Source organism: Fringilla coelebs, assembly GCF_963513975.1.
Source record: "Fringilla coelebs genome assembly, chromosome: 5".
NCBI lineage: Eukaryota > Metazoa > Chordata > Aves > Passeriformes > Fringillidae > Fringilla > Fringilla coelebs.
Window position 1 is genome coordinate 33,133,085 of NC_140033.1, and position 288,358 is coordinate 33,421,442.

Below are 288,358 nucleotides of genomic sequence, written 5' to 3' on the forward strand. Positions count from 1 at the left end.
TCTATAATAACCTGCATGGCAACCAGCACCCAAAGACCCAGGTGAAGTTTGGGGCACGTGGCCCTCATGGTGTAAGTTGTACAAAATGCACCAGTGGCGTCCCCCACACTCCGGTGATAACATCTGGACAGACCTGGTGGCACCGACTGCAGACAAACTGGCCAGACAGCTCTGAGAGTATGAAGCTTATCTCGCTTCCCACGTGGGTCTCAGGTGTCTCAGGCGTGGACAGACTGACCAAAAAAAGTCTGAGCAAGCTGAGGAACATGGCTCATCCTCTCACACTTCTACCAAGGCCTCAGCGATGAAGAGTCAGCCTTGGTCTGCTCACGGGAAAGGGTGCCAGTGTTGCCATACACCAAGTATGATCCTGTGCTTCTTCCTGTGTGACCATGGGGAAGTGGGATGGTAAACCTACCTGGAGACTGGGAGCTTACATACAGGAATGAAGGGATAATAACAATCCAAAAGCATCCATCCAGGAAAATTACTGCTCCAGTGTCTGCTGAGTGGAGAAAAGAGCTGATTGTACCTTTGATCCCAACAAAGAGGCTTCTTTGTCTGTTTTGGAGTTACAAATATTGAGTAATGAAGACTTCAGGCAGGAATAGACAGGCCCTGCCTTTGGCCAGGTGGAGGAAAGGTGGGTTTACTGGACTGTGGGGTTCCCATGCCTGCCTCATCAGCCCCACAGGGGTACAAAGCTCTAGCAGGCATCTGCACACTGTGTACCCCAGTGCCATCAGACTGTAAAGGGGCTGAACCCATCTGCAGCTCTTGAGTGACAAGAAGACCCCAAAAACTGCCTGGCTTGTAGGCTGAGGTAAGTTTAACTGGGAATGAGTGGTAAAAGGATCCTACTCTGACTGGTCTGGAGTCTGTGCATCATTGGCACAGACTGCTTCAGGGGAGAGTACTTCAAAGACCCAGAGGGTACCAGTGGGTGACAGTATGATGCCTTGAGAACAGAGAAGATTCAACAGCTGTCCAGCTGTCTGAACACCTTGCCTGGTCTAGCAGATATCTGTCTGTGGTTAGGTCGCTGTGTTTAAAGAAGAGCAGATTCCTATTGCTGCCATGACAGTGCATGGGGAGCCATCCTGCCCCAGTTGGGACTCCCTGCTTTCCATCCACACGTTGATCTGGTGGCTGGACAGCCCAGGAGGGATCAGCAGGACCTGCTCACCCCTTGGCCTTCTCACCACACAGCCAGTGCAGAAGTCCAAGAGAGTGGAGACTAGAAGTGGACAATGGTGGCCTGAATGAAGTCACACTGTGGTGAGTGCTGCTGAACCAGACAAGCTGGAAATCTGAAATGAGCTGGAGCCAAAAGCTGCCAAACGACACACAACCATTTCTATTGCCAGTGAGCTCTTCTTATCCCTCTGCAGCAGAGTGCAGTTTGCTTTCAGCTGTGGGGGCATGGAGCACACCTGGAATCGACAGCCCCAGGGTAGAAACACAGCCCAACCATTTGTAACTGGGTCTGTTCCAGGGTAAAGCAGCCACAAACAATTTGCATCAAGCTGCAGGAGCTCCTTTGGCTGGTTATTAGCTGTGCATTAGCCACAGCTGGGCCAGGTGGCCCTTGGCAAGGCAATGGTCAGGAAACAGCTGGCAGGGCCCATATTGAGTCAGGGACAATCAAGTAAAAGTTTTAATATTTTCTGGGGCTGATTAATTTGTATAGATTGGAAGGGGCAGGGGAGATATGGAATAAAAACACCATGTATAATGCAAAGCTTTCTTCTTCGCAGAGACAATGTTTTCACACAGTTTTTTAACAAAGCTGCATTTTGCATGACGTTCTACTGGATTTGAGTTTAAAAAGGGGAGATAAAAATATTTTACTTTATGTTCTGTGACAAGATCACTGAAAAAGTGGTTTAAGAGGGTATGATATACATATGTTTATCATATGTGCTTATGAGCAGAGGCGACTTCTCACCCTAGAGGAAGAACTAAATTACAGGAGAAATTCCCAGGGACTTGGAGGAAATTTGGAGCTCCAGCTCTTTTTTAAGCATTATTCTCAGGAGTCTCCAGACAGACAAAAAAAGGGGTGGTAAAAGATGAATTATGTGCTGGAAAAATAGCTGGGTTTTAAAAGGAGTTTATGTGTGGCTCAGCAGGACTTTGGGTTAGATCATTCCCTGAGAACCTGCTGGGTGTTGCAGTCTGGCACCAAGCAGTTCTGGTGTATGACTGCATCCATGAACAAAGCTGAGCTTTGATCTAAACATCTAAGATGTCCAACACTCTCAGAAGAAGAGCTGCAGTAGTTAGCATGCTGGCTAGCAAACAGCAGACTCCTCACTACTTAGGGTTTGGAGATGTCATTTCTTTCTTATAGGGTAAAAAGCCATTTCTTTCAGATGAGATGCCAGATCTGCTTAACCCTGTGGTTTCCAAATAAATGCTTGCTGCTGTCTTTCCTCATTATTATAGAATGTGATGGTTAGAGATCTGCAAAGAGAGGTAATTTCTGTAATACCAGTAATTTCATGAAACAATGCTATAGCAAAAATGTGTGTGGGCTTCACTGGGAGGAGACAGTCCCGGGGCTTGCTTACCTTTCCTAATCCAAGTTCTGTACTTTATGTGAAACATTCATTGGATAGGAGTCCTCAGAAAAGACACAGGAAAAATCATTCACAGGTGTCTGTGCTCAACACTGAGCTGGAGATGGGCTGCCCCACAGAAAGCACGAACACCCAGTGCTGCCTGCTGAACTCTGCAGCTGGGGTGGCTGCAAGCCTCAGAGCTCACTGCATGCAGGCAAAGTCCATTAAAACAATCCAATAATTTACCTGGGGTTCAGTAAAGCATCTCCCTTCATCTTTCTGATGTCCTGAGGTAATCAGTTTTAGGCTCAGGAGGGAATACATAAGTTTCATGGATCCCCTGAGTTAGGAATAGGTCAAGCACCTTGTCATTCTTGAGTGCCAAGCATCGTATTCACCTCACAGATGATGTTATAATTCTGTGATTCACTTAACTTTTAGTGCCAAATTTAGGTGCTTGGTGAACTCCCTCCTAAGCAGCTGAAATGGAGAGTCTAGTTCCATAATCTCTGGTCCCAGGAGTGTTTGTGTGGCCCTGAGCAGCCACCAGCACCTGCTCTGTGTGCTGCAGCACCCCTGCACTGCCTGGGCACCCACCACCCTCCTCTGCCCCTGCTGGACTTTCTGTGCTTGGGCTGGACCTGACTGCTCTGTGCAGCTGCAGCTGATGACAAGAGCCTGACTGCTTTGCCAGGGCTGATGAGAGGGAATCTGAATGCTCCAGGAGGCTCACAGGCATAGGAATGAAGGGGCACACCAACCTGAGGCTGACAATGACTGTGTTTGTGCAGTCACTTGAAAAGCCTACCCAAATAATTTGAGAGCTAAAAATGAATGTTTCTGAGCACTTTCATAGCCACAGAACAATTTTAGCATCTGGTTGATTGCATATTTTGCAGAAACATTTGCTTTTGGCTCAGGGAAATGGAACCACAGAATGCAGGGCTCATTATTGACATTACAGTCCCGCTGTCTGGGGTGCCTTATTTCAGGAGAGGGATGCTTCTCAAAACAGTTTTCAGTCAAACCCTGACCTTCCAGCTACCTAGTGTCTCCATGACAGTCTGCACACAGGATGTCACAGTCTTTGAAGATTTGCTCTTTCAGGAACTGAAAGGACAAATCTAAATAAATAAATAGTTACATTTTACAGATGGAGATTTATTTATTTCCTTGCCCAAGCTCACTATCACAGTTTTCATGACAGCAGAAAGCTCAACCCAATGCTCTTCAGTTCAGTGCCATGATCACAGACATCCTGTTCTTATAAAAATTTCAGTGTGTGGCAAAGTCAACATGCTTATGATAATATTACTTTATTTTTCTCTGATGGTCTCAGTTTAGTGCATTATTATGGTGAATATTCCCTTATTTCAGGGAAAATTTAGGCTTAAAATCTATGCTGCTTGTTTTTAGCAAGGTGTTTTAGAACAGCAAGGGAAGGGGAGGGAATTTAAGTTACATATGTTAAACCCATCTGGCAAAGTTTGATATACCCACCTTCTGTCTGTGAAGGATACCTTAAAACCTGTTACTAAAAGCACAAACTGTGCTTATAAGGTGTCCTATAAGATTATTGCTTAAAGGTAGAAATTTCTTTGATCTTGGAAATTCTACATAAGTTTATGTCAGAACACTTTGACTTCAGGAATTCTGTCAATAATATATTCCTATTATTTCCTGTTTGTTATTTGGGTTTGTTTGTGGGGTGATTTTTTCACCAGTTATAAGAACAGGATGTTCTGAATGAGGACTGAAATAGCTACAAATCTTCCTTACTCCTCCAAAGCACTCAAAGGAGACAGATTATTGTGTAGTCAGACCTGCTCTGTGAGCTTGACTTGGCTGATTTAACTTGAAAACAATAATGCACACAAACAAGAATCTGAGCTCCTTCCCTTAGGGTTTCCTGCCCTGGTCTCTTGCTTGAAGAGACAATTCACATTTTTCATCTCTCTTAAAACAAATTAGACCCACATGCCAGCATGACTTAATGATTATATATTATAAATATTATATATAATTATCATGGATATTTATGCAAGTTTTCAATAGGTAGGCTTGGGATGAGTCATCAGAAGGATTTTATGCTTCTGTGAAGTTTTGTCCTCCCTCCTGCTTAAAAAAATAATTTAGTTGCTACTGAAATGGTTTCTGCTCAGCTTGAATTTAATCAAGATTTTTATGTTATCTGCAATTTTTTCTTACTGCAAATGAGAATTTTAGGTGCCTTTTAATTAGTGCTTGACTAACTTAACTATTTGCATGGGTTAAAGCTGCATTTTGTTTGAAAGTTGCAGACTTTATGTGTCTAGATGTGGATGTTAAGTCATAGAATGAGATTTGAATTAAAAGAGAGAGTAAGTTAGAGCTTAATAGGAAGGTGCTGCTGCTGCAGCACTCTCCATGCTAAGACAAAAATAATTTATCTACCTACTTTGTTCACTTCAGTCTTTCTGACATAATTGCTGTTTATTTTGCTGGTTTCGTTTGCTTGTTTTTCTCTTTTTAAGAAGCAAGACAACTTTTTCATCTTCTAAATTCAGTTCTGGTGTCTCTCCAAATGAGAAAACTTTTTAAAAGGCTTAAAGGCTTCAGATCACTTTGCTTTTTTTTTTTTTTTTTTAATTAAATATCAATTCTTGTAATCCAGCTCAGCTCTGTTTTGATATATCAACCAAAGTTCTGGGATTACTTACTTTCCTCACTGACAATAAAAAGGAACTTTTTGTTTTGGTTTGGGATTCCCTTGTAACTTTGTAGTGTGTAGAAAAGCTTGTCTCTGGTTTTGTGCAGTGAAGAAGTTCCTTTGGTATTTTTTTACCTTTAACAGACTTTATCTGCTACATGCTTGTTAATCACATGTGTATGTCTGTCTTGCTCTCTAGTGTTGTCACAGGGTACTGCTACATTACTGACCTGCATTTCCCTTTTTCTCAGAGTCTTTTTTCAGTCAGGTTTTCATGGCAGAGCTTACACACAAAGCATCTAGGACTGGGTGCCTCGTGGTGAGCACTTTCCCTCCTAGCTGTGCTGAGGAGAGCTCTGCTTTGAATCCATGCCTGTAGCCATTTATTATGAGAAATGAAGGTTGCAGGTGCTTGATTGCAGCACAAGAAGCCTGAACTAACTCCTTCCAAAGGCTGAAAGCATGGGGTCCAGCTCCTGCCCTACTGAACTAGTCTGTGGCAAGTTTTCAAGAGAGCTATCTTTGGTTAGTCCTTGTATTTTATTTTTTTTTTACTCATCTACCCTGCTTTCTTTCTCAATTTCCTTCATTTTCTCCCATCCGTTTTTTACTTTTCCATGCCTGCTTTCTGTATCCTCATATTCCTTTAACCTCTCTTATTTTCTCCTTTTCCTTTGTCCCATTCAGTTATGTTCTCTCTCCTCTGTCTCATTCTTTCCTTCCTTGCTCCTTGCCACTCCCCCATATTATTCTGGTTTTCATACCCCCACACCTACTCCCTTCAGCCTGCTCTGCTGCCAGAGTTGGCAGCTGATCTCTGTCAGGCAGCCCAGCCAAAATTGAAGTTAAGATGGATTTTTTTGGTTGTGGGTTTTTTGTTTGTTTGTTTGTTTTTAATTTTTTCTTTTAAACCAGCTGGACTAGTAATAATTGCAGCTTGTCACACACTCTCAGTGGGAAATGTTTTGTGAGCAAATCTCGGTCAATCATAATCTGGCACTGTAATAAGGACCTTTTCTAGTCTAGGGGCACTAAATAAATTGGCCTTACATCTTTGCTTTCAAGCTGTATGTGAGCTGTGTTTTGTAATTGCATTTACATGCCAGAGGGATTGCGTAGGGGCGCTACTCAGATCAAAGTTTCATTCATCTGGGCTTGGTGTATTAGCTGCAATTAGTAATGTAATTTTAGGAGACAATGCCACATTTGTGGGATGAACTGAAACTACAGCAGCACTTCAGCAAAATAAAAGCAATGTTGATGCAGTCTGTTTCTCTACCAGTAGCAGAGACTAATTGCAGTGGGAGGTATTTATATTACACACACAAAATCCCCTGACATATTTCCAAACTAGCATGAAATACTAACTGAAACTTAGGTACTTCAGGGCTGTGCCTCTCACCAGATGGGAAGGAAGCACTGCAAGGAGAGGACAATTGCTTTGTGTGTTACGTGGGGGCACAAGAGATAAGGGGCCACGAGTCAGAGAGAGAGGCAGGAGGGTTTGGGTTGTATTTCAGGTTCCTGTCTGTTTTCTCATTAATTAGTTGCTGCTTTTCCCCTTCCAAGGACAATCCTGCTTGGACATTGTGTTTGATTCTTAGGAGAAAAAAAAAAAAAAACAACAACAAAACAGCAACCTTTCATTTCACCTACTCTTTTAAAAAAATTAAAAGTTATGCATTTTGGTAGGCAATTGTTTTGGCTCTACTCTGTTATCTTGGTCTTGTCTCTATCCACTGTAATTCTTTCCTGCTCTCACCCTGTGTACAGCAGGGAAGATGGTAACAGACCCTGAGGAAACTACAGATCCGATGGTTACAGCCTTTGCAAAGTATGGCTGAGGGTGAGGAAGGTCATTAATGAGGTTGCTAAAGGTGGGATTACGAGTGCTACACAATGTGGCAATTGCAGTCAAGTTGTGCCTTAAACTTGCAATACTCTTTATCAATGCAAAGGTATCCAGTAAAACTTGTCTTTTGGATAGGCACACTCAAGGGCCTACATTGTTTCAAATTCCAGACACCCTCATACTCTGCTATGGAAAAAAGCATTTTGGGCTGAGCACTGCAGGTTATACTCGTTCATCCCAAGAATTGAGCTCAAGTGAGATTTGTCTTTAAAAAACCAAAACAGATCCAAGGGAATTGTTCTTCCTGGACTTGTCTGACACAGATGGTTTTTTCAGTTGTCCCAAACTCATCTCCATGTGATATGTGGAACTAGCACATGGACATTAGATACCTATCTGTGGTCTTATTACAGATCCCAGACATATCTATCTGTATGTGGCCTTCAGTGAGGGCCATTACAGAATTATAATGCAGGCTGGGAGTCACCTCAGATTACCTGGTCCAAACCCCTGCTCAGAGCAGGACCAGCTGGGAATTGCATCAGGCTACAGATGTTGTGCCTGGGCAAGTGTGAACACCTGCAAGGATCAACACTCCATATCCTCCTTCAGCGTTTGATAGTGTCACCGACATGTTTTATGAAAACTCCTTTCCTTAGGATTTTTTCTCCTGAGAAGCTGAGAGGCCTCAGGAACAAAATGTAAACAGTGATTGTTTGCTGCTGTGGAATGCAACAGGTGGATCTGGGATTGCTCTCATGTGGTTGTTTCTAATTAATGGCCAATCACAGTCCAGCTGTCCAGACTGTTTCGGTCAGTCTGAACCTTTGTTATCATTCTTTTTCTATTCTTAGCCAGCCTTCTGATGAAATCCTTCCTTCTATTCTTTTAGTATAGTTTTTAATATAATATACATCATAAAATAATAAATCAAGCCTTCTGAAACATAGAGTCAACTTTCTCGTTCTCTTCCCTCATCCTGGGACCCCTGAGATCACAGTCACAATACAGTGCTCCACCACACCCATGATAAATCCCTTTTTCCTCTTCTTACAGTATTGGAATATCTCTTGTTGTGGTTTGTGTCTGCTGCTTCTTTTGGTATTGCTGTGCACCTGGTGGAAGAGTATGGCCTCTTCTTCTCCATACCTTCCATTTAGGTGCACCCATTGTAATGGTAGCAAAGAAGGACAAATAAAAGCAAGTAAGGAAAGGAAAAATCTGGGTGTTACTCAAACCTGGTAATAGGACACACTGCTAAAGAAGGGACAGTACCAAGGACTGTGGAAAGCCCTACAGAGGGCCTCAGATCACAGAGGGATGGCTCCTCTCCTTCTAAAAGTCCAGCATGAGAAGGCAATGGAAATGCCCAGTTTAAAGGCATATAACTGGGGTTAGATAGGGAGAGGGAAGGGAAATCTTCACTGCAAACTACTTCTTAGAATGGGTGGATTGGGTTAGTGCAAATATAAATAATGCATGTGGACTGGACTTCTGTTCACTTTTGAATGCACTAAACATAATGTAAAAGGGAAAATATATTGAACTGGTGTTCTTCCCTGCATCTGGAATAAAATATGGAAAGAAGAAGGGGAACTAAGGAAAATGATTGTTATCAAAAATCAGGTTCCCTGAGCAGAAAAATTTAGAATTTGTTATCTTTTCTACACAGAGGCATTACTCTCACAGTGTTAATCACAGTACTGTTTTAATCTACTAGTGTTTTGGGATTTATATTTCTAGTTACAGGTTTTTAATTCAGAAATCTGACACTTTACTTTTAAAAAATGTCTCTCATGATTGTCAATTACTACTCAATTATGAACCTTTTCCTTCTGTGAAGGTCCATTGGTGGTAGAAGCATTTATGTAAGCCAGGCAATTTGGAGCTAGCTCAGGGTCTGCAGTAAAATGCTTGGCCAAATGGTGTTGATTTGTAAATGGAATCTTCCTTTTTTTTTTTTTTTAATATATTTTTAAATGGGTAGATCACAATGGTGGCTGAGAAATCTTTGTGGTTCCCTTTTCTCCCATCAGCAGCACTCATATCCAGGCTGAATAAATCCTTTAATGGCATTCTTTGCTCGGGGTTGTTTGATGTGGTTCCAACGGCTTCAAACACAGGAGGCATCCAAACTGCTGGAAGTTGAAAAGGCTGAAACTCCACCATTGTGGGAGTCCAGAGTGGCAGTGGGGCAGCTTGGCAGTGCCTTGTAGTACCAAAGATGCACACACACAGAGTTCTTCTGCTCTCCTTCTCTCCAACACTCTTGGAGCGCCTTTCCTCAGGGTGGAGGCTGCTGGAGAGGCCAGCAGGGTGGTGGCAGGGTGCAGTGAGCCCCGGGGGCTCAGTGGCACAGGCTGCCTGCTGGCTGGGGGGCAGCTGCTGGCAGGAATGGCAGTGACACACAGTGTGCCCTGGCTGTGCTGAGATGAATGGCAGTGACACACAGTGTGCCCTGGCTGTGCTGAGATGAATGGCAGCGACACACAGTGTGCCCTGGCTGTGCTGAGATGAATGGCAGTGACACAGTGTGTGCCCTGGCTGTGCTGAGATGAATGTCAGTGACACACAGTGTGCCCTGGCTGTGCTGAGATGAATGTCAGTGACACACAGTGTGCCCTGGCTGTGCTGAGATGAATGGCAGCGACACACAGTGTGCCCTGGCTGTGCTGAGATGAATGTCAGTGACACACAGTGTGCCCTGGCTGTGCTGAGATGAATGTCAGTGACACACAGTGTGCCCTGGCTGTGCTGAGATGAATGGCAGTGACACACAGCATGCCCTGGCTGTGCTGAGAGGAGTGTTTCTGCAGCGCTGCCGTCCCTGCTCGCTGCACTGCACTAATGAGCCCACGTGCCAGAAGGTGGAGGTGGAGAAGGAGAAGGGGACAGCCAAGACTCAGGGAGCAGGGTCACATTGTCACTGTTGTGTCCACGAGACTCTTTCCTCAAGTGGTGTCTGGGGGAGGTATGTCTTCTGTGGGTTTTGTTGTTGGGAGTCGGTTCCCAATGTTGCTAAGCCCAGTGGTTTGGTAGCCTGCTGGCTGTGAATGGGCTCTGCCTGCTCAGAAGCTGCAGCCAAGGAATGGATGGACGACTGGAGCGGGAAAGGCTGGGGGAAAGGCAGCCTGGTGATCATGAGCACCTTTCCTGGAGAGAAAGCGATGCCTCTGCGTAGCACAGGTCATTTGTGAGTGCAGCATCTCCCCCAGCAGCAGGAGGTCCTGGGAGTGCAGCTTGAGGGCAAACAGATGGCTGCATGCTCCAGCCTCAACCCATCACCTTTTTCCAAGACCTAGGCTGGCTGCAGCGCACCGATATTCCCTCAAACCAAGGCTTTCTCTCTGATGACTGTACAAATGAAAAAGTTCATTTTAACAACACAATTCCCAAGTAAGAAACCTCAAATAATTAGAGGAAATCACCCCAGGGGTATACAATATCTGGTTAAAGACCTTGCTGAAAACTGAACAGATTATGCTCGTTACATGCGGTTAAACTGGGCCACTAATATTAAGACTGTTCAAAACACAAAATAAATTTTCTTCCATCAGAGCTTGTGGTTCAGTGTTCACACATTCTAGGCTCCAGTTAAATGATTTACTGTACTGCTTAATGCCTTTCAGCTGTCACTTGCACAAAACGATGCCTTGAATGATCTGCCAGCAAATAAAGGCAACACTTGTCCAAGGTGGACTTGGGCCAGGACAACAAGACCCAATGAGCCAAGATAGACAGGAGCAATCACATTTGCCCCTGTGACCCACACTGGGTACTCAGAAAAGTGGAGGCATCACAGCTGAGACTGTATCTGTGAAAACACGTCATTTGAACGCGCTGAGACATTCATTCTGCTGTTGGGCTTTTGTGAGTGGTTGCCTTCATGAAGGTTTTTATCACAAGCACACTGTAGTTCTGTGCCCTCATGAGCTCTTCTCTGTTCCTGTTCTTTAAATGGTGTGAATTTTTGAAGTGTTTCTCAAAACTCCTTCCCAATAGCTTTTTTAATTTCTAATTCTCATATAGCAACAGGCTGAAGAGAAACAGTTGACACGGGACAGTGAAAAATACACTTCAGGAGCAAGGAAGGAGATAAAAAAGCCACTAGTCTTCCCTAATTATACATTTTAGGGTTTGACATGGCCTTGAGTTCCTTGCCTTGTCCTTGACAAGCTGAAGTCATGGCATATGACCAAACATCAGTGTATGAACAGCACCTTGCTGTGCCTTCAGCTATTACTCAGCTTCCTCCACCTCTGGAGTGAAACTGTAGATGCACTCAGAAATTAAATACCTGCATAACGATCTGCCTTCAGCTCTGGGGCTATTCACCACTTTATATGTTGAAGACCAGACCAAGCTGTTAGACCAAATCTAAGGTGATCACAGTGTGGAAGGAACCAAAACCTTCTCTCGTGATTTCTACAGGAAGACTGCAACTTATTTTTTAGCTACTAATGTATCTCTTAGAAGGTCCAGCTTTTAAGACCAGATGATGAAGAATCGGCTGCAGGCCCAGGTAAAACCTAACACTTACTTAATCCACTGTTAATAACAGTGGTGTGCCCTGCTTCCAGTCTAAGCATTCCCTAGATCGATTTTTTTCTGGCCCAGGAGGCATTTTTATGAAAGGAAGTTGGTTTTGCAAGTAGCTGAAATGGCAGGGATACCTTTTCAAGATCTCATCCAGAGAGCTGGTCAAGCTCACTTATTCAGCAGAAAACTGCTTGTTTTTTCTACTGAGGATAGTGTATGGGATGAAGAAAAAACCTCTCTTCCAGCAGCAGGGAGTGTTTTGGGCAGCCCAACCACTCCTCCTGAAACACGTTTTAAGTTCCTCACTGTGTCACACACTATTCTATGATTCTGAACAGCTCTTGCAACTTTCTTCTGAATTCTCATTAATTTTCTGTGATCTCTTGAAATATGGATACTGCAGAAGCAGTATGAAGCAGACTGTTTTTTCCTTGGAACTAGCCCTACACACCTTTAATAAAAAGACCTTTAATTTTCTTACAGAAAATGACATCAGCATCTCTTCCTCTCCTGCCCTTTCCTGTGAGCTATGATTCAGTACTGCTTGAAGAGAGCCACTGTCAGATTCTGATTATTGCTCCCCTCTGTACTTTGATGGGTAACTCAGCTGGGAGAGCTCTGCTAAACTGGGAAAAGCAGGCAGGATCAAACTGCTTGAGATGGCTCTGAGTCTGGGACAGTCTCCAGGGCTTGGCTAACACCACTGGCCCAGAAAGAACATCCTGAAAGTCAAATAAACCTCCACACATTCAGCAGAAGTTACTTCTGGGCTCCAAACACATCCTGTGAAAGAGCCAAGCTATGCTAGTGCTATGTGGCTGTGTTTCCAGATCCAAAGCAGTGGGGCAGCAACTTCATAGCTGCAATATCATTTGTCTCTAGTACCCTCACAGGTATGAAACAGCAGTGTTGTATCCCTGGCTGTTTATAAGATGAGGAAACCTGAGTGGAGTGTTACACAACAGATAGAAATGTGACAGTAATAATGAACCTACAATTACTGTTAATTGCTTGCCAGGTTTTGAAAAGAGTGTCCCCCTACACCCCTGCCAGTTTCAAAGGGACATTCACTGTCTTTTTTGAGACCTTAATTGTTGTGATGGGTATGACAGAAAAAGCATAGCTCCCAGTTAGCCACTTTTTCCATGTAATTATTCCCTCTCTATTTTCTGGAATGCAGAAGGGAACACATATAAAAGGAATGTGTTTTACTAGGAGAGGAAGCAGAGTTAGAAAGAAACACAGGATTCTGCATTCCTCTTTTGATCAAGATGTGTTCTACAGATCTTTTATTTTATCTTAAACTCTTCCAGAACAACCTTTGGTATGGACAGTGGAGGTTTGCAGCACACTCAGAGCTGTTGCATGATGATATGTTTAATAATAAACTTAAAAAATGGACAGGAACTTAAACACCTAAAAAACCTCATGGCACTTTTTTGGGTTCTTTCTGCACTTGACAGCTCACTTTTTTTTACCTAAGTGTTCATGTCACTCGTCTGCTTCAGAGAAGACTGCTGTGTCTCAAGCAGAATAGACTCATCCAAGTGACCAAAACTTATTTCAGTCAAACACTAACCACCAAGCTATTTTCTTATTGTCCTCTAAAAACCCAAGGAAATATCACATCCAAGTCATTCTGCTGGCCTCATTGTTGCTGCTCTTCTTCCTTGTGGATGGTACACAAGGTGTTCAAAAACATTGTAGTACTATCATCCTTCCAGGGACAAGTGGAGAGTTAAATGTGGTGTTACTGCAATATCAAATTGTTCCTCTAAAAAGACCAGAAGAGGTGTATCCTAAACAAATGAAATTTCAGATACTTGGGGTCTATTTAATTATTTGTTTGCTCATTTGTTTATTTGATGATGTATCATCATCATTTGTTTACTTGATGTTAGCGTGTTTTAAGACAAACCAAAAAAGGAAGCATAGTAGAGAGGGAAAACTGAAATAAAATATTTGATTAAAGGCTGGGAAAGTTGGGGTTACTCAGCTGGGAGAAGACTCCAAGAAGACCTTATTGCAGCCTTTCCATATATAATGGGGGCTTATAAGAAAGACAGAAATACTTTTTAACGAGTCCTGTAGCAACTGGGGAAATGCTTGTTAAATTAAAGAGGGTAGGTTTAGAGTGCACATGAGGAAGAAATTCTTGACTGTGTGGGTGGTGAGACACTGGAACGGGCTGCCCAGAGAAGTTGTAGATGTCCCATCCCTGCAAGTGCTCCAGGTCAGGTTGGATGGGGCTCTGAACAACCTGGTCTAGTGGAAGGGAGGAGTTGGAACTAGGTGACATTTAAGGTCCTTTCCCACCCAAACCACTCTGTGGTTCTACATTGCTAAATCATATATTGTAAAGATGTTCAGGAAAAACTACCAAAACCCTCAGTGATCCCTCTTTCAGCTCCCTGGTGGCAACAGAGATGCACCTCCAGGGGGCCACTATCCACACTTCACCTGCTGTCCTTTTTCAAACACCAGCTAGAGGGGTCCTCTGGTGTTGGGGGAGGTCCTACTCTCACTGATCACAAGGAATAGAAACTCCAAACTCACTTCCCCCTAGAAATCCCTTCCATCTCGTTTTTAAGTGGATTGCTGTAAGTTGTGACATGTAAACCACTAGTTAGACCCCCTCAGCTGTCAAACTAGGTTAATATTTCAGCTGCATTTTCAAATACAGTTGGTTCCTCCTAGGAATAAGCCTTGGAGGCAGAACTATCACTGCTGAGTCAGTCTTACAAGGGATAAATACAGTGAAGGAGTACAGTCAATTCCTTTATTGTTGCTGTAGCTGTAAAAGGGGAGAAATCTTTATGCCTTTACAGAAAAAGAGTGGTTTTAAAAGCACTGAGTGGATTGTGCTGAACATTCACTTAACTTTTTTAACAGTGACACCATCTGGGAGATGTGTACATTTGGCAGTCACTCCAGATAGACCAAGGGAGAGGTGATACCCACAGTGGCCACTGAAGGGTGGAATTGTGCATGCTGAGAACAACCATGACTTTAATTAAATGCTCAGACTTTCAGCTGGATTACCCTAATTTAAAGAAAGCCAGAGACCTGCACACAAGCAGCTCCCATAGCAGCCAAATTTGTCCAACAAAGTCTGGCAATTTGCAGTAGGAGGACTGGGGAAAATTCCAGCCCAGGGTCATGGCAGGCTCCATTTGGGCAAGGCTCCTGCAAGCTAGAGATGATGGATAGCACAGAAGCATGATGCACAAGGTATAAACACTGTGGGCCATCCTTTCCAAACACTGCCTGCTGGAGAATTTGGGGAATCCCACTGGTCCTTGCCCTGAGTGAGGCTCACTAGGATGTCTAGGCAGGAAGGATGCAGTACAAGTGCAGCACGCTGATCAGGAGATATATATGTATGTATAATTAAGGGTTGTAAAGTCAAACACTCAGAGCAGCCAGAGCCTGTTAGCTCTGTAAACCCTGTGCAGTGCCCCAGTGCCAGCTCCTCAGCTGTAAAATCCCCCAAGCATATGCCAGGAAACAAAGTGTTTGAAAGTACTTGTGGGGATGTCCCTCATAAGCGTCTGAACTACTTTTGAGCTGTGGTTTGGCCAGACAGGGTATGTGTGTTAAATCTTCTGAAAAAATTTGTATTTCCATGGAAAGATTTCTGCAATGAGGCTGCTCTGATGGGCTGTGTGGAAAGGGATTAAAATGCAATCTCTGTAACTAATATGGATAATAGAATATGATGTTCTAAGAAAATATATAGAGAGAGTGGGGCTTTTTTTAACTTAAAATTGTGAGGGTTCATTTAAATTGAACTTCCTAAAGCCACAAAGATAAGAAATACATCTTCTCAGATCTGCATGCATGCCTTTTCCAAACCTTGCTGCCCTCCTAACCCATTTGTTCTGTGCTCAGTTCAGCTTTGCACTGTTGCTGGGTGTGGGTGAGCTTGCATGGCTGGACCAGGAGTGTGCAGCCAGCCCTGCTCCAGCAGCAGCTGGGTGCTGGGAGCCACTGAGGGACTGACTGCTCTGTGGCTCAGCAGCCACCCTGCCAGAGAGGAGCAAGAAAAAATAGACAGCAACTGGGACACATTTCACTTGAGACTCTTTTTAACTCCTTGCTTTTCTGTTTAAAGCATTACGTGAGCAAATCTTGCTGGCACATTTTAGAGCTGGAGGGGCTGTCACTGGGTTAGTTGGGGTTTTAGGGTTTGGCTATGCCCTGGCTAATCGTAGCACCTCATCACCTCACTGAACACAAAGTCATATTCACACTGCAGGATTTGTGGGATTTAGTGGGATTTAATCCCTGTAATGGATGAGAGCACTTTTGACTGATGCAGTTCCTCTAGGCTGGTGCTGAAATGACTGCAAGGCCTGGAGCTGCCATGAAGCCATGCCTCTGAGTGATGCCTCAACCCCCACTCACACGTTCCCCCTGCCCCAGAGCCATGCTGTGGGCTGTGCAGGCACCGGGGGGATCCGGACACAACTCCAGGCTCTTTCAGCCAGCTCCCTCTCTGCTGCTGCCAGATCTCCTGCCAGCATCTGCAAGTAGGAATTTTTTCTGCAGTAGGCAATCCCGGTAGAACAGGTGATGTAGAGGAGTGAGAGGAAAGGAAAGGTAACAAATCTGTCCAGCAGAAACAAAGCTGACATTTTTGAATCAATACCAGAAAGTCTGGCCAATGCTTTAAGTCTGGCTTTTGGAGTTTGAATCTTACAGGCGGTGAGTCATCTGGAACAATTCTGAAATTTTTTTCTGTATAACCTTTTTCCCCTAATATTCCTTGAAATGCAGCTGAAGCTGAAGAAGAACAGCTGGAGCATTCAGCCCCACCACATGGAGAAAGTGTGCTGGTCCCAGCAGGGAGTGCTGCCTCCCGGCCAGAAAGCCCCAGTGAGCAGCACGCGGTGTGTGCAGTGGTGCTGAGCCCTGCTGCTCCCTGGTACCTCTGCTCTGCAGGTGGCACCAACACAGGCTGCCAGGTCCAGCACAGCATGAACAAAAATGGCCACAATTCTCTCCAGCTGCCCAACAGTCAGGTGAAGAGGCACAGATAGAGATAGGTTTGAAATCCAGCAGCACAGACAGAGCCAACCTGAAACTCAAATTTCAAAAAAAACCCCAAAACCAACCCAGCCCCCCAAAGCATGTGCATCAGTTCAGTAAAGGCAGCAGTACAAAAAAGGCAGTTTGCCCTCAGGATGTCTGCTTCTGCTCTCTTTGTGTGCCTTGTGCATTTGTGCTTTGAAATGTTGTGCACACCTGGACATTGCAGGATGCCAGTATTAGACACCCAAATTAGCAAGTACCATTAGAAGCCCTTTGTAAAGCTATCATTGTGTCAGTTGCTCAAATTGAGATTTCTTTGGTAGAGTTATAGTGATTTTAACATTTGATGTTGTTTTATTCATTTTCATCACCTTACAGCTGCTGCTCACAAGTGCAGTGTTTGGCATCTTGCTCTGGCTGACTACAAACATTCCAAATGTCATTGAAAAGGCAGTTTCTGTCTCACCTATTGTAGTGGATCGGTATTTTGATTTTATTTTTTTTCTATTTTTAAATAATTTTCATCTCTGGCACATCTTTTCTTCCTCATATGTATGTCCTGTCCAGTGACAGAATGTGAAAAATTCTGTAGTTTATTTTCAAATGGCAAAATTGCTTCCAACTTCCACCTGGAATTTTTCTGGAAAATTCACGTCTTCTTTTAACATTATCAGTTATCGTAGACCTTTAACTTAAAATTCTGACATCAAGGACTGTCTCTTACACAGGAAACTTTGCACTCAGACTGCAAAGCCGTGGAGATTTTGTGTAGACAATTGATGTTATTCAAGAAACAGAGATGTGGTACAGTGTGCACTTTGAGGACTATTTTTTTCTTTTGTAACCTTTCTGATGATGTTCTTCTCGTGATTAATGATATTTCCAAAAATCAGTGGTGAAACTCTGAAAACAAAACAGCAGCATAGGTGTCTTTAGGGCAAGGAGCAAAAAATTTACTCTGTACAAAAGAATACACTTGCTGTTTTTAAGGAATCACTTTCTAAGAAATTGACAGGAGCAGAAAAAGTTCAGCCAAAATATCTGAGGAATTTTAAGTAAGAATTTTCTGTGCTTTTTACTGCATTGTGTGATAAACCACCTAATCTTTGCTACAGAAAGAACAAAAAGCATGCAAATGTGGCATTCACGTTTGTACACAGCTCCCGAGGCATCCCTGGACATACAGAGCAGCTACACATTTAATCTCAACCTAATATTAATCTCCTCCTTCCAACACTTTAAAGAAAAATATCAAAAAATGTTTCCTTCATCAACAGCTCCCCCCAGGTTTTCATCACCAAAGTGTTTTCTCCTCTTCCTCAGGCTGCCCCTTTTCCATTTTTTAAAATCTGAATAGGGTGCTTTTGGGACAGCGCTGACTGTGGGCAGAGGCTGAGCTCCTTTCCTGCCTTGGGACAGCACTGACTGGGGGCAGAGGCTGAGCACCTTTCCTGCCCACATCTCCTCTTTCTGCCTTGGTGGAGGGAAAAGCCCAGCTCTAATGCTTTCAACTTTATGTTATTTATTTTTTTATTTTTGCTCCCAAATAATAAGATTGCCAGAAATACACTACGGCGAGGGCCAGTAATAATTCATTGGCTATCTACTGTTCTTCAGTGCAGACAGAAACCACGTTTCCTGCTCCCAGGCCACGTCAAATTACAACTCTCATAGCCCTTGACTGTTGCAAGAAGCAGCACCCAAGCCTTCTACAGAGTGATCACAACACAACACGGGACCATCACCCTTGAGCAGGGAACGTGGCCAGGGCTGGACTATCACCTGCTGGGGCAGAAGCTGTCAGAGGAATATTCTGAGCACCTGAGGTGCCACAAACTGGGCACACCAACACGGCTGGCTGGCAGTGCTGGCGGAAAGGAGGACGTGGTACAAGGAGGACAAGTACAGGGAGTGAAACATTGCAGCCTTCCATGTTCTCCCCAAGGCACAAGAAGCCATTCTTCTGAAATATTTTGAAGAGCTGTGGGGCTAAAAGCAGACAGAGAGAGACCAACCCCACAGTGCCACTGTTTTATGAGGGTGCCTTAGAAAAGCCATGGTGCCAACCCAGCACCGATGAGACCGCAGGAGGCCACACAGAGCAGTACTCAAAAAACTAAAGCAGCGTCTTTATTTTATACATAACAATCAGTATAAAAAGTTTATTACATAAGAGCTGTTCTGTTTACAATATATTATATTGCTTCAAGCTGATGCAGAAACTTCATACATTATAGCTCTACTTTGTTTACAATATATTACGTCAGTTAAATGGTACCACTGCAGTTTCTTTTTAATACACAAAACTGTAAAGCCAAAAATAACATTGAATTGAGTTATTCAGTTTTTAAATTAGGCAACTTATTTATTTATGTATTTGTTTTTCTTAGGGAAAAGTCTAAATACACAATTTGTAAAGATTTGCAAAATGCACCTTTCTTTTGTCTTAGACAAATTGCATCATTGAAATAATTCAGGGTTAGCATCTACAGAGTTTTGTGCTTGAATATTGTTACCTAATTTTTGGATAATATTTGCTATATAACCAAAAAAGGGGAAGTTTAGCTGTAACTGAAGTGTAGTACAAAACACCATCCAAAGCACTGAGAGAAGAAGCCTATAGAATCATGCTACAGAAGTATTTATAAAACTTAAAAGGAGTAGTAAGTGTCAGCTCAGTGGTTTATAATGAAGCTAATAAAATTCCAGCCGGCAATCTTAACTGTAATGAACAGCATTGTAACATTCAATCCATGAGAGGTTAATGAAGGCTGTGAACTTTGTGTAACACGAACCATTTCAGATGTTGGAGCTCACCAGATGTAATTGGATTCGGGTGGGACATGCTTCTCCTCGGCCCTTTTTGGCGAAGGCGTGTGCTGCCTGTGCTTGCTGCCTGCTGGCCTCAGGGCGCTCAGACCGCTGGCTCCGTACCCTGGAAAATTATCCAGTTCAAGAAAAAAGCATCCACAGAAGTGGGCTCACAATCCACAGCTAATATTTCAAATGGAAACTGTCTAACCCATTTGAACAAAGGATTTTTATTTGCCTTACAAAAGTGCTCACGCGTCCGTTACCCCTCAGGACGAACGCAGTCCTGCCGGACAGACGGATGCTTGGCCTGGCCAGGGAGCCCAGGGACCTCAGCACAGCCAGGCTGTCACTCAGCCTGGGGCTCACATCTGTAACCCCCACACCAGGTGGGTTACACTCATGATGATCTGCCAGCTCTAGAATGGGGCGTAAGCAACCTCCTGGGGAGAATCTGCACAGCTACCTGAGCTGGGCTTTGGTTTACGGCTGAATGCAAAGAAAAAGAACACCAGTGACCATAAACACCTGGGGGGGAGGGAAGCCATCTGAAACAGGCTTGCTAGAGCTGCTTTGTTGTGGGAAATGAAAGTGAACAATAAAAATGGAATCCAAAGTATTATGTTGTAATTGTTTATAGGTTCATTTACTCATCTCATTACTTAAAGCTCATGGAAATGACTTGGAAAAACTGAGTTCTCGGTTCAATTTTTTAACCATATATTTTTTAAGAAAACAGCTTTACCAAAGAGCCATTCATTTGATGGAATATGAAGCAAGTCTCTCAAGTTAACTAGAAATCTCCTCTCAAGACCCAGTGATGTTTGGTTTCAGTTGAAAAGAGGGAACTGCAGTGCATGCACATTAATGGGGGTGGATTTTGCCCAAATGTCCATTTCACAGTTTCTTGCTAAATACAAAGAGAGTTTTGCAGTACTAAACGCAGCAGGACTGTACCCAAACTCCAAATAATGGAGGATGCAAAAACTTGGAGTTTACAATCATGTGAGACTATTGACTTCTTATCACAAGGCTGGCGTGAGCTTTTTTTTGTTGTACAGGTAATTACTTCTTTGGTGATGGTCACCTAAAGTAGGTATTTGATTTCATTTGCTATCTGAGTCCTTTATAGGAAGAATATGACAGGAAGAAAAAGTTCATACCAAACTTAAGAACTGTACTTTGTAGTGGTTCATTTCCTTATATCTTTTTTCTAACCATAACTTATGTTAAGGGTATTTCTCCTTCAGCGAGTAGCATGAATACTTAAATCTGCTAGGTAACAACAGAAAAGAGGACTCCCAATTTTCACAGCAAACCTAATTTTCACAGCAAAATCCATTTTAGTTGGATAATACTCAGTTTTAATGAAAATACTGTATTTATTCTAATACATTTTGATGTGACAAAAATCATATGCATCAACAGGTTTTAATAAAAGTGAGCATTCAGTTGATGCTGCAACGTAAGGTTCACATTCCTTGTGGCTGATTGGTTTTGTAGCTGCAAAATTTTTCTACTTTTTTATTATTGACATATAGAACGCACACAACATGTGAATTGGTAGCCAACAGTGATACACATTAGTATCTTTTGAGAGTATATAAACACATACTGAAGATCTGCTGTTACAGTATTGTTGCACATGAAACATAAAATTAAATCTGAAGTTCTTACTGGATATATCCTATTGTATTTAAAGTAATTATACAGTACCATTTTAAGCCCAGTGAAATGATCAGTTGCTACAATAGATGGTAAATGGACCAAAAAGGAAAAAAGACATTTATTTCAAGAACTTTGTTTTGGGGCAATATATTTTGTATGCAGAACGTGGATGGGAAGAGGAAAATTAAAATGTGAAGTTGCTCAGAACAGATCTTGCATAATTCTTCAAGTTTTCCCCAAAATTTCTAAAGGACATTACATTTTTTCTAAGTTTCAATCAGTTTTAAAACCTGACAGAGTTTTATTTTTAAAAATACCTACCCAGCATTTCAAAGCTAGCTGACATTACTGAGGAGTATTGAAAGAATTGGATCCCTTCCATACTATGGTTGGGAGACAGGCAAGGCCCTCCCCTGATTGATACCAGATTCTGGAATTTCTAATACAAACATGGTCATGATAAAACACTTTCAAATTATTATGAATTGTTTTTAAGTAGGTAAAATTATGGAGAATTGAAAGCCTTTGTTTTATTGCTTGGATTAAAGATTAGAGAAAAAGGAGTGTGGTACCATTAATGATGCTGGAAAGGCTCTTGAGGCAGTCATTTCTGTAAAGCACTGGGCGTGTAACACCTCAGATACGACTCTCAGGGTTTGTTTCTCACTTACTTTTATTGCAGTGTCTCCCGTGCCAGCCTTCTTTGCACTGGCATTTGTTGGGCTCCACACAGGTGCCGTACAGGCCACAGCTGGGTTCACAGACAGCTGTAAAAAGTGAACACATACACCTGGTCTCTTAACATTTCATCCAGAGACAGTCACACATCTGCTCTCCCTGATGTTTGGCATGATGAGCCGTCCTGGCACAGGCTGTGGCTCTCAAAGTAAATCTATGCCTTTGCAGCCTGAGCGCAGTCAGAGCCCTGAAACAGTCCACACCCATCTCTTTACCTGCAAGGTCTGGCTCAGCCCCTGGCAAGAGAATCAGGTTGTACAGCAGAGCTGAGCATCCATCAGAACCAGCCAGAGAAGGAGAGTAGTCCCCAGCACCCCACTCACAAGTGTCCTCATTGTATTTTAACATGGCAAAGCATTGACATTTTATTAAGCATTTCTCTAGTACTAAACTGCTACTGCTGAGCTGACACACTGCTGGTTTATAGAACTCAAGAGTACAGAAGAGACTGTGAGGACACTTCTGTAAAATAAAAGTTTCTGGTTTCATCATTTCCTTAAGTCTGGTGTATGATGTGTGTCCAGAAAGTAAAATAACTTGAATCCCTTTGACAACAAACAATTAGCAGTGATGCTATGTGAAAAAGGTCCTGCACAGGGAGCTCAATGTTCCCCCAAGGACTGATGGAGCGGCTTTGGTACTCACGCTTTGAGCACAGGTCTCCCTGGTAGCCTTTGGAGCACTTGCATTTATTCTTACCGGTACATTTGCCTCCGTTTCGACAGGGTTGATGGCATTTACCTAGAGATTGAAAATGTAGAAACAATGATCTTAGTCCCCTGTGCCTACTGGAGACAGGTGTTGGACAAGCTGGCCTTGGAACTGAAAAACTCATCAGGTGTTAGTGTGCACTATGGATCCATCAGGAAAGACTCTGCTGCAAGTCTGTGCTTCCAACTTATAGGTGTTCTTGCCTTTTGACAATATGACAATAATTTGGCATGGCCAAAGCCTGTGTGACCTTGCAGCTTTTGCCCAGGTTTGTGCCACTCTGCCTCTGCATCCCCCTCATGACTGGTCAGTGCTGACTCCTGCTCTCCTCACCCTTTACAGGGAGGGCAGCCCTGCCCAGACCATGTGCTTCCAAAGAGCAGGATCCAAACCTGAGGGGCCCTGGCAGAAAAAAATCTAGTGCCATCTGAGAGCAGTAATAAACTCAGGAAATGACAGGTATGGCTGCTACTTGCAGACAGTGAATAGATTGGCTGGGCCCTTCAGCTCGTAGCACAGGCTGGGAACACCATGGTGCTGTGAATGGTGCAGTGAGGACTGTTCCACATGGCAGCTCAGAAACCGAGGGCACATTAAAAACACACGCCCTTCTTTCCTGTTTGCAAAGAGCAGAGCAACTTTGCTAACAGTAATCGCAACTGGCAGACATTTTTCCAGGCTCTTGGTCTGGAAATGACTTTCCTTCACAAGCAGCCTTTGCCAAAGGCATAGGCTGGGTCAGGTGTTGTTGTAGGAAGTCTTGTTTGGCCCTGGGACTGAGGAGGCCCCCCTGGCGCAGAACCACGCTCAGTTTCTGTCTTTCATGCTGGGCTTGACACACCAGGGGCCTTCCTCAAATTTAACGTCCAATGTCCCACCATCAGACTGCCTATACCTCGTTAGAATTTGTCTGCATTTCTCAACTAATTAAATCTTCACTCCTCTCTAGGAAGGGAAGCACAGTGCCCATGCACTCAGTCACTCCCAGGCGGAGGGATGCTCACTGTCACTTCCTGGGCACTCTTGAGCCACCAGGAGCTGCAGCCTCACTTTCCTGCCACCTTGGTGCCCATATATACCAGTGCAGCTTTTCTCATTGGGGTCCAAAACCATTTTTTATCTTTTCTAATGCAATTAGATTTCCTAGATTCTTCAGAAAGGAGAAAACAAAGGCACCCTTCCTAGATTTAACACTAATATTTTCCTGTATCTGTGAGCAAATAAAAACTGGACTCTGGGGCAGCAAACTGATTCCTTTCCTTTTCTTTTCCCCTTCCCTTTTTCCCTCTTGCTTTCCCTTTCACTTTCTTTTTATTTTTTAAAGAAATGTATTAACTGAGACCTGCACATCATAATTTAAGCATCAACACTAGCTTGCTGTGCTGAAAACCTCATTTCATGATCACAGATGGTCCTCTTGGGAGTTCAACATCACACACAGCACCTGCTTAGCCCTCAACCCCTGCAGACCTTTGTGATATACAGGAATATTGTCAATATAAAGGAAACACTCACTCCTATTCTACATAATTATTTTAATAACCCTGAAAGAAGTTTCATAGGCAGCTGATGGAACACACTGTGCTGAGGAGAGTTTCTGTAAAAGCACAATTCCTCTGCAGGAGCCTTTGGGGAGGGAAATTTTAGGCATTCTAATTTACAAACATTTGCATCCCAAGTAATTAACAATTGGGAAGAGCAATGCTAAAGAAATCAATGAACTTTCCTAGTTCTTTAAGTAAATCTGAAGGATATGGGTCAAGAGACATGACACCAACTTCCATCAAGTTACAACAGGCAAGCATTTGGCTCAGCACAGCTCAATTAACTTTGGACTAAGATATTGTCACAGAATGTGGGAAAGAGTAATAACTCTCTCTGTTATTGACTAAGAAATGGAAAAAGCAACAAAACAGCTGGTGACAAGTAGGAGAGGAATCCAAAGCAAAATAAAACTCTGGATTCAAAGTGAAACACTAATTAGAAAAAAACCTGGAAGACTTTGAATGCTCGTTAGTTTTGTAGTTCAGTACACTTCCCAGGAGTCTTACAGAGGGATTCAATTATTACACAAGCACTGAAAACCTATACCCAATTCTAAAAAAAACCCAACCAAACAAAATCTTGCCATTTTCAGAAGATGGCTTTCTGCCTGTTGAAAGGTTTTTCTCCCTCATTATTTTAAGAATCCCATGATTGAATGTAGCTGGCCCTGGATCTAAGAAAATGGACTGAGTTGTGTTTCTGCTCTGGTGTTCCTAAGCCATGTCTAGATTTCTTGCAATCTTCCACTGCTGTGCTGGGGCAGTGCCCAGGGGTGATGACAGCTGTCAATCACAGTCTGACAATTGCAGTCTTGGCTTCACAAGAGCCAGAGTATGTGAACAGCTTTCCTTGCGCTCATTGACATTGTCCCAGTTTAGGTCTCAGCATATCACAATCTGAATTTGTTCTTTTTTCTTTTGTACAGAAGCTAGTTTACTGTATTTTAATTAATTTAATTTGAGTTTCACAGGTCAGCCTTTTCAGGAAGTCAAAACAGTTGCACTTATCCCAAGCAGCAGACAAATATGAGCTTGAGCTCCTCAGACAGATCAATTAAATGGACTGCCCTTAATTATACATGCTGCAATAAGAGTTCTAAGAATTCTCCTCAAAAAAACCGCCACCAAACATAAAACACATGCTTCTCTCTGAATCAAACTTTAATTTTCATCTGAGAAATGTCAACAATGTTGACTTTTTGGGGACTGGAGAAAGAAATGGGGCTCTGCCAAATAGTCAAATTTAAACTTGACGTAAGCAAAGGTAAATCCACTGAAAACCCATGCTGTTCTTGTGGTATATGATCTGAATTTATATCAATGGGCAATCTTTATTTACTTAAAAACAAAAAGGCGTTGCTGCTTCTTTTTCCCTGAATTTTTAATGCTGTAAAAAGGAGTTGCAAAATGCCTTGTAATGCACAGAGACATGGTGAAACACTTACATACACCTATTGTTAATCTACACATAAAGACTGAGCAAAATGTAAGTCTTGCTGTGTCTGTGTACATTCTTTGCATAGTAATTCACTTGCTGTTGTATATTGGCTGATAGCTAGTTAAGTGTTTATTTCCATGTGTTTTCAAAGTGATAAAAATTTCCTAATTGTGAGGAGGGCTTGTTTCTACCGATGTATATTAAAAAAATCAGCATTTACATATCCTAGGCGAAATACTGCTCTCCATGCTCCTGTGAAGGTGCTGGGGAATATTGGTGGGATTATTTACAGCAGGGAAAGCTTTCCTGCACAGTGCCCTGTTAGAAGTTGTAAGTCCAGGAAGAATGAGGTCTGGCTGTACATCCCCAAGTTACCTTGTGAATGTAACTTTACATGCTACATGAAAGCCCTCAGTTCTTACAGTTCAGTTCTCCTGTTGCCCCAAATCTTTTCATTCCCAAATTACAGTAGCCCTTGCAGAGGTGACAGCTCAAACTTAATCTGCTGTGCCCATGTGTGATTTGCCACAATGTTTGGAAATGCACCCCACAGGCTTGGCATGGCAGCACATCTGTCTGCCACAGGGCATTGCTTGCATACTTATGGCTGGAGGATTATTACCAAGCCTGGTTACTAGTGAAAACAGAACAGGGCAGGGGGTGAGATGGTCCAGCAATGAATCAAACTTCAGAGCAGGAAACTCATTTGGAGGCATGTGGCATCTGACTCTGAGGGTCCCAAACTGCTGTGTGAGACCCTTGCTCTGCGCCAGCAGAGGCAGCTCATGTTACCATTCAGGCACTGACAGTAGAAGAAGCTGTAAATGAAAGCAAGCACACAGAGATGCTACTCACTAATTTCACATTGGTCTCCCTCGTAGCCTGAAGGACAAATGCATTTTCCCAGATAGAAACACGTCCCTCCATTGAAACAGGTTGTTGTGCAGTTTGCTGAAACAAATAAAAGAGGAATGATCTAAGGCATTAATATGAACCAGAACCAATTTGGACTTAATATTCTCTGCTGTTCATCATAAATAAACATTGAGTAGGTTGTAAAAGCAGAATTAACCTCTTTTCATCTGGTTTACAAAGACTGAAATGCAGTTATTCCTACATAATGCTTTACACGGGCACACACACAAAGCAATATAGAATGAGAGAAGTGAACAATACAGCAGTGAGCTCTCTGAGGACAGACTGTGCTACATCTTTATCAACCCTCACACATGAAGCTCACTGAAGGATTAAGGCACTATTGCTGTTGAAACTGCCAGTGTCTGATGAAAGGAGCACAGCCTAGGACTGGAAGCTACTTCTACTTCAGGACACTTCACTACAGCTCTTAGGTAATATTTTGACTGAAAAGAAACCTCTGTGAGTTTTTCTGTGTGGTGACATAGATGCAAATGCTTCGACTTTCAGCTGCCAAATAACTTACATTGTGTTAGATGTGACTTTTCACCAAACAGCTGGGATTCACATTAATCCTTCAAGACATCAGGAGCATTTAATTAAAGTGCACATTTGAAGCATTTTCTAAATGTGGTGAAAGTCTGTTCAAAGACTAGACAGAAGACATGAGGGCATTGACACTTACAGTTTGTGTAAAGTAATAGGAAGGTTCCCACTATTTTGCTGAAAAGGCCTCTAGGACCTTTTGCATTCAGTCTTTACTTCATATAGACCTGCAATGACAAATGGAGCTCGACATTCTGCCATGAGCAGCTCAGTTACATTTCTGCAGGAAATTACTTGGTTCTTTCTACATGGTAGCTTAGACTGTTCCCAATTACTCTTCTGAACAACTGGTTCAGTTTTTACCCTTCATGAGTCCCAATGCAGCAACAAAAAAAATGAATAGCTTGCATATTTTTTCATGTGTCCTGATGCGGCACATTAATGTACCAAATAATTAGTAAAATTAATTTTACTACAGGAAACTAGAGCTCAAATAGGGGCGGTTTTTTTTCGTAATTTTTTTTCTCACCCCAGAAATAGAAGCGATTTTTGTGGTTTACATCCACAGTTTTCAGTGGATCAACTGAAGTGATTATCCCAACACCCCTTCACAGAGCTGGGGTGTATGGATACCTGCAATTTCCTATATTCTTCTAGCAGCTGCCAGGCTGTGCTGCAGCATCTATTTTAAGAACCACAATATTTTAAAGACTTATCTGACTTTCCAAAATGCAGTCCTAGAGGGAAGCTGCAGAGGTGAGTGAAGAGAGGCTGTGGCGGGCAGAGCCCGGGCTGTGGTGGGCGTTTACCTTTGTCGCAATTGATGCCGTAGAACCCCGGGGGGCAGATGCAGAGGCCAGGGGTGATGCAGAGCCCGCCGTTCATGCAGCGAGGAACACACAGTGCTGAGGAGTGGGAAAAGCACAAAAGCATTGCTGGTGGCAATGTCCAAATGTCAGTACCCTCCTGGTATTTAAATACATGGCACATTGACTCCTTAAGCTACTTTTCCTTCTGCTTATTGTTCTAAGTCATCTTTGCAAAGTGCCTCTGGTAAGGGGTTAAATCTATTATATCTTTGGTTTGTATCTGGCAACTTCTGTATAGTGCTACTAAAAATTGTAGGCTAATTGAAGTTCAAATCTGACTCCATACGTACGCAGAAATTGCCTCTTGTACAGTTTAATACCAGACAGGGGAGAGCAAAGCACCTACACACTCTGGATATTTAAAATCCCCCAGACAAGTGCTCTCTACAACTGTATTCTGCTTCCTCAGCTGTACAGGCAGGACCATCTCAGAGGGGCCAGTAATTCAGTGGGGTTCCCAGCCAGGCTTTACAATGAACCTTCCCTACTCCTGCATACCTGAGCATAAGCATGGCTACCTAATTTTGGCTAGGACAGGCTGCTGCACAGCCAAATGGTCCTGCATGCTCCCAGTGAATCTCCTCTGGAGCCCCTGTGCTCTTCCAAGACCTCTCTGCCTTGTGACTAACACAAAAGGCTCTTCAGGGAGGCGTGTTAGGGGGCAATGCTTCACTTTGTGGTTACCCACAATTGGTACAAGCAGTGAGGTTGGGTCCATGCTGGTGAGTTAAACAGCACCCAGGCCCGGGGCCAAATGGCCTGTGAAATCATCATGTGAAATTGTTGGTGGCTCAGCTTTGTCCCAGCTGACCAGCAAATCCTCCTGGCCGCGGTCCTGGGATGAGTAGTGACCACGAGCTCCTCCCAGGAGTGAGTTTGTAATGGGTTTCTTGGGAGGTAAGAGTTTATTAAACATATGAATGTAAGCTGTGCCAGTTGCTCTCCAGGCCAGAGATCAGTCCTTGATCCTTTGTATTTAATATTTTTGATGTAGGCAGAGTATCTGGGAGTGAATGATTGTATTGGAGTAGGATGCCCATGGGGATGGGCGTCTCCGGTCGCCCTAGGGAGGGACTGCCGCTGGGAAAAGGAAGGGAGGGATAGGAAGAAGATCTAGTTTCTTTGCCAAGTCACACCAATTTCCTGGTTCTTCCCTCCTGGAAATGTTGTTTTGGGCAATTATCCACTCATGGAAGAGAAAGAGAATCTTCCCTTCATCTTCCCAGTTTTGTTTTCAGCCTGCTTACAAATCTGATCTTATCTGCAAATAAACAAATGCTGAGCAACTAAAGCCCTGTGCTTTGTTTCACAGCTAGTCCTCATTAGCAGAAGAATTTTATTTAATCTTCTCGCCAGATGGATTCCCTGAGATTAGGGATCACTTAACTATTGCATCAGTTTTTGTTAAAAGTAATTCGTGATAGAGAAAATATTTTTCATGTAAGAAATTTGTATTTCCACTAGACCATAGATGATAATAACAATTCTCTTACATATTTGAACTCAAAATATACAAAATCTTCAGAATAGGCCATTCTTAATTTAGGAGAGCCTACAGTGCAGGAGATACAGTTTTCCTGAGATTGTGGTAGAGAGTTGACATTTTTTATTAAATTACCTTTCTCACAATGAGGCCCGTAAAATCCATCAGGACATTCACAGACGTGTCTTTCGTTGCAAACCCCTCCATTTCTGCATCCTCCTGGACATTCCGCTTCATAAAATAGAATAACAATCTTAATAAAATGTTATATACTTCAGCTGCCAGCCAGATCTCAGCAGGATTAATATACTTCTGTGACACAAGAGTTACAATATTTGCTGGCAGGCAAACACTGAAGAAATGGAAATTCAGCTAAGATTTCTTCAACATAAATTGGTTTCTCTATTTGTAGTCTACAAATAGATGTTCCACCACATGTTCACATGGCTGATGCACTTTTTGGTGGACTCTGCATTTTTATTTCTCTGCTGCTCTATAAGTGCATGAGCAATGTGGATGCTCTGCTCAATCCAGTACTTTATTTTCTGTGTGGAAATGAGCAGGCAGCTTGGCGCAGAACTCGCATGGCTGGTTAGACCTACCCTTAGTGTGCAGGACCAGTTTCGATTTCTGCAGCCTGAAGTAGGCTTCACTGCAACTTGCATTGCATTAATTACCACATCTGTTACTACTGAGGTGACAATGATGAAATCTGTGTTCACATGAAAGAGTGAGCATCAAGGCTACGTGGAAGAAGGCCAGGAAGGAAGATGAAAGCACTCCTGCACAACAGCTCTGCATCGTGGTCAGCTCTCATTCGTATCTCCATTATTGATCAAATACGTAAAAGTGTTTGGCAACACTGGCAGGATTATACAAGGATGAGAGATACTTCTGGGTGCTACCACTATCCTCAAAACACCAGAGTCCATCAAAACAGAAGGCAAACTAAATCAAGCCCTACAGAACACCATCAAAAAGGGCTGCTGGGTAGAAAAACAATTACTCAAAAATGCCTTCCCAGATCCCTCACAGAGAATAAGGCAGGCAGCAGAGACTGCCTATTCACATTAGAAAAACTCAGCATCAGTAGGGATTGGTGGTAGGCACAACCTCCTCATCCTGATGCTCTGTTGTGTGACATTCCAAGTGAGAAGGTTCAAAACCTCTGAGGTAAAATGATATGCCTTAAAAGTAAAGCCGTTTGCAGCCATAGTAATTGTAGTAAAGGACTTTTGGTCCTACTGTGCTCTAACACTGTATTCTAGGAGTTTTTCTGGAAATGCTTCTCTCTTTGTACTCAAATGCAGAGCTGCTATTCATTACAAAAAAAATGCATGCTTAAATACATACCATTTCAAGCAGAAAAATAGGAAAACATATATATTTTCTTCGTGACCACCTGTTAGCCATGGTGGTCAAATCCTCTCTTATCCACAAAATTTCTCCCTTGCTCCCCTCACTTCCTCTGCTGGGGCCTTTTTGTATGGCCAAGAATAACTGGAAACAATGACTAGGGCCCTGACAGGAGCTCTTCACCATTATGATATCTTTCAGAGGAGGGAAACTCACACATACTCTAACACCAACCACTAAAGACTTTCTTATCCTTCTCAGCATCTGTCCTAAAACACTGCTGTTTCCACCTTACTAGACACAGGGCAGGAATGGAAGTTATTCCAGTATGGGCTGGAAGAGATGATGTGAGAAAGCTCCTCCTCTGCATGTCTCTAAAGTTTGGGAAATCTTTCTTGTGTCTCTCAGTTGGCTCCATGAACAAAGAACTGGGACAATAATCAACCCCAGGTTTCCTGAGAGGTCATATGATGCAATACTGCTAATTGGATATTACAGCTCATATAAAAATGGTAACAACAAATAATAACATAGAAATTATAACTTGGATGACTGCTATGACTAAACTGAGTTTGGAGCCCTTCCTCTTTAAGCCACTCTTTCCCAAAATACAGACCTGTAACTCTGCTCTCCCTATTAGAATACCCCAATGCTATTTCCAAAGTTCATTAAGTTCAGTATCTTTGAGCTGAACTGAAAATAAAAAAGAGGAAAAGTTTTATGCTGTGTTTATGCCAGGCACACCGCTTCATACATGAGATGTGATTGTTTTTGTGTATTTAAAGCCTCCATTTTTCTTCCTGTTTCTCTGCCCACTTCTTCTCCCCTTCCTCCACTTTCCCTGGGCTAATTGGCAGCAGCAAGGCTTCAAAGGGGACAAGCAGCTTTGCTATTTGGGCATAGTGATGTTTCAAAGAATAAACAGCTCTTGCTCCCACTGCTCACTCTTTGAAACCACACTACAGCCAATTATCTCAGAGAAAAAAGTGCAGAGAAGAAAATGTGGGACTGTGAACGAAGATTTAATAGGGGAAGAAAAAAACTCTTGTTCTTTGTACATCAGCCCTGCCATGGGTTAATTTGATACAATTGCACATGATATGGGATAATTATCTTATCTTGGACACTGATTTTTTAATTTCCATAGCCTCATTTCCATAGCCTTAAAGTGATAATTATAGTTTGTGGTGTATCAAATTAATTCAGAAAGTCTTATTACATAGTGCATATGGTTCATAGATCAGTTGATTGAACAAGTGCTCTCCTTTCCAAGCAATCACTGCAAAAACTTCATGGCTTTTCTCCTACCAGCGTGTCCTCTGTGCGCTTACTGCTTGATAACTGGAAGTACTGAACACCAACTTCCATAATTTTACCTGTATCAAAAGCCAAGAGGCTGCACCTGGGCTACAGAGAAGATAAAGCCAAGTTTTGCAGAGGTTTTCTGAGTCAAGATTTTTGTATTCAGTTTGGCTGCGCAATTTGAGATTTTGGGAACTAACAACACCAAGCTGGAACTGAGGCACTGACAGCATTAATTGATACCAGTGTCCCCACTAAAGTTCCCAAAAGGTCAGTTCTCCAGATGTGCCATTTCTGGAAACATTGAGCTCAGCCTGCTTCACAGAACTAGCTCTCCTCCAAGCACCTTGACTTGTTTGCTAATAGGGGCTTTTCATATGATACATCTCTATCAATGTCCCTAATTAACATCCTACTGATGTCAATGTGATGAGCAGTGAGCAGCAGGAGGAAGAAATGTCTCCAACCCAGTCTGCTAAGGGTGTTCTGTCAGAAAAGGCTCAGTGAACATGTAGTATATGATCAGCAAATGCACACAGAACCAGAAAGCCTGGAATTCACCATGACTGGTTCACATTGTGTGACTGCTTTACTTCCATCCTCTCTAGCTCTTATCCTAAATGAAACATAAGAGAGCCAGGTGACCTGGTCCAACAGCATTCCAGCGTGTTTTCTTCAGTGTTACCTTGCTGACAGGTTTTAAAGAAGATGGCGTTCTGAGGGGTCTGGAGAATAATATTGCCTTCTGAGTTCATTATGATCACGTTCACTTCAAATGCAGCGACCCCATCTTGTTTTCCAAGGCAAGGAAATCCAACCTGAACAACTAAAAGGATAATAATGCCAATAACACTTATATTTACATGCACATACATACATACAAAAGTATACATTGCAATACTAAAAAAAATAAAATTATAGATGTATCTAAGCTTTGGAGGAATGCCATTGATGAAACAATGTGAGACAGATCCCTTTATTCAGAGGTGGTTCTAGGGTTAAAAGTAAAGCAGGACAGGAGAAGAGCTTGTGCTCATTTGCTGAAACAAGCCCAAGAGTCTATAGTGCAGACAGTGATCCTAACACAACCATGCTTTTCTTGCAGATGAGGAAATTACTTGTGTGGAGGTATCTAAGGATATATCAAAGCAAGCTGGAAGCCTACTTTTTATTTTCTGAGTTGGACTTCTCACTTCTGAGTCTAAATTTTCCATGCTGTCATATGACTTCTGTAAAAACATATATTTAGGGGAAAAGTTACTTTAGGTAAGTTTTTCTGCTTTGGATATTGTAATTATTACCTAAATAAGATACTGGTCTAACCAAAACTTACTCCATAAAGTGCTGACAAATGGTACCCTTGATAAGTATGAGTGCAGTTTTTAAAAAGAAGGTATAAACACCTCACTCTGACAGAACTAGCTCAGCGTAGTGACATTTGGGCATTGCTTTCCCAGGAAAAGTATTCAAACACTTTTGAAATACAAAGAGTTTAGGCATCTAATTAAGGCCAGTAAATCTGGAGTATTTTACTGATGAAGTAAGCCCAATACCTCAGAACTATGGAATTCTCTGTTGTGATTGTCACAAGTGATCTTAAATAATCTTCAGATGAAATGATTTTAGCTCTTTTCTTCAAAATTGCCTCTTCTTTGCTGCCTGATAAGTCAAATCCAACTAATAGAAATTGTTTATTCTCTTCTTCTGAAGCTGGTCTGAGATTTCCTAATAAAATACAGAGCTAAACCCCCTACATTTAGGTTGTTTTAGGTTGCTGCTTATAAAAATTTTGCAAGCCATAATTCGGCTATTTTTGTTATTTTGTGCCTTGGTAAAATACATAATAATTTATTGCTGAAACACATTCTGTCTCTGGTAAGTCCTACAAACAGAAAGGTGCCTTGCAGTTCTCATTCTAAAGTAATTACATAGTTGAAGGGCTTTTGCACCAACCTTTGCAAAGACCAAAACCATGTAAGCAGGTGGCAAGAAGGAAACACAGTTGATTATTTAAAAAAGACATTTTAAATGCTGCAGTAACCTTCTTATAGCATAAGTGCAGGAATTCAGTGCTTGGATTAGGATGTGTTTTAGTTGAACAAATTCCAGTGGGGAGGAAGATGTGGCAGACTGTTAATGACAGCATCTAGATTTCATTGAGTTGGTAGCAACCCCTGAACTCCCCTGAGATCTGGCTGTGGTTTAAATGCCTAGGGAAAAACCCAGCAATGCATCCCTAGAGTCCAAGGCCACAGATCATAAACCTTTTATTCCAGCACTGCCCACTCTGGAATCTTTGGACTCCTTGTGTGTGTGAACAGCTAGGCACGCAGATATGCATTTAAGGACCCTCCTGTCAGCAAAAACCACCGGGATCCTGGCTGAACTTTGTGGTGGTTCAGAGTTGAAAGAAAGCCCCTAAGCTTTTCCTGAATTGTTGCATTTTTATGCCTGTTTGAATAATGCTAAGCACCCACCAACAGCACCACAGTCAAACCAAAGCAGGAGGGAAGTCCCTTGCATCAAAAACACGGCCATGAGCTCCCGTGGCCTATCACAGTGCTGAGCAGGGCCACAGTAGGGCAAACCTCAGCTCTGGTCCCTCTTCCCTAATTCAGGATGCAGTCCACATTTGTCCACCACTGGCAAGAAACAAGGAGAGGGAATCACAGATATGGACTTCTTTCTGTTAACCATCCTCCCACCACCAGGCCAGAAAACAGCCTCTCCTGCACATCTATATTTCTGTATCCTCTGGAGCACTTGTATCCAGGGCTGCAGAGCAAATGGCTCTAATAGGAACAAGGAAAGTTTAACAAATTTGAAAAGCAACCTGAGGAAACCTAGTGACTTCAGCTGAATTTAATTTTAGGTAGTAATTAGAATGCTCTCCTAGGATGCAGAGGATGCAGGTTTTATACCTTTTGTCTGGGAGGTCATGCCTTTTCCCTCTGCTTAAGGAACTGAGGTTCTCTAAATTGTCTTCAGGAGAAGCAGGCTGAGAGTAACTCCTGGATGTCTGCAAGCCTTTCAAGTTTGCAAGCAATTGTGTTACCCACTAAGCAAATGTGCCAAGGCCAACAACAAAAACCCCCTTTAAAAGTCTCCAGTGGGACTCCTTAGGGGACATCTCTGAATGAACAATCTCAGCAGGAGCAGGCAGGAAAGGTCTGGAGAGGAGTGGGAGCCCATACACAGTCCTGCAGCCCACTGTCACTCTCTACCAGGATGGCAGGCAGAGCAGAGATGTTGTTGCACTCAGAGAAGCCACTGATTTCTGCTGCTGAGCTTGGAGAGGTTTTCAGCACGTTTGGATGCTCAGCACCTACATTTTAATGTCTCAACACCATCAGTGTTGAGGGAGAGAAGGCTGGTGGACTGGGGGCTGCATGAGACACTGTGCCACAGCCTGGTCACACCAGCCTGCACCAGCACTGCACTGCCTGGTTCAGACAGGGACAGCAGGATCAGACAGGGACAGCTCAGGACACTCAGGGGGTCAGCTCTTTCTCAGTCACAGGCCACTCCATTGCTTCTGGGCACAGAGCTATAGCTGTGTTTACCTCTCTGAGTGTGGGGTTCAAGATGTTAATCACTGCCACAAAAATGACTCACTTTGTTTTGGACTTGCTAACCTCACTGGACCTTCATAGGCTTTTCCCTGCAGCCAGAAACGAGCAGCCAGCTGCTTCTCACTGGGCAGGTATCCACACTCCTCCCAGATTTCTTCTTTTGCACAAGCTGAGCAGTCTGAGCTCTTTAAGCTCCCACTGAAAAGCATCTGCAGCCTTCTCAACATCTTACCATGTGTTTAGGTGTAACAATATCATGTTGTGAGCACTGAATCAGCTACCAATTCTGGGACTTGGGAATGGGTTTTCAGAAAAGTCTAAGGAACCTAGGTGATTTAAATCTCACTTAAATCCAAGGAGAATTTGGTACCTCATCTCAGCATATCTTGAATTAGAGAAAGCTAAGAGAAGGACAAGGCTGCATCCAATGAGAAGCAATTGAGTAGGGTGGGACTCTTCAAAGTCCGGCAAAGAGAAAAAAAATCCGGGGATACATAATAGATGTGTACAAAATCATGGATACGATGAGCAGGATAGATTGACTATTGCTTCTACCAGTGCAAGGACCAGAACCCATCAGATGAAGCTGTTGCAGCCAGACTTGAAACAACAGGAGGGGGATCTTCATGCAATGGATGGCAGTGAACTCCTTGCCAAAGTGATTGGAGATAACAGGAGATGATATGGACTCCAGGACAGCCTGGAGAAGTACTAGAAAGTGAGATCTGTAACCCATGTGGGCTTACAAAGTAGAAAAATCACTTAAGACACAGGAAATCGAGCTGAAGGTAGTAAAAGCTGAGAGGGTAAATGGAAGTATCACATGTGCTTGTCCTCCTTTTGCTCTTCTACAGGTCTTATGGCCACCATTGGCCATAAGACAAATACAGGCTACAGAGGCCCTACAGCAACAAAGCTGTTCATATGCCTTATTTGGAGACAAATATCCTCAGAGAAGTTTCAAGAGTCCACTGATTTTTATAAAACCACTGGGTTCAATAACCTCTGAATAAGATATCTGTTAATCCTCATTCTTGTTTCCCATGCTCATGTTTACTATAGTGGTTTCTCTCCTTTTATTTCTCCTAATTGTCTGTAAGGGCAATTAATTTTCTTTGGAGTAAAACACTTTTTAAAAAAACACCGTAATTGTTGATTTGGTACTAAATAGAAGCTTGTGGTTGAATTTCTTATGGCATCTGTATGTATAGAAAAATTCGTTGGAAATGCAGTAGACCCAGGCAAACCAGACTAGATTTGTCAACTCTGTTTTTCCAACATGTATATTATAGCAATAACTACAAAATAGCAAACAATCACTACCTTGGTAGCATGCATTTACTTAGAAGTACTTAGTTAATTTTGGCCAGCTAACAGGGAGCATAAAAACCCACCATCACAGTAGTGGCTCACAATTAACAGTGTACATGCTTCAAATACTGTGTGGGTACTGAGCACTGGAACACCAAACAGGACTTAAATACTGCTTATATATACACCCAGTGCAGTGGTGCCCTGCACATGATCCATGTAAGGGAACAGCATGGACAAGCCCCTCTTAGTCCTGGAACTGAGGTACTAGTGCTGCCAACAGGATAAATCCTTTTGACTTTAATAAGATCTCCCATCACGATGGTTAACAGGCCTCCTGCTGCAGCTGTGAGCTCTCATCTCTGGCCTCCCTGCACTTTTAGTTTTCCTAAATACAGTCAGAAAGGAGTCATTTTGGTCTACCCTTTCTAGACAGTTAAAAATTAAGGGAGAAACTAGGTTATATTAGAGAATGCTGAGTGCAGCAGAGAGTGCTTTCCACATATCTCACCTGCTTTATATGGAGATGGAAATAATGCTTAACAAGAACTTGGCCTCTATGACTTTTAGGTTGCTTTTAAGTATCTTTATTTGACATTCATTGGGCTTGGAACCAATTCAATTTCAGCAGTTGTGGTACAAATATCATACCATCTTTCGCTCAAATCTATTTTCAATACCACTCCTTCGATCTGCACTGAATGGAAAGACCAATCATTCATGCTAAATTCCAGGTGTCATGGCAAAAAGCTGTATTGAAACATTACTTCAGTGCCGATCTACCACAAGCTGAAAATGGAGAATATAATACCCAAACTTTCAGAAATTATCCACTGAAAAAGAGAGAAGGAATAAAGACTCATCAGAGATGAAAACTTGTATATCAGTGCTTCATTTGCAGTCCAATCCTCCTGTTTTATTACTCATTTCTTTCCTACATTTATCCCATAGGTTGTCTAAGGCAATTTAGGAAACATCACTAAGACGCTGCTGTCATCAAGATATACATTTGTGCCTTGCTACTAGAGGCTACCATGTATGAACCTGAAACAGACCACATAAACTGTTATTCATCCACTTTAGAGCGAACTGGATTCAATAATCTTTCATGGAAAGCTCTTTTACTCAAATCAGCTCACTACACACCATGGTATTTCTAGAGCTTTTGCATTGGCTTGGGCTCAGCCTCTGCTGTGGGGCTGTAAATTCCAGTGAAAGATTAAGAATGCACAACTAAGGGATAAATGACAAATTATAATAAACTAGAACTTGTGTCTTTGAGCTGAATGCCTGATGACTCCAAATGAAAGCAGAACATCCACAAACTGCAAATTCTAAGAAACAGAATAATTTGATAACTTTTCCGGTAGTGATCAAAAAATTTGTTTTCTAAAAGTTGTACAACTAAGTGACAGCATTCGTGAATTTTATGCAACAATTTTGCACAAGTTTCTGCTGATTTATCCACACATAAAAGCTTCATGTGTCTTGACTCAGACAAAATATGCTGCTGTACTTAGGCAAGGCAATTACAAACTGTTCAGTGCCAAGCACTGTGGCAAGCATCGCTTTAGGCAATAAATTTCAGAACTACAATTCATAATGAAATACTTAGACTTTACTGGCTGTATTTTACAGAAACAAAACTTATAATATCAACAGTACAAACCTGATGCTTTATGAGGAACTGTTCCAAGCAGGGGGATATTTATAGTTGGATCAGCCATTATGCCTTTATCCAAAGAGTGCAAAGACAGGAATTCATAGTAGTACTCGGCCTACGACAAAATAAATGAAAAATCTATATTTCTTTTAATTATATTCACAGAAGCAAACTATTGAGCACATAAACTATAGCAGAACAACTACACTTTTCATGATGCCATTCACTGGGTTAGTTTCTATAATTTCCCTGAGCGCTTCTTCATCTAAACATAATTTTCAGACAATTTCCTCTTATTTTCATAGATTGTGAGTGACCATACACAGTAATCAGCATGCAGCATATCAGCAAGGAAAATGGCTTGCATAGAGTGGAGAAATGTTATACAAAGAAGATGTTTTATACAACCCACACTGTTCATCTGGCAGACAACAAAAATATCTGAACACTAAGCTCATTCTTAAAGCTGTTTTTTGGGCAGAATCCTCCTGGAACTGACTGGTGAGCCTGGGTGACCTGCCTGTACCACGAGTGCAGTTTAAAGGGCACAGGCACATACAAGTGTGGCATGAGATACCCAGGCTTGCTCTCGGTTGACCTGCACAGCGCATTGCCTCGGGCAAACAGGGCCAGGCAGTGAGTAGCCACGCTGCTGGGACACCACAACAGGACCCATATCTTGTTTACAGCTCTGACACTGCCTTGTTCAACCCTACTCCATTACATTTTTCCAAGGGTGGAGCTGAGAGCTCTCCTACCAAGCTGGCTTCATGTCACTCATTAACTGCAACACCAATTATTTGTTTCGGCGATCCCTAGAAAGTGTCGGCGTGATTTAAAAACTGCTTTCCACTACCTTAATCCTACTCCCAATAAGCACCTGCATTGTGGCACAGATTGCAGGTTCTGGTACTTTTGTCCACAGGAGCCTGGCCTGTCTGTTGGGCCATCTGTCCAAGGTTTCTTCACATTTGATGCCAGGTGCCATCATGTGTCTGCAGCGTGGCTGTACTCACCGCATACACCTGATATGTATGCACTTAGCCGGTCACCAGAGGCTTCCACTACTGTCAGCAGCACAACTGCAGGTGTGCAGAGCCAGCTGAAATGAAACTTTTATGTTCAATTGTGGCTTCTCCTTTGCCATGAAGTGTACAAGGGATTACAGATAATTCTGTCTGCTGGTCTCAGGTAAGTGCTTGAGAGCTTAGCATGGGCATAAGCAAATATGTGTTTTCATCTGCTCAATGACAGTAGATGGTACTGTTCTTGTCTACCTTTTAGATAAAACAGTGCAGCAAAGAGAGATTAAAGCCAAAATTTGGGCTGATAAATGATAGCTTGTCTATGTCTATAAGATGTCTGTCCATGTCCTTAGCCAGAACAAGGTCCTTTTTCTCCTGTAATATCCTGGCTCCCTAGCACAAGAAGGACCGATGACACCAGAAAAGCACTCATGACCTGGGTAGAATGGTTGTTATGAAATTCCTGATCAGCCCTGGCAGCACATTCACTTGGTCTGTAGGGACAGTAAGGAGATCCCATAACAGAGAGGAAATGGCATGAGGGGCTACACTCTACATGGGTAATCTTCAGAGGGTGTTGTGTAGGCACAGAGGACTTGCAAAACAATAGGGCAGGAAACAATGAAAGGTTTTAAGTAGGGGTTAAACACATGGAGTAAATGTGTGAGGGAGACAGGACATGGAGAGAAACAGTAAAACAAGAGATGAAAAATGAAGTCTGGGGTAATGTTCAAAATGCTGCTTTTAATTAAAACCTTTTTTTTTTCCAATACAATATACCATGCCAAAATATGAAAAAAAAGCCATAAAGTCAGATTGTGAACATTTTTGTTTTCAAATAAAACTTTAGTTCAGAAAAATAATTGTATGTCTCCACACATCTATAGAATAGTGCAGTGAGTGAGTCAAGGCTCCACTGTCTGTTTCTCATTGGTTAGCTTTGATGTTTGGTCGTATCTAAACCAGGTCATAATGAGTTATGACCTGGGATATTAAAACATTATGTTCTTACTATTCTAGTAAACAACAACTGGTAACTAGTCCAAATAGCTCCACTCCCCTATTTCCATTCCAGACACACTGTTGTAGAAGGTCAGCTTGTGAGCCAGATTCTCAGTTTGTAGGAAAAAGACTGGAATCTCATTTTCTAGAGCCAATTTTCTAGCGCCTAAGGACAAAGACAAGAAGCAAGTTCCCCGTTGAAAAAGGGACCCATTGCTGCATGAGCCACAACACTCACTGCTGCTGAAGGAAGTAATTCCTCTAAGCAGGGCAGAGGTGTAGCAGCGGTTAGTGCCTGAGGCAGGAGTACGCTCTGATGGCACTTCCAAAAGAAGGGGAGAGACATTGCACAACACAAGCAACAGGCTGCTCAGAGGAAAAGCCACACATTGCACTGCGGAGAGATAACTGCTCTCACCATTTCTCTGCAAAAGTTTGTGCATCTGCTGAGTTGACAGAAACTGAACGTCTTGAAATGATAGTATCTAAGAGCTGAAACACCTCTGGTAGATTCAGCTAGCATAACTTCAAAGTCATGTGCTGCAGAGTATGTTTGCAAATCGTGTGTGCTGGATTCAGTTGGTTAAACTTTGACATTAAAGCTACATACAAAAATCCCAGTCTACAGAGGCTGCACAGAGAAGCAGAGTAGTTTCACTTCTCAAATCTGTGAATCTAAAACATGATTTGACTGCCATAAATCCTATCTATTTGGAGAAAATCTGTCTTGACACTAACCCTACATTGAGTCTCCACTATTGTCCTGCTGTAATAGGAGTTGATTGCCAACTCCAATTGCCAATTAACTTGCATTAATCATCACGACTGAAAAGCAAACAACATGCTTTCAGCAAATATTTACCATGCTCCAAACTACCATGAAATTTAGTGATGATGATTAATTGAAAATATAGGTTTGTGCAATTAAAATATTGTCTAGTAACTACTGTCATTTATGCTGTATGTGGTCATTGTGAGTGACCTGGTAGCAAGAACGAAGTTTGCTTGGATATTGTTGACAGTAAAGGGAAAAAAATCATAATCTGTAATTCCCTTTTCCATTATAAAGGTACTCTCACGCTTTTTTGTGGGGTTTTTTGGTTTGTTTTAATCTTAGATAAACAGTGCTGTCAAAGGTGGTGAAGAAAATGGGGTTTGCATTAAATTGCTGCTCACTGACAATTGCACATTTTGCATAGACAAAGGACTTTTGGCTCGACTTCAGGAAGCACCCAAGGAGAAGTATGCTTTACTTCTGTGGAAAATCTTTGTTTGAGATCCTCAGAAACTGAGGCAAGGACCCCTGCAGACCTTGTGTGGATAGTCTGGGGAGCTGGTGCTTTCAGGCAGCAGGTAGCCCCTAGCAGCTGCCCTTTAACAGTTCCCCATGTGGGAAAAGCAGAGAGGAAATTTCACTTTAGGCAAACAATTCCTTGGTCAGGATTAACTTTTATGGACTTTGAATAGCTGTTTTCTATAAATCAGAGGAATTTAAAAGGTTATAAAAATAATGAAGCCCTCTAACAAGTATTGTAGAGAACATGTGTCGGCAGCTTGGTTTTAAACGATATGCAGTTAAAATTCCTACAGATCTCCCTTCCTTGGTTCAAGATCTACTGCATTGAAGTTCTCTTATCATCCAGATGACATGTTGTTTCTGCCTGTTTTTTCTTTCATGTTTTATCAAAGAATTCACAATAATATGCTTCATGTTTTCTTCATTTTACATGATAGACATAGAATTGTAGTACCTAAAGCAAAGCAGAGCAGCTTGAACTGCTGTATGTTATGGTTCAATAGCCTAATGAAATCTGCACCCTTTCTAATTAAGAAGCAAAAGTATGTTAGCTTTGAAAGTAGATGTAAGAAAATAACTATATTTGCTTCTCATTATTTTAAAGAGATCAGTGCTGAATGTTCTGTTATCAATTAAATGGCAAATATATCCTAATGCCAATTTTCTATATTTAAAGGAAGAAACACATCAAAGAAGTTCCTTTTTATCCCAGATCCATGAATATTTCTGGCTATGCACACACTGGAAGATTCTGCCCTGCATTATCCATAGCAGCTGCTCACAGCTGCATATGCCATAAATAAAGTCACGAAGTGAGACAATGTATGTGTTTGTTAGGTGTTTACAGCATGGACCATTGCTTCCCCGAGATATTAACTGCATTAGGTCAGAGAAGCTGGTCTGTGTTCCAAGATGAAGCATGAAGCAAAGTGAGATGAATTCCAACAAAGATTATCCACAGAATATTGAAGGAGTCTGGCCAGAGCAGGAATATGTACATATATGTGAGCATTTTGGTACTGCAGTGCAGTCTAGACACTGCTGCCATGAACAACATAATGGGGCTTCCTTAGGCAAGCAGATAATAAAGTGTCTGCCTGCAGCCTGCCCATTTTTGTGCTAGGGACAGAACCCATGAATTGGTCCTGTCACAGAATGGGTAAACCATTTTCCCCACCTCAGTGCAACACTCAGAAAATTGCTGTCAGCCTCAGGAGGTAGACCTAAAGTGGGAGGCGTGCTCAGCAACATGAAGCAATACTGAAACTTGCTCTCAGAAAATCAGTTTACATAGAAGACAGGATAATCTGACTGTCTCCCAGTATCAGCTGCCAAGAGTATGGGAATGCACTGAAGCAGCAGGGTTAAAAAACCAGAGATGCACACAAAAGAAGGAATAGAGATATTTGCTGTTTCAAATAAATTTAAAAAAAAAAGGACACAAACTAGAACTCAGAGAAATGGGCAACCTCAAAGAAAAATACATTATGTGACATTTGTAATTAGACAATGCTGTGGTGAAATGCTCACAAATCTGTAGAGCCTTTTCTATGCCTGCTTTCTTCACATTAAGGAAATCATGGCAGATTGAAGAAAATCCACACACAAGAAGGAAGGCTTTTTAACAATAGAGTGCATCCCTGCATGAATCTTTCAACAATAACTACTTGTGGTTTTAATGGTTTTAGAAGAATGGTATAAAACTCTGATTTTGCCAATGGAAGATGACTAACTGGTGCTTAATGTCTCCTGTGGCATTCAGCTGTGGATGGCAGATCAGGTCCTCCAACAGAACGATTTAGGAAATTGGGAAAGTGAAATTTATAATTTGCTTTTAAAAGAAGCCTCAGATTTTGAAAGGTGACATTACAGGCTTCCAATAATGCTTTGCACTGGGGAGATGGTCTGAAATCATTGCAGAATACATCAGCTTTTCCTCCAAATAATGAGAAAATAATTTCTATAAAGATAAGTAATGTGAAAAAATCACTGTCAAGAAGCTTGGTGAGTCACAACTTAATAGATTTAGATTATATTTGGTATTGTTTCTGGCAGCTGTCTGCTCTTTGGGAGACATGGGAAACAGAGCTCCTACTCAGTCATTTTGAGCAAATATTTTCAGACCCTGAGCTCTGGAGGCACTCTAGCATTTGAAGCAGTCATTTGAGAGCAATCTCAGACTGGAAGCTGAAGGGCTTGCTAAAAAGGCTGGCGTTTGAGAGGAACAGAGGTGAAAAAGAAAAATCCAAGTATATGAGCAGAGCATCAACTCTGAAAATCATCACCATGCCTAAAAAGCAGGCTCCTGAGACAGAGGGACAAATAAAAGCCCAGTACACATTCCTGTCCATCATTAGCCTGCTGTTGACAGTACAGTTCTGGTTTAGATCAGAGGCAACCACTTGGTGCAGCAGGAACCTGCAGTGGGGACAGTGGGGCTGTTCCACCAGGCTGGAGCCTTGGACAGCAGCACTGGTGCAAACAGATGCACAGCAACTTCCAGTTAAGCACAAGCACGTGGAGACACAGGCATGCAGCATGCATGGTTTCCTTAAAACACTCACGACCAGTTTACATCCTCAGTGATGAAAGTCTGGGAGTTTCTCATTCCTCTACCTTGCTTTATTTGGAAACAAAGAAAGCAAAATAGCCCAACTTCCCATATTTAGACCTTTTTTTGTTTAACACATTTTCTGTAGTGCATTTTAGTACAGCTTCACTAGAGTTACTTTTGAAAAAGATTAGGCTGGAAGAAGACAAAATCACTAAGGTTTTGACAAATATGCAATTAATTATGTCTTGAAAATTTCTAGCAAGGAATGCTATTTCTCTGCATGAACTAGACCTGGTGCACAAGCTTCCTTTAAATTGTTTTCTCTTATGTTTTACAGATGATAATGAGATAATTCTGCTTTGGGGAAGGGGAAAGAAGCAAACAGTATACCAAAAAGAGATATACCATCAAGAGTTCAGATTTAAGGTAAGTAAAACATACACAAGCCTTTGCTATCTTCAACAAAACATATTGCTCTGGTATCCTGATAATTAACAAAGGCTATTCTCCTGAAAAGTTAATTCTTGTTCCAGCACAGCACGGGCTAATTCATTCTTAGTTCACCCAGGAAAAGATTAGTGCTCTCTCTGGTGGACATTTAAGGATCAAGGATGTTCAAAACTCCCAAAGCTAATTGAAAAGGAGAAAATTATTATTGCTCTTAGAGAACAAAATACAAAACACTGTCTCATAGGTTACTTCCCAAGAAAACAAGTCTTTGCAGGCCTGCCACTGCCACCTGCAACACTTCTATGTGGGTCTGTCTACACGGAGAAAAACCCACTGGGCTATTTTCTCCCCCTCACAGATTGAAAAGTAAATGAATAGCTTGGTTGGCTGGTCCTGGGTGGGCATCTTTAGATTATAGTCTGTTTACAGTTTCAGGATTTGGATATATTTATTGATAATTAATATTTACCCTGAAAATTCTTCACGGGGAATATAAAATAATTTGAATAAAATCTTTACAATTAGGGAAATGATGGCACTAACAAGTATTTAGGTTAGTTATGATGGGGATCTGAACAGACACTGTATTTAGTTAAGCAGAATAGTTCTAAGAGCAAAAAATGTAAAGCTTAGAGATGGTGGCTCATCTGATGTGATAAGGGACAGCTCACAGATGAAGAATAAGCTAGTCCACCTCTTGAATGGTGGTAAACACGGATAATGCATACAGATTCGTTTTGGCCACGCTTCAAACTTCCAACCTTTTATTCTTCAGCCTCACAGAATAGCTTTGAAGTTGAGGATAAAGCTCCTCTAGCACACCATTACCAAAGAACAACCTCCTGATTATGATCTCATGAAAGTGTAATCAATTACTTACACAAGTTAAAAGCGTGGCAAACAGCAAAGGTCACATAATTGGCCTTTATTGAGTCCATGTGTTTCAATCTTGGCTTTAACTGGCACTTCTGTATAATAAATATAAATATCTCTCTTCAAAATGTAAGCAGTGAACTCTCTCAAAAGTTGTGAAATCTCACAACAGCTTTTGTCAGACTGGAGTCCTTCAAGGGTGTCAGAGAGGGACACCTCCACTTTTGTGTAGCCATGTGACAGAAAGCTTGCAGCACCTCTGACTGAGAGTTTCTTTATTTATTGCTCAGCAGATATGGCCTTCAGCCTTATTTTACAGGAAGACTAGTGCTTAAAATTCGAAAAGATGCAAAAAACTCAACTCTGTCCCGACTAGTCATTAGGAAAGACTTTCTTAACACTGCTCTCTTTTAATACCTACTGCATGGATTTTCAAATACATTTTTTGTGAAAATTGAGAGTAATTTTTTTCTTATTTCATAGGCTGTCATTGATGAAAGAAAATTCTAGATACTACTGTGAAAGAAGAACTAAATTCACTACTAAGAGCTTTCTAAGTGTATCTGAAAAGGAACTTGTGTGTTTGCTGTTGTACCTGAAATCACACCGATTCTTCTGCTGAATGAAGACTCTGCTAAGTGGATGTATATTGCTGTCAGATTTCCATGTACTACAGAGGCTGCCACACAGTTCTGTCCTCCATAACTATACCCTGAATTATTCAAAGCAAGATGGATTCCTCTTCACAGTAAAGTAAGGAAGAACAATCCTGTCCCCAGTTTCTGATGGGAAACTGAACAGGTTCTACAGAGAGCTTTTCTGCCTTTTGGATTGTTTCCACAGGCAGGGTCAGCACAGCTTCATCCCTGGGTTACAGTACCAGCCTCACAGGTCCAGTCTTCTGAGCTAAGGTCCAGAGTATTTCCCAGCATTTAAATGAAGTATCTTGTTGAAAACCAGCTAGCTCATCCTTGACTTCCTGTACACTCAAAGGACAAAGACCAGTACTTGCAGAAGAAAGTTCAGGCCAGCTAGAATCTGATTTACCTGCAGTCTTGAACCACCTTTCTTTCCTCTCTGGGTACAGATGGACTCTATCTGCAGCATAGGCATCTTCACAAGGCCTTGACAGAGGGTCAAGCTGAGCTTCCAGATAAACCTTTTAAACACACTTGGAGGGAAAAGGCCCATTAAGAAAGGAAGAAGGTTTATTTTGGGAAAGCTACATCCTTCTGTTGTGTTTTTTTAAATTCTGGATAACATGACCTATCCTGTGTCAGTCTAAACCCTGACAGGGAGGGCTGGCAGCTAGAAGTTCCCCAGAAGAGACCCTAACCTCATTTTTATTAGAGAAAATGCAAGAGGAACAGCAGCCTCAGCAATGAGCGCGTGGACCTCCCCAAGGCCAAATTTACCTGTGATGAAAGACAAGCAGGAGTCTAATGGCAGCAAAAGTCTGCACTGTGCTGTAAGACAACTGCCCCATTTGGGATTCAAGAGTTTTGCTAAGATCAGAGATGCAATTTATTCCTTGATGAATACCTGTGGTAAATCTGGTCTGCTGTTGCAGACTGGGACCAAATTGTTCTTTTTGCCACTCAATACGTTCCAGATATGTTGACAATCCCTGATTTCTGCTGGAGTCATAGGCTGCTGGAGATTCCCCAAACACCCCAAACCAGCCTTTACTGATGAATGAAGTGAGTAGCACGGGGCTGAAAGGGGTCCACAACACTTTCAGAAAGAAAAAAATGCTGGAGGGGAACAATGTCCCACACCTCAAACCTTGCTGAGCAGTGAGGTCTGCTCTCTACATCACTACAGGGCACAGAAATGGCTGAAGAACCTCAGAATGATCCATCAGCTACTCTTGAATCAGGAAGGGAGAAAGACCTCACTGCACTTACTTCAGTCTTTGCAGTCAGGGACAGGAACACATATATAAACCTAGAGACAGAAGTTTCTGTTAGAAGTGTTGGGTTTGGGAAGAGGTGGGAAAGCAAGAGATTCTACAAGAATTTGCAGAGATTGTGAGCTTCTTACCCCCAGGTCACCTTTCCTCCTGCCCAGAAACTCTCAGACACTTGGTCCTTTAAAGTATTTCCTAACTAACATAATTTAATAAATTTATACTGTTTGATTGTATTTTACAGGATGAGAAAGCCCTTACTTTTGGATGAATAAAGGTATTCTAAAAATAGGATATGCCTGTCAAAATATTTTACATCTAACTCTGGTGTCAGGTGATTCATAGAATCATAGAATGAAAGTAACAGCAGCATCATGATACTATAAAAAATTATGAAGTTTACTGTGAATATTTGTCAAGACAACTAAAAAGGGAATATTAACTAAGCAGGATTTTCACACAGATACAATTCAAATGTGAACGCTGTCAGTGGGCAGGATAAGGTGCAGACTTTGTCCCATCAAAGGAAAGTTACAGTTAGATCAAGTTAAAATGTGAAACCCATGGTTCTTGATGTGTTGAAGACTTCTAATTTTCACACTTAAGGATCAGTACAAGCTGCTCCACCCTGTACCTAATACCAACACGTCACAGGTCTGATCAGAAGGAATCAACATGTTGGGTTAAAGCTTTCAGCTACCCTCCCTTGCCAATACAGAAATCAGATCGAGCCTGTGCAATAGAAATAGAGGTTCCTGTGCAAAACCAGAAGGAAGGAGGTAAAAAAGCCAGCACAAAGCAAAACAAAACAAAAATATCCATCAAGGTAACTGCCAACATGCTTTGCTGCCAAAATAATTCTCAGCTCTTAATATGTTATGTATTTTATTTGTGGCTCATGATTCCAGACCCAGATAGCTGTATTTTGCCTCTTCTTCCTCTCTGAAGTGTGCTCTGCTGTGCAACCTGCCTGTTCTCCCCGACAGTGTCTGCGAGGAATATCGCAGCCACACAACTGCTTGCAGAAACTTTATGTATGTGTGGCTTCACAACAGGAAAATAAATTTGTTTCAACCTGGTTACTCAAGTAGACTCTGTTTCAACAGCTCAATTTATTTCCCAAAACCTCTGCAAGAAAGAGAACTGGCTAAGGCTCAAACTTGGCAAAATGAGACCAGTGTTTGCTGCAGTTTAAAAGCAACAGGTTGAAGTTGGTACTTGTACTCCTTACTGAAGGTGTTCAGTGGACTTGATTATTTGCCTATGAGGTTTTAAATCTCAGATTCCCTTTGGCTGTATCAATATTCACACATTTGCAAGTTGAGGGCAAGGAAAAAATATTGCAGGAAGAGCCTAACTTCTGCTCATCAGCAAGTTGTGATTTGTCCATGTCTTCCACGTGTTCTGAGAAAAATCAGGTTCCTAATCACAGTACAGAAAGCTCTGTTCTCTGATGGTCAGGATGGCCCAAGAGCCTGCCCTCTGCTTCTCTGGACAGCTGTTATTGCAAAGGCTGGCTCTCTGGCTCTTGCTGCTGGATTCTGTGCTTCAGTGTTCAGAGCTGGTGACAGATCTTCTCATTAGTGGGCTGCTGTTTGGGAGTTTATTTTGCCTGGTGATGGGCCAAAACCTGAGGCTGGGAGATTGCCAGGTTTGATGTCAGGCATATATATTTCCTTTAGGATCAGCTGGGTTTAGCTAGCTTTTTATCCAGGCAAAGGGGCAACTTTGCAGGATTTGTGGGACCAGCTCTGAAAGCGGTGCTTGGTCTTCAAGTTATTCATTGAAGTATTTAGCACTGATGACAGCAAGTGCTGAAGCAGCTCAAAGATAATTGCCCATTTTCCCTTGTATGGCCAAAAATGATGGACTCCACCAGTTGGTTGGAAAACAAAGCAAACTTTAATTCTAGATGCAAAAAAAAACCCCAAAAACCAGGGGTTTTCTTGTTGTATGGCTGGGGCAAAAAAAAAAAAAAAATCCACCCCAAACCTTTGAAAGCTACCCCCATTACTAAGGTGTTCTATGGACAGAGTAAGATTCCAGACACTGTGGTGGACTTCAGGTATCATAGCTGGGTAAAGGCTCCTAGTGCCTCTGTACAACAGTATCAGCATCATTGCTTTATTTCTGTTACTTTTTTTGAGGCAGATTTTGGGTTGCTGCTTCACTGTGAGACCCAGGACTGACCTCTGAGGCAGACCAGTAGGAGCTGCTCTCCAGCTGGAGCAATGCACCTGGCTCATGCAAGTGCCACTTCTCACTTCTTCAGCTGGAGTGTGGTGGGAGGCAGTGCTGAAGGCTGGGCTGCATCAGCACAGCCCTGCCAGCCAGTCAAGCTGGGTATTACATTTCCACCATGTCTGGGCTACAGTTCACTGATGCAGTGAAGAGCCTGGCCACAAAAAAACTGTCAAAAAGCAAACAAAAACCTCCCAGCAGAACGGAAAAAATCCAACATGGTAAAAGAGACTAGTAAAAGTAAAGGAGAATCTTTCAGATGGTGGAATTTGTACAGAAAAAGGCAAATAAAAGAAGAGCAAACCCTAACAAGCCAAATATAAACTCAAAGGAAAGCAAAACAGAAGAGGTTTTGAGATGCATTTTCTTGGGAGCTTTAAAAATAATAATCAGGAACTCATTGTTTTAAGCTAAGGTATTCATCTCTTGAAATTCTGTTCAATCTGATGTCAATGTCTACTACATATCAGCTTTGAAAACTCTGGGGCACGCCACATGCTTCACATATCTGCATGCCCTAGGAAGAGTGTGGTTCCTTACATTTGTTTTGTATGTACATAAGCCATTCTTGGCTAGAATCAAGCCAGTAATAGCTGTAGCTACCCCAAAAAAACCTCTTTGGAAAGTGTGAAAGCAAGAGAAGATGTTAAATACAAGAAAAATTCTTTCAGTTAGTTCTGTTAGTTCTCATTTTTGTTAGTTCTTTCTCATTAGCATTACTTGTTAATGGCATTAACTTTAGACCACTAAACATACCTGTGAAATTGTCTGTAAAAAGAGGTGATGTTGCCAGAAAACATTTTTACTTCCACAAATAGGAAAGTGAAACAGAGGAAGGCAACACAAGAGGAAAACCTGGATTTTCTATTTCAGAAAAATTGTTAGTAAGACGGAGTGAAATCTGTACAATTTCACAAAATATAGTCTTGAAGCTTGGGGCACCCTTGTTAGTTCCAATGCTTTTCAACACTTAATGTTGTACATTGCAGCTACTGCTGTAAAAGTAGTGAAAATAATTTATGACTAGCTTTTTTTTTGTTAAAAATTGATTATTTATAGAAATGATAAACAATGAAAATCTTGAAGAACTGTTTACTTAACACAGGTTTACACTGCTGTGTAAAGAGAATAATTGTGTAGTTTACACACATGCCATGTAAATCACTATGGAAACCAGATGCAGCTTACACTACAAGGTGCCTTGTAACTCATCTCTGCTGAGCAATAAATCCCCCTTTTCTTCTTGGCAAAACTTTGAGAAACTTTACTGCTGTTTTCTATCAGCAGATAGAACAGATGGCTGGCACATGCCTGCTCTACTAAGAAAGTGGGATCTCTACAGTATTACTTTGATCCCTGGTGGCATGTCTACAACACTGAGACGCAAAATACCACAGCTGAGTAGAATCTAAATATTAAAGGTTTTGAGCTGTGCTTTTGATTTGAGAACCCCCTGTCTAAAAATCATGCTCACAGTATGTAAACATCTTCACATTCCACATGGAAATTTTGGTACAGAGGTCAGAAACAAAGTATTTCCCCCCATTTGGTGACATGAAAGTGCAGTGAAGGTACCACTGAAAATCACAAGAGTGTGAGTTTATGCAATTACCTTGACCAAACTTTGAGAAGAGCTGTACTTTTATTGGAAAATATCTCTTAAATTTTGCATCTTAGACTTTTTTAAGCTGAAAAGCATCACTGTAATGACTAGTTATGAATAAGATATTTACAAAAAATTCAGCAGTTTCTTTGAAGAAGTTTCCTTTGAAGGATTAGGTTTGAAATTTGATACTTTATATTTTCTTTCAGTTTATCAGGGAAATAGCCATGTTTGACTGGAGCACCTTATTGCACCACTAATGCCTTAAAATTGGTGGTCCATTAGCTTTCCTCTGAGCAAGGAAACGAATCTTCCCCTGGCATAGCTGGATATTCCACTTAATCTTTATGGTCAGGCTACATCTCAGCAATATAAGACAATTCCAGACAACTCAGCTGAGCTATTCAGGGCTGATGGTCACATTGCTGAGATCAGAACCAGCCTCCAGGAGCTGTTAACTACACCTTCCTGACCTTCACTTTACAATATAGAAATGATGCTAGAAAATGCACTGAAGACTACATTCCCTCTTTCTCAGAGGTGGGCACCTTTTTGATTGACTCAAGGTTATCAATAACTCTTTGAGACTTATTTCAGATGCCATGTCAAGCATTCAACCATGCCCCAGGAGAGGAGCTATGGGCTACTCATAGCAGTGGGGAGGAGGAAGTGAGCCGCTGCAATAATTCATCTGACCACAAATACTTCTCCCATATCTGAAAAGAAGAAAACAGCCTGGGCAGGTTGTGGCCCAGGTTGACTGTTTCTCTGGATCAGACCAGAGAATGCTACACAACAAAAATTCCAACTTGTCTTTTTGGTTTCTTTTTTTCACCTCCTGTCTATTAAATCAACCGAGCTGCTGCTCTGTCACTGAGCATTTGCTGTCTGGGAAATAATCAACTTTTTCATATGGTTCTCTTCCACCAGTATTCTCCAGGATGTGAACTTAATTTTATAGCTGTCAGAATTCCTAATGAAAGTTAAAAATACATGCTGGGTTTTGTGGATTTGGAGATTAAATACTTGTCACAAATTCCTAAATGCTTTAGAGATTATGTTATCACTGAAATCTTTGGAAACTGGTGGACACAGTAAAACATGTTGCAGCATTAATCACTGTGATAGGGTCTCACTGGGAAGTTTTTTAGCTCAGTCTTCCACAGAGGACAAGACCCCTAAAAGCCATTGTATTTTCTTTTGCAAAAACCATCCAGAATAAGAGCAAGAAGCACACCAGTGAGCTCTAGTGGTTACATGGATGCATACTATATACTACATATTATCACTGATTTTTGCTTTTTTAAACCTTTCAATTCAATGCAATGTGTAACTGTCAATTTACACAGATTACATTTCTAAAGAGAACATAGAATCTGTAATGTTATGCTTTAATTTATAGGTAGAAATATAAAGTCCATAAAAACATGACAATCCAGTTTTACAGTACTTTTAACATTCTTGTCACCCCTGGCTCATCCTGATTTCACTAGCAAAAACCCTATATATTCAGCACCCTCAGACCCTTAAATTTTGGGTTTCCCCTTATATTTCCTAATAATAAATTAGAAGTAACGGACTAGGAATTAAAAGCGACTAATGCTTTTCTTTGGTTAATGCTTTCTAGTGAATATTATTTTGTTTGCTTATCAAACGGAATCTTTCTCACATAAAATGCATTCAGGACACAAAGGCCACTGCACAGAAGTGTAACACCTAAATGTAGTGAATTTCAAGCACTTCTGTTTGCACAGAATACAAATGCAAAATAGTCCTTAAAATGTGCCTTTCAACAAGCCATTTTTGAGTTAGAATATTCAGCCATGCAGGACTGAGAAGCATTGCCACTCCCTGGGTTGAATGATTTACCTCAAACCTGGATCATCATTTATCCCAGGAGCAGGCAGATGGGATCTACCCAGTGGATATTTATGCATGCCAAGGTGCCCCATTGGGGATCCCAGGTGTGGTGGGTTGACCTTGTCTGGCTGCCAGACACCCACCCAGCTGCTCTCTAACTCCCCCCTCTTGTTGATATCAGGACTAGGAGCCGAGTAATGCCATAGACATGCTGCACCTTCTCAGGAGAAGCCTTGTATCTGTAGACCCAAAAAGGATTTAGCTATTCCTAGAGGTGGGGCATATACTACTGGGAGCCTCCAGACCTTGGAGTCCCAGAGAAATATCTTCAAATTTCAACTGGGATACAGGCTCAAGAGATCTATAAGGCACAACACTCACAGAAGAATTATTTCAGTTTTACCAAACAGGAGGCAACAGTATGCTAGGTAACAGCTATTTTGCAGAAAGCAGTCTAGCACTTCAGCATTTCAAATGCCTTTCTTCTTTCAAAAAGCACTAGTTTCCATTTCTTTTCCTTCTTCCTTTCTTGCTTCTCTTTCCCCTTTCTCTTCTTTTCCTCTCCTCTTCCCTTCCACTTTTCCTTTTCCCTTCCCTCACTTAGGGAATTCCCAGAAAAGTACAGAATAAAGGTAGCAAGTTGTTAGCACTTCCCTGGATTTGTTAATGGAAACTTCTAAGAACATGTATACTTAAAATCAAAACAGAACACTGGAGAAAAGTAAAAACGTACTCATTTCTTCCCCTCATAAAATACTGGAAATTCTGGAGAAACACTGAGCTTTTTAACCATTTAGGTATTTCACTTACTAATTATACTTTGTCTAAGAGGAATTCTGTAATTCAGAAAATAGGAGGAGGACTAATGGGTTAAACATCTTTGCAGCTGCTCAGAAAGGATTTCATCCTGCAAGTGGCATCAAGCAGAACATTCTCCTATACTGTCTTAAGCCTGTGACTCTTCTCATTGAAATCAGTACTGGAAGCACATTTTCCTAATGACCTACCTGTAGGCAGCAAAAGAGGGAGAGCAGAGCACAAGAAGGAAATCCAAGAGCACAGTGCTCAGTCTAACATCTTGATTACCCATTCAAAAAAGAGCTAGTTTTATCATCAACAGCAACTGAAGCTGGCAGAGAAATGGAACAGAAAATACACTCCCAAAAGACACTAATTATTTCTAGGTATTTAAATGCCAGCCGTGGTCATACAAAGTTGTTTTCTCTGTAAAGCTTGATGGGAACGCCAAAGACCTAGAGCAAGTCAGCCTTTGTGAGTAAGTTTTGTCTCTCCACGTTCACCTTCCTCTCTGGAGGAGGAGGTGAAGCACTTCCTAAACCCAAAGGCTTTGTGAGGACAGCAAAAATTGCAAGGGCATCAGACAACTCCTTGCCAAACAAGTCCTGTAGATAGAATACTTTCAAAACAACCAAAACCACAACAAAATTTGTGAAGCTGCAATTTGCTGAATTGTACAATCAATGATCACAATTTAAATGGAAATATTGTTTCATCTCTACTAAGTTCTTTATTGTATAAAGTCAATTTCCAGCACTGTAAAAATGAAATAATTTTATCCAGGATTTTATGCCACCATGTTTCTTCTGTATTCATGATAATGTACACTAACAAGTTTCAGCTTTATGCAAATTCAACATATGTTGTCAGTGTGTCAAATCATACATATGTTTCTTCACAAAAATATGTCACAGATTCTTACATTTTCAACAAAAGGATCCAACAGGATTCAATAAACTGCAGATTTATGTGGTTTTGCAATTTAACTCGGTAAAATTAAGTCTACAGAAGAGAATTGTTATTTAGTAGAACTACAAATTAAGCCTGCACATTTAGTACATAGAGATCAATGAAGACCCTGTAGCATATGTCCATAAGCTAAAGAAAGTCGAAAGAAAACTGCATCCACGGATCTACCGTCCGGCAAGTACAGGCGACTGGGGTGTTCCTGGTGAGTTGTGTCCCACCCCTGACCAGCCTGCGGGTTCTCCGGCCCCGGGCCGCCCGGCGCTCCCACGCACCTTCCAGCCCTTTCCCAGCGCGCTTTCCCAGCCATCCCAACGCGCTGGCAGCAATCCCTGCTCCCCGAGCCCCCCGCCTCGGACTCCTGCACCCAGGGCTGCCCCAGCACGCCTCGGAGAGGGTTTCCTCAACTATTCCAAGGCCGAACCACCTGCCTGGGTTTACAGAGCCTCCCCCGCCTTGCCGCGGCCCCATCTCTGCACCTACCCGTCCCGTTGCCTGCCAAGTGAAGTTCATCGCGTGGATGCCGACGGGGATGGCGGGCATCCTCTGCTGGGCTTTCCTAAAGTCGTGGGTGAACGGGGCCATCTTCCCCTCGGACACGATCAGAATATCCTCCTCGAAGCCTGCGGAAGGCAAAGGGGCGCAATGTGCGGCAGCCCCGCCGGGTCGGGTCGGGTCGAGCCGGGCTCGGCTCCGGGCTCCCGCCGGCCGCTCGGGTCAGCGGCCGCACTTACCGATGAGCACCCGCGCTTGCTGGGCGTCGATCCACAAGTAGAGGGTGTCGGGCTGGCGCGGCGCGGCCCGCAGGCTGCAGAGGCTGAGGGCTCCGCAGAGCAGCGCGGCGCAGCACAGCCGCGCCGCCGGGGCCATGCTCCCGCACCGCCCGCCCGGGGCTCGCCGGCTCCGCTGCCGCTCCGGCCGCGCCCGCCCTCCCTCTGCCGCGGGGCGGCCCCGGCGGGGCGGCGGCACGGCGGGGCGGGCACGGGGAGGGCGGCGGGCGGCGCCGCGGGCGGCCGGGAGCGCGGCGCTCGCACGGTCCTTCCCCCGCCGCGGAGGGCGGTCAGCGCTCCGCGCCCGGGGCTGCGGGTGGCCGCGCACTCCCCCAAGAGCAGAGCCGAGAGCCGGGACCGTGACCCACACCCGTCCTGTCCCGGGGGTCGCACCCTGCCGCGCGTCCCGCTCCTCTCCCTGCGTTCACCCTCCCCGCAGGGGCACCCCGGCACTCCGGCCGTCAAGGTGGCACCACCGCGGTCGCAAATGAGTCGCTGGAGTCACTCGTGTCTGCGTGAAGAAACGAAGTTCGTGTGTAGCCGCCCCCCTGGCACACGTGGGGTTTGAGTCAGAGGAGGGGGAGCATCGCCCAAGGGGCAGGTGGGTGCGGGGACCCGCGGCACTGCACAGATCAGACCCTAAAGCGAGCCATCATCCGGGCAGTGACACAGGGACACGCTTCCCAGCGCCAGAGAACAACGAAGAAAATGAGGCAACGTGCTAAAGGAAGAAAAGGCTTTCACCTGTCTTTTGTCCGAAGGTCTTGAGAACAGTGGAGACTGAAAAACGCTGAAATATTGCCATTTACACAGAAACTGGAACTGGCTCAATATGGAAACTTAGTTAAAGATTGAAAGAATTTTCTATTCAAAAAATTATTTAAACACAATCACCCCCTCTAAAGGAATAAAAAAAATACTCTAAGTTTTCTGAATTTTTCCATTACAAAAAGAAAAGGTTTGGTTTTGGGGTTTTTTTTAAAGATGCAAAAATTCAAAACTTAGCAGGATAGATAAAGTTTGAGGAAAACCCCCAAGTTTTACTTGGGGGTTTCTGTCTGTACGGACAGAAAAGTTTCACAGACAAGTTTACAGACAAGTTTTACAGACAAGTTCATGTCTGTAATGTTCTGGAAGGAGTTGCAGGGTATTTTCTCCCTGTGATCACTGCTGGCACTCCATCTCATTCTGTTAGTGTGACTGCTAAAGTTACCTCGGTACTACAGCCAGGATTGGAATTCTCTATGTAATGGACAGCAGCATTGAAGTTGGTCTTTTTTTTCCAGACAGATGTAATTGAGTGGCATTCCCTAATAACTTGCCCAGCTGAAAAACCTTAGGTTCCAAAAACTGGAATCAGTGTATGTACTCTAGCAGAAATGCCTCACCCCTAAATGCTTATTAGATGAGGGTGATTATTTGCTATTTTTTGGCTATTTAGTAGTGTGACAAGCAGGTCAAGGAAGGTGATTCTCCCCTTCTACTCTGCTCTTGTGAGATCCTGCTTGGAGCACTGCATCCAGTTCTGAGGTCCCCAGCAAAGGAAGGATGTAGACCTGTTGGATTGAGTCCAGAGCAGGGCCATGATGATGAGATGGCTGGAGCACCTCTCTTATCAAGACAGGTTGAGAGAGTTGGGGTTGTTCACCCTGGTCAAGGCTCATGAGAAACCTTAGAGCATCTTTCCAGTACCTAGAGGTAGCCTAGAAAAGAGCCAGAGAGGGAGTTGAAAGAGAGGGAATTTCTACAGGCGCCTGTAGTGATATGACACAGGGGAATGGCATCAATCTCAAAGTGGGTAGAGAATGGCTTCAAAATCAGAGTAAGTTTAGATCAGAGAGAAATCAGAGAGAAATTCTTTACTGTGACAGTGTTGAGGCCCTGGCACAGGTTACCCAGACAAGTTGTAGATACCCCATTCCTGGAAGTGTTAGAGACCAGGATGGATGGGGCTTTGCACAACCTAGTCATAGGTGAGTTGAAACTCGAGATGCTCATTCAAGTTTCCTTCCAGCTCAAACCATTCTGAGGTTCCGCGGTTCTATGGTTCTCATTTATTTTGTGTCAAATGCTATTTTTATCTCGCACACTCCGCTGCGCTCCCGCGGTCCGGCTGATGCCGTTGGACGGAGGGCTGTGGGTGCGGCGGCCCGGGCCGTGCTGCTCCCGCCGCCGGCAGCGCCCGGCCGCGGCTCTCCTGCGGAGCGGGGCCGCCCCCTGCCGGCCGCCGCCGCCGTTGCAGCCCCGGCCGCGGCTCCCGGCCCCGCCCGGCCCCGCCCGGCCCCGCCCGGCCCCGCCCGGCCCCGCCCGGCCCCGCCCGGCCCCGCCGCGCCACGGGGCCTCGTCCCGCAGCATGCGCTGTCTGCGACCCCCACTCCCCGACCAACCGCGTAAATATCTGATCTGAGAGATTTGCTTGCAAGTGTCTTGTCGGCTTGAAAATACACGAGAAATGTTAACTGTGCTACAAAAGATAAATATAGTGGGGAAAAAATAATATCTGAAACGAAACTTATAGGAACAGATTAAGACGGGACCTCAAGATAGGCAAGAATATTTAATATTCTAATGCAATGATTTACATTGTTGCTTATCATGTAAAGGGGCTTTCTTAAGATCCAAGAAAGGAAGACAATGCAATTGCCAAGTAATAACACTGGAACACAATTTGCAAAACTGTGATGGTACAATTTAAACACTCCAGAGTAAAAAGTGCAATAGCAATCAGCTTACTTTCTGCAGAAGTTAGCTGGTACCTAGTGACTGAAGTACAGTTTGATGGGTATGTGTTTGTACCAACAGACTATCCAAGCCCAGAGGCACGTCTGTAGTGTGTCCCTCCTCCAGCATCTGCCAAGGCTTAGGTGAATCCCGTGTTAGTGCTGAGACTGGCCTGCTGTGCTGCAGTGTATGTTCTCTCCAGTCTCTCTCTGCTGTAGTAATGTAGCACAATGAGATTCACTGAGGGTGAGCTCTGCTAAACTTGTGCTCATACTGCCTGCTTGCATTTGATGTGGAGATGTAGGTATAAGCTTGGTATAGTTCTTGATCCCTTTTTTAAAGGGATCTCTCCTAAATTCCATGACATATTTCAGGGAAGAATAGTCTCTTTTTAAGTGAGTTGAGAGCATTATGGAGAGAGGATTGGAATATACTTGGGAAAACAAATATTTTGTGGTTCTTTCTTTAATGAAATGGAAAACATATATGAAAATAGAACTGTGGTGTGATTATGGCTTCAAGTTCCACTAATTTTCATAAGAATGCATATATAGTGCATTTGTGGCCTGCTCTGACATTCATTGCAATTGACAGCATCCCCCCGATGACAGCCTTGGAATGAATAAATGAAAGGATGGTTTGAATGATGACATATCCAGGGAAGGATATGGAAGTCAGAGCCTGATGCCCTTTGATCATCAGCTATGAATAATATAAAAAGAGGGAGAAAAAGACATAAGTAATAACAGTACTGGGCATAAGTATGGCCCAAGGCAATAATCTTCATTCCAAAGGTTATAATGCTGCTTCACTGCGGAGGCTGGCAGGCCAACAGGGAAAGAATTCAAAATGCTCCCCTGGAGGGAAAACCCCTGAAGCCATAACCACCCTTGTTAGGGTGAGGAAAAAGGCTTCTCCCAGCATGCCTTGCTGTGACATGCAGATTCCATGTATCCCATTGGCCCTTCTCCCTCACTCCACCCCTGTGCCCTTATCCCATTGGCCCTTGAAATCCATATATAAAACCCTGATTTCTCTGCCTGACTGGCTCTTTGTCCCTTGTCTTGAAACTGAAGGACAGAGTTGAACAAACACTCCTGAAAGGAGATATGGTCAATCAAAAATGAAATTGAAAAACCCCAAAAATTTGAAAGGGAGTGACTACAACCAATTGTACCCAGATGAAATTTGGTGTAGAGAAATAGACCAAAACTCGCTGAAATTATTCCCTTTGAAATCCCTAAAATTAGGGAAGAAAGGTAAACAAAGAGACTGAGCAGAAGCAGAAGAATTGAAATTTCAAAACAAAAAAAAAAAAGAACCAGACAGGACTGTGGGAAATTGTAAAGAATTCTCAAAACCTATCTCAAAGCTCACACAGTCTTGTATGTTTGTATGAAAATGCTGAGATAAAGTGTACTGATTTAGGAAGGCCATGGCGTAGAGATGACATTGTTGAGGGAGAGAATGAACTAGAAAAAAGTTTCAACAAGTTTCAAAATATGGGCTTGCAAAATGATTAGATATTTTAGAGAATTAAAACTGAAAAATATGCATTGTAGCAGGACCATGTAGGGGAAAAATATAGGTAATATATAGGTGAAAATATAGGTTAGAAGTAATAGCAGCATTGTGTGGCACGAGCTAATAGGCTGAAAAACATTTCTAAGGTGTTGTAGCCAAGAAATAGGTTAGCTTCTGATAGAATATAGTTTTACATCTCTTGTGTCTCACTATTCATCAAGACTTAGAATAAAATCTTTCACAATGCCTCTCAGTTAGCCCATCTATATAAAAACTAAGAAAATCAACCCTTACCTTCACACTCCCACCCCTTCCTCCCTTCCTCAACCCCTACTTACCTCTAGCCTCTTCCCTAAACCCTTTACCCAAGCCTTCCACAGTCCCACAGGACCCCAGCTGCTGAAGGGACAAGTCCAACAGATCCAAACAGAAAAGATCACTGACAGAATTAATAAATTCTTTGGACAGTGGGGACTCAAGGGTTGGGGGCTTGCTTTAGTTAAAAATGTTTTGTAGATTTTTATTGTCATTTTTATTGTTTTGCTTATATTTTCATGTTTTTTACGTTGTGGTAAAAAAGCCATGGGAGAAGCCTTTTTAATAAATGAAGAATAAATAAAGAAAGAAGCCTTGGTAAACGAAGAAGCCTTTCTAATAAATAAAGGGAGTGCAGATGTGCCTGTGCCCCCAAGGTGTCTTTTCCAAGACACTTATTCGGGAAGGTCGCGGCACTCTGAACACCGCCTGCTGTCACACTTCACCTCAGGTGTACAGAAATAGCAAATACATATCTTATTGGTTCGTTTCTATGTGGTGAATACTGGTAGATAACACCTAACACCTGCACAATTTAAATAAACAAGGAGATGCCAAATTGCAGCAGGATTTTCAGAAGTGCTCAGCCTTCACTGCGTGTATTCACTGAAGTGAATCATAAAATTCCTGCCAGTCTCTGCAGACACAATGCTTATGCATTGGGAATTAGATCCTTTTAAATTCTTCCTGCTTAAGCCACAACAACTCTTGTTAAGAGCTGTCAGGAGAAAATGCCATAGAACTAGTTTTATTAGAAAAATCAATTTTTATTAGAAAAAAATGTTTTTCTGAAATTGAAATAAATTGAAGCTTCTGAAATTTCAAATAGGAAATTAAAGACTCCACCTTCAATTATTCTGAATTTAACATTCCAATTATTTATTTTAGAACATACTCTTTATTGTAGTTTTAAAAATTGTGTCAAAGCAATACTGAAGGTTGTAACAACACACAATACTCTAGAGGCAGAAGTCCTCTATTTTATATCACTTATGATACAGTTCATTATCTCATTTCTTTTCCTACAATAGTCCTGGGTCATCCACTGGAGAACATGAAGTTAGTCTGGCTTTGAGCCTAGTTGGGTACTGAAGAAGACAATTATTTTTACAGCCATTGTCCCATTCTTTACTGAAGCTGAAAAGTGTAGCAAATGAAAGCCTGCAGAAATAAAAATTATCAAATTGTTAGAGAAGTTAGAGAGAGATGTCCTTGTCCTTGCTTCTGTCATATTCTTGAGTAGCAATAAGCAAGTTATTTCATTCATTTTCCAAGCTGGTCACCAATTTTGTTCTTCATTGCCACATGGCTGACATCAGATCTTTGGTCTTGTCTGTAAAATCCCAGAATCTGGTTATGTTATCCCAGAGGTTTTTAAAGTTTTCAAGTAATTGAATTTTCAATGGTTCGAGTGTTTTTTAATATAAAACTTGTGTGACATTTCCTTGCTTCTAAAAAACCAGATCTAACCTTTTAAACTTCACTAGTAAATGCTTGCACTGCTTTAATTTAATTAATATTATTGTAATTTCCATTACTTTAATAGACTTAGTTATTTAATTTTTAAAAGGACCAGTATCATTGTCACTGTTTTAAATAAGGGATGGGACTGTCATTGGGCTAAGAATGATTAATTGCTCAGATAAGCATCAGTCTTAGAGGCTGTGAGATTTTAGAAGAGCAGGCAGTCGGCCATAGCACAAAGTAGTCCCAAGTTCTTTGTTGCAAGACAATATATAACTTTCTAATCCAATGGACACTTATTTTGCTTTTCTAACCTATCACCTTTACTCATTTCTACTGCATTGTGGATATTTTCACCCAATGGGCTTATAACTCATGTGCATACATATGCTTCTACTATAACTTTTAAACTCTTAACTTACTCTATCAACCATGTCACTATACTACCGATTCTTCACCATCTTACCCAGCACAGTTTCTTACTTAAGGCAAATTCTTACTTACAACTATAAAAACATAAGTTTATGATTTTTCTACTTAATGTCTGTGTAGTTTATTTTTACATCAATCCAAGTTCTTTCCAAGACTGCAGACCAAACCCTCTTGAATCTGTGGAAGTTTCTATCTTTCCATTTCCCACAGAACAGTGCACAATATTTTTATTAATTAGTCCCCAAACTAGTCACTGGTATTATCCTGAAGGCATCAGTTCCCAGCTCTCTCACCTGGTAATTCTCTTTGTCCTGGTGTCAGGACTACTAACTTTGCTTCAGGTTTCAAGTTCCATTTCTGAAACTGATTTTGTGCAGGCCTGGGAGATGTGAATACTTCTTTCTAAACTATCAGATTGAAGCAATTTTTAAGAAAAAAAAGTAGTCTTTTGTTTCTTGCTTTTCTATAAATAATTTCTATGCAAGTATATTTTTAATTGTTTTTCTTGAATATTGATTGTTGAATTTTTCATTGAAAAATATATTTGCAGTGCAAATTGTGTCCTTAAAACACTGAAAAATATACTAAACAAAATACTTACATTAGTACTAACACCATTCATTGTACCTTTCCTATTTGTAAGAATTGCAATTGGATTTAAAATTTAATTCAGTCAAGTTTTCATGGAAGCATTTAGTTGTAAAACAGTCTTAGAAATAATTAAAATGAAATCTTTATATTGAAGTATATATATACAAAACTATTTCTACCAGTTTGCTTCTATTGTTTGTCTTCATGGAACTTCTTTAGTGCTTTTTAGTGAATGAAGAGAATACTGCAGACTCACCAAGTTATTTTGTCCTGAGTTGTTTGAGTGAGGATGTAGCATAATGCAGAAAAGGCAGCCTTAGGACCCTATGGCTGTGGGTTCAGCATCTCAGTGGATTGAGAGAAAGAAGATTTTAGTAAAGTAAAAAATAAAACGGAATGAGAGAAAAGTGGATGCCATTAGGTTTCTGCCTTAGAAATTACAGAGAAAGTGAGTAACAGACCTGAGCAATTAATCCTTCACAATTTTTTTTAAATATTGTACCAAACGAAGCAATCTCTTTTATCAAATTTACTTATCTGCAGAATCACTTCCAGTGGGTTTGATGTAGACATCTATTGGAGGAGATAATGGGCAGATTGTTTAAATATTACTCACTGAAAAGGAATGAAATGTATGACAACAGTATGATTTGTTGCTGAATGTGGCTGCCCACAAAGCCTTTGGTGCTTTTGTCATACACTGGAGATTAAAAGCTCAAATTCTGCGACTATAGGATCATGCAAGCTTCTTTGATAACTGATCTAGTGGTCTCTGACTTGCCTAGAAAGCCTGACTTGCAAGAAAACCTCAGGCACTTCCAGAATCAAGGTTAAAACAAAAGATATCATTACAATTATCACACAAATAACAACAAAAAAGCACCTTAAAATCTCTTAGGAACATTCTTGGAAAACCATAGTCAATGTCCAAAAAGACCATCAGAATGACAATGCCTCAAGAGCAGAAAGACAAAATGCATATTGTCCATTCTGTTGTAAGGAAAAATAGACATGGGAGAGATTATATATGCCATAGCATGAAATAATGCCTTACATATGGTAAAGAATATGTGAATTGTAAAGTGGAAAAGAATCACTTTGAGCCATATGTTCCTCTCTGGCACTAATCTGAATGGGAGAACAAAATAATCCAAAAATAATGTAATTTTTGAAGCACAGCCATTCAACTATGTTCCCCTACTGCCTTTGTACACTACCCTAGAGCAGGTCTGAGAAGTTATAAAATACTTTGAACTGTTCTAAAGAAAGGGATTCAAACATTCCCTGCGCTGGAACAGGCAAGAAAACAAAAGAGCAAGGATGGGCAGAGCATAGACCCTGATAGTCAGTTCATGGTTTTGGTAGAACATGAGTCAGGCAAGCAGGATGCCATCCTAGCCTAAATAAAGGCAGTGACAGAACTGCCATTGACCTAATAGGGCCACAACTTCTGTCTCATTATGCATCCTAAAGTCCCCCATCCTCCTGGAACAACTGGGAAGCTGTGGCTGAAGTGTCACCCTGGGCTGGTAAAGGAATTGAGGAACTGAATACCAAGGGCTGCAATCCCCAGCACTCAGGGAAGAAACCTAAGAGAAGAAATGCAGTAACAGATGTAAAAAGATGGGGCGCTGGCAAAGCCAAAAACAATGAGAAGATCCAATCAGCAAAGGCATACAACGTCTGGCATTAAACACAAACACTACAAGCCTTTTTAATTGCACTAAACATCTTTCATATTTATGTAATGACATGTTTGGAAATAATCTAATTAAAATAGGCTATTCTGAGAAAATAAGACTTCTGCATCTCTGCAGAGGGTTGTTGCTGCTTTTTAACTGATAGCAATAGGCATTCCAGAGGGCTTGTGAGATTGTGGCTGTGGAAAATAGTGATGTACAAATGGACTATACTGCTTAGAGAGCTCACCACTGGGATTTCTCTTTATCACATTAATTGCTGGAGATTAGGGTTTTCTCAATAGCCAGGTCCAGAAATATTTCCACACAAGTGATAGACTGGAGAGAACAAGGAAGAGCCTTTTTAGTTCCAAACTGCACAGGCAGCACCTGAAACAGAGTGAGAACAGCCACCTCATAGCATATTTATTAACAGGTTAAAGTACTCCTTCAAACACAGGATGTTCTTGAATTGCATAGTTCATGTAGTACTGAGTGCTCCACAATGAGTACCAAACAGGCAAAGCATAGTGGGTATGGTAATACAAACAAATTCAATACAGAAACCCATGGGAGGAAGAGATTCAGTGGAGGGAATGATGGAGTAGCTGAATTTGTATGTATCCTCAGCAATTCATTCATTACATAAGTTACAGCCCTACAGCATTACCAGTTGTCAAAAGAGAAGAAATAATGTGAGATTATGGGGAAACTGAGAGTAAAACATGAAATCTGAGAGCAACAGATGGACAATGAGAGTGCTAAAATGTATATATTATCTTAAAGATGTATTTAGAAAATTTTGCCTGGCATCAGTTCTTCAGAAAATCCTAATGACAACTGCAGAGAGAAAGATTTAAAAGAGCCCTGACTTCCACAGTTCACAGAATGAATGAGGGAACTTGTACAGCCAACGCAATGTCAAGATGAATGATGTAAAATATAAAAATTGCTGAACTGTGCATAGTAAAATGTTTCCTCAGGGAAGGAACAAGGAGTAAAAGGTTCTAAAGCATGGCTTCAGTAAATGATAATTGAAGTAGGAAATGATCCAAAGAGTTAGTAAAAAAGCCATGGAAAGCAAATAAATGTTATTAAAGAAAGCTGAAATGAAATTACAAGGCAGTGATATAAAATAAATGTCATAGCACCATGAAAAATATATGGAAACAATTTAGGTAGTTAGTGTTTTTATAGAACAATTCAGCTTCGTACATATCTTTATATCCTTTCATATGATAAAAATAAGTCCAGAAATATCTAGGAATGGACATGATGTTGTCCTAGGGCTGAGGATAAAGAAGCATGAAAAACTTGCCTGGGCAAGAGCATAAACAAAATTGTGTTTTAAGACCTATTGGACATTTGTTTTACTGAGATTGAACAATATTCTCAATGTCAAAGGGTTTAAAATATTTTATAAATAAAATCAAAACATAATTTCCATACTAGGTACATTCAGTTGTATATGTTAAAGGTAGATTAAAGCATTCATTTGAAGGTACCATCTTGGTCAATATAAGATACTGCTGGGTTCTTCATATGATTTATAACAAATGGCAGACGTACACTATGTTGCAAATATGCAAATGTATGATATTGAAAACTCTCATTCAAGTAAATAATAATAGCTATTAAAAATCTTAGCTGGCAAATTTTCCCTACTATATTTTGCTAGATGGTTTTCCAATTAATTTCATTTAGATTTGTGAATGCTTAACTTTCCTAAAAGCTGGTCTTCTCTACAACTCAATTTGGACACCTGGATGAAAAGGAATACATCACAAAAGGCTCATTTGAAAACTTTGGTTCGCCTGTCTTTCCCATTTTACTTCTTGCAGCTTGTTGCAAGGTTACTTCCATTTCCCTGGGTACCAACCACAAGGTAAGGCCTGTATTTCTCTTGTGCCTTAACTGCTATATGTTTTCCCTTTTTTGCTGTAAATAAGGTAGTTGACTTTAAAATTATAACCTTCCTTTTATGGTCTAACATATTTTCATTCATTTTTGCTATATCCGCGACTGTTTCAGGACACATTGAAAGGTCTAATAATACATGGCCACATTGTTTTTCTTATAGTACGACAAATTTTAAAATTCCTTAGTCACATACTGCTTTTTCCTCCAGACTGAGTACTGAACTGGCGTTTCATTTTTTGCTTGGCTGACTCTGCTGCACAGATAACTTCCTTTTAGCACATCTTTTGTTTGTTATAGCACATAATAGAAGTCTTCCAGCATTTAATTTTGCTTTTGCTATATAATTTTGCAGCTTTATTATCTCAAAAAAAATACCATTCACAGTAACAAAGACATCACTCTTCAAAAAATCCAGCAAGAGAACAAATGATAGCCTGGGGAGTGCATTGGAATGGAATTCCTACTTTGCTTTTCTATAACATTTTCCATCATCATTCTTGAAGTACTTCTACAAAGATGAATCATTATTTCAATTTGCCTATGGGAGAAACTGAGTCACCTGAAGAGGAAGCAATTTGCCATGCAGCAAGTCGATGGCAGAGCCAAGGGCAAAGAACAAGGCTCCTCATTTCCTGCCTGGTGCCCTCATGACATTAACTCAGTTTACAGCTCTGCCACAGTCTTCTTTATGACCTTAGGTAAGACCTTTTGGGTCCTTTATTCTCCTAACACTGAAGTGCGTGCTTAATTTTTTAATGATCACAATTGGATGACAACTCTCCACTAATACAGCAGATATATTACAGATATGGTTCATCCTTTCTCTCAGGTACTACGAAAGTGAGAATTTTTTGTTCAGCATACTGCTAAATTTCTTTTTCATGCTGTATTATTTTGCCCAGAAACTTTTTACAAAGACTAATCCTAGCCAGGGGGAACTTGTGTCTGTAGATGATAGAAAATGGTGAGTTAGAGGAGCCTCTGTTCTGCTGATCAAAGGGTACAATACCTTTGTATTATGGGCCCCCAGTTCTTCAGATTTGCAAATACTATTTTCCTTTTTCATAGACATCTGGAGAACAACTGTTTGCACTCCTGATGAACTCCGGGTGCAGATGAGAGGAGAATGCACTACTCCATCTACTGCTCCCTACACATTGTGTATGAATGAAAAAACCCCCTTCTTCCCTTGCCCTACACATTGCACATAGAGCTCCTCCAAACATTTCCTCTAGGTTTCCTTGTAAAAGTACCTCTTTGTTGTCCTACAAAGTGTCATGGGGTACAAAGCAGGCATTTCAGTATTTGGCTTTTAATTTGTTCAGTATTACTACTTTCACTGTTCCCTCTTTCTTCTGTTCTCTTTAACTTTCTTACTTCTTCTTGATACTCTTTCTGCTGCGTCTACTGTGTCTCTCTGTTTCATTTCTGTTTGGGTTTTTTCCCTTTTTGTGCTTCTTTTCCATGAGAAAAGGGAGGTGTTCCACTCTAGGCCAACTCATCATAGAGGCATGGACCGAACTGGCAGAAATCATTGTTCATGTCTGGCTGTGCAGGGAGAGGACTAGGGTTTTGCTGCTGTGAGGATTTCTCAGAAGTGATATTGGAGCTGTTCCAACAGTTTACAGTAAAAGGACTGCAGTTCTAATGCAAGTTCAGCAAGGTGAAGGCCATCTTTTTTCCAGGTACAACGACCAATGGTGTCAGATGTGTCTCTGGTCTGAGAAATTAAAGCTTTGTACAGAGTGCTACATGGTACACTGTGGAGATGAAGGATCCAGCCTTCATAGGAAGTCTGGCATTGAAGAGCAGAGAGAGATTTCTGGCCTGTAAGGACCATAAAGTATTAACTACAGAAGGAAACTGAATGCAATGATGACATTCACATGCATTAAGAAAACCAGAGAGTGTGGGGTATGCTAGGGACACCCATGATGTGTGACACAGAAGATTCAGTTCAGACAGGATGAAGCTGCTTTTAGATTGAGATGTTTGTCTAGGCCAAGAATTGGTTGTTATTAATGTTCCCTAAAAGTACTTGATTTTTACAGGAGAAAACAAAGTTCTAGAAATGCAGCATGTACTTTGAGAAGGAAATTGTTGTCTTAGGGCTAGGGGTACTTTTTTCCCCATTGTCTGTGAGTAGCTCTTATGGAAGTTCTTCCTTCTTCTTTGTGAGATATTTTCTATGTGAGTGAAGATATCAACAGTGGAAATAATGTAGCCTAAGGAAATCTTTAAAATATGCCAGGATGACACCTCTGCTCACTAACAACAAAAGGATTGATTCAATATTCAATAAGAAGCTGAGAGTAGGAGAGACAGAGAGACTTGTGGCAGTCTGCACTGCTGAAATGTACAATTGCTTTCTCTAGAAACAGAGAATTTTCTAAGGGCTACTGGATTCCTGCTTATGTACCTTGCCTGCACTTCAAGTCAGAGGTAATGGAGGCAAGTGGGTATTCAAGGGGAAGGGAGTAACTTTTCATGTGTTTGCACAGAGCCAGGTACAAAAGAGAGAGGAAAATGGGTCAGATCTCCAAGTGCTAAAGAGGCATAGACAATACCAATAATTATTTGGAGCATACTGACTTTAGTGCTTTGCAACAGTCTAATGACTGTTAGTCTAATGGACAGAAAACAGAATGGTGGCCCTATTCTTACTTCTTGGATTTGGGTTTTTTCCTCAGCTCTATGAATTTATATTTTGCTTAGTTATTGAATGAACTGAAATTAGAAAATAGAAATCCTGTGGCACAGGAAAATGGACCACACAATTACCCTAGCACAAAAATGTAAAACATAAACTTTATTTTTTCTTTCTGCGCATGATGGCTCTTCTTTTAAGCATTATTAAATGAATTAAATAATCCTAAGTTTTTAAGACATTAATTAGCCTTGGATCAAAGTCAAGGATGTAATTATAAACAGTGAGCTCTTTACAGCTCCATCTATGTTGCTCATCACTTTGGTGCCAAACACTCAAGGTTTCAGGCTCCATGCCACACTTACAGCCATGTTAAAGGTTGTTTAGGGCATGCCAAAAAAAATCTCATCAGGTGTAGTTAACATGGCTACATCCTGTATGGTGTTAACAGGTATGTCCTTATGTGAGAAAGGTACAAGAATGTAGGGAATCAGGCATCTCCAGATTTTCAGGGTTCTGTTGATTTCAGAAAGACAGGGACCCTTCCCAGTATTCTTCTGCGGTTAAGCAAGCAACTCTAGTTCTTATCATTCCTTAGATCTTGGAAATACTGCAAGGGATTCCTAACCATAGGAAAGTAGATGCTGAAAAGCCAGAATAGTGTATTGCTACAACTTTTGGCCGCAACTGTGCTGGAAGATCGTTATATATGTAGAAGTACTTCTGCCACTTCCACGTGGCAAGTATGTGATTTACCCAGCCAGAGTTTCTGTATGTTAAGAGTAGTGAACCAATAATAAAGTACTCTGCCTGACCACCAAGCTCAGCTTCGCTTTTTCATTTTCAAATTTAAACAAAAAACTATGTTTGTAACTGTACAATGCTTCAGAGGACAAAACAGAACTGATTTGCCACCTTGTTAGAAGTGTTGATAAAACATACAGTAGTCTTTAGCAACAATTTTCTGAGACATAAAATAGTAGGACAAGAAGGTTTTAGGGACCAGCAGGTGGGTGAGCATTTTGATACTGTCCTACTAATGAGATTTTTCTGAATAGCTTCAGGATGATCCCCTCAACCATTCATCTGCATCCATGATTTCATCCATCTATCCCTCTGTAACCACAATTTTGCTTCCTGAAGAGGCTGGAAGGAGAAAATTGACTATCATAATAAACATCAGCTTTTAGTCACTATTACTTCTTTGTTTTACTCCTAAGCCCTTGTCTCTCTTGTTGGCATTTTCTTAAATTCTATGATTTCTTTGTCACAATTTGTTATGAAATCTCTCATTTTCTGATAGCTGACATTCTTCTTTAAGCTCAGTTCCAGAGGAATTGAACGCCTCAGTCTCAGGTTTTAAAATAAATATACCTACCTATTCCGGTCTCTGAGAAGAGAACTGAATACAGAAAGTGAATTTAAGTGAAAAGCCCATATGTAAATAAACTATCCTTTCAAAAATAAATACAGTTTTTCAAGCCAGTCTTTAGGATTTAGAGTTCTGCTTTGTGGATAATTTCTTTTCAACGTACAGAGTAAGCAGTAATGCCTCCAACAGTTTCATCAAAATGGCCAATGCCCAGGAAAACACATCATAAAGTGTGCAGAAATTATATGACCTGATCAGGGATGACCACCCAATAGAGGATATGCTATGGGTCAGTTTAAGTTATATAAACATTGATATATTAACTGCAGGAGGGGATTCTGTTACCTTTTTGAAGTCTCAGAGTCATGAACTAGGATTGTTCACTTTTAGCAGCAAGAACTGCACAGTCACAGCAGGTCATCACTAACTTTGTGGGAGTGGAACTAGAATGGGACACTTAGGATAGAACTGTAATCTGGCACCACATGGCCTCTTTGCAGGAGGTGGGGAATCCAGCACACCATGGTCGTGCTGCTGCAATATGTGAATGGTCCAGCACCATGTGGGAAGTGTGGGCAAGAGATGCTTTGCACACATCTTAGCCACAAAAAAGTAGCAATGCAAAGGCAAGAGGCAGCATAAGCCTTTTGAACATTAATAGGATGTCCGCAGGGAAGAAAAATGCATACATAGGCTCACATGCTGAATGGCATGGTCAGTATATAAACAAATAGTATGTATTAGTACCATAACACCACTGCTAACTTTAACAAAGATGGATTTGCTCTCATAAAAAACCCCTCATATGGGAGTTGTAAGGAGGAGAAACAAGAAATTAAAAGAAGGCAAGTGAGTCTGTTCACTCAGAAATGTGGTAGCAACAGTAATATTTAAGACCAGTTTTCTTGGGGGAAAAGTCCATTCAATTTTAAAAGGAAAAGGTTATTTCATGTTCATCATGTAGTATTTAAAACAACTGGATAAACAAGAGTAAATAGGCTTAAAAATCGGTTAGTACAGTTTGTTTTCAGAGTGGAGTGATTTCTTCCAAGGCATACTGTCATAAGAGTAATCCACTAGTTCCTGGAGGTCTGTGATTGTGCAACTATCTCCACTTTTATTAAAAAAGACAGGAAAGGCACATTCTTACTTTTTACTAACATTCACATTCATTACCATCACATTGCTAAGAGAATGTGATCTCAGCATACCTTAAGGCTCAAAAATCAAAAGGTAAATAGAAATACACAACCATTTACAGTACTAGGAGTTTAACAAGAGGATAATATTTCATTTAGATGTGACTCATGATTTCTACATGCTTCAGGTATGCAACAGTGATTTGTATAGGGACTGGGCTGTGTTAATTGAAGAGGAAGTTGCAGTGAGAGACTTGCTAACATTTGAAAGGCAGCTGTCATTCACACATTCTAAGAACTTTAAAAAAGCATAAATATCACACAAATCTGGAATCAGGAAAGAAAAATAAGAGAGGTGTTAAAATACAACTTCAAGTACCAGTCTAATGAAGCCGACATAAGTATGGTTGCTAACTTCCAGAAGAGCTTTTCACCTAATGGAAGAACTGACAGTTTCTTTAGAACACCAGCCCTTTAAGGATGAGAGGGAAAATATAACCCAAAACATCTAATCCAAAAAACAACACCGTTTTTTTCCTTATGAATAACAGTCTCCACACTCCTTGCAGTCAAAAATTAGAAAAGTACTTTAGAAAAGTAAACACTTTCAGTATTGACTTAAAAATTGACTATGTGGAGATATTGATAGAAATAAGGGATTGATACTAATGTATTCTATGAAAGAAATGTAATTTTGGATTGGTAATGGAAGTATCCTAACTTCAGTACAACCAGAAGACATATTTTTTTAAACATTTCAAAATATTTTGGCACACAGATTTTATACCATGATTTGGAATACGTAGACTTCTCAGTCAGCTGTTCCATGTATCTACATGCAGGAGATGATTCAATTTTTGAGGAGATTATTCAAGTTTTGCAGGTGACTATTCGATTGTTATAGTATTTATAGTATTTACTGTACTCCTGCTGCTAAGTAAACAGTTTTATAAAATAACTCATGCCCTTGCTGTAATAAACAGAGAGAAGATAGGAATTGCACTGGTAGGACGACAGGATCCTCACTTTCTTGCAGGACAGCATACCTTCTGCTAGTAGAAGGAAGGTGTCCAAGCTGGTGCTTTCCAGATTGGTGCCGGGGCTGGGACTGACTGCAGTTGGTTTGGCCAGTGTCACAGGCAGCTGGAGACAGGCACTGAATGTGGCCGGGCATGCTCAAACACGTATCCCAACTAGCTGCTGGAAAGTGTGGGTTGCTTCACTGACGAGAAGGAATGGAATGTTGGAAGTATCTCCCATGGCATTTATGATATCAGTCGGCTAGCATAGATTGGGAAATAGGACAGAACAGGTACATTTACATTACTGGTTTAATGTGTGATGGAGGTCATGTTGAGTGTAATCATCCTACAGCTGGAATTCCATGCATTCCTCCCATGCACTATAGTGCTGTACGTGAAACAGCTCCTGTCAGGGAAACAAGAGGCTGTGCACGGTGGTGCCACACAAAGCGCAGCAGCCATAAAGACCCTTGGCCACTCCTCTAGGTCAGTAGACATGGCTTGATCTCACATAGCTGCCTTACAGCTACCTGACCTCCTTTTCTGCAAATATTCCTCAATAACAAAACTAGCAACTTCGGTTTTGACACTAGCAGGGCACATCCACAATATTCTCACTACAGCAGACTGTGAGGAAGAACACACAGTTGTTCATGAAGTTGTATCTTGCTCCTGGACCAATTTGCCAGTGGTGGTGGAAAGCCAGAGCTAGGTCAAAAGTGGAGCTCATCCTCCTGTTTTCGATGTGGTATGCAGAAACTGAGCCCAGGGTTTTGTCATTCAGAGTGGACAGGCAAGCCAGGAGATTTTGAAGCCTCCATATGAGGTTCTGTGGCCAAAGGGCCTATCCAGAAGGGTCAGCACACACAACACATGCTCTGAGAAATGCCAGGACAACATCTCTTTACATTGGCACAACCATTTGACATGTTTCTGTATACAGTCTGACAATTTAAACTGTAATACATATGAAGAACTGTATTTTCCAAAAGAAAGAAGCAAAATACATCCAAGTAATTCCAAAATTGATCACATGGAGAATCACACAGAATTTATTAAGCTGGAAAAGACCTCAGACCATAAAGTCCAACCTATGACTGAATAACATTGCAACAACGAGAACACAGCACTAAGACTGGATGTGGCACTTTGTTTAAAACATCTCCAGGCGTGTCTCCGCCACATCCACGGCCTGTCCATTACAATGCCTAATCACCTTTTCTGTGACGAAATTCTTCCTAAACCTCCTCTGACCCAGCTTAAGACTACGTCCTCTCGTATGTATGAGAAGTTGTATGTCTCCTCACAGCCGAGCTGTCCTGAGTTGCAACAGGGAAAGGTTTGCTCCCACCAGGCACATTGGTGGAAAGGAGCCGCTGCCTGCCACCTCGGGAAGGGCCCGCCAAAAGGTGCACGCAGCCTCCTCCCATTTCTCCAGCCACCTTTAGGCTAAATTTGACACCAGGGAATGGCGTTAGTGGAGGTTCAGGGCTCGGTCTGACGCTGCTCACTGCAGCGCATTCCCGAGCCCTCCGACACTCCGCAGCAGCCGCGGTTCTGTCTGTTCACAAGCGTGCCTGATACAGCGCGTTTCCGTCCAGCGCGGCTGCTCCAGCTCCGATACCGCCGCTCTCTCCCACCCCCGCCGGAGTCGGCGCCCGCAGCCCCGCCACTTCCCCGCCGCCGCCGAGAGCGCCTCCCACAGGCCACCCGCGCCGTGCCGGGGTCCGCCCGTTCGGCGGTGTCCTCCCTGCTCCCATCCGCCGCCCGCCGCGGCGCGACTGCCGCCCGGGACCCCCTCTGCGAGCCCGGGAGTAGACGGGGCGATCCTCAGCCCCATCTCTCACCGGGGCGGCGGGAGAGGCGCTAGCCCCTCGCGACAGCCGCGACCAAGGGGGGGCGGCCGGGAAGGGCCGCCGGCGCCGGGCGGCCCCGCCCCGCTCATCCCCCCGCTCCCCCGCCCGCCCGGCCGCGTTCCCGGCGGGCGGCGCCGCGGGGTGACGGGCGGGTCTCGGCCACAGCCGAGTGCGGCGCGTCAGTTCCGGCGGGGAGCGCGGCGCGGCGCGTGGGTCGGAAGCGCCGCGGCGGCGGCGGCGGGGAGCGGAAAATGGCGACGGCCGCGCAGCTCACGGACGAGGAGCTCTTCTCGGAGCTGAGGCGCTTCGGCTTCTCCCCGGGGCCGGTCACCGAGAGCACCCGGCCCGTCTACCTGAAGAAGCTGAAGAAGCTGCGCGAGGATGAACGGGCCGGGGCCCGCGGCGGCGGCGCCAACAAGACCCGGAACAGCAACAACAATAACACGGGAGCCGGAGCGGCGCCGGGCGGAGGCGGCGGCCCCGGGCGGGCGGCCCCGGGAGCGCGGCTGGCCGGCGCCGAGCACCCCTTCCTCCCCGGGGCTGCCGCCGGAGGCGGCCGGGGCCGCGCCGCAGCCCCCGGCGGGGGCGGCAAAGTGCTGCTGGGCTTCAGCTCGGACGAGTCGGACGTGGAGAGCAGCCCCCGGAGCCAGGCCGGCGGCAGGAGGGAGCGCGCTGCGCCCCTCTTCCGCGGCCTCAGGCCCGCCGCCCCCCACGGCGCCTGCGGCGTGAGCAGCAGCTCCCCCCCGGAGGAGGCGGCCCGGCGGAAGCCCAGCGCCTGGTGGGGGGCGGCGGCCAGGAGACCGACGGCGACTCAGGGTGTGAGGGAGCCCGGGGACGGCGAGGAGGACGACGACGACGACGAGGAGGAAGAGGAGGAGGAAAAGGAGAGCGAGAAACAGCGGTGGAAGAACCGGACCGTGAACGGGAACCGGCTCCTCTCCTACGGAGGCAGCAGGGACAAGTACTCGGACTCGGAGGAGGAGGAGGCGGCGGGGGCGAGGGCCAAACAGCAGGAGGAGTCTGCAGTTCGCCGGCCCAGACGGAGCCTCAGCAAGTCGCCTGCTCCATTCATAACAAGCAAATGCGCTGCAGCCGGCGCTGGCGTGATGGAGACGGGCCAAGAAGGGGTTGGCGGAGGCTGCGGTGCTGGTGTGCTCGTAACGAATGACAGGGCGGCGGGGGCGGCTGCTGCCGGCAGTCTAGACAGGGGCAGAAATCAGGAGGAGGAGGCGGCGGCGGCGGTGGGGGGAAGAGGCGGAGGAGGAGGATGTGAAAATCTGGACTCTAGTCCTCCCAGCCCCAGATACCGCATTGGCCTATCCAAGAAATCCCCATCAGTATTGTTGTTGCCACCACCGCTCACGGACGTGGACAGCGGCAAAATCACTGACCCTCCAGGCACCATTAGGAAAGCGACCAATAATCATGTTCTCAGCGGTGCTCCTGGTACCTGTAATGTTGAATCCAGGATCTATTCATCTACTAATAGCCTTCCCCCGGGTGGAACCACCTCCTCCCTTAGACTCAACCACTCCAATCATACGGGTTCAAATCATACCTACCTGAAAAACACCTACAAGAAGAATCTTTCTGAGCCCGAGGAGGAGCTTCTCCAACAGTTCAAAAGAGAGGAGGTATCCACCACTGGAGGCTTCAGTGCACATTACCTGTCCATGTTCCTCTTAACTGCTGCATGCTTGTTCTTTCTGATACTGGGATTCACATACCTGAGAATGAGAGGTTCTGGAGTAGCTGAGGATGTGGGAACCAACAGTAAGTATTAGGTGAAGGGTAAGAGCAGTTTCTGCAACTGGATGTAACAACTGTTAATACGCCTTTGCGTTCCCAGACATCCCTTACTGAACAGTTCTGGGTTCCGCTTTAGTATAATCTCTCTTTAGAGGATGGTGCACAGAGAAATTGTCTTTCCTTATGTATGTGCTTTGCAAGCTGGTGTAATAAGCTTGTAAGATATTTGAGGATAAACTTAAATCCCAGCATTCCCTGCTGTAATCTGTTGATACCTTATTTTCTAGCAAGTTTTCTTCCCAAAGCAGTTCTGTGAGTTTTGCTCAATTTAGCAGGAGTGTGGTTAATAGAGAATTGGTGAGGTAAGGCTTTATGTTAATCTTGCAGGAGTAAGTGCGCACAGTTAGGTACCTGGGATTCCTGCAGGGCTAAGGTTTGACTGTAGTTGTTTGGTAATAAAGCAGGTTGTTTTCATTCACGTGTGCTGGGGCTTGAAAAGGATCCTAGGTTGAGATGACGTTGCACACTATGACAGACTTTGTGCAGTGAATCCTTCACCTATTGTGTATTGATTTGTAATAAATGATTCCTTCTAAATTTAGTTGATAATAACGTTTATACATGAATTTAGTCTGTGCTTTAGTCTGAAGCTTTTTTTTTTTTAAATACTGAATTTGGGAACTTCTTTAACATGTGGAATTAACTTGGAATGGATTTAAAACCTACTATTTTCAAGTAATGAAGAATATAAAAATGGAAACATACCACCTAAGGGTGGTGATTCATGCTAATTCAGTTCTTGGCTGTTTTGAAATGGACAGTGGAGATTCTAACATCAGAAACAAAAATCATGCCATTGCTGTCTTGATTTTTCATTGCTTCTGGTAAGAAATCATGCAAAAATCTGGTTTTGGGATGTAAGAGTGTTAGAAGGTTCTTGGCAACTTGCACTTTTCTTGAAATGATTGAGGATGGTGTGTGGGGTGTATGCAAGTGTGTACATTTTTTTTAATAGAGAGTAGAGGATTTATGAACTCATTTGTGGACATGTATACAGTGCCTTGTAAGGAAGGATCTGACTGTTACCTTGGGATCTGCTAGATGTCCCAGGGTAGCAGTGTGGGCTGGCTTTTTTTCTATTCCCTTTTGAACTTTGTTCATTACGTGAGGGTAGCAGAATAATTTTAAATTCTGCTTTGTGCTCTTTGGGGGGGTGGGGGCGAGTAAAACATTTGGTGTTGAAGAAGGACAGTAGCAGCAAGGACTTGGGGATTTGCAGTGGTTTCGTTGCAATGGTCCACGTGGCTTTTCAGTCTTGTTCAGTCTTGTTTTTTGAGCTGGCTGTGAACATACACAGGTGGGCTATAATTAGACACAGTATTGTGTGACTGTTTGGACTGCTCATACTCTGGTTAGCTTCTGGCCATAACTGTTAGAGGCATGCCTACATTTTCTTATGTACGGATAAGCTGTATTCTTGTACTAGCATGTATTATATGCTTCAAAACTTAACCCAGCTGGAACTGTTTACACAGGAAAAATTGGGCTCTTCTTAGAGGACCTTGCTTAGGTTAGGCTGGCTAGTCAGTGCTCTGGTAGCCCAGTGTTACTTGGTAGTTCAAGTAAACCAGTTCTTGGCCTGTTCTTACTTGCTCTCTTTTCAGTGGAACTCTTGAAAGTGGATTTCCTGAAGAATTGTTCTGGCAGTGGCACTCGTATTTCATCTGTGCTTCCTCACAGCCCCAGGCTTTGCTGCAACATAACAAATGGGAACGGGGAATAGTGTCCTTTGGCAGAAGCAAACAGCAGGTTTTGTGGCTAGCTCCTTTGACAGGAAGAGGAGCAGGCCACTTCTTTTAAGTAATGTGGGAATGAGCAGGGACTTACCTTGCCCATATGTTTAGCACATGCTTACTAAATTCTTCTGAAATCAGCATATGGAACAAAAATACGGTGGGTCTGTAGAACAGGCAAGAACAGACAAGACATGCTAATAAAGACTGATGTTTACTGAAAAGGGGGAGAACCCTGTCTTCTATTATATGCTTCCTAAGCTTAAACATCATCCAAGAGAGTCCCTTGACTCTTATGCTTATATGGGTGTATTGTCTGTTTTTTTAAATAGAAGCAGAAATGATTCATACTTTAAAAATAATAGTATATCTCAAAAACAGCCTTATCATTTAGTGATTGAATATTGAGATTTTTCTGTCTTTTAGGTGGTTGTAGGTTAGATTCTGTTGGGTGAGAGTGATTTGATAGTGGAAAAAAATCAGCTATTTTCAACTCCAGTCTGTGTCATAAAAACTTTTAGGGTTCAGCAGAGTTGCAATATATGCATCTAATTATTATGCTTACTATGATAAAGCAATAAAGACAGTTATTTCTATATTTGGTGGCTTCTTATTTTAAATTTGCAGGGAATGATGCACAGTGAGCTTTATGTTGGTTTTCTTAATAGTTAATTGCCTAAAATTAAATGCAATCAAAGTAAGGTGATTGTATGTTTGTGGCACTGAAAAATACCTATCCCACTGAGTACAATCAATATCAACACTTAAATATTTGTCAATCTAAGAACAGAGGAGGTGTGTCTAATGAGAGGGAGGCTTAAATCCAGGTGTTGGAGTTGAATTTAGGCCAGGTGGAGTAATATAAATGGGAAGGGGTGAGCAGAGTATTTCACAAGAGACTTGTCACTTACAGTGTGCATAGTGTTCAAATGATTTCTTATGGAGTGCTCTGAAATAGCCATGAAGTGCTTTAGTTTTTTCACATGTAGCATAAAATGTTCAAAGACAAATCAGAACTGGGCTGATTCTTCTGTATCTAAGCTATAAACATCACTTGAAGTAAGCTTTTTATGCATTTTGCTGTCTAAAATACAGATGGGGTTTTTCTTAAACCCGCTGAAAAAATGAACTGCTCTTCAAGTTCACATAAAAGACCCAACTAATGCTAGTGCCTGTTATGCTTGCTATCTCTGGCAGTGCTACATTTGTAAAAGATCAGTTTGGGCTTGGTGCTGGTAACCTCATTAATTTTGCTCTGGCTCTGGCTGTAAAGCATGTTTTGTTAGCACCTGCCTTCAAAATACCGTGGAATTATATCAACTTCTTACCAAGCCAGCTTAGTATTTTGTCAGGAAGATGGTACGCTTTAGTCTACTTTAGTTCTTCAAACCACGAAGAGGTGTGTGAGTGTGTGTATCTCTTTAAACTGTGGTTTTGTGATGTTACTCTGAGCATCTCAAGTGGCTGTTCCTGGAAGTCAGTTCTAAAGTTATTTTTAATGAAAGGTTGATAACTGTATCAGATGGGTTGATGTTGCTTTCAGATCTGGTTCACTTTCTTTCTGAAAGATGTGGGTGCTAGTACAGATGCTGTTGTAGTCTGTAATCTGAAATAGGTTGTATGTAGGTTACTTCTACCATTTCTGCTCCAGTACTTTGTCTGGGAAGCAGTTGATGTGACAAAGAAAAAAACAAAACAGAACAAAACCATCACAACAAAAAATGAATATTGAAAGTTTCAGGTAGGTCTCGTTTAAAGTCTTATTTTCTTATAAGAAGCTTTTTAAAGTGACATCTGTTGCTAGTAATTTTGGTCTTTCTATGATACTTGTTATAAAACAACTGCTAGGAGGATAATCCTTACTATATTTACTACAACTTGTGTTTTTGAAATGTTAATTCAGGGAGACTTAGCAGTTGTGCATATTGCAAGCGTAAGCTTAAGCACATCACAATCCTAAAGAGTTTCATTCAATTCCATTCATGTTCCTTTGTTCTTGACATCTAAATCTCGCAGGTGTTAAAGCTTCTGTGGAATTTTATGCAGGGAATTTAATTGCTAAGAAGTTAGACTTGCTGTATAAAAGACAAGATGACTGTTAAGCTCACAGGTCTGCAAATTACTGTTGAAGTGCTGTGGTATTTCACAGATAACTGTTACAAATTTACTTGCCTTCTGAGATCACCTTCTCAGAAGAGTCAATGTATTCTTTACAGTGTTGGCTTTAAGAGAAGAAAATTAGTTGTGGATAGGAAGTATTTATGGAAGAGGACATAGTAAAGGGAGGGAGAAAAATGAAAAGATTTGTAGTGTTTCTGTGTTCTGTGCCTATTAACATTGCTTGTGCTTTGCAAGGGATACCCTGACTTGTATTTGACAATGTAACAACTTCTATTGAAATATTACCATATTGCTGTTTAACTTACTGTATATTGCTTTAAATCCTAGTTAGCAAGTATTTCTCAAATAGGTGATATAAAAGAAAATCCTGCCGTTTTTCTTAAAGACTAATCTCTGTTGTAGCAATCTCAATTCTATGGCTTGATGAGTTTTGGATCAAGATTAGTAGATCAAACAAGAAGAATCCCTAGGCTGTCTTCATAAGGTAAATCCAGGCAGAGTAGTTAGATTTCCTTAGGATTCTTGACATTCTAAACTCTCCTCTTCCTTATGCTATGTCAGAAATTATTCTTTAAAATGAGGAATAATTTGGCCTTTTATCCAGGAAAGTCTAAGTAATTGCTGTGTAGTACAGAATAGCTCAGCTGACAGCTTCAAGAGCTTCCTAAAGGATTACAAACACCTATTAACCTTTGTAATAGATATGGAGTATAAAGTATAAATAAGAAAATTGCTCAGCAGTGTTTGAAACAAAAACAAGGGAAATTCAGAATTCCTGTTTTTAGGGAGATAGTGGTAGTTGATACTTTGTTCAGAATATTTATGACTACTTTGCATTCATATGCTTAAGTGTGCTGCTGTTAGCAGATGTGCACAAAACGTTCCTTATGCCATTACTGTAGATTCTTATTATGACATTTTTTCAACATTACTGTTGGAAGCTATGAGTTTTTTTGGAGTAATTAATGGAAAATCTGAACTAGAATCGCTTATGGAGCAGGGATGCAGAAGAGCTCTGACAGGAATCAGTCTGTTTTCATTAGATATCAAAAAGTAATCAAAAGTTTGCACTGCATTCTACAGTGCATAGTTTTCTCAAAAGCAAATTTCATTTCTGATGTGAGAAAGGTGATCCAGAATCTGAAAGCAGATCTGGTTGCAACTTTTACATTTTAAAAAGCACTAGAGACTAGAAAGGTGTGGGAAAGCAAAAAGCAGACTTGTTTCATTTAAGAACCTCAGTCAACTCTAATACTGTTCAAGTGCAATGCAGATCTTTCTGCTTAGGACAGATGCATAGAGTGATAATGGATGCAGTGGAAATATTTTAAAGAAGAGCCCATGATACACAAGGACTTAAATTTCACGTTGTAGGAGCCCTACTTTGCACTTTTTTATAGTCTCTAATTATCCCAGTACAGGAAGAGAATCAGGCCTGCAGTCCTCCTACTCTGGGATACAGTTGTGTTTCTAAAAATCATTTACATTTAAATCCTTTTGAGATCTGTGTTTCATCTGAGAGTAGTAGATTTCAAACTTTAGCTTGACTGCTTACCCAGCTAAGCTGGCAGGAGTTGTGGAGTTGTACCAAACTGATCCCTGTCATGCTTCTAGACTTGTGCTTCAGTAACAGTATGAACATTTGAACAGGCCAGAACTGCTGCTTGAGAAAGTTGCTTCACTGAAAAGCTAAGGCAAGTAAATTAAGCAATTACAGTGGTTTTTGGTTGATGAAGGTGCTATTTTAGTGTCATGGAGAATCAGAGTGTTGTAATCATGAGGCATATATTCCTTTTGCCTATATAGCTATTGTGAATGTATTCTCTGCTAAAATTAGTTGTCTGTTGTGATTTGTGTTAGGTTGAGGGGAGTAAGTTTACTGGTCAGTGACTGTGAAATCAAGCTATATTAAAAAGAAAAGGTTTTTTTAAAGAAGAATCTCTTCATTAGTACTTTGTCTTGTCTGTCCTTGGCTCCTTCTATTTTTCCTGGTAGATACAGATCTGTGGAAGAAGGTAGCAATGCCTTTGATGTGATTATAATAAATAATGCCATGGTGTAGCTCAGGTCTTGATCAAAAGTAACCTTGGTAGCATCTGCCCACAGAGTTATTCTGATACAGAAAAACTTGTTGAAAGGGGCAGTGGTACTGATGGAAAGAAGCACACTGATCTGTGCAGGGATAGATTGAAGAACCTCTGCACATCTTAAAGCTGAGCTCATGTAGGTTCCTTCTTTGTTAGAAGGCTTCCTAGAGTTTATAATGTTCAATGTGGAGTCCTATTGTTCTGTACCTCCCACAATGTTATTTAGTGCCGTTTTTCTGTTCTGCTTGTGTTTACATTCTGCTGTGCAGTGAGAGTAGGTGTATGTTAACCGTGAAACAGGCAAATGTGGTGCCTGTTGGGCATAGCTTGCTGGAGGAGATGTGCTGTTATGGATGGCATTTTGCAGAGGTGAATTCTTTTTGCAGAGGAAAAGATCAAATTTTCTTACCTGTAAGCAGGAGAAATACTTATACTTTTACATCTGCTTGTGTAAAAGCAGGTGTGGATAAAAGTGTAAGGAAAGTGTAAGGCACTATGGGAAATAGGGAATCTGAGCTGTGTTAAAGGATATGTTCATGTTTGGGTACTTTATCTTTTGCATATAGTAATAATGCATGTTCATTTTGATATAAACTCAGAAAAAAAACTAAGAAGGGAGCATTGCAAACATCTAAGAGAGCCATATTGCTGTACTGTTTGTACAGGGACCTTTGAACCAGGAGTAGAAATACCAATCTTTTGAGTACTCATGAGAGCTCATTCATTCAGAATGGGCAGGTACATCTGCACAGTTTGATTTGGTGATCCTGGGTGTATTATGATCAATGCCTGCTAAGTTTTACTTCCACCAGGGAGGTGGTACTCCCTGCAGAAACACTGTTGACTGTCGTTTCACTTGTGTACATTGAGCATGGATGTGTCAGCATACTTCAGAATTGTGCAGTGCAGTGGCTTTTTATTTATAACTTTAAACACTTTCTTTTCTTTTGCCCTTCAGCTAAAGGTCCTGATTATTGAACTAACAACAAAAATGTGCAGATTGAGTACAAATGCCCATGAAGTGGGGGGAAGAAAAACCATGAGACGTGAAATCCACTTGTTTTGATCTGCTGTGTAGGATGCGTTGTATTAAAGTGATTACTTTTGAAGGAGAGCAGACTGGAGGGAAATGACATGAAAGTAGCAGCCCTGGGAAGGAGCTGTCCTGGTAATTGAGGACCTAAGGCCAAATAGGGTCTGCCTATTCCTCCTGTAAGGAAATGAGTTAGCGTGTGTTAGCCTTTGTCACTCAGAAAATGGGAATGTACCGAGCTGCTTACACAAGCCTTGGGATCAGACTAACTATATGGCCAGCTCCCTTAGGCACAAGATACATCTGAGGAAAGAGAGTTAGGATCTTGTTCTGTAAAGTTATTTTTCATAGTTCAAGCACTGAGTTTTATGCTACTACGTAGTGACCTACATACTACAGAGTTCTTATCTGCCAAAGGTGTGGTACAGTTTTATTGCCCCTGGTGTTTGAGATCTTGGTAAGACCCACTTTTATTTCCTTTCTGTCTTCTCTTTTTCCTGTTTCTGTATGGCAGGTGAGTTTCTTGCCAAGAAAGGTTTTGGTTTTTCTTGGTTTTTTCCTCCTCTCTAGATCCACCATGGTCATAAGTGTGCGCAGTACTGCTAGAAGATTCATCACCTTAATCCACAAGCTGATGATGTAACCTTTTAACTAATAGGCATAACCTATTTAATTAATGAACAATGATGATAACATTAGTTCAAGTTCAGTCTTAGTTCAAGCAGACTCTTCATCTGAGTAAAGGATAATGGTATGTTACTCCAGTTGTTCCCGTTGGATAATTTTTATTTGAACCAGGTAGATTAATCAAACAAATCATCAAAAAAGCAGTTGCTATGGTAGACAGCCTGGAAGGTTAGCCAGCTCTTCAGTCTTAGTCTGGTGGAGTAAAAATGGAAGTAACTAAATATTGCCTGGTGTCCAGTCAAGTGTTATGTTGTGTATTGCTGCTGAGCTCGTCCTGATTTTGAGCCCTTCAAAGTTCTACAGTATATGGTGTGCAGTTTTCCTTCTTCTCTTAACTAGTATGGATACTTGTGGTAAACTGACTGCTGCTTCCTCAGTGAACACTCATCTTTGTTGTGCCAAGAGACCTGCTAGCAACTACCTCTGTATGTCCTGCATAGAGCACCTATTTTCAGTGTTCTGCTGTTGTGTTCAGGCTATGTAAATGTATTGTTCAGCAGTTCTGTTGCTCTTAGTGCAGCAAACACTGATATACCAATGTGTGCTGAATGATTAAAAGGACAGAGGTGCAACAGAACCCCAGTTTTAAAAATGAAAAATTCCTGTGATCTGTATCTTGACTTTGTGCTCGTGATCAAATGTTGCCTTTGGATGTTGTAAACTGTTCATACTGTTACTAATAGTTTGTAACTGAAGTCTGTCTGGAAGAAGAGGTTATAACTGTGTTTTTATTTTGTAAACTCTTCAAGACAGAAATCCTTACTTGTATGAAATCACAGGATATTTGTATCAAGACTGGGCCCTTTGGCAGAGTGACAGTGGGTTCAATATTTAATTGCAGCTTCCCATTGATTCTTAAACCTTCTGTGTTTCAGTAACACTTGCTTTATTAGTTTGCTTTCCACTTTGAAGTTTGGAGTTTGAGGAAAGCAGGATGCTTCCTAGTTTAACATAAAACATGTTGTGTTGCTATGCTTTCAAGATGGAGTTTCCCCTTTTTTCTAAATTTGTGTTCATTTTTTGAAGTGGTGGGTATGTTTTTAACATTATAAAATGTAGGGAGCTAAAATTATTTGGGAGAGGTGCAGAAGAACACAGAAGAGCTATTTCAGAATCCTGTTCTGATTCTCTACCTATAGTAAAGTGCTGGTATGTGTCTGAAGTCTAACATTTCTCCTGGTAATGTTTTGCAACTGTTTATAAGAGCAGTCTTAGTGTGGTGGGTTTTTTATTTCCTATGTATACACACTAGCCTGTAGTGAATACGTTGTGCCTGTGATTTTAACCTAATTTTTACAATGTACAGCAAGTGCACTTTTGGGCCATTTTCCCTAATAGAACAGAGACAACTGCTTCTTCTATTTTTTGTAATATGATGCAAAAGAGCATGCATGCAAATACTGTTACTAAAAAATATTTCCTTAAATAGTCTTAAGAACTGATAGCTTTTATAATTTTTAGTGGTTTTGATCAGTAATATGAGTACTAGAATGAAACTAATGTTATTATTCTAGTGAAATAGTATAATCTGATGAGAAGCTTTCCCAAAACACTTGTGTCTCTTCTTAAATATGAATTAAATTGGCATGACTTGCAGGAGCATCTTTCAACATTCAGGTGTATTCCAACCAGCATTTAAATCTACCAGGCAGGAGTAGATTTGAATCTTTCTAGAAAGGGTGATACAGCTAAACAAAGGAGATGGTTATTTTGTTGTAATTTGTTGGGCTTTTTATTTTTTTGTTTAAGTAGTGAAAACTACAAAGAGAAATTCTGGTAGGTCATATCGTTTTACCTAAAATAATGAAGACTCTTATTTTCAGAGCTGATAGAATATGTGTCTGAAGTATGTATCACAAATAAGATTTTCAATTCTTTTGGAGGGGAGCTTTGTCGGTAGAGGGGAACAACATGAAATTGTTGGTTATGTCGTCAATCGTTACATCAATTACTCACAAACAATTAATTAAAATTAGATTGGCTGGAAAAATCATCAATAAAAAGCTTTAAACAGAGCCAGTTGAAAAAATGACTAGATGTTAAGGAAAGGTTCAGCCATTTGTAGAGTTTGCTAATCCTTGTGGCACATTATGCTGCTCTTCAAAATTGACACTGCCAAGGATTATTCAAACTGTAATGGGGTACTCATGTAGAAATACAAAAACCATTTCCAGAGTGCACAGAGATGATCTGTATAGAAGGAACTGCTGTATGATTTGATGTCTTACTATCAAAGCAGAGAGATTTAGCCTACTGGTTCGAAGTGGTTTCTACCTGAATTAGAGAAATATGGAGCTGGAAGGTAATGCAAAACTGCTTGTCTGTTTTGAGCATTGAGTAATTACAGACAGGAAAATAAAGGCAGGATTATTTTATATAAGAAGTTTGAAATATGGAGCTCTGGACTACATTTAATGCAATAACTTGTTTGTTTGGTATTTTTCTGGCATTTTAAGGTTTAGGAGTTCTGAGAGACAATGTTTTAGAATTATTCTTGACACATACACGGTATGTCACTGGGTAAATTCAGACCTTGATCCCAGACTTAAAAAAAAGTTTTGAGTTGTAAAATTATTGAAAACTAGTTTCAAGATCATGTTTTCTGATAGCAGTGCTTCTACTATAGTTTCTTACTCTGGTAGCAGTACATTATCCAGCTGATGTATTTGTTTTAAGAGGAAAAAAATCTGATGCAAAACATTAGGTTATCCTCTTACAGAACACACCTGTGTAAGACAGATATTGGAAATGTTACTACTTCTGTTTTGGGGTTAGTCTTGTGGCTTGGTGGATGAAAAGGAGAGAAGTACTTTGCAGGGATGAACATTCTTGTTTCTGCAGAAGCTGGTAACTTGGAGGTATATGTCACAGTGCACAGTCTCTGAATCCTGTGGGTGAATGGTATTTGAGGCTTTGTGTCATCACACTGAGAAACGAGCTGCTTACAGGTTAATTGGGATCATTCTTGTTTCTGCCGCTGCAGCTTTACAGCTCCTTAAAGTTGCATTGGAATTTTGCTTTTTCATCTATAAAATCAAATTATCTCTACATTCAGAGATAGATTATGGCATTACAGTGGTTTTGTTAAAAATGTCACCTTAAAATGTTAGGAGGAACATAGAGCTGCCGAAGGGTTCAGAGGTGGCTTTTATAGCAAGGAGGAAGAGGACTCTCAAATGTGTATGAGTAATGAATGAAGTGAAGTCATGAATGTTAGGGAAGGGCTGAATAGTACTTATTACTCTCTCTCACCTCTGATACAAGGATACATGTTTTAACTTTGTAGCATAAGTAGATGGTAAATTGTTCTTTGAACTCCATTAGAATGTGAGCTTGATAGCCTATTTTTAAGGCTGGCCAATTGTTGGCATGGTAGGGGTCTCAAACCCGTTTTGAGGAGGAGCCTTGGGAAGTGTATGTTCAGATAACAAATCTTTTATTAATAATTAATTCTTAATGTTTAGTTTTGTAGAATAAGAATTTATCACTCTTACAAATATAGTTGCATATTCTAAGAACTGTCAAGAAAGCTTTCCAACCAAGAATGCTGATGTAATATATTGAAATACCTTAGGCATGTTGGAGTATGTGAGAACTTAGCATCTGTGACTGAAGCATGTGGGAGGATTTGGTAAGAGATTAGGTTCTGGACAAAAGAAAGAAGGGTGTATTCAGAAGAGGAATTACTGAAGTTAAGGAGTGGCCTTATTAACTCAAGTGAATTGAGGTTATGTGGTAAATAAATGCAGATTGATTAACAGTTGTAATTGTATATGCAGCTGATAAATTGCTGCAGTTGCATTTTGCATACTTGCCTCTTAAGGCACCAGTCATGCTAAACTAAATAGCATGATGTGTAAAATGTACTTCAGTTTTTGGTTAACAATAACAATCACTAACTTGAGAAGGATTTCATGGAAATCCTATAGCATGAATTAAAATAAGGAGTTTTAAAGATTGCTAAATTTTTGTGATAAGTATTTTTGAAGAGATGGTTGATATTTTTGGTCATTGTAACCACTATGTATTTGTGAAGGGGAGGCAAACATTGACATCTCATCTGGCTTGCTTAACAAATTCAAGGTGTAATTTATGTAAATATGAAGTTGCCCAATGTGAGACTGATTTTACTGGGATTGTGATGCTGGGAAAGTCTAACCACCACCATAGCCTCCACTTAATTGCTGGACTGCCCTAGCATATCTAGAATTTCAGGTGACAGTTTTCAGTTTGTGTTTTTGCAGGCATGGAAATGTTGCATTTGTGTTTGTTTTGTGACTTTCATCAGTCCTTAAGTATGTTAGTCAGATATACTGAAATCTACACGCTTGTGTCTTGTGTTTGTACCCACCTTCCAATCTAAAACCACTACTCAATCAAGCTTTCATGTATGCTGAATAGCATCGACCCTGGAGTATGTAATTATCCTTGTCTGGATAACTAACAATCAAACTAGGTGTTTAATTCTATTTTAGGCTGTTTAGATTAAATGTTTAGTGTGCTGGGTGTGTTTGTTTGCATTAATGAATGAAATAGATAAAACTTTTTAAAGTAGGTAGCTTGATAATCCAGTAAGCAATTGCTGTGAATTTGGACCTATAGAATGAAATAACGAAGTGCTGTAGGGCTTGGTATGCAAGTCTTCAACATCTGCTTCTATCAGCTTTAATTAATCTTATATCTGAATACAGTATTTGGATGTTCTGTGAAAACCAGCCCCTGTGTTTGGGTGGTTTAGCTTTAGATTAGCTTTTTTTTCCATTACTGTATCAGAAGAAGCCAAAGGGCTTATTGGGTTGGTAACATGCTTAATTTTTTTCTGAGCTGAGGCACACAGAAAAACTTGTTTAAGTTGCAGAGAGTCAAGCGTTCTTCATCTAGCACGTGTTTTCATTGTCCTCCTGTTTTATACGTGATTTGTTGGTTGTAATTGTAGGAATGTGGATCTTACCATTGCTACATGTAGGAGCAGAGAAAGGGTAATGGCTTCTACTTCAAACTTCCTTTCAAAACTAAGGTGAAACAGATCAACATTCATCTGCTGACAAGAGTGCTCCTGAAGTTCATGCAGTTAATAAAAATCACATTCTTTTACAAATAATTAGGTTTTTTCTTAGAAAATTATTTTTTTGTTTCTTAACCATATTCACCTACACTTGACTAAGGTTGGGAACCCTGTTTTGTAGGTTGGTCCGTAGTTTCTTTTGTATCCTCCATTTCTCCTAAATGAGAAATCTAGCTATGAATTTGATCTAATATGTCAACCTTTATATTTCTCTTATATTTCCTGTTTATAACTAAATTATAAATATAACTGATCAGTTTGAGCATGGTTGTGGATCAGCAGTCAAGATATTGTCAATCAATCTACTCTTGGATGGGCAACTCTTAATATTTTGTGGATACCTATATGCATGGAAGTGCATGAGCTCTCAGTGTGTCATTGTAGAGCTTTGTTGTATGTATTAGTGGTGAGTAAAAGAGGGGTTTTCCTTTTTTAAATTGTCCACTAAAATGTAAAACCTTCAAATTATTTCAAATTATTTCAAAATTGAGTTATTAAAGCAAGAGTTCAGCAAATGGCAAGCACAGTTCTGTTAGTAAATAAATGGCTGTGAAGTTTGTTGATACAGAAAAATCTAGTTTAACCTAAATGCTACTATACTGCATTATCAAATGCAGAGTTAGGGCAAAGGTTAATAGATGTCTCTGTTATTTGTCTTATTATGGATCTTGTTTTTATCTTAACTATTGCAGTGTTGTCATAATGCTACAGTGTTGGTATACCTTTTTAGTATTTTCAGACCCTAGAGTGAATAAATTTTTTTTTTTGTTTTTTTTTGACAGTCAAGGATCCTTTTAGTGAAGAACTCAAAAAAATACAAGTAAGTAAAACCACTTAACATTGAGATTTTTATCTGTCACATGATTGTATACAAACAATATAGATCTGTTCAGAAGGATGCAGTTTGCAGGAAGTAAATGCACTTCTTGTAACCGATGTTTTAATTTTTTTTCCATCTTGGGCAATATAAGTAATATTACAAGATTTGGCTGTGGCATGCTGGTTGCTTCATACACAGTGAAAATAGTACATAATTTGTGTTGTAAAAAGAAATGAGTGTTGCAAATTTTGGGACTGAATTTAACAGTTTTTCACTTACTGGTACCATTTGGCTCTTGAACCTTGAAAGCACAGCTGGTAAGAGATGATTGACATGAAACCTGATGATCTAATTTAGTGTTATAGAAGAGCAAGGGTTAAGTCCTTCAAAATGGATTATAAAATTTCTCTTTCACTTTGATTCCATTCTGTTACTTGCTCCTATATGTATTTTTTTGTCTGAAGTATCAGGCTAACAATTTTTGAGATGTTACCTTTGAAGCTATCTGTATTATTCTCAGTAGTGCAGCATGCGTTCAGGTGGTTCTCTCTTGTGCCTTGAATTGTGAACTTAATGATCTGCTTTTGCTAGGCATATATAAGCAAGTATTGCAAGATAATTTTGGAGGCTTTGGGGGGGCCTTTTTTTTTTGTTTACTGTCTGGGATTTGGTGTTTTTCTTTGCTGGACTGGTGGGTTTTTGTGTCTGGGATTGAACTCACCAAAAGTGAGTAATTGCTTATTAAGCAGGTGGCCTTGGCTGGCTTCTTGGATAGAAAATGTTTCTGAGTCTCTTGAACAAATTGAATTTCTTGAGGCAAATTCTGGAGATTCTTGCAAAATGACTTTACCAGTGTGGAGAGAATGCATTTTGTTCACTGGACTTGGCCTGAGAACCTGTTCTATATGTTACTTACTCCTCTTTCTGCTGCACTGTTCCATAGTAATCCTCTTGCATGCTTGATTGTTTGTTAGCTACAAAGGTTATACTGTTCAGTTGCTTCTTTTATGCGGTCCAACGGTTAATTAGAAAAAAAAAAGATCGCAGTAATATTTCTCATATTCATCTCACTGTAGCTACTAGTGAAGTCATGGGTGTACCTACTGGCAACTAAATGGAATTTGAAGTACTGCTGGTGGTTTGTATGTGTGCTGGAGGACTGATTTTCCTCCTCTGCCATTCACAGTGTTTTCTGGCCAGGAAATTAGATTGGTTAGTTTCCTGAGGAGTATCAACTACATCAGCTTAATCTCAGTGATGGTTTTGTAGTACCAGAATAGGGAGAGGTGGTGCTGGTAATTGTTGATGGTGCTGTTGGGAAATAATTTGTCCATTGTTTGAGTGATGAAAGAAGTATTTTGCTTTACTCATAGCAATTTTCTTACAGGAAAAAAAATTGGACTATTCACATTTTTAAATTATGTCAATAATGCTGGTGCATCAGAGAATTAAGCCTACTATAGTTACTTTTTTTTCCCCAAAATTAGTATAATCAGCATATGCACAAACAGGAAAATTACTTTTTTGAGTATTTTTTTGAATGAAGGCTCTAGTCTTTGCCATTTGATAGAACTTCAGCATTTCAGGATAGCCTTTAGTGTACGTAATTGTTTGTGTATGTAATTGCATGTTCTTTGTCTTTGTTTTGAATAATTCCTTCTAATATAAAATGGTCCTGGTTATATTTAAATAAAACTGCTTGATATCTTGATAAGTTTAACTCCAAGTAAGTAGCAATTATATGACATCTCATATTCATGCTTCTTTTGGGAATTAGGCTTTTTTGTGTTACGGTGTATGCAGGAAGTATCAACAAGATAGTTTGCAGCTTTCTGGTGTGCTTTGTTTTGGCTTTTGTTTGGTGAGGGTGGTTTATTTGGTTGGTTTTTTTTTAATTAAATTACTATAGTTTGAAGGTAGACAACAAAAATCTTCCTTTGCTCTGAATTTTATGCTGGAATGTGACCAGATGGTACTTTAGTGTGGCTTGTATAAAATGTCACAGCACATTTATGAAGAATAAAACTTTTATTTTTACACAGTAGCCAACAAAAAACCACCCCAAACTCAATTTCTTTTGAGTCATTTCACTACTCTCTCAGTAGTATCAAAATACTACTGAGAGTCTCCTGGTTTTAACTGGCAGATCCATCAGAGCCCAAGCTGCAATCTAGTTCAGCTTCAGTCAAGATCTGAAAATTCAGTGTGGTGTGTACTTGGATTCAAAATCTATTGCCTGCATCATTGTTGGTGTGTGAGACATCACAGCTGTATGTTTAAACCATGGGGTTTTTCCTCATGGTATATGAAGATTTTGGGGGTAAAGGGAAAAAAGTACATCTGTACTACTGCTTGTTTTAACATAAATATGTTTTTCTCATTCTAGGAAGATGAAATAAGTCTCATGATGAAGAGCTTGTATGCACTTCATGATAAATTGGCACAAGTAGCAGGTAACACTTAAAAAATATTGTGATGTAACATTATGGCAACAGCTACAAAAAAGCCCCTGCTCAGATAGTGATTTGCATTAACTGGGTTCCTGATAGCCATTTAGAGCTCCATTTTGGGAAACTGGATATCCTGTTTCTAGTTCACTTACACTGTGTTTTTCCATCAGTATTGCATCTTTTGCTGCAATGTTTGCTAATGAGATAGGCTCTTGAATATTGTGATCCTGTGTGGTTTTTGACCTGATGCCTTAATACTTTAGTAATTTCATTTGGTTAAAAGTCTTAAATTAAATTTACTATACATGAAGAGGACTGCATGGGTTTCTTCAAGGTCATTAATTCACAGTGGTGAAAATAAAATATTTTGCAACAGTGATAAAATGGTTACTAATAAAGTGAACAGTAGTGGTTGAACAAGATTGCCTTGTTAGATAAAATGTCCAACTTAACCATATGACTTATATAGTAATGAAATGTGCTGCATATAGTAATGTCAGATTTGGTGCTCAGGGATACTATGACTGAATATTCAAAGTAAAAAATAGGGTGGTTTTATCTAGAGTCATAAGGAACACAGCTTTAAACTGCACACATAGGAAATGGTGAAGTTAAGGCTGTGATTATAACTTTGGCATCTGGTAAATGAGAGTTAGATCTCAGTCTGTGTCATGACTATTAAGCCATTTTTATCATCCTTGTGTATTTAACCCATCATGTGTTCAGGAGGTCTTACTGGTCTTTGTGCTAACTATTTGTTTGGCATCAGCAAGTTTTACCAAGAAGGCTTTTCCATTACCATCAGGTGCTACAGACATTTCGTAAACATGAAAAAATGTGGAAGCAACTCTGTGTCAGATACGAAGCTGACAATGGAATATGTCAAGGCTTTATAGGAAATGTGTGAGAAGTTTGAGCAGCTCTGTAATACCCTTTATATTGCAACAGTAATCTATCTTCATGCAGAAACATTTTGTTTCCACAGCATTTACAGTGTCTACTGTGAATAAAAATAGGTGTTTGGACAACCCCCCCCATATTTTGGTTTGTTTACAGCAGAGGACCCCAGAATGGGTCAAGTTGGAAGGAACAGCAGTGGGTCATGTGGGCCAACCTCCTTGCTCGAGCAGGATCATCCCAGAGCACGTGGCATAGGATTGCATCCAAATGGTTCTTGAACATCTCCAGCAAGGGAAGCATTCTACATGTTTTCTGGACAATCTGTTCCAGTGCTCAGTCATCTACACAGTAAAGATTTCTTCCTCACAGTCAGGTGGAACTTCCTGCGCATCAGTCTGTGCCCATTGTCTCTTGTTCTGTTGCTGGGTACCACCAAGAAGAGCCCAGCTCCATCCTCTTAACATCCTCCCTTCAGATAATTATAGCATTGGTGAGGTTCCCTCTCAGTTGTCTCTTCTTGTGGCTGAGCAGGTCCAGCTCTTTCAATCTTCCTCATAAGAGTGATACTCCAGTCTCTTGATCATCTTTGACATAGACTATACTATAGCAGAGCGTTCAAGGTGATTGTTGCTGTTCCTTGCTTAGATCACTGTCATGCTGCTTCCCTCTCTTTTGAAGAGTGTAACAGCTTGCTGTTTGTTCAGTGTGTCATCTGGCCCTCCAGGGGCCATACAGTAAAAAATGTACTTGCATGGGTAAAAAGGTTTGGCACAACCATGAAAGAAAGGGAGTTTTCTTTATTAGCTGGGGGTTACTTCAGTGTACAAATCTTTACCTGTCTGCCTTATGAAGAAGAATTTGTATGCTCTAAGACAGCTGCTTGCTTCATCAGGTCTCAAAAATGCATTTTTCTGTATTAGTCTATTTCTGGCCAGAAGGATCTTCAAATGCTTCCTTTTGAAAAATAGAACTATCCTTTCTGGTTAGGTGGTTCTCCATACTGGAGCTGTAATGTGAGATTACCTGGTTGCTCAGTAGAGTAGCTTTCATACAGTCTGAAGAAAGTCCTAATCCATCTTTACTTAGACAGAAATTCTCCTCAATGCAAAGTTTATTAAGATACAAGAGGAAGATGTCTGCCATCCATTTTTAAATACTGTATTGATGTAGACCTAGCACACTGTCTGGAAGCAGTTTAAAAGGCATAAAACAGAGAAAGCTGCAAGGGAGATGCAGGATTTAAGAGTGTTGATCTTGTGCACAGTGCACCACTTCAAAAGAGAAGTTAAAGAATACAGATTTACTCAAAGTGGTGCTTTTCAGGTCTCTCTGTCACATACTTGGAAAAGTTTCTCTCATTTCATACTTGGCTATGAATCATTTGTTCATGTTATAGCTATTAATATTAAAAAGGCAGGCTAGAAACTTGAAGTAGTCTGTTCTGTTAAGCTTTATTCAACATCTTAACTACCATAAAGATGGTCCCCTCAAAATTTGGTTTCTAGCTCTGTTTAATAAAACAGACTTACTGTTTTTACTATCTAGTTTCTTACCTTGTCAACTTCAAATGGAGAGCAAGTGATGGGGATTTTATTTTAGAAGACAGAACATGAAGTTTTTTTAAGGAAGAAAATGTCAGAGTAGCAGTTCGTTAATTTTGAGTTAATATACCATGTTCCAACTGTAGATACATATTCTGGACTGTGTTGCTCCAGTATGTTGTCAAATTATTTCATTATCCAGTGTAGAAATAGGTTGCCTTTAATGCATCACTGTTCTCAGAATTATTAGACTGCCAAACCTGCAGTGAGTAATTTTTTGCCTCACGGGAAACTCAGAACCTGATGAGCAGATATTGCTTCTCCCTTGAATTGACGTTTGTGTTCCCATGTTCTTAACTTGAATGGTATAGCCATTCTTCAAAAGAGCAACTTCTTATAAACAGTATATGTTTCGGTACCCAACACTTTCTGCTAAACCAAAATATCTGCTTTTTTAAAATTACACTTACTTCAGCATACGTTAATTACTGGCTCTCTTGGTCTTTTTTGGAGAGACTTCAATAGATCATATCCATTTTCAGTCAAACTTGCAAAATGAATAACTCTAACCCCTATATTCAGAAGAAGCAACCAGCTACCCATGAATATGACCCTTTCTTGTAGATAAAGGAGTTTTTAGGTAGCCGTTTCTTTTGCCTGGCATTCTTCAGTGTGACAGTCTATTGGATTTAGACAGTTTCCTTCTTTTCACAGGTCCTTGAAGATGCAGGAGGGAATTAGGCTTTCATATGTAATGAGGCTTCCTGATAAATCCATGGCTGGAAGAAAAACCTGGCAAAACACTTAATGTTATTTAATATTAATTTCAATTGTCAGCTACTGTATCTGATGGCTGTCGCAGGCTCTCTGTTCTGTCACTCTCCTTAATCTTTGGTTTTTCAGGTAATTGATACTGTGCTGTTTCCAACCAGTGATTAAACAGCTGTGTAGCAAGTTCTGGTGTTCTGCAGTGTTATTGAGCTGTTGAATTTGCCTTTGGAAGATTGGGCATTCTTACTTGCTCTTGGTCTACTTCTTCTTTTCTTGAGCTACCCACTTTAGTGTTCTGCTGCAAGTAGCCTAAAAACATGAGACCTACTGAACAAATGTCTTGTATACTGCTTGCAGTTTGTATTGGTGGCCATATCACATCTGGCTATAAGCTAGAGATCTGTGCTAAATCCATGTCTTCCTTGAAATATTAGATTTCCACTGTGTTTTACTACCAAGTGAGAAAATGATTTGCAGTGTAAATCAAATACTTCAAAATTTTGAATCTTTCTGTCAGCTGTATATTTTGCAGCTCGTAAGTTAAATGCCTAAATGAAAGTCAATTTGAAATATTCTAGCCTGTGTGGAAAAGAAGATTTGACTTGGTTTCTGTATTAGAAGCAGTTGAGACATAATAAATATTTCTTTAGAATTGAAACTTTAGTGGCTTTTTGGTAGTATTTCTAGAAGAATTCGACTTCTTAAGTGGCTTGCCCAAATACACTAACATAAGCTAAAGTGTAGTTTTATGATCCTTGCTGGGATGTGCTACTTTCTGCCTCCCTTCAAAAGTAAAGGTTCTTTGTTTGTTCTTGAAGTCAGTGATCAGTACCTAAGGAAGGTTTAAGCTCCAAGATTCATGCTTTCTAAAGTAAGCTCACAGCAGACATTATAACAGAGGGGCACTTTTTACAAAGAGCTGAGATGTATCTTGCAGCAGACTTGTGTAAAGTTTTTTTGCCTGTGCTTCAGTTTTAATCCTGAATATAGGGCCTCATATGGAACAGTGGGACACATTTTTGGCTCAGACTATGGAAAGTGGGTTTCCAGGCCAAGTGGTTAATGATTGCACCAAAGTTATTCAAAGTAAGCCTTCATTTGCAGAACTATTAGCTAACACAGTGACTGAAATGGCATATAGGAATATCCTGCTGTTGCAGTAAAACAGAAGATTGTCTGGCTTGTGAAATGCCTAACTTTCTGCAAGCTTTCAAATTCATGAGTTTCTCAGAAGAAAGCTGTTAAATGGATCTCAGCAAAAGATGTGTTGGAATGAGAAACTGTGTCTCCACTAGTTTTTTGTACAAGACTGGAACTCCATAACTCTGATTAGCTTACTTTTTTTGAGTGGGAGGCAAGATGAAAGTGATTTTTATTCCTCTCCCCCCTGCCCCTGTATTGCTTGAGGGAAATTTGAACTGATGTCCCTTAGACATTTTCAGAGCCCAGGCAGCAAAGTTTTGTTAACTGTTAAACTTGTTCAGAGAGAATACAGTTTGAAAAAATTTTCAGCAGCAGGACTGAGAGGAAGCTGTCTGCTGATTTCTGAAGATGAGACCAGAAGCTGTAAAGTCAGTGTGCTGGCTGGGTGCTGCTTAAACGTAATTCCTGGAAGAAGGCACATAAGATTAGCATTTAAAACTACCAAAGTAATTCAGTAGTCCCCTACCTAAGGGAGCTTTTGTTCTGTTGTAAAAGGCAATGCTGTGTTCTCAAAAGGTGGAAAATCCAACATGAACCCTGAAACTTCTTTTTAGAATTATATTTTTCACAATCTGTTTCCTCTTTGTGTGTTTCGTTTGCTTTCTCATCTGCGTATTAGCCTCACCCTTTTTATTCTCCTATTTATTTCATAACAAGGCTTTTATGCTAATCTAGATAATTAAAAAAACAACCAAAGAAAAGCTTCTTAGCAGAAGGGTCTCATCCCCCTTCTCTCACAAGCTGTTTTGTTCAAAGTATGACTGACATGCTTTATCTGTATTAAAAAGATCCCAGAAAGACTTCAGGTCTTACCAAAGAGAAGTCTCAAATGTAGGAATACCTGTCAGACTTGGCTCATATCATACAACTTAATATCAGGTGTAAATTGTACATATGGCTATTAGAGAGATTGGTTTTGGGTTTCTTGTACTTATTCCTTCAGTTCTAGATTTAAAACAATATGTTTACACCAGAGACTGTATGAGTATGATGTATAGTTATTCCAAGTCTGCTAATCTTGAAACATGAAATCACTGATGATTATACATGTAAATTTACAGGCTGTACAGTTTAGGCTGTGCAAAACCAAAGTCTGCCTAAATTACATACAAGAAAAGCCCACGGCTCCAATTCAGGTGCTGAGTTCTAAAATTAGAGTGGGTTTTATGAAAGTGGTGTCAATTTTCAGCAGTGATCTGTCTAGTTTTGCTATTACAGTAGACTCAGGCACTTTGAAAGTCTTAGATGTTGCATGCATAATTTTCAAATGAAACAACTTGTAAAGTTTTCTGCTCAGCACTTGATTCAAAATACATGCATGCACACAGCAGCACTTCTAGGCCAGTTAGCATATGGGCACTCTTACAAACACTGTTCCTATTTCTCTATATCCCAGCAGTAAGAGGATCCCTGTTATGCTAATCTGCTTGCAAGGCCAAATTCTCTTAAATCTGTTGAAGTGTACTGAACAAAACTTCAGCAGTCTGAGAAGGACTTTGGCTTCATAGAAACGTGTATTTCTTTGGAACTCCAAATGAGCGAGGCATGAGGGTGCTTTTCCAGAACTTGCTGGTGTTTCCTAACTTTTGCTCACGTTGCTTTGAATGTTCTTGTTTGTGTAGGGAACTAATACTTGAAATTGCTTTTTTTAAAGTGTATTCCAATAGAAGTGAAGCTTTACATTTTACAGAAGCACGAGTATCTTAAATTTTCTTAGCCTTGCTATGGCTTTGGGAATAGTACAACTTGGCATAGATTCAAGAAGGTAAGGCAGGCATAACACTGAGCCAGTGAAAGACTGGGTTTGTTGTTTCCTATTTTATTGTTTTGGCACAGTAAAAGTATAGTTACAGATGCCAAGATTTAGGGTTTTTTAAAAGAAATATCAGGGGAAAAAAGTGACTTGCCACTGCTGACAGTTCTTCAGAAATGATGGCCTAGAGATAGATGGAAAACTGGTGTTAGACCTTTTCCTTTTCTGTATGGCTTTGTGTTGATATGACTGTCACTATTTTCACTACTTTTTTGTTCATTGCATTAACCACGTACGTTTTGTTCAGCAGAGAAAGCCAGGGAGATGATGGCACATCTGAGGACTGACTGTGCCTGTAAATACCTTATTTCCTGGCTACTTCTGCACACATTCAAAAACTAATAGAAGATGTTAAAAATGTCCATTTCAAGCTATAGTGGGATATTGTGCATGTTCAGGAAAGCAATGAGTTCCAGAATAACTTAGGCCAATCTAAAATGCAGTAACTTCATAGTGCCTGAAATACTATGGATGTATTTCAACTGGAATTTGCGCTCTATAAAAGATAATACAGGTTTCGGAGTTAAAGGAAAATATCTGGAAGCTGAGTCAGGGTACAGTAACTTTTATGCTAATGTCCTTCTGACAGTTCTTCATGGTACCCATTGTTCTGCTTTGGTGTAAATACCAAAACGTGCTTTCTGAGCAGCACATGAGATCGTATTGCTGTGATTTGTACATGTTATTAGTTCGGAAAATCATCGGGGTTTTTAAACTTCTTTTGACAGGAGAAATTTGTGCAGAGATTTTTTCCATATTTTTAGTGGAGCCTATGAGAATTACTGTACTACTATGGCTGCTTGTGTAAATGTTGTTAACCATAAGCTGGTGTTTAGGTGATTTTATTTTATATAACGCAGTAATAAACAGATCAAAATCAAAGTTTTCATTTTACCAGGGGAACATGAATGTGGCAGCTCTATTCAAAGAAACCTTACCGTCCAGGAGGCAGCTGCATATTTAAAAGTAAGCAAATAAGTTATTTTTCATTGATTGTATAGAAGATCTGTATAAGTTACAATTTGTAAGGCCTGTTTTTGTACCTACTGTATTGACTAAAATTTTAATTAGTGTTGAATATTATTTGGAAATGATCAGAACTGATGACTTTAGTGCATGCTACATATGATTTTTATTTGGGGATGTAGTGAGCATTTGGGGAGAGGGAGGGTAAAGGAAGCTGACTTCATTGCAGTGTGTAGCTAGTAGTGCTTCAGTGACGGGCTGGGCTTTTTTCTCTTTCATTAGAACACCAGGAGATGATTTGGACTGATGGAAATAGTTGACCAACATGAAAATAATAAATTTATAATACTCAAATATCTAGACTTTTCTCCAGAAATCACTATATTGGTTTTTGAGACTTAGTAGAAAAGGATACTGTTTTCCATTCTTTGTGGAGAAAGGTTGATGGGTAGATCTGTGCAAGCAGCCTGACAGGTAGTAGCTGTTTGGAGAGGCTATTAATTGATTCTTTAAATAGAAATGGTCAAAAAAAGGCCTTTTTGTTAATTTGATCACTGTGCAGTATTATGAAATCCCACTCTCTTGTTATTCCTCTGCCTCACTCCCCAAATAAAAGATGACTCTTGCCTTGTCTTGACAGCTGTAGGGTTTATTTTAGCCCACGTTGGTGTACCCTTCAGTGGAAAACTACTTGAAGCTTTTAAGAGGCAGGGAGTGTAAGATTTTTTTGATTGGATGGGGAGAAGTTAAACTGATGTATTTAATATATAAATGTGTAGAAAGTTTGCATTTTGGCAAATGTGTATGTAGTAGACAAAAAGGGGCAATGCTTTAGAGCATCCCAAAGAAGCTGCTAACACTGGTTTATGGTTTGGCAATAATAGTCTATATCTGTTAAAATCAGTCCATTGTGGAAAAAATTAAGATGATCCCTTAGAGCTGATTGTCTTGCCTATCTGTTATGCTGGAAGAACGACATAACAGTTCACTGTTACCATAACTGTTTCAGCTCTACTAGGAGGCTCAAATTTAATATGAAAAATTGTTGCTTTGTGGGAAGTCTTATTTAACCACACAGTTGCTTTGCAGAATTTGTGTTCAGTGATAAAATTTTCAATACTTTAATCTCAAAGATAAAACCATTACTGTCTTTTCTTAAGTACTTATGCTTGGATTCTAAGCCAATGTAAGGTTCAGAGGAAAGATGAAAATAAAACTTCTTGAGGACTATAATTTCAAATACAACAATAATTTCTATTTTCACTTTTCTCTTTCTGCAAAAGAACATGCAAGATGAGCTATGGAGAAAGCCTTAGCTCAGATAGCAGTGAATGTTGTCCTATTAGAATTAATATAAAATAATTTTTTAAAAAGTCAGTATAGTGATATCAGTTCTTGATCTACAAATACTGGAATTTTTTTTTCAAAATATCTGTAAAAACTATATTTACTCAAGCTTCTTAAAGAATGGAGCATGGAACTGCTTTCATAGGAGGCGTTTCCTGCGGCGTTTGGATCTAGTTGAAGTTTCACTCTCGGAGTAGGTTTCCAGTGATCGCCGCCTAGTGGCTGAATAGTTTTTTCTTACTCTAGCTTAGAGTTTGGGAATAAAGTGGTGAATGTGGCTTTGCTTTTCCAACAGTCCTTAGTCTGACGGAAGCTGATGAGTCTGAGAACTGCTTGTAGCACAAATAGATTTACTTTGTGCAGTGAACATCTACTGAAAATCTGAAGTATCAGGAATGAAACAATATAGTTTTGGCTGCTGATCTGTACAGTATCTCAGTTTTATTGGCATGATAAGTCCCTGGTTATTTCTGAAATTACTGATTGATATTGTATTTTGACAGAATTTAGATCCAGAATATGAAAGTGTACTTAACACATCATTACAATGGATCTTGAATAGTGGGGAAGATGTTGGCATAAAGTAAGTGGTGTTTATTTCTTGATTTAATTTCTTCTAAGAGAATGTATCCTTTTTCATCAGCACTGTATATTTTTGAATAGGTGTCTCAGCAATGACCCTAATGAGATGGATGTCACTAACGTGACAGATGTGAAGTATCTGGAATCCACTAGTCCAAAGATGTCTTTCAGGTGTCGTTTTCGCCGTGCGTTTGTTAATGTAACTCACAGATTATCAATATTGCTTTGGGGTAAGTTAATAACACAGTCAGCTTTTTTTTGTTGTAACTCATATTTATCTAAGTGCATGGGGTAAAGCAAGTTTAGAGAAAGTTTTTATTCAGCCGTAAAACTTAGAGTTTCTATTGGTATCTTGATTAAATTGGGGTTTGATATACATTTCTGTTGCACCACTGTAGTTCCACACTGGTTGTTATTATCTGCTTCTGTAGTCAGGTGAATATATTCATTCTTTGGGAAATCTTTTTCCCGGCTCAAGCAATATCTTGTGGCTTTCAAAAGTTCCATGTTGAACTGATCATAAAAAGCAAACTGTTCAGTAAAAAGATGATAGCCTTAATTTTGAAGATATTTCAGTGTTGTTTCAGGAAGTTTAAAAAGTAACAGCAGAAAAGATGATCTGGGTTACTGAGCTGTTCTTAAAACAATTAAATGTTTTCCTAGAAGTAACTGCTCTTTCAAGTGGAAGAATTTGTGTTCCTGTGTGAGAGTATAAAATGCAGACAGCAAGTACAGTATATTTCACTAGCTTTGGAATGTACAGTGCTTGTTAGATAGTTTAGTCTACTTCTGAAGTATGCTTTGTAAACTCTGTTAAATATCCAATGCTCTAATACTGCTTAAAGTGTATTATGCATGTTAATGCAGGTATAGCAATGGTTTGGGGAGTCTTACACTACATGAAATACCGTTGGGCAAAAGAGGAAGAAGAAACAAAGCAGATGTATGATATGGTGGTGAAAATCATAGGTATGGCATGTTCAGTTGTGTCTGATATATCTATATCAGCTCTGTATAAGCTTTCAGGGTACTGTTAATTAATTCAGTTATGTTTCCTCATGTTTACTAGTTGTCATGCTGTTAGAATTCTTGGTCCAGTGTGATCCATGTGTTTTGTTTCTCTTTTTATTTCTTTTTTTTTTTTAAATTCCCCATCCTTTAAACCTAATCAAAGCTTCTGACATAAAGCTTGTAATTTGTGAATTACATCAACATGTCTATAAAGTTGCCATTGACTTGGCAGTTTTTTGTCCTACTATTGAATACAAATATAAATGTGATGTTTGTTTACTGAAGTATAGTGACATGTTGCTTTCTGTATCTGTTTTTTCAGCTAACTTCAGATAAAATATCCACTCCTAAAATGTGTGGTAGCTCTCAATACCATCCTTAATGGTTTTTCATAGAAAAAGCAGCTTTTTGGTTAATTACTTTTATCAGAAGTTATTTTGGCAAAATAGCATGCATAACTGAGATCTGAAATCCCCTCTTTCTACTTAAAGCCACAGTGTTAGTAGTAAGTTCTGTTTGTAGTCTTGTAGTCTTACTTAAGTTGTTCTATTATTTTCATTTATGGCAGTCACGATAAATAGATGGTAGAGGAATCAGAACTGTTCTATTTTAACCACATGCCTACCTTTTTTGTCTGCAAATCAAGTTTTCTTGAGGTGGAAGGAAAGCGCTTTATTTTCAAAGATGGCCATCTTTGCTAACACTTAAATAGTACCAATCAAGAGTAACTGTAAGAACTATCTTCCTTTACTTCAAAGTTATTTGGGATACATAGATACACTGTTTAATTTGCTTTAAGAATATTTTGGAGAAAACAATGTTTCAAAATGCCAGAAAAACCTAACTATTGAAATTGGGAGGAGTGTTCAGAGTAGGTGTGAATTGCCAGAAGTGATAGTTTTCTTAATGTTTGCATGAGCTACATCGTTTTCAGTTTAGGTTTTTTTTTTTGTCCTCAGATGTTCTAAGAAGCCACAGCGAGGCATGTTCAGAAAATAAAGAGTTGCAGCCTTACATGCCAATTTTACGTGTGCGTGATTCTCTAATACCACCTCAGGACAGGTACGTTGTCACTAGAAGTACTGAAAGGGGGGGGAAACCAGTAAAAATAAATTGGTCAACTAACTTAATTTCAGATAGAAATAACTTAATTTCTTAATAGATTGCACAGTGTAGTATTTTGGATTTTCCTATTGACACAGATGGAAGGAAAGGCATTGGATTTCTCTTACATGGTGGATGTCAACTGTGCAGGTTGTTGTTATGTTAACTTGTGATTCTTGGTTCAATTTTTAAGGAGGAAGATGAATAAAGTCTGGAACAGAGCAGTTGACTTTCTTGCAGCAAATGAATCTAGAGTTCGCACAGAGACACGAAGAGTAGGTGGTGCTGAGTTCTTGGTTTGGAAGTGGATGCAACCTTCTGCAGCATGTGACAAAATTTTAGTAATACCATCGAAAGTGTGGCAAGGCCAAGGTATTGGAGATATATTTTGCAGATATTATTGTCCTAATTTCTGCATCTAACTTACAAATGGTACTCTGTTGTTTGAAAACAAGCATGAAAGGCTTGTTTTCTCTCTTGCATTTAAGGATTGTTATGAACTGTCAGTGCTATTTCTCTATTATCTTGTTGTATGGACTTACTTTTGGTGCATTGTGTCTGCTTTGTTTTCAAGGGAAATGAGTGTTTTTGTTATAGCTACTGCAGAAATCTGCAGTGGTTATTTAGCCAAAGTGAATTACTTCTTCCTTTTTGTGAATTTTAAAAAAATGCTCTTTAGCTAGTCAAATTCTGACCTGCCTTACACTTACTGTTAGTAGTGTAATCGGTTATGACAGCAGGTAAATTGTATCTTGCAGACTTAATTTTCCTACTGTTAAGTTGCCAGTAAGCTGCCTAAAGACAAAGTTTAGGAGGAAGGGATAATTATTTTAAAAGGGAAACTGCCCTTTTAGGCAAAAAGACTAAAAAGGACTCAAAGGACTTTTGTCCTTTGAGGACAAAAGAGTCCTCAATTAGGAAAATGTGCATTTGGAACAACTAATAGTGTTAGATGTTCTAGCTCTGTCATAAATGTTTTTCTACACTGCATTTGTTTTTCCGACTCTATGGTGTAAAGCATTTGCTTTAATAGAGAAGGTAGTTTGTCATACATGGATTTTTCAGTGGTCTGTCACTTTTCAGTTTCATCATGAAACCAAATGGCAAGAATCTAGTACGTTTGCAGTTGTATGTCTGTAGTGGTCATATTTTCCTGGTTTGAAAAAACATTTCTTGGTTTTTCTTTCTGCTTTTCTTCATGTTAAGCTTCAGGGTTTGGTTTGCTCTTTTTTTTTTTTGATAAACAAAAAAATTGAAACTATAGGACTTGAATTGTGGTTTGCAATTAAAAAAGAATGGTCATTTCCATCTCTGCCTGAGTATGAAACTAAGTAATATCATTATATACTTCTCAAACTTCTACTATTGGTTTTAGCATTATATTTCTCATTTTAAGTAATTCATTGGAAATGAGGGCTGCTTTTTTAAAAGTACCATGCGAATGCTACTGCAGGCTTGAGGTTCTGTTTGCAGTAGTAGTAATGTGGCCTTCTGCTGTGACAACTGCGTTGCTTGATTTCTCAATTTCTCAGTTTTCATCAGTAAGATGTGTATGTGAACTTCATTCCAGGAGTTGTGGAACCTTTTCTTTCCAGGACATTGTACATTAGGGATGTGCAAATTCTTTAGTTGCCATACAGAAATGGTGGGTTTTGTCAACAGGTGTTTCTGTTCCATCTCTGTAGTACTGCCACGATTGAATTTCAAACACTTAAACTGAACACAGCTTCTGCAGGCTATATATGTATTATAAATCTGAATCTTTTACATAGTGTATTGTTCAATGCAGGCTGGGAAACATGATGCTCTGGTTTCAATTTGCTGCTCATTTTTTCTCAGTCCTGTTTGATTGCATTATAAATCACTCCATGACATTGTCCTGTATTAGAAATCAGATTGGATTCTCCTCACTCGGAGACGCCTCGGTGTGTGATAGCTCAGGTGGTGTTTTGCTACCTGTAATATGCAATCAAGACTCTTAACAGAACAGTGGTCTCCAAAACTTCCTAGAAAGACTGCTATAGTAGCTACTGTTATGTACCATCCCAGTTTGAGCATGTGATACCAACTTCAGTGTATTGCAAATATGGACAGAATAACTTGATATCTCAGCTGTGGCTTTTATCTGTATGTTGTTTAGAGTATGTACTACGACTTCCTGTTTTCTATTGCATAGGATGTATCAAAATCCATTCTGTTTTAATTGCATTTTTTTCTGATTTTCTTGTTATGTTTGAAGTTTAGCAAAGATCTTTGAAGAACTGAATTGCATACTTTGGCTCTAACAGAAGGGCGTGGAAGTGGGGTGGGTGAAATGACAGTGGGTTATTTGGGCTCATGACAGCAGGCAAAGGCAGTTTTCACATGCAAAGGCTCTTTGTATTTTGCACTCCTTGTGTTCAAATGACTGTTGGAAATAAGTCTCGTGCTTTTTGCCCAGCTATTTCTTTCCTGATGTTAGGAATTCTACATGTATGTGTCGCTTTCTTCCTTTCTTGGAAGTATACATTAACTGGAATTTAAGTTTATACTCCAGTTCTGGTGTTTGAATGTAGAAGTTTATAAATCTAGATACTCTTCAAGACTGCTGTGCCCTGAACAGGTTCAGCATATAGAAAATCATAGTGAATTCTTGGGTCTGAATCTTGTGAATAAATTTCAAGCTTGCAATTTGTTATCCATGTGAGATCTGGTAGTGCTCAACAGCAGAGAACAATACCTGAGCATGTGCAATTGAAGAAGAAACCCTTTTCAGAAAGGCCTGTCAGCATATACAAGGATATCCATGAATGATAAGGTACATTTTAACTGTGAGACCTGTAACTTGCCTGAGATCTAATGCCTGCTGTCTGTTAGCAGTGTGTTAAAGCATCACTGTGACATTTTGCACAGCCCTTCAGGATGCAGCCTGTGTTTTGACAGTTTGGTTTTGTTCTGTTTTTTTTTTTAATGGATCAGAATGAATTCTGGTGCCATCCCTTTGAAATATTACCTACTGGATACAGTAGTTGTATTTGTTAAAAAGAAAAGGGTAGGTAAGCTAATTGTAGGATGGACAAATGCAATGGTTTGAAAACAATGTACAAGAGAATAGTCAATTGAGAAACAATCTTGATCATGTCAAGTGATTTAATTAAATCAGTGGAGAGAACCCCACAATTCTAGTATGTTCAGTTTGCTTTTGAAAGAACAGATACAATTGTCCTTTCACACCTTTGATAACTGGAGCTCTGAAGAAAGCTATGTGGGCAGGGCTGCAGTGTAGCTAAGCTAACAGTACAAGCTTAAGTTCCTTGACGGCTCTGAAGATGAGATAAAGAGGTTCTCTGAAGTACCACATGTAGGGTGATATTTCATCCTGCAGCATGGAAGATAACCTGTTACCTTTTGTGAAAGACACCTCTCCTCCCCAGCTTGTGAGAACATAATCCTTTCTCTGAACAAAAACAAACAAAAAAACCCCAAACCACAATTATACTCTGAACTATTGCAAGAAAACTGGATTTCATGCTGCTTGTAAAATTCTGTATCCATCCTGTGCTTGTCTTCTATAGCAGAATTAACTATATTAAACCTCAATTTAACCATACTCTTCTCTTTGATAAGATATTAATTTCAGTATCTTCCATGTGTATTGAAGAACCTCATAATATGTGAAAGGGCATAATTTCAATATTTTCTGATAATTGCTTTCTTTTTTTTTCCTTGCCTTTGATAAGAAAGGTTAGTACTTAATAAATTGCAGTGATCCGTGGCTTAACATTGAAAAAACCTGGTTTTAAGAAACATGGCTGCCTATATTTGATGCAAGTGTTCAGCCTTATCAGATTCATCAAATTCACATCAAAGGATCTTTTGGGCGTCTTGTAACCCATGGTGATGATACTTGGGAATTCCTTTAGTAATAATATATTAGTAATTCAAGGGGTGTAGAAAGCTGTACTACAGTCTCTTCAATGGTCATTTTGAAGCCAGTGTGAGAGACACTTCTTCCATGATAGACAGTGATAAAGGAGTTGACAAAAGCACATGTGTTTAGCTGCTGCTGCTCTTCAAATCTGGGATGATACTGCGATATTCGGTTTAAGGTAGTAAAACAACGTAAATTGTGAATGAAATAAAAAGTAGCTTCCTTTTCTTGAAAGTTCTCTGTTATCCCCAAGGGGGATTTATGAAAGTCCTGAATTTTTTTCTACTAGTGACTTACTGTACAAAGTTGTGTCTCTGCTTTCCTATTTCATCTCTACATTTTTATCTTTGTCTTGTAAGCATTACTCCTTAGACCTATGTGGAAAAAGGTGTGTGATGTTTAGTTAACCAGTGTGTAGCTTATATTGTTGTCCTGCAAGAATGTTTGCCTATGCCCTTATCACGAATATTTTGTATGCTCCACACCAGTGTAATTTTTCAAATAATCAGTACTGTATTCTTAACAGCTTTGTCATTGAAACAACTTCTTCTGGGGGATGGGGAGAATCAGTTGCTACAGATGTGAAATGAAGTTCAAGAGATATCAGTTAACTATTCTATTTTCAGTTTTGCTGTGTAGGTACAGCATTAACTTGCCTGTGTCTTCTCTACACTCTCTTTTTGGTGCCATTTCTGGTATATATATTAAGGGTTATTATTGTTCTAGCATTAATTTCACACCTCACTGATTTCCATGGTAATTTTTTTCCCTTATACATGAAAAGCTCCATCTGAGTTGCAAAAATTACTTTTAATTTACCATGACTATGAGAAGTTTTTTTGAGAAAAGGCAGAGTTCATCTTTACTTTCATATGCTGCACTGCCCTGGGCACACTTCTCTACTGGTAGGATGTTACATTAAGTTAGAAGCAGTTTAGTCCTGTGCTGATGGTGGGCTCTGGCTGAAGTTATCTCAGTAAGCACCTGAGATCTTCCAGTCAAAAGGACATCAAAGTTATTAGAAACTGGAACAGGCAAAGCTTGGTTTATATAGATAACTACACTAAAATGAATTGCCCATTTAGTTTTGGATAGCTCAGTGGTTTAGCTGCTTCCATAAATATCAGTATGGATTTTTTTTCTAGTTCATAAACAGCTTGCAGAAATGTTGATCCTCTGGGTCTAGGATCTCTGCAAATAACCTCACCATTCTTTATCCTGGGATTAAAACCATGTGCTGAATAAACCTAGTTGTAAACAATCAGCACATAATTTCCTCAACCCCACACCTTTTCAGGTCCAGGTCCATGACTAGGCCACCCCAGATCACCTTCTCCAGTATGGTGTGGTGCCCAGTGTACAATATGCTGGTGACATTTCACCCCACCCTTGATCTGCTGGAGCCAACCTCCATAAGTAAGGTAAGTCCATGTATTTTTCAATGTTGCTTAGTTCTGTAAAGTTTTTGTTGTATACCCTATGTATAATTTTTAATAAGGGGCAAAAAACTTTACAAAACCATGTGCTATTGAAAAAGGACTTGTCCTTAAACTATAGGCAGCTTAGAGATAGATGCAGTGTCACCAGCATATTTAGAAATTGTTCCCAAGACAAAAACAGACAGTTGTTACAGGTATTGGTGACTTGCACTGTGTGTGCATGTGTGCATTCTTAATAAGAACATTTCTAGTTATTTGGGGAACTTGCAGTAGGTTGGATATTAGAATTGGAGGCTGCCTTTTCTAATTTCTTGTTGGTAATTGTATTTTATTTGTCTCAGGAATTTACATAAGAAGAAGGTTTTCTATGCAGTATCTCCAGGCAGTGAATTTTCTCTTGGTTCGTGCTTGTCTTTCACAAGCAGTGTCTTCCACATGACTTAATTTTGTCTGTGTGACATGGTTTTTGTTTGGGTGGCATACAGAAGAGCAGCAGTGTTCATGTATTTTGGATATTTTGGATGTACTTTCAAGATTTTAAAAGAACAGCAGTAAGAAGCACCAACATATGCCCAAAATGAACACTTCTGACCCTTGGAATGTAACATCTTGAGTATGTCAAATTTTTCTAAAGTAGGATTGCAAAGGAGAAGTGTTAACAGCAGGTTTTTTGTTGTTGAGATTTTAATCTTTTGTTTAAACTCTTGAATCTAATTAGTCTCAATCTTGAAAGTAAGATTTCCTTCAAGCCTTGAAAGCTGTTTTACTAGGCTATTCCCTTTGATTTCCACTGCTGGTTTGTTGGCCCTTCTCAAGGCACAGAGCTGCCTTATCTGAATCTGAAGCGCTCCTTGGTTCCTTTTCTCATGGTACAGTCTTCTCTTGTGACTCTCACAAGTAGAACTTGTGAACTTTAGAGAAGTTAATATTTATTTTAGGATTTCAGAATGTATTTCATGGCACTGTTCAGCTTTGAGTTACTCTGTTATTTTTGATTTTCATTTCTCTTCTTATATCTGTTTTATCCTCTGGTATGTTTCATTTCAGAGTTTTAGAAGCTTCTGATCAGGTGTGATCATTTGGGGCTATAAAGGCTCTGTCCTTGTAGAGCATCCTTGACATGTTACTGCACTACAAATGTAATGCAACATCCATCTTAAGGTCTTCTTATTTATTAGCCAGATGGGCAGCATATTGCCCCAAAAGTGGAAGAAATAAAAATTTCATCAGGCAGTTAGAACTGTATGGTTAACTTCCAGTTCCAAAAGTTTACTCCAGGTGTTGTGTATATCTGTTGTTTCATGGAGATGTAGTGCAAATCTTTTCTTTTCAAGAATAGGGTATTTTTAAAAATATCCTGAATTCCTTCCATGTGACCTGGATATAAGAGAGTGCCTTAAATGTAGAAGTTTTAAGTATAAAAAATTCAGATAAATATGGCTTTTTTTCTTCAGTGTGGTAGAAGACTGTGTGAAACTAATTTGCTTGAATTCTTTCATATATGAAATAAACTTTCTTCTGAGTAAAACTAGAAAGATATTAATGTATAAAGTTGACATTTCTTACGTCAATGGTATTATGCCTGTAAATAATTAGTATTTAATTTATTTTTCTTTCTAGCGTTTCATCTAGATAGAAGAAATTCACCACCGAACAGCTTGACACCATGTTTAAAGATTCGCAATATGTTTGATCCAGTTATGTAAGTAAAACAGTTATCTGTCTGTATTTCTGCATTCTTTTGGAAGAGTCCATTTCTTACCTCTGAGAGGGGTTTGGAAGAAGTGAAGAAACATGAACATGTTGAAAAAAACAGGTTGTAAAAAAAATGTTTCTCTTAACATCTATGCGAAGACATAAAAAATCTTAACCGTCTGTCTTCTGTCCTTCGTTGTATTGCTCTGTGTCTTTGGCTCACTTCTTGAAGGATGTCACATATAGTCAAGCTATTTGGAGCAATAACTGATCTTTATCCATTAATTCAATTTGTAAATGTTCAATTGTATCAACTGACAGAAGAGACTCATTTGGCCTGACAACAGATTGTAAGTTTTTTAAGTATTGTTCAATATGCTGGAGTATTTGGACTGCTACAAAGTTTGCACGGTTTACATTTAAAGGGCTGAATTTAAATCCCTTATTACTTTATGGCTCTGTGACTGCCTAATTTTGAAGCAAATGGATTTTTGTAGTGGGAACAAATTAGTGCTGTGTACTGGCTTCTAATGCTCATGTAATTCTCATAATTCTGAAGTATGTACTGTGTATGAATAAGCAACAAGCCTTGTTTCATGTACCAAGGGCTAAGGAAAAATAACTAATTTTTTTTGTAGTCTTTTAAATCTTCGTCCACTCCACTATCCTGTTGTATCCCCTTTGGCTCTGGACTAGATCATGGTAGGAGTTGGGAACTAACACATAGGTTATGCCAGATAATCCTGTCTAAGCATTGAAGTCTCTTAGTCCACTGTAAAGAGATACAAAAAAAAAATTTACTTTGGAGTAAATTTTTCCTTAATGGGGATTATACAAGGGAAAAATACAGATGCTGTGTCTTACAAGGATACATGTGAGATGCTACCTCAATAATACAACCTATTGATTAGGACAGGAAGTAGCGGAGGACATCAGAGTATGGACACAAGTGATTGCAAAGGTTGGATGTATTTATTCAGCCTTTTTTCTAGCCACACTTAATTAGTTTAGTTCCTTGCCTTATTAACTGAAAAGCTGTTACTTAATTTAGCTGAAGACAGTGTGTTACCCCTAGCATAGAGAAGTACTCCAAAACCCTTTTCTCAATGTCTTTAAGATTTAATGTCTTCTCTGGCTTCTGTAATAATTTTCAGGTTGCAGTAGGGTGAGCAAGACTGAAATTTCAGGGGTTGTTCTTGACGCAAATTGATCCTCCTGTAGGAGGATTAAAACATGAGATTTGCAGAGAATTTTAAGTGATATCAACATCCTTATTGTCTTTGCTTCAAAGGAGACTTTGTGAGCTGTATTGGTTAGTCTGAGTGGTACTAAAATAAGTCCATTCCTGAAGCTTCACTGTAATATTTATTGGTATGTTGTATTGGCTACTTTCCTGTTTCAGAATGTTAGCAGTTCAAAATGTCTGCTGTTAATGGAACTAATTACTGAGGTGCTGTTTTTGTCAGAACAATCTCCCTTTTTAGCCTATATCTTCTCTGTAAGCTTCAGTGTTTTTCAGTACTGGCCCAGTCCATGCCCAACAGGTGCATTAAAAAGCCCCAACATTTATAGACTAGGAGTTGTTGTGTTTTGACACTTGTCTTTAGTGCCTATGTCCAGTCAGCTGTTTTGAACATTGCGACTTCTAATACATTGACTTTTTGTGGCCCTTTTCTTTTGGAAGTTGACCTAGCTCCATTACTGGACTGCTGGATTACATTCATAGTGGGATACTTCATCCAATTCATATTGTACTCCCTAGTGCATTCTTCTTCTGTGAGCTATCTTTCAGAGGACTGTTGCTTAAGGAAATAGTTCTTATCATACCCTTGGAGTTATCTTAAAGAAAACACAAACAAATCCAAAGCCCTCAGTGCAAGACAAACTGTGTTATTAATCTGCTTGTGTCATTAGAGGAAGGAGGCTTATGTTCTTGTTCCAGACCTGAAAGGGATGTCTGCTTTCATCCACCTAAAACACAGAATGTACCAGTGTCTGTGATTAGATTGTCAAGTATTGTTTTGGTGTTTGTTGTGGGTGCAAGGTATGTTTAACAAAACTAGTATTAGTTGCTCTTACAGTGACTGTATACTAACAATAATTACTGAATTCCTTTCGGTGATTACACCAGTAGCTGTTAGAAGCAGTCCCACGAAACAGGTCTTTTTTTCTTGACTTGAGAATCATCTGGGACTATACTGGTTAACTTGTTTTTATTAATGTTAGCACAGCAAATAATCATCTCTCTACTGCCAAAAGTCAGGGAGGAATCATATCAAGGGAACAACTTGTCCAACTTGTTCACTTGTACATCATGAACCCTCACATCACAGCATCAGACTTTGTTGTGTGTTCTAGACATTTACCATGCAAGGCAGAAACATGTTTTTTTAACTATCAGTCTAAGCGCCAGTTGGATAAGCCCATTTTAGGACAGCACCCCACCCCCCAAATAGAGATATTCCTTTTGATTTGTAGGGTTGAATTTTCTAAAGTGGACTATAGGAGCCAATTTACAGTGTATTCAGTAGGAAAAGTACTTAATCTGTCCCAGAGGCATTTACCGGAAAATTATGTAAAGTTACAGAGAAACCAGACTCAGTAGGGAAGTATGAGAATGTTGTGAATGTTTAAAAAATTATGCAGTCCCTTAAACCTTTCATTGTTTGCCTAGGGAAATAGGTGATCACTGGCATCTAGCAATTCAAGAAGCAATCTTGGAGAAGTGCAGTGATAATGATGGAATTGTTCATATTGCTGTAGACAAAAATTCACGTGAGGTGAGTGTCTTTCCAGTAGCATCTTAATACTTCATCCTTTTCAGCTGGACTTGCAAAAAACCCAAATCCCTCTTTCTCTTACTTAGGGCTGTGTATATGTGAAGTGTCTCTCCCCGGAGTATGCTGGAAAGGCTTTCAAGGCATTACATGGCTCTTGGTTCGATGGTAAGGAATGGGAGTTGATAACAAAACAGGGGTAGAAATTACCCATGGGTGCAGAAGATGGGTGCAGTTGGAGTTCTTTTAAATGGTGAAATGTTTTGTATCTAAAGTATTGAGCAGTTTAAAAAAAAAAAAACTGGTAAACTATTTTTGATGTAATGAAATATTTGTGTTTTACATCCTGAAGCAAAATGCAATAATACTGAACTAGAAGGTTTCTCTTTTCCTGTTTCTTTGCCTCGTAGGAAAGCTGGTAACAGTAAAATACCTGCGACTAGATCGGTATCATCATCGTTTTCCCCAGGCTCTTACTTGTAACACTCCACTGAAGCCATCAAACAAACACATGAACTCTATGTCGCATCTGCGTCTTCGGACAGGCACAACTAATTCTCAGGGAAGTTCCTGAGAAAACTTTCTACAACTGCTAGGACTGTTACTTGCAACAGGAATGTTCCTGTTTGGCCGCCGTCTTCCTTTTTTAGTGCTTTTTGTATGTAATACTTTAAAGAATTAAATAAAAGTTTGAACGTTCCAGAAGTCTTGTTTCCAAAGGGACTTAGCAATGAGGCAGTAATACTGAGCTGACAAAAAAAGGAAAAACAAGTTGTTTCACGAAGTTTTCTGGGGCTATAGTAAACCGATGCATTTAAGTTTTGCATGAGGAATACCAATTTCATTATACATTTGCAGATGTGGTGACGTATCTTTGCACCAAGAAGTGTTCTTGCTAATACAAAAGCATGGAGAAAAGAAGACTTCCTGTATTTCCATAGTTTCCTGTGAAATTATCTTGTGGGTATTTTGTAACAAGCAACCTACAGTTCCTGATGGTGAATAAGTTAAAAGAAATTCAGTCAATATTAGTTTTTTGTTGCTATATAAAAATTTTTTCTGCAGCTGGGGTATGGGGAAAGTGAATTTGGCATTAGTGGTTGCATATCAATGTGAGGGAAGATGAACTGATTGCAGATGTACTGGGTTTTGTATATAAATGTAAATGCTGGTGGTGGCAAAAAGGGTTGTGTTCTGTGAGGATGTCTGCGTCGAAGCAGCAAATAAGCTTCCTATTTTATTCAAAATCTATTGTTTTATATGGTTTTGGCTGTACCATGACAAGAGGCCAAATACTTTAAAATGTTGGATACAGGTTAAATATCTTTTATAGGTTTTATATAAAATACCTGACTGATTTTGTGTGAAAGGTCTGATACCAATTGTAATGAATTCAAATTTGTGAGCAATAAAGAAGCAATTGGCAGATACTGGAAAAATATTTTGTGAAAAGCTGTATTTATTATTACAAGTGTCAGGGCTGTGACAAAATACCATTGGAATAAATGACATTCCCAGTATATTATAACATGTTTTAATTATCCATTTATATGTTAAAATTTAAAAATTCCTTCCTTGCAACAATTTTGGCTCATGCAAACTAGTGCAGCTGACAGTAAATCTTGTGATTCCAAGCTTGTAAATTTACTAATGTTTACCTAGAAGTACAAAATTGTTGCTGAGAAGCTTAGTTGCAAATCTAAGATTATTGGCTTTACTAATCCCCACTCCTACAACCATTTTACCTAGTTATCCAGCTGAACATCCTGTAGGAGGTGAGACTGGAAGCACACCAGTCCCACAAATTTTACTGAAACTCACTTTACTTTGTAGATATGATGGATCTGCAGCATGAACTTGCACAAATAATGCACGTTTTTCTTACAGTTAAGTAAACATGATGCACACTATTCTGCAACAGGAAATCCTATTGTGCCTTACCTTTGTGCTTTTGTGGGCACCATGTTTATTATTGGAGAGTTTGTTAACTGAAAAATTTTAAATCCTCGGTTTTATGTCTCAGATGCTAATGAATGAGTATATATAATATATAATCAGCCATGCAGAATTCTACTTACCAAGGACAAGTACATATTTTTGATGGGTAAGTGGATTGTGCCAGGTCTGGTAGATTTTTGATGAGTTTTATTATATACATATATGTATATGTATAATATACATGTATATGTATTATATATATGTATATAAACTAATTTTGTTGTATTTGATGTGCATCATAGTGATTTGTTAACCTGACCTTAGTGACCCCATCTTGTGACCTGTTGCAAGAGTGAATGTAAAAATAGCTGTGGCATTTTAAAAGGTCGCCTCGATGCAAGTGCATCTATCCTGCTTCTAAGATGTATTTCTTGTAAACACTGTACATTTTAATTGTAATATGTACTATTATGCAGCTTATTTTACCTTTAACTGTTAAGTTGACTGATATCCCTTCCTGCAAGACAGGGGAATATGTATAATATCTGAACATTTGAGAAAAATCAGATGTTTGTTGTAACTTGTCACCCTATTCTGTAAAAACAAACAAAAAACCAAACCAGACTCGAATTAAAGGTTTATTAGGGGTTTTTATATGTGTCTCACCTTCTAGATATTTGGGTGTCTGACTCAAATGCTTTTCTTATCTGGGGCGGAGGGGGAGATTGATTTTTTACAGCCATGTAATTACATTTTAGTATTTGTTAGTATGTGAACAGGTGCTGCTATGGGCTGACACAGACAGACGAGTTTCGCTTGATTGTCAGCTTGACTTTTGTTCTGATTTTGTACACAGGGAGTGCAGAGACCTTACCTTGCTTCCTAAGTCGGGGACATGCCATGTTGTCTCCCCTGTTAAAAGACAGGGGTGAAAAGCCTTAACCTTGTGCTTTCAGCCTCTTTCTTGTATTTTGAGGTACAGAGAGTCATGAAAGGGATTTTGATAGAGTAACAGAAGAGGTCAGCTTTTTTTCCTGTCATTATCTTGCGCTGTTTGACAATTTAGTGACAGGTTGAAGGTTTGGGGGGCTAGGAGGAACAAAGACGGGTGTGTAAGTCCGTTATTTACATTAATTTGTCCCCCATATATATACGTGTCCCGTGAGGAAGGGGAGCAGGAGGAGGAAGAAGTTCGATGTCGTTCAGTTCCCTCTTTTTTGGAAGCTAGGCACGGTGGGCACTGAGCGCTGTCGTAGTTTCGGGGCCGGTGCTAACGTGAGGAGCTGGCTCCCGGTGGGAGCCGTGGGCCGGCGCCGCGCGGGCAGCTGAGGGTCACGGCAGCGCTGGCTCCGCTCGGCCCGAGCGCTGCGGCCGGGGCTCTCTTGGAACTGCAGGAACGTCTCTCTAAAGGGGCGAGGAGCCGCTTTCGTCGGCCTGCGCGAAGCGCACCCTTTAGGACAGGGCACTTCGGCCGTGCCGCGGCGGTGGGTCGGGGCAGGGTCCCGGCCGCCTCCCCGCGCTGCCGGGTCGTGCCGGGCGTGCGGCGGGAGTCTCCCGGCTCCATGTTCATATTTGGCGTTGGCCGCCGGTGCCCAGGAATTTCCCGTCATGCTCCCCGGGCGGCGGGCCCGTCACTGCGCTCCCGCGGGGCGGGGGGGCCGGGGCCGCTCGCTCTCTCCCTCGGGCCGCTCCCATGCGCGCTGCGCCGCCGCCGCTGCTCCCCGCGCTCTGCCTGGCGCTGGCGGCCGCCGCAGGAGCCGCAGGTAGGAACCGCAGGTAGGAGCTGCGCCCGGGCCCCCGCCTCCACACCGGCCCCCGCTGCCGTGCCGCGGGGAGGGCGGGCCGGGGGCTGCGGCGGGGGCGAAGGGAGGAGCGGCCCCGGCGGCGCGGGGGGCCGGGCCGGGCCGGGCCGCACCTGCCGGGGCTGCGGGCCGAGCGGAGGGGAGCGGGGCGGTGCTGAGGGGAACTCCGCGGCCCCTGCTGGCGGCCCTGCTGGGGGCTGGGGTCGGGGGTCGCTCGGGTCGGTCCCCGTGTCACGGAGCGAACCCCTGACAGCGCTCGTCGCTCCCGCATCCCGGCCGCATCCTGGCTGTGCCGTTCCCGTGGCCGCCGCAGCGCCTGGACCGTGGCGCGGCGCAGCCCCGGGCTCCGGTGTCCTGCGCGGTAGCTGGAGCTCCTGACTCAAACGGGAGAATAGCTGGCTCGGAGAAGCAGCGCTTGACCAAGTGCGTAACGAGTTCAGTTCAGCCGCGATCCTCAGCTCGGTAAATTGTGCAGCGCTAGGTCAAAAAAGGAGCTTAAACTTCACAAATGAGCTCGGAATTTGGTTATGTTTTTCTGAGGAAGCTCGGTGTGTTCGCTGACTAGGTTTGTTTGGTGTTACTCTTCTGACAGATACAATCGATGCAAAGGATGAAGTATAATTTATTTCTTATGGTCCCTTGCCCAAGTTGATGTAGCTGTACTTGGTGCATTGTAATATTCCTGGAAACAGAAACGAGACTTAATTAAGCTTCCTGTAATATTTGACAAATTAGCTATAAATACTGTCTTTCCTGCTTGAGCTGAATTTTCAATCATCACCCTCTTAGCTCAAAGACTGTCCGAAGGCACAGTGATCTTAAACAAGCATAGCTGTGTATTAAAAATGCTGAATCTAACAGTAGTTATCTACAGATAAGGCCATATGTCAACTGTTAGCTAGTGATAAATGCTGTAAGGCAGTCTCTGTAAGTGTTCCGACCCTGAACACAGCATTTAGGAAACTACAGAGCCTTACATTATATATGTCATGCTTTTAGCTCTTTCTCTGCTGTTGCTATTAAATCCATTCTGAAGATGTGCTCTCTGGACATATAGAAATCAGAATGAGAAATCTGCAATAGCCAGATATTTTGCCTTACTGATACGTCTTGCTTTTGGCGAGTCACCTGTAAATGGAACAGCAATCTCCACTCCACTATATCACAGTGCCACTCATTTGAATACAGAATTTAATGCTTATAATTCGTCCTGCTTTTGTTCTTGCCCTTGCTGAGTAGACACAAGTGCTTACTGTCTTATTTGCTGATGATTCCCAACTTTTTTGTTACGTTGCTGCGTGCCTTTGCAGTTCGTCATGATTCCTTGTCTGCCAAATTTGGTTGGTAACAGTGCCCTTTGAGTCTGATTCTGGGAGTAGTTTCCATGTGGCTTGTCATCTTAATCAGACGTTTGCTCATAGTTTCTAAAAGAATCTCCTGCCTCATTTTAGACATGGCTTATTTTAGAACAGTATTTTTCAACTGTCTTTTAAAATTTATGTAGGGAATTAACTATGGTTAGCAGCTTAACCAGAGTTACTAAATAATCCTAGAATTCTGACATTAAAAAGGATTTTTTAAAAAATAAAGTTCTACATTGCTTTTTTAAAACCGGTAAAATTAGTGGAGTTAAACAATATGTAGTTCAGTCCAGAATGTGGTTGGTCAGTCCTTTTCCCATCTGATGTACCTTGGATCTTAATAATACACATTAGGACTAATCTTTTAGGAGGAAAAAGCTATTTTTTTTTTCCAAAAGCACAATCTTTAAAAATAGTGCCTTTGTAGATGGAGTAATGTTTCTATATTTGGTAGCAAAGCTATATAAAGTAGTTGATCCTAGACAAAAATAAAGTCTTTTGACTGATTGACCTTGCTCATTTTTCCAAGTGGTAGCAGTTACACGCTCTCACAGGGGTTAGTTAATTCAGATGTTTATGTCAGTACATACTGTAAGAATTCCTTGTAAGAATTCCTTATTTTTTGTTTGTACATACCATAAGAATTCCTTACAGCTGTTTGGTAAGGGCCAGCTTGCACGTGAGGGAGGTATTTGGTCCTTTGCCCTGTTATTTATGAAGGTATGGGAGGATCTTGTTTACCTACTCATGTTTTGTCAGCTTTGTAAACTGATACTTGTTTCTGTATCATTGGAGATCCAGCCTATTTATTACATTAGAAATGCTAGAAAATAGAATTTCTCTATTAGGTGGATTGTTAACAGTTCTTTTGTTACTTATTTTAAAAGATGGGGTAATAAGAGTTAGTGGGGGAAGAGAAGAAAACACACTGTTAAGGATTTAATCTTCTCAGACAGAAGGTTAAGAAGTCTGCCTGTCTGCATCTGACTGGCATTGCCACAAGCCAGCAATGCAGTAAAGCCATCCAATTTGGAGATAGCTTTGTTGAGCTGCATAATTCAAGTGAGTGTGTCCTCATTACAGAGCAACTCTTAAGCTGCATGCAGCATTATATTAGTCATAGGTAGGGAAAATGACCTTATTTTCCCCTTTCTATTATTTTTCTTTTTCATTAAAAGCTGCAGTTTGGATAGCACCCAGGCTATGTATGAACTTAAGCTATGGAGGCTTTAACTGATAGGAAAGTGAGATAAACATTGGCCTAATTATAGCTGGGTGTAGCTCTAGTTTAAGGGTTCCTTAGCCAAAAGACCCCCACATGGACCCTCAAATTTCTGAAATTTCTGGTGTGTTTATGACATTATAATTAGGAATTACTGTCGGATAAAGTCAGGTGTGGATTTATCTTTCCCTGAGTAACTCTGAAGTTGGTATGCTTATTTTGGACCAAACTACAAGACTAGACAGAAATAGGGTATTTCTTGCTTGGGAGTAATCATGTCCATACATGGAGTTACTTCAAGGTTACTTTCTCCAAACAAAACAGAGGTCTTTTAAACAACAAAAATCCTGAGAGCTTTTGGGGCTTCTTCTTCTTCTTTTTTTTTTTTTTTTTTTTGTGTGTGTGTCTCATAGAGTAAGAAGTGGTTACAGGCTAACTTTCCCTTCCCTTACTCACCTTGCTTTGGTAGGATTTATTGTTATCTTTTCAGAGGCTTCATTTCCCTCAGAAGGATCTTTGGTTCTCAGTGAGCTATTAATATGTACTAGCTTAAAAAACAAAGCACAAACCCAAAGATTTAAGTCCTTCTCTGTGGTATTTTGTGAATGTATAACCAACTAGCAGTGTTTTTAAAGTAATTTTCAACTAACCACTTAAGAAAAGGAAGGAAACGCATATTGCATTATTAATTTCTATCAGAAGTTGAAGAATGTCATTGTGTATTTTAACAGGGGTTTTTGTGTCTTTAGTCTGTAAAGATGCTGATCTGTATTTTTTGTGTGAAAATAGGGTAGAAGAATTCTTTGGGAACACCATTTATGGTGAGGTAATTGGAAATTATAATTTATCTGCTTAGCTCCAGCCTTCTGGTTCTCATTTAGCAACCTCAATTCAGCATTATCTGAAAACCACACAATCTAGCAACTGGAACTGGGAATAAAGAGGCTTTTTGCAATAAGGACTTTAAGATCTGAGGAATTGAACGATACTAGCCCAAAACCGGCAAGAACAATACTTACACTTATGAGGTGCTAACACAGTTTTGCTGTCCTCACAGACTTAAATTATAGTTTAGCATTCTTTTATAAAATAATTAATAGCATAAATACTTCTTTATTTCCAGAAAGTTTTGGATTTAGACATGATTAGACAGTCTAAGGGCAAAGTCTAAGGACAGGACTTCTGCAGAAGTCCCCAGTTTGCTTTTTCCTTTCAGTAGAATCTGAACATCAGGATTGATGATTTCTTTGAACTGTGGGCAGCAACTTAGCAAAACGTACATGGCGTACTAACACATTGTTTTGTTGGGAAGTGTTACCTCATCCAAGAAGTTTAAAGAGTAATGTCATGCATGGCATTTGGAAGTATTTCCCCACGGGTCTCTTTAGCTCTGTGTTCTTCCAAAAGGGGACAACGCCTTTGCATTTCACCTGATGGAAAACAAATCCCTACCACCAGGGAACAACAATAGTGCTGATGGAATGTAGCTGCCAAATGCCACCACTTTCACTCTCACCACACAATGAAAATGGAAAAAAAAAATTCAACACATGGAACCTTAGCAACTTCCTGGGGAAGTGATCCATGCCAGTTGTTGCCAAAAGGAAACAGCCCACAAAGTGTTCCTTCTGGCTGAGGGATTGGCCTGTTCTTGTTTCTCTCCATTCCCCAGTGTGTGGTTTTCAGGGAAATCTGCAGGTGAGGATGTTCCAGATGCCTGCACAGAGAGCGTAGGACCTTCAGGGTGGATTGGTGGGTGGGAGCCACATGGGTCATGGGTCTGTGGAACTCTTCCAGTTTATGCAGCATAGTGAGTCTGGCCTTGGCTTTCCTGCAGCTGGTTCAAAAGCAAGCATTGATGTCTTGGTTTAGAAAGACAGGTGTCTGCTAAGGAAGGCAGGAGCCTCCCCTGAAATGGAAAATGTAAACTCCCTCCCTCCGAATTGCTATAAATTTTAAATTAAGGGGCTCTCAGGCAAAAATATGGGAGCAAGGAATAACAGTTCTTTATAAGAGAAGAAAATAAAAAGATAAAATAATGCAGTAAACCGAAACAACGCTGGCAGAGTCAGAATACAACCTGACACCCTGTAGGTCAGGGTGTTGGTAGCAGTCCAATTGGAATTGTGTGCAGTCTTCCTGGAATGTCAGGTGGGGTTCTGTTGGAGCAGGGATCCTGTAGAAAGGGTGTAGTCTTCCTCTGAAGATCCTGTGGAAGAGGCAGCTGTTCCTCTAGGAAATGTAGTGGGAAAGCCGTGCTGGTGTTCCAGAACCTCAAGATTATAGCCAGGTAGGATTTCTTGGCTCCTCCCTCTGGGCGGAGCATCTCACAATGTGATGCTATAGTCTTTATCAGTCGTGTAGTAACATTCACTAGCCTGGTATCAGCAGATGTCTCCCCTGAGAGGAGATTGTGGAAGAGATAAGGAAAACTGCCCACTTAACAGAAGACAACTGCCATACAGACAGCTAATAGAATACATCTTGCCTTGCAATCTGGGACAATTGCCTAGTTAAAAAGTTGCTCAGTTGGCTAAGAAAAATGGTTGAATATACAAGCAGGTGAATATACTTTGCCACCTGGGTCAGATTGTCACCATCCTGCTGCTGGGAGGAAGCTTGATATTCAAGATAAAACCAATGCAGATCCACCCTAATGTGTCCTGATGCTGAACAGTCAGAGCTTACACTCTAGTTCAAATCGAATTTGTGCTAATGGGTGATTCCGTAGTGCACTGATCTAATCTGCACAATGCTGAAACCAAGGCTTGCAGGTCAGATTGGTTGGGCTTCCACTCCTGCACACCAACAGCACTGTCAGTAGCCATAGCACAAGTGTGAGAGAGGATGGGAATAAGACAGGAGCAGATGCTTTGGCTGCCAGCTCAGGGATAGGTGGAAAAGTAGAGGTGAATCAGTCAACTGTGTGAAGTTACAGCCCTGAGATGCAAATTCAGGAACTCTGCAAATAAAATTATTTGGGTTTTCTATAGCATTATCACCTCTGCTTTTGAATGGCTGCAGAAAAGTAAAATCAGCCCTGTTGATCAAAGTCTTAATATTTAACTGCTATGTACTTTTAGACTCTATCTTCATTTTTTCTTTTTTTTTTCAGAATTAAAATCAGTGCTTCATCAGATCTTGTGTGTACATGGTGGAAAAATACACTGTGTGGACAGCACATCTCTTAACATCTCTTTTCATTGAAGGAGAAACCAAATTGTCTGTGTACATGCTTGTTCTGTGTACTCCTGCTTTTACTTAAAAGCAAGCTCATGAAAGGGACAAATCTTGCAGCAAATTAGTGGGCCACTGGGGAAAGGACTCACCATATGCTCCTGGTATCTAAACTGCTACCTGGCATCCCTCATCCAAAAACACAAGGCAGCTTTGCTAGTCACCTCTGAACTTGAGAGGGTTGGTTTGTACCAATTTATTCTAGCAGTTGTTGAACCATGCTGGGAAGGATTACAATAGATATTTTGTAAGACTCTAGGCTCTTCTCATGAAGTCTTAAAATGTGAAATACGGTAGCTGTCTGGGGAAAAACAAGACTTTTTTGTTGCTCAGTTACATATGAATTACAGACCAGTACATTTTGCTCTAATGACAGTCAAGTAATAACTGTGGCAGTAATAAAGACAGTGTAATAGCTGAGTGATGTAATGCCATTTAAGACGAGAGGAAGATTTTCAGAGCATTATCCCATTTCCACAATCACTCTTGTAGACTAAACAAGCCAAGTGCTTAAAAGTTTTTGCAGGGATTTGGCTTTCTGAACCACTCTCTTTGTTTTTACTTCTCCTCTGGGCTTTTCTCAACTGTTTCTGCCCTACACCCCAAACCAGAAGCATATTCCAACTGATATTCATACTCACTGCTACTGAGTAGACCAGACTTCCTCCCCAGTCTCTCCTGTTATGTATTATGTTTCTCTTTTTTAATAAACTCCAGATCATTATCTCCCTCCTTTTTTTTCTTTTTTAAAGTTTCGCACTGTTGGCTCAATCTATTGTCACTGTAACTTTGACATCCTTTTCTGCTGTGCTGCTGCTAGTCTGGCATTCTTACTTTTGATTATTTTGTGCATTTAAAGATTTCTTTTAAAGTCCAAATGTGATTCTTTGTACTTGGCTGTAGTGAATTTTATCTTGCTGGTTTTTGACCGTTTCTCCAATCTATTAAGGCCATCTTGAGTTCTGCTCAGCTCTTCAGGGTGTTTCACACTCCTTGCAGGTTGGTGTCTCTGCAGTTTTAGTAGGACTACTTGCTGGGTTTTGGCCCTGGTCTGTAGGAGAAGCACTGAATGACTGTGTTTATTCAAGCAGCTCTGCACCTGTGATATAGGACCTTGATCCAAAAGAAAATTGCTTTTCCAGTTTGCTTTGTCTAAAAGTATTTTACATTTGAGGTCTGTTTGATTTGCTGCTTTCCTTCTGCCTGTAGAGTACAAGGAAAGAAAGAAAGTATGTTAGTTATGGGGTTAGATTTTGGCAACCATGGTGGCTTACTGCTTTCTAATTTTCATTGCCTGTTTATAGATTCTTTAATGTTTTGTTTCAAAAGCTTTCTGTGTGTTGAAGATAGATTTATGGCCATGTAATTCACTAGTCAGTCTTTTCTTCCTTTTAAAAAATGGATATTCCTCACATCCTCACGAGATTTTGTAAAGGCAAAATCCTTTCAAAAATCCTCCAAGGTACATGCTCTTTTCTGAACAATTTCCCTTCCTTGTTTTGGAAATGCTTAGGATAAATTTCTTAATCTGTCAGAACAGAAAGAGCAACCTCAGGGAAAGGTTTCAGGCACACAGGACCGCTCCATCATCCTGGAATATAGTGATCAACATTAGTCTGCCTAATTTCTGATAGTCTCATATTTATGCAGCTAAAGCACCTATGGTGCAGTTCCTAAGCCTGAGATGGAAAGCTTGTTAGACTTTGATAAAGATTTCTCTTGAAAAAAAAAAAAAGTAGAAAAAAAGAAAGAAAAAAAGTAGCTTTGGCAGCTCCAGTGACAATTTTTGTGCAGAGCAAGGTCTGCACAATGGATTTGAAGTTTCAAAGTAGTCACTGCAACTACTTCAGGCAATTGCCTCTGCTGTTTCTTAAACAGTCCTATTTCCAACCTGATAATCTGATGTGTTGGTTTTATTTTCTTTGTATTGGATTACAAAGTGTGAAATTAGCAGATGGGTTTAACTGATTATAGGTTATGGTTTATTAATTTTCTTATTTGCTTCACTGAGCAAATAAGAAAATTTGCTTCACTACACAAAATTCAAACATATAGATAACTGTATGAGAATGTGAATTTTTCTGTACATACATACCAAGGCTCTAAAAATAACATATTGAGCAAATGTATCAGAATTCTAATCAGTAATTAGAATTTCAAAAATACTTCAGGTGGACATAGATCTGGCATGTCCTTCATTGTTTTATCCTGACTGGGGATGCTGAAGGCTCTCACTGAGATGTGCTGAAGTGAGCTGCAGGAAAAGGGCCCTGTCCTGGTGTCGGAGGCTGAGTTGCTGAGGATTTCTAATGACTCAGAGTGATGTAAAATATCAAGACCAATATGGGAAACAGGGGCTCTGATGATTTAAGTGCAGGATTTTCTTTTTTTGGAGCACGAGTCCAAATAGGACAGAAACAAACCGCATTTTGGGGCAATGCTTAATGAAGTTCCTGACAGCTGGCTGTGGCGGAGGGGCTGCCTGGAGGTGCCTGCTGCTGCCTCTGCTGATGGAAGTGGAACAGATGTCACTCTTAGGGATAGATTATGCAAAGAAAACGTCAACATTTATCTTAGAATATTGATCCAAAGGAAAGCTAAATTACAAAGCCTTGAAAGTAGCCGAAGGTTGAGGGAAGAGGAGAACGGAGTTGGTGGCTGCATTGTTGCCCTCTGCCACCCCAGCTGCACCAGCGCTGCCTGGGGGGTCTCCGCACATGCCTGTGTGGCTGCTGCCAGGCCTGGCACTGCTGTAAGTCTGCTTTAACAGAGCAGGAGAAAATATTTATGGTTTTTTTTTCCCCAAAGGTAAGTGCTTTTTGCTCTGCAGAAAAGGTTTTGCATGGTTATTGCAAGTTCAGCTGGAGGGGTATAGGATGAGTATTTTTGCCTTTTGAATGCATTTAGGGCTGGGAAATGTGGATTGACAAAAATGTAAAGTTTAATAAATATTTTCAATCAATTAAAAGAGGTGAAAGAGACACCTTCATGTTTTAGACACTTCAAAGAGGATTGAAGAGAAGGGAAATAATTTAAGCAGGTTTTGCTAGAATTAATGCTTCTTTTGTTCCAGATTTGAAAAACAGCTTTAGGATGCCTAAAGGTGCAGATCCTTGTGCTGCACAGGCAGTGTAAATACATTTGGCTAATTAAAAAATAAAATGCTCTGTTTGTGTATTTTTAAACTGCACTGGAATGAAAAACACAGTTCAGGTCACAGATTCCACGTAATATTTTTCATTGAAAAAGTCTGTCTTTGGAAGCTATTCAGAGGCTGGAGCACCTCTTCTATGAGGACAGGCTGAGAGAGCTGCGTTTGTTCAGCTTGGAGAAGAAAAGGCTCTGGAGAGACCTTAAAGCCCTTTCCAGTACCTGATGGGCTACGAGAGAGCTGGAGAGGAACTTGTTACAGGGCCCTGGAGTGACAGAACAAGGGGGAATGGCTTTAAACTGGGAATAGGTTTAGATTAGATATTAGAGAGAAATTCTTGGCTGTGAGGGTGGTGAGGGACTGGAACTGGTTGCCCAGAGAAGCTGTGGATGCCCCAACCCTGGCAGTGTTCAAGGCCAGGCTGGATGGGCTTTTGAGAAACCTGATCTAGTGGAAGGTGGCCCTGTCCATGGCAGAGGAGCTGGAACCAGATGATCTTAAACTCCCTTCCAACCCAACCTCTTCTGTGATTCTATGGCTCTACGATATTTTCTTTTGTAAGAAGGAGAGTCTTGAATAAATGTTTTTATCCCTGAAATTACCTACATACAGGTAGATGTACATATAATCCTGCTTATTAAATGGCAGAAAATTTGGGTAGTGGCTTAAAATCAAGTGGTCTTAATATTTGAATCAAAATTTTTGCTGTTAGGACAGAAATAGTTTTCCTTGCTCTCTCACTTTTCAGTGATTGACACTCAGTATTCGCTCAAAGCTTAAGTTGTACTCTTTCCTTACTTGCTGTGGTGTCTTCCAAGTGCTATTCATAAAAATAAAAGTACAATTTTGACAAGTGAAGACTTAGGAGTTTCTGTTTACTTGATGGTATTTTATTTTGTTATGTATTGGATATTTGAGGGTTTTTTCAGCTGCATAAAAGTTCTTTGAATTTTGGATGAGAAATGTTCCTATTGCAGTGTGTAAGGCATTCTTTTATGTTTGTTTTTTTTTTTGGTTATGTTTTTGTTTTCATTTGTGCAATGTCAGACCTTCTATATGCTATTATTTTTAAAAAATATTTTTGGATGAAAGGCTGAGTTTTTCTTGTATATTCATAAGGCTGCTCTGCATGCCATCGTGACACAATCTGTGTGATCAAAGATACATTTTTAAAGGATGCTTTTGTTCTGTTGACATGTGCATAGACCTGTGTGTGCTGTTTGAAGGACAACTCACGGGGCTGTGCTGCGTGTGATTGTATCAAAGGGAGCTGGCACCGCTCGGTGGTGAGGAGCGGTATTGGTTTGTACAGAAAGCCACGTGGAAAATTTCCATGTAAGGGAGACTGCTGGGGAGAGATTGGCAGCTATGATGAATTTAACGCGAAGTGCTGTTCTAGCAGCTGGGACGATAAAAAAAGAAACCACCACCTGAATTGCTCTGAGATGAAGTTATACTATCTGACAGAGAGATCATAACTAAATTTTACAAACCCTTTACCTAAAATACAAGATACTCAAATCTGGTTCAGAGTCTGATATAAAAATTATATTTTCTCAAGTAGGAAATATACAAATACAGGGAGATAATTCAGCTTTCAAGTGGCCTGTGCTGAAGAATGCAAAATGAATGAAATAACACAAACAAGACAAATGTGTCTTTTGCACTGAAACTTTATTTTTTTAGCAGGGTGCATGGCACCTATAAGCACATCATGTGCATATATGCACATGTAGCATTAACACATGCAGCATATTAGCACTAACTACTTTTTCAATTAAAAGAGTTTTAAATATCTCAAAAATCTGCTGGCAATAGACCTACTGATTGTTGTTAATTTCCTATATACACTGTAATAGCTCCGTGGCATCCATTGAGAATGCCTTAGTTTCCTGCTGTGGCAGGGAGTGTTGGGAGTTTTTATTCCCTGGTACTGATTTTACTCTGAGAAATCATTAAACTGGAGGGCAAAACCATGCCTGGAATCACAACTCTCCCGGCGCTGATGTGTTCAGGGACTTTGTCTCCTTCAGTGGACTAGCAAGTGTCATTTGTACATTTCGTTACAGTGCCTCATAAAAGACAGTCGCCAAATGTACGTGGTGGGTGATGTTAGAGAATTCGGCTCCCGTGCGCAGCAGAAGCGGCAGCTCCCGTCCCGCCTCCCGCAGCCTGTGTGCGCCGTGCGGGTCGGGAGCGCACGCTCAGCGGACAAACAAACCCCTGCAGGGCTGGTTTGCACGCATCTGACTGTGGAACGAGGGAGACCGTGCTCTTTTCAAAAGTGTACTGTTCTCTCGTGTTGGTCTGAAATCTGCTTAAGTCATACCAGCTAGCTGCAGGCTTTCTCTGTGCTTCATTTATGGGATATTCTACCTAAGAGAAACTGCTCATGTCATGTATCTATTGTGTATTGTTACCGAGGCAAATAATCTTTGTAAGGTGAGGAAAAAGTCTGCTGAGTTAAAGAGTAATGTGTAACACAATTTAAAAGAATGCCAATTCCAAATGTTGTATTTGTTTAGTCTTCCAAATTAGCCTTTTTTTTTTAAATTGAAAAGTAAAAGCTAGTACAAAGGTGTTTCAGAAAAGCAGAATAGAAATTTCTCTTGAAGGGCTCCTGTTCATTGCTATAAAAGGAAGTTGTATTTAACATGATGCATGGGATTTGTCCCAAAATTAAAAATAGAATAGAAAGTTTGTTATCTCTGCTGTATGAGTAAGCCTGACAATACAAATAATGGTGGAGGGGGAGACGTACCTAATCAAACCAACCTGGTAACAAAATGGATTTCATGTCTTCAAGTGCTAGGGTAGCCCTTACATAGTTCTATTCACAGCAGTACCCAGAAGTTTTTAATTTTTTTTTTCTTTTAGTATTGAGAATGAATCCTTTATTGGTGTGCAACACAAAATGCTTTCGGGTTTGCCAGTGGGAATTGTTCAATTAAAAGGTTATTTCCAGAACACTTGTATCTCATCATCTGAGGACCAGAAGCAATTGCATCTTTACCACTGTGCTGGAGAGGACTGCTTGGAATAGAAAAAAGTAGAAATTTTTCAAGATACTGAAAGGATCATGATTCTCAGAAAAGACCCATTTAAGAATAGTTTACAACTGCTGTGTTATAAACTCACTGCCATAAAAGGAATGTGTTGTATGTTGGCAGGCTACCAAGTCAGGGAAAACGAAAGTGCAGCTCAGCACTACTTTAGTGCATCAGATCCGGGAGGAGCAGGAGTGGAGGGGAATCCCAATTGACCTGTATTTACTTTCCTTTGGGAAGTATTGCCAGTCCTAACTATTGGGAAACAATCTGCATATGACAGATGTATGAACACTAGCAAGACTGAGAGACTCACTGGTTTCTGCCTTAGCCAAGAATTCTCTTTCATCCCAGGCTTGGGGACTCCTTACTTGTCTTGTTTCTTCCCTTCTTTGGGGTCGCTGCTTTTTTGTGTCTCTTTGCAGTTTCACTTTTCCCATTTCATCTGTTGTTCACAAGGCCTGTGCTGTCTTGTCTCTAGGTTAATGAAATCTCCTTCCATTTTACTACCCTCCCTAAGGACCAAGAGAGTTCCTTGAGCAAGGACCTTCTTCTCTATTACTTAAAGCAGAAACAATTGCCTCCCTCCTCTGCTTGTACTCAGCGTAGCATGGATGTCCTCCACATCCCAACAGGCCACATCTTTTGGTTGTTTGGAGGGGATGAGTATCACTCTGCTGCGTGTAAATGTTAGTAGTAAAATAAGGAGAAATCAAGCCTGCAGTTTTCTTGTCCATGGGATCCAGCTGCTGAACAGGGAGGCATTCATATGTCTTTCCTTGTTGCTTTTTCAGAGGGTACAGCCTTCAAAAACTCATCTGTTTTGATTATCTTCTCACTTCTCAGGCTCTTTAAATATGGCCCCTGGGCACGCCCTAGGGCTTTAGTCACACCAGCCTCGTTGTTGCTGAGCTGGTTTTTTGCTTGTGGGAGAGGGGAACAATGCAGTGGCCAGTACAGCATACAGAAAGAGTTATTCCTGTGAGAGACAGTGAGCTTTCCATTTTAGGCAGCTATTGCTAGAGGGAGTGCTAGCTCAAGTTGGTAATTAGAGGAAAATTAAATATATGTCTTTGTTTTCTGCTCAGATGTAGTGTTTTTATTTTATAAATAATTTTTCTATTCTGGAGAACCATTTAATAAAATGGAAACAGATATATGGTGCCCCCTCACATAGCATATCTTTTTGTCAGCAGTTAGAATCAGGGAGATTATGCTGAATTGTGTGCAGAGATTTCAGAATCTAATTTGTTTTCCAAGATTTTTCATTATTATTTTATTGGAAAGATAATAATTTTAGGCTGTATGATAATCTAAAATCTGTTGTGGGAATCTTATCTCTCTTACATGGAGGACTGAAGTCTGGGTAATAAAGCTCAGACTAAAGGCTGAACCCCTAAAAATATCCCTGATTCACCTCAGTAGGAACATTTACGCATCCTGAGGATAAAGTATGGCGGGCATTAGTCCATAAGGCAATGCCTGTCAATTGTGTATCACAGAGTGGGACTCAGTGTGAGCAGATGAGTATTTCTGCTCATTTTCTTTTTCTGCCCTACCTCTGGTTTTTTACTGATCTCAGCCTTTAGTCTTTTCTTCTTCCTTCCCTACTTCCACCATTAAGAGAAGCTGCTGAAGCTTCCCAGCTAGAACATGAAAAGGATACGTCAGGAGTGTCCATTGACTGGACTATATATATATATAACTATATATAAGCCATTTCACAGAAGAAGGAATATATAACTATATATAACCCATTTCACAGGAGAAGGAGGACTGGCCGGTGGGCACCGTGAGGAAGCTGAGGAAGCCATGGGACTGGGGAGGGCCCTGTGCACGCCTCGAGCTTGAGCAGCCGTGGTGTGTGCCATGCTTATTGTGCCCAGGCAGGTGTCTACTACCTCCAGCCCTGCTGGCTCTGCAGGTGCAGGAACAACTGCTACAGTTCAGGTTATGAAACACTAAATAGCCTCCAGTTAGTGACTTGTCTGGTTGCTTTGCAAATGATCCTTCCTATAAGTAAGGGCATTAAAACACCTGGACAGTATCCTAAAGCATATGTGGGCCAAACTGGTACTTGGAAATGTCTTATATGCATTTTGCAGGAAGGTTTTTTAGGCTGGAGTTTCAGTTCCTCTGGGAAGGGTTTAAGAACAAAATCCAGTATAAGAGAATATGTAAAATTCAAGAAAACAAAAAGGTTTTGAACTTCACTGCTTAGGCTTCTTTCTAATGGCAGTACTAACTTCAAGTTTAAACCTTGACATTTCCTGGTGTTCCATTCAAATATTACAAGGTATGGCAGTAATTACCTCTTTTATCAGGGCACATTTAAACTTTCTAAAAGAGGACAGGATTGCCATTTGGTTTGTACATTCCAGCACAAGCAGCTAAGGGGAACATGCTTTAACTGAGAGTCTTAAAAGTAAATTGGGAATTCAGGTCTAATACTTCAGATTTCTGAGGCTGTAATTGAGAAGCTAATATTGTATGGGGGGCAATATATGCCGACAAGCATGCAAGTTATATGCTACAGTACTTCTGTAGACCTGTAAGGTTAATGCAATTAATTTCATTTAGAATGCTTTATTCCTCTTCAATTAATCTTTGAGAAGCTTAAATTTATAATTGCCTTTATTGTTATCCTAGCTGTTAATGATTAAAGTGTTTTATTCTCATCAGACAGTGAGCTTTTGCAAGGTATTTTAACAGCAAATAGCAAATCACAAACTTTTGAAGACCTCTAGTTTGCATTATGAGTAGATATAAATGCACATAAAAATCCAGAGCCTAAAATCTTTCTTTAAAGGTAAATTTCATAGAATCACAGAATGGTTTGGGTTGGAAGGGAGCTTAAAGATCATCTGGTTCCAAAACCCCTGTTGTGTGCAGGGACACATTTCACTAGACCAGGCTGTTCAGAGCCCTATTCAACCTGGCCTTGACACTTCTCTGGGCAACCTGTTCCAGTGTCTCACTACTCTCATAGTGAATGATTTCTTCCTAATATCTAATCTAAATTATCCTTTCCCAGGCTTTTGTCAATTACCTTTACTGCTTTTTGCCAAATGTGTCAAATACAGTATGGTGCATTGAAACATGCAGTTGTCTGAAAATATAATTTTAAGCACAAATGCATATTCACAGGATGTGTGGTTTTTTTGAGGGCTGAAGGCTGCCTCCTCATCGTTCTCTCAGGCTGTTGGGAGGCTAGGACAGCCCAGGTATACAAGCATGAAAATACTTTGTGCACTGCAAAGGGTTCTAGTTTCAGGATTAGACATCTTGAATTGGAGTGGGAACTGGAACTCTTCCCTCCTTCATTCACTGATAAATAACCAGCAGTCATCAGGACCCTGCTGTAAAGTTTTCCTGTACTCCAGTCTCCTGCCAGAGCTGGCAGCTTCACGATGGTTTATTGAACATCTCTTCCAAGCTATTCAACATTGCCTTTGTCCACACCATAGCACATACCATATCAAACCTGCAAACAGGAAAGTCTCTTAAAGGCACCAAGTGCAGTGCAGAGAGCTGGAAAGGCCAAGGTCTTTGGTGTTAGCACAGAATGTGTTAAGGAAAAATGACTAGGGAGTAAATAATTGTTTAGACACAGAAAGACATGATCTACTGAAGCACTTGTTCATGTGGTTCTCTCTTTAGGCTGCACCTTTTGTTTCTGCAGTGTCTGAGGGTTGATCTGTCCTGTCTGCTGACTCTGACTGGCAGCAGCTTTAGGTGAGCAAAAGCCAAATTTAAAAAAAGATGTTAAAACTGGATAAACATATATACAAATACAAAATAATCCACTCAGTTTTGTCAGAGAAACATTTGATTATAGTTTGCTTCGTGTCAAAATAAATAAGTAAACCCTTTGCAAAACAACTGTTCAAAGCTATTGCTGGACTTAAAAATTCTTTACAAAACAAATACTGATAAAAATTAAACTGTTAATTTAACACTTGAGTACAGTAGACTCCCAGACCTTTACTTCTTTCTAACTCCTAGTTGTTTGGCTTTCTTCAGTGTGGCAATTTTTTTGCTCTTTGCTTTTTCCAGTGACATAGGAATTCCTGACAAGAGCCTGGGAGCCTGGCTGACTAGTGTGTGGCTATCTCTTAATTGTTTCCTGCCCTCCAAATGAGGCCAGAGACTTGGGGCTGGGGGAAGGGAAATTGGAAAAGAGTAGAAACTTCACACTACTAAGATCTTAATATCGGGGCAAGAAAAAAGTCCTGATCCTTCCCTTAAGAATTTGTGGATTTTTAAAAATGTACTTGTAAAGAGCTATAACATCGTGGTTTTTCTTGTGAGAGCTGGGATTCTCATGTAATTTTAGGAATTCTGGACCTGAGTTATCAGGAATAACACTGAATATGGAAAAATTTAAACCAGTAGTGTTATGAGCCTTGATGTTTCCCCTACTGCTCTTAAAAACAAGATGTGGTAATATCAGAATTTAACCTCTCAAGTTGTCCTTCACCCAAAGAAATTTTTCTAGTTGCAGACAGAGGTTGAAAAAACATAATCTGAGTACATAAAAAGTTCTTAATTTCCGAAGGACAAATTTGACAGACCACCTATGTTACTTTATAGCTAATAATTTCAGGGCAAAACTTATGTTTTCTGAATGTCCACAATGGACAATATAGAAGCTTTTGAAAGCTGGTAGTTCCTAATATTTGCCAACATAATGCTCCTAAGAGGAATGCTTCACTGGAGTTAAAATGCATATCCTAGAAAACCGCTTCTGAAACCCAGCTAATGACGTAGTTACTGCTGTATTTGTATTATTGGTACTTACAAGATTTGCAAGTTATTGCTGAGCGTGGTGTCCATCTTATGAGAGCCAAACAGATGGAAGATCCATGTTATACTCTGTTAAAGAGTGAAGTGCAGTGAAGGAGCTCCAAGGGGTCTGATGACACAAGGGATAACTGTGTCCTGGGTGTTGCAGCAGTTATATATTAAAGCATCAGTCCCTTCCCTGAATTGTGAATTCTGTCCTGACCTCTTCATGTAGCATCTGTCCTTACAGGAAAATGGCATATTGCAGTACTGCAATAAAGATATGGGGGGGTGATGAGTCTGTATGGTGGAAGTGCAGTGCTGCAGTACTCATTGTGGCTCAAGCATGTGGCAGCTGTGTTAGCATTGCTGTCTCCAGGCCATCTGGCCACTGGCAAGGTGGGGTGCTGTGCCAGTACAGATGGGGTCCCTTGGGGCTCAGGCAGGTACCTCCAGCACCTTTGCTTAACTTATAGAGGGCTAGGCATGTATAGCATGGGAGTTTAAAACACCAGCCATCTATTCCCAGAATGGTGTTTTCACAGAATCGTTTAGGTTGGAAAAAACCTCTGAGATCATTGAGTCCAGCTTTTGATCAAGTACCACCTTGTCAACTAAACCATGGCACCTCGTTGGGGAGCCCATTCCAATGTCTAATCACTTTTTCTGTGAAAAAAGTCTTCTTAATGCCCAACCTAAACCTCCCCTGATGTAACTTTAGACTATGTCCTGTCATCCTACTGTTGGTTGCCTGGGAGAAGAGGCTGAACCTCACCTGGCTACAACCTTCTTTCAGGTAGTTGAAGAACTGATAACATCACTCCTGAGCCTCCTCTTCTCCAGGTTAACCAACCCCAGCTTCCTCAGCCACTCCTCATCAGACTTGTGCTCCAGACACTTCACCAATGACATTGCCCTTTTCAGGACTTCTTCCTATGTTTCTTGTCATGCTCTGGCTGTTTCTCTTAAGTAAATCAGAGATATAAATAGGGCACCTGACCCTGCTAAAGGCTATGGCCAATTTTGCATGTGCCACAGAAAGAGCAGAGGGAAGAAACCTGTCACAATCTTACTGTCATTCTCCCTAAATCTGTTCTCTGTTCCTGCGGAATTGGCAGGTGGGGTGAAGCACCTCCAAACCAAACACATTAATTGCAATGAGTTTGACTTTGCACTTCCCTTTACTGATTCTTCACAAGCCGTTCTTATGGGGTCTGTAAGCTTCCTGCAGCAGGGTTTGTGTGCATACAGTACCTGGCACCAGGAGGTCTCCTCCCACTGGAACTAGTGGGCATTGCTATAATGTAAGAGTAAATAGAAATAGCAATCAAAACATCAGCAATAAAAGAATAAATTAGATTAACTGCAAAAAAGTGATAGTTTATTGGGCTCTCAGGACTTGCATATCCTCCATGTCTTTATGAATACGTGAGAGTGAATAATAACATTTTGGTGAACACTGACATACTTGACATTTTCAAAAGGCTAGGATCTATTTAATAATTCTCAGGAATTTAAAATAATTACAGTTGAAGGAGGCGGGGAGAAGGAGGAGGAGGGCAGGGAAGTAGTGTCCGTCTGGGCTGTCAGTGCAGCACCTCGCAGGAGCGCCCTGGGCCGCGGCCGCCATGCGGCGCCACCGGCGCGGGCCGCTGCGGGCTGCCGGCCGACAGGGGGCGCTCGACACCGCTGCTGCCGGAGCGCGGCACCGGCGCGGGCCGCTGCGGGACAGTGCCGGCTGCGGGACAGTGCCGGCTGCGGGACAGTGCCGGCTGCGGGGCACTGCCTGCTGAGGGACAGTGCCGGCTGCGGGACAGTGCCGGCTGCGGGACAGTGCCTGCTGAGGGACAGTGCCATCTGAGAGACAGTGCCGGCTGCGGGACAGTGCCGGCTGAGGCACAGTGCCTGCTGAGGGACAGTGCCATCTGAGAGACAGTGCCGGCTGCGGGACAGTGCCGGCTGAGGCACAGTGCCGGCTGCGGGGCACTGCCTGCTGAGGGACAGTGCCATCTGAGAGACAGTGCCGGCTGCGGGACAGTGCCTGCTGAGGGACAGTGCCGGCTGCGGGACAGTGCCGGCTGCGGGACAGTGCCGGCTGCGGGGCACTGCCTGCTGAGGGAGAGTGCCATCTGAGAGACAGTGCCGGCTGCGGGACAGTGCCGGCTGAGGGGCACTGCCGGCTGAGGGACAGTGCCGGCTGCGGGACAGTGCCGGCTGCGGGACAGTGCCGGCTGAGGGGCTGGGGGGCAGTGCCGGCTGCGGGACAGTGCCATCTGAGACACAGTGACGGCTGCGGGACAGTGCCGGCTGAGAGACAGTGCCGGCTGCGGGACAGTGCCGGCTGAGGGACAGCGCCGGCTGAGGGACAGTGCCATCTGAGACACAGTGCCGGCTGAGGGACAGTGCCGGCTGAGGGGCTGCGGGGCAGTGCCAGCTGCGGGGCAAGGGCGGAGTTTCGGCAGGGCTGCGCGCAGCCCTCTGGTCTCCTGGCGGTCTGCTCCGGAGGGGTCCGCGCTGGTTTTCACGCGGCTCCGCTGCCTCTATGGCAGGGACGTGTTTGTGTGTGTGTGATAGCGCTCACCGGGCTGCCTGCCCCGCAGTGCCCACCCGGCCCCATACCCCTCCGCCGTCGGGGAGCACGAAAGTGTCGGGGGTCTCGCAGCGAGTTTGGTTTGGGTACGACTGAGTTGAGGTGTGTGGATGCGGGCAGGTTTGGTAATGGGTACGGCTGGGGGCTAGGTCCTTGTTATAGTCACGGAATTATCACAGAACAGTTTGGCTAGGAAGAGACCTTTAAAGGCCCCCTAATCCAACCCCCAGCAATGGGCAGGGACAACTTCAACTACACCTGGTTGCTCAGAGAGCCGTCCAGCCCGACATTGAACGCTGTCAGGGATGGAGTGTCCGCACCTGTTTGGAGCGTTCTGTAAGTGACCTTCCTCTGAGAGTCTTGTTCCTCAGGATGAGACTATGGCCAGTTTGTCCCCTGCTGGTACAGCCGCTGCTATGGGCCATGGCTGGACTCACCCCTGCAGCTCCTGGGCTGCCGCAGACAAAAGAGTGAGACTGAGAGGAGGCTGGGAGACCTGCCATGCTGCTCCACAGCTTCTGGGGGCCTGATCCTCCTTCCACAAGAGTCCCAGAGAGTTTCTGTACCGACTTTGGCTGAGGATTGGCTCCAGTCCTGCATCACATAGTCTTCTGAAGTGAGCTGTGGCTGTGCATGGCTGGGCTATAAGGCCTCTGCATTTCTTCTTTCCCATTGTGGGGTGAACGGAACAATTAGTATTTGTGCATTAAACCCCTCTGAAATAAAATCTCATGACTGCCATCTCTCTGTTTGCTATATTTGAACTGGCTGGAGGATTGTTTAAATATATCTCATGGACAGTTTACAACATGAATTATTTCCTGCCTTTGAAAAGCCATGGTTTTAAGATATCTGGCAAGTTTATTACAATGAAATGTCACATTCCTTAAACAAGTCATCAAAAGAACAATTTTTAGCAAAGACTGGTTTCCAGCATTCACCATTCAGAAATGTTGCGGAGTGTGATCTTGGTTTAAATAAAATAAATAGAAAAAAGCCTGCATGTTCGATCTGCGCAGCATTCTCTGGTGTTCCAAGCGGGATTCCTACTATCTAGCTGAGGTTCTAAGGTTTGTTTTTTTTTCTTAGTACCCCTGCACTTGTGACCAGGCTACTACCCCAAGTTGCTCTCAGTTGGGTATCTAAGGCAGCTGTTGTGAATGTCCCCTATAAAAATGTCCAGTCCCTCTCACTTTGATAAAATGGTTTCACTGAATACTGTGTAATATGTATCAAAATGTTGGGGGGTGGGGTAGCAAGAATGGGTTAAACACACTAAAAAAGGTACATTTAGAATTGTGGTCCCATGTGGTTTTCTTATAAAATTTTAAGTATTGTTTTTTTCTGTGAATGAAAACATTTTTGATGTTTTAATTTGTTCTCATCTTTTTTTTTTTTCTTTTTTTTTCTTCCCTACTCAGCTCTTGCCCCTGTTCTTTGCCTCTGGTTTTGTTGGTGAGGATATCACAGTGATGTCTGCATTCAACCTGCTGCATTTGGTGACAAAGAGCCAGCCAGTGGCCCTGCGAGCCTGTGGGCTTCCCTCAGGTTGAATGGGTGCTGCTTGTTGTGTCATGCATAATAAAGGCCCTTGTAGGAAGGGGTGTCTCTGCTGCAGGAAACAATGTGCTATGGGTTGTTCTGTTTAAATTTTCCTTTGAAGCAGAAGTTTATTTGCACTTTTTTTTTCCTGTTTTTTTTGTAAAAGTCACTGAGTTGAGTGAGTGATTTCATATCTGAGATTTTAAAAATCTTAGGAATGTTGACTTCCTTGTCAAAATACAGTCTCTTAAATTTTACATTATTTTCCTCATTCTTGGCAAAATATGTGTCATTAAACTGAAAATATTTTATCAAATGCCATTCCTAATTTGAAAAGAGAATATCTGTAAGAATTTCACATGTTGATAGCTATTAAATCATAGGACTTAAAAATATTTTCCAAAATATTTAGCAGTATACTATAGTTATAGTCCATGTGTTTCTTTCCACATTTTTATTATAAATCAAGTATGTTATACTGAAAATCATGTACAAAAAGTGTGCAGAATTTAAAACTTAATTATTTCATTCCTCTGACAGCATATTCCTTAGTTATGTGACACTTCTCTACATAACTAAGTGGAAACATGCAATTTAATGCCCACATGCAACTGCACTTTTCATGTAAGGCCCAGGTTTGTTCATTAGGTCTGGGAAGGGTGCTATAAGACCCCATCTCCATGAATTGATTTTATCATGAAAATCTTGAACCTAAGTATTTTGTGTTTTACTTAAAAGGCAACAGTCTGTAACATCAGCATAAAAATGTCAGTATACAGGGTTATGTGGGAGAAAATATAAGCTGTACCGAGTTAATTTTGAACATTACTAGGAATTTTCTTGATGCCTGAATAAAAAAGACACAGTCCTGGCTGATGTGTGTTAAGCCTCAAAAATGGGCCAGCTCGGGTGTTTGTGCTACACTCACAACTGGTTCATAAGAGTGCAGAATGTTACAAGCAGTTTCTCCCAGACCTGGACTTAGCAAGCATATGGAGGTGGTGTTTTAAAGATTTTTTTGCAGTGATAAGACATCAGTTTTCAAGCTGATGGATTTTCCTAAAGCTTATTAGACTTTTTTTGAACTAAATCTGAGTCCAATTTTTGCAGCATTTACATTCCATTTCCCCCACATGTGCACAAAACTCCCATTAACCTTGATAGGAACTGCAAACACATATTGAGGAAGAGAGAGAATAACCCACATTGTGTCAGCTTGACCTTGGTTTCCTGTTATATTTGCTGCTGAGCCAGATTTAAAATCCTAAAAATATAGGGTAAGCAAATTTCCTTAGTCCTCATTATGCACCTTTCGATGTGTGCTCATATTGCTGTTGTCTACCTGAACACGGGGACACTCGGTCTTCTGGCCATTTTGTTTCCACTTTGAAAAGGCTGTCTGCAGGCTGATTAGCTAGAAACACACAGATCCCACAGGAGGTTTTGCTGTTCTGTACCTGTTTTCAGGGCACTGCATTAGCTGTTTTATTGAGTTGTTTTTATAGCATAATCCAGTAGTCACATTTGGAATAAAAAGTTAACACTATTGTTTATTCCCATCCCTTAGATCCCTAACTGTGGGACCATTAATAGACTGAGTTCCACTGACTGACTACTTTATAGAGATATCTATAGAGAGATATTTATATATAATAAGCCCAAATTCATCTGCAGTGGAATAATACACAATCACATATCTCACATATTTTAACAGTAATCTAAATTCCCTAGATGATTAAAAATTAACATAGGCTTGCTTTGCCTTTGGTTTGTTTTTTTTGGTCTGTGGTGTATTTAAGGGGTTGTGAGTAAATGGCATAGCATGTATCCAATAAAACATGGGAAGGAAATGTAGAACCAACATCTGCTTAGATGCCACAGTGCCCTGTGACTTTAGCTTCTGAATGTACAGAAAACACCCAAGTTCTCCTGAGTTTTTATAACATAATACTTTGAGCTAGTACTTTTCCCACCATCCAGTTCTGTGTGAATTGCAGTCTGGTAACCATACCACCTTGCCTTGTGTCCACCAAGTCTGGGACCATGTGGAGCTTGGCCACCTTATAATTCAGTGGCAAATTCAATATGGAATGAGACTTTTTAGCCTTCTGGAACCTATGCTCAGAGTAAGGAAGCAAGGTGCCATCAGAGAAGTAAACTGGGCTTTTAAACACTATGCAGTAAAACATTTGCTGGACAAGGGCTTGAATGAAAGTATTGTTTCAATTTCTATGCTTGGAATGGTACCTCTATCCTTCCTGTAAGGAACAAAGTAACACAAGGCAATATATAATTTATATTTAATATATAGTTGTAGATCAGAAACGAGAGCTTTTTTTTTCTCCTCCCCCTCCCCCCTCCCCGTTAAATTAATTAAATACTATTGGGATGTATCTTACAATAGAGATGACCTGCCCCTCCTTTGAACTACTATTTTGTAAGCACTTGTGAGTTTCACTTGTACTGGTGAAGTGGTTTTACTTCTTCTTTTTCTGTTTGTATATTAGCACCTGGAGTGTGGATCTGTTCTTCCAAATTGTATTTTTAAAATATTTTTTTTGTCTGAAGTTAGGACTAAACGTTTCAATGTGTGCACACCTAGTGCACTGTTTGCACATAACGTGTTTTGGTAGACAAGATGGCAAGTCTGAGCAAGAGCAGGAGCTCCCAGTAGATGGCACTAGGCATTTGCTGTTCTGCACACCCAGGACTATATAAAAAGCTTCCCGCCTAGGAGTCATTCATTCAGAAAGTACACCCTGAGAACTTAGGAACAAGTATTTTAAGAAAAGCAAGAATACTGGGAAAAGAGAAAAATCTTTGCCCATATGCAAACGACCATCACATTGGTTCAAGGTTTCCTCATTGTCAGTGACTTCAGCTCCATTGTGTCTGTTGTGTGACACAGAAGTGTTGCTCCTTGAGCCCACTTTATTAGAGTTGAATGTTCTGAGTTTCTTTGGAAATGTAGGGTGCACTCAGCACCTGCCAGGATTTAATTCACAGAAATTAGGTCTTTAAAAAAAACCCACTTCAAAATTACAGCAATCCCCAACAAACTTTTAGTATAAAAACTACTTCATCTGCTTTATGCATACTAAGAAGCAACTGATACAAGTCATGATTATACAGATTCCATGTGCATATGTTTTCTGAAGCAGACCACCAAGCTATAACCTAAAAGATAGCTTATATTGCTTTGCTGTGTCTTTAATTATTATGGATTCTCATTTCATCAAAAGACCCTTTATTTCTTTAACACTTTGAATGTTGTGCTGCTTACATCACATTTTTTGCATGTGATAAATTGGATTTTCCTCTCCTGTAGATCAAAGAAAATTATGGTGCTTGTAAAATTAAGTAAAAGTAATGATGAAAAAATTATAGGGGTAGACTTAGGGTTGGGGTTTTTTTCCATATGATAAAGTCCTAGGTAATATTAAATTGTTGTGTAGTGTTTAATTACTAAAATAACTACTAGTAGGAAATTGTACTTTTCTAGCATTAGATTAAACTACAATGCATCTGTATGAAGATGGTGTTGGGCATATGGTGTAAGTCTTTATTAAGTAAATATCTATAGTATGGTTTCTTCTTCTTTTACTAAATCTTTGTTAATTCCATGTTCTAACATAATGTCTTTTCATAAAATTGAAATTAATAGTGAACAAAAAAATATTGGGTCGCACAATTGGATTTTTAGCAGTAATCTGTCAACATAAAGAATTACTTCTATGAGCAGATCTTGAAAACATTCGCATACGTGAATTATTTGTACACATTTGCTCCTCTGAACTCTCAAACTGCTCATGTCAATGAAATATTTGTGTGCATACTGCTTGCCAGATATGGAAAGTCCAGTAAAGACTTTAGTCTTGTGGGTTCAAAGTACAGTAGTTGCTGTCAAACTTTGTGTGACTCGAGTATGACTAAACATTTCATATTGTCTGTTTCTATGTTCAGAGATATAATTTCTATAATGTATACTATAACTTCCCCATAGTTTTCCGTAATGTGTATCACCAGAGATGTACTACTCCAGAAGTCTGTTCACACGGTCCAAAAGAAAATAAAAGTAAGACTGATATTGTATAGCATATCCATACAGCTATGGTTAAATGCCTATCAATGTTTTCATTATAAATTCATATTTTATGGGGTTTATATCTTGAACATAAAAATTGCTCTGGATTTAAGTATGCTATACAAGGTCTCAGATGAATGTATTTGTTCCTCAGAACTGGCTGGGGGGCAAAAATTAAAATTCATTTGTATCCAGCTAAATTTTAAAAAATGCAAATATTGATTTGGATCAAAAATAGATTTCTAAATTTAGAACACAGTCTTACAAATACCTAGTTTACTGCCTCCCAGCAGTTATGAGGAAGACTGTTGAAAATAGTGGAAAATATTCACTGTGTGATCACAATGGTAAATAGCATGTCAAACCATTCATGTGTCATTATTATATAAATGTCTGTGTATATGTTTGCCTTTTAGTCATATGATAGTAGAACACTACATTTATCATAATAGAGCATAACATCATATTTTTTGAATGGCTTTAAAATGAATTTTAAAAATTAGATATAACTGTCTTATATTTGATGTTGTACTGTGTTTACAAATGTTCTTTTTGTACAATAGTATTCAGTCCAGAATGCCTTACTTAATACATTTTAAGGTGAAATTTATTAGTAGATATCTCTTTGGGTGTAATACTCTTAAAAATGCCTGATACTTGCTAAAGCTGGGATTATAAAGAAAACAAGAAGCCTTCTGTTACGTTCCCAGAGTTTGACCTCTTTTTTTTCGCTCTTTTAAAATCTTTATTCTGGTGGAATTTCATACTATTCCTCTTCTGCTCAGGAGACAGATGGTGCTTGTCCCTTGCCCACCTGGGTGGAGACTCCTCAGTGATTCTTGCCCTGAGAAGCACTGGGATGATGAGACATTTCTTGTGCTCCCAGATCATGCACAAAGACAGTCCCTTAATGTGTACCCTGATGGATCTTTTAAGGTTGTTTTCATTCCCTTACTGCTCTCATAAAGGATCCACCGCAAACCATTTCCACCCTTCTTGCAGGAATGTTTTAATTCTGGGAGTTCATAAATTTCCTGTGTTCCATTCCTGAGCCTTCTGCAGCTCAGGCGTAGTGTGTTTTCTGCTTAGTTGGGTACGGAAAAGATGAATTTTCAGCAGGGTGTTTCTGGGTTTTAAAGTTTCTCATGAAAAGTTTCTTTTTTTAGTTATTGGAGTGTCTAACAGGAGGACTAAAAAGTCCTTTAAGGACTGCTTTCACATTTTCCCCTTCAATTAAAAGAAACTCCTGGCTTTGTCTGTTCTCTGAGTAGTATGTGAGGAAGGTTTCAGAGAAGAATGTGATGTAAAGGAGAGATGACAGCACAGAGAAAGAAAGGAGATTTTCTGTATTGCTGAACTGAGGGAGGACAAGCAAGAAAAGGGCCAAGAAGTGAATGTAAGCCCTAAAGCCAGTAAGAGTGTGTTGGGAAACAACAGAGGAGATGATCACTTAGGGAATTTATGAGCTTGGAATTTAATGGAATCTTGAATGGGTCTGGAGTGTGGACTGGGAATCAGGCACTAGAGGTTCCAACATTACCTTAATTTAGCTGCTAGGTTAATCATAGTTTGCTACAGCACAGATCATGATCTGGGGGTAAATGAGTAGAGAGGAGTTGTGTCTCAGAGAATGCTAAGAAGGGGAAATTGTTCTTAGTTACAAGCTAAATATGTATCTCAGTTTGTGATTTCCTTCAAAAGAAGCTGTGGTGAGTAGGGATGCATGGCTGGGGTACAAAGGTGCCCTCTGCTCTGTCTGGAGAAGAGGTTCTTGTGGGACAGGAGGTGTTGGCAGCCCAGGTTTGGTGCTTTGTGCACTGTGGGTAAGAACTCTCTCATCAATGCTCTGGCCCAGATCAGGGGGTCCCAAGGAGAGCAGAGCAGGGAAAGGTTTCACCAAATCCTCTTAAAGCCCTTTTACAGGGCTTGACCTCATCTTCTCGATCCATAAGGCATGGCTGAATTTTAACTAAACATAAGGAATTCCAGAAGGCCCATTAGGGAACAAAGTTGGCAGTTACAGCCCTTTTTGACTGCTCCTCTACCTTTAGTCCTGAAACACATTGAGAGGGGAGTGGGCCACTGTGTCTTCTGTGGTGGCCATAGCAGAGCATGAACTGGAGCAGAGTGTCCCAGGACTTCCTGTCTTCATGCTAGGTATGTCCCTCAGTGCTTGGAGAAGTGGGATGAAAGGCCACAGAACAGGCAGTGCTTTTGCAAAAGTGTTCCTTACCCTCCACAGCTGGAGACAGGTCAGGTTGTTCAGGGGGTGAGATCTGGGCTGTTATAGAGTATTGGAGGAGAGGAAAGACCTTCCCCCAGCTCCCTCCTTTCCTCCTCCCCCATCCCAAGTACAGATTGTGGCACCTCGAGTCTTGAAATCCAGTGCTCATTTCACAGGCCACACATCACTATTGTGGAGGAAGCAGCAGGAGGATTTAGCAACAGCCTGAATGCCAAAATAAGCTACACAGCACTGCTGGAAAATGCTGACTTTTTAATTGTTTCTGCTGCAGGGTTAAACCTTTATTAAAACTGTGTGAATAAACTTATTTTGATGACTTACTGAAATACTTTAAATGTAAAAGGCAGCATAAAGCACTCTTACTAAATTCACCTTGATCCCACTGTTAATAAAATGCTTTTCCATATGTTGGGCACCCTTTTATTGATTCTGTCAGAAATTTACTGACCAGATAAAGAGTGCTCAGTGTCTCTGTCTTTCTTGTTTTTAATTTAAACAAATGTAGTGCCTGTGAAAGGTGCTAGGATAATATCAGCAAAACAAAAGTCTCTTTATCTATTGGGGGGAGAGGAAGAGAAATCCATCACTATAAATATTCCCCCCTCCACTGCTGTACCAATAGATCTTGAGCTTGTCTTGCCTGGTTTGCATCCAAGAGTAAGGCAAATAGGTCAGCTGCCCTGTGCACTCTGTCTTTGGCCATCTCAGCAGAAATGAAAACAAATGTGGCAGTTTATAACATAATGAGCTTTTGCTCCACTTAATTGAAGGTTCGTCTATTCACCAACCTCTGCTGAGCAGCCATATGCTGTTGTGGCTGCAACAGCAGTGAAGATGACAGCTCAAAAAGCTCCAGAGGAAGCTGCCTTCATCTCCACCAGCTAATGCAGGGTGGTGGTGGACTCCTCTCAGTCGTTATAATTTGGAAAGGTTGTGAGACCAAGATTATGTCTGGTAGTGACATTTATTTCATTGATGTCAGACATGGAAGTAAAGTAGACATGCCTGGAGAGGACAAAAGGAGCTGATTTTCTTTCCCCCTTTCCCACTAAGCAAAACACTTCAGTCTTCTGTTAAATGTTTTTTACATTCACAGGGAGGAGAGGCAGCTTCAAATTTCTTTTCCAGGGAATGACTCTTTGGCTTGCATAGCTGCCTTAGTGTAACTTGCTGCAAGCAGGTTTGCAGACCTGTGGAAACAACAGATGCTGCCTATATGGGCCTGTCTGCTGGGATCCCAGTGCCACTTTCTGTGGAGAGGAAACAAGTGCATAGAGATGCATTAGCTGGCAGTTTGTGGGTTTTTTGTGGGTTTTTTTGTTTGTTTGTTTTTTGTTTTTTTTTTTTTAATTATTAAATAAGAGCTGTGCTGATGACCAGGTGGGGAAAAAAAATGTGACAGCTCTGTTACTTGATTGTATGGGAAGTTTGCAAATTTGCAGAGAAGGGGCTTGTCCTTCCCTTGTGACCATCTGACCCTCCTGGTGTTAAGCAAATAATTTTTTTTAAAGACAGTTAGTTTTTGGGTGGTGTTCTTTTAAGATAGAACCTGGAATTTGACCCAAAATTCAAACTACTGTTCTGGTACCTGGCTTTTGGATTTTCAACGCACAATATAGTGGAAATGGTCTTCGCTCCATTACTTCTAATGCTTGCATGAAACTGCAAATGGTATTTCAACAGCAGGTGGGAGTTAGCTACCTACAGCAAGAAAGCAAAGGAACCATAGATCTGTTTTTCAATGTGTAAAACATTTACGGGTTTTTTTTTAATGATGAAGTTTGAATTTTACTTAAACCTGACCTCCACACATTTCAGAGGAAGTTCTAAAACTGAAGTTTCAGTTTCTTTTGCAACATTTATCCTAGTCACCAGCAGGGTAAGGTAATTTGAAATGGCTCGTGAGGGAATTATAAAAAGAACTATCATGTCAAATACAGGTTTTATAAAACTGTGTTTTCCAAATAGAAGCCAATAGAACTGTTTGCAATGTAACCGTTCTCAAGAGTTGTTCTTTTTTAAACAAGATAGCAATTCCTGGCTTGTTTGCAGTGAGAGAACACTACAGCATTCCCCCTGAAGACTAGAGTCTGCAGAGAAGAAATTAAACAGAAATGAAAATATGTGAGAGAGAGTTGTGAGTTTGCCTTTTCTTAATCAGACAGTGAGGCAAAACTGGCAATAAGAGGCATAAACTGTGAAATGAAATCTCAAGTAATAAGAAATGAGATTCCACTTTTAAAAATGCTAAGTGTTAGCAGTAGCATATGTAAGGATAAGGATATTTACTTAAAGAAAAGTATGCAAGTATTTTTTAACTTTGTGGAATTCCTCTTAATATCAGTTTGAGGTAATTTACCATCAATCTACCAAGGTGTGACTCGCTTACAATGGGACAGACTTTGGGAAGCAAAAAGATGTATACTTAGAGCCAGATCCTGTAATCTCATGTACAGTCATAGACACTTAAATAGCTATGCATATTCTCAATTATCTGTCTACACAGGTCACGTTGCAGGATTGGGGCTGGGGTGGGATATGAAAAATAAAAGGTACTGTAAGGCCCCTAAAAATCTGCTTGGTTATATTAAAAGAAATAGTACTGAAAACTAGAAGCCCAATTTATTACATGGCTGTCCTCTGCTGAAACATTTGATCTTGCTGTATTTAGTTCAGGAAGTCTAAGTGGTATGTGCTCAGTGCATGACCGTAATGTCCATTAATGCTGGTGGAATACAAGCATAGATAGAAGAGGGAAAATAGATGTTGTGGTGTCTTCCATGCAGTTGAAATATTGAGTTAATTTCAGTGATAGGAAGCAACAAAACACAAAAGAAAATTGTTAGAATGGTTCAAAAGAGTGTTTGATATAGGAAAGCTATCAGGCAAAATGACACCATATTTCAGGGCATGTCAGACACTAATTGCCAACCTCTGGTGTGCTGGAACAGGTGAGGGGCTGAGTTAAGGAGTAATGGTCTGCTAACTTGTGTCCGTCTGTCTGAACATATCTTGTTGCTGGTTTTCTTGTGATTGCTTATAAGGAAGGAATGTTATGAACCACAGGTTTGAAAAGTCAGTTGGAACTTATATGTGAGGTGAGATGCTTAATGTCTTCATTATCAGGTCAACACCCAGAAAATACTTTCTGTTCACCTAATTTGTACAGCAGACTTCAGAGCTGACCTCTGAAATGCCCATAGTCTGCAGGTGAATAGTAAATGGCAGCATGCCCTGCCTTGCTTTTCAGAAAAAAACCCATTCCTAAACACAAGAATACTGTGAAGTCTCCAAGAAGGGTTTCTGTAGATGTTTGTTTCACCCACCTCAGCTTTTTTTTTTTTTTTCCCCATTAAGATTTGCGAGGCTGGTCTTTTCCTCACAAAGCCTTCCATCCTGCTCCAGGATTGTAAGTGCCTTGAGCACTGCCGTAGCTGTTGCCAGACGGCTGAAGGAGCTGCCTGAACACTGCTCTTCTTAGGAGTGCCAACCCCAAAGAAGACACCATGGGGTGCTGATTAGAGAAATTTAATCTGGCCTCCGATCCTGCAGTGGATCAAAGGGGATTTTGTCTGTCTTTGCAGGCAGTTCACCTCTTAACAGCTGCATCTAACTGGAGTTCAGAACATAGCTGTCCTGGGCTTTTCGAAAAGTCATTGCTGAGAGCACCATCTCCAAGGAACAAGAGTGCTAATATAGATCCTATGAATGCAGCCTCTCTTGATCTCCTACTGCATTTAATTTAGCTTCACCTTTAATCAGTAACCACACTGATATAATGCTGTTTGTAGAACTGATGACCTTTTCTCTCATTTGCCTCAAACTGTATGATTTGCCAGTGAACTCTGAGCCTGCCTTTATGGCTGAGCTGCTGAAGCATTTTGTTGCCTGTATGGACCCTTTCCAGAGCCCAAATCTCATCCCATCTATGGAGAACCAGATGGAGGAAGGTGATCAGCCTGCCTGTTTATTCTCTAGTTTAATAGTTAGCTCAATAACAGCTCCATTACTAGTGGCAGTTTTTCTTATATTGGGAAGCTTTGTGTAGCTTTATGTTGTCCCATCCCAGGATACTAAGAGTTGTCTTGAACGTGACAGTCATCTCATGTCATAAAGGAACAGCTGCAAAACCAGAAGAAAATTCTTTTACCGAAAATTACGCACTTTTGTGCCTCTTGCACATATTTTTTTTCCTAACTGAAGGAATGTATTCCTAGAATATCACCTAATAGTTTCTAGGATTAATTGCATTTTTATTGAAGCTTGTAGGCTATCCCCATTACAGATAAAATACCATTATATCCTCTGCAGTCAGGGATGAGTCTTGCTTTACTTCCTTTGCCTCTTGCAATAGGGAAATAATGTGATCCATTTACTGAGCTATCTGTTTGTTGCCAGCAGTTAAACAGTAAGTGCAATTAATGGAACAGGGCCATTCTTCAATGCTGAAGGCTGGACCAAGAGATTTCCTTTATAATTTGTAGTGCAACTTTTTGTTGATCAATACTCAAATTACAAACTTGAAAAACCTTTATTGGGGTCAGTTGCATTTTACCCCAGTGTAGTTTGGCAAAATTCCCCTGCAGACATAAATAATTGCTTGTATTATAAAACATATAGTTAATTATTAAGAAAAGGCATACAAAAGATCTTTTTTTAACATGCTTCCTACTTCTGATCATTGTTGTGGATCATGTGGCATCTAGACATTTCCTTATGCATATAGTGAACCCATAGATTGGAGAACATTAAATTTGAAAACAAAATGAAAAATTATTTAAGGAATGTAAAGGGGGCATACTGACCATTTAAAAATTTTCTCTTTTTTCAAAGTGAAGTTAAGCTTAGTTTGCCTTTTTGAAGCAGCAGCAGCAGCAAAGTAGCAAATAGAATTTATTTTTTAAATTATTGTAGATATTTTAAAAATTGAAGAGATGTTGGTTTGTAAGATTCTTTGTTGCTCTCTAGACTACTTTTTAAAACTGAAATTGTAGAGAAAAGACTGTCTCTCAAACAGTTTCTTTCTGAGCTGCGTAATGCAAGATAACAATAGCTATTTATATAATGCATATGCTTCCTTTCCCTGTTAGCTATACTTTGAAAGACTTATTAGTCCTAGAGTCCTGCACGTTTGGAGAATAAAAACCTCCAAAGTTTGACATCCTTAAATAAGCAACCAAATGTTATAAAGAACAAACCTCACTTACAGTTAGAAAACAATATTTACATTTAAGGTTGAAAAGCCAGGATGTAGGAAAATTTTGCTAATTTGGAAGGTGACCTTTAAGTGCACCAAAACCAAATAATTTGTAAGCTATGGCACAGGGCACATTCCTGCAAAATTTGTGTGAATACTGCTTTAGTGGTTCTTGAAAGGCAAACAAAGAGACCTGGAATGAAATCTTTATCCCTCTCCCAAATAAGATTGAAGCTAACAAAGGCATACAGCAGTGCTCTTTCAAAGCTTGCCATTAAAACGAAGACTCTGCAGCACAGCTAATGAGATGGGTCAGAGTGGAAAACAATCTGTTTTTAAGAATGTTTAGATCAAAAGTAATTTCTAATCTATGAAATAAAGTCGCTTTTCAATACTTTTCTTTCACTAGTAAAGCTTTTTATGTTTGCACTATTTACTTCAATCAGATGTTTTCAATTTTACTTTTTTCTTCTTGAAAATACTTCCTAGGGTTAGTCAGTAGTGACCAACAGCATTATTCTTTTTCTCTCTCCCCTATTCACCCACCCCCACACATTAAAAAATTGAGAAAAGAAGAGGGGGAAGAAGAAAGAAACATCTTTTCTTAAATGATTTGCAAGCATCTGTGCTCTAAGCTACTTTTTATGAACGCTCTTATAATGACTCAAGGTAAAAAAGCAGAAAAGCATCCAATGTTAGGAAATTGCAATCCAATACCATGTAATTTAAACCTGCCATTGCCTCTCCTGTACTAAATGACATACAGATGGGTAGCTCTGTTGCCTCTACTTTTGGAACACAATTGGTCTTTTTATGAGTGTATATACATTTCTAGCAAAAAATATTTTTGTCGGATTGTTTATTTCTTATTGTACCATATTTTAATTACTGTCATAGAGTGCTTTTTCCCTGCTGTGTTTTGTCAGCTAATTTTTGCCAATGCTTATCAAAGTTACCTGAATATTTTGCAATTTATGTTATTACTTTGGGAATTTTCATTCCCAAAAGTAACCTTATTGTTGTTTTTTGCTTTCCCAATGTGGATTTTTGCACTACACAATTGTCGATTTTTTACAGTAATCCTTATGTACTCCTTGGATTTTCTGTGTCAACTAAGCAAAGTGTTAAGGTTAGATTTTCAGAGGACGGTAATTTCAACAGCAACCCTCCTTTGCAACAAATTTTACAACAAGTTTATTGTTGAACCTTGTACAACTTTGTGCATGAAGAAATTACTTACTCCTTAGGACTCCTATTCTAGTGCTTCAACAGTGAAAAAAGAAAAAAGCTACTGTTATAAAGGATGAGGATGCAACTGGAAATTAAATCAACCTCACTGTAATTCTGAAGGTTAGAATTGTTTTTCAGCTACTTTTAAGGATACTGAAATTGCCAGATGTTGTGGCTAAACATCATATGCCCATTACCATAAGTCTCCAATATAGATGTCTTGTAAAGAATGTTTCAGCTGTAGTTGGGATTTTTGCAGATTTTTTTTAATGGTTGAAAACCAGTACTTTCTTGTGAATGATTGTGTGCGCAACAATTTAGAGTATAACACACCAAAGGGCTTTGGCTGTAGCACATTGTCACTGCTCCAGTGGAATCACCTGGCTCTCTATAAAAATTTTTTTCTATATTTACATTTGAATAAATAATCAGCTGCAGTTCAGCTGAGCCTTTCTTTGTACATTAGGGACCAGCCTGGTCATTGACAAGTGAATGCAGAAGCTATACTGTGGCTGTCTGCCAAAGCAATTATTCAGGATTTAAGCTAAAAAGGCTCCTTCTCCCATATCCTCTCCTTTTGCAGGGTCATGTAGGGATAAAAAGGACTGTAAGGTGGTCTTTTCCCAGGAGGAGCTGAGGAAGCGGCTGACACCCCTGCAGTACCATGTCACTCAGGAGAAGGGGACTGAAAGGTAAGGCAGGATGTAGGAAACTCAGCTCCAAAAACACAGGCATCTCTCTTTTCCACCCCTCCTCTTACTCATGTTTCCTCACCTTCCCTACCAAGTTTTGTTCGTTATTTTCTTCTTCTTCCAGGATTTCTGCACTTGTTTACTAACCCCTACAAATTAACACTACTGCAAAGACAAGCATCTGCAACAGTGGGGCCAGGGCCAACGTTCTTTTGTGACTTTTAATGAACACTGCATGTCTTACAAAGTCACCAGGCTCATATTTAGAGTCTGTTTTTAGTTTACTACAAAACGTGTGGAAGTAATAGTAGTTTAGGTACACTTTTTTTGGAAGACATAGCAGTAAGCAGAACCACGAGGGAAATGGCCCTGTGCCAGGAGGCTGGAGTTTTGAAGGTGGCCATTGTAAGTATAGACGTTTTGACTGCAGAAAGAAGGTAGCATAATTTAGTTCTTTTCCACCCCACTCCAATTTCTTTTTGAAGCACATGTGGAGAAGGTATTTATTGGCTCATTTGTGGTTGGAATGTCAAAAATTTTCAATAACTGCCCTCACATGGCTTTAGTCACTGGAACCCAGCCTGAGGTCCTGGAGGGGAAAAAAAAAGACAGACTTCCAAGATTGTTTTTAGTGAATAAAGTCTCTCTCTCTCTCAGCTGATTCAAGCCAAAGGTAACTTGCCAAGGCCCAGCCATTTTTTGTTGTCTAATGTATACCACTGAGCTTGGCGCAAGGCCCTGGCTTTACCTCTGCTCTAAACGTACTAATGATGTAACTGCTTGTTTTCATTCATGAGCTGAAAGGACTCCCCGCTGCACGTGGGGTCCTGGTTAATAGGCAAACCTCTTCCTGACAGCGCTGAATTTGGTGGCTGAACGTGCCAGAGAGGCTGGTGGGGACAGTCCCCCTCTCCGCCCCAGCCTTCTCCGTCCGGCCGCAGCCCTGGCAGGGCACAGGGATGGTTGCCTTTGCTGGGAGACCTGCCTTGCCTTCCCCCCAGCCCTCCATGCTCTTGTGTACGGGACCAACAACGTGATTTAATGCACACAAACAATCGGAGATTAGGTCATTCTTAAAAATCCTGTTTATAAAAAAAATTGGACCTCATAAAAAGGGTGAAAGGATAATAAAAACAAGCTGCTGAGCACATAGGCTTTTTGTTGGGGTAGTGCAGCTGATTCGTATTAGGTGAATGACCTCCTAGCCTTTTAGATTGTTAACTTAGAAAAATATTCCCTTAAAGCTGGAATATTGCTTTTCAACTGAAAATATAAGGCACGCACAGCTTGAAATCCTGGACCAATTATTTCATTTTCAGCTACAATGTCTCTGCCGCCCGGGCAGCCGGTGTTGGCCTGACCCAGTGCCGCGGCTCTGCAGCGCCCGGGCGGCCTCACACCTCGCTCCACTGCAGCCGCCGAGCCCTGCACGCGGCCCAGACATGGACACAGAGAGGTGCGGCAGGTTGAGCTATGTGCCAAACAATCTGTGTTTGCAAAAACTTACATTTCACTTGCCAGATAGGGGAAGACTTCTGTTTTATCCTTTCTGGTTTTGTTGTTGTTCCAGCCTTTGAACTGTGGGACAATTTGCTTCCTTTTGCAAGATGTGTAACATCCGAGGCACACTAACGAGGACATTCCCCTTTTCCTGTGCCTGCTTTATTTGCTACCTTTAATAAAAAACAGCTGCCAACTTAGAAATCGTGGGCTTCTTCTATAACATTTTTTTAAAGACTCAGCTACTTTAAAAATTAAAAAAAAACCAAATTCCTTTATTTAATTTTAAAATGTAGTTTTGTTGTTTTCACAGTGCCTTTGAGGGGGAGTACACACACCATAAAGCTCAAGGAATATACAAATGTGTTGTTTGTGGAACTCCTTTATTCAAGTGAGTATACTAAATATAGTTTTGAGATTTCTGTCTCTTATGTTATGTATAATCTTGTATATATTTCATACATAATTGTATAAGGTCTTTTCACAGAATCACAGAATGGTGAAGTCATTCCACCTTTTAAGGAATACAAGAGAAGCAACGTAAATAATGCTGTAGTAAAATTAGTCTTATAGTAAATATCAAATATTAGGTTAAATAAAACAGGAAGATGAAATTCGGGTAAAAGAGAAAGTATGACACGAGAAAAAGATTAGTAATTTAATTTTTTTTTCTATATGCAGCTCTGCCAAGTAATTGTAACAGTTTTTCACTGTGTCAACTGATACTGAGGTTTGACTGTTAGAATTACTTACAGGTAGCTTTAACAGATACCAGGTGGCAATGCTGAATTTTACATACAGCATTTTAGCTGATGATGGAGAAAAAAGTAGATGCATTTTTCTTAGAATTCAAGCAGTTAAGAAAACAAAACCGTGTAAAATTTAATTACTTACTGAATTTCCATTCATCCCAATTAGCACACATGGAGAGCTGGTTTAAAAATACTCTTTAGAAGTACTGTGTGAATAATAGCCCTAAATTTGATGCTAGAAGTAGTGCTGATTGAATTCCCTTGGTCACTGCATTGTTCTGCACAGATTCAGTTCTTATATGTGCTTTTTCTTATTTCTGGCTGCTTGTGTTCATTCTGATGAAGAATTTAATTTTTTTTCTTTTTTTTCCCCCCTCAGTTCATCCTAACTTAGTCCCTTGCACTTAAAGAGGTATCTTTACAAGAGCATGAAGCAGGATGGTCAGGATAGCACTAATAGTACAGAATATTGTGCCAGTAATAGGTTAAAGGAAAATACAATTGATGTAGTTCTAGAATCACCAGATGTGGTAGTGATAGTTATCCTCAGGAGACTGTCTGTAAAATAAAAGAAGCACCTCATCTCTGTAATGTTTGATTCCTTTACATGTCAGAAGGATTACCTGCAGAAACTGGTAATAATGTGAATCTTTTGAGTTGAAAATCTGATGGTTACAGACACAACCAAGACAATAGTCTCATGTCATGTGTTACTATGGTCCTTGGTTTGCAGGTGCAAAGCCAGGATCCAAACTCTCCATAATATGTTTTTCTACTCTGCCGCTCAGACATTCCACTGCTTGCTATAGCTAAATCTTTTAGGGGTAGATCCTGGCTCTGTTGAAGCAAATTCATATTTAACAAACGAACACAATGGAGTCAGGATTTCACCTTCTACCTTCTTGCTTCCTTTCTATCTGGCTTCCTTTCTACCATCTGATGGAGAAAGAGTAGCGGTTTTTTGTGGGGTGAGTTTTTGACAGCAGTAGTATACATTAATGTGAACTAGTTTCCAGTTGCCTTCAAAATAGTTTTACGATGGGAAAAAACTTCAATATGAGACTTATTTGTGATTATCTTAAGTGCACAGTATGCTCTGGCATAATCTTGAGTTGATGAGTTGGATTTCTCTTTTTAAAATGAGCTATATGGAAATGTCTCTGTTTTCAGATTCTCTTTGAGACTCCTGTAGATTTTATGGGAGAAGAGAGAGAAAGAGGGAAGTTATTTTTTAATTTTAATAATTCCCGGGCCAGTGGGCACCTGAAGAAAACACCTGACCTATTGTGTCCTGAGATTAGACTGGCCTTAACTCAGTCTCCCCAAAGTCTTTCTGGTGCCTTATGAACTCTTGCTACCTCTGGCCTACATCTAATTCAGCCAGTTTTTCTGAACTGGCTGACAACTGTGGGAAAAAATGCAGAAGCCAGTAGGAGTCCATCTTCTTTTGTTTATTGACCTCAAAATATCAGTATATGATGTCTTCCTCAACCAGAGAAGATAGATTTCTAAATCTTGGTCACTGATTCAGCCCAGACAGCTAAAAAAAAAGTGAGAAGGAAACACAGATAAGAGAATGCAAAATATATACTTTTTACATTTTCGCCACCAAATGTAAATTACTGAAGTATTTCCTCAGGACTAAGATGTGGTAGTACAATACAAAGAAAGTCTATTTTGCCATTTAAAATGTGAGTTACTTTTGTGGTGGCATGGATTTTTTTTGGTGGTTTCTTTTTGTAATTTCCAAATAGTCATCTGAAACTTGCATTTACATTTGTTTCCCATTGATGTCCATTAATTTTTTTGTCTTTATGTTGTTGTAATCTGTAAATATATATATTTGGACTATGGCCCTGTCAGTTTAACTAGGAAAGAGACTGGAGCTTCAGCAGTAATATTAACAAACTTCAACTTTTAACATTTCTGATTTACGTTGTTTCATTACCATGTGACACATGAGGTCAGGGAACATATGAATTTTACACTCCAGATGAAAGACCTGTTTTTTGGTAAGTCTTTAAAATAGAACTTTGTCTCTATCACAAGGAAGATAAAAGAAACAATTAGGAATGTCACATCTCTTCATCTACCTACTTGTGCTAGTGTTATGAGAAACCTCCCAAGCTTTATGGAGGACATACTTTAACTTTTTCCACAATCAAAGTTGCCTCACACATAAAATGCATAATCATGCTATTGAATCTTATTATTCCATCTCTGAACTTTCACACCATGCAGTCTCCTACATCCCAGTACAGCTGTCCAAAAAAGCAATAAATGAGAGAGCCAATAAACTCTTACGATCCTTGTATGGATACTGATTCTAGCATGAATTTAGTTGCTGTTTTCAATGTAAAAGTACAATGTATTCTTTGCAAACTTGTAAGTCTGATATATTTTTCCCCTTGTTTGAAATTTACTCAGCTTTGTATTGGCTGTATATCAGTCACTCTGCTTGGAAGAAGTAATTTTCAGCTGGTTTTAACCTACTTTATGCTTTACTATGTGCATGTATGTATCTCACATAAACATCAGGTAGGGTGGATTGTTATGGATTATGACTGCAGAAGGTATATATTTCTACGTTTATCTGTTTTTAGCTCTCACAATAAAGACATTATGTCTCTCTGGACTGAACTCACCCAGAGACTACTCTTCACCATCACTGGAGGTATAAAAAAGACATGTAGATGTGGCACTTAGAAACACAGTTTAATGGTGAACTTGGCAGTGCTTAATGGTTGGACCATTAATGATCTTAAAAGTATTGTCCAACCTAAAAAATTCTCTGATGTTAAAATGCTCATTTTGAATTTGGCTTTTCATCAATACACAGAACAGAATTTATCACATTATCCGTCAATAGTGAATTTTTTTCTTTAACCAGGCTTATTAAGGAACTAATACAGCGTAATGCTGACTCCATGTCAATCCTTTTGTAATAATAAAACTGTATCATTTAATCTATTTCTCAATTTCAGCCAAATTTTTCAGGGAAGTAGTTATTAAACCTCAAAGTTATTAAGTCCTTAAAGCAATAAGAAAATCAGGAGAGAGAGCATATTCAAGCTCTCTTTGAGGAGAGGCCTGAAGAGTTCAACTATATTACTACATTAGAGCAGATAATATTATTGTAAGTAATATATATTATTGTATTATAACTGAGAATCCACATGAGGGTTGAAGAGAGACAGGCATTAGGGATGCCCAGCTCTGGGAAATATCTGCTAGTAGTTTTGCTGCCTAAGACACCACAGGATCTGTCCCCTGGCCTCAACACAGCAACACACCCAGCTTTGATCTTTCTGCTTGGTTCTTAAAGCTTGGGGATTTCTCAAATTCCCTGATGGTGAGGGTTTTATAAATTCCTAAGTAGTTACATCAGGTATTTATTTTTACATTGGAATACTGCTGTGTTTTTCTTTCTGGAAGCTTGACTTTCAGGAGCTTCCAGAAGCTATTTGGAGCTTCACCTCGTCAATATGATCAGCAACTGCTTTCCAGGTAATGGTTCACATTTTCAGAAGGGTAATGTCTATACTTAAAAACAAAATGGACAAAAGTCTCTTCTCTGGCCCTAAAGGCAAGTGACAAGACATAGCTTGTGTTTTTAGCATCAATTCCCCTACTCTGAAACAGAGTGACCTGGCTCATTCTGCTTTTGGGGAATGGTCCCTGGCCTGAGCCTCCCCTGCAGTTTGCCTAGTTCCTGTCTAGGGTTCTCATCAGCATGATAAGGGCCAATGCAGTGTCCAGGGATATGTTCACAACTGAGCATTACTGTCCTGGCCTTCTTTAGCTTGCTAGCAATGCTGTAGCAGGAACACTGATACTGCAGCTAGGTATATTCTGTACCACTGGGAGGCAAACACGGGAGAGAGATGATTGATTGTATTCTGATCAGTCACCTGGACCAGGACATGGGTTGGCTTGGATTGCATCAGGATAGACCATCATCTCTTCAGCAAACTGCCCATGCCAATATGGAATAAAATTCTTTGAAAATCAAATACCAAAGATGTGAGGAGAGAAGACAAAGGACTCTCGTGTGATTTACAGTATGTGTAATATAATGTGTGTGTAATAATATAACAATCATGTTCATAATTCCTTTACATATACATGGTACATTAATATTACAATCAACCTGGTAAGTCTCTGGAGTATAATATTTTTTAACTATAGGTTAGTTCATTTAGTACATGTCCATTTTCCTGTAAATATGATCCTACAATGACACATCATCTTTATGACTGTAACAGATCTTTATCAAAGTCCTTTTCAGAGAGAACTAGTATATTGAATGTCTGCCTCTACCAATGCTCTGTTTAGCACACTTGAAGCACAGCCTTGCAAAGGAACAGCCTGGTATAAACTGCTAATGCAGAGGCCTAGTAAAGCCAAGAGGAATAAATGACTTCTTCCATGTTAAAATGCAAGGATCAGAACTGCAGAGTACTTTTTGAGAGAGTTGTGGGCTTCCAAAGGCTGTCCCCATGCTCCCACAACAAAGCCTATACAAACCTGTTAAATACTTCATCATGAAAGGTAAAAGTCTCTCTCTTTGACAAAAGCCTGCTTCCCTGGCAAGTAGCAGATCTCTCTTAACTTCAGCTCTAGTGTATCTGTTGACACTGTAATTTGTGGCACTGAACAACTGCAGTTAAGTAATACTTAGTAAAGCAGTAGTTTAAAATTCAGATTATAGGAACACATTATGATTATGATTACTTCATTTCTCTCTATTTCTTAGTACTTGGCAGTCTGACGATCTGGTATATGATGTCTTTTAGAAGAAACAGGTAGAAACCCTGCACCTCTTTGCAGTACAGATAAAATGACCATCATATAGTCTATTGTTTGTGCTTGACTTAATTATTCCTGAGATCTTTGCAAGTATTGCAGCAGCTAAATCTTTCCAGTAGCTCACTATTTCCTTGCATATTGTGTGTTGGTAGCTGAGCCTACTTAACATTTGTATTGCCATGTTGTGTGTATTTGAGCCATATCAAGATTGGAAATGAAAAGCACTTTATAAATACCCTCTTGTTCTGTTTTATGCATATTGACTACTTTCCAAAGATATTTATGAGTAATTACCTGGTTTTCAAAATACTTCTCTATAGGAGACAGAAGTAGAGAAAATATGCAGAAGGTTATTATCTGTTCATTTGGGAGTGGGAGGGTGGGGCGTGGTGTTGGGGTGCTCCCCTCTGGTTGTGATAAATGATAAAAGACAATTTGTACAGCCAGGACCTGGTTATGTAATGTGCATATTGCCTGGTAGGATGCTTAGGTTGGATATCAGAGTATGCACTATGATAACAAACAGTGTACTGAGGAGTTTTTTCCTTCTAGTTAATGTAGTTTTACAAGTATAAAGGAGTCAGAGTGAATTTTTCTGTGTAGCAGAACATCCCTCTGGAATGTACTTGCTGTATTTAATTTTATCCTATTTAATGACCATATTTTAGTTGAGCATTTTTAACACCTATGCACAATTAGTTTCTAATATTTTGTCTAACGTGCTGTTGAGAAGCAGATATAAATCCTGGAAGAAGGGAAAAATGTGGCTTTCATTAATGGCTGTAAGCTTTGTCATTCCTTCAAGTAGCCAAGGTGACTTTGTGTTCTTATAGAGTACTTCTCTCACATCTGCCACTTGTTGCTTATTTACAATGCCAAAGATGCTTCATTCTTTCCCTCCACTTTTTCTGTGCTTTATTAAGTTTCTGTAATAGTGTGTCCTAAATTTTACATGGTTTTCCCAAGGGGAAATGGTGACCATAACATGGGTGACCCTCCTCCTTTTGATGGCTCCTAGTACTACCTCCCATGTTGTGTTTTCTTTCATAACTATTCTGCTGTTGCCAGACAAAGTTCAATTCATTTATCACCCCCATATCAGTTTTCTGGTGTGCTGTCCAGTAATTTATGACTGTTTGGAGCTTTGGTACTCATCACAGTGCCCAGTGACCCTGGCGACCCTCCTCCCCATGCATGCTCTGCCACCTTGGCCCTTGGGCCTGTTTGTTGAAGCCACAAATTGCAGTGCATGTGTCCATAACAAGGCATTCAGGCTGAGAAGCAAGAGCTCTGTTTGACCCACTCATATGGAGTATCTACAATTCAGGCAACGAGGAGTTGATTGTGCAGATAAACGTGCTGAGGGTAAGATTTATACATTGTGTCTGACTATGTAGGTAGTGAGGTTGTGCTGATACAGTGATGAGCAAGAGAGAAGACTGCAGGCAGGTAGCAGCCTGAGGAGAATATTGTAAATAAAACACTGACTAAGTGGCTTTAATTCTAACTCAGAGGAATCTCCCCCAGGTTACCACATTTCACAGGGTGGGGACTTCATCCTGCTGGTGTAAATACCAATTGAATTATACTGCCAAACTGAGCACGAGCTGGTGCCCTGGGCAGTTACTGCTCCTGATATTTGTGAAGACATGTCAGCAACATGCTTTCTTTGTTCAGTGCTTTTGGTGGAACTAAAAATATTAATTAGGAAGATAGGTCTTTTCCCTCTCGGCTTTTCATCTCCTGAGAGTTATATTTAAGACAAAATATTGTGAGCACTGGAGGAAGGTGCAATGTGAGCAGGATGGGAGAAGAGAGTTTTTTCCTTTCTTATGACTTTAATAGTGTGAACCTGTTAATTTTTTAAATTATAATTCATTTTATATTTATTTGCTGTAGCACAGATATTTGGTATGCAATTACAATGCGGGTTATATAAAAATGTAGAGTGCATGTAAAAGACATCTACATGTAACAGCATGTACTAGCTTGTAAAATAAAAGTTGAAAATAAATCTGCGATTAGTTTTTGACCTTCAGACATTTGTTTCTGAAAAAAGAAGGACTGTAACATCCCAAAAATGCATCCCTTCCTTGATGGAATGTAGAAGGATCCAACATTGTACTTCCTCCTTAGAATTTCTGGGGAAAGGCATTTTGCTGCCAACATAACATGCTTTAACAGGTCTCCTGCTGGTCAGACCTTGTGTCCTGCTGTGACAGCCATGACCATGTGTGCAACTGATTGTTAGTGGGCGATATAAATCTGATTGGAACATGCCTGTTAATTGGTTTGAGAGCTCAATATAGACAATGCTGTCTTGTAGCAGATTGTGTAGATAGCCCTAGTCATAGGGTTAATTCTGCTTGACAGCACATCAGCAGCATCTTGAGTAATTACCCAACTTAAGTTTTCCCACAGTTGAATTGAGGCCTTCAAAGGCTTCTACATTTACAAGTATTATTAACCGATATCTGAAACATGATGTTCCCACAAGGGCTAATTTTTTCTTCCTTTTATTAAATATACAGGTTATAGGGTTCATTTGCTAAGTGCTAAGCCCTTAGAAGAAAACACTACTTGTTAGGGAGAGAAAAATCTGCAGTGCACAACCAAAGCTAATGGTGCATAATGCACACATCATTGTCTTTTTGCAAAGACTTTAAAACAAGTTAAAATTTAGGTCTGGCTCCCTTCCTCTCTCCTACCCCCCACTTTCCACTTTTAAGAAAATCAAACCACTTACTCCTATGTGCAGAATGAGTAAATTGAAGACACACACAAACAAAAACCTCCTAGAATGTTGCACAATTAAGTACAGATCATTGGATACAATACATATGACATTAATGAAACGGTATCTGCTTCAAAAATAGACTGGAAACATTCATGAATGAATTAAATCCTCCTAATGACTTTTCAAAAATGAAAATTAATGAAAACTATTTAATTCATACAAACTGTATGCTATGATTCACAGTATATAATTTAATCCTAGTTCAAATTTATATTTTATTTTCTTCATTTAGTGATTTGTCTTTTAAAATATCTTCTTTGTAACTACAGCATAGAAAACAGTAAAATATTAAAGACAATAGTCATTATTTGGGTTCATATGCCTTTGAATGCATTAAATGTTAATATACAGAGTTAGACAGTCTAGTTAAAGATGGTATTTGCTGAGGGATCAGTCTGACAAATGGCTTTTATGGCATAAAGCAGTTCTTGTAACTTACAATCTTTTTATTTTCTTTTTCAGGTCAGAAACAAAGTTTGACTCCAATTCAGGTATGTTTACATTTACAGTGTTTTACTGAATGTACACTATTCAGGTTAATCTCAAAAGAGTAGTTTATCAGTTCAAGTTCAGCTTAGTTTTAAACAAACTGGGGTAGGTCAGCCTTAAAAAGGATCTTCATTTCTCACCCTCTGAAAACTGCATTGTTACTGTGAAACATTTACTTTCATTCCTTTCATTAGTTCCGGTCTCTTTACATTTCCCCAAAAGATGATAGAGAAGATGTATTTTGCAACAGGCTTTAATTGATCCCGAAAAATTATAATGCAAATAAATGATAATACAGACTAAAGCAAATGGAGGACTGAAGTTTGAAAAGGATCACTGCAATAGAGCAGAATGTTTTTCTTCCTGGTGGACAAAAACAGTTCATGGGAATTTGAAGTCAGTGCAGCCTCTCTGTCAGGAAACAGATGATTTGTCATCAAATTTTCGTGACAGATCCAGGTACACAGTGCATGCCAGACCAGTCTGTAGAGCTCAACTGAGGAGGATTACCAAAACGCAGTCTCTCCCAAGATGTCTTTTTAAAGAATTGTAATGTGTTGTAGGGACTGGGAGGGAAGTGAAGGTCAATCTAACAGGTTAATGTGTATCTAACAGGACAAAAAACACAGGACAGCAAACAGCGGAGCAGTTGGAGGCAAAACCAGATGTCCTAATACCAGACTGTTACTTACTCAGTTCACTATTCCTAGGTGTTCCTTAAACAGTAATAAATTAAGAATAGGCTATCGTCCTGAAGCTAGGTGAAATGTCCATTGCCTGAAAAGGTAATTCAAAATACATTTTTTGTTAAAATGAAAAAGTCTGTTTTAAACAGGAAACCTGATATTATTATGGCAATTTTGGTTTTAGGCCAATGTTATCTTCTATATAGTTTGCTTAATGCAGTGATTATAATTGCTTATAATATTATGAATTTTACAATGTATATTAATCAGGTTGTTTATGGAATAGCAAGTTTCCTTTTATCCCAGCTCCTTTATCCCAGTGGGCTTGAAATGTCAGGCATTATGTTGCTTTTTCTTTCTACATTAGATTTTATCTTTGGAACTATATGGGAGTGAAATCTACAGCAGGAAGCATTTAAATAGCCAATGCCTACATCTTGTACACTTGCATCATCTTGCTCCTATTATGATTTTAGTCTGTGAGTTGTGAGTTTCAGTCTGTGAGTTTACTTGCTTTGAATAAACTCTATGCTAAGATTGATTTTTGGATCTTGACAAAACAGAGGGATTGCATGAGGGATAGCTTCACACATTTTCTGCCATTACCCCCTTTATTTCGGTGCAGTCACCAAAACTAGGGTGTGGAGCAGAATGTCACGTCTGCTTCTATGCTGAAGGAAAAATGCTCTCTGCAGAGCTTCAATTTGCTTGGAGGCTTAAGCTACAAGTAGTTTTCTGACTCTTTTGAAGCAGTTCTCCTGTTAGGTACACTGTTCTGCCTGCCACTCCCTTGGCAGCAATGGCGGGGGCATGGCTTTTCCTAGGGTAGTGGTAAAAGTTTGGCACTACTGCAGCTGTGCTGTGGGCCTGCTCAGTACATGTCACCAGGTCTTTCAGCCCTGGGCCCCTGGTCCCATTCTAATCCTTGCCCCAAACCCTTCGGTCTCATCAGTGCTGTCTCTTGGAACCGGTTTCAGCCAACAACCAAGAGTAGATGTTAAACCCAAGCAACACCAAGGCTCAAAACCCCCTTATTATTGCGAGAGGTACAGCTGCCTTCTCTTCACAGGGAGAGCACCCATTTCTTCCACCACAAAGCTGTTCATGACAGTCAGATGGCACAAGGTCTCTAAGTTTCTCTTTTGTTCTCAATATGTAAGAGCAGAGGAGAACTGAAGATATTGGCAACATCTGGTTTTGTTCCCCTACCAAAGAATCTTCTATAACTTTCCCAAACCAGACAATAATCCCAGACCTCCTGCTGAGTGAATGCACCCTGTTCACTCAAGGTGATGGCATCCTTGTAAAAAAAACCCTTCTTTTGTGTGGGGGGGTGCAGTGCCGTGTGTAGCACCATGTGCTGCATTACACAGGCCTTTGAAAAGTGTCAGTGTAGTGTTGGTTTAAAAAGGGCTCCTCGTATCTGAGTCTGTATTTATGCAACCTCAAGTTTCTTGGAGACACCTTAAGGTATTTTCACATCCCTCATTTCATTTTGAATTCCCTAGACTGTCATTCCTAAGTAAAGTAATGATCCCACAAACTGGAACAAACATGCTTTGTTCTCATTTATCTTATGTTACTCAAAACAGTTCAAGTGTTAAACATGAGAATGAGGTAATTTTATTATAGAAGAGATATTTTTTTCCCAGGGAGTTGTTCCACAACTATTGCTTGCCCTAAATTAACCGCAGTGTTAATTCCAGATAACTTGCAAGTCTAGATATGCCCTTAATAAACATTTATCAATGCTTATTATACTTGTCTTTCCTAGAAATATTTTTGCAGCATTGAAGAATTAAAAGAAGTCTTTCTGAAGCAAGTACAAAGTCAGAAATACAGCCTTTAAAGTACCCAGTACGTTCACTGCAAATGTAACCCTGGAAATATTGTTCAACACTGAAATATTAGACAAACATTGTCAAAAGAAGATTAATTGGAACTTGAACATTAACTTAAAAGAAGGCTGCAAAATTCCTACAGTGATGATCAGGATTTATCATGCAAATAACTATAACATCTGTAGGGGACACACATTCTTCATATCATGACTAACAGCTCCATCTGAGAAACTTCTTTTTCTCTGCTGACTCTTTATAAGTCTACAGCTGGCAGAATTTCTGTCTCAGAGACCATGGGGTTAGCTTCATGCTGTTACAAGATCTTATAAATGAAACAATTTTGCTTTCCTGTCATAATATGATGAATTCTACTGGTACTGAAAATAGATTTTTTTCTAACTAAGTACTTGAAAGCAAAAACGGTTGTAGGAAAAATATTTCTTTTTCCTCACAATTTGTTAGAGAACAAAGTAAAACACAAAAAATTCCACAGGTGAAACAATTTTGATCTGATTATCAGTATTTGGTTAGTGTCTAAAATGCTTATTGTGCTATGTGCTTCGTTAGAAGATTTCAGAATTTCAGAATATAAGAATTATATTGGAATAATTAATGTAATTAATTTGATAAATGATAAATAGATTTTTGCTTTTTTAAAATTTAGAGTAAACCAGGTCTTCAGGGTGCTGTTCCGTAACAGGATGAAACTGCAGGTCTCAAAAGCTGTTGCTGAACACTTTAAATCCCACCTTAGTAATAGCAAAAATAATCTAAGAAAACTGCCTCAACATGCCCACCAGGGAATTGTAATGGTGAATTTCCTACTGCCTACTGGGAGGGCTGGAGTTTTCTTGAGGCGTCTCCTGTTCTATTTGCTGCATCCTGCATGTCACTGTGGAGGTGAGATGTGATATTCAAGTTAGAGTGTTCGCAGTGAAATCAATGGGCAAACAAAAATCCATTTTGTTCTGCGTTAAAAAGAAAGGACAAACTCATGGACAATATGCAAAGACTCCAGTGGAGTCTTTTTTGTGTATCTGTCACTCAGACCATGGAATGTAGAAAGTCAGAGAGCACAGGGTGCAAGACGGACAGTCAGGGAAGCACCATGCTGTAGAAACAGATCTGTGCACTGAAAAAAAGAATGCCCAAGGACACACAGAGCCTTCAGCTGTGCGTCCATCATCTGCTGTGCCAGCTTCACACTTCTCTCAAAAAAAGAGACGTATCTCCAAAACCTGTTCTTCTGTCTCCCTGCTTCTACATATCAAATGAAATGTAAAGATGCGTGATTCATGCCACTGTTTGTGTCAATACTTTGGAAACATTCCAGTTAGTATCAGAAATTAAGATAGAATCACTGCTTATGCACCTAGAGGCTGTCCTGAGGGACAGCTACACATGAGCTTTTGTTGGATTCCTGTTGCCCCAGCAGTCAAATACAAAGCAAGTCAAGGAGCCCCCAAGAGTTCCTGGAATTTCTTTTGCCTGGCTTGTCTGGACTCACAGTGTCAGCCAGTGACTCTGAAGGTCATTTCTTCTCTCTGCACATTGCATTTTCCACCAGAATGAGTGCATCCCCATGTCTTCAGCACTGCACTATACTGCCACCCCTATATCCCCATCAAGGTTCCTATCCTTTCCTTTCTCACTGCTTGTGCTTACTGGCATCTTTCCTTTAATGTGGCCACTACAATGTAGTAACTTGCAAGGCTACATGATTCAGCACTGGTGCTAGAGAACAGATGAACAAATTTATACGGTTGGAGGTGATCAGATGTTTTCCACTCACAAATTCCTCTTGGCTACATTTCCAGATGTTCTGCAACAGGCTTTCCAAACTCTCTGTATCAGCCCTGATTTCCCCTAACCTGTCATCAGTCCCCTTGTATGAAAATCCTTATTAGAACTATTAAGAGTATAAGGAATCCTCTGCTCAAATAAGAGAGAAATGGATACCAAAAGGCATTTTGAAAGTGAGTAACTTTCACTGACCTTTACTACCAGGGAAGCACAAAAGAAATGTAACTTGCCTGAAACATTAGGTTGACAAAGCAGCAAGGTACTTAATAAAAACATGCATTGATCTAACTCCTCGAAGATTTAAATACAGATTAAGAAATAAGTTCCTAAATTTTATTGATGTCAGCTTCTCCACCCAGGTTGTGTTAAAGTAGTTCTTAATTTCTTCTTAGGAAGGCTAAGTAGTTTCAGAAACAGAGAGGAGAAGTGTGGTATTTGGTGTTCTTAACAAAATCATGTTGGCAAGTTCAACAGTCATCCTACAATCAGAGCATTTGATTTAAAAGTATTAAAAGATCTCTTGCATAATCTGTAAAAAGTGGCAAAAGAAACTGTGATACTGAAGAACAGGGACGCCCCAGAGCTTTTTGGATGAGGTAAATGATCTTTTCAGGTTCTCTTTCAACTAAGAGGAATTACTTCCTTCTCTCTGGCCAACACCAGCTTGGACGCTTGAAAATACACATGAGCTGGCACAGAGAGATGGTGGGAGACAGTTACTGCAAGAACAGGAGCAGCAGCTCAGATTATCTTGTCGTTACTTGTCAGTGTTATTTTGTTCTTGGCATTAACAACTATTCACTCAGGCTGTTGGGGATGCAACGGCTGGGAAGCATGGCCATTGCTGTATTTGTTCAGCAGCAAGATGAGCGTTTAGTCAGACGCAAACTGAACCATCGGGTGAATGTTTCAGGCCCATGCCCTGATGTGGATAATACTCCAGACATCTCAGTGGTACATCCCAGGGAACTGTGTGCTGATGTGTGATAACTGATTATTGCCTGCTCCTGTATCACTTGTAAAGCTTGGCATCATTTCAGTTGTGACAATCTGGAGGTGTTTGGCACTGCTGGACTGAGCTCAAAGGAAATCTAGAGCTGTGTGAAACCATTGGGACAAGCACCACACTGCCAACCTCATCAGTCTCTGGAAAAGAGGAGGGGGTGAGACAATGGCATTCAGTGGGTTCCCAGCTGGAACCCTCACACACTATGTGTCAGATGGCTCTTTGGAGCTCAACAGCTTATCCACCTGGCAGAGGACTATAAGGGTGTTTTTTGCCTGTGCACCTTGATGAATTTAACAGGACAGGATCCTTATGGTCAATGTGTTCACTCTTGTTCCCATTATTTTCTCGCTACCACAAAGTGCATTTTCCTGTTTCAGATTTAGGCAATGTTTCATTAAGCACAGTATATTTTGTGGCTGCATGCATGTTGTCCAAAATAGCACATCTTCTGTTTTGGTTAGCATGATTTATGAGGTTATGAATTTGAATGAGATGCAAGGTATTTTTATTTCTTCCCGCTGGATTTGTTAGAGGAAAAAGAAACTTAACATCTTGTTTGTACAAGATGATGAGAATGATATCATACGATATTACTTAAAACTGGAATAAATTTGTTATTTGGAAAAAAAGTGAGACTGTACAAATTAGCTATGTGATAATTATTAATGACAGAAGAGTCAATAAAGATTAAAATATTTAATGTTTTTCTTTCATTGATGTAGTGCTGTAAATTTACGGCCATTAAGAAACCATATAAAAGATCTGTCAGCTTTTGCTATTTCACATTTTAGTCTCTTATCAAAACTGATTTCAGTTTTTGCAGTACTAATAGTAATGGGAAAAATGCAAGCTGCTTTTAATCAATCTGGAATGTTCAGTGATCACCATCACAATCTTTAGTGTTGATCTGAGTATGAAGCAAAGAAGATTAACTTGTCTTTTGTTGACTTAATTTAGTGGCAACCACAGCCTTTAAGATGTAATGGCAGACAAGTTTGTGTCATACCAATGCAACTGCCACTGTACATGTGAGCAGCCATCTGTTTAGAATTAAGTCCTTAGTCAAAACACCAATGAGATCTAATGCCACCAGTTTAAGTTAGACACAATTTGCACTGAGTTTTTTATGAGTAAGGGCATCACAATCGGGTCTAATGCCACACAACAGTGAATTTGGTTACAAAGCCTGAAAGCATTTTTGAAAGGAAAGAATTGTAGCCCTATGTGATTGGATCAGGAGTCTTACAACCTTGCAATCCATTGGGGGTGAATTACCATTTCTTGTTTTGTATATAGTTGTCTGGCCCGCTTATTGTTCTTTACAATGTGGTCCCAACCTTTTAATCAGCCATGGTCCAGATGTCTGAACAATCTCAAGACTGTATACTCCAATCCAAACACTGTGCCTATCGAAATCACAGAATCAATATTCACAGTGTTTGATTGTTGTGAATAAAACTGAAGCACTGAATTTAGCACTAATATTTTCTTAACTAGCTGTAGCAATGGAGGAGCTTTCATTTTCTGCATAATATCCCTTTCAGGTTATGTCTGTGTCTGGCTTTCACATAATCCCTGTGGGTCTGTGGAGAAATGTTAGTGTTTCATTTGGAGGGATATTTTACGCTAGCTAGTACCATGGGGGAGTGGGATCATCTTAGCTAACTGTGACTATCTACCTTAACATAGCCCTCTGAGCTTCATCTCAAGTCAGTTGGAAGAGATTAATATCCTCAAATGAGTTAATCTCTTCTGCTGGAGAAGTCTATTTCAGGGTACACTGAATCACCCTTTTTTAGAGTTAGGCACGTTACTTTGATGGTTAAAGTCATACTAGATTATCACTGGAATGAATGTACCCAGATTTGGGGGTGAGTGAATGGGATCCTCAAGTAATTTTCTATGTCTGATGCTGTGGAGGCTTAGTAGGATAAAAATCATAAATTTAAGAGAACTACACAATTGCTCCCAAGTTCTTCGGCTGGGTGTCACTAAACCTCTTGTACACAGAGCTTTTGGGGAGTGTATTAATGAGAAAGATAAATTTAGCTTAGTGATTATTTTAGTTCTGTTTCTCTTTGTATCCATTTTCATTTCCCTTTTTAAATCTTACCTTTCCTAAACAAACCCAAATCTGCTTATCTGTCTCCCGGAGACCCATAACTCTCTGGTTACCCCAGAGAATTGCTGCACTTTCATCACTTTTTCTTAAATCATGAGTAAGAATTGTCAGATGTGAAAAAGCTGGCAAAATGTGTTTTGCAAATTGATCATTCACCAGTGTTCATCTGTTCACAGGCAAGAAAACAAATATGTAACTCAAAGAGATATGGCCTTTGGATAATAAGAGTGAAAAAAATTTATCATATTCAATCTAGCTTCAGTCAGAGCCCAAATATTAAACGGGTCTTTGGCATGTTTCAGAAAGCATATGAAATTTTTGAAAAGCTTAGTAGGAAGAGATTTTGCTGATTTTAAGTCACTACTGAGAAACTTTTAGAAAGTCAAAGTCTTTTATTCTGTTAACTGCTCTAACCAAGCTAAGGAAGGCTGACAGAATAAATGCAGATATGAAAACTGAAAGGTGTATTTTTGAAAAATTAACATTTAAAACCAAAAGCATTCTGGTTTTGCCTCTTGCTTTTCAAGGAGGTGGTCATGAGAACAGACTTTCTATGTTTATATTCTCATTTTAAAAGTGTTTACATTAAGATTTATGGATTTTGAAAGTACTCATATACTCACTTTCATACTATTATCTCCCCTTCAGTAAGTGATTTTTTTCCCTGTCACATGCAGTAGAAGGGATTTAAATGGAGTTCCAGGAATACTGAATCAAAGAGGAGTGGGATTTGAAATGTCAATGCTCAGCACTGATAGAATATCTGGAAACCAATTAAGACATAAGTTGAAGAGTGGCAAAAAATGTTCTTGTGAATAAAAAAATCTGCTGCATAAAGCACTAGGCTTCTTGAAACAACTTTAAAATGCAAGAAAGGAAGACACAGTGTTTCACTGGAATGAAAACACTCCCAGCTTTCAAGTACAGTAAGAAAAATCTGAATGAAAGACTACTGTCAGAACCGTGCTTTAGGTCATGATGGTCTTTAGGTATCATGATGGTAAGACTGTGGCAAACTGAATTTACATTGGTCATCACTTACATTGTTAACTGCTGGACAAGAGAATCACAGGAGCTCTCTTTTTCAATAATTCTATTTTCTTTACTATCAGCATGCGTGTCTCTTCCCTGGTCCCACAATGACAACCTATCTCAGGCGTACCTGTATCTGTATTGTTGTGACAGTATGATTAAACAAGGCAGCATTTTGCTGTTGAAGCTCAGCACAATGCTGAAATCTATGCCAGCAGCTGCTTTCACTCCTTTGGTCTAGGCATCACAGTATAGACCATATAAAAAGTAAGCCTCACTCCTAAAAAAGCAAAGAAATATACATAGCAGAACTGTAATCTTAACTCCCTTGCTCTAGTTTTTGTAAAAGTAATTTATTTAATGATACGTTAATGTAAGTTTTCATTTTCCCCTTGCTTTCTCATGTCAGGAAGGTCTCTTCCCAAAGAATGTGCTCCTGGCTAGGATGCCTAACACACCGGTTAGACTGCCTGGTGGGACATGCCCCTTCCTGGGCTCTGATTTCTGGGAGGAGAGAGAGGGTACCTGACCACGTTTACCTGAACACCTTCCCACCTCCTGTGAAGACTATACACAAGTCCAAGTTTGGGACCTACGTCGTCACTTACTTGGGTGCCTTTTGGTATGGCACCAGAGTGGCAAGGCAGGTTGACTGTACTTGGGTGGCAGTGAAGACACAGACCTTCATCCAAATGCCCACGGCCTTAAGGTGATCAAGACAGGGATGGACTGTACAGAGTTCTCTGTCCATCCCTGCACCCTCTACCCTCCTTCCCACAGCGAAAAGGGCTCTTGGGAAACTTCAGAAAATTCATGAGATTTCTCCTACCACTTTGCCTCTGGGAATGCTTCTACTTATCCACAAAATGATTGAGCTTTAATGAGTTTCTCATAATTTGTACAGGCACTAATAGTATATTTCTTTCACTCCTCTGCCAATAGTTCCTGCATCTTTTTTAGTTTTCCTAAACTGTCTTGTCCAGTGGAGAGTAATACTAAAATGCCGAAGTAATCAAATGTGTTACAGCCTACAGTTCTGCTTTACCATTTGGATGGAACTGTGTTACTTCAAAAGAAGCTGAAAGAATAAGGCAGAGTGTTCATTGAATTCATGGAGATTAATAGATGTAGGGCATGCAGTGTCATCTTCACTGCAATGTAAAGAATAAGATTATCTAAACTATGCAGACATTCTACCTTTCATTCAGGCTGTATTTACAGAAACTCACCACCCATATCTCATTAGTTCAATTATATGGCTTATTTGTGCAGGTCTGTTTTATAACTAATGAATGATGGGAATTAGAGTTACAGCAGTGATAGCGGGTATTTAAAAAACATTCAAAGCAAGAGTGAAGAATGTCACCCTCACAGGAAACAAACTGATACTTACTGACGCTTATGCAAATATTTCAATGATCTGATAAAGATCAGTGAAGAAAAAAATAACAAAAAATAGTTGCATGGAATGAGCACAGGAAAGTAGATCATTAAACACACGGAAAGTAGAAAGATATGCCAGTACAAAGCTACATATTAAATTATTGCTTGTCCTGCTCACCCAGTTTTCATATTCAGATGGATGCAAGGTCTTTGCTATATGTTCTTACTGTAGAAAGAGATTAAATGTTCAAAGAGAGGATGCTAAGATTAGTCCCAGAGGGTGGGGTAGTAGCCAGAGCTAGAACTGTGAGATTTTTTTATTTGGGCACTAAACTTGTATATGCAAACAAGGCTGGAGACTTGTGTATCCAGGCAAGTTTGTTTTAAGTTGGTAATCTGAAGTAAAATATTTTGGTTTTTATATTGGAAAGGAAACATTTCAAACAAAGACTTGCACTATATGCTTGCAAAATGAAGAGTAGAAAACAGTTGAGCTGTTTGAATTTTATCCAAATTCTCTAACTTTGCCAGTTTTTACAAAAATTAATTAAAAATTAATTTTTGCAAAATTTAAGAATTTTTCAGAAAGTTTTCAAGACACCTAAAGGCTCTGGTTTAAGGCACTATTATTATTGTAGAAAGAAAGTAAAACCAAATTCCCAAACCTGGCATCAACTTAAAACTCAGGCCCCATTTATTTGGATGCTTAATGACTGGCACCCACAGGTTGGTTTCCTAGATTGCACAATCATCCAGCTGTGACAGCCTTTCTTTTCTGGTCTGTCCTGGTACAATGTAATTGAACCCCTCTGTGACCCCTGGGAATGCCAACAATGGAGATGATCGGTCACTGCACAAACAGCTCTCCAAAGGGTGATCACTTCGTTTCAGGCCTTTCTAGAAAAAAAATCAGTTTTGCAAGTATTTTAGACTTAACATTTCTTTGGGTGTAGATTAAAAAATGTGTTAAGAGTAGCAGTGTGAAACAAATATTACATCTAGTAATAGTAGCGCTGAACACTGAAAAATAAAGGTTGAACATTGGAAATTTTGCTACTGAGGCTTCTTGCTCCTCCTCACTCCACCTCCTCCCTCAAAAATACACCAATGGGATGGTGCCTTGTGCACATGAAGCACCATCTTGTTTCATGCCAGTTTCAACGAGGGTGAAGGTGAGGCTCTGAAGCTGGTGTCAGAAACGGCATGTACAGGTCATTAAGCTGTCTGCAGGGGAGACTAGTACATTTAGAAGGTCTGTTTCAGAATATGGGTCAGAGGTCCTCAGGTCCTCTAGTTCTTGCTCTAAAGCCAGAAGCTGCAAGGCTTGTTTGGGTTTTCAGTGAGCTGCTCTATGGGCTGTTGCTTATGGCATGGGAAGCGAGTCATTTGTCAGCCGCTGACAGTGCTGTTGGGTCTGTTCTCTTCCTGCAGCGGTTTGGACAGTATTTTACTTCTTTAGTTTCTTTACAGGAAGGAATCCTATTGAGAACACCTGAAGTGATACAATTTCAGCACAGGCATTTAAAACCATGGGTATGCCTCAGTTTCCTGGGGAGCTGGGAAGAGGTTACAGTGCACATAAAAAATTTTTGGTGCAACTGCTAACCAATCAGGGTACTAGAAACCTTTCACATTTCAGTGGAGGTTTGGGCTTAGAACAGTCTCTTCTAGGCAACTGAAAGCAGAGATTTTTTTCTAAGGCTAAGAGTGCCCTGCAGCCAGAATGTGTGTTTTTTTGGTTGCAATCTCATGAAGATATGAAAGTTGCAGAGGGAAGAGCCAGCAACCTCTGGCATTCCAGTCCTTCCCTATCCCTGCAACTTGCATCGTTGCAATGCTGCTAAATCCCCTTTGACCACTCAGTAGTTATGTAAACAGAGAGTGTACTAGTGGGGAGTTATGAAGTATTTTTAAAAAGTCTGAATTTGTTGTATAGGGTTCGATCAGTACTGGAGCAGCTTGGTGTCAAAGGTTAGACTTTGTTTTACCTAAGATAGGGTTGGGAACTGATATACTGTAGCTTTTGAGTTTTTCTTATCTGCTTTTTAAGAGCTCACACCATGCTCAGGGAATGAAAAGTACAGTGTATTTCAGTCCCTTTCCAGAAAAGTGCATCCACTGCTACCTGCTCACTTTGAAAAGATACAGGTAATGTAAGTTCTAAATTCGCATACTTTGCCTTTTGTAATGCTGAGACAGAAGAGATCTTTGGAACTGAAGGATTACAGGCTTATTTGACCTCAAGCAGCCTTCTAGTCAAATCTGCTGCTTGTGTGGTCAGCTTATAATCATGTTTCTGTGACACTGGTGCACAGATGTAGTGTCAAAGCTGAGTTCAGAGGTTTAGTTTATTCTAACAGTACAATTTTTATCAGACAGGGATATTACAGTAAGTCATTCTTGTGCTCCTTGCCCTGTTTTCTCACCTTCCACCTCATGTTGCCTCCAATGCTTGTTTAACCTCTTACTTAACCGATAAAACTTGTTAACCCAGAAAAGAAGTTGAATAATTTTCTTCTGGTCACTTTCTCCACACAAATGGATAAGCACCTGAGCTGGTGAACAGTGAGGAAGCAGCAGGACTAAGACAACTGAGAGCTGGGGAAAGAGAAGGGAAAGAAGCTGATAGATTGTTTCAGCCACCCTATGATGCCTAAGTCTGTCCTGTAAAGCTTCTCCACTTTGGATACAGAATATTTGAAGTTTAGAAAAGAAGCCTCCCATGCATCTCCATGGGACCTCTTGAGTAGCAGGTCTTCCTTGAGAATGTCTTTGTTGAAAGATATCCCTATGAAAAAGTTTGCTGCCAGCAAGTAAGCATTTCATGTTCCTTTTGTTTAAAAATCAGCAGTTTTAAATGGAAGATTTTCTACTGAGCCCTTGTTAAGATTTTCTATTTTGCCTTCTCTGGTGAGACTGTTTGTAGAACTTTCCTTTAAGAAGGAACCACAAACTCATCTCTCAAACCTGAACAAAGTCTCTGTATAGCTCCTTCCAAGAGCAAATCCAGGCTACAGCTCCTTGACTTCTCATTCCTAAGCACACACTGCCTGAGAGGAAGCTCAAACACCCAGTTTCCTGCCTTTTGAGTGAAAAAGGAAAGAAAGAAGTAGTGTAAGAAAAATCTAATGAATAGAAGAAACAAAGTGGAAGGGCTGACAATGAGAAATGGTACACATAGGGTATAAAAAACATTAAATCAAATTAAAACCTCTACCTCCATCCACTTTTTCAACTTAGGCATTTTTGCTTACTGTCTTGGTGTGGATGATGTTTCTGCTATCTAACTGCTGTTTCCAGTCAAGCTTGCCCTACATGTATCTCCTTTCTTGCTTCATAGCAGAGTTCTCCTGGCAGAAGTTTTGGTAGTAGGGAACCAAATAAGCAACTGTGTGTATGAGGTGTTAATCGACTTCAGTACGTTTAGAATACCTTGCAAACTTATTTGGCACCATTTACGCAAGGTTTCAGCAGTTTACTTCTGGAGTAAATATTAAAGTGAAATGAACTACAGCACTCAAGTTTTGAATGTAGAGCATTATTTTACACCTCGTTAGGTCTATTTTTCCTACTAATACAGCCGTGGCAATTGGACAAGTGAAAGACTGATGGGATGAACAAAGGCAGTGTTCCTTTCTGTAGTGCCAAATTCATGCTGTAACTGTGACATTAAAAAAAAAATACCCCAAACCACATGGCAGAAGTCAGGCCTGAAAAATCAAGAAAACTTGCACTACAGCAGTTTGCACAAGCTCCTGCATGTCTTTACCTAATGTTTTCAGGCACTAGAAGGATCATTTTTCCATGTGCAGCTAATTTGCTCTTTTACTTAGAAGGTTTTCTCAAGGATATATACAAAATAGTATAAACGTGGTCGGATGCTCTTCTGCTTTTAAAAATTTGAAAGGTTGAAAACAACTTGATCTTGATACTTAGCAAGGCCTTTATTAAACTCTCTTAAGTAACAATTCTTACACTTGTTTCACGATCTGCTAGTCCCAGCAAAAGCTTATGGTGCAACAGTTATGGTGGGGGAACTGTCCCGAGCACATCTGAGGCTCCCTGTCAGAATAAATTGCGCAAGGGCAGAAACTTATTCTTCCTCCCAGCTTCACACAGGCTGCTGACCCATGTCCAGAAGATTTAAGAGTCCTTTTTCAGGAGTATCACATAGTGAATAGTTGAAGTGGTATCTCCCATCACTCTCTGCATCGTGTCTCTGACATCAGCAAGTGTGAGTAAACGAGCACAAGAAACAAGCCATAGTATGTGAACTGTTCCACACAAAAACGTGCACACGTTCACAGATGAATCAATACTATTGTAGATTTAGTGATACTCTAGTTTGATGTAATAATGAAAATGTTATGGCTTTTGAATGCCCCTTGGGTTTTTCCCCTGTAGAATAAGCTTTGCAGAGCTACCACCCCTTCATACCCTGTCTTCTTTGCCTGCAAGACTAAGATGTAGCTGCTGATACAGGATTCTAAAAGGCTTGGGGGTAACTGAATGAATTAAACATTCCTCTTCCAGCTGCTGCTGTTCACAACACTTTTGACAGTTAAAATACATCACACATTCTCTTGTCTGTTTAATATAAACAATTAGTATTTTAAGTTTGATTCTGGAGTCCAGAATCATCCCCAAATAGGAGGATCCAGACAGGCAGTTCAGAAAGAAAACTAAGAAGTGTTCTAAATTTATATAAAAGCAGTTTGCAATCAGTTCAACCTATGCCTAACATATTGTCTACTGCAGCACATCAGACTGTGGAAGCTGAGAGACCAGTGGCTTGTCTTTTGAGCAAGAAGGCTTTATTTTTCATCTCAAAATTATTTCAGCACAACTTTTTATCTGCAATTTTTACTATGAAATATAAAATGAAAGGGGGAAATCAAAATTAAAACATAGTATTTTTGTTTTCATATAATGAACTCTTTGTATAATGAAACATTTTAGTCAACCCAAGAGCCATTTTGGAGGAAAGCTTGTTTACAGAGAATTTTCCTTTTTGTCTCTTCTGGAAGAGAAGGGATTTGAAATCACAGACCTCACAAAAATCACAGACCTCACAAAAAAATCCAGCTTCTCTGTATGTTTACTTCCTTGAAGCTGAGGCAAACCTGAGATAACAAAAGGGCTTTAATGCAAGCTCAATGTTAGTATACAAGCAACATGATGAGAACAGTGTCAATCTTGTAATTTTAGGAATTCTAACATGATCCTTGCAAAGTGCAATTGGCTAAAATTTATTTCATTTCCTAAATGAGAGAATTTTTAATGAAAATGTTATAAACTTAAAAAGCTCCTCACTCCTGATAAAAGGCATTTGGGATGCAATACTATTCAATTGTAAACACCTTCTTTTTTGAGTTTAGACAATGTATAGCTCCACAGCTATACTGGGGGAGGTAACATTCTGTATGATACCACTTCACAGAGATAGTCTTAAAATTCCATTTACCTAAAGTTTAGGTCTTTGTAGGCATGAGGATCTCTCTGGAAACCTCTCTGTCAACTTTTCTATGTCAAAATCTAAGTATGCACCTCAATATGAACCTGGACCAGATGTAGCTATCATTTTGGAATGAACACTCCAGTTACTAGCAAAGGTAAAATACCTGATAGGAAGCATTTAACTTCACTTCTGCTTGCCAAGGAAAAAGCTAAATGCTCAGTTATGAACTTTACATCAATGATTTTCCCTTCATTCCTTTGCGATGGTTAGTGGCCAATTGCACTTGGGCCTGCAGGGTCTACAATAGTGCAAATAATGAATCACAAATAAACAACTTACCACCTTTTCAAAAGGAAGCCAGGTAATTAATTTCTTTTAAATTGAGACTTCCTCTAAAATGAAAAAGTCCCCTCAGCTTCTGCAGCCATCAACTCAGCTTGCACCTTAAAAAAAATAGAAGCAAGGCACCGGGAGTAAAAATGAAAACAGCTTCAGGTTATTCAATTTCCTGTTTGTTTAAATTTGTCCTTCCTGACATGCAGATTCACCGCACTCCTTTCCTGGTGACTACTTCATTAGATTAGTTTAGTTAGGTATTCAGAGGGATTTTTATCTTCTGACTCATAAAATTCTTGAATTGCCCCAAGAATTTCCTGTGTCTGACTGGAATTTTATGTCCTTGTAGTTTTAGCTGGACTCCTTGAAGAAGTTGCTGTCTAAATTGCTCTGCTTTTGAGGTCTTCAAACAGCAGATCAGGAGCCAGCTCCGAGCTCTGTTCCTGCTTTTCAGGAAAGCTGATCCGTGCCAGCACTTCACCTCTTAAAATTGTAGTCAGGAATTTTCTTAGTAGTTTTAAACTCTTCCTTTCCTGACAGTATTTCCCCTTGCTGCCCATGCCCTTCCCAGGAGTCCACTTCTGAATATTTGTCCAATTCCAAAAATGCACCCCGGTGGCTCAAAGTGCAGCCTGCATGCTATCCCATCAGGTTTTCATCACTCTCTTGCTATAAAGCAGAGAAGCGAAGGTTACGGGGATATCGGGCCATTTAGCAGTTGATGAGAAATGCCTTTGTATATCCCTTCCCTGTCTTTTTTTTAGTCCTTTCTGAGGAGGGTGAGAGCTAGGTTAGGCTGGAGCCCTGGTGTGTGCTTCTTTTGAAGGGTTCAGCGAACTGAAGGTGATGCTTTTTGACACATGAGCTCCAGAAATGTACCGAGTGATTGCAGTGCCAGCTCGGCTGCCTGCACAGGGGCTTCGCCTGCCTTCGCCGCCCTCTCGGCGTGGAACGCCGGCCCCTCCGTGCCCGGGGTCAGTGGGCTCGGCGGTACCTAAGAATGGCTTTGACGAGGAGGGAGCAGACGGCGGAATGGCACCCTGCCTGCTTTCCAAACTCTGAAAGTGGAAAGAAACCTGGTCACCCCTTGCGGTGTCGGTGTCCTGTCTCCTCTTCCGGGTCACGGTGACTGCGCGGGAACAGCCCAAACACGGCTGTATGACCACCGACCCGTGTCTGTCTCTCTGTCTAGCCGTGAGGTTGCTTTCCCTCGAGTACATTCGCTTATGGCATCGGCAGGTGGAGACAAGAACAAGGCCATGCGCTGTGCCGAACCTCCCCGGTTCCCCGTGCCTGGAGGCGGCAGCCGCCTCTGAGGAGCGGCCGGGCGGGCCGGGGGCGGTCGCCTCCCGCAGCCCCGGGCCGGGCCGGGCCTTCCCTGCGGCCGGAGCTTGTGCCCCGCCGTGCCTGTCCCAGCCCCGGTGCCCTTCCGGCTTCAGCGGGAAGCGGAGCGGGCACGGGCACCGGCGGGGAGAGGTGCACGGCCTGGGCGATGGCCCGTGCGGAGCGGCGGTGTTGGGGCGCCGCTGCGGCACAGGCACATCAGGATGGCCCAGAGGAGGAAGCCCAGGGAAACACAAATAGTAATCAGCGTTAGAGAAAAGAGTATCCAAAGAGCGTCCATAGCCGATGTTGTGGATGGCAAGCTACTACAGTTGGCCTGGCGTTGTGGGAAGCACCATGTAATGGAGGCAAATCCCGCATGAGTACAGAAATTTCTTTGAGTTGCTTGAATGCCTCAATGAGAGGCACTACGGTGCATGTCCACTCCTTAGTATCTTGCCTTTCCAGTTTTCTTTTGTATAGGGGCCCATTTCCTTTTGCTGCTACTCACTATATCTTTTATTTCTCCTCTTGTTTATTGCAACTGGTTTATTTTCCAAGCAAGCTACTCCTTTGTACATATTTCTTTACCTAGAATATCGTAAAAGAAAACAAGACCCTGAAGTGAGTTGTATGTTTATAAACCAGTATTATTTGTCTGCAAAAACATGTAGCGAGTATAATTGACTTCTGCTGTGAACATTTGCACTGTCCCTAATTACAAATGTTCATGGCCAACCTTGGAAGCTGCTTTCATGTCTTGAATACTTAGGATATGGTACTTATGTTTTGGTATATGGTACTTATGAGTAAAACATGTAATAGAATGCTAACGAAGAAGGGAAAGAAGACATAAAAGATGTAGTCATGAAAGGAATAGCACAGGCACAGAGGAGAATAAGAGACTTGTGCAAAGCTGACCTGTACAGCAGTCATATTCATGTTAATGCTTGCTCAGTCTTTGGGTTATTCTGGAGGCAAGCTGGGCTTCCCACAGCAAAGCATTAAAGGAGAGCAGCTCCTCATGAGATTGGTCTTAACTGCATTGCTGTTTCTTTCCATGGACTGTGTTACTGATGATATGGTATGGCTGTGAAACAGTTTCCTCTTAAATCCTTGAAAGAAAATGTAGTGTTTAGGACAAAGGGCATGCTTTGCCCTGGAAACTGTAATAGAAAACAAAAGGTGGACATTGCAATCAGAAATATTAACTTTTCCATTGTAATACTTAAGGGGTTTTTTTTCAAAGTTTTCTGCAGAAAACTTAAAAGGAGCATGTGTGAGTGTGTGTGCACATGTATATTGTTTTTGCCAGGGTTTTCTGTTAAGAAATGTCTTTATTTTCTGGGACGCGTTATTACCTACCTCTTTTTGTTTGCATAAGGGGTTGTTAAAAAGATTTAAACCTCCTTCCAAACCAACTGAAACTCCAAACAATCTAATCCTACAAATAATTTTTTCCTTCTTTTTTTAAGATTTTATGTAGTGCCTGTGGCTTTTGCATTCTTTTATGCATGCGGAATAGTGTTCAACTGTACATTGCACCGATAAAGTCTTAGGCTGAGGGTCATGTAAAGTTACCCTGAGGCCTAGGGTGGCAGAAACCTCAGAAGTCTGCAGAAAACTGCAGTGAGGAGAGCTTGCACTCCCCTTGAGAAGCACAGCTTCAAGGCTAGGTTCCTTGCAGGGCTTAGTGAGCGTGTAGTTCATGGTGAAACGTTCCTGCAGTGTGACAAAAATCCTGGTCTAGAAATGTATCAATCTTAAGGACTAGCTTTGTAGATAAACTGTGCTATTAGGCAAAGAGGAGGGTTTTGCTCTCCATAGTGGCATGAGAAGGAGCCATACTCCACCTCTCCATATTTTCCTCCTGCAGAGTCTTGTCCTATGGCCAAATGGTCCTTAGAGACCTGATGGTTTGAAGCTCTGTCTTCCCTCTGCTTTCAGTGCTCTATTCTGTCAGCCTTTGGTATCAGACATTGCCATCAGCTAACTGCCTCAGGTATTTGCCCCAGTCCTGACAAAAGTTTTCCTTAATGGCCAAGAAAATTATGTCTCTTTTTAGTTTGTGACCATGTTCCCTCACCTAGACATCTCCTTTAATGAAGTAAATGGGAGCAAGGGAGTGCTTGTCTTTTTTATTGTTGGTTGGGGGAGAAGGGGTTTGTTTGTTTTAATCAGTGTAGTAACACTTTCCCTTGTTTTAAGGGAAGATTCTATTAAATTATAACTTTCAGTTGAGATGGGAACCTATTTGACCAGCTGAAACAAGGAGGGTGCTTATCTGCTAGAGCATTCCATACTGGAGGCACTAGTGAAGGAGGTTCATAGAAGGCATATGGCTGTAAAAGGAAGGCAGTAGAGGCTTTGGGTTTTTTTGGTATTAAAATTAATTCAGTAACCTCTGTGGTTTCAGTTTTAAGCATGCAGCTGGGTTCTGGCTGTTCTTTACAAACTTTATTTCCCAGACATGCATAACAATACTAAAAGGAAAATATTTCAACAAACAATTTGTGGATGTTCATTACTTGAAAGACACCATGACAAATTTTTCAAATATGTATTTCATCTGTGACTGCTGCTCATTTCAGTGCCAGATGTTGATTATTACAAGGTTGCATTTGCTTGGTTTTTTTAACTTTCTCTGTGAACATGTTGCATTAGAATTCAAATTTTATCAAATCACTTCCATCTAAGGCCTGCCAGCTCTACTGCTATCCTGATTTACTTATCTCATATGAAAACTTTAGCAATTTAAGTGAGTTGCACAGATAACTCATTGATATACAAATGTCAAGGTATTTTGCAATATATATATTTGTTTTACCAATACTGCTTTTGGAGGAAAAACAAAAACAACTATTTGAAGTTTAATGCTTTGGACTGAGGTTATTAGGTCAACAGTAAATTTTAAAAACTATTTGAGAGATTTCATGATGGCATTTTAAAATTATAGCTTAAGGTTACACTGCTTCACACAGTTCTGTTTGGCTCCTTTGATGCTGAAGATCTACAGCTGACTTATGTGTAAGATATATTTTTAAAAACATTAGCCATGATTTAAAGTAACAAGAGACACTATTCAGATGAGGGGAGAAACCCGTCCTTTGGGAGGAAGTGGGTTAGGTTCAGTAGTTTTGTTGAACCTGAACCAAGAAAGAAACCATTAGTAACTCAATCTTTGTAAGAAGACATGAGGAAGACCCTAGCTCCTGCCTACCTGGAGATTTTAGCAGTGGCTTGTACATTCAAGATGTTGAATCTTAGAGAGGAAGACTCTAAAACAACCAGCTTGTATTAATCAGGATTTTAGACCACAGTGAAAGCACAAAGGAAGCAGCTAGGGCAAGAGCAGTATTGTGATAGAGTTATTAATTGCTAAAGAGAGCAGGCCCCATGCTTTTATTGCTCAAGAGACATCAGGGGAACTCTTGTTCTGAAAAATTCAGATGTCAAATGAAATTGTAGACGCTAAGTTTCAGATCTCCCTTAACAATCATTTTAAACAAATATAACCTCCTCCCACTAACAAGGAAATAAATCTGGATTGCATATGCTGTTTCATGGTAAGTTGTTTGGATGCTCAGAGTGCTGTAAAGGAAGAAAACAAATACCACCTTTATTCATGGCTTTCACTTTTTTTTATTTCCCAAGTGAGAAACATAAAGGAAAAAACAGATGGCAATTGTCTCATAAAAGCTGCTATTAGAAGTTCAGTTGTTTTGAAAAATTCCCTTCCCACACTGTTCTGGCTGCACAGTATTTGCCTGCTGCAATAGCCCAACTTTGATGTTACAGACAGGTAATATTAGAGAGAAGCTCTCTCTTTACTTTTTCTTCCAAAATTAAGTTTCATTTTGTCTTTGTGTTGCTCCCTTCAACCCCTGCCTAGCTACCACTCTGATGCTTTTTCGGCATGACCTGTTGAAAAGCAGTACTGTGTTGTCCTTCTTGTATCTGATGGTGCTGGAAAGGAATGGCCATTTTTTTCCCCCATTGGAATACATATCTAATGTAAAGCTGTTTGCTGGTGAACAAGAATGTTTCAGTGCCTGATTCTGTTTCTAGCTACATTTGGATAAATTACATGAACCTCCACAGAAAGAAGTGTTAGCTCACAATAAAATAATTCTAAGTAAGAATATTCATTATTCATTCATCATTGTGGAGGTATTAAGAAAAATAACCCAGGATGTTCTGTGCTAGCCAAAAAAAAAAAGCCCTATATCTATACAGGCATCCTACATAACAGCAACATGTCACTTTGTAGTTCTACATTAAACTTTTATGTGAGAAGTTACAGCTGTGGATGCCTGTGTCTTTCAGATTCTGTTTCAATAAACCTTTGAGAAAGAAAAAAGTGAAAGCCCTTCAGCTTTACAGCAATTTCAAAGCAGAAGCTTTATTACCTTTTTTTAATCCTAATACACTTTATGTTTTTACACAGACATGGTTTCTCAGTGAAGATAAATGATGAGACTCTACCTTAAAAAGCCTTTGGGTTTTCATTAATCCACATTAGGTTAAAAGGGAATCAGAATTCTAAAAATACAGCACATCAGAGAAACAAGGTATTTTTCGGGTCAAGGTCCTCTTTTACATCTGGTGCCATTTGGTAGTTCTAACATCTTCCATCTCCCCCTACTTCTCCATCTGTAAATAACTCACTGAAGTAAATGCTTGGAATAATTACAGCAAAGAATGATAAAATGCAGGTTGGATTTAATCTCCCAGGGATCTAAAATGAAAAACAACTACAGACATCACAGTTGTTGAGAAACTGGAACTCTCCAGTCAACAGGTGTATGAGATGGGAATTATGTCAGAGTATTACATGCTTTGGGATTGCAGTTCTGCTGTTAAAAAAAATGTCAAAAGGTGTATTAGTAAAGGATAGGGGGAAAAATAGCCTAGCAGGGCTGATTGCCAAAAGCAACCTGCCATTTTGCTCCTGCAAATAATTCTAGAGGCACAATTCTAATGGCTAGATGTGTAAGTGCTTGCATCCATCCAGGAAGTTGGAGATCTAACTACAGTAAAATGTGTGCAAACTTGCAAAACTGGAAGGAAGTTTGAGATGCTTCTAAAATTGATCAGTCATTCAGCAGGTGGACTACTTTCCAAAAGTTTATGAAAACAAAATGTCTTTTTTTTTTTTTTTTGCATGAGGTCAGAATTGCCCCAAGAAAGAATCCTGGAGTAGCCCACAAAATAAGGGTCTTTGGAGCTTTCTGGATTAATGTGAAAAAAGCAATCTACTCCTCCTGGAGTTTCATATTTGTATCAGGAAAGCAAAACAGGGGCTGGACTATGGGCACACTGTTTATGTTTGCTGCCTTCCTCTGGCATTTTACTTACTTTGGCATCTCAGACTGCTCAGTTTGTCAGCTCTCTGGGACTGCTGTGTGCTTGCAGCTGTGTCGTCCTGATACCCACCTTGTGCCAGCTGCCTATATAGGTACCCACCGTGAGTAGCTCATTAGAAATGCAGGCTCAATCAGGTACCTGGAACAGGAGGTCTGGAAGTGAGAAGGAAGATGGCCTCTTCTGAATGATTTTAAGCCCTCTGCCCAGAGTGGCAAAAGCAGCATCCAGCGTTGGTTGCCCGGCTCAATGTTTCTGTTCCTCCCTGTCCTTCTGTGTTGCTGCCCAGGGCAGGACCAGGCAAAAAAGCATTCTTTGACAAAGAGGCATAAACCACTGTCTCCTCTTTTCTAGAATAGGGAAAGCATTATAAAACACAAAAGATTCTGTTTTGGTGGGGGCGTGTAGAGTGAATTTTAGAAATGCTGCACAGCTTTTACAAAATATTTGGGGACTGTCCTCAAAAGAGAAAGAATAGGACATGACTCTATGTGTGACTCCCAGCGACGTAAAATCCTCTCTGTTACTCATGCAGATTGGAGCAGAAAAATCTGTCAGTAATGTTCAGTTTACACATGCTTTTCACTTAAATACTTGACAGAAGAAAGTTTCATTGCTTCATTAAGTGTATTTTAGATCTAAGAAATGCTAATTGCTGTATATTTGAAAAACTACTCATCTCTTGTGGCTTGCTTATTAACTTACCAGAAACTGGCCCTTAGGACATAGTGGCCTGACTCCCATGCAAAGGGTTGTTGGAGTGAACATAAACACAACAGACTCCTATTTTAAATCGTGTTTATATTGCCAGTGTGGTGCATAGTGTCTGTGAATCTAAGAATGAACCCATTAAAAATGTCTATAACGCAATAAAAATTGCTGGCGGTTACTGTGTCATACTGCCCCTCAAACTAAATTCAAGGATAAATGTATTCACAAATCTTAGTTGCTGTTCACACACACAAAAGGGTGAATGCTATTTGAAGTTGTTCATTCATCTGGTAAACTCCCACCCTCATCTTCTCTCTTGCAATTACCTTTTGCCCCTTTCCTCTAGAGGCTATTTTTTCCTAGCTGGTTTCTTTAACCATCCTTCAAAAGGATGGCCTGACTCCTGCTGCCCATCAGGTGTGGGCTAGACTTGACAGAGGACCATCACCCAAGGAGGATTGAGTCTTGGTACCAGGATTTGCAAAGGGTCTCCACCAGTGCTCAGCCTTTGCTGTGATAAGGGTTACTGTTTCTCTCAGCTTAGCAGAGGCACAAGAGATCCAAAATGGATCATCTTCACTCCTATCCCTACAGGAGCATGCCCTTAGCAAGTAGCCAGATAGCCTTCAAGGGTGAGCTGAAGATTTAATGGACAGCTTAGAGCAGCCTAAAATGTAAAGGTAGCCAACCATTTTGCAGCCTTACAGCAGGCAGGAGGCAGGAGGGCAGGAGTGGAGGGGCTGCAGCCAGGGAGACAGCTGAAGTGGCCTGGGGCCTGCAAAGTGGAGGCCACTGCTGGGCTGTTTACCTCTTGTATAGACAGAAGCTTTAAGGCTGCCTTTCTACATGACTGGGAGGTGCCTGATATGCAGGCAAGCAGACTACTGCTGCTACAGCTTGTTCCTGGCAGCTTTTGAAGCAGACAAAATGGTGCAAGAAGGCTTAGCAAGCTATCAGATGGGTTTTCCACTCTACCTCAGGAGAGGAAATGAGACTGCAAAAGGGGATTGATTTTCTGGTCAGTCTGGCTCATCAACTCAGTGAGCAATTCACTCATCTTCCTCTCAAGGTCAACAGAATGACAGTGTGTGTCACTGTGCCTTTCAGGACATTTTCTGTTCCAAGGTCTGCTCAGTTTTCAGTTAACCCTCACAGAGTTAGTGGTTTGTACTGGGAGTGCTGGTGCCTGGCCTGCCACGTAACTCGAGAAGAGACAGTTTGGCAGGGAGTTAAAAACACACACTGTGGAGATCTGTTTCCTAGTCCTTCTCTTGGGGACCATATGTGGCAGTGGTGGAGCCTTTGGAACATGTGTCACATGTAGCATGAACTGACAGTCTATTCTGAAGTCACTCCAGTTGGGTACAAAGACTACTTTAGGAGAAGCTTGCCTGTTTATATAGGTTTCAGATGACTTCATTTTTAGAAGTGTATGGAGTGCATCCAAAGCAAATAATTTTTCACTGGTGAATGGGAAGACCAAAAGGAGAAGCCCAGAGAAAGAAGGATGGATGGTCTTTCTTAATGTCAAAGCTGACATAAACACATCTCCTCCAAACTCTTCTCGCAAGATAATTTTCTCAGCAAGACACAGATTGCTTCAATCTCTGTCTTGCAGTCTTTGAAGCTTCCCCCTCATTGCTATAATGAAGGAGGCATGGTTTTCTTTGAGAATTTCTGCAGCCCTGAAGTTTGCCTTCTCTAAAGGCTTTCACATGATCAGATGGTTGTTCCAAAGAGCTCTCTCTTTGAACTTCCTCTGCCAACACAAGGGCAAGCTGGTATGTCTGCTTTGCAAAATTATTAAATTAAAAAACAAACAAATGAATAAGGTTCATTAAAAATATTCTGACTAGCTCAGTTTTCATTAGACAGAGGCCCAGCTAAGAAGATGACAAATGGTGTTGGAAAGGAGCCACCAATTAGGAAACATCAATTTTTCTGTCAACAGGATAGCCCCTTTTACAAAACTTGTCATGTGTTTACTCCTTTTCTGCTTGTGAAGGTAGTTGTTTGACAGCAACATTTTGCATGAGGGGAAGGATTTATAAATTGTTTTTTACAGTTTGCATTGCTGCATTGTTTTGAGTTCCTGTTTTGTGGGATATTTTCCCTGTTCAGGGTGCTAGCTCCTCAGTCTGCCTGCTGTCTGTAACTCTTCCATTTGTAATAATTGGAGAGAGGGCGATGACTCTTCTCATTTCTGCAGGAAGTTCTGGGGTTGAAACAATTGTGGTGGTAGGAGGCACCTTGTGAGCATAGGACTTAGGTAGCTTAGAAATGCTACTATATGTGTGTTCCAAAAAGGAAGAGAAACACATTTCTGAGCATTTCTTTGTTTAAAAAAATATCCTTGTTATGCATACATCCTAATAAATCTTCCATATTTAATAATCTAGGATACAAATGAAGACATATCGGTCTTTTTCCAATTTGCACATTTTCTTTACCTGCGTTCAGAAAAGTGGATAGTTTCCACTCTCTTTTTACTGTATAGAAAATTTTACTCACATTTCTTATGGAAAGCTGTATACACCCTTCATTCATCTGCATGCAGTGATTCAAAGCTACTGCTGTGTTTCTTAATAGCTTATTGCAAGTCATTTTACGAAATCATCAATAGCAAATGCTCAACAAATATTAGGACAACAAACTAGGAAATTCTTTATTCTTAGGCAATATGTGTAATACAGGGAGAGAGCAAGAGCTGCCTGTGCCTGTTGTATTTGGCAAGAGACTGAATGAGAAGGACAGATAGCTGGTGAGATTTCAAATGGGCACTGGTAGATGCTGACATGACCGTAAAGCCTGTCAGTTGCTGATGTGGGAACCCCGCCTCAGGAAATGGAGCATTATGATGGCTTTTGAGGAGTGGCTGAGAAGTTACTATGTAATGGGTGTCTTCTGAGTCACCACTGCCTTGTTTACCTGTGTTCTGGAGAGTGGGAGACCTTGTGTGGAATAGTAAAAGAGTGGAAGGTCATTATTTTGGTAAGTGGCCATTACTGGTAGATCAGGTACACATATCCTTATCTGGTGTCAGGTCATGCAGATCAGTGCTCAACTATCAGCTGCTTTGAACACGTACGTCAGTGAGTGCAGTTGTTTTATTCTGGCTAAAGACCACATGCATATCCTCCACTAGTGTCTAACACGGGCATAGTTATGGTTCCACCTGTTCATGTCTGATCTGAAGCGCTCATTACTGTTTTGATATGAGACACAAAAATAATCATGTCACTACCTCTAGTGTGTGATGGTTCAGTGCCTGAACACATCTTTTTGGGTTTGCCTTGGGGAAGGCAAAGGTTAAGGCATGTTTTGGGGCTCCAAACTACAATTTCTCAATTAATTTTTGAAGTGTTTTTATATTGCAAAAGCAAAAGCATTTCTGTTCCATAAAGCCTTGCTGTTCATATTCAGGGTGGAATTTGTGGGTTTTTTGTTAACTTGTGGTTAAAGCTGAATTTGCTTACCTGGGGCCTTTGTCCCCAAGCTAAACTGCTGTCACTGCTTGTAGTGGAATGCAGGAATCCTTGCAGAGATGGAGGTTGAGCAGCTAAGGGCAGGTTAGTCCTTTCCTGTAAACAACTGTACTTGGGGGGGAAGTTTTCCAAAGTATCTAAGTGATTTAGGATAAAAAAAATCTCCATTTCATTATTTCCATGCTCTGGAGTCAGATAAACATTTTTCAAAGTGTGATTCTCTCCTGCTTTTTGCAATGCTATCTGCCACAAAGACACCCTCTTTTTTTACCTATCTTGTTCCTCTTTTCCAGGTTGGCCTTCTTTTTATGATGTGATCAGTCCTGATGTAATTGCTTTCAACGATGATTTCTCCTATGGGATGCATCGGATTGAGATATCCTGCAGTCAGGTTAGCTTATAGCACACTCAGACCATTCCAATGGCAAAGGCTGCAAGAACCATTACAGTGTGCTGTACTTTCCTTGAGATTTGCAAACCTTTCAGTTCTATTAAATAGTAATAATTGTGAGAGAGCACAATGAGTCATAGGCATAAAAGCTGGGTGGAATGAGCTGAAGGCACAAAGGGGTCGTTGGAATGCACATTGTTGTCTCATGTGAGATTTAACAGAGCAGATGTAAATGGTTGGACTCGGTGCTGAGTGTACAAAAATAGTCTTCCTGAAGAGGGTCCCTTCAAAGGAGCTCCTGAGCCTGAGCCTGTCCAACTGACTCCACATGTGAACAGTTGAGAGAAGTCAAAAGCAGTGGAGCAACTGTCTGTGTGCTGATTCCATCACTCTACATTACTGTGCATCCATGCTAACTAGTTCCCAACACTCATTCCCAGCAAAGTCTTAATGGCTGCCTCAGATAATCCCATCTGCCGTAATAATGAAGTCAGTAGTCATTCAAAACATGCCCAAATTTTCCGTTAATCTGTCTTGCTCTACTTTCTGTCATCCTTTGTGCTGCCCTCCTTTCTGTGAAGGGAATGGCATAATCATTACCTAGCAAAGGGAGAAGCTGCTGCCTTTGCGTTCAGCAGCTGTAGCCAGCAGCTTGCCGTCCTCTAGCTCCACATTCTCAAACTCCTCCTGAGAGAAGCAGCAGCTTCATTTGGGCAGTGATAATTTGCTGTTCTTCCAGCATTGTTGGGGGGGGGGGGTAAGTGATTTTATCCCTGACAATATGCATTCTTACTAGTCAGTCAGACCTCATTATATAAGGTTCAGAGTGAGTGGAGAAACCTCTCAAGAGTATCCATTAACTTCAGTCTGCATAGAGCATTTGGTCAATATGTTAATGACCAAATTAGGGTGTCTGCTAGTTTGTCATGTATACTATGAAATTCTGAAGATTTTACATGGATCATATGCTGTAGAAGATCCCTTCAACACTTTGTGGGAATATCCACGTCCCTAAATGCGCTAGCAAGGTAGCAATGAGACTGCAGATTGGGAAGCTCATGCTTCAGCATTGGTTACTGGCATAATCAAAAATGCAGCCCAGTCTCTTTAGCTCTGCTTGGTAGGCCTGAACAGTGCTAAAATCTGCTTATTGCCAACTTGCTGAGCCTGTGTCTGCTGACACACTTCAGGAGATGGCCAGAGCTCCTGGAGAAGCCCAAGGAAGCCTGTGGTCAGCCAGGGAATCTGGGAATGTCATTTACCTGTTACCAAACAAAGTAGTGTTAAAAGACCTGAGACCAGCAATATTAGCAGCAGTCACATGCAGACACCATAAAATCAAAGCAAAACTAAAATCAGAATTTGAAGAAGAAAATATAACCAAGGTCATATTCGCTGTACAATCCAGTAGCAACTTCCTACCAGCTATTCCAGCTTCCTGGGGCAATAACTCCACAGATGATCAAGTCACACAGGAAAATAGCTTGAGGAGTGGTGAGAATCTTTGCAGCCAATGCTCAGCACAGCTAATACTGGTCCATTGTGTATCTGCCCCTGGAGTGTGAATCACATATGCAGCTGCAAAAAAAAAAAACCAATGCAGTTTTACTCCAGCCTGCAAAGCAGTGGGGTTGGTATGACAGACCTTGGTAGTACCAAAGAGAAATACCATCTCCTACACCCAAAACCTTATTAATCCTTTGCAGATGAAAAAGTAGTTGATTTTTTTTGAAAGTTCTTCCCACCTGTCTGAGAGAATAAAAGAAATATTTTTTAATGTTCTTCATTATAGAAAGCAAACACAGGGAAAAATCACTGTAATATTAATCAAATACATCAATGGGATTATCCTAGAAGTACCTTTCACAGTTTTTGGAAATACACCCTGGGTGTATTTAAAAGGTCAGTGATTAGTGTCAGGTAGAAGGTAATACAAATGCATTTGAGGAATACTTTTTTCCTCTGTCCTGTTCAAGCATCCCTTTCCCTGTGGTCTCCCTACCTACTGTTTTTCCTGTGCAAATCAATAAAATTCTGTAGTCACAAGAGTAGTATTTGCACACCAATAGCTTGGATTCTCAACTGCAGCAGCTGACTGCAAGCTGCTTTCCATGCCTCCCAGCAGTATAGTAGAACCAGGAGGCTTGAGAGATCCAAGCATACTGACAGTTAGCAGTAAACCCCCTTTTCCTGCTCCCAAGCACATACTTGGAATGCTTTAACCATTTCACTGTCCCGGTTCATTCTGCCCAATATATTTATGTGCAAAGCTGCAACAGATAATTGTTTCTTTTCCAGAGGCTCTGCAGGCATGTATATCTGTCCTAGAAAAATGGTCAGCACCTATTATGTGTGGGGAAGACAGTAAAGTCAATTCATCCTTTGTACTCTCAGCTGAGTGCCAGGTTTCCTATACTGCGATACAAAGGACTGAAATACATTTCTGTTTAGGGCAGATGAGTTATAGAGTCCTCTATACAGAGAATCGCCACATAAATTTTTGGTGAGAGGTAATCTCAAAAGGTCACAGATTTTGCAGTAATTCAATCCTGGAGTGATTCTGCCATCACAAAAAGGTGTAATGAGACTACCTTGGACTCTCATACAGCCTCTCAGGTTTTGTGAGGAAAACCTTTTTGATAGATTGTCTTTGTAGTCTGTGTGTGAATATATTACTTCTATAGACCATTTCTCTCTGCAGTTTCTCTTGTTCTATTTCTGTCCAGTAGAGAGGGAATGATTTATCTTTTGTTAAATGTTAGTCTGGAAAAGATCTGTTTAACACTTCCAGCCAGGAGGTTTTGAAGCACTCTTAGTTGAGACGAGATGATTTAATTAGGATGCTGAGCATTTAGAAAAATACTCTCCCTGGGACACTTAATTTCTTTTTCACCCCAAAAGTATGCTTATAGTCAGGTGAAATGCTTCATTGTTAGATACCCCATGTTCAGAAACAGCTCAGGTTTTTTGCACATGCTAACGTTAAAAAGGCCTTCAATATAAAGGAAAATGATAAAAAGGATAAGCAGTGGATAATGGAGGAAAAGATGGCAAGACAGCAGTCTTTCAGGAAGAAAGCTTGAAGCTTAGTTTTCTCTAGGTCCCATTCAACTTCCTTTTACTTACTTCCCTTGTTTTATCTTCCTTCCTAACAAAGCTGAGCAACTGCTGCTTAACCCAGTCATGCATGCCATTTTCCATTGCCTGAGGGAGTTTGTTCTGCTGATACCACAGGATGGAAACCTTTGGGTGTTATTGGGATCCTTTCTGGACTGCCATGGCTCTCTCAATGACACTTCATCAGGAGCAGGGAGCCTGCTGTGGGATGTGTCTGCATGGGTGCAGCCGACAGGTGGGAGCACTGAAGCTTCACAGGTCTACCTGCCATGCTCCTGAAGGCAGTGAAGATTATTGTTTCAGCTGTCATTAAATAAGCAGAGTTTCTTTCCCACCTAGCTGGTGTGAGAGCCTCGCCCTGCCTTTCAGTCTATTGAGAAGGTTTAACCTGGAGGCGAAACTTTAGGTGCTTCTACAGACATGTTTCCTGCTGCTTTGGTGAATTAGAGGCCATAACAGCAGGAGAGCATTAGCAACACATTAACTGCAGGGTAGAGATTTGCCATCACTAATTCACTCAGAGTTTGGAATAGTCACTATTGCCTCTATGTATTTGGAATACTATGAATTAATTAAATGTTAAGAATAATTTGCAGTCTTTAATTTTTGCTGTCTGACTGTGAGCCCATGAGCAGGTCTGTGATCTCAATTACATCATTCCACCTCTCACTGAGATCTGCTATTGACTTGAAAGGCCAAGGCCCTTTGGTAAAGCAGCATGACTTTCCTGTTCAAGATAAATATTTCTCCAGTGCAAGGTTTTATTTTTTTGTTTCTCGTGGCATGCTGTAAAAATGAACTTGTGGAATTCAAGTGACTAATTACAAGAAGTTCTTATCCAGATAAATTGTCAGCCATAATGTGCAGTGGTGGTAATCCTAATTTTTGAATAAGGATCAGTAGGGTTAGCTTCCTCAAAATATTGTATTTGTAAAGCAGTCCTTGTAAAGCAAAGGACTGTTACCTTCCTTACAGACAAGATCAGTAGTGCTCACTCTGAATAGCACTGCAAGTATTTGGGTCTGGTTGATACAGAGCAAAAGTGGCAGCAGATCATTTGTACTTTCATATTCCTTACAAAAAGCGAAATTCATCACCATTTATAATTACTCCCAGACAAAGATTATTAGTTAAGAAATATTTTACATATCCGCACTACAGGTCTTTTTCAGTCACCTGCCTGTCCCTATCTTTATGTACTATAGAGTGTATGAATTATGAGATGAGTGGGTTGAGCTCCATCCCCTCCAGGGGCAAGAAGTGCACCCAGAACGACCTTGATGCTCAGAAGAGTGCCAGGCTATAGAAAGGGGGGAAAAAAAGAAGTGTGAGACCACACTCCAAAGAATATCTTTAGTGCTTTAGGTCCTTGCCAGGATCACCAAAGGGTTTATTTTTTTTTTACCAAGGGTTGTTAGCAGATGGTTGCAGGCTGAGGAGAGCCCAGAGCTGAGGCTGTCTCTTTCTTACACAGATATCCTTGCAGCAATAAGTGAAACATGGGCAGTGCTGTCCTCACCACCATGTTTTTAGCTGTGCTGCTGGCATGAAATCATGACAGAAACAGGCAGATCCTCAGAGCTGGTGGTCCAACCAAGCATAGGCAGTGGTGTGACAGGAAACACCCTGCAAATTTGGGCTTGGAGTCTTTGGCACCTGTGGTATCTCAGAAGATCATCTTCCTGGATCACTCCTGCAAATAAATGCAGACTGTATATCCCACGTGAAAGGGCGATGTAGGCACCAGTGCACTTCCTTGGAAGCAGCTGCTAGTCCTTGCTTAACCGCGCAGTGATGGCACCGAGCGAGCGAGCGGCACACAGACACAGTGATACTCTATTGTGTTTTGTTTCAGTGTGGTGCTCACCTGGGGCACATTTTTGATGATGGACCTCGCCCAACTGGCAAACGGTACTGCACAAACTCTGCTTCATTATCTTTCAAGCCAGCAGACAAGAACAACGCTGGAGAAGGCAGTGTTAATGCCAGTCCTGCCCCAACAGGCAAAGCTGAGCTGTAGAATGAAGCAAAACCTGCAGAAAACTGCGTCGATCCCACACAGCTTACAAGGAATGTTTTCTAATTTTCAAGTTGCCTGCTCTCTTATATCCTAAGAATGTTCAAATGTATGAAAGCATTTTGCACCATCCTTCTTCTTCCTCACCCTTTCAGAACTGAGGCCTTTCCTGACAGTGCATTTACTGTATAATTGGATTGAAAAATGTATTGACTGAGTCCACAGATTTTCTTTTTTCTTCTTTTCTTTGAGATTGCTTTGGGGAATCTTTAAATGGAGAGGCTTTGACATCATTAGTTATTAGTTTCTTCTTGATACTGTGTTGCTCTAGGTTTACACACTATTCCTTTTTGTGTGGGAAATGGGACTTGTGTTTATCTCCAGTCCATAGGAAACTTCTGGGCATAAGAAAATCCTGAATTCCTAGCACATCTCTGCTTTGTTCTGACTTGTGAGGCATGCAGCCTTTGGTCGTATGTATCCAACCATCTCCCAGCATCAGCCGCACCTTGCAAAAACTTGTAGTTATGGCTGTTCCTTCTCAACTGAAAGAGATGGATGAGATGTTAAAAGCATCCTTTGGCTAATTTACTGCCAAAATTACAAAGGTGTGGTTGAGAGGATGAAAACATTGTCTCAGCATCTGTGTTTCCCCTTTGTTTGGTATTTAAATCAAGGTTTTAACTAGTAAGGCTCACTTTTGCAGGCTACTAATGAGGCTTTGTCTGTTTGTGAGGCCTATTCAACAAGTGTAACACAAATCTGAATTCAAGTTGAAATCTGCAGGGGGTAATTATATGGGCAAGCGCAGAGATAAACTTGCAAAGTGAAGTAGATGAAGGATGACACTGGGCTCTTTATCTTGTCGGTTGCTACAAGGATTCAGGAACATGACAGTTTCTGCTAGAGAGAAGTTAAGGAATGAATGCAGTAGAAAGAGAGAGACCCTCCTGACATATCCAGTTTTAAAGATTAGCTTGTCTGGATGCATACTGCATACGAGATCCAGCCTTTAATTTGTGCAATGGCAATGTAGTGGCATGAGTGACAGCGTTGGTGTAAGAAATTAATTTAAAAAAGGTCTGTCACAGTCCCAGAAATTTTCATGTAGCAAAATTCACTGTCCCATGAGATGTTTTTCACAGCTGCTTTTCGATTTTTTTGAATAACACTTAGAATTGTGGATAATACTGTTCTTTAAGCTATACTACACAGTATGTGCTACACTTTGCCTTTAAACACTGAGAGACTTAATGAATACGGTATTTACTTCTACTAGCAAACTTTGTGACTAGCATGTTTGGATCCAATTTTATTTTTAGTAGAAACAAAGCAACCACTGATTTTTATGGAAGCAGGATTGAGGTTTTTATGTCAGTGATAATAAACATATTATCTAAAGTTCAAACACCCTTCAGTTAAAATATAGCTACTGTGAAAGCATATGGAATGGTCATAATTGCCTTTTTTTAAACAACATTAGAAGAACATGAAAAAATATTTTAAAAGGCAGCATCTATAAAAATATGGTACATAAATGTGGTTTAATTTCAGATTGCTGTTCGATTTAAGTATTATCAAATTTCAGTATATTCCTGCCTTATGTTAAAGAAATATATTACATAAGCTTCAGAACACAGTAATGTATGCTGTCCTACAGGAGATTTATTTTTGCAGGATATGGAATGCAATGAAATGAATCAATATGGTGAGGTGTATGTGATCTCTGGGAGTTAGATCATTTAATATAGGAAATGCATTGTTCTTGTGCGCAAGCTATATCACAGCGCAGTGCAAGGTAAGATAGATTTCCTTTTATTGCTCTTAGAAAATGCTAGTAAGGGCTAGTATTGAATCCTCCAAGTTTGGTTCAGTCTGGTGATGATCATGACAAAGGAAACGTGGGAACTGAGCACAATGTATAGAGTAATAGAATATTTCTGTATGTTTAAATTTTGCACTCTCTAGATGCTTATATAAACTGAATGCAAATTGTGTAGAAATAGCAAACTATATTTTCTAATATCTCTATTTTAAATATGATGTTTAAATAAGATACCTTAAAAATCATGTAAGTCACACGTTATTTATATATACTATATATATATATAAAATTGCACATGTTTTTATATATATATGTACACACACATATATTATTTGAGTATAATTTTAGCCTTCTGTACCTTTATAATAACTAAAACCTTTCCATAAGAGGGTTCAATACTTTTAAGAAATCAAATATACATTTTTCAAATCAAATTTGTTTTCATATATTTGCTGTACACAAATATAAAATAAATTTCTTTATAAATATTTCTGTTCTGCTTCCTTATTTATCTGGTTTTATATTACATTTCCACATCCTTCACTGCAGGGCGTCTTAGGAAACTGGTTTTACTTTGCTTTCCCCTAACTTACTGTGAATATTATACATAGAGTAATAATGTATGTATAATTTAATGTATGTATAATTTACATAAGATTTTTTATAATTTACATAAGAATTATAATTTACGTACATAATTTACATCTCCAGCAGGTTTCTGGCAGGGAGACAGCACTGCAGGGTACCAGGTATCCTTGCATCTATCAGCTTTCAAGAGACTATCACAAACACCCAGGCCTCAGCAGAGCAAGGAAATGTGTAGAGAAAGGTTCAACTTTAACTTGGCAGAAATTTTGGCCTCTTCCAAAAGATTCAGTGTGGGATGTGGTAAGTTGCAGGCAAGCATGTCATAGGAGCCCTGCAGTGCCCAGGCTCCATCTGCAGTGGAGAAATGTAGCTGGTAAGTTGGTTTCTGCCAAAGTTTCATCTCCAAGGATGCAGGTTTGGAGTACTACTGCACAGGCAGCAGGTTATTGCCACTTGGTAAATCAGCCCTGCAGCGGGTTTTAAAAGATAGGTGTAAAGGAGGGGTGGGAGTTGCAGGCTGTGTTTAAGCTGGCTTCCATGTGCATGTTTGTGGGAACCAGAGAGTTACATTGAAATTAAATCCCCTGCTAATTGTTCTCAAACATTGCCAAGTGTCTAGATGACACACCACACACCTATTTACAAGTTTAGTATGATCCCTCTTAGTCCAGAAATTAATCCCTTGGGACTCTGTGTCCCACCCATCCATTATACTTCCCTCTCAAAACTGTAGTAGTTTGATATGTCTTTAATGAGGTACTACCCTGTACCCACTAAAGGAGAGGCAGAGCTGGATGCCCTGTGCTGGCTTTGCCCTGTGCTCCCAGCACAACCTGGCCAGTCTGTCAGTGCCCAGAGGTGCTGTGCTGAGACACATATTCAGAGGCATTCATCCTTTTGCAGCAGACATGGGTCATGGCTCTGTGCTCCAATCTAGCTCAAGGCAGGCTGTGTCTTGCAGTGCAGGGCATGCAGTTTTTCTTAACATACATGTGTACTCCAAAACTTCTGTGGCAGACTTCAAAACCAGAGAAATTTCTAGTAAGAGACACTCTCCCAGCTGCTCCTGGTGTTCTCCAGGGTGCCCCAGCCACAGGGGGAAGCAGTGGTGGTAGGATCAGCTACACAAGGCCAGTTAACCATCTGCTTTGAGATTCTCTTATTGCTGTAGCTTTATGCCTTCCATATATAAAAGGCACTTGAATCGTAGGCCTTTTTCACAAGCTCTGTCAAGTCTCATACACTAAAACAAAACCCTCTTACACTAAAACAAAACTGAGGATTTACCACAGTGACTACTGCATGAAAATAAGACAGCATCATAAGTCAGGGTTTCTCTTGGGGTGGCAACAAAGAATGCATTGTCACAAACATGATGTCAAGTGTGGATGTGAATGTTGGTACTCAATTGTACAGAATGGTCTCAGTCTTATTTCAGTTAACCTTGTTTTGTAGTCCATTTACCCAATCGAATTTGTGTTAGATCTTCTCTCACAGAATTTGGGATACATATTCATTTTTTCTTACTGTTCATTCTGTTACAAAATGTCTGTGCTATATGTCACTGCATAGCCAGCAGTCCTCTTGTCCTTTACCTGGGAGGGAAATAAGGATGAGAACAAAACAGATGTTTGCACTTTCTGCATTGCAATCAATGATTTTATAAATATGCCCACTTTTTAATAGAATGAATGGCAGAGTATTCAATGGCACCAGAAGCAAATTTGTTAGCTTCCAAGTTCAGTATGACAAAATGTTGCTTAGCACATAGGGGAACTGGACTAATACTTCTTGTTTTATTGACTATTAAAATGAGGTCACCTACAGGTCCCACAATAAACCTGCAAAAATGTCTAATCCTGCATATGTGAAGACCTGCATTCCAGTTTGGCTTGCTCCCACTTTGTTGTAAAGAGAAGTCATGCACCAGAGGGCCTGACTGGGCATTTCAGATCAAAGCCGTGACAGCTGCCAACAGCTGTCTTCCTTTTACAGTCACTTAAAAAACACAAAGGTGAGGTAATACCTGCAAACATGCCCCAGTGAAATCACTGGAATAGCCAAACCACAAGCAGTGTAGGCAGGTGACACTCTGAAATCCCCATACACAGGCTACCAGTGTAGTATTAAATGCACTTAACAAAAAAATGTCCACTATGTCCACATATTTTTGGGATTGGAACCCACTTGAGCAGCCCAAATTATGCAGGAAAAATACAGAAGCCTTCCCCAAAGACCTTCTAAGAGTTGTGGCCAGTCTGCTTGGACATCCTGCTTAGCCAATATAGCCAGCAGAAAAGAGAAACAGTTCCAGAAAAGAAAAGACAACAGGCTTCCATCTTTGAAGTCCTGTTTTGCTCTTGTTAGACAGCTTGCAAACAGTTAAGACATTTCACTCTGTAGATATCTAAGCCAGTGCATGCTCAATTTTTGCCCTTTGTAGTTTTCCAGACCATGGCACATTATTATTTTCTTTTCACTGTGGAATAAAACTGTCTAAACTGTTGCTTCATCTTGGCTTAGACCTTGTACTTCTCACTTGTAAGTCCAACTGAAAGGAGTATCTGTTCCCCAAAATACAAACAATTGCCTGTTGGCAATATAAGAACCATGACAAGTTGTATGTACCCGCCTGGTGGGAAAAGTAGCAGTTCTTTGGAAAAGCAAATAAAATACATCTTTGTTGGTCTCTTAAAGAGGACAAGTTGATTTTGTGTGTGGGCTGGTTAATGTTCATGTTTTTCCAGGCTGCCCTAGAGCCCTTGTTCTTACATTTCGAGTATTGTCTTGTCCAATTTACAACTTTATTTTTATATGTTTCATAGAAACACAAACATCTGGAGAACATCCTCAGGTATAACTGCTGGGCAGTGTAGAAAATATCTGGTGTGATCTGAAACAGCTTTTTCTTCCCATGAAAGTATACCTCCGGGACTGGGAAATTTCAAAGGTCAGTAATGGTGTAGAGATCCTTTCACCTCCAGAACTCCGCTTCACATTTGCCCTAGGTCTGTAACAGCCAGCATCCCTAGTGATTTCTTAGCTGTTCACTGATTTTTATTTTGAAATTAGTTGGTGCTGGGACCAGTTTGCAGAAATCACTGTGGCAATGATGCTACAGCTGGTGAGGAGATTGAATTCCTTGCTGTAAGAACAGTTGGTTTCCATCTAGAGATCAGTCAGGAGATGGAAGGGTACATGGAAGGTGGGAAAATGGAAGGAGGAACTTTGATTTTGCCCCCATGCTATTTGCACCTCTGAGTCACCTTCAACTGCATGGGTTTCCATCATGGAAATGGAAATTTCCACCGTTTAAGATCACATTTAACTCAGGACAATCAAAATAACACAGACTTGTGAAAAATAGGTCCTAATTCTTAACCTCATTCTGGTATGTGTCTAACATCACTTACTTTAGTGAAACAAAGCTCCTATAAATCTGAAGTGATGGAAAAAATTACCGGGAAAGGTGTCTAAACATACTTGAGATAAAATATTTTCAAGAATCCTTAAAATCTTTTACAGGAAGATGAGGCCTTTGGAAAATCCTACTCCCTGAAATAACTGGTTCAGAGAATATAAGTCCTAAAAGCCATGGACCATATTCTCAAAAGAGAGGTCTGTACCACCAAAGCCTGCACTGCTGACTCCTCAGTGAGCCAGAGCCGTGGCTGCATCTCTGCATGCACCCCCACTGCTCTGTCTTCATGCCTTCCTTTACATGCTGCAGAAGGTGGTTGCAGTCACAGTATTTTCATACACTTTTGCTGCTTGAGCCATGTCATGCTGGATTTGGAGAAAGGTGATCATTTTATCTTGTTCCTAGTTTGAACAATTTCTAGGGGAAAAAATCCAAACAGCTTGTTTTCCCCCGAAAGCTGAGAAAAGTCCAAATGGTATCTGGAGTTTGTTGTCTTTATGTTGTCAGCTTCAGCTCTGTGGGCTACCACCAGTCCCAGCAGTCACCAGTGACCATGAATTCAGCATTCTCTGTTGATAAATTACAATTTTATCTTTGTTTGGCTAGGGCTTTTAGTAGCCTGCCAACTCAAAACCGTTGCCTAATATATCATTAGAGGGCAAATATGTTCCTGTGTACGTCTGTGGCGTTTAAGCAGCTCCTACCACAGCCTGGACATTCCAGCATCCTGCTGAGGAAGGAAAGCAGTGCCTCAAATAATTTAGGCTGCAGATTTTTCTTTTCAAATAAAATATTTTTTTGTTTTGCAAGGTCAGACACTTGGGGGTGTTCAGGTCACAAGACGCCAGAGACTGTTTACTTTGGAAAACAAGGACATCCACGGTGGGAGGTGCTTTTAGCAACAACCAAATCTGGTGTTTTAAACCAAACAGAAGCCTGGGCAAAGGGCAGCTTCACTCATCCTTACTGACACCATGACATCGAGGGAGAGCGTCCAAGAGCTGACTGATGCACATGCAGCAGGGATGATATTTGGTATTCTAACTTGTGAACTCAAGTACCTCAAAGCATGTGGAAGATCCTCAGAGGAGAGGAATAAATATTTTGTGTTGACTGCAGTCAGTGTTCACAGTGCAAAGTGATTTCTTGAAAGGTTAGGACAGTGCCCAGAAGTGGGTTTTATCTAAAAGTGTTTTGGTCATGGTGGAGCAGCATTTTTCCTGCACCCAGATGCAAAGTGAGATGGTAGGTTTTCCACTTTCCTTTGGTATTTTATTTTGTCTTTCAGTTGATTAAACTATTCAGGCTATGGAGATTTCTAAAAGCCAGATTTTCTTCTCAGTCACCAGTAGAAAAAGAGAATAAATTATTCTTTGATAAGTTGATATTGGGTAGCAAGAAAAAAAAAATTATGATAGGTTGCTGCTGTTTCCACAAATGGAGGCACTTTTAGATACACTTTAGTTTTGCATCCCTTGTGAATGGCATTGCAGGGCTGCACAGCTTGGCTCCTCCTTGCTAACTGGCCAAGCCCTGTCTCAGAGGACAGGAATTTTCATAGCTTGGCTAAAAAGGCACTGTCCCCTATACCTTATCAAATCCGCTCTGGAGAAAGCATCTGTCTCCAGGCATTTCCATCCCTCGCTGGGTGGCCATGCACGAGTTCATATATACTGTTTAAAAATGTATGCGTCTTTCTGAATGTGGATTTTTTTCCTTCCTGGCTTTTACGCCACAAACCACAATTGCCATAGATAACTACTTTACCTCTGTGAAGACATTTGCTTCCTGTTGATTTTTAATTAGTAGATACATTCCATCGGTCAAGTTAGAGGGCAAGAAATAAAAGTAAATTTTAGAGGATTCAGCCTATTCTTAACCAGAATGGTGTTTAGAAATGTTAAACTGCAATAAAAATTCACATCTGTGTGGACTCACCTAGGGTTTCACAACAGCAGTGAGAATAGGGCATAGGGCTTCCTATTTCAAATGTCTTCAAAATATCCCTTCAAAGAATCTCTATTAGGTGTTAGGAGTAGAACCTGGGGCATCCAGTTTCACAGTTTTGACCATTTAAGTGAGATGAATAGAATAGGGTTGGTTTCAGAAATGCGCTGTGAATGGATTACTGTTTTAGCCCTGAAAATACACATTTCTTCCAGCAGTATAAAAGTGAGGGGAGTGTTTATGCCACCAGTGTAGGAAACACACATCTCTTTTCTCCAGTGACTAAAGTAGACTAATGAGAGCTATCAAACTTGCTAATGACTGAAGGAAGGTTGTTCAGTGCCTCACACTGGTAAAATATAAGCGTTTTCTGCAGCTTTAGGTCAGATTTACACCAGTGTGGAAGAGAGACAAATAGCAGGCAGCATCAGTGTACCACAATAGTCCATCTGCTCTTTATGGCAGTGAGTAAAATTTGGAGAGGCAAGCGCTGCAACTCCAGGAGACAACTACATGAACCACCAAAGGCATACCCAGTTACCTTGAGAGATATATTCACATTAACTACATTTAAAACCACTGCTGTTCAGACAGAAGGAGTATGAACTCTGTAAGGAAGGAAAAATGGGCAAAATGGCAGAACTGAGACACTGGTCCAGGGACCAGTGCTATGAGGACAGGTTGAGAAATTGCTCATACAAGCAGATCCCAATGAGTCACTGACTTCTGCTTTCCAAATGCCTCCTGGCCAATGCATAATTTCAATGTGTTTGTCATTATATAGAGATAAATCTGAACTCCATTCCACTCGATCAAGCAGCTTGTCCATATCAAGGTCTGTGGGCTGGGCAGTCAGCTGTTGGAGTCCTGTAAAAGAGTAAGCCTGGGATTGTTCACAGGATGGTACCTAGAGATGCCTTTGAATCACCTTGGGCAATGACTGTTTTTAAAAAGACAGACGTTACCTAAGAATATTTATATTTTTAGAGAAACCAGATAACAGAGGGCAAAATGCTCACCTTCAGCTCACAAAGAGTTTTCATGTCTGAGATTATATTACAGCTTCGAAAATTCACAGCAAAGGCTCCAAGTTTGTTTGAAGACATGCATGAAGAATTATATGGTGAAACATTTCATTCTGGCTGTGAAAAAAGTTAATTCAAAACAACTAAAACATCAGCCATAAAGATGTAGAACATTTTTCAGGAAGCCCTGTCCACCTTGAACTAATGTTTTCTTAAAAAACAGCCTGCCTGTAATAATCACTGTTATTGAAAAGACATCCCAAGGTTGCTGTATGGAAATATGTTAAATACGTTCTGAAATCCAATCTAATATAATTTCAACATTAGAGCTCATTCATAATCCTGTATTAAAAGCCTATGCAATTTTCATGAAATATGTCTGTCTGTGTAATCATGAATGCTGAATATTGTCATGGCTTTCCAGGAATTTTCAGCTTCAATGCAGAGGAAAGAAAACTCTTCCAACTGGACTTCTACACCACTGAGAAGAAATAACAATAACAGCTCTAAATGTAAAATAAACATTTCTGGAAAAATACTATCTTTTCAAAGAGGCTGTAGTCTGAATTTCAGGCTACTAGTAATATGACACAGAGGCTTCGAATGTGCCTGTGGTTACAGCTCCTTGCTTTGTGTGGCACCGGGGACAAACAGTCCCAGTAGAAAGGAATCTGTTTACTCATGCCTAGATTTAGAAAGTGATTTTTCAGATGGAGTTGTCTTAAACCTGGTGAATGTTCCTGCTTTGAATTGCTAGTTTACGACTGGATGCAGCTGTTACTGCCATCAAGTATTGCCAATTCTTTCTAATTGCACAGCACTTCAAATGCATGGGTGGAAAATTAGGAGAAATTTTCAGCATCATCATATGTCTGATGTGAGTACACTAGCTGTTTCTCAGGAATTTCTCTGTGTTTATAATTTTATAAAGAATCAAAGCTTATAAAGTAGCACTTGGATATACAGAAGGGGTGAGGAGTGGGAAAATTCTTCTTTTCTCTCTAATGTTCCTATTCACTGATGGCTCTTTGATATTTTTCCTTTTTATGAGCAACCTTTTTTATTAGTGGAATGTTTCTGGTTCCGTGGCATAACTTTAAAATGATAGGAAAAATTATACAACTGGGATCTCAATTATTCAGCACAACCATTTTAATCCTTCATGTTATTTGATCCAGTACAAGGTAATATACATCTTATTTCCAATTAGAATACAATTCTCACTATATTCATCATCTATTGATGTCTGCTTTTCCATTTGCCAGGGACATGAAACTCTGTGATTCAAAGGGTGCCATTCAGCCTACCCTACCTGAGGACAATTATGTAGTGTCAGCAAGGCTGCCTGTAGGTTTGATGCCTGTAGCCTAAGGCAGCTGGGAGCCGCTGTGCGCTTTCTTTCCTGCAAAATTTCTCACCAGCTGACAGTGTCTCGCAGAAATGGTTCCTCCATGCTTCCGCAGCCCGATGCCATTTGTATGAGCAATATTGCAGAGCACATTTGTTTGAGACTCCTCAGCTGCATGTGGCAAAAAGATCACTTCTCGTGCTTGAGGGCCATATTCTGCAAACCCCTTCATAGTGCTTTGTGCTCCGCGACCCTACGCTTTGCTCTCCCTGATGTCCTGGGACAAATTCTGCTTTGACTTCAGCAAACTCTTCAGAATTGTGTCCCTCAGACTGAATAGGTGTGTATCCAGCTTTAATGGGCCAGGAAGCAGGAAAAGGCATTGTCCAAAGAGGCCTTTGTGATGACCACCTTGATGCACTTAAAAGATTTCATGCAGACTGTCAGTCTTTTTAAGATTTTAAGTTTTTAGATTTTTAAGATTTTTAAGTTTTTAAGATTTTTAAGTTTTTAAGATTTTAGATTTTAAGTCCCTTTGAAAGTAGGTTTATCATTAGTCTTTTGGTAGCATTAAGTATGCTATGGAAAAAGATGAGAGAAGACAAAGACTGAAGCTCAGCTGCAGAATACTCAAACTCAAAAACCTTTAAAAACATGGCCTGTGTTGGAAGAGGAGAGGGACTATGGCCAGCATACCTGTGAACTCAAAGATGAGGGCTGGAAGGCAGGTGACTTTAAATAGTGACAGGGCTCCTGTGACACTTCCCTGGAATTAGAGGTCAGCCCACTCTCATTTTTATGTTTTTTAATGTGCCGAACTCCCAACATGATTCATGTAGATCTGAGCTGAGAGCAAAGCTATAGTATTGAAACAGACTAGTGTTTAGGGTTAACTTGAGTTACAAAATCTTCCCAAAATCTACTCCAAACCATTTAGACCCGGTGGAATGATGGCAAATAAGTGACCTTGTGAGGGACCACGTCTAAGCTAAGTCACACAAGTGCCCCACTTCTCTGTATACAGCAGGCTTCATTCTCACACTTTCAAATGAACTTTCAAGGCTGCTTCCCACTTATGCAGCTGTCAGAGTCAGATTTTAACTATTTCCGACTCAAACCTTGCTTCTTTGTCTGCGTCCAAAGTATCCTGGCAGATGACCAGAATACTGTAAGATTATGTTGAGAAGATGGATAGGGAACTCTGTTTCTTGTGGCAGACGAACTAGAGGGATCCAATGAAATTTCCAAGCAGGAGGTTTTAGAGGAAGCAAGAGACAGAACCTTTCTGTACAACACTGAGTTACTCTGCTGGGTTCGGTACCGCAGAATGCTATGGTATGCTGGTAAGCTCTGTGCAAGCCTTGCTTTGAACTGGCTTTTTTTCAATTCATACTTTTATTACAGGTGATAGATGTCTGAAATAATCCAAATGCATGCTGTTTTGCAAAGTTATGGAAGAGCATGACCTCACAGGTTTGAATTTTTGTAATGATATTCCATAGCCCTCTTTATAAACTGCCTCCTTGCCAATCTCAATCGAGAGCAAGCTCTAAGATTTATGCTAACATTGGAAAAATTTTAATGTCCTTAAAGACACCTCCCTTTAGGGGCTTTTGCAAGCAGATCAAAAGGCAGATCTATATATTTTTGCATAATTATTTTACAAGTGTTTTAGTGAAAATACTCTTTTTTACTCTAGTGATGGTGATAAGGGTCTTAATAGCTGTAACATTACAGAGCATTGATGTCCACATTTACACAGAGAACAGCTGAGATTTAACTTATGGTTGTACTGACCAGGAACAAGCAATTTCCTTATGATGCAGCCAGACCATGTACAGCCTCTAAAGCTTCAGAAAGCAGCCAGATAATTTGAAAGGTGAATTAATGCATGCCTTAAAAGTGCACATCCTCCAAAAGCTTCTGCCCAGCAGAAGGCAAAAGCAGTGAGCTGTCATGTGCTGCTGTTTCTGCAGGATGAGTAATCCCTGCCGCTCAAGGCATCCATTGCAAAGGCTGCCCTGGAACAGATGTTCCAGGAAGGGGTGATGAGGATCAATATTTTTACAAAGGTGTTCAGCATTTCACTTCTTGCAGAGAGCTTGGAGGCTGTCCTACAGATAAGCATTTCTTTGTAAGGACCAAAGGAAGGAGATTTCCTTGGTCTAGACAGAGAACAAGGATGACCATCAGTGGGGAGAGGAGAGTGATCTCTTACAGCATTTGGTATACTTAAGTTGTGGGTCTGAACCTCATGCTAGGGTTTCACACTTTCATAAGATGCAGTGCATTGTGAAGCAGGACTTCTTCAAAACATGTTTTAAATTATTTCATTCAGAACATTAGCAAATACAGATGCTCTTGGGCATTGAACTGAATCTGTAAGAATGGGGGAAGAACATAGATAGAAAGGAGAGAAAAAAACCAATCAGGGAACAGATAGACTTGTTTAATTTATGTAGGAGGCAACTAAGGGCACAAAAGCAGTTATGAGTGGTCTGAGGGCAGTCAGAGAGAGGGGAACCTTTAACTTGGTTTAGTTCCTAGACAAGCATGGCCACACAGGAGACCCTCAGCATCCCTCTGCATGCTATCCTTGCTCCCCTGCTACTGGAAGCTGAGCAAGCAGATGCTACTTGGGCTTAGAGGAAAAAAGAGGAAGAAGATTGAGGGTGGAGGGTGTGTGTCACAGGTGAACGTGATGGTGGGTGGTGGGGTGGCTTTGGCTTTGGGTTTGGAGGGTAAATACATCTATGTCAGGTATCAGAAGTTACCAGAGGGTAACTATTCCAGAGGGGACCTCCAAAGTGCTGCTATCATGGGCTGTGACTTAGTAGCAGTAAGAGTTTTACTTCTCTCCCAGTAGCCCCAGAGAGGCATCCTAAGTGTGGTAATAGAGCAATATCTTGGCTACTCCATGGAGGACTTTCTACCTGCCTGGTTTTGGCCTTTTTCCTGCCAGGCATATGTCCCTCTGCCTGTCCACTGCATTTGCACTCAGACATTGGCTGGGGGTGTTGGCTGGTCCCGGGTCACCACGCTGCAGAGAAACCCGCTCTGTCAGGTCCGGAGCGATGTGCTTGCTTTCATCACATGGATATGCGTCAACGTGTCACTTTAAAGTAGTTCAAGTAAGAGATGTGGGAGAACAGATGAGGAGAAGGGAGGCAGGAAACATGTCATAAATCCACAGTGAGAGGGACTCTGAAGTAAGAGAATTAAAGACTCTGGAAAACACATAAAAATCTGCTGTAGAAAGGGCACTGTCAATGCATCCTGTCAGTGCAGTTTGGTTTTTATTTCCTAGTGTGCAATATGATATAAAAAACGTTCACCTTTACTAGATGATCCATGGAAGCCCATATTTCACATGGGATTTATTTTTCATGTGAATAGGCTTGGTGTTTCCAGACATTGGTGGATATCAGTCGCCATCCTATAAAACGAGGCCACCGGCACCTGTGGTCTCCCAGGGACTGTCTCTTCCAAGTGCTGCTCCTCACACAAGGGCCACTTCATTGTTTCTGTTTTGTGTTTAAGTAGAGCTGAACTGAGGAATGTAGAATTGAATAAAAATAATGGAAAAAGATCAGACTGAAATTATTGCCCTCCTCCCCAAAAAATCCCACTTGTGCAATCATCAGATATGTGAGCTTTGTGCTTTCTCGTATTGCTATTGTAAAAATAGAAAAAAACTTGAACCCAGTCAAGTATTACAGAGGGTCTCAAATACTACAAAGAGTTTCTATAGACATGTGTCCACCTGGAGGAATTTGAAATTCCCCCAGCACCCAGAATATTAAGCAATTTGGGGCCTCTACTTGTAGATTAAGATTTGTGAGAAAGGAACATCCTGGCTTGCCCAAAATGACTGATGAAAAGAAAAATTGCCAGTGCAGCAACAACCAGCCTCTCTGGCAGCCAGCTATTCTTATTCAGCCATCCCCATGACCTTCACAGGACATAAGATGTTCAACACTGACAAAAGGCCTCCAGGCTCTGTCTGAAAGACTCAGTGATGCTAATGAACAATGAGGAGGAGGCTTTACACTGTGCAAGTCACTTTAGGCATGATGAAAAATCATTTCTTTCCAAAAGTGTATGAACTGGGACATCCCAGACTAGAGCAGGAGCTCCTTCCCCACTTCCTTCCTTTGCCACTCTCTGTACCTCCTTTTCTTTTTCCTTGGCCACACTGAATATTAGCAAGGACACATTCCAGTAATTCCATGCAATAAACCCTTCACCTGATTGTGAAGAGTCTATTGCATGGCAATCCTCTATCTTCATGGTATGCCTACAGACTGAAGTGCTGTGCCATGGGGGGATGTAGATAAGGAAGGGATCATTGCGCTTGGACTTCCCTGTGGGAACCCACGAGCCAGACAAGCACATTGCTCCCTTCCCTCAGCCACCCATCTTACTTTAATTTTTTCCTTCCAGCACAGCTTGAGAGCTGCTGCTGCTGAGACTGCATTTTCATTTCTTCTGTTTCATTGCTACTCTGTGCTTAATGTATTAGTGGTGTGAAGTAGAGAGGAAGGAAACAGAGGGGAAGCACAAGGAGCAAAGTAAACATCTTCAGGGAGGTAAAGACTGCACAGAGAAACCCTCACTCACCCTTTTCAGCCAGGGATTTAACATGCTTCAGCTTTGCATGACAGTCCTGTACAGGGTTGCCCTTCCATACTGTGCCAATAACCACAGGGACTGCAGAGCCCTGAGAGTCAGGGTCCCACACACTCATCCTTTATCATGCCAGGCCGTGTGGGACCTGCTTTCAGCTGTGAGGCATTTGAAAAGTATGGGCACTCTGTCTTTATCCCAGTGGTAGGATTTCTGGAGGAGCAGTTTTCTACATGCTTTGGCTCAGATCCTGCCAGTAGGTAAGACTACTTTGGCTTACAGCCTTCTGGGGACAGAGGTGATGTCCATCCCACAAAACCCTAGGGTGCTGGGTGAGCAGGCAGGGCATAACAGACCCTGCTGTTATTTGCCAAACTCCCAAAGTCACATTGTCTGTGTGTGCAGAAGGACCCATGGAGTCTCTAGCCTCTGTTGTGATGAAGGGCAAGGTCAAGCTGAAGTTTCCTTTGGGAGAGCCAGCAACCCCATGAGCCCCCAGCCTGGCTGAGGGACACATGGCACAACCCCACAAAGCCCTCTCACTGCTTGTCTGTGGTCCTCTGCAGAGCAGATGCATGACAACTGATGGAGAACAATGATATCATTTATTTGCCTGTTAACCAGGGAAGTAACTTTAGTGACCATCAACAGAATAGCCAGGTAGAACATGGGTCACTGTTATGGAGCTGTGTGTCTGTGGCTTTACCCAGGTTCATTCTGCATTTCCTTCTCATTATTGTACAGCCACTCTGGGTGGGGGCTCAAAGTGACTTACTCCTTTGCTAAAACTAGAACCATCTCCAAGTGTTGCTCTGAACCCTCCTGCCTGCTGCCAGTTCCTGGGTAGTGCTGTTATGTTGAGAGAGCCCTATTTTTGCTTCATCACAGCTGGAGGCCCCACTAGCAGCATCAACGCTTCTAAAATTTACCACCTGGAGGCATAGGCCATCACTGGCTTATTTTATGGTTCCTCTAACCTCTGTATTTTGCAATGGCTACAGAAGCGTGTCTGCTTCAGTGTTTTCTGAACTAGCTGTGCTTCATCCATGGGAGAGAAGCAGGAGATCTCGCATGCAGACGGCCTCTTCCCAGAATCTTAACAGCTGCTCATCCCAGATTTCACCCTGATTCTTTTCTTCCACTTTGATGATGTGACTCTCAGGTAGCAGTGTGTTGTTGCTGCACCTGAGCACCCACTGAGTCCAGTGTAGGGAGGCCATGGGGGCTGCAATGGGCATGAGCGGCACCACAGTGACTTGACATGGGCTGGCCCCTCACTGGTGCAACTTGCTCCGGCTGGCTGCGGTCTGGGAGGGCAGAAATCAGCCCAGTACACGGGGTGCAAGCCAGCTATGGGGCTGTGGATGGGGAGGCACAAGGCAAAGAGCTGCGCTGGAAGGCACAGCCTCTGTGGGTGCACATGGCTGAAAGATGGAGATGTCCATGAAACAGCCATGGGAATTACATATGGAAAGAGGGGATGGTCTGGTGCAGGAACAACAGTACAGAGCCTTTGGGGACACAGGGACAGTGGCCAGCCCAGGGTACCCAGCTTAGTAGGCAGCCATGGCGGGTTCCTCATGTTGCCACTGGCCAAGTGACACAAGCCACATAAGAAAAAAAAATTTTTTGGAAGCAAGTACAGAAATAAGTGTTTCCACCACTGGCCCAATGAAGCTACCCCAGGGCACCATACAGCTTTTTGGTTAAAATGTGCACTAAACAGAATATGCTATTGTCCTTACATATGCATGCCCAGTCTATGGCTCCAGTGCAAGAAGGGCTGTGGGAAGAACAGGAGGGGTTAAGCCGAGCAGCTCCAAACACACTGCATCCTCAGAAACAGGCAGGAGGAGTGGGGGGGACCTGTTCCCTTGTGAGGCTGGAGCAGCTGTGACTGAGGGTCCCGCAAGGGTCCCGTGGGACTGGGAGCTGTTTGCTGACTGCCGCCCCCAGCCCCTTGGCACGCAGCCCAGCCCCAAGACATATAAACCAAAGAAACATAAACAGATGATCACATGAAAAATATATCATGATTAGCCAGATAGATCCCAAATGTTTGTTCTATAAACTGCAGCAGCCAGCACAAGTGTTCACTGCAGCTGCAGTTTCTCATCTTATTTGTGTAAGTGTGCCATTAAGCTTAGACATGGGCAAAATAATCTTTCATTGATTCTCATTTAAGAAGCTGCTTTAAAGATATATTATATCAATGTTGGATTCAACCCTTTTGCAACTGGTATTATATCGTAAACTGCTTTTTGCTTAATAGGAAATCTTTGTGCATTTTTTCTCCTGGGTTACTTCCTTTTCTCTCTGAAGCCAGTAAAGTGGTTTGTTTTGTGAATGAAAGCTGGATGCCTTTGGCAGGATGGTATTAACACTGACCTCTGCTCATGCATTGAATTCCTGCCCAGTGGGAGGTGAGTTGGAGGAAGGGGTTAGTTCATTGATGGTCAGAACCTGCTGAGAGCATGACTGTTAACCTGCCTGGAAAGGGAACTGCTTAGAGGGCTTTTCCCTTTCTTGGATTAGCCCAATGAAGCCATCCTTCTCTCCCTTTAGTTTTAACCATCTGCTGGAAAGATGGTTCTGATTCATCTCAGCTTGGTAGAGATTATTTTTGTATATATAAAATGGCAGTAAATTGGGGTGTGGGGGGTGTGAGGAGGTACACACTTTAATTTTCCTGTTGCTACTTCCTGTATTGGAGAAGGCTATCTGAATTTCACAGCATGAAATATTTAGCAAGGACAATGCAAAGAAATCAAAACCAAACTCCTTCTGGCATTTTCCAAGAAATTTAGCATGTTTTATGCCCCTTGGATCTTAAAATGCATCCTGTAAAAAGGGTAAGCAGGAAAAGAAAAATTTTGTGAAGCTGATTGCCAGCAGCATCTTCTGACAACTAGTGTGTGAGAGTTGTTCCAAGGGAGACTGGTCTATAATTTATAATGGAAAAGTATTGTGTAAAAATAGCAACTTTTCATTTGGTAGTTTTATCTGCTGACTATGGTGATAAAACCTGTGCTCTGCTTTATTTAGAGTTGGAGAGGACACAGAGTGCAAGTCAAAACCCAGAAGGTTCACACAGCGCAACTGTAAGTTTTTCTTTCCTTTTTGTCTTTGTCCTTCAGAGCCAAGGGAACGTTTGGAGAATCAGCTGCATCTGTGCTCCTTTTTACACAATCAGCAGATTCATTAACTAATCCTTCTTCTCTTCCCTGTCACTTACTACCAAATTGCTTCAGGTGTAGGTGGAGAAGCGACTGTCCTGAAAGAAGAGTGCATAGACCAAGTCAAAGTTTGGCCATAGCAACTAGAAACAAAACATCTTTCTTTAGCTCTCCCACCCATGTCAATCAAGAAGAAATCCATTGAAGCATCAAGAAGAAATCTGTTAGTCAGTGGAATTGCACTGGCACAAGATTGCTTTCATTGAGATTAGGGTTTAACTTTGGTGTCTGTTTTATTTGTAAATTGAGCAGATAGAAGCCACTGGGAGATCATTAAATCGGAACTCAGAAATTTTAATTTCCACTTGTTTTTTTTTAGTAAAACCATACTTTGTTATCCTTGCAGAGTCTACAAGAACTAGTTTGAACTACTCTCACCAGCTAAGACAACACTTCTTCTCTATAAGGTGAGCACGTTGAATAAAGCTTATCGATGTAGTTGTTTCTTTTTCTTTTAATTCACCTCCTGACCTTTTAAAATTACTTTACTCAACAAAGGACAATAGGGCCAATCCAACTCCCATTAAAGTCAGCAGGAGTCTTTTCATTAACTTCAGCTGAAGTTGGGCTGGGCCCAATAAGACTAACTTTAAGAGTAAAAAATAGCAACTCATATAGAGCTTTATCTTGCCCCCTGTGGCTTGATAACTGACCTCCCATCATGTTCACTGGGACAGGATCAGGCTTATAAAGCCAAGTAAAACTATTACAGGCCTAATCCTATAACCCAAAGATTATAAAGCACTTGAATTTCCTCTTTTTAATCATGCTGGAATATTTGAGAACTATTCATGACTTTATGAATAGTGAGGAGCTTCCAGCTGAACAGATTGGATTTGTCTTTGGGTTGCTTTATGCCCTAGAGTTTTCTGTTTTTAAAATAGGAAGATGACGGGGGTAAGGGGCTGAAAAGACAACCTTATGTAACTCCTTCACTCTTTGAAGGAGTTAACTTCTTCACTTTTTTGCTCCATCTTCCTACACAAGCACCGTTCTACTTCCTTGCCAGGTCATCCCAGCTCAAATCCTCTGCTCCATTTGCTTTCCCAGAAGAAAGTGCCACTGGTCTTCTCTACCTGCTTGTCCTAAATGGAGCAGAGCAGCATCCAGAGGGGTTAAGCTGGGGCAGGGTTGTGGTGTGGATGCCTCTTGGTCCAATGGGAACAGGCAGACTGGATTTTGTTCTTTGTTACACCTTTACCCCAAGACATTCAACATTTGTTATCTAATTAATGCTTAGATATACTGCAACACAGGGAAAGTTCTAACAACTCACAAACTCTCAGCCTATGATGTGGATTTTCCTCTGGACATGACACAAAGCTGATTTTTTTTTCTCTTTATTGGTTTTTCATTTTGCTCTTTTGCCCTCTCTTTCTAATTACCTTATAATGAATCTACATGGAAAACTGCGTATCAAACACACTGATTTGTTTCATCACCGAGAGAAGAAAGGTCATTTGGCAGCTCTTTGAACTGTTGTAAAAAGCCCACCTACTTGGTAGGTTCTTGTATGTTTTATTCTGGAGACTCTAGATCACAAATTTTGTTTTTGTTAAAAATGAATCTACTCACTGCCATCTGTGGGGAACGTGTTCTGAAGTCAGAAACGTACCCTGCCATCAGAATAATTTGTAGCAGCCACCCAGGGAAAGGTGGGCTTGGTGACACAGCCACGCTGTGAGGCAGGATGCAGAGCTGCAGCAAATGCTGTTCTACCCTCAGCCCTGTGTCACAAACCCTTCTCCTTTTTCAGCAGAATCTAAATATAGGCAGTCCTTTAAATACAGACACACAGTGTATTAGAAAGAGCTCTCAGATATCCTCAGCTTCTCCATGCACAAAGAGGAAGAACCCCCCTGACTCCTGACACCATCAGCCCTGGCATTCTCTGCACTCACCCAAATGCATTGCAAGCATCAACATCAGTCACTTCAAAGAGCTCTTTCATGTACCACAAACTTTTTTATCCAGAAGGCCCAAGCAAAAGGCAGATCTGGCTGTGTCTGGCTTTATTCGGCTTGCCACTTGTGTGGCCCCTTGGAAAGGTCTCAGAAGAGTGAGCAAACTTTCCATGCATTTTCAGCAGCAAGTACAAGATACAAAGCTGTTTCTGTCACTTGTTGTTAGCAGTGCAAGGTAATTAATGGCTTTGTGTTGCTCTCGGGTGTGTTGATGCTGCTGAGGGAAGGATCCCTCCCCCACCTACGCTGCAAAGTCCTGATCCCTCATTAGGCAGTGCCTGGAGATGGGTAGATTCCATTCCTCTCTGCTGAGGCTTCTGCTCACGTCTCAGGAGGGAGCCTGCCAACCATACCAGATGAGGCTGCATTCGTGGCACCCTCATGGCACTCAGCAAGCAGCTGGGACTACACCCAATTTCACCATAGTGGGGTTGCTCTGGGAAGCCACCTGCAGAGAGGTCAGCTCTTTTGGGATCAATGTTTTGATGAGGACAGCACAATCCCATTTCAGGAGTGTGTGTGTAGGGAAGCCTAGTGAGACGTGCACACCTGTCCCACCAACTCACCCTTCCCAGTCCTGTGGGTGCCCATGAAGTGAGCTCTCCAACCCTTCTGATACCCTGTGCAGCAGCTGAAGGAGCTTACCCAGCAGTGCCCTTTTTGGGGAAAACTGTGATTTTGCACATCTCAGATGGAGCAGACTCACAGGAACCTGTCTGCACCACACAGAAAATCCTGTTGTCAGATCCTTTCTGATGACAAATTGTGTTTGACAATGTTCAACATCGTAGATCTTTTCTGCACAATTCTTACTGACTTTGTACAATAGGCACCTAACTTCAGGGCCATAATCACTCCCTATTAGCTCTTCTGTCATCTAGTTCACTCTTTGAAGAAGCCCTTGCTCTTGCTAAGAACAGATAAAACCCACCAGAAATAGACATCTGATTTGGAGAGTTAGGTGCCAAAAGTCAGTTGAGATAAACCATTTAAAAAATCTCTCATTAGGCTTTTTGCCAGTCATTTAGTCTCCTGTGAACAGGAGATCTGATTGAAGATAATAGCTGACTTTCTTAGGAATCTTCTGTTGAATTCATGAGAGCTGATGCCATTGCTTACCATTTAAGTGGCACCTAAAGCAACAGTTGTTCCTAGTGATTTATGCAGATGCAAAAATTCTGGTAAATTCTCTGGAATCTCTGTGGGGGAGACAAGCCAGATTCTGCACTCTCTTGTTAACTAGAACCCGGGAGAGAGGGGAGTGCACATACCAGATTTGTTGCATATACCTTTGTTGGCCAAACAGGTCATACAGCCAACAGCCTGTTCTATGCATTATCCTGCTTTTGTAGCCAAATGAGAATGGCAAGGCATATAGCAGGAGGTTGTATTTTGCTCTCTTGATTCTTATTGCAATGTTTGAAGTGTTTTGTTTATATGCTCAGAGAACAGAGGCTGATTCTCTTCATGTTTGTAATTACTTGGGTACAACTGGCAAGAAAGTTTTTGTTTTTCTCAACTAGAAAACATTTGTCTGTAGCCAGTCACATATAAAAGACTTCTGGTGCAGTTGTATCAATTTCTCTGTTCTTTGAATATTAAGCAAAAAGCAGGACCTCATTTCCTAGAGGGTATCATTCTCTCTGCTGCTGCAGACTGTTGTGTACTTACCAAATATATTGATTTTCTTTGGACCCAAAGACACTGCCTTTTTTTTTTTTCTTTTTTCTTTTGGATTGAATATGACTGCATATTTCTAAAATGCATAAAGGTGGAACAACCACAAATGTGTAATTAATGAATTGTTCTAGCCATATTTACTACAGAAGTTACCAGGGCATTGGGTAGAAAACATAAAAACATATCCCTCCTGGTTGGGCATGCCAACATGTAGTATATTTTCACTAAGTTACATGATATTAATGTTTTCAGGAATCACTTGCATTCTTCCACTCTGCCTGCCAGAAGTGTTGCCCAAATCCATTCCCTGTTTAATCGTGAAGGAATGCTGTTCAAAAGATTTGGGGTCAGAAGTGCTCAATAAATCAATCCAGATACACTCCTAATGAGTGGTGAATTAAACAGCATTTGCTTTAGGATCAGAGGTCCTCCTGGGAGATTTTTTTTTATTGCTAGCAGGATTGTTCACTTGCAGGTATCAGGAAGTGAGTTAAGGTCTGCTAGGAAGGTCTACAAAAGAATCTGTGTCTTTACTGAATGCATGTGATTATGTCCAGACAACAATGATAAATAGGTGAGACTCATCCTTCAATGGAATACCCTGTTTCCTAAATTAAAGAGGAAGAAAAATTTTGTAACTTCAGGTGGGATAAAATTATTCTACATTTATATCTCCAGGTTCCTGTCTTGCAGACCACAACACGAGAATTTAGAACAAGGAGTGTGAAGAAAACAGCTGAGGTGGAAAAGGGATATTTAGAATCCACAGTGGCCAGCAGAAAAGGCAGCTCACTGTAACTACTCCAAGGAGTCTCTGCAAGGCTGGGCAGGACATTTTTCCTGTGATGGGGAATGAAGGCTAGAGATGCCAGAGCTTTTTGCCACCCTAAGGGACAATGTACAAAATTGAAGGCAAAATATCTGAAATGGGAAGGATGTTGCTTGATGTAATGTTTAGTTTATTTCTAGCCTTCTACGCTTTTGAAAACTGGTGTTTTTTCAGAGCATTAGAAATTAATAATTCCAGATTTCTGTACTGTCACTTCCCATCATCACCCTTCTCTGAGTAGGCCAAGAGGTTCACTTGTGCATGGAGGTAGCAAATGGATATAAAATGTCCCCATGCAGCCCAAGTGGCATCATCAGGAGCAAGTCAGAGTCCCTGAAAAAGCAGGAGAGGATCAGGTAGCGACAATACCTAGGGAGCTACACTTCATGCTAGGAGAAATTAGGAATCATGTGTGTAAGAGGATGTGACCATCTATCATCATTCAATATTATCAGGAAAAGTGTAGCCAATTCTGTCATGTTCAGAGAAACAGAGATCCCTTCTCTTTGCATTTTAATGTTTTTATCACACATTGCACACTTTGCATCACATAATTTAATTTAATTCCTAGTTTAAACAGATAGTCTAGCATTGCATTTTTTGTCACAGTACCACATGTGGACACAAATCCCCCACAACACAGTAGTGTAATACACAATCATGGAGGGAAGACACATGGATGAGGTGACTTCCAGGTGAAGGATGTGGATAAAGAAATTTGAAATATCCTCATAAGAAACAAGGGCTTTGAAACCACGGTTTCCACAGAATATTTAGCAATTCATATTCTGGGACTCATATTAAAAAGAGATTTTAAAAGAAAGTGTAGGTCAGAACTTGGCATGTTGTTTCTGTGGAAATGCTGACATTTCCAGGCAGTTTCTTGTTCCGTTCTGGATTGGAACAAAGCCTAAAATAGTTTTACCTTTCAGTGGAAAGGAAATTCTGAAAATATTTTCTTCTAGGAAGCTCAAAGCATTGTTTTTCACCTTTTCCAAAATCAAAGGCAGCAGACGTGCTCGTGGGGAGGAGGGGAGTGGTCTTCTCAGATGGCTGCTGTGTCTGAAGTGCAATGGTGTCAGACGTGACTCCACAGCATTTCCTGGACGTTTCTATGATTTCTGGAGTGGAGAAACTCCTCAGTCCCATTCTTTCTTGGGCCTCCAGACCAGCCATCAGCCCTGCTGTGCTGCAGGGACTGGGATCTGCAACCCCTGAACTGGAGCTGGGCATCATCTGCTGCCAGAGAACACAGCCTGTGAGACTGACAAGAAGACTCCAGCCTGGGTATGGCAAAAATTTCCAGGATGAAAAATATTTTCATGAAACATTTTGGCTTTGACATATGGCTATGAAGGAATCACCAGTTCCTGACTAGTTAGGAACCATGTAGGTTTGGTAGGTAGTGAAGCACTAGTCACCAGTGGGAGAAGTGGGTTGTATCAAAGAGATTAACCTGTGCAGGAAGTAAGAATTATCTTCAAAAATCCTGAGATGACCCTGTGGATGTATACAAGCCCAGGGAATGTCACTGATGGGAGTATGAGTGTGCAACTCGTGTGCAATAGGACTGAAGGGCTGAAAGAGTCCAGAGCAGCCACACTAGGTTTTGGGTTATTTATGTTGGTTAGTCATCTATGTCTTTTCACTGGTTTAGATCTCACCCCCTTTTGAAAATGGGTTTTGGACTCATAAGTTATCTGGGCACTTTTAATAGTTTTATCTCAAATTAATAACTCTTCCAAGAGTAACTCCAGTATTTGCACATTCCCTATTTTATAGTAGATATTATTTATCCCCACATATGTCAGTTCAGAAGGATAGACCATTCAGGAAAAGATGTGGCTTAATATATAGCAGTGATGGATGGTTTCTTTATAGAAACCACTTGCATGTGAGAGAACAACTGTTGTGTATTAAATACATTCCCTGTATTATGCATAGAGTTCATACCTGTCATTGAAGTAAAAATACAAAAGGGAGGGAAAGAGCAAGAAAGCTTATAAAAGTACATTAAATATCCACATAAATATCAAACAGTACACCATGATTTTTGTTATGACAGTGAGCATCAGTGGAAGCCATGATGATGCAGTGCTTGAGAAACTTGGCAAATGCACTGGAGTGCCTGGGACGTTCTGTTCCTGTACTAAAGAAGGATGAAAACAGCATATGGAAGGGTTAGTTACTCATAAAACATTAATAGCTGGAGATTTGCCAAATCATTATTATTTTTTCTGGGAATGGTATTAGGTATTATTCAAGGAGATAAGATTTTCTTTCCGTATGTCCATACCCGTTCAGTATTGGAAGGTGAAACACATACCTAGGGGATTACAGGCCCAGAAAGCACCTTTTCCAGGAAAACAATCTGAGTGAATCACTTCAGACAAAAATGTGTTGAAATGTTAAACAAGCGCTGTCTTGATTTAATGTTCGTGTTAATTATAAAAAAATAACCACGTCTATGAACATGCAGACAAGTTAAGACTGATATTGTTTGATAGAACTAAGGGAAACAATGAAACTGGGCACATAACCTCAAAACTATTCTGAAAACATACAAGGAAAAAAAAGGTCCTGTGTTATTCTGAAGAATCAGAATTGTCTTAGCCTTGCGGTTTCTGCTACAGGCCAGCTAACAAGGACACAGCTGAGATGATCTTCAGGTGCCAGAGTTGTTTTCAAACCTGGAGCCAGACAGAATTTCTTTGGACGTGTCTTGAACCTCAGAGACAGCACAGCTTGGCCACACCCTCAAAATGAGACTCATCCCAATGTGGAGATTGTCCAAAGACACTCTAAGACATGTGAGCATGTAGTTTATAATGCAATTGAAACATTAACCCATCACACAGGCTCTCTGCACGCTTCCTCATTTAGTTGTTTAAAATTGTTTTTAGGATCCTTCACATGGTGAACTTCTTCCCTGAATTCCCTGGACTTCTTCCACCCACAAAGTGAAAGGCGGTGGGAGGATTCTCTTGCCTTCCCTTCTTGAATGGGTTCCCCTCACACATATATGTGTGTGTATATATATATTTACATGCATATCCTCAAAATGGGCACTGGGAGATTTAAAAGGACAAAACCTCAACACTTGTTTTTGTTGACAGGACAGGGAGAAGAATAGCTGAGCTGTGAGAGCTTGAGACAGACCCCTGCCAGAAGAGGAGGAGCACAAGAAGCTGACTGCACCAGCTAGGATTTCTTTGCCAGTTATAATTAAGTAAGGGAAATTTAGTTGTTACAAAAATTTGCTTTTAAAAGTTGAGAAAAACTGAGCTCTTGTGTCCCACATGAGCCAGGGGCCAGCAGACATAGGAAGAAGAGTAAGATTTGGGCTAAGATTTGAGTAAGAGAGCATGAGGAAAGGGGGAGAGTTTCTGGGAAGAAATATCTGACCAACCAGGTATGTCTCTAAGAGACTGTCATGTTTATTCTCCTTATTTAAAAAAACTGGAATACTTTGGGGATGTTCTGGGCAGTGAGGTGGTGGTAGAGAAGAAGTGCTGGAAACAAAGAAGACTGACAGCAGCAAGGATCTGGCAAGATAGTGTTAGGCTGAATCTAATAAAAAGAGCATCATAGATGTCTTAAGCCTTTCTGCTAAGCCATAAAAGTGATTACTTTTCTTGGAATGTGCTGTAATCGTCCCAGAATCCACATGCATTTCATGTGCAGGACAGCAACTTTCTTCCCAGTTTTCTCTGAGTCTAGGAAGATTAACCAAATTTTCCAAGCTGATACTTTATAGTTTTTCCCTTCTTTGTTTCACTTCTTCTAGTAAAGCTCATTTCTTTAAGCCCTGGTAAAGTCTGGTGAGTAGAGAGGTTAGTCCTTCTTGCTGCTTGACATGGGACATTTAGTTCTTGGATCTCCAGACAGCAAGTTTAAGCTGGTGACACTGAATTTTCCCAGCAGAAAATCAAACCCAGCCCAGACTGGTCAGACTGACAGTAAATAATTGCTAAAGGGTTGCATGAATAGTCAAGCATATATGGGCATCTTTAGCACGTAATCCTTTAATCCAGAGAAATAAGCCAACAATATCACAAGTACAGTACCTAAATGAATATGTTTTGTTCTACATATACTTGTAAGGTATGTACAGGCATGTATTTACAGAGAGAAGGAGGGAGATGGCAAGAGTAAACACACCTGTGGAAAGCCAAATAAGGCAAGATAGGAAAAACAAAAGCCCAGTTACTCAGGCTCATGATGGCTGGTGGCACAGTAATTGCATTCCAGCCAAGCCTCCCAGGGGCTTGAAGGCAACTTCAGCAGAGGGACCAGCCTTCAGACTTCCATTAAAAGTCACTCAGCCCAAAAGCACTGACATATAATGAAGTCATTGCTCCAGCAAAATCCTCCCTTCCCTTGGCTGAGATGCAGGGCACTGATATTACAGGGCACCTTCTCCAGGAGCTGCACATGGCCGGCTGTTCCCAGCCCTCTTTTCCCTGCTCCACTTCCCTCGCGGATCACCTCTGCTGCCACTCTGTTGCCTGCAGGCAAACTTGGACAGCACAGACTTCAGCCACTCTGTTGGTCCCACATGGCTCTGATTTCCAACTCTGCACAAGCAACAGCGACCAGCCCTGGGAGGCAATTACAAAGGCTGTCAAATGCTGCCAGTTACAAGGCAGCGTTCTGCTGAGAGCGTGGCCTGGTACTGATCACTACAGGCTCTAAGCCCAGCCTTTTTTTCTTTTCCTTCAATTACAGGGCCTTGAAAGCATCTTGTGTTTCCAGTTGTGATTGTCATCACACTTCAATGCAGCATGTGCCATGGCACGTGTGTGAGCACAGCTGGGTTTCTATACAAAACCAAAGATATTTTGCTCTACAGGCCTGTGCATACAGTCCCCACAATCTGCTAACAGCCAAATGTGTTGGGCTACCATTTCCAGTGGAGGATCAAAGAATATATTTAAGTGTTTCTAATTCAACATCCAAGTAACTACAGAAAGTCACAGGCAATGGGGGTGGCACGGGAGGGGAGGAAATGAGGTGTTAGAAGAGCCTTTTCTCTGGGTGCACATGTGCAAATTTGGCTGCATGTGTTCTCTTGCTGGGTCTGGGACTCACTCCGTGGGTACTGCAGCCAGAGAGAGGGGTGTTCCTCCTGACCAGACTAACCCTCTATTCCTGCTAGGTGCCCTGGGGCCTGGCCACACACAGGAGAGCCCATGCTGCTGGCTGGGGAGCAGCAGGGCTCCCAGGTGCCAGAGACTGAAATGGTTAATAGCTTAAACATTGCTAAGATCACCAAAAGACTTTTGTCTGTAGCAAACTCCAAGAAATAGCTCCTCATCTACCAAAGCTCGCCCCTCCCTGAAAATGCCTACTGATTTGGACTGCAAAAGGACCTTGAGATAAGGTGGTGCTATTCTCTGGCCATCCAGGTCAAAGAGAATGTATCCAAAAGTGTAAGAGATTGAATTGCTAACATTTGAACACCTGCAGTGACTGCCCAGGTGCTGCAGGAGATTGGTGCTCATAGCTCAGACAATCCAGGTGCTTTGCTCCTGATGCACAGAGTGGTCTCCCAGGTGCAGAACGGCAGGCACACCTGAGGTTACAAACTGGGTTTCAAGAAAAGGGAAGAGGATGATGAGAGGCAGATCCTGCTAGGTGGGATAGTCCATATCATTCCAGTGTCCTCCCTTACATAAGGACTCAGCTGTGAAAACCCTCAGGAGCCCAAGGACATTCACACACAGCCTGAGCTATTCATCTCCGATGATGGACCATAGTGGGTCTGTGATTGATTCAACTAGTGTGAGAGACAGCTGCAGCATCTTGGAAGGTGTAAAGACTCATTAAGTGTTCCTGATCCAGTATTACATCATCCAGAGGAGGTACCAAGGGCGTTTCCACCTAGCCCCTGAGCAATATAAGCCCTATGAAATGAGGCTTTTGTGGATTCCTTTGTCCTACCACTTAATGTGTACAGTCTGCAACCACTGAGAAGACCAATGGGATGCCATCAGAATCTATGGAGTGGTGATATGTATTTTCTACTTGATCTGTTCCTCTGTCATTCTCTATCTCTCTTTGCCTTCCCCTTACCTCTCTCTACCACTCATTTACTTTTAAATAAAATCCATGCTATTGCTTCAGCATGTGGTTTACATCTTAATTCAGTCAGAGTCATCTCACAATTAAAAAAAAATCCTATAGTAATACCAGGAAGGGACAATTCATCTCCAAAGGACATCAGCTCTAAAGTCCATCTGCAGCACTCACATGCAGGCAGGTTGGGCAACCCCTGAGCCTGCCACACCTCTTTGTGCCCCCACACAAGCGTGGGCAGGTTTGTCTCTGTGATGACCTGCCCTGGCTGGGGACTGATTTGGGCCTAGGCAATGAAAGAGAAGAGTATTTCTCATCATATGGTGGGAATTACCTCTCCTTCTTGCTGCATGGTTTCTCTCCATTCAATCCAAAAAGATTTGGCAGAAGCCAGAAAGGCTCAAGGCAAAGTAGCAACCTGCCATTTAGAGAAGAGAGGCTGGAAGATTTTTTTCTGTTCATCTTTCAATCTTTCCTTTTTATGGCTTTGTAGCGGGAGAAGGAAAATCTTCCCTTCAAGTAAACAACAACAGATAAACACCTGAAAACAATGACTGGAGCAGATCAAAAAAGCATTACATGGAACAGCCTAGAAATAGCTCCATGTCTGTCCCTGCCCCAGCAAGTATGTTACACGGGGAGATAATGATGCTAAACATTCCCTATTTGTTGTGTTACCCTTTCAGTTCTATAGAACAAAGCATTTGTAATGACTGACACCTTGACTGATGTGCTGATTTTTTTACAATACATTAAAGACTGTATTAAAATGACTGCATACCACAGCAAAATCTATGGTATGTATTTACTGGTCTATGGTATATATTTACTGGTATTACTTATCTAAAAGCCTAAAGATTAATCAAACTCCCAAAATTCTAGAGTATCAGAGTGGCACATTTCCGTGGTCCAGTGCTGACTGATCCTGACTCCAGCTGCAGGTGTGTCCTGCAGAAGGGAATTTTGGCTCCTGAGTTATTGAGGTGTTTTGGTGCAGGTGCTGACCTGGCACAAAACTGCTGCAGGTTGAGCACTGCCACCAAAGCTGGAACAGGCAGTCTGGTGTGGGGACAACACAGTGCAGGGTAGCCGTGGCTGGGGTTATCCTTGCTGTTATCCACTATCAGCCCTTGATGGATGTGGCTACTCCTGAGCAGGGCTGTTCACCTCTGGTGTCCTTGAAAAGATTTAATGTGCTGTCCCTGGTATAACTGAGCACACAGCACCTGCCTTAACTTGGATTTTACTTTGTTCATACTATGCCTGTGATGTTCTTTAAAAAAGTCTCCTTTTTTGATGCATGGGCACAATAGAAATTTGCCAGGTCAGAAGGATTTACTTTTGTCTTTCTTCAATATCTTTTAAAAACAAAATGTATCTCTTGTCATCTAGGGTTAACCTCATCTTATGTAATAGCCCTGTTTCCTGGTAGTGATGCAGAACAATGGAGAGTGGTATGGAATAATTCTTTCCATTCAGGAGTTATAAGCTGATTTCATTGTTAGTAGAAGATACAGGACTGTAACAATTATCATAACTTTAACCACTTTTCCACACTCTGTGGATTTTCCTCTGATCTAGGATATGCCTAGCTGGAAAGTTACAGCTAGGTACTGTACTTGTCAGATTGTATTCCAGCAAACAAGTTGTACCAGATTCATGGTGTCCTGGTAAATGATACTTTTTGCTCAAACTCACCCCTTTTTGTCCAGGTAGCAGAACTCAACCAGAAGCTAGAAAGAGAGTTAGAAGGTGGTCAGTCACTGAAATGTTGGAGCTTTCTCTCCTTAGCACACCTCTAGGTGTAAGTAAGTGGGTGATCTCTTCCATAGTCATTCTGACTTATTTATAATTTGAACCAAATAATCAGAGATACATGAAATGGACGCTGAAGAGCTGGTGGCTGTCTGTAGGTGTCAGTGAGCAGCTAGTTGTTTTGAAAGCAGTGTGTTTGTAACAGTGACACACCCTCTTTCCTCTGGGCTGTAGGAAAAAGCCTGGGGACCTGTGCTACCTGCACAGGCAGAGGTGACTCTGCCCCACAGTTCTGCAGCCCTAGCATGAACTGCTGAAAAAATGGGAGGATATCTTGTAGTCAGGATGGGATGAATCCAGTTCAGGATAGTTGCCTACCTAGTGCTTAGCTGCACTGAAGCCAGTGTCCATTAAAATACAACCAAAACATCTCCAGCAATCTGGACTTGAGGATCTGGGCTCCTTCAGAAGTAGAACCACAGAATCATTTTGACTGGAAAAGATCACTAAGATCATTGAGGCCAACTCTTAGCCTGGCACTGCTAAGTCCTCACTAACCCTTGTCCCTAAATGACACATCTACCGACATTTTAATACCTCCAGAGATGGAGACTCAAGGACTTCCCTGGACAGCAGGGAAGCAGCTTTGTTCCTCTGCCTGGAGATGCCTGGCTGTGTAGCAGCCTCTCTTCCCTGCTGCACATAGACATTTAGGATCAGAAAAGCATGCCATTTCATAGAAATGCATGCTGCTTCATCTGTTGGTGACAGTGATGCTGTCCTGGACTGGACCAAGGGCTCCTCCTTCAGTTTCCCCACCCACTTGTGGTGGGGGAACTGCCCAACAATCACACCTGGTTTCCTGACTTGTTTTGTTGTGACTGGTGAAGAAACAGAAAAATTAGCTGTCATTAAATAAAATTTTATCTTAGGGTCATGCATTAGCAGAGGTTGAACGATTAGAAAAAACCTAATTTTCTTTGTCCCACTGTGCTGAATGCTGATATGCCAAAGAGGACACAGGAGACATTTCATTTTCAGTTTTTTCCTTGGAGATGTTGAACAAAGGCCTGGTACCACACCAAGAAGAAGACTGGGAGCAGAGGTGCAAGGTGTGTTTGTGAACTTGTGAGGTGTGTGTGCGGGATGTGAGTGAGCACAGCGTGGGTGTGAGGCACATACACCATGAGCAGGAACGATGCATTTCTCTGCAAAAGGATGTGAGTGCAGTGCAGTGCAGAGAGGAGGGATGCAATGGGGCAAGTGGCCACAGCCCAGGACTGTGACTGGGGGTGTGGGGAGGCCGTGCTGCCCCTTGGTGCAGGAGAAGCATTTCCCAGTGGCAGCGCTGCCATTCGTGCCCTCTCCTCCACATCCCACGGCTCTTCACAGCTCATTTTCATCTCACATTGTGCAGCTGGGCCCACAGGAGCCAGCTTTTTAAAGATTCACATTTGCAAATCACCCGGTTAGGATAGGATCATAAGTACTAAATAAATTACTTCCCAGTCAGTTCTCTTAAAGCAAGTTAGTTAACCTAGGATATTTTAAACCAAGTATTTATTGGTTAATGACCAGGTTTGGGTTGCTCCAGGCACCATCAATTGCTGGAGTAGAAAAAAACCCAACAAACCTTCAAAGATATGAGTCATGAGAAGAGCTGGGATATATCAGTAACACATAGTTGACAATATTTCCTGCATCGGTTCACAAGCCGCCAGGATGTCCCTGGTGAACTATACACAGTCCATCGTGCTCTCGGGGGGCACATGTGTGCTGTCAGTCATTGCAGCACAGCAGGGAAACCAACCATGAAATGCAAACCTCAGCACACCCAATGGAGCTTGCGGGATGCTGGAAAACTCCGTGAACAGCTGAAGTGCTGCCACTGAGCAGATGATCCAGAAATTAAATAAGAAACTGGGATGCAGAAGGCTGGCTGTTTTTTGTGTGAAATTCTGTGCTAGCCCCTGGAAAGACTCCCCTCCATGTCCTACAGAAAGGGGACTTTTGGTAAGAGAAAAAACTTTGGGGTTATGTTGGCATTTGAGATTTTAAACAGAGATTTGGGAGAGAAAAATTCAAACTCCACTTAAATGCATTGAAATAGAAGATATTTCTGGAGAGAGAAAGAATAAGCAGGAAAGTTGAACTTTTTAATACAGTAACATTGTAATGAACTCCACTTTAAAAAAAGCCCCACTATTTGCAAAGGTAAATTTTTTTCCTGCAATGACACACAGTGAACATATAATATTGCAGGGGTTAAGTACTGACTGATATAACATAGATGTTATGTATCATTGGAAAAAAACATATTTTTACTCTTTTTTTGAAGCTTGCTTTTGCTGAACAAAAACTGCAGTGAGGAAAGTTTGAATTAGTTTATGGCAAACCACATACCAGTCCAACAACATTTGCCCTGGTGCTTTGCAAGACTTTCTGTTGCACAGTCTCTAGAATTAACCATGGGTCACTCCTTGGCCCAGCCACCTTGCAGGATGCCCTTGGATCTCATGGCAGTGAACAGCTGTGCTGCACCACAGCAGCTACCACTCTGAGGAGATTTACTAGAGAGCAGATCCTTTTTTAGGATAATCCTTCTGTTAAAATAATCAGGATTGCATCTCCTGTGTAAAATTAAGAAATACTGTAGAAAGTTCCACTATTTTTCTTCTAGAAGACACGAGAAATCAGTTCACAAGGTTTAAAAATGTTTGTCACAGTTATCCGGCATGGTTCCTTCAAGTTCCTTCAGTACAGCACATTAATATCCACACAGACCATGGGATTTGTCTTCTTATTGGGGTTATATTGTGTCATTCCTTTCCAAGACTTGTTCTTCTCTTCAGTAATGTACCTACTTGTGTTTCTGCTGATGGGGAGCTTAAAACACCTCCTAAGCCCTCAAAACCTATAGACTGAACACGGCCACATCAGTACCAACAGTGCCCCACATGAAAGAACACAGTTTTTTGACTCCACTGCAAACAAAATCTTATTCACAGAAATATTCATGAGAAAGTGAGCAGGAAGGTTCATCTCCACCTTTTAAATGAAGACTGACAGCAGATATGAAAATGGCTTTTGTTTTCAATTTTAATCCATATGATTCTGGAGTGGTTGCAGGACCAAGCTATTTAAATATGAAACATCTAAGTATTTGCAAAACTTAAATTTTAAGAGAAGGGAATAATTCTGGTTTTACTACCTTTTCAGCTGTCCTGGGAATGTAGACCAGCCTGTACTAATGAGTTCCATTTCAGGAGTCCTTCTTGTTTTGAAAAACAGATGCAGAAATTCAGCCTATATCCTTTCCAGATAAGAGAAGGAAGCATGTTCTTATGCACACAAATATAACACCCAGTCAGTAATTTGCATATGGATACTTTACATGCACATTTAATGCCTGCGTCTTTACTGGTATATTTGATGTTGGATATTCAATACTTAGTTACCACCCAAAGTGCATTTATATTTGCCCTGTATCATTATTTTCAACCTCATTCTAATGGAAATCCTATGAATATGATTGTTAAAATCTTTATTATAATTAACTCCAGAGGAAAATGCAGTTGGCTCAGGTTTGAGACACTTGGTTCTGCAGAGATAATGAGAACAGTCTTATCTAAATTCAACTGGATTAAGATAAAGATATGTCAAATGAATCCAGCATCTAAGACTGGACCTCTGACAAGAAAATGTATACAATTTTATGAAGTTGGCTATTTAATATACAGGAAAAGCTATTCACAATTTAGCATGAATGGGAAGAGCCCTTTACGTCAGTCACACTCTGCCTGGGATATTCCTCGGTTATCCCATCACTGGTACAACCTCTTTCTGCACAGAGAGTCAAGAAAGGAGTGAGGAAAACACAAGGTGATGACTGTCAACCTGATGGAAGGTAGGATGATGGAAGGATGCTACTGTGGCGCTACCCAGGATGAGCAGCCAGACTCGGACAGTGAGTTTCTTGGCAGGAATGTTGGGTGTTAGGAGCCAGCTGCAGCAGTACACTGGACTGATGAAGCAAGCAGGGAGTGGCACAGAAGGGAAAGCACAGCAGTGCCAGAGGTTGGTGCCAGCTCCAGAAGAACCTTTCTACTATTACCCTCAGTCAGTCAGGACTAACTGCACCACATGAAAATGTGGAATGCTGTCTGCTCCTCTGTCACTTGTCTAGGATCCAGCCAAACTTCTGGGTGGCTGCAAGCAGCGACGCTGCAGAAGATGCAGACATCCCTGTCTGCAGTTTCTGAGTCTAGACCATACCAGCCTCATTCCCCTGGCTAAGTGTTGACCTCCAAGGAGTTGCATACATCTTTCCCTGGAGAAGGTCCATCGGCCAGTCCCAGTGCTTTGCTGAAGCAGATAATGGTGTCTGGAAAGACCTTCATTATCTCTTGAGCTGTCTGGAGGCTGGGGCTCCCTTCCTGCCTGGCCTCTGAACTGCACTTGGCGCTGTCTGCTCACAGCCACATCTGCCATCCTCTGCCTCACAAATTCCTCTCTCAAAATTATTGTTTTTTTCTCTTCTTCTAAAAAGTGAGGTGACATAAATCACTCATAATATGCATCAAGTGAAGACTATCTGTGTTACAATGTGCTCCCTTCACATGAGAGGTGGGAATAGTTTTATGTAAAATGAAACCCATGGGAGAGGGAGACCTGCATCCACCTTCCATCCCCCTCATCACCGAAGGGCTGGCAGGCTCTAGAGCCAGGGGCTGGCTGAGGGGGACCCTGTGTACTTGAGCTCTGAGGACAATGAGAGGACACATTTACTGGTGAGCCGACACACACACGCTGTGTCCAGAACCACTTCAGTTGGTCGGGTGTGTGCAACCCTGAGAAGAGTCTGGCAGCCACAGCCCTGCCTGCCCTGCCCCTGCTCCTGGTGAAGGTGATACGGGGCCCGTCTCCTCTCTCTGCTGACACAGCATGGCTTTACACCAAACGTGTCTTGGGCAGTCAGACTCCTCTTGCCAGGTCTGCTGGACCACAGCTCCCTGAACCTGGGGACCTGCTGGAGTGGGCCCAGAGGGGAGCGTGAAGATGATCAGGGGGTCAGAACATCTCTTCTGTGAAGACAGGCTGAGACAGCTGGGTTATTCAGCCTGGAGAGGAGAAGGCTCTGGAGAGACCTTCCAAAACATATAGAGGGCTACCAGAAAGTTGGAGATGGATTTTCCACAAGGGCCTGTAGTGACAGGATAAGAGGTAATGGCTTCCAACTGTGAGTGAGTAGGTTTAGATTAGATAAAAGGAAGAAACTCTTTACTTGTGAAGGTAGTGAGGCACTGGAACAGGTTGCTCAGAGAAGCCTGGCAGTGTTTGAGGCCAGGTTCATTGTGGCTTTGAGTGGCCTGGTGGAAGGTATACCTCTGCATGGAAAGGGGATTAGAATTAGACAATCTCTAATTCTCCCTGCTGAGTCCAACCTTTCCATGATTCTGTGACCAGCTGCAGCCAGGACACCTAAAGTGGGAGCCTCCAGCGAAATGTCTAAGGCCACAGGGCAATTGCTTTGACAACTTCAAAAAGCAGATGCCCAGCCATCTCCCAGTCACAAAAGCTCACTAGACAAACAGTGCCAAGAAACAAACCCCACTTTTTTCTGCCTCTCATCCAGGACCTCAGCAATGTTCATGCCGTGATGAAATCCTGACCAAAACTGAAGTCAGTAGATGAGCCATGGAATTCAGTGGGATCAGAATGCCACTAAAGAATATGCAGACTTGGGTCATGAACACTGCTAAAATATTACTGAATATGAATAGCCTTATGCAGCAGCTGGGGGTAACCTGCTGAGAAAGCAGATCAGTGGAGAAAGACCTGGAGGCTGTTGTGGACAAGCTGTGTGGCTGTCCATGAGCCAGCAGAGTGCCCTTCTCATCAAGAAGGATAATGGTATCCTGGAGTGCATTAGGAAGGGCATTTCCAGCAGGTCCAGGGAGGTGATCCTGCCCCTCTACTCAGCCCTGCTGAGGCCACATCTGGAGTGCTGTGTCCAGTTCTGGGCTCCTCAGTGCAAGAGAGACATGGAGCTCTGGAGCAGGTCCAGCAGAGGGAAACAAAGATGATTAAGGAACTAGAGCATATCTCATATGAGGACAGGCTGAGGGAACTGGGCCTGTTAATCCTTGAGAAGAGACAACTTGAGAAGGGACCTCATCAATGCCTATAATTATCTGAAGGGAGGGTGTCAGTGGAATAGACTCGGGCTCTTCTCAGGGGTTCCAAGCAATGGGACAAGAGGCAGTGGGCAGAAACTGATGCACAGGAAATTCCACCTGAACATGAGAAAGGACTTCTTTACCTTGCTGGTGGCCAAGCACTGGAACAGGTTGCCCAGGGAAGTTGTGGAGTCTCCCTCACTGCAGATATTCAGGAACTGTCTGGATGCAGGCATGTGCAATGGGCTCTGGGATGACCCTGCCTGAGCAGAGAGCTCTGACCAGGTCCCTTCCAACTTCACCCACTCTGTGATTCTGTGACAATGTGATTCTCTGATTGTCTGTTCAGAGAGCATTGTCGTTTGCACAGTTTGCTAATGCCTGCAGCCACTATCAGCACCCCTTCCTTTCCATGATTTCTTGCTATGTTGCTTTATTCCTGTAATGCTGCTCCACACTGAAATCTCCCTAATCCGTTTCAGGCGGGCGATGGGTACCGACACCCTCTCGCATTGCTTGGTTGTGCTAGTTCCTGAGGATTACAAATGAGGGCCATCTGTAGTCCCTACTATTTGTGGAGATGAAAAGGAGCTTAACTTAATGTATTTTGGCAGAGTAATAGGGAAACATCAATCACTGGGTGACATGTTAGTTCATAGGCACCAATAGGCTCATGTTTGTAGCTCGACACATTAAGTGGATCTGTTTCTTTAAAGATGAGTCCATCACTTTCAGACAGACATTTGGAGCTCTAGCATACAGGACACTTTTAAGAGATACTTGATAAAGAGCTTGAAAATGTGAGTAGTGACACGAAGCTAAACTCTGTCTCATTTTCTTCAGATTCCCTATTAGTATGAGCCTCATAAAGTTGAAATTAGGGTCACTTGGACAGTTATTTTAGCTAAAACAGATGGAGTTGTGGTGGCTGCTCCTAAAGAAGCAACTTTTACCATAAGTTACCATACACTATCTCTGGGATAAATATATTTTCCTGTACTACATCATTTGGGACTGTGTGGTAATTACTGGACCAATGCTGATTTTTTTCATGGCAGCCATGCTAGTAATTTCCTTTAAAAAAAACTGTTCTGAGATAGTTCACAGCAGTGAAAAAACCAGCTTTTTCCTTGCAAATGCCAAAATCAAACAGTTTCTATTTTATTGCAGGAGAAGTTAAATTGAGAATCCTCTGAATTACTATTTTCTCCATGTAACAAAATATTCTGCATGAAAAAGGATTATTAGACCCCCTGAACTTCCCTTGGAAGTAGAGCACAGCTGTGCGAACAATTCACAATGTATTATTTACTGGATGAAGTTCAGCACTTCTTTGACTTGTGAACTCTTAAGGAGCAGGTCAGGACTTTCTTCTTACTGATTCTTATGCAAAAATTTTCACTAATTTCTTCAGGAATTCCATCTTCAAATGGTTCATGAAAAATGTATTCCCATGACCTGAATTCCAAATTCATTTTGTATCAGTTCAGCAGCATAGCACAGGTGAGGCGATTACTGTCCTTTGAGCTGACAACACATAACATCACAGATTAATTCCCATTTTCTGATATGTGATTTCTAAAGAAGCAAAGCACTCAAGATATGTAGGAACTGATGAGTCGAGGAGCAGAGTTGCTACTTGTTATCACTACTTTTATTCACGTTTATTAGCCTGCAGAGCAGCCAGGCCTGGGGCCCCCATGCAGCAGATGCAGAAAGGAGGCGGAGGAAGTCCATTTCCCTAAGAGCTTACGGCTGCAACCAGGACCACAGGTGAGGAGGTGAGGAAGGAATGATAGCAGGAAACATCATGTTAAGCTATTATGATTTTGAAAGGTGGTAACATAAGAGGGGGATAAGTTACAAAGGGAGAAAAATGGGAAGAAGAAAGGGTGCATCAGAGGCACTGGGTGAGAGGACCAGATGTGCTGTGAAGCTTAGGTAAAGAGGTCACGATGAAAAGGAATGGGTGATTTCTCTTCCCACGTGAGCATCAGCCTTTACTTGCCAAAATCCATCGTGCAATAGGAGCTGCCTCTTTGAAAGCAGTTTTCATCTGGAGATCTGGAAAGGGAAAACCCATCAGCTCCCAGTGCTGCCAGGAACAGCCCAGGCAGGTGCTGCGGGAAGTGCCCCACAGCTTTGCTAATGCATCTCAGGCACGACTCAAAAAGCCTCGGCCTTCATTACTCTTGCAGTTCCTTGAGCAAAGCATGCTATTTGTACTGAATAGTGCCAAGTCTTGCAATGAGAAAAAGATGTAGATTGGCCCAGAGAATTCAGGCTCACTTTGGTTTAAAGCAGAAAAGAAAGGAGCCACATTTGTGATTGAAACTCAGTCAGCTCTTGATCACCTGGGAACAGCGCATCCAGATTGGAGATTAGCTGTGCCCCGATGAAATATTCCCAGCCATCTCCCCACCCTCTTCCCCCTTGATGTTCATTCCTCATCATAACTTCATTTTTCAAAGGTAAATATACTAAATATGTTCTTACAGTCCAATTTACATATGTTCTGTATTAGTCTATTGAGAATAACATCGGGAGTTGACTGGACATGGAAAAAATGCAGACGACTTCAGTGGACGGTACCAGTGACTTTTTTCCTCGGTGCATATGAAGGTGAAGGCCAGAAATAAACCACAACTGATTTTGATTAGCTGGCTGAAAAGCAGCATGAGCACTTATTAGCCTTCCACATGCCCAAATGTCAGCTAAGAAATCACTTCTCACTGAGGCAGGCTCACAGCACTGTGACTTCTGGGCCCACCATAGGAGGGTGATGGGATGCACTTACAGTTCATTTCTTTGTGGTTTTCTTCCATAAGTCCTTTTGCAATGGGCATGCAGTACAAAGCAGGCAACTGCTAACCTGCATCTGGTAAACCCCAGGGAGGTGACCCTGATGCTCTTTGAAGCTACCACAGGCAAATAACCACGGCGAGGAACCTCACCAGCTGGGTGAGTGACAATGGGAGCAGTAATCACGTTGCTCTCACCAGGATGCTGAGTCAGGACAAGGGGCACAGCAGGAATCAAAAAGACTTAAGCAGGTCGCTATCCTAACATCTGCACTCGTGGAGGCCTGGTGAGGTCTGAGGGTGAGTGGTGTGGGGTGGTCTGCTGAGAGCCAGCCTGGCAGTCAGCATAGGAAAGCTAGCCAAAACAAGCAAGCTGTGATTAGGAATTGGAAGAGGAGGTACATCTTTAACTGAAAGTCTGTTTTCAAGGCAAACTCAAATTGTTTTAAATCAGCTGAATCACAGCATTTTTATGTGGGAATTAATAAGACACCAGATACATAGCAAGAATACATTTTCAGGGGCAGGGATGTCAGGTGAATCAGAAATCTATCAAAAATGTCAAACCTGATAATAGGAAGAAGCTGCTGTAGGTCCTAGTAACATAGGTGAATGATAAAATTGTAGCAGTACAATGTGCCTTTTAATGGTCCATCAAAGCAGCAGCATTCCTGGCTTTTTAAAAATAGTGTTTTATTGGTTTTGGAGAAGATCTGGAAACACTCTCTGAGTTGGGCTGAGATTTAATAATGGAGTTACTGCTGCATGCTCAGGCTGTCATGGAACTGAAATGTCAAGGATTAAGTGTGTCTGCTCCTTCTGCTCTTTTATTGGGTTCCCCACACTGCACTGGACATCCTTGGAGACAGTGCATCCAGTGCAATGAAAAGCTGCTGGTTATAAAAGGACATCATCTCCATAAAACCATGTACCATATACTTTCCAATTAGTTTAAAAATATATTTTTTAAGTGTCCCAGTTTTGCCCTTTCACCAGTCTTGCAAGGCTATCCTTCATTAGCATTGCAGGAATTACTAATCAGATTAATATGGTTTGGCTTTCTGAGTAATGCTGTGAAACTCACTTTCTGCTCACCAGTTCCTCTGGCTTCTCCTTGTGTGCTCAGCTCTCCAGCCAGGGCTGGGAAGGGCACCACGCTTTAACCCGTGGGCTGGCAGCTGAGGATCCCATTCCCCTGTTTTCCCTCTTCCCTGACTGTGAGAGAAACTTTTCAGGGTTGGGCTGACACCCTCACCATTTTGCCAGATCCTGTACTAGCCCCAGGAGCTGCTTCATAAAATAGGAGTGTCCCCTGCCTTTTATGGACCATTAATTCTCATCAATTCTGCAAAAACAAACCCAGAAAATGGAATAAGATTTACAGAAGCTGGGATGTCTGCTGTATTTTCTTCCAGAACAAGTCTAAGCAACACAACTGAATGACTATGCTCATGCTCCTGTCTCAAATATTAGTTTTAATCCCTTCTGCTGTGTTTTGAAGTGACATGATTTACCTGACATGTGCCACAAGCTAAGGTCAGTTACCTGCAGTTCAGCAGATTTGTCTGAGTCACTTTCCCCCTGAAATCAAAACTCTAAAAGACTTTCAGCTTAGGGCCTGATCCACCAACAATTTTTTTAGACAAGCTGTCATGAATGAGATAACACTTTGTAAAGGAGAGACTAGAAATGAGAAAAAAAGGAGAATGGCAGAAAGAGAGGAGACCTTCAGGAAACAAGAAGATGTATTCAAGTCAAAGAGAAATTTTAGCACAACAACAAGTGGATGGGCCATGAAATCTGGAAACAGGAAGAAAGAAAATCAGAAAAGCAGAGAGATTTTTTTTTGTTTCTTTGGGTTTGGTTTGCTTTGTTTTGTATTTTAGGGTGGGGTTTTTTGGGTTTTTTTCTTTTTTTGTTTGTTGTTGTTATTTTTTTTTATGGTGGAGTTGTTTTTTTCTAAAGAGGGAGGAGAGTTTAAGAGAGCGTTTCTGAAACTCCCTTCTCAGAAGTCTGATGCTCTGAGAATGGTGCTTAGTGGCAAGGAGAAAACAAGAGGACAGTCAGAAGTAGGAAGTGGGTATTGTCCTCTTAAGTATGAAGAAAAAGCTTTCAGGGCTATCTAGTGTTTCAAGCACAATTTATGTTAATGACGGATTCTTGTATATTTTAAAATGTATATTCTTTACCTGTGAGAGATTCTTCAGCCTCCAGAACCTCCTTTCCTTTTGAGCAGTAAATTATATGTTCCCAGAACAGTCTGTGTTAACAATCTGTGCTTGAAATGAGGAGGATCCAGCAGTTGCTTTCACTTTGGACAGAAACCTACTAACATAGGGATGTCCTATTTCTAATCTTAGATCAATTCAGTATCACTTGCAGAGAAGGGAATTCAAGAAATGCAACTTCATATCAAAAAGTAAAGTTTCATGGGATGTGCTCATTGCTGTAACTTTGAGTGGATCTTCAAAGTGTATACTTCAAAGAGGCAGAACCTACTTATTTTCTTTGACTCATATATTTCCTTTTTGCTACCAATGACAGTGAAAACTTCTTTTTTTCTCTGATCTAATTATGTGTTGGGTATTTGGTACTTCATGAGACCAGGTGCAAGGCCATCCTGCATGATCATACCTTTGTCCCCTTCCCCGAGGCAGCTCTCCTTTTGTCTGTCCTCTGTCTCTGTCCCTAGAGCACAGTGGGAATGCAGCTTGCATCTGAAGAAAGGGGTGATTTATGGAAAGATTACAGCAAAACCCACCCACAAAAAAGGCCAAACCCAGGTGTGAGAGCAGCAGGGCATGGCAAGTGCCCTGTGCCAGGCTGCCCTGTCCTGAGGCACTGCAGTCTGCCCCCAAGCCGTGATCTGCCTGCCCTCGTGGCTTGTCCCAAGTGCAGTCAGAGCTTGCTGGACATGGCCAGCAAACACCCAGCAGGAGCTGTGGCACTGCATGGCAAGGCTGACTTGGACACGATGCAGTTGCACTCGGCAGTGTGCGCAGAGAGGTTCGTGCCGTCGTGAACCAGGTCATGCACTACATCACTGGTGTGCACAGGAAGACATGCAGACTGATGGATTAATCCCCCACATCCCCCTTCCCATGCTTGGAGTGAAGGATGACCTCGGGGGCAGCCTGAAAAGCCCCTTAAATGCACACACCAAGGACTTCAGCACAAGCCAGGTCACATTGCAGCAGAGGTTCCATGAGGAAGCGCTGCAGGGTGGTATGAGTCCCAGTTGTTGTTTCCCTGTGGAGGAACTGGGCCCCAGTTTGATCCACACACATCTTAGTCTCCATCAGAAATACTTGTTATTATTTGGCTTCCAGCTTTCAAAATATACCATCTGATTACACAAAGTTGTCATCTGTAATGCTGCGTTTCTTCATTCTCATCCTCGTCTTCTCACTGTGTGTCCCCTTTCTCGACAGCAAAAATGCTTAAGAATCCAGGGGAAGAAATGTCTCTAGATGAGAGGCTATTGAAATTACTTGAAATTTATTTCTTATCATTTTTTTCTTAAGCAAAAAAAAAAGGACACGGCTTCCCCAAACACTGGGAAAAATCAGACTTGTCAGTTTAACTTCACTAAAGGGATAAGACTCTGAAACTCCATTAAGGAATCAAATAGGGAACACTTGGAAAAGCAGAGCTTGATTAAAGACAGCTAACATCAATTCAGGGAAAGGAGATCATGCCTTACTAATTTGTTGGAATTCTTTGAGGAAATTACTGCCCTGGTAAGGAAGGGGAAAGGATATTATAGACTCCGTTTTTCAGAAAGCATTTGACAACATTCTCCACTGTTGGTTAAAATGTCTAAGGTCTGAAGTCATGGAATAGAAGGACAATGAGCATATTGGACTGAAAACTGGCAAAAGAGAAGGAAAGAAAGGGTAACTATGAATGGGAGCCTTTCATTTTAAAGGAGGGGGATGTAAGAAGGATCAGAGAAGAAACCACATTTGGAATTTGAAAACAAGACTTCCTAAGGTTAATGAAGACACTCCTGAAGCTTGGGAAATACAATTAATAATGAGGAACCATGCAGACAGATTGAGAAAGAAATGGTTTGTTTTACCACAGTATCTTGGAGAGCGGGTAGAAAGAGGAAGACTTTCCTGACTGCTCTGCTAAAACAAATCTCACAAATCTGCAGTGGTCATATTTGTTAAATTCCACAGACACAGGAAAAGACACAGAATTCCACACTGCAGATACTAAAGATGACCCACCTTTCCCTTCTTCATGTTAATGATTGCTCTCAGGCACTTAAGTCTTGTGTTATTGAGAATGATCTTACCATGTGCAATTGCATGCAAGTATTATATTTTACAGTCTTCTTCTAAGGCAAAGACTCCAGGTTCATCTTATGGCATTAAATAGCATAGGAAAAATGATTCTGCTTTTGAGTCTTTCATCTGGGAAAAAACCAACTGCTGCTAACTATGGCTAAGGGCTTCTAAGTTATTATGGGCAGGAGCACTTCACTCTCCTGATTACATTGTGCTTGGACAGGAAGCAATAGCTGAAGTGTTGTGATTACAAACTGCTTCTGATGGCTTTAATGTAGATGGGAGAATGTACCTCCTTCTATCTGTGAAAGCTTTAAGTTAGGAAGTTTTTGTCATACACATAGAATTTATTTCATTAATAGAATCTTACATGCCTCCATTTTTCTACAGAAATTGATTTAGTGTGTGCCCTTGGAAGCAGCATTGTTTTCCTCTGTTTCCTCTCTTTCCACTTCCAAGTACAAAAGGCACTAGTGAATTTTGCTTTGTTTGGTTTGGTTTCTTACATACTTATCTGACAAGAAGGAAGCAGGATATGCAGCAGTGGAACTACACCAGGAAAATACATAAATTCATCAGCATGTCTTACTGTTTGTCTTCTTGGGCAGATCTTCTTCCTCTTGTCTGCATCTGTCTGGGGATATTTATATATGTGTAGGATGGAATTTGTCACCAAAAGAAGTATTTTCCTGCTCTTGTCCTCCCTCCCTGGCTCCAATTCTCACTTGTTTGAAGCACTGAACACTCCTGACTCCTGCCACTCTAGTGGCTGCATGATAATTTTTAGTACCTTTGTATTTTTTGTGTTTACTCATTTTCAGAAATAGTCCTTTCATTCTTCCCTCTGATTTGAAGCATAATTATCTTCCACAAACTCCAAGATGACCCTTCTGTCCTGCACACAAAACCAGTTTTCATTGTCACTCAGATCAGAGATAGCAGAAGTCAGAGGCATTTAACACCAAAATACAGCTTTTTTTTCCAATACAATGGATCTCTGAGTGTTGGTTCCCTTGTAAGCCAACGAAAGTACCATATGTAGGAAATAGTAGTATCAGAAAGTAGAAATAGAATACACATATTTTAACTCAGGACCTTTTGCTGACTGTACAAAAGCTGGCCTAGAGAAATTCTCAACATTAGGCCTGTAATCTTTGAAACACCATCTTGCTTCAGTCTTTCCTCTTACATTAATTTTCTTCTGATGCTTTTTTGGCAGCCTTTGTAGTACTTTCCCCTAATACCATACTGCAACTCCGAGCATCTTCTGGGGAGGGGGAAATCTTTTCAACAACAATTCTAATCTACTCTGAGCAGATCTCCCTAAGCTATTTCTTTCTACTTTCTGCTTTGTCAAAAGGTCTCTTCTCTGTGGCCTTGGGCTGATTATTAATAGACACGATAACAAATGTATAATCCTACTCTAATTATTTTCTATTTTCAGGCAAGGGAGGGGGGAGAATTGTGTATTTTTGAATGTTAACTCTTGTCCCTCCTCTTATCTGGTTAATTGGACTGTGGCAATGTCTGACTGGACATCCTGCTCAGAGGTGATTCAAAAATGGCAAATGTCAAGAATATTTTTTTACTTAATGCTGGAATGTCAGCCTTCTCATATAAATTATGGTGGTTGCTCTTGTCTCAGTGACATAGGTATTTCTTTAGCATATGTTCTTGGATAAACACCTACACAGCTATAAGAACTAGGACTATGTGATTTCACTACAATAAAGAAAATAATCTTCTACTAGCCTTATCGCTCTGGCCCTGTAAAAGCCCATTGGTAGCTGGCCAGTTTTGAAGGTGTCACCAGCACACTTACTTCTTGCAATTAGCTCTGAAGAGCTCTGTCTGGCATCTTTTCAAAACAAATCTTGGAAAGTGCACAGAGAAAGGCTTTCTTTCTGGAGCCCTCTAAGTCCTCCTAACTACACAGCTGCCAATTGCACCTACGGGGTTCTTGCACCTTTTTTTCCCTTTTTCTCCCTCATTTTCAGTATCGTTTGTCCAAGTCTAGAAGCGCTCACCTCTGCCCATCCCAGCCTCAGCTGTGAGATGTGGGACAGAGAAGAGGCAATTTTGGGACAGGGGCTGGCATGGGGAGAGCAGTTGTTCCCTCAGCTCAGGGTGCTCTGCAAGGATTAGTGCCTATGGTGTTGACAGCCTGTAAAAGTCAAAGTTCTTGGGCTGAGCAAACTAATAAGCAGTGAACATGGAAAGGCAAAACAAGAAAGAAGGAGTACTGATTAAAGAGGCAGCAAGGTCACTCTTGTAATGAGGGTATCATCAGTCAGGAAAGCTTTTTCACAGTGGGAGAGGCCATTTCTTGGCTCTCTGGAGGTCAGCTAGCAAAAGGATGATCTATTCTTTCAGGGCAGTGGCCTTGGAAGGGATTCCTGTATGATGAGGACCCAAGGGCAGTGGATAAGAGCAAGTACTTTCATGGGCCCTAGGAGCGACTTGAACTCAGAAACATTTCAGCTCTGCTGACACAGGCAGAGGGCAGAACCAGGGCTCGGCAGGTCTGACAGCAGACAGACAACTGGCATTGAAACAGTAATTGTGGCGTGAGTCTAAGACACAGATTTGATTTCTCCTGTCAGAGGTCATTGGTAAATGATTTGGCACCTTTTAGTTTAATTGCACCAAGAAGTATGTTTTGCAATCCTCTGGTATCTTTCATGGCACTAGAGGTAGTTTGTCTGTCGCTGTCAGGGTACCTCTTCTTCAGCAAAGGAGGTCCGTATCTCTTGTTCCAGGTTTGCATGGTTTCTTGGTTTTGTATCAAATTCAACAAGGAGAAAAACCTTGCAGTGACTTAAAGGAGATCACACAGGTAGATTTTCCTTGGAGTGGAGAAGGTGACTGCATGGTGCTTGGTCAAGCAGGACAGTTCTTGGCACTGCCAGACTACCTCATGTTATCCCAGCTCTTGTGGATGAGGTCGATTTATTATTTTGCCTGTATTCAATAAACTTCTGTTAATCCTGTCCAAATAAATTCAGAGAGCTTTGAGTGCAATGTAATATTAGATAGATACAGAGCATTCCCTTTTTCATCAGGGAATCTGAGAGCTCTTTGTTATGATTTCAGAGAATTAAAGCTTCACAGCATTTCCAAATTATACCTGGAGGAATTATTTCCCTTAAACTGAGTGAGCAGAAAGATGGATGTCCCTTCCTCATGCTAGGCTTGGGATAATGGACCCAGTGACTTGGCAGCTGGGGCTCCAATAAGAGTCTCCTTGTTCTCATGTCCACTGGCTCTCCAGTGGCAACTGGCCCTGGGCACCCTCTGATGTGCCCTGAGAGATGCAGCGGGTGCTTGAGAGCACCAGTCAAAACCTGGAAAAGGGATCTGGAAAGAAATAGGCGACACTAACAAAGTGGTAGGAGCTGCTGTATTTTGTGAGTTGTTTTAAATAAAGAATCCATTTTAATCCTACTGGCTTCTTGCCTGCTTGCTTCATTCAAAATAAAACACACACTCCAGAAAATGATTTTACACAGCCCAGCCAAGTTTCTGGTAAAGGCTCCAGACATCCATAATTCATGAGCAAGGAAGGGTGTGGATATTTTGTGGGAACCAGATCCTCTGTGAACAAGATAATTTTCATTTGCTGATTATGTTGTGTAAACAGTATGCTTTTAGGATTCAGAGGTACAGAACTGTGCATCTAGCAGAGTCAAATTGATGATTCATATGCTGGAAACAAAATAATTAACCCAAAGCCTCTGAGTTAACAACAAATATTAAAAGGAGGAGTATGTTATCCTTCAAAGGTTACTTCACTAAGTTTTAATTTCTGCTACGTATCTTTTAGCTGTTGAACAATCCAGATGCATTTCAGCTTGCAAAATACTTGCACTTTTCATTACTGTGGATGCTATGGCAAGGTTTGAGTGTTTCAAATCATTCAGAATGTTTATAGCTGAGAAATGGAAGTAAATAAATTGAAATGTCTGACCAATTTATGCTTGACAGAATGGTATTGTGAAAAGGACACAGTGGATAGCCACTGGTTTGCCTCATGTTCATGGGTTTTGATTCCATATGCTAAAGCCTTATCCCAAAGATACAAAAGTGATACATAAAATCCCTATAATCCCTAGAATATGATAGATCTTTTTATTGTACATAACTGGTTCTCAAGAGCAAAACTAATTGCCAAGCATGGTTGTCAAGTGTGCTGCATTTATACTTTCAAAGCTCTACGTGTTGGATCCACAAAAGTACTTGAATACAATTTTTTGCCATGACTCTGCTAGACATTTAAATATCAAAACACGTTCCCAAAGCTTATTTCCCAGCTCTCATCTAAACATAAAGATGTCAGGATATGTGACCACTGAAACTGCCCTTCATGTCTCTCCTGCCATTCTCAGAGGATGCCTCCAACATGCATAACTGAAGGTCCTTCTCCACAAAACTGCTTCCCATCAGGTCAGACCCCAGCCTGTGTTGATGCAGGCGTTCATTCTTTCCCAGGTGTAGGATCTGCATTTGCCTTTATGAATTTCAGATGGTTCTTTTCTGCCCATCTCTCCAGCCTGCCAAGAGCCTTCTGGAGGGCTCACAGGGTATTGGCCGGTCCTCCCAGCTCTCTGTTGTCCATGAACTTGCTGCTGAGGAGGCCTCTGCTCCTTCATCCAAGTCATTAATGAATAAATTAAACAGCCCTGGGCCCTGTATTGAACCTTGGGGGACACCACTCATGGCTGGCCTCCAACCAGACCCTGTGCCACTGACTGCAACCATCTGGGATCTGCTGTTCAGCCAGTTCTCAATCCACCTCACTGCCCACTCCTCCACTCACACTTGCTGAATTTGCCTATAAGGATATTTGGAGAGAGGCTGTCAAAAGCCTTGCTGAAGTCAAGGTAGACAACACTCCCTGCTCTCCCCTCATCCATTCAGGAGCTCTTTATTGCAGAAGGTCACCAGGCTGGTCAAACATGGTTTACCTGGAGTGAATCCGTGCTGACTGCTCCTGATACCTTCTTGTCACCCCTGTGGGTAGAGATGGTTTCCAGAATGAAGCACGCTCTAACCTTTCCATAACCTTTCCAGGGATTCAGGTGAGGCTGACTGGCCAGCAGTTCACTGAGTCTTCCTTGCCCCTTTTGAAGGCCAGGGTGACCTTTGCTTTCTTCCAGTCCTCAGGCACCTCTCCTGATTCCAAAGATATTGTGAGTGGCCTCACTATGGTGTTCACCAGCTCTTTCAGCACTCATGGATATATCCCGTCATGGCCTGTGGATATTGAGCTTGCCTGGCTGTTCCCAAAGCCAATCCTCCTTGACCAGGGGCAAGTCATCACCTTGTGGTGGTTAAAGGAGATTGTGAACCTCTGTCCTTAGACCTCAGTACCTTTTTTTCTAGAAACTGTATCCAGACAGAGGCCACTCCACTCCTTATGGAAATGTATGAAATGGAGCAATGGACTTGGTTAATTCCTGGGCCTTCATTGAGACTAACCATGACAGAAGGCAAAAGTTACTTGGGTGCCACCTGGTTTACTGTGAATAACCACAGTGCATAGCTTGCTGTGGTGAAAGACACCATGACAGCTGCTGGAGTGGCTGCCAGTTTTGCTGGAGCTCTACACTTTTATCCTTGGGGATAGTGGGGAGATTACTGCAGCACTCCTTGAGTGCTATCCTAAGAAACCAAAGGACAGCAGGAAGAGCAAGGCTCTGGGAGATGACATCTGAGCTCCAGAGGAGGGTAGCATCAAACCGGGATCTCACTGTGCAGCGGCTTCCTTGGCCAGTAAAGGGCGTGTGGCAAGGTGCATTTATGCCCACAAGGACCCTGCATCCTACAGCAAGAGATTTATACTTTTCCCATGGGGTGGAGGCTTCCCTTCCTCTTTCATGGTAGGACAAGCAGTAAAAGCTACCTGAGCAAGGAGAACTAGAGTGCTCAGAAAAACACATTTACAATGGGACCTTTCCAAGGTCAGCATTTTTAGAGCTGGACGTGCAGAAAAAGCATTAAACAAGGACAAATACAGCCATGTATGAAAGGTGTGCTTTTTATACAAGCGGCATTAGGGGCTCTGTGGCTGGGACTCAGGGATATTAGAACCACATGACAAGACCAATCTACTTCTGTAAGAGTCAACAGCCATATTCAAACAGAATAAGAAAATTAGCTGCAGCTCTCTCCAGTCTGAAGCCATTGTATTCACCAGCAAACTCCTGAGTGAGGGAGATAAATTGAAACAGAAAAGAGACCAAGGGAAAAAATCCTATACCTTACACAGACATGCATATTGAGCAGAAGTGGAGATTTAAATCACGCTTGATGTCTGAGGTGCTTTATTACAGACTGGCTAATGGGAAAATGAAAGAAATAAGGTGCCCAATTCATTGGCCCAGCTGCAAGTAAAGGACTTACCCACACCTGAGGGAACAGGAAATTCATTTTTAAGACTGCATTGGGGATCATTCAGCTGGTTTTAACCCCAGTCCTTCGGGTATTTAAACTGCTCCTAGACTGGACATTAGAGCTTTTAAGGAAAAGACAAATCTCAACTTTTCAGGCAGCAGACAAGAAGTGTCTGAATTTCACAAGATAGGGATATGTGCTGTACCTGGAAATATGTATATACTGGCACCAAGGTGAAATACACCTGCACAAATGGGAAAATTGTATGGAGTGATCTATTTTGCATTCAGAAGTGTGGAATTTCCAGCTTGCCTTTATATGAGTATGCTTGATAAGTGTGTTGCAGGGGTTTGGGACAAAGAGCTGTGCACAGCACCAGTGTGCAGGGTCAGAAGTAGGAAGTTGGCTCTCAACCCCTGTGGCTTGGCCTGACCTAGAGCTGACTTGACCCTCATGAAACTCACCATGTTGTTGTTATCAGTTATCAGAGGTCTACCACTGGCAACTGATAATCTGTGCCCCGCATGGGGGGAGGTGTTGAGGCTGGGGGTAGAGGCTTGGCCAGAATTACAAGTAGAAGGGAGCCAGGATGCCTGGATGTGACCGCTTGCTTCAAATATTTGCTTCAGTCTCGGTTTCTCCAGCTCTCACTTTTATAGCACAAATCCCCAAAGTCCCTGCTCCATATTTATTCCTTCCTTGGCAAAACCATGATCAAATTAGTGGAAGTTTTGACTAAGGAGAAGTCAAATTTATACCCTGGTCCTTGGCCACCTGAGGATATATATGTGCTGGTGTGAGGAAGGGGAGGGGGGAAAGGGGACAAAAGGATCATTCATGGTTACTCCCAGCCTTGGACCCACACTCCTACAAGGAGACTGGTCCTGCCAGCAGCCTCCGTGTCATTGTGAGCACAGACACACAGACTACCCTGCAGCCAGCAGCCTCGGTGCTTTGCCAAGGTGATGGACACAGATGTGGTGTCTGTCTGTCTGAAACCAATCCTCTCCATCACCAGAGAAAGGGGGTGGCTCTGGAGGCAGCCACCTTCCCAAAGCTGCTTCCTGATGTTTCCCTGCCTTGTAGCACCACGTACATGTCACAGCCTTCAAAGAAGGAGACTGTCACAGGGCATCACCCTATGGCTACTGGGGCTGATGATCCAGCCTCACAGGCCAGCCCCACAGTGCCTGCCAGCCATCTCTCACACCCAAAGCTGGCTCTGTCAGTACCAACCATCTGGGTGTAATAAAGGCTTAAAACCCCCATGGCAGGCCCTGTGGCACAGTGGTCATATCCCCTGTCAAGTGAAATTGAAAGAGAAACAAGGAAACTCTCTTCTGTCTGAGTTTAAGCCACATTTCCTCAGGAGGAGCATAGCCATTGAGGCAAAAAAGGAGTCATTTATAAGCTGAAATTCTGCATGCAACTGAAATCTGCGTTTTTAAGCCAGGGAGCCAAGGGTTTCTAAGAAGTATGTTAAAAGTGATGAAGCAAAGCGTGTTCATACGTGATGCAGCCATCTACACACACGCCATTTCTAAAGCGGCTTGCACGTCTGCTGGAAAACATTTGTGAATGAATCTGCAGATTGCAATGAGCTAAATGAACTCCCAGCCTTTGTTAGCATGAGGCTGGGCTGCTCAGGCTGGCTGTAAGAAGTGCTTTGTGCATTGAGCGGTGCTTGGGCCAGCCGACGGATCCCAGCATTCTCAGTATCGTGGCAAGCAGTGCATCACTTGCATCAACCTGTACAGCACTCTGATGGGTCCCAATACACAACCCTCACACAACTATTTCAACATGTCTGGAGACAAAATCTAGTCAATATATGAAGTCATTTCACCATAGTGTGTAGCCAATAGGAAAAAAAAAATCCTACTAACTTATTTTTGGAGGTTAAAAATAACCTGTGTGTGTGTCTGTGTGTGTGTCTGTGTGTGTAAGATCACTAGGAACAGAAATGGGAATGACAGAAGCTAGGGTATATGCTGTTTGCACTTCTGAGCCACCTGGAGCTGGTCCCCAGCTGGGTGGTGGGGCTGATTTTCCTTTTCCTTGGACAAGCACCCTTTGTTTAGGGGGATTGGATCATGGACAGAGGGCTTGTCCCATCGGTGCCCCAGTTGCTCCCCTCTTCTCTTCATGGGCACAAAGCACAAGCTCATGTACCACTTCACAGGGTTGGCCCAGCATGGAAGTGTACTCACTGAGTCCTTAAAAACAAGCCAAAGCAAGAAAATGACTCCCAGGGCGGTGGGAGTGGCGGCACAGCGTCAGTGAGGTGTCTGCATGTGCAGGTGGGCAGTCACCTGTGATCGCAGAGCACAAGCACAGCTTTGCCCCCGCCTCACTCGGCACCCTGACCTGCGCGCTGCGTGCAGGAGCAGCTGGGGCAGGCCCACGGCTCCACCAGCAGCCAATATCTTCCTGTGGGAATAGCACAGAGTCCTCCAAGCAATAAATTTCCTGGAGGAAGATTACACTTTTTGGCAGCCTAGTTTTTGATGTTGCATCTACCCTGCAGCACTCTGCTTTCACTTATTGTGTGCAGTGTGTGATGTGGATTTTCATATAACGTTGGTGCACTCAGTTTGGAGCTGTGCAGCACCAGATGCTGCCCGTGGGCCCTCACATCTGGTGGAGGTATAGCGGCGAGGTCTGCGGGGCTGCTTTCCCACAGATGCACACAAGCTCTCACAGGGTGTGAAACCGCTCCTAAGGTCAAGAGGGTTTTATGAGCCACCTCTTGATCCCATCTGTAACCCTCCAGCCCTCACTGCAGCGTTCAGATTCGTTCCTGACTAAAATAATACTGGAGTAATATTGCCGTGTTTATTCCTGCCTTTAATGTGACGGCTGTCTGCGTGTGTAATGGCACCCAAAGTGTTTCTCTGATCTCAGGGCTCTGCAAATATTTAAGCCAACAAAGAGAATAAAACATTTTTCTTATCAAAAGCTTGCCTTTCTCATGAATTGTGCTGGTGTGTCAAAGGGAGACATGAAAATCCTTCCTTTTTCTGGTTTCTGTCTGCTCTTCACCCCACTCCTTCTGTCAGCCCCTTTTCCCCCTTTCTTTCCCCCTCCCCATCTTCCTGTCCTCACTTCAGCCTCTCAGCCCTATCCAGCCTCATGCTTCCTTCTCAGTGAAGTAGGAAGGCATGGGGAAGATGTCCTGGCTCCTGCTCTGACACGTTCCTCAGTCAGCCAGTGTACAAAAGTTGTGTGGATCCTTCCACCCAGGTACCAGAGGTTTTGTCCAAACCTGTGGGCAGGAGGACTGCCAAACTTTGGCTACAGGTTAGGGAGGGAAGGGAAGGGGAGGGTCATCTAGTGCTGTCCTCCCCATCACTATTCAGAACAGGGGTGTCAACTCTACAGCAAATATCTACTCCTGGGAAGGTAAGAGAAAGCTAATGCTCAACTGTGGCTTTTTATTCATCTTTCAAAGCCCACATTGTGAATGCCAACAACCATTGTGCTCTATTGGAAAAATGAGAAAAAAGGACCTGTGCCCCTGCCCAGACCTCTTGGATGAGCATAGACTTCTAGGCTCCAGCTCGTGTGAGCAGTGTGTAAGTTTTCAGTGTATAGCCCCAATGCATCTCAGAAGGGGCATATTTATTTATGCTGCTGTACAAAGTGCATTCAGTCATTCCATCATTTAACAGGCAGAACTAACAGATTGCTGTTGTCTTTCATTAACAGAGGGTACAGGTTGGGTTGAGGTCTGTAATCCTTGACTGCAAATCACTGATACCAAGCGTGATGTGGGAAAAGGGACCACTGCATGAAGGGTGGAAAATTTTGCTTCTTCCCTAAAAGGCTGCCAGGTCTGTGAATTTTAATTTTGCAATTAAATGTAGGAGGAAGTCACAGAGCTTTTTCTACACTAAAGTCAGGAGCATATGGGGACAATCCCCTGCACAGCACAGGGTGATTTTCCATCACTGCTGATGTGACAGTTTTTTACTTCAGGTCCTGCAAGAAGAGCTTTCTCACCTGCTGGAATTGAAGAATTTTACCAGCTACATGTTCTCAGAAACACACATCCCACCAAAATGACAAAAATAGATGTTAAAATCCCCAACTGTTACTATAATTTCTCTGTTATACAAAAGGCCTAGCAAATGCAGTATTTGTATGCACTTTAAAGATTGAGTGTGAATAAACATTTGGAAGGTTTCTACATGAGAAAAAAGGTGAACTCTGGTTTTTCAAAGCGACTTGGCAGCTGAGTTCCTCTGATTTACAGTGAGACATTTGAACATCCTTGAGACTAAGATTGAAGTTCAGCTGTTCTTATGCAAACCCCGTCTAGCTCATGCCTCTGTGATGGCACATTGAGCCAGACCCCCTCCTCAGTAACCAAAGCAGCTCTGGTGAATTTCATCTACTGGCTGTGCTGGGCAAATTTCAAACTCCTGTAGAGCAGCTGAAAGATACAGCTCAGGAAAGAAGACTCTGGAGAGTTTCTCCTTTCTCAGCTCCTTTACAATTCTGGGGAACCTCCAGAACAGGACAAAGATCCTCTTTCAACGAGAGAATGGAATGCTGACCCAGACCACCTCAGCACAGACAAACTGAGGGGCTGGATTTTGTCTCCCTCCCCTAGCTCTTGGCCATGTGCTAACGTGCTAGCTTCCTTCCACATTTCTCCCTAGTGGATATTTCATGTGAGATTTACTATCTCCTTTTAGTTATGTACTGAGGCTTCATTTTCCTGAGGAATTTCCAAAGAAATTTGAAGTAATATTGGTGAATTCCCTTAATGCATTATTCTCTTGCACACGGAAATTCTTGGAGTCTCAGGCAGGTCAAGCTTTCCAAGGTTTGCTTGCTTCTGGTGACTTATTTCAGGATTTGTCAGAGAGACTGAAGTTTCCTTCAAGCTTCCTTCTCTCCCTTACAATGGCAACATGGGTAGCTAATCTTTGGGGAAATGCCTTTGATACTTTTTCAGTTCCTTGTGCTGTTGTTTAGTCTGTCTGGTAGTCAAGACCACAACCTGAGTCTTACTGTTAAATCCATCTAGATTGCAAGCATAGTGCTGCTACTCCTTTGCTGTGGTAACATCTTTCTAAACTTCCCCAAAACTTCCTTTCTGTTGTAGACTGTCAGCAGTAGAGGAAATCTCTAGCTGCTGCTGCTGATACAAAGAGTTTGGAAGTCTCCATAAAATACTGCTGTTGATTCTTTATGGGGTTGAAGCTTGGCCTTGAGTACTGTGTATGCATGTCTCAAGTTTACTGCAGGGAGAACCATCTGACAATAAAAGGTACAGCTGGTGTGAAAACAACTCTTCAGTATCACAGAAGTGAAGCTTCTGCATAGAGATTTTTCTTCAGGATGGTAAAATACTTCACAGAGTAGAAGCAAAATGCATGCAGGTGCATTGCTGTGTCCTTTTTGGGAAGCACATTCAAGGCAGCATCAATTTGCAAGAAAAATTCTTGTAGGAAGGCAGAAAAAACAGAGCCAGAGGCTCATTTGGTGAAAACTGTCCCAGCTCCAACAAAAGCAGTGTTGGTTTACACCATCTGAGAAAGACAAGGTAGGTGCTGGAGAAACCACATGCATTCCTTCCAAAGGGGATACCCTTGCCTTCTTGGGGCTTGGTTCATATCAGGAATCTCCCTAAATTCCACTCACATGGAGGAAATAATTCAGAACTCATTATTTCTTTAATCAGGCACTAAAGTCCCTGTTTATTTAAAGCTCTGCAGAGATAATCAGAAGTAATCATCATGTGTAATACAAATAAAGACATTCCTCCCTTAATAGTAGGAGCAGATCTAAACCAGTTGTTCTCCAACTGCACTCAGCTGGACTAAGATGAGTTTTCTGTACTTGTAGTGATTGTTATTCTGTCACTAAAGGGATAATGGGAGGAGATACTCTGTTTTACAAGGCAATAATTGTATTTGCAGGAAATGAAGCATTCTGAGTCTGAGTCATTAATTGTATTTACAATGGAATGAACCATGAGGAAGAAGTCTGAGTCATTTATCTCAGCAAAACGAGTGGATTATTCCTGCAGATGAGGCATTATTTCTATTCTAAGGGCAGGGAAAATAAAACATGCATTATCAATAAAAACTACAGTCACTCCTTCCAATCATGTTCTACCCTCAGATGTTTATCTCTGGGCTTAATCTGTACATGTTTCCACTCCTTAACAAAAACAAGGAACCTCTCCAGCAGGTCTCCCAGTTGCATCCTCTGCACACTCCTGCTTGAACCAACTGTTGCACAGAATGAACAGAATCCTTCCTTTCTTTTCCCTTTGTACCCATAGCTGTCAAAAGCCGAGCTGAGCTGGCAGCTTCAGTGCTGAGTGACCATAGCACCCAAGATACCCAGGAGAGCACCAAGTTGTGCATAACTCTGGCTGACACTTGAGGGAGGCAAGGAGAAGGTTAGATCAGATGGAGCCAACATTTGTACAAGTAAACACGGGAAAATTCAGACTGATTTGTTGTTCCGCAGATATACAGAGGGACACCAGAGAGACATATTCAAATGCCCACAGGGAAGGCTGTCCTCTTCACAAATACTGCCATTGCTATGGATGCTGCAGTATCATCTTGGAAACTGTAGCATTTCAGCTGTTACCCCAGAAAAATGGGATAAGTGAGATAAAATACCTCAGAAGTAAACAGAGAGAGAGAGAGGTTGCAGAAAAGTGCAAAATAAAAAGCTGATACAAACCTTTATGAGGAAAGGCAAATCTTCCATTGGAAAATTTATTTTAGTAGAATCAAATAATCATACCATAATCTGCAACAACTGAAAATGGCTGAAAGTACAGGACACATGCCACCACTGTGATTCAGATAATCCATGGACAACAAGGATGTTGTAGAAACTATTGCAGTTGATACCATGCACTTACATTTCACATACCAATTAACGTATTCGTCAAACAGCCCTGAAGGAAAGATACTGTAAATCATCCTCTTACTTAGCTTAAGTTATGCAATGGAAAGGGGGAAAACCTATGCACATTATATTGGTACCTCTTATGGAGAGCTTTATGGAGATTCCCTTTGGCACTGGTGCCTTAAGTTTTAGCTTTCATATTTTTCAGATTCTGTACTGCTTTAGTGTGTGACTCTGAACTTCATATATAGTGTTAGCAAGTTGTCTTCACAGTTTAGTTAGACAAAACAATCCTTTTCCAGCCCGAGAAGAAAGGACAGGGTTGCAGCTTTGGGCCAAAAAAGTGTAGGGAACTCCTCAGGGAACTGAGGAGAGCAAACTGGGAGGATGGGACTTCATAATCTCATGCTGTAATTGGGCAATTAAGCCTAATATGTAAATGGACCAAAACTTATAAAAGTGTAAAAACTTGTGATCAGTTGTCCATCATGCATCCATCCAGGGTCCATCTTGGGTAGAGCCACAGCCGGGCTCTTGTACTGCCCAGGGTGTATCCTTAAAAGGTCTTTTAATAAATGCCTACTTTATTCCTTTAACACTGTATAGCCTCTGTTCCAGGTAGCCTCTCAAGGCATCAGCACCACAGCTGGAAGGAGGAGACATCGGTGATGCACTTTATTCATCTTGCCTGATAACTGTCAAGTGGTAGGGAGATGCTGGAGAGCAGAACTGCAGAAAGGGACCTGGGGGTCCTGCTGATGGCAGGTTTAGACGAGTCAGCAGTGCCCTGGCAGCCAGGAGGGCCACCCTGGCCTGGGGTTCATCAGGCACAGCATGGCCAGCAGGGGTGAGGGGAGGGATTGTCCCACTCTGCTCTGCATTGGTGTGGCCCCACCTTGAGTGCTGTGTGCAGTTTTGGGAGCCACAAGATTAAAAAAAAGACGTTAAGGTATTGGAGAGTGTTCAAAGGAGGCCCACGAGGATGGTGAAGGGTCTGGCGGAGAAGCTGTATGAGGAGCCACTGAGGTCACTTGGTGTGTTCATCCTGGAGAAGAGGATACTGGGGGGAGACCTCATTGTGGTCTTGAATTTCCTGATGAGGAAAAGCAGAGGGGCAGGTACTGATCTCTTCACTCTTGTGACCAAGGACAGAATTCAAGGAAACAGTATGAAGCTGAGTTTAGGCTGGATATCAGGAAAAGGTTTTCCACCCAGAGGGTGGTTGGGGACTGTCTTGGTTGGAAAGACAGGAGTCTGCTAAGGAAGGCAGGAGTCTCCCCTGAAATGGAGAATGTAAACCCTCCTCACCCCTTCAAATTGCTATGAATTTTAAATTAAGGGGCTCTCAGGCAAAAAATATGGGAGCAGGAAATAACAGTTCTTTAATAGGGAAGAAAAATAAAAGGATAAAATAAACAATGCAGTACACCGAAACAACACTGACAGTCAGAACTCAACCTGACATCCTGTTGGTCAGGGTGTTGGTAGCAGTCCAGTTGGAAAAGGGGCTGCAGTCCTCTGGAGTGTCAGGTGTGGTTCTGTTGGAGCAGGGGTCCTGTAGAAAAGGATGTATTCTTCCTCAGAAGATCCAGTGGAAGAAGAAGCAGCTGCTGTTCCTCTGAGGAATCCAGTGGAGAAGCTGTCTTGGTGTTTCAGAACCTCTGGATTATATCTGGGTAGGAATGCTTGGCTCCTCCCTCTGGGCGGAGCATCTCACAATGGGATGCTATAGTTCTTATCAGCCATGCAGTGTCATTCAATGGCCTGTTATCAGCAGATGCCCCCTGCTGAGCGAGGAGTGATTATGATCACTCAGAGAGAGATAAGGAGAATTGCCCACTTGACACCAGACAACTGCCATACAGATGGTAATAGAATACATCCTGCCTTGCAATCTGGAACAGGGACTGGAACAGGCTCCCCAGGGAAGTGATCTACATCAGACATCACATGGACCAGTAGGAGCAGCTTTGTAATACAAAGTCATGTGTGCACAGGGCCTGACATCCCCATCTTTTATTTTGGACTAACTCTAGTCCACTTCTCTGGACTGAATGCCCATCAGCTGCTGGAGCACATTTCATGGTCCCCTGGAGATCATTTCCTGGCTGAGTTTCACCCAAAAGGAATTCAGTGTGCACACTCTAAGAGGGCAATAAAAAGTCTGTAAAACTGTGGCAATTAAGAGAGTCACTTGAGAAGTAGTATCTAGATCCAGCTTGAAACATTGATGTAGCTGCAAACCAGGAAACTAGCCTCCCTATATAAATTTCAACTCCAAGAACCTCTCCTGTAGTTTTTCTATGAAGCAAAATCTGATAATAACCTCTGAAAGGCAGATGTGCCTGCAATATTTTGGTTTGGAGTCATGAAGAAAACAGGAGTTTCTCAAGAACTTTGCATCATCTTTTCCCCTTTGCTTCATACAGATTAACATGCAATCAGCCTGAACATCCTGATCCCAACAATGCAAAAGGGAATAAAAGCAATGTGTGCCTTTACAAAGATGAATAATGCGTCTTGCACATGTACTGGATTACCTAAAACTCAGATATTCACAGGCAACTTGCACTATTTCACATGCATGAGGTTTACTTATCTGGTGAGCTCAAAAGACCTGAAAACAAAAGGAAGGGTTTCCCAATTAAGCATTCATGTACAGAAATATCAGCGATTCTAGCTAGTGCTATATTCAGTGCAAGGAGAGTTCATTTACAGATCCTATATAAATTTGGGGATGATTGGGTCATTTTATGTCAAATACTCACATCCATTCTCCATACATTTCCATCTCCAATTTAACACCATTGCAGAACTATCTAAGGCATACATGGGGAAGAGCATAATGCACAGGTGGCTGTGCAGCTGGTAAGTTATATAGAGTGTTCATGCCATTATATATTGCCTACATTATATATACAAGTATGGACTATGCCACCACCCAACAAAATCCTGGCCCACAATTATTGCCTGCTTCTTACTGCATCTTTAAAGGAAGCCTTTCTATAAGCCCACTGCACTTTGCTCATGCTATAGAGCTGTTGTTCCTTAAGCTGATCAGGAGCAGTCAGCACGGATTCACTCAAGGTAAACCATGTTTGACCAGCCTGGTGACCTTCTGCAATAAACAGCTCCTGAATGGATGAGGGGAGAGCAGGGAGTGTTGTCTGCCTCGACTTCAGCAAGGCTTTTGACAGCCTCTCTCAAAATATCCTTATAGGCAAACTCAGCAAGTGTGGAGGGGATGAGTGGGGAGTGAGGTGGATTGAGAACTGGCTGAACAGCAGATCCCAGATGGTTGCAGTCAGTGGCACAGGGTCTGGTTGGAGGCCAGCCATGAGTGGTGTCCCCCAAGGTCCAATACGGGGCCCAGTGCTGTTTAATTTATTCATTAATGACTTGGATGAAGGAGCAGAGGCCTCCTCAGCAGCAAGTTCACGGACAACAGAGAGCTGGGAGGACTGGCCAACACCCCAGAGTGCTGTGAGCCCTCCAGAAGGATCTTGGCAGCTGCAGACACACTGTGTGTAGGGATGAACTGCAGGCAACGCTCCTCCCTGCTGAGGTGACTCCTGGCAGGCACCTCTCTGACTTTTTAACCTCTATTCCTTTAAATGGCAGTCCTGAGGGGTAGTACAAGAGGCATTTCAGGTGTGCAGCCTTCCAGAGCACAAGGGCTCCCTGTTCCTTCCACAGGAGCAGGATTTGTGATGAATGGTATGTAGGGGGCCTCAGAAAATTTTCTTTCCTTTAGGACCTTGCTCTGCTTGCAGGTTTTTTTCAGGGTTAGGGTACTCCCCATCCCTCTTGACTATCCCTTGAAGCAAAGCTGAGCACCTGCTATGTCCATTAACTTCAGAGGGAGTTGCAGGTACTCAACACTTCTCAGTAGTGACTCGTGGATATCTATGGGCACTGTGGGCACTTAGCACCTCACAGCTGGTTTGTTGGTGATCTGGCCCTCAGAGAGGCTCCAGGAAAGTCCATGACAAACTGTAGGACACATGTGCTTCTGTTAGAGAAACTAAAATTGGGCTTTTCCAAAAAATACATACCCAACCAAGACTCGAGGGATGTTGAAGTACTAAGGAGCTTGTAGTACTTTCTTGAAATTCACACTATTCTGTTGACATAAAAAAGGTCTCCTGTGTACAAATTTTAAGAGACTTGACTTTGCTCTTCAGAAGAAGAAAATACACAATACCATAAGTAAACATATAAATCAGTCAGAGAACCTAGAGATTAAGGATTGGGTTCATAAAGCTTTATGTCCCATATATGGAAAGTGCCAAAAGTTGTTCTTAATGACTTTGGAAAAGGTATGTGCTTTCTCTCTAGTACTAGTTCTTTTTCCTCTTGTTAGCAAAAGGTTTCATTCTGCACTTGAAAAACTCACATGCCAGGAAAGCGAGAAAAAAAGATGGGTGGAATTTAACCAAAAAATAATAAAAATCATTCGTGGTTCAAGTGCTCAGCCTAAGCTATATTTATTCAGTTGACATTTTTTCCAAAAAGACCAATGTGTAAATTAATGCACACATAGGCAGGTCTGAATTATACCCTGGTCATTTATAATATGCAAGGTTTTATGTGACTTTTTACTCCCTTGTTCAGTAAAACAATAAGTAGTTATGCAGCAGCCAGAGTAGCCAGTGATTCACTTACTTCCACAGGATGCCAAGAACCTTCTTAAGGGAGAACACTCACCAATCTGTAATGAAAGCCTTTTGTACTTTCTGTGCTGCTTCAAGGCTTAACAGAATTTCCAAAGACAAAAGATGAATGAGGTATAGTAGCAAGCACCACAGAGGCCAGGTTTAGCCCAGAGGTGACCATATGCAACACAATTTCTCTGAAGCTTCACAGCAAGTGTGCTTTGCCCGCTCTGTGGTCAATAGAACCCAATGCTGCTTGGCTGCCAGATTTGTTCAAATCTGCTCCTTTGGCTGGTTTTGTTAATGTCACAGAAACCATAAAGAAAAAGTTTGCAAATTAACTCTGATGCGTTCAGCAAAGTGTGCTCTATGTGCTTGCCTTCCTCTGTGACTGACACAAAGCTCCTCACTCTGTGTGTTTTAATGGATGGTAAAAAAGGAAAATCCTAAAACCAGGAGAGTGGGAAATGACTATTTGCTTCTCGCCACATTCAAAAAACAAGAGGCCTTCAATGAACTGTCTGGACAGAACAAGAATTAAATCAAACAGATCTCTCCACCCAAGTGCACAGTGTGCTGACACAAGGATTTCATGGTGACTTAATGGATATGTAGGTTCAAACCAAGGTTAGAACAAATCCATGGAAGTCTGTTGATGGCTACTCCATGATGACTGTCCAGATGGACGTTCCAGGTCAGGTTGAACGGGGCCCTGTGCAACCTGGTGTAGCTGAAGATGCCACTGGTCATAGCAAGGTGGTTGGACTAGATGACCTGTAAAGGTCCTTTCCAATCCAAAATATTCTTTGGTTCTATGAAACCGGCAGATAAAGATGTTCCTCAAACACTGCCTGGAATTGCAGAGATTTCATTTCTTATCATGCCACAAAGTATCCTTTGCTGGCCTTTTCCAGGTGAGCTAATCAGCAGGGTGATGCACTGCAGCAGTTATCTTAGTCTTAAGCAACAAATTCAGGGCAGGTGTGGAGGAATTGTCATGGCTTAAAATTCTGACTTTAGTTTATGGCAGCAGTGTCAAAACTGATACCAGTCAGACACTAAAATATTCATAATTCAATAAAGAATTAATCTCAAGTAATGGAAAATGCTAGATTTTCTTCCATGTAGATACCCAAACAATATCCAGTGGACAGTGTGAAATTTTGGACATTGCTGCAGAGTTTTCTCCAATTAATCACAGCTCTTGGCTGTAGCCAAAGACACTGAGAGAAGGATGTACTGAAGAAAGATACTGTCATTAACACTGTAACAAACAAAACCTGAACTCTGTTTATTTAGGGAGACTGAAGAGAAGATGAAAAAAGGTAAGTGTAAAGATAATACCAGATGCTACCTGCTCACCCTAAAGACCAAGAAAAACAGCCTCTATCCACTTACTCTTCTGTGTGTCTATGAGGGTCTACAATTGACCCCTCATACACCCCTCAGCAGGGTTACTGATGTCTAACCCTGCATGCAGGACAGGATGGCTTTCCAGTCTCCTGTTTGCTTGCATTCTTTTAGAAGTGCACACTCCTAGGGGAATGAACCCAGACTAAGGAATTCTTTAATATTTTTGGACTCCACATATTTCCAAATGGACCTGGAAAATAAACCAACCTTTGGGTGATAAATCAACGATTAACTTATGTAAGAAAACCCAAAAAATCTCCTCCGACCATACATGCAAACAGTAACTTATCACACATTAAATTCTAGATGTCAGAAAGTAGCCGTCGCAACCCAAGCATGCTGCAACTCCCTTGGAGAGCTGAGTGATAAATCTGTATCTTTTGCATGAGATGAAGCATTATCATGCCCTGGAGATTGACTGGCTCTGTATTCATGAAAGGCAAATAAGAAGGCAGTGACCCTGGAAAAATCTCGTACTGGTCATTAACAAACAGCCGGTAACATACCTGTAAGACTTGTTTAATGCTTACTGATAAATGCTAATATATATTGCTAGCAAATTCTCTGAAAGGGATCCAGACCTTGAATGGACTATTTCCTGTAGAGACAGTCTGACTGGGATTTTCATTCATAGGCCTTTGAGGTTATTCCAATACGTCTGACAGTGCTATACACACCAGAGCTTCATTCTTCTCACTCCTGCACCATGTATATCAGAAATAACTTCCAGACACAAAGAATTCTCACTAAGGAAGTGTTGAGATGTTGGTATGAAAAAGTGTATTTTGTCAAAATATTTTTTTTCTCAGGGTTTTCACTTGTTTCATATTATTTTTAATAGAAAGTGCATTTGTTTAAAAATGTTTCTGCTTTTCATGCTTATGGTAAAATATTTTGAAATTAGAATTTTGTCTATAAGCCAAAAAAAATTAAAGAAAAATCTGTTTAAGAAACTGAGCAATGTTCTGGGTTCTTTCTTAAACTTTTGGCAAGGAATCTTGAAATCAATTAAATATTTTCTTGTTGTTTCAATTGACTTTTCAAATTGTCTCATAAAGTCTTTAGGCTCGCTGAAATAAAAAGCAATCTTAATGGTACCACATAAATAACACTGCAGTTACCTGCATATTTTTGGATTTGCATATGGCTCATCTCCTACCTCTCAACATCATAGCAATTCCCCATTGTCCCCACTAGTGATTTTGCAGTTTCACAGAGAATGGGAGAGGCAAGTGGACTCATGGCATTAGAAGTCTTGGCCTTCAAGGCAAGCAGTGTTTGGCCCTTTTTTTTTTTTGTGATGGAGGATAGACCCAAAGTGACAATTCAACCTTTTAAACTCTATTTCATGCAGTCTCTGTACCCATCTTATTAGATAGCATTTGTTGGACTGCCCATCAGGCTTTAGCCCATGGTCACCTATTCCAGCCTTCTGCTCAAACCTGGGTCAACAGAGTGTTCAGACCTGGATGTTCAGAGCTGTGTCCTGTTAGGTATTGAAAACTTCCAGCTACAGAGATTTTGAGGCTTCTATGGGCAGTCTCTTTCAGTGCTTGACTCTACTGACAAATGGATCTAACTGACTTAACTTACTCATCTATCCAGGAATGGACTTATCATAAACTGATCCATTAATAAGGGAAATATTTGATTTATAATGCTATACCATACCTCCCAGTTTCTGGGAAACCATTGATGCTCAAGGGAGATGTGGAACATTTGCATTACATTCTGCAGAGGAAATGGCTAAAAAGCATCTTGGAATTTGATCATTTGTTGGACTTCACCGGTATCTGGGGTGTGAAGAGGGGACAGGACTGAAGCTGGGACATAAAAGTGGCTGTAGCATTGTTTACTTATTTTGGGGGGAGGGCTTGATAGCTGCAGCCCTTCTAATAAGTCTCCAGTTTAGGAAATACAGTGATTCTTCCACTTCAAGGGATAGTGATTCAGATGCTGTTACATCATTTAGTCTGTCTTTGGAGTCAATATCTTCATAAGAAGCTGTAAATTGTTTCCTGATAATGTAAGATTAAAATCTTCAAGCTACCTTGCTTGTGTTGGACTTCTTGGCTGCTAGTGAGGTTTCTGATTGTGGATAGCTGCTTCATCAGCCATGAACATTGCTGTTTTAATTGAAGCAGCTCTCTGGTGGTTCCTTTCAGAGTACTGGAATACGCTCCTGGTGATGGCTGCTTGCTGTCCTTACTGAGGACTCTGAAATATGGGTCATCTTTGCTGTTTGTGTTCTTTACAGTATAGCCAGATGGGGGTCCATTACACAATACAAGGTAGAGTGTATTTGTATTTCATGGGGATGCTGTAAATTCAGCCTAAGCTATGGAGTAATGTCTGAATGTTACTTTATTTGGCTGCATTAGGGATGTCTTGTCCTCAGCTTTGGAAAGACAGAAATACTGATGCTGGATATACTGTCGTCTTGGCTAGAAGGGGCTTATCTGGAGACTGTGAATCAGCTTAAAAATACTGGCATCATTTTAAATATCTCCATTCACTTGGAAAGCCTTGAGTTGGCTATAGAGCCAAAACAGGATTTCCAGCTATGTGATTTGCATAAGCCCCTCATTTATCACATGATAGTGACCCCAGACTTGCAACTTACTAACAGTATTCACGGCCTTCTGTCCTATAACAATACTCAGTCTAATTGTGTCTTTTAAAAATATATATTGGGTACCTTTTAAGACACACATCAAACTCACATGAGCCTTCATACTGTGTGAATTTACAGCCTAAAAGTAGCCTGGGTTTATTCAGGCATATGAATCAATTTGTCCATTTAGTAGGTTTTTCAGTCACAAGCCCTTTGGCAGGTCTGTAATATTCCAAGAGCCCAAAACTGTGTGATTTCCTCTTTCTGAAATCTAGCTTGATTTTCTTCCTGCTCACATCAAGAAGGGCTTAAAATGTGAGGTTTTTCTTCTTTTCCAGTGATGATATTGTTACAACCACTATTGCAGTTCAATAACTTATTTTTATTGGTTTTATTTATACTTCTGCTTTGGCTTCTTTGTTGGGGGGAGGGCAGGGATCGGAATGTCCTTTAATTGCAACAAAATTAGTGTGGGAACAATTACTGAGTGCCCTTCTGGAGATGCTAAGATTGCAGTGCTCGTTAATACTGTTACTTTAATTCTGTATTTGTTTAACATTCACTCCTAAGTATTAAGTCTGGCTTTGTCTTGCACCTATGGGTGGGGCGAGAGAGGGAGCTCTATATACTTTGGTGATTTCTCAGGGTATACTTGTTCTAGCCTGACTGACACTTGAAACTATAATGGTATTTATTGCACCTTCTTTTCTCTCTTTCATGGAACCTTTTTCCTAGAGCAGTTTTTGTTGTTTATTTTTTTTCAAATCATTCAGTGACACCTGCATCATCTCCTGAAAAAGGCATATTGCCATTGTTACCTCTTCACCAGCCTGAGCAAAGTCTACCTGCTATTCCCTAATAGATCATGACCCCTGACCTTTTTATCAACTGTTTTTCTGGATTTTAGGTGGCCCTGGTTTATCACTACCTCTTCTGAATCAAGGAGCCCAGAACAAAACAGACTCCATAAGTTATGGGCTTGGAGTCAGTGGGACTGCTGGTATGACTAAGTGCTCACCAACATGAGCCAGGATCTCATGCCTGAGTTCTGAGTAGTGAAAAGGGGAATGCTTTATGTCACTGATTTACTCAGGTTCCCTTGGAACATGTCCAAACATAGCAATTTGCTTTTTTGCACAAAGCATCCTGTCATGCACTCATGATTAATTTATATACTGTCACTGCCTGGTCTCTTTGTTACTGCTCTCTAGCTGGGGTTCCCTCATCGGGTACAGTGTTTCTGCAGGTATTATTTCCCCCTAGTCTCCTGTCAACCAGTGTAATAACTACAAATAAGTAATATTGCCCATATTGGCAATCCTGAAAGAAAACTTGGTTTTGTTTTTCCTTGGACCCCTTCTTGGCATGCAGAGGTCAACTTTATGTGTTCAAACACATTTAATGGGGAAGGCAGTGGAGCACAGCATGGAGTGGTGGCAGCAGGGGAATTGCTCCCAGGTACTTAGGAAGTTGAATATTGATTCCTCTGCTGAAAACTACCCCCTTTACCACCCAGCGTTTCACTAGGGCTCTGCCATGATAACACACAGGCTTACAACCTGCAAAAACACTGCTGACATCAGGCCAAAACAGCCCGCTGGGAAGGAGCAGTCAGAGTTTTGTTGGTGACTTCAACATGAATGGGAGCAGGTCTTTCTCTACACAAGTGATTTTCTTCTCCAAGTGACATATTCCCCGTATGCTATTTTGCTTTAAATATAATAAAATGCTCCCAGTTGCTACAAGTAGCACTATTCTGAATGGAAAGTGCTGTTAGTCTTGTTTATTTTGGCCACAATGGTTGTGCTCCGTCGTACTACTGCTCTCCAGGACTTGTGTATGTATTATTCCTTGACTCATTATGTGTAAGCACCGGGGGAGGTGCAGGGGCCAAATGTGATCCACAGATGTCCAGGATTTCCCCAGTGCCTCCCCTCTGCTCCAGAGCTGGCTGAGGAAAGCCACCCTGGTCCCTTGGGCTGCTGCCATCCTCCACAGCGGTGGCAAATGGCCATGCGCCGTGCCGGTGTGTGCAGATCAGAAGTGGCCATCAGCTGCCTGGCAGGGCGCCAACGCCACGCTCGGCTGAGCGATATTTGGGAGCTCTTGTATGTTGTTTATTGCAATTACCACTGGGCAAGCCCTGCTGAGTTTGGTTTGTTTGAGCGACTACAATCAAAGCTGCGGGGTTCAGTTTTCAGAGGTTAGCGCTTGAGCAACCTCTCTACATTTACTTGAAGGTTCAGGATCTATTAAAAGGAACCGCTCTGCTCTTTTGTCTCCTCTAAGCTGCATCACATTTGGCAAGAGTGAAAGTACAATGGTTTCTTTGTATGTAATATATTGCCTAAAAAAAGGTATGCGATTGGAATGAGAGAGGTGCTGGCTGTCGTTACTGCCTGACTGGAGTGGGATGTATTTTCTCTCATGTAGAACCATTGTGCAATCTGAAGAAAGGGTACAAATCAATTGACACATTGCCCATAAAAATAAATTTTGTACTCACAATTCTTGGCTTACATAACAGACAGCATCCTCGTAAGAAGAAAGGGCTCTACAAATCCAGTGTCCATGTCATTATCTAATGTCACTGTCTTTCTAATTTTTTTTTTCTATCACATTTCTTCTTATATTCTGGATACTGGAAATCAAAATCAAAACCTGACTTTTAACAAATAGCCTTGTGAGAGGTCCTGGTCCTTGCGGCTGAGAAGACCATACCCATTTCCTTCCAAATTATTTTTTAAGTTAATCTTTATCACCAATAAACAGTTGATTTCAAAACTTTAAAATGCTGTTTCTCATAAAATGCACATTCCACAACATGTTCCAAAAATCTTGACTGAGAAGGTCAGTTGAGGAAATTTTTCCTTTTCTTTAGTTTCATACACAATCATAGGACACAGGATACTGAGACTGGGAAAATAGATTTAGTGTCATCTTCAATATTTAGAGATTTTACTTATAAAGTAAAGATGGAGTATGGGACAGAACTATATTACCTAACCTTGTTGAAACTGGACATTTACTCATATTAAAAAACAACCATTTGAAACACTACTCTTTTCAGTATATAAATTGCTGTGAATTATAAATGCAAAAAAAATCTTGTACATGATTGATTTCATAATTTCTTGAAAACAGTTGTTCTACAGAAGCTGTAAGCTGTAGGTCACCAGTTTTGTCAAGGTAGACTTCAAAAATTCTGCAGTAGTTGAGTCATGACCATGCTACTAAAAACTGAAACCATCTTTTCCTTTCATGCTGAGCACAAGAATAGTATTTCTCAACATGGATCCCACTAAAATAATTTTTATTTATAAATCAATAATTTTTATTTATATAATCAACTACACCAATTTAGAAAAGAGATAGTATGCATTATGGCAAAACATAGAACTTATATATATATGTAATAAATTACAATAATCAGAGGTACAATCTCTTCTAAATAATAGTCAAAGCAGGGATCTTATGTAATCCATGTATTAAGCTTTAGCTTATCTTTATTTTATCAAGCTTCTTCTGCCTAGAATTTAGTATCTCAAGACCACAAGCTTTGAACTGTATCTGTAATATCCCTATTTGTCTTCTGGAAAATTTCTAGCCATTTTGCAAGAGAGGAAGCAAAAATATAAATTAATTTCATGGAAATAAGGGGCGTGTTTCACTGAACACATTTCTTTTACAGTTTATTTTGGGAACTTCAGCATTTCACATAATGACATAAGCTTTATGATCATATCTCGGGTGTATATTGATTATAATTTGTTATTTCTGAGTTGATGAGGCCGTAAATTTTCTTTACTCAATGCGCATGTTTGGGTTCCTCTTTCACCTTTGATATCTTCCTGGAAACTTCATTCACAACTTTAAAATTCAATTATTTCACTCCCAAGTTTCTCAAGGATTTGTTCCTAGAGTAAGTTGTGTCTGATCTGATGCATGGACTGAAATAAAATTTTTCCAGGTAACAGAACTTCGGTGACCATAACATATGATCCATGCATTTTCTACTCAATAATTAAGACTTTCTAAATTCTATCAGTATCTCTTCATATTTTCCCATCTGTGTTGCCATATCACCCCTCACTGAGCTCTGGTTTCATTACATTGCATTGCATACTTTATGGTCGGCAAGGTCGCAGCTCGCCTGTGACAGCATGTATTCAAGGGCTGTGGTTCTTTTTAATGTTTTCAGGTTGCCAAACAAAAAGAGAGTAGAGTGATCCATAATAGCTGTCAATATTCAGCTCTGCAGATGACTCTGACTGCAGATGTAATTATCTCTGCCAGTCTGTAGGCTATCTTCCAGCAAAACCTTCATAAGCATTGTGTCACCTATGTACTGCAAATATAAATATACCTGCCCTTCATTGGGTAAGTTAGGTTTTTATTTACCCCAACAACAGACCCCTTTCCTAAAAACTTACTGGAAAAATCCTTTACTACTGCTGCTCAAGGACTTCTCATCCCTTCTTCCTGTGTTTGTGAGTATGGTGCCTGTGGAGACATGCTTGAGCTCCAATAGGGAGGAAGGGCAGAAATGGACAAGTACAGTTCCAGCCTGATCTTGCCAGCTCCATGTCTACAGACCTCCATTCCCTTCCAAGCACATTGTGCAGCTGACGTTAGGATGACCAGAGAGCCCTGGCTCCTCCCTAGTGTGGTCTTGGTATTGCTGGCCAAAGGCAGCTGCTGTCTCAGGCTGCTCCATGTCTTGTGGATAAGTTCCTGCATGTGGCAGAGGAGCAACCAGACTTTGCTGAGCACCTGGGATGGGTGCAGGTCCCAGCTGCCCATACTTTGGAATGGCTTCTTGAGTTAGTCTATGGTTCTGCTCATCTCTCTGACCTGTGGGTGTTCCATGAGCTCCTTGTGCAAAAGAAGGGGAGAGGCCAGAGAACCTGAAGTTTCTGACCCCGGTGCAATCAGCCCTGGGGGCCAAGGGGCTGCCAACTGGCAATCTTACTTGTCTTGTCCTTGTCAGGATCCTCGGCTGAGGCAGGAAAGCAGGGGTTATATAAGCAAAGTGGAAAGGCAATTGTTTTCTGGTCAATGAACAGATCAGGTGAAGGCTGTTTCCTTTCTCCCATCTGCTGCATTGCAGACCCCTTCAGACAGAACAAGTGGCTGCACAAAAGCCAGAGGCCAGCTACATATTTTAGCATTGTGTGGATCTAATTCTTTAATCCTATGCCATTCCAATCCAAGTGATCACTGTCTGTCTGAAAGGAAAAGTCCTAAAGTATAGATTTTTAAAGTGCAGAAATGCAATCACTTGAACCATGTCTGATTAAAAAGAAGGAGACCAGACATTCAACAACAAGTGGATCAAATTTAGCTGGCTGTAGGATTGACATGTCTCCGGTGTTGTCTGCAACAAGAACCAAATGCTAATTGCCTGACACTATTAAACACCTCATCGACTGTGACTTAGGGCTCTCCCTGTGCATGACTTCAGAAGAACAAGCCTGCCTTTATGCTTATCCCAGTTTTGTGATTTTCAGCGGACCTATTTTTCTGATGCTAATGGGGGTAATGTACTTTGTTGCTACCGTTTTGCAAACTGCTTTTGATGAAGCACACAGAGGAAGCTTTCACACAGTTTGGATTCACTAATTGGAAAAAGACTTGAGACAAATTTGAATGGCACCATGTTTCCCCATGTCATCACAGAGCCGTTGATATGCTTCAAAAGACCACAAGGAATGGTGGTGACATACTTCGTTTCAGAACTTTCAGAAGATGGGAGAAAACAGGAAGATTCTAATAAAAATGCTAAGTACAGTATATTATCTTGCCAACAAGGACTTGCCCTGTGAAGCCATTAGTCAGAACAAGATGAAAATTTAAAGAATATGACCGCAGTTTTTTCAACCTTTTTTTTCCCAAAGTGGGAATATTATCCCAAGATTTTTAAATGGTTGGGAATCAAGTCAAATTCACTGATTCTGATGTACTGCTTGATTCTTCTATTAGAAGAATCAAGATAAGGATGGGATAAGGACTTGAGTAAACTGCACAGCAAGTCCCCTCACATTTTTGCGCCTATTTTCTCCCATAGCCTTTGACTTGTTGGTAGAACACAAGCTTTTGCCAGTAGTGGCTCTGTGCTCCCACTACATTTACAATTCCGAGTGATCTTACTCACATTTCATGATGCCAAGTAATTTCACCCACTGTAGCTCAGCAGGGTGTCTGTTCACAAGCATTTGTGTAGTTCACACAGGTAGAACTCTGACACATAAAATAAGTTAAGGATGAGATTACATATTAGTGCAAAAATGAAGAATTCAGTTCCATTCCAATCCCTTAGTACAAAAGGTTGCACTTAAAGCAAAGGGGAGCTCACTGCTTTGGGAAAGATTCATCCGGGTCAGGAAACACAGCAACACCCCTGTGGAAGCATCACTACCAAGGACTCATTAGAGACAGAGAAGGTGATGGAGTGCTCTAAAGAGAAGGCAGCCACAACTGCAAGGATTTCATCAGCCTCTCAACACCTTGAATCTATTGAGAAAGCTGCTGCTGCTTGTTGGGAACAGACCAGGTGCCATGGATATTATTCCAGATTAGCTCTACCATCCTCAGAACAGTCCAGCAGTGAAAGGGTACAGAAAAAGTAGGTCAAAAAGGCTTTTGTCAGCTGTGCATTGTGCTGCTTAGATGATGGGTCTTACTATCCAAGCACCCATAATATTCAAAAAATAATCTAAGGAAGCAATAAATTTTCAATATCCCCCAAAAGCCTAAGATTTAACAAATGTATGGTCTAGTTCTGCTCTTTTAATGCTTCCTGTGTGGCTGAAGTGAGGCTCTTGGAGTTTCTCCCAAGCACAGCCTGCATCAGGTAGACATCAAATACAAAACAACATAAAAGACAAAGCCATTACATAGTTGAAAACGCCCTTGAACTTACTCTGCAGCCACAGAAAGCCACCTGCTTTCTCACTTCCATTGTTGCACACATGTTATGGGAGGACTTTCAGCTCATGTAGAGTCTGATCCTGAAATCCTATACAGGAAGCTCAGCTGCTCAGCCCTGTCCAGCGCTGCATGCAGAGAGCTGTCATCTGGTAGCCTCTTATACAAAATGCTGCCATGTGCTCTGGGGGACAGTGTGCCTCAGGACAGCTTTTAGTTTCAGTCACCCCTGTCACACCGAGATGGGTTTATAGTGCAGCCTTTGTCTGAGAAGTGACAAAAATAACACTTCTTAGGAAAAATAACACTTCTTTCCCCAGGAAGTCTGCTCCCTATTAGGCACTACTTTAGGAATTGGGCTGAATCTCATTGCAACATTGCCTTCTCAGAAAGTTGTGGGAAATCATTTGGGTCCTTTACATATTCAGCTGACTGAAGGTATAGGAGCTGCTCTGCAACACAGGCACGAGTCCAGGTACAAAGAAAGCCCAAAGTTTGAGCACTGTAACCCAAAAGAAACCCCAGGCATTGGGAGAGCAAACATAAGGTCTAAGGCCTTTCCAAAGCTGATGGTCAGAAAATCACAGAATGGTTAAAAGGAACCTTAAAGATTATCGAGCTCCAATCACCCTGCCATGGGCAGCAATGCCACCCACTAGTCCAGGTTGCTCAAAGCCCCATCCAGCCTTACCCTGAACACTTCCAGGGATGGAGCATCCACAGCTTCTCTGGGCAACCTGTTCCTGTGCCTCACCACCCTCACAGTGAAGAATTAATCCTAAGCACATGCACCAGGGCCTAGCTGCAGCCATTGCATATTCAAGCAGACCTTCAGCTTTGTATGAGCAAGGCTGCCTGCGTGGTGCCTAAATCCATCCACAAATCCCTGCAGGGTTCACCTGGTGCCGCAGCTGAGGTGACCAGGAGGTAACACAGGAGGTAACACTGCAGGGTCGGATCTGTGCAGGCACTGCCCCCCATGCTGGGGGGCAGAGGAGAAGGGGCTGGAGCTCATCCTGGGCGCAGGTCCCTGTACAGTGCTGGCCTCGTGGCACGGCTCTGCAGCCACGGGGACGGTTCCTTACATTTGTGTAGCCCCATGAAACACATTGGAGTTTTCATAGGTGTAACTGAGGCACAGCTTGGCCCTCATAATCTTTATTACTGATGATGACGGTGATGATGATGTGTGAGAAGGAAATAGCACAAACTTGACCTTCACAGCCCAGGGGGAATTTGCAGAGCTGGCAGACATAAAACCCCTCAGCTTTTCACTTGTGAACTGAGCACATTTGTTCTGGGAATCATTAATACATAATGCCATTTTGAAGCCAGTGTGTGGAGTAGAACTGCACATTTGATTATCCAAATCCTTCTGTCATCCCCACAAAATTCTGTAACAGGGCTGGGACTAAAGGAAGTCAACTGTACTTCAGAAATTACAGGCAGCCAGCTTGAAGTATCTGCTATTAGGCGTCTTCAATTCATAATGTGATTCCACTCTCCTAGAATTCATTAGGTAACCTAGATCCTGAGATTCCATTCCTGAGTTCATTCATTCTGAATGTTTCCTGGAAGTGCTGCAAGCTTTTGACTCCATCTAATGGGACCTGAAAGAGGTCAGCATTGGCCCACAACTGTCCTTTACATCTCTTCAAAACATTATGAGTCTGTTCCCTTTCCTTGAAGGGATGTAATGACAGCCCGAATGATTCTAAAGGAAAAGTGAAAATACCAGACCTGGAGTAAAAACTGAATGAATTCATGATCACTTGCACAAGCCTGCAGTTAACTTATGCTCCAAGTAAGTGTTGGACATGAACTGGCAAAAGACTGTAATCTCAGCCAGGTGTAACAATTTAGAGACCGGTCGCAAGGCTTTTACTCATGTGCCTAATCTTAGCACATCTTTACTGTTGAAGCTTTTTCCATCCCCTTCTGTCATACGTTCTTCCCAGATGAAGACCTTATAGCAGATAGGAGAGGACAGCAACTCATCCAAATACATCATTCAGATTGGAATTTCACACAGCTTTTGCATTTTTTGCACATGAGCTCTACAAGCAATGAAGGGCTTTGATGTGCTTGGAGCGCAAGCTCTCAGTTCTTGCGCTTGCTCTCCTTCATTACAGCTCTGCAGACACATCCGCTCAGCTCACGGAAAGGAAATCACGTGACACTTTAATTTACCGAGGTTATTGTACTCACTCCATACTCAGTCTAAAATTAAATGGAGGGAAAAAGCCTGGGCTGATACTTTGCTACACATGAATGGTTAAAATCACAAAATGTTGGGAAATGCCAAAGTAAGGTTCTAACTGCAAATTGTAATTTAGCTGCACATCCTCTGTATTTTGGAGTCTGGATTGAACCCAAATGTAAAATACTAATACTTTTGGCATTTAAATAATGAAAACAGGAATGGAAATCTGTCCCTGTGTGGCTGACCTAATATCCTCCTTGACAGTGCAAAGCCATTGCGGGTGCGTGAGTTCTGCCAGTGCTGCCTGCACTTCCCCTCCCCTGCAGCTGGGAAGCAAAGACTGCCAGAGCTCCAGTGCCTGTTCACCATGTAGAGCATGGCACTTCATTTCACTCTGTTGTTTTCAGGTGGGACCTTGCCTTGGTTACTGTGAGACCTTGCCTTGGTCACTATGGGTTTGCCCTTTAATTACACCCTATTTTTGAAGAGTGTGTCTCTCTTCAAGCCTATGAACAGTCCTGCAGGACTCCCCTGTTGCTGAATTATAACATTCTTGCAAGTGAGAGATCACATCTATCAGCACCATGCACCTGGATGCTGCCACTTTTTCTAATTGTATGATTTGATATAGAAAAATGTTTTATAAAGAAACTAGTTGCAGCCAGCTCACAGAAAGGAGTTCAAAATTAATATTTCAGCTGGTTTTGCTGTAGCAGTGCTCAGAAAATCACTTATCGTGGGAAAGTGGTGCTTCTTTTTCTCTACTGTTCCCATAAGTAAAAAAAACCTGAACAGATAATTCCCCTATTTTAAAACTAATTGCAGTGACTGAGAATGGACAGTTTCAGCCCAAAATGGATTTTTCAGAAGTGTATAAGACTGTGAAACAATGCAGCTATGATGGAAAATGTTTATGAATTTCAACTGAAGAGTCCACTGCTATAACACTTTGTAAAGCATTATAGTTTGAAAGATCAAAGAGCAAAACAGAACTGAAAATATATTACTGTCTTGTAAAATGGGCTTGTAAGTCTTAAACATGAACACTTAATGTTGGTCTCTGGGAAAAGAAAGAAAGAAAAAAAGGCAACACAAAAAGTATAATTAAGATAATAAATGAAAGACCTTTCTTTTAATCATTTCTATAACTACCTTAAATATCTGCTGGAAATGATTATATCAGCAGAGGCTGGACTATATTAAAATAATGAAGAGTGAAGTTTTCACTGTGCTCCCATTTAATCATCACCTCACAACTTCACATTTTAATGTCTGACCTTAGGATATCCTCTTCCACTATCACATTAAGAATGTTGAAAGGAAACAGGAAGGGCCACAAGGGTTGTAGTTTCCTCAGAAGAACAGTGGCTATCAGCCTAATGGATTCTGAGTCTCTCAGACAAAGAGCAGTAGCAACTCAGCCCACAGTCAGTTATCAAATGTTCACAGAATAAAAGCCTTTCCTCTAACTTACAGAGTTGCTTTCAGTGAGGGTACTACCTTTTCTTGCATTAGGAAAGGAATTTTCTCAAAGGAATAACATTCAGCTGCAAGGTAGGACACAGTATAAAAATAATCTGATTAAATGCAAAAGACATCACCACACAAAACAATAAGAAAGTAGGAAAGAAGACCTGACAGAACATCAGGAATTGTGTTTGGTATGTTGTGTCTCCTCTGTAATTCAAACTCTAGAATTAAGTAAACTCCTGAAGTCATTAGGAAAGTATATGGCAGGTTTCTGGGTACCATTTTTGTAGGGAGAGGCTCAACATTGCTAACTCAAGTGCAGGGGAAAAGTCAACACACACTGCTCTTCCCGAAAGGGATTTGTATCATTTCAAGAGGGGCAGGGGAAAAAGAATTATAATGAAGAAGAAGACGAGGTATTAATCATAGCATCCTTTCAGCAAGCACACTGACATTAAAACTGCATGTTCATGTAGAGGGTGGAAAGGGAGAGGAGGGAAGACTGTCCATCTTTATATACATCATATAGGGCCAAATGGCTGCAAATTCTTTGATATTGTCTTAAAGCAGTTCCAAATGCGAGAACTGTGCCTGTTTCTTGAGATCCTAAATGGATCCCGCTTTCTAATATTACCTACAGGAAATCAGTTTAACACGGTTTTCTCAACGAGAAATAGACAAGGATCCATCTAGGGAAAAGAATATTCAAGGAGTAATTTTGCTTTCAACAGCCTCTAAGTCTGGCTGCTTGTGGAAAGTTCAGGGCAAATGAACCTGGAGGGACGCACATTTTGCAAACAGGAGGAGCTACAGTGTGAACTACGGGTAGCAGTTCTCAAGTCCTGTCATTTTTTAATGGATTTTTCTTTGGTAATAACAGGATGTTTGTACTGCATTCATGGAACTCCCTCTGGTGTATAACTTAACACATGAAATTTCTTGCCTTACTCTTTTCCAAAGATCCCAGTGCATGGAGAGGCTGCTTTCATGACAGTGCTGAAGATGTTTCTGCTACAAATAGAAGGAATGACCCCCTGTCAGATCATGGCCACAGTAGGGCTGGAAACTAGGGAAAGACACTTCTGTATGATGTGTGTCCATTACTCCAAAGCAGCAAAGATCACCTCAGGGTTGGCTCTGTGGCCTCACCAGTGAAGATGTCAAACATCCCTAGTTCCTCTTCTTTAAACAGGACTCTTCTCTGAAAGAGCTACCAAAAGTTAGCCTTGAAACCAGGATATTAAGGAACTAACTGGCTTTTTATTCCTTATCTTTTCTTCACAAAATTTTTCTTATGTCCATCTTATATTCAGTTCCCTAAAAAAAAAAAAAAGGGAAAACACCATAAAAACCTCAATCTTGTTCATCCTCAACCATGAATGATGAAAATCATATAGAAAGAAAATGTGTGTTGAGGGTGAGAGTTGGAAAACACATGGCCTTGCAATAACAAGCTTTGTTGTGGTGGGGTAAAGATATGGATGGATGGATGGATGGATGGATGGATGGATGGATGGATGGATGGATGGATGGATGGACGGACAGCTGGCTTTTGTTGTTTCTTGATAGGCAGGTGACTGGATATCCAGTTGTTCATTTTCTTTTCTTTATTCTTTTCCCTTCCCTTCCTTCTTCCCATCCTTCTTTTCCCTCCTGGTTTTTTTCCTACTCTTTTTTGAAAATTTTTTTTTCTTTTCTGGGAATATGTGATATGGCTTTTTTTAGGTGTACGTTAGAAGATTCATTGAGCAAGGGATTCCTTTATTTTCCAGATAACAGTTTTCAGTGCTCCAGTTCACACAATTTTCATACTCAGAATGGCAAGATCCCCTAAAAAATGTTTGGAAAAAAGTACCAGGCAGAAAGCCTCCTTTTGGCACTCTCTCCTTTGATACTACCTTTTACCCAGCCATTTTCTTTGTATACCATACAGAAGGAGGGGAGGAGGGAAAGTACAGGGTTATTTTAAAGGCACCCACTAATTAGAACTGAGAGTCCATTTTCTTCTGCTTACTCTGGCAGTTGACTGTAAATAAACAAACAGCAGAGCAACTTCTGGATTGAAATTTCCCTTCAGTTCACATGCTGACACGAAATAACAGAAAACTGATATTATTTATATACTGTATTGTGTAAAAGAGTGACCTTGCTTTCCCTCCTTCCATATTACATACTGCAGATGTCCATAACAAAGGATATGTTGCAGGGACTGAAAGATGTGTGAAGAAATTAGGTTTATTTTTATTTTGCTAATAAGCCTTTGGTATTAAGGCAGCTTTTATCTCAGCAGTTTTAGCTGACTAAAAGCTAGCTCTTCAGCTCTCTGTTTCATCAAGGGTACCTCTAAGGAGTGATTAATCTCCTCTACCTTAGTAATACTGCTGTCTGATGGGCCTTCCTTTAGCAGTGCCCTGTCTCTCGCCTTTGATCAGAGATGGTCTGAACTTGGGTACCTAGTTTTTTTGATGGCTAAAGTGAAATGAGTCTTAATCCTCTGAGTCTTTCTCAGTTTCAATGTCTAAACCATAAAAACCCCTTCTTCCTACATCAACAGTCCATTATGTGACTAATATATGCTAGGCACCCTCAAAGTCATTGGACTGAACTATGCCAGGTCAAAATTTATCTTCTCAGAGGACTTAAACTACAACCCAAGAACCCCAGCCTCAAAAGGAATCTGGGTACCTGACTCCCACAGAGGATGACATCTGAGTCCTACCAGTCAGAGCAAATTAGAAGTTCTATTTCCTAAGAGGCTACTGTTCTCAATTTTAAAAAATCAAACCAACTAGTTTTTATAGTGTCTGGAACATACTATTTCACTCTAAATTTTCTCAAAAGGCCTATCCAATTTGCTTGAAGTAGTTAAATCCAACACTGGAAACATGCATTCCAAAAAGGTGATGTTTTAACATAGTTCTAAATATCTGAAAATGAACTTTGAGGATGAAAGCATACGTGTAACCTCATCTGGGGGAACCAGCATGGAGTCTCATAGAAAAAACAAACAGAATGATATTTTATGCTAGACTTTTAATGGCTCTGTAAGCATTCGCAGCTGCCTGATATTAATGCAACACAAATACCATACACTTCACATTTAGCTGTTAGAGATAACCATGAAGGGAGAGCTCATTCATAATTTCACTTTATTTTAGTACTTCTGAAGTTTGAAATCATTCTCAATTCATTAAAAGGAAAACATTCACTTTCAGATTTATGATCCCCATGCCCTTTTTTCTCATTCACAGAAGTATTCACATTAAAATCATGTGCACCCTGTCATTACATGACTGACATTCTTTTAACAGGGTGGTAATGTCCTGGCAAGGCCAGCTGCTGAACATAAATGGCAAAATTTTCAGACAGGGCACGAGGATAGCTCTGTTAAAGAAAGGTGATGCTGCCAAGAAAGGATGAGTGCCCCGAGTCTCAGCAAAGAATCTTTTAAATCCCACTCTGAACTCCAGCCACTGTGTACCTTGGTGATGACCTTGGCCCTGTCATTTAATTTCTAAAATATTGTTGGTTATTTTGACCAGTTTCTTTTGGTAACATGGGGTCTACCAATATAATGACATTAATGGTATTTTGACCACTAATTTTGATTTTCCATGTTTTTTTTTCACAGACATCAAGTGTTTAGTTCCACTGAGTAAGCCCTGGTCCCTGCCTTGTGATCCAACAGGCTGCTGCTACATAAAGGTATTACATGTAGTAATATACATACATTACATACAGTAATTGCAGCACTAGCAGGGCTCCAGCAGCTCTTATCACTGACAGGACTGGAGCTGTTTGCAAGAGTAGGAAATCATTGAAAATGTTTCCCACTCTAACCAACAAAACTCTCTTTTGGCTCCTATAAAACAATGCTCACCCTTTCACAGGGCATTTGGAGGATTAGTTGGTGTCTCTGTTCATCACTGCAAATGTAACACACTATGTAAGTGTTATTATTGGGAGCTGACATCTGTGAACTACAGCATGTATTTTGAATTCTATTATTAAACCAAGGAAAATCAAGTAAGCAAGAACTGACCATGTGTTAAAAACACTTGAAGACCTCTTTCTTGTAACTGTTTATCTAAATTTTTAAAACCCTGTTTACATTGTCATAACAGCTGTGTTTAAAGGGAACATGACAGAGCAGACTAATTTGTAAAGCTAAACTTGATTTTGAAGTAAAAAAAAGCTAATGTTTGAAAAAACACTTCAAAAGAAGACAAAAATGATTAAAATAGACATAACCATTTGTTTAAACCATGACTTTCTCAAGAAAAACCAGGCTAATGTAAACTGGCCTATGCATAGTCCAAGCAGCTGTTCTGTGTAGCTGTTAGACAAAACCCCTGCTGTTGGAGGGAGGGGATAAAATTAAGACAAAACAGGTCATTCTCAAATGAAGGATCCAAACTAAAGGCTGGATTACAAGCCAAATGCAACTACACTGGTGAGACTTGCCCCAACCTGTCAGAAGAAAGCAAACCAACTTCTTCTTGACCTACTTCCTTCAACTGTGTTTTAGCCATGTATATCTTGTTTAATGTGTTTGGGTTTGTCCACACCTTCAGCAAAACCAGAGCCAGCACTGGCTGAGTTTAAACCAAATTGCTCCATTTCCTATTGTAGGCAAAGGATTTCTTAGGGGTTTTATAGAATTTCTTTATGGGATGACTAAATGCTACTGAGGTAAATGAGATCTTTATATGTCATGGGAACTATTAGGGAGAGACTTTCTGTGTAGTTTGGGCAGTGGGAAACATTTTAATCACCTGTACTGTAATCATGCTATTACTTAGAAAAAAGCACTTTGTAAAGAGGAAGATGTCACATGTCCAAGCACTAGTCATACATCATTAAATCTATCTTTAAAATCTCATTAGATTTTCATAAAATGTTTTCTGTATGCTTGATTCATCCAAAGATTTGTAAGCTGTATTATCTTCGTGGAACACAGCTGAACTGAGTGAGTCAGTGTGGCATGTGGTAGGGAGATGACTCAAAGGGCTCCTAAGTCAATCTTAGAGTCATCTGAAAATCAGAAGTAAAAGCTGGAAGCAGAGAACAATCTGCACAACAAATCAGTTAGCAGAAGAATAGAGGGTTCATGGTAACCTGCTCCACCGAGGAGAACAGGTTAATTTGCTTCTGGATCCAAACACAGACAGTAACTGCAATAACCCAGCCTGGACAGGACGGACACAAACATTCAAGTGCTCAGTTTCACTCTGCTCACCAAGTTTTGGTCTTCATGGGTTTTTGTCAGATCCCATTTAAGGGGAACTGATGTCTCCCAAATGAGGCTCCCTTGTCATGGGTCTAGGACAGCATTTACCCTGGACAGCAGTTGGCAGATTCCATGTGGACTTCTGACCTTCACATTTATCAAAGCCAGGAGACAGGGAAGTGCAAACAAAGTTCAGATAACTGTGTTCAAGGTGCTTGTGGCAGGACAAGTGATGACATCCTTCACAGCCTCAGTGGTTGACGGTTGATGATCAATTCTTGCCGCTGCAGAACTCCCAGCAGACTCTCTAGTCCGTGCTGACTAGTGACCATAGATGTCTAAGATGCAATTGCATTGCCAGTTTGCCCTCCATCCCTTGCAGCCTTCCTTAGCAGGAGTTGTTATTGACTTGCTAGAGAGGTTTTAAAATGGTTTTAAGAATTCAAGCCCAAGCACAATGGGAATGAGAAGGAAGTTCAGTTTTCATTCACTTTAGTTTCCAAACACTCTCATTTTTCTGAGTTTTAATCTTAGTAACAAAGGAATCAACACTGAGATGTCAGTGCTTGCCTTAAAATTCTTTCATTGGAGCTTTCTGCTCATGTTGTCTGCATGTTTAATGGTTCCTAGACCGTCTCTATCATGGCACTCCAGCTACACTGTGGGGCATTACTTTTCATCATGAAAAGAATTTGCTGAATGGAAACATGGTTCCTTTGGTAATGCAGGTGATAAATACTCTTGCAGGAACAAAGGCATGCAAAAGGTATGATCTAGTAGTGTCCTCTAACCACTTGGATGCAAAACCAGGCCTGATTGGCTCCTCCCCTTTCCCATCTTTGGTGGCACATGATGATTAAAAGGCACATTTTAGTTTTTCACCTATGAAAACTATGGAAAATTACGGCATTGTAATGTATTGGAAAATGGCAACTGAAAGAGATTTGCATTGTCTCCGCAGTGCAGAGGACACAATGGAAACACAAAGTTTATATCTGCAGGCAGGTACTATTTTCTCATGACATCTTTCCACAACATTTACCAGAATGAGCTCCACTCCTCTGGGTATCTGGGAAATCCCACAGTGTAAATAATGCTAACAGGCTATGGGCACACGGAAATGAGAAACATTTTCCCCATCCACAGAGTCTGCTGTGGCTCAGTGTAATCTGCTTCTAAGGCAGAGTGTGGCTATTTTTAAGGCAAAATGGTGTTTTTCTTGGTCTTGTGTTCCAGCTAAAGACAGTGTAATGGAAAGGTGATAGATTGTATACTCATTTACTGGACACCCACTGCAAAGCTCACAGCAAGTTCAATCTTTGTATAGAATACCAAGGGAAATGTTTTCTAACATTTGCATTTATTTACTGTTGTGTTTATTTACTTCTAGGTCAAGAAAAGAACTGTGTTATTAACTAGTTCTCTGGATTCTCATTTTCTTTTTCACAGAATGAAAATGACACACTTCATTTTAAAGTTTTAAAATTTACTTTAAATTTAAAATAATTCAGAAAGATGAACCTGCAGTTTGAGGATACCCATACCAGTTCATCATATCAGTGCAACACTTGAGCGGGCAAGTGCTAAAAGAATGCTATATATATATGTATATAAGAATACTATATATATATGTATATATACACACATACATACATACGTACATACACACCCACACCCCGAAACAGATAACTGACTACAACTCACTAATTTCAGTATACTAAGGACAATTTCATCTATAGTGACAAATTCTCCTTCCAGCTGTACTAATCAATAGATATTTATGTCAATGGCTGAGTTTTTATATATAAATATATATATATATAAAATGGAACAGATTTTTCTTTGGGTTAAGTGAACATATATGAATTCCTGACTTGCAATATTTCAAAATTTCATTATTTTGTTTTTACATTAATTTCTAAGACTAAAAAGAGTCTTCTCAGCATGAGAAGTGATGTCATTTGACTTTAGAACTGACCCCAAATAGGAAATGGAGTACTTGTGGCCTGATACTTAATGCAGTGTGTCTCATTTTCCAGGTGCATACATCTGGTCTTTAATGGCCATATTATCAGGACTGCATCATTTAATCTCAGTCCTTTCACCACAAATATTTGATTGTAATAAGATCTGACTGTGGGATGTGTCATCTGCAGCACTGAATATATAGAACTACTAGGGTTTACTATTTCTATCTGTTTCCATGTGCTGTTATGGGTGACAATTTTTTCATGGCAAAACATTACTGACAAGATATTGTGCAATGAGATTTGCATGACCAAATATCCTGTGAGTAGTGCAGTGGTTAGGGTAGGAAACAGAGAGTCAGGATAGCCTGGCTCTGTTCCCACTTTACATACTGACTCACTTCGTGACCCTGGGGCAAATCGCTTAGGCTGGAATTTACAAGGGGGCTGAGATGCACTGCTCCCAGGGAAAGCCAAGCAGAGCTGGGTGCCTGACTCCTTTGTCATTTAGAAAACCTCATGTCTCAGCTGTTTGGCATCTCAGTTTGCCCACATCAATACAGGGACGGGATTTATAAGGATATTTGGGTCCTCTGGAAGAAATAGTTTATTAAGGAAATCATAATCATGGCATAAATATGCAGTCTTTACCAACACATCCTATTTGGTAGGTAAAAGCAATAAACAAGTAATTTCCTTTGGTCCTTAAGATGAGTAATGTAGCTTGTTTCTCTTCCCTTAAGACAATGAGTTTAAAGGATGTACAGATTATCATTTTTCCAAAAGTATCTTGCCTACAAACCAGCAGCTACAGGGCCTTCATATTAGCAGAGTAGCAGCTCTTGGTTCTCTGGCAGCTTGTCCATGCAGGCTCAAGGAGGCATGACTTCTTCTCTACTCTGTCACTCAGTGTAAGATCCAAAGCTGTTCTTCTCCACCTTATTAAAACATGACCAAAAACTTACCCAGGCCCTCACATTGTCCTCCTTAGAACCCATGGGAACACCTAGGGGTACTCTTGCTGTTCATCCCATCAGACATTTTAGTCTGCATCTTTCCATCACCTCCCACTTTGCACTCTCTTCTCTTATTGCCCTGCCCTGCTTTTATGTTCTACAAGGAGATTCAGGTGCTGGCACTGGTGGGGCTTTTGCAGCAGCCACTAAGGCAGTAAGGTATCCCTGATCTGCTTCTGGATGCACAACAATCAGAGAGTGAATGCTCTCATGTTAGACTGCATATTACAAAAATTGTATCAACCTACACTGCTGGAAGGTGTCTGCAGACCTCGTTCTAAAGCAGCTTGCACATCACCAGGAAACCATGATGTGAGAAGGCCTTGGTAAGCCACTGGGTTTGAGTGGGCACACTTTTACATAATTTTTTTTTCTCTTAGGAGAAAGCCAAAATGTAGTAATATGGCACATTTTTACACACAGGTGAATTTATATGGGACATTTTCACACACAGGGTGAATTTCAATCAACACTTTTATTTGGAAATAGTGAAAAAGAAAAGGGATGTCTTCAAAGCAATGCAAAACGTTGTTTAAAATTTCCCTTCATAGAGAAGTCCAGGGTTTGAGACAGTCTCATTTTTTTAATATTTAGTATATTTCTAAATTTCTGTTGTAAAATGTGAAAATGCTCTCAAGAATGGCCATTTTCTAATGGAAAAGTTGGCCTGCTTCAATTGAATATGTATGGTGGACTCAATTTGGCACTGAGTTTGTCTAACTTCAGGATATAATTTCTAAAAATGAACAAAACTTATCAAGGCACAAGTCTTCTGTGAAGGCAATGAGTTACTTTAGTTTACATCAGCAAAGGAGTAAACAGGCAGCTGTGAGCTTGCCTACCTACAGCATCTGGTGCATGTTTAGGTATGGACGATGTCTCCTCTAGTCTTAAGCTGGGATTCTGGAAAGAGACAGGTCTACTTTAAGCCTTCTGTCATAGCTGCCATAGCCCTGTGCTGATGTATGGGTACCATGGTGGGTGTAAGAGGGCACTGGACACCATGTTTATGGCCAGAGCCACTTGGTCCTCTATCCTGGAGTCTTGCCTGTCTTGGGAGCAAGGTAAAATGGTGTTGAGTCCTGCTCAGCAGTGGCTGGGAGATTGAGTGTTTGTGCATGCATGGCATTGCTCAGCCTTGGGAGAGATGCAAAGAGAAAGGAAAACATTAAGGTGAACAGCAAAGAAAAAAACGGAAACAAGGAAGTTTGGCTCAGCACTGAAAACTCTTTACATGAAGCCAGCCAGGAGTGCAGAAGGGGAGAGATAATGAGGTGCAGGAGGTGGAATTTGGCACTGAAATAACTTTTAGCTCACATACAGTGAATTTCCTTTTATCACTAGTAGCCTGGGTCATGAAGACTCAGAGGAAACTATCCCATTCCAAATGTTTGATACTGAATGTATTTGGCTGCCTGCTACTTCCACATGTGAGGGAATCCAGTTTGTATATTTGTCTAATAACACGATTTGGCCCTGCTCTTCGGCCTCACGCCGAAACCTGGAGTACAACCCAAGCACACCCTTCTGTCGCTCCAGCTGCTGACCTACACACTGCTGAACAGTCTTCTGGCACACGCTGCAGCAGTTCAGAGGCTGCTGTCATTTGTGCCAGCCTTTGCTATCTCCAAGGGGCTACTACTGCACTGAAGTCATGCAGGTATCAAAGTGCTTTCAGACTCACCCTTATCATGACATTTGCACGGAAATGGCAGCAAGAAACATCACTCTGCCTCCCAACACCACTCAGGGAACTCCTCCACTCAGTCTCCCGCTGCCAGCTAGGTCTGTTTTACTGCAAGCTTAGAGAAACAGAGCCATAAAAATTTGTCTTACATCAAAGATGATTTGGCCTCATCTCAAAGGTCATTTTTATAATCTCTGCTTTCTCTGGTTACCCTGCCCATCAGCATTACTAGGCTCATGAACTCATGACCAAAGAGAAGCTGAAGCTCACTTTCACCCCCCTCATTCGCATGCTGCCTGTACCGCACCCCATCCAACAGCTCACTCCTTTGGCTTTGAAGAAGACTCAGATCAAGTAATATGAGGGAGGCAACTGGGACGATAAATTATTAGCACTGCAGCTGTGAGGCAAAGAAGCTGAGAAAACAGTTGTGAGTACAAAGAAAGAAGGGGGTGACTGTGTGTATTCTGCAGATAAGATTAATCCAGAATGCTACAAATTCTACAAATCTCTTGATACAGTGAACTCATCTCCTCTGGCAAAGATTTGATGGAAAGGGAAGCATTCTTTCTACTGGAACATTCATATATATGTATACATACACACACACACACACACACATATATATATACATATACACAAAATTTTATTTTATTTGCTATACATACACATCTGTTTGCTGCTTCTATATTTTTGGTGTCTACAAGTAAAAATGTTTAAAAAATGAAAAGAGTTATAATGATTTATGTCTTTGGAGAACAGCAATAAGACAGCATTTTTCTGACAAGGATAACAAGTAGCAAATTAAGAAATGGGAAAACCTTATTAAATTCAAGACTTAGCAAAACCTCTAGTGTGCATTAGGAATTTGTGTTGCTGTTGACAACTGTCACAAATTCTTTTCCCCCAAAATTTTATTTTCTATTTTATAGGCCTCTCAGTTTGGGTATTTGTTTAAACCTGTTGTCTTTATTACAGCAAAGGGATGTGTTTGGCTGCTTTTTAACACTGGTGATGTAGTTACAAGACAAGTAGCTCAGTAGAGCTGGTTCTCTCCATACACCCTTTCGTGTGTGTGTGAATTTATTCTGTTTCTTTCTATACAGAGACAATCCCATTGTTGCCCAGAGCAGCTGTGGATGTCTCTGGAAGCGTTCAAAGCTGGGCTGGATGGAACTCTGATCAGCCTGGTCTAGTGGAGGGTGTCCCTGCCTATGGCACTGGGATTGGAACTAGATGATCTTTAAGGCCCCTCTCAACGCCAAGCACCTCGTGACTCCGAGATTCTGTGTCGCAGCCATGCCCTGCCCGTGCCCACCCAAACACGCGGAATGTAATGCGGACACGGACATCCGCGCACTCCCACTCTCCGGAGCAGACGTTTCCTACCAAGCCGCTCCCGCCTCAGGGCACTCTGTCCCAAACAAAACCTGGAGCGAAGTGGGCGGGACCCGCAGGTTCCAGCCCGTGGTGGCGGGTGAATTTGGAAGGCGGTTCGTACAGGCCCGAGTGTGTCGGGCAGCCTTGGCCGCCAGGGGGCCCAGGGCCGTGCGGCGGCGCGGGGCAGCGGCCGTGCCTGCCGGGGGGCGCCGTGCGGGCAGCGCCCTCAGAGCCGCGGGCCCGTCGGCCCGGGCCGCCCGCAGCCCCCGCCGGGCCGCCAGCGCAGCCCCCGCTACCTGCGCCTTGTTCCCCAAGGGACCCCGGCGGCCGCTCCGCAACTCGGCACCCAGCCCCGGGGTTGCGGTGCGGGGTCCTGCGGAGGCTCCCGAGATATAATCAAGAGGCCGAGGAGGGGCGCGCTGAGCCCCCGCCCGCACCACGGCCCCCGGCTGGAGCCGAGCTCCCCGGCACCCCGGCCCGGCCCCGAGGGCGAGCTCCGGCTACCAATCGGTCAGGTTGAAAGACTGTTTCTCCCAGCTAAAATAAAGCACCAGCTACCCCCTCCCCAGGAAAAGTATTTTTATTGAGTCCTATTCCACATTAGTATGAAGACACTGGCAGCTCTGTACAAAGAAGTTCCTGTATATCAGCCCGTCAAATAGCCTCAACAACTACACTCGAAGTTTTCCAGCCTTGGCCAGTCAATGACCACAGACCTGCAAAGCCATAATCAATAGGGGCAGCACTGTAATCCTGCCTCCTTGCTCTCCTCTTCCTCGGAGCTCCGTTGGGGGACATGTACATGTTAGTGGCCTTGTGACATGCACTGCTGGGAGGTTAAGTGCGTGTTTAGCATGTGGTTATGGCACCCGGAGAGCCCACGACACACGGCAGAGGATTGGGTTTTATGGCTTCAAAGTGTCACGACTGTGTCACAGTCACAGAAAATTTCTGCAACTCTTAAGAAATCACATTCAGTTGATTATTCAGTATGAAGTTTTTAAGAAAAGGACGTAATATTAATATGTAACCTACTTAATAAAATTTCTCCATGTATGTCTTTTTCATGGGAACCTTAGGACTTTGTTAGATTGCAAGTGAAGAATTACAACAGCAAAGACCTAGGCCTGCGTCTCAGTTTCCTTATTGATACACACAGGATAAATCTACAAGACTTATCTTCCAAACAGATTTATGTGGAGACAAAATGCATGAATTTGGAAAATGCACTTGTATTTTCAGAAAGTGGTAAAAAAGCATGATGTAAGGTATTTTAAAAAATCTTCTATAAAACAATATACTTGATGTATACCACCTAATTAAAGCTGACAAGTTTTGCATGTGTCAACATATTTAATTAGTGGGTATCAACTATCCTGAAATGTAAAACCAGCATAAACAGCATAAACATAAAGTTGCATAAGCATAAAGTTGCATAATCAGTGACTTTTTCCTAAGTGTTCCCTACAAATACTAATAGTAATAATACAGTTAGATTAATTTGCTTTACAAGGTATTTAGTGGTGATAAAAACAAAGAAACAGTAAAGTTTTGGGACAGAGCTATAAAGTGGCCACTGGATCTGTTCATAGCAAACTTTCCATTTTGGAAGCTATCTTGCATATACATTATAACCCTAAGGATTATTTGTGTGCAGGTATCCAGACTTGAAAATGACAGGTAACAGTGTCTAATGGGTTTGGGGTTTTTTTCTGCAGGACAAATGGGGATGTGTTTGAAAGTGTGTATGCAGGTGCACACATGTGTACATGTATGTGAGCCAGTAACACTGAAATGGTTCCTGAAGCTTCTAATGAGGACAAATTCAACAAATGGGTTTTTCATTTAGCTATGATTGTCACATGGGCTCTAATCTTTCTTAGGCAGAAGAAATTCATTGGCCTGGGCCATGTTTAGTTCCCAAGAAAATCAGTCCTTTCATGTACACCTTCTGGCTTCTGCTCACACATTTTTGAATTAATTCTTCCCCTCAGAAATGCTGAGAATCATGTGAATGTATCAAAAAGATGGAGGTACCCCTCATTTGGAAAAATACCGAACCGTACAATAGTTTGGGTTGGAAAGGACATTCAAAGTCCAGCCCTCTGGAATGAGCAGGGACACTTTCAACTAGATCAGGTTGCTCAGAGCCCCATCCAGCCTCACCTTGAATATTTCCAGGGATGTGGCATCCACTATGTCTCTGGGCAAACTGTGCCAGTTTTTCACCACCCACACTGTAGAAAATATCCTTCTTATATCTAGTCTGAATCTACTCTTTTAGTTCAGAACAACCAGCCCTTGTCCTATCGCAACAGGCCCTACTTAAAAAATTTTCCCTCATCTGTCTTGTAAGCCCCCTTTAGATACAAAAGCTGGAAAGCTGCTCTAAGGTCTCCCCAGAGCTTTCTCTTCCTCAGTCTGAGCAATCTCAACTCTCTCAGCCTGTGTTCATAGGAGAGGTGTTCCAGCCCTCTGATCATTTTTGGGGCCCTATGTGTAGCTGATAGTCTTGATTTTGGCACCCCTTTTTTTTTTTTTTTAATGATACATAGTTCTACATTAGAACGATATCTACTGTAATTCAAAATTCTTAACCTGTAGCAGACTCACTTCATCCAATATGAAGATAACAGAGACCTCCCTGTTTCCTACTGCTTGGCTGCAGATATTGTATCCATTATTTCTCTACCCTCTCTAGACTGTATGTCTAGACGTACACAGCAGAAAATCCCTTTTTGAATGTATTGGACAGCATTTGGTGTGGCTTCTGCAAAATGAAATTTGGCCAAAATTGTTCAGTGTAATCAATATCTTGACACTTCACTGGGATTGTCACAAAGCCTCTGATTTCATCACCCCACAATGAATGTGGTTGCAGCAAGTTTTCTTAATACCCAATAAAATTCTTTTACAGACATGAAAAAGCTCTCTTCCCTCTGGCCGATACCAGGAATTTGTGGGTAGGGCTTTGCAGACTTGCAATATAAAAATGAAGCTTATAGACAAAACAACAAGATATGTTAAAAACTTCTAATAACATGGTCAAAAACCACATAGCTCCACTAAAAGGCAGTTGTGGAATTTAAACGGCAAAGTGCTTGTGCAAGAAGGTGATTGATTAAATGTGGAGTCATAGGCAGATACCTTATTTTGTATAATCACTTGCAGCACACCTGAATACTTTTAGCACAATCTCACATTTTTAAATAGTTGCATTTCTCCAAACAGCAGCATAGATTAGCAAACAGATTAGTGTATTTATTCAGCTTTACCACAAAGTGCTCTCTGAAGTCAGTGGACTTGCTTTCCATGCCATCCTGTTTTTCATGAAATTATAGGTATGTGATCCAGAGCAGCATAGTTTTACCTGAATGAAAACATCAGTATATGGACTTTTTTTTTAAACTATTTTTCATGTTTGCCCTTTTGTTTTTCTTTCTTTGTCAGCATGTTTTCTTACATCCTTTCTCGGTAAAGCAGTTGCTAAAATCCTAAATGACCCTAATAAAACTGAACCCAGGTTCACATCTTTCCTAACAGACTAATTCCAGTTAGTGACTTCATGGTAATTTGTCAGGAGCTGTAGCACAACAGATAGGAACCTTCCTCCATGCACGTACTCACACCACTCTGCCTGTGAACCTGGGAGCAAAGCTGCCTGCTCTGCCTGCTCCTTCCTGGTGAGCCCAAATCTCTGTCCTTCCAATGTCCTGCTCAGTTGTTGTGGCCTTAAGCCCAGCTGGAGATAAAACACGGCATAGCTGCTTGCTCAACCTCCCTCTCTTCCCCCCTCCATTCTGGTGGAATGGGGAGGAGAAATGAATCAGTAAAATGCATTTTACAATTATACAATTACTACCTTTGCCTTAGAGGATGTGGACTAGCAGCCACAGGTATCCAGGCAAAATGCACGAAAAGGTGTACACTAGAAGTCAAAAAAGTTGTCTTCAGGAACATATTATGTATTTTCCTTATGATGACTTCTGCAAACCAGAAAAAGGGTTCTTCAGCTGAGTCTCTGTTGGAGCTTTGCTGTTATGGCACTACTGGGAAGTCTCTATAGCCAGTTCTAGTCCTAGTTTAACACTCCACCAATCTAAAGGGCTTCCCAGCCATTCATCCTCCTGATGCTCTGGAGACACATGGAGTTCAGCAGCATTACTCATGCAGTGCAATCTGAGACACGGAGGAGAAGGAGGATAAGCTGATCAAGACCCACAAACAGCCCATGGCAAAGCCCAAAGTAGATCTGCTCCCAGTTTCTGCTTGTTCTTTTAGACCTTTCTTTTCTTTGGCAAGCCCGCAAACTCATCTTGTGGTTTGTGAACCTTAACAAGCCTTTCAATAAAGCTTGTCTGGGTTTTGGATTGGTAAAGAAATTTGAAACCAAGGCAAGGCTTTGTATTGGTGTGTGCTGTGCTGTGAAAATTTCACATGGCTGTTTTTCACCCAACTTGTTCAGCCATAATAGCACAGCACACTGGGCCAGAAAACTACACATCTTACTGAACAACCCAGTTTATGGAAGTTTACCAGTTCCTTTGGGAATACACATTCCTCACAAAATCTATTCCTCTTCCCAGCCATACATACCCTTTGTTTTTACTGCAGTGATCCTGTGTACCCAATAATTTGGCACTGTGTATTTGTTAACAGACTCTTCATGCACAGTTTGAATTACTCATAAAGTCCTGCTTTCCACAACCTATATGGAGAAATACAGAGTAACTAGGTTAACTGAATTCAAGGGAAGGCAATTTTAAGTCTTTCATAAAATTTTAAACAAGAAAGGATAAAGGGCTCAAAAAATAGTGGTTTTAATATGTCTCTGCTACTACACTCTTGAAACCAGTTTGCAAGTCAGTTGTGAAAATGTCGGAGACATGTTTGCTACTTGCATGGAAACAACTATCCTGTTAATTTTCATCCCAAATGTCAACATATATTGCAAAAAGTGCACAGGCTGTGCAAACTCTTGTTCAGCACAGTAGTCATTATTTATTCCCTTGGGGTTTTTACTGCTACCACTAAAATCTATGGATTATTAGATTAGTGGGAGCAGAGTTAAGACTTGTACATGAGACCAGGACCTATGCTGCTGTTCTGGAGGACCCACAGGTTCATAGACCATTTGTGTTGTGTTTTAAGAAACAAAACCCAGTGTCAAACTGCCATTTAAAATTTTATTGTGACTACCCAAGTTGTGCTAAAATGAAAGGTAAGTCATCTGCCTCAGTCACAGAGTTGCTGCAGTTTTCATTTTCTCAGTGCAGTGAAGGTGATTGGCAGACATCTGCTTTCAGATATAATTGTGCTGACCAAAGAATCCACCATCTCTGCCTGCTTCACACTTCCCCCCATCTGTTTAGCACACCCCAGTTCTACCAGCGGAAGGACTTGCAGGAGAGTTTAGTCAACCCACTGCAGACAACAGCTGCTGGGAGCGCCCAATCCATTTCCACCAGCCATCTGACTTGAAGGAGACTCTTTGAATCCCACTGCTGTTCTCTTTTGCCTAGCTACTTTAGTCTTATAAAAAACAAAAACAAATACCCCACTTCACGCTATTGAGCATTGCTTATCTTCTTATTTGTGGCTACAAAAATGTTTTACACAGGTAGGTAGGTGAGTGGGCAGGTAAGCAGGAAGATAGATAGATAGATAGATAGATAGATAGATAGATAGATAGATAGATAGATACATACATACATACATACATACATACATACATACATACATACATGTTGTTGTTTTTTAAAGATACAGACATAAACCAAAAGCTACTGCACACTTTCACAGGAAAACCCATTTCGTCACATTGTCGACTTTTCTCTTGATCTGCATCTAAACATCCCAGAAGAGGTTTGGACACACACACTTTTCTGTACAAGGAAGCATGTCCATTTTCTCTATTTCTGTCTTTCAATTTACTGAATTATTCAAGTTCTCCAGAATACAGCAAAGGCAATAGGAAGAAATGTCTTACTGTTACAGGGAGTCAAAATAATCACTGGAGATGTGTTTATGTGTGTTGCGATGATTCTGGCATGAAACCCATTGATCTGGCCACCCCTTTTGTCCTGTTTTCATTCTTCTTGACATATGTAATGCATGGTTAGCACATTCTATTTCACATTTCTTGCTCCCTTATTTATCTCCTTCCTTGTATGAACATAGTAGTAATGAAAAAACATTCACCACCCGCACCCATGTTTGCTGATAATTTTACTCCTTTTAGATCTTTCTTTGACAGACACTTTTTGAGGGGCATCTTCCAGGTAGCTCTGACTAAACTGAACATTCTACTGCAGAAAATGAAAACCACAATCAAAAGCGGAGGGAGATTCCATCAGCCAGCAGGTCAGATAAATTTTTTAAGTCTTACCAACTTTCTGACTCCAGAGCCATATTTTTATTTTCTCAGGATATCTATAACACTGGTTACAGATATCAGTTTAACTCTGAATATTCTGTCAGTGCACAATTCCCACTCTTGCAAGTGAAAAGACATCTGAAAAAAACATTTTCTGTAAAATGATAAATTAATGGTAAGTTATTGCAAGGCTTCTTCGGAAACGGTAGCATTAACCGCAATAAATTCTAAGTGGATTTCTTTTCTTCTTATAAAAAAAATAAAGGTGACACATAAATAGACTTATTGTGCACATAGATTATGTCTCAAATTTTGTTTGAATTATGACTTTAATGTGATTTTTGTGATTCACAATACCAGAGCTGACTGCGATGGACAGGGACATAGAGGGTTGTCTAAATCTTTGTAAGTGTGCTGAAAGTTGCTTTTGTTTAACACACCAGCAAACTTTTTGATTAGATAAAGACAAAAAAAACTCCTGTGGCAGAGAAGATGGCAATC

At 41.2% G+C, this 288,358-nt stretch overlaps 3 protein-coding genes across 6 annotated transcripts; 2 read left to right on the forward strand and 1 right to left on the reverse strand.

The window, feature by feature from the left end:
* Positions 1–18,993: 18,993 nt before the first annotated feature.
* WIF1 (WNT inhibitory factor 1) lies at positions 18,994–56,053 on the reverse strand (the record flags this gene model as incomplete). Its single annotated transcript, XM_084206332.1, has 10 exons — positions 18,994–19,613; positions 21,829–21,924; positions 22,541–22,636; positions 26,444–26,539; positions 27,859–27,954; positions 29,537–29,632; positions 32,745–32,885; positions 38,612–38,720; positions 55,667–55,806; positions 55,918–56,053. 10 exons carry the CDS (start codon positions 56,051–56,053, stop codon positions 19,492–19,494), a joined length of 1,128 nt encoding a protein of 375 aa, XP_084062458.1. The 3' UTR covers positions 18,994–19,491.
* An 18,780-nt stretch (positions 56,054–74,833) lies between these two features.
* On the forward strand, positions 74,834–116,113 carry LEMD3 (LEM domain containing 3). The gene is made up of 13 exons (XM_084206618.1): positions 74,834–76,408; positions 89,953–89,990; positions 92,377–92,443; positions 99,567–99,634; positions 101,485–101,564; positions 101,645–101,793; positions 102,431–102,532; positions 103,534–103,636; positions 103,872–104,050; positions 110,648–110,729; positions 113,397–113,502; positions 113,589–113,667; positions 113,910–116,113. Exons 1-13 carry the CDS (start codon positions 74,887–74,889, stop codon positions 114,071–114,073), a joined length of 2,739 nt encoding a protein of 912 aa, XP_084062744.1. The 5' UTR covers positions 74,834–74,886; the 3' UTR covers positions 114,074–116,113.
* An 886-nt stretch (positions 116,114–116,999) lies between these two features.
* On the forward strand, positions 117,000–196,316 carry MSRB3 (methionine sulfoxide reductase B3; the record flags this gene model as incomplete). Of its 4 annotated transcripts, none has more annotated exons than XM_084205593.1 (7): positions 117,000–117,200; positions 138,054–138,180; positions 151,514–151,622; positions 153,436–153,513; positions 161,943–161,971; positions 188,816–188,913; positions 193,886–196,316. In XM_084205593.1, the coding sequence occupies 7 exons, from the start codon at positions 117,000–117,002 to the stop codon at positions 194,048–194,050; spliced, it is 807 nt and encodes a 268-aa protein (XP_084061719.1). In that variant the 3' UTR covers positions 194,051–196,316. The 4 variants fall into 4 exon arrangements, with proteins under 4 accessions (XP_084061719.1, XP_084061720.1, XP_084061721.1 ...); XM_084205594.1 differs by having other exon boundaries at positions 117,082–117,213; positions 193,886–196,314; XM_084205595.1 differs by lacking the exon at positions 117,000–117,200 and adding an exon at positions 117,391–117,662 and having other exon boundaries at positions 193,886–196,314.
* Between the last annotated feature and the right edge of the window lie 92,042 nt (positions 196,317–288,358).

Coding starts and splice junctions, on each gene's coding strand:
- LEMD3 (XM_084206618.1), top strand. CDS start 74,887: ATGGCGACGGCCGCGCAGCTCACGGACGAGGAGCTCTTCTCGGAGCTG. Junction 92,444..99,566: donor TAAATTGGCACAAGTAGCAG/GTAACACTTAAA, acceptor TCATTTTACCAG/GGGAACATGAATGTGGCAGC. Junction 113,668..113,909: donor ACATGGCTCTTGGTTCGATG/GTAAGGAATGGG, acceptor TTTGCCTCGTAG/GAAAGCTGGTAACAGTAAAA.